This window comes from Schistocerca piceifrons, chromosome 7 (assembly GCF_021461385.2).
Source record: "Schistocerca piceifrons isolate TAMUIC-IGC-003096 chromosome 7, iqSchPice1.1, whole genome shotgun sequence".
In the NCBI taxonomy this organism is placed as follows: domain Eukaryota; kingdom Metazoa; phylum Arthropoda; class Insecta; order Orthoptera; family Acrididae; genus Schistocerca; species Schistocerca piceifrons.
In genome coordinates this window covers 351,523,358-351,811,715 of record NC_060144.1, presented here as the reverse complement: position 1 = coordinate 351,811,715, position 288,358 = coordinate 351,523,358, and the positions used below count along the sequence as shown (strand labels likewise).

Below are 288,358 nucleotides of genomic sequence, written 5' to 3'. Positions count from 1 at the left end.
TTTTAGCTTGACAATGTCCACTATGGACAAACGGTAGTCACTGTTATTCTGAAGAAGGTTGGGTTATCCCGGCTGAAACCTAGGTAAATTCTAGGCAAATGGTGCAACTGAGGCTGTTAATTATTAAAATTAAAATTAACTCCATGTGGTTCCCTGAAGTAAGTTAGTGACGTTGATAAATCTTAATTTTCTATATGTCAGTGGCTTAGGTGGTCGTTATTTTTTGTTCCTTAACGTGCGATAGTTGTCCGGCCACCGGAAACTAAACTATGCTGCACGCTGCAGGCGCCAGAACTATCAGAATTTTCCTCTATCACTGTCTCAATTGGAGTTCACACATTTTTCGACGCAGTTCTAAAGAGAAATAAATTCTCTAGCTTGGTGCGGGAAATCTCGCGTGCCGTAATACCACTGCAATAAGTAATATTTGTTTTGTTTTATGTCGACGGTTGTTGACGGTGTTTTGCTGTATGTTCTTAAGTCCATTCTGTTCTATAATCGCTTTAAAACATTTCAGCATGTACGAAATGAAATTTCGATTTCAGTGTTTATCCAGACGTTCACAAGTCGATTAACACTCTCTGTGATTAGCTAATGTGCTTTAAAAGCTGTCCTGAATGCGGTGAGGTAATCAGGCTTTCTCCTCCATTGAATTGCTTCTAAAAGAAGAGCCTAGTCCCTGTCTTTTAATGACATGTCTTTCTTGCAGGATCTTGGCAATCACTTGATTGATCGCTTATCCCATTAGCGCGTGAGAGTATTTCACTTGAAACAACCGAGGTTGCACGTCAAATAAAAACTGCTATACATCACAAACCATTAACTGAACATTCTTGAACTTTGTATAATTGGATCGGCAATTTCTAAAAGGTCCCATATTCACACAGGTAAATTTTCGACAATAACATCCAAATGGGTTCAGAACCACTATTTTTTGTTACGAGTATCACAGCATATAATCAACGGAATTAGTGTTCCACATCTACATCTACATCTACATGGTTACTCTGCAATTCACTCTTAAGTGGTTGGCAGAGGATTCATCGAACCAATTTCATACTACTTCTCTGCCATTCCACTCTCGCATGGTGTGTGGGAAGAAGGAACACCTAAATCTTTCCGTTCGAGCTCTGATTTCGATCATTTCATTACGATGATCATTTCTCCCTATCTAGGTGGGTGTCAACAAAATATTTTCGCATTCGGAGGAGAAAGTTGGTGATTGAAATTTCGTAAATAGATCTCACCGCAAAGAAAACCGCCTTTGTTTCAGTGACTTCCACTTCAACTCGCGTATCATATCAGTGACACTCTCATCCCTATTGCTCGATAACACGAAACGAGCCGTCCTTCCTTGCACTTTTTCGATGTACTCCGTCAATCCTACCTGGTAAGGATACCACTACGCGCAGCAATATTCCAGCAGAGGACGGACAAGTGTAATTAGTCTGTCTGTTTAGTGGGTTTGTCGTATCTTCTAAGTGTTCTGCAAACAAAGCGCAGTCTTTGTTCCCCCTTCCCCGCAATATTATCTATGTGGTCTTTCCAATTTAAGTTGCTCGTCATTGTAATTCCTAGGTATTTAGTCGAATTGACAGCCCTTAGATTTGTGTCATTTATCGTATACCCAAAATTTATCGGATTTCTTTTAGTACCCATGTGGATGATCTCTCACTTTTCTTTGTTTAGTGCCAATTGCCACTTTTCGCACCATACAGAAAGTCTCTCTAGATCATTTTGTTATTGGAATTGATCGTCTTATGATTTTACTAGACGGTAAATTACAGCGTCATCTGCAAACAGTCTAAGGGGGTTGCTCAGATTATCACCTAGATTATTTGTGTAAATCAGGAACAGCAGAGGGCCTATGACACTATCTTGCGGAACGCCAGATATCACTTCTGTTCTCCACGATGGTTTACCGTCCATCACTACGAACTGGGACCTCTCTGAGAGGAAATCCCTAATCCAGTCACACAACTGAGACGATACTCCATATGCACGCAATTTGATAAATAGTCGCTTGTGACAAAACGTATCAAAAGCCATCTGGAAATCTAGGTATATGGAAACGATCTGAGATCTCTTGTCGACAGCACTTATTACTTCATGGGAATAAAGAGTTAGCTGTGTTGCACAGGAATGATATTTTCTGAATCCGAGTTGGTTATGTATCAATAAGCCATTTTCTTCAAGGTGATTCATGATGTTCGAGTACAGTGTATGCTCCAAAATCCTCCTGCAAATTAAGGTCAGTGATATGGGTCTTAAATTCAATGGGTTACTCTTATTTCCTTTCTTGAATATTGGTGTGACCTGTGCTACTTTCCAGTCTTCAGGAACAGACCTTTCGTCAAGTGAGCGGTTGTATATAATTGCTAAGAAAGGCGCTATTGTGTCTGCATACTCTGAAAGGAACCTGATTGGCATACCATCTGGACCGAAAGACGTGCCTTTCTTAAGTGATTTGAGTCGTTTCGCAACACTTAAGATATCTACTTTTATGCGATATGAAGAAAGCTTTAGGATTCGAAAATCGGTGAAATATGGTCATTTTAGCAGTGACTTCAGATATCTGCTTTCTTGAGTATCAAATATATAAATCTCTGTTTAATAAGAGATATAGGCACTAAGGTGTTACAAGCGCATTGCATTGGTTATACAAGCAACAAATGTATCTTCAGCTGAGACGTACAACGCATCTGTTAACGTTTTAGTCTCTGACACTAGTCCTCTTCTACAGAGACTGTCAGTATACAATATCTTGAGGGGGATGTATTCCATAATCTTCTTACTGTCTTCTATTTCCTGATGTTTGTCTGGAACATATCCGCTGTACAGCTGCACACTGAAACTGTCACTGGGGAAATGTGCAGTAGAGTTCATCAAGTACAATAAATGATGGTCACCACGTGTGGGTTGTTCAATCTGAATTCTTGGTGACAGCTAGACTGAATACTACCTTCGATTAACGATCCATATCTCTTCCTCGACGTTCTGTAGAGTATGTACGCCCGTTGCAGAAACTCGACCATTATTTGTGAAACAGGGCCATTGAGATTTAGTTACTTGCATTTCTGGAATTTGTACATACTTTGGATGTCTTAAACGCTAAGCGACTGTTTTGAATCGCTTATTATTCACGCGCAGTCTTTGGTCAGATTAGTCGAGCCGCTGGAAGATGTGTTCGTTTTGTCATCGCTGCTTGGCAGCGAGGAACGCGAAATTTCTGTCGTTAGAAATAGTAGAAGAAAGACGCCGAGCAGAGGACTCGTGGCAATGTAGACGTAAAGTTAAATGCATCTATGTTTTACTAAAATGATTTGTGTTTGAATATTGTGAAACAGACGAGAAGGATTTGCTTAGTGATTTAGAATGAAAAGAGAATGAAGAGGAATGAAGGTAATATTTTTATTGTCAAAGCAGTCGCGAGTAGTTAGATTCATTGTTGAATGAGACATCCATATCAGGGAACTTAAGATTTTTCATTAAAGATCGTGTAATTTTCAGTGTAAGCTATTTTTTATGTCTGTCAATTATTTACTACCTTTCGTGAGAGTGATCTTTTTATCAGTATTGCCCTTTGTCAGTGTTATTGTGTGTTGTAACATGAATTTAGTTCTAGTAATAATATAGCAGATAATTTAAAAACAGTTTTTAATGAAATTTCACCTAAGAGCGTTGTCCACATCCTCGATCCAAGTCATTTTTATTTAAAAGAGTGTTTCACTCAGTGATGTGTATAAAATAGTTTACTTGTTGTCTGGAGCATTGCACTAAGGTCTCAGCAACTGTAATTAAAAATTTACAGCTGGCGCACAGAGAGTAGGAAGCACCGTGTTTACAGGCGATTACATTACGAGATAAGATATTTTCATTTTAGGATCACTTAGCTACGAAAGGGCCTGTTTCATAAACAGCATTATTAGGCAGATCGTTAACGCATAGGGACCACTTTGTTTAATTAAAGCGATTGATAGTAAAATTTGAGATTTAATTCTTCTGCGCATATCTTTTAAGAAATATTATAAAGCAGGGCCAAATTCACGTCGTATTTCGCAGACAGATATAATCGGTTTCTCTCACAGTTGAAAATGCACACAGTCACCCAAAGCTAAACAATAGCAAAGTTACATCCAAGCCAGATCATAAATCAAATCAAACGAAAATAATCAGTAAAGGAAACATTCACTTGTTAAAACGAGAAATTCCTTCTGTATTGACTATAAAGACGGGAAATATCTTCTCTTTTTAGCCACGGCTTACGATGACGTGTACCCTTCAGGAATGAAGTGTTATTTGGTTCTAATGACATCATCAAGTGCCAGTGAGATGCCTCTTTATTATAATATGTCGTGTCTACCCATAGAGAATCACAAACTGCAATAAAACACTTATCAAAAAATGATGGGAGAAATGGTAGTTTAGGAAGTTTCCAAAGTCATTTGGAAACATTATAAAATTCACTTGTCCATAGTGTGGGGAGGCATCGGTATGACTTCAAGTCACGGCTGGTAGTAATTGATGGAACTCTGAATGCACGACGGTACATTATGAACACCCTGCGTCCTCATGTGTCACCTGCCCTGCGACAGTACTCAGGTACCATTTTTCAATAGGACACTGCTCATCCTCATATGGCACGTCTCTTTATGAACGTGATGCTGAGATTCTTCTGTGGCTACCAAAATGCCAGATCTGTCTTTATAGTACAAGTGCGACACCAGCTCGAGGCAGTATCCGATATGTTAGGGACCAGTTACAACAGTTGTGCGCCAACTTATCTCAGAACGGATACAACAGCCTTATTAACGATTCTACCAACTGAATCAGTATCCGGGCGAGAGGGGGTGCGACGCCATATTGATAAGTGGTCTCATACTTTCAAGTTCTTTGTCAATTTCGCAAGCTATTGTAATCACTGAAATAACATCACATATCTTCTCAATCCGTGAATTTTCATTTCGTTTCCTCAATCCTTTGTGGGTGCTCGTCTTTCTTTGTCAGACAGTTTACATTCCGATTTAAAAAAGGGATACTGATGTTTGAATTTACATTATCATTAATTCGTAAGAGATATTTATGCTAAAGAAGTTTCATCGACCCGTTAACTCATGCTACAGTGTGCATACAGTCCTGAAATAGAAATGGTAGCATATGTTACGTAGAAATATGGGTTATCAGGCAATGAAATGGGAAAAATCATCAACTGAATGACTGAGAAAACAAATACTAACTTACTGTTCACAGAGTAAAATTCCCCACGAGCGTTCTGCCTGGGTAACGCAGAAACACTTGTTATACGGTATTACAAGTTCTTGACCACAGTGGGACGATGCTTAACAAAATGCTGTGGATTACCAACTTAAGGAAAAAGCCGACAGCACCCTCCAGGTAGTGGCCAGAGTGGAGTATCGGCGCTACTCTTATATTTCGTGTCGTAGACTGGATGAGATGAATCTCGTGTTATCATGAAGCCACCCAGTCAGCAGCAGAGTTTAGAATAGGTACAGTGGCGCATATTGTCAAAGCTTCTATCTCAAAGCAGCAGCAGCTTTTGAGGCTTCTCGACTCTTCCAAGACACTGTGCCAAATGTTCTTTTGCAAGGTCCGAAGCGAACAGGATCGTGTGACCAAAGTGTTCTCCTACCTTGTTCTTCGGCCCGAACTTTATACTCATTGGTTCATCTGTGACACCGTCTGCAGCTAATGGGATGTGGTAATACAAACTTGTTCCTTGCACTGCTAGGTCGTCTTGATGCTACTTTGTCCCTTCGCCATACATTTTCCCAATAAATACACTGGGGTGACAAAAGATATGGGATACCTCTTAATATCGTGCCGGACCTCCTTTTTCCCGGCCTAGTGCAGCAACTAGACGTGACGTGAACTTAACAGGTTGTTGGAAGTCGCTGCAGAAACACTGAGCCATGCTGCCGATTAGATGTCCATAATTGCGAAAGTGTTGCCGGTGCAGGATTTTTTGCACGAACTAACCTCTCGATTATGTCCCATAAACATTCCGTGGGATGCATATCGGACAATGTGGCGGGCTAAGTCATTCGCTCGAGCTGTCGTGAATGTTCTTCAAACCAATCGCGAACAACTGTGGCCCGGTGACATGGCGTTTGTCATCAACAAAAATTCCATTGTTGTTTGGGAACATAAAGTTCACGAATAGCTGCAAGTGGTCTCCAAGTATCCGAACACAACCGTTTCTAATCAATGGTCGATTCAGTTGGACCAGAGGACCTAGTCCAATTGAATGTAAATAGAGCCCAGACCACTATGGAGGCACAACCACCTCGCACAGTACCTTATTGACAACTGGGGTCCACGGTTTTGTGAGGCCTGCGCCACATTTGAAACCTACCACCAGCTCTTAGCAACTGAAATCGAGACTTATCTGACCAGGCTACGGTTTTCCATTAGCCTAGTGTCCAACCGATATGGACACACTCATAGGAGGGGCACTGCAGGCGATGTCGTTCTCTTAACAAAGATTCTCGCGTCGGTCGTCTGCTGCCATAGTCCACTAACGCCAAGTTTCGCCGCACTGTCCTAAAGGATTCGTTCGTCATACTTCCCACATTGATTTCTCCGGTTATTTCACGCAGTGTTGCTTGTCTGTTAGCACTGTTAACTCTACGCAAACGCCGCTGCTCTCGGTCGTTAACTGAAGTCAGTCGACCGCTGCGTTATCTATGGAGAGAAGTATTGCCTGAAATTTGGTATTCTCGGCACACTTTTGATACTGTGGACCTCAGAATATTGAATTCCTTAATGATTTGCGAAATGGAATGTCCCATGGGTCTAGTTCCAACTACCATTCGGCTTTCAGAGTCTATTAATTCCCATCGTGCGACCATAATAACATCGGAAAGCTTTTCACATGAATCGCTTGAGTACAAATGACAGCTCCGTCAATGTACTACCCTTTTATGCTTTGTGTATGCGATACTGTCGCCATCAATATGTGTGCATATCTATCCCGTGACTTTTGTCACCTCATTGAATTCCTAATAGTGAATGACATCCTAACTAGTCTCACACACGTTCTATCAGGGACGTAAATGGGAATCTTGCTAGCCACGGGAGTAGCTTAACATCACGCTTACAGTTCCTAGAGACACGTACCATTTGTAGACGTGCGTTGTCCTGTTGAAAAATGGCACTACGATACTGTCACCTGAGATGTAACACACGAGGAAGCGGGATGCCCATGACTTGCCACTGTACCGTTTACTCAGTAGCTACCGGACATGACCCGAAGCTACAACCGATGGCTCCCCACACCATGACACCTTGACTAACACAGTAGTGCCTCTCCAAAACACTGGAAGAATGGGGCCTCTCTCTAGGTCAGGAAGTCGTTTCTGAAAGTATTTGTATGGAGTGTAGCCATGTATGGAAGTGAAACATGGACGATAAATAGTTTGGACAAGAAGAGAATAGAAGCTTTTGAAATATGGTGCTACAGAAGAATGCTGAAGATTAGGTGGGTAGGTCACGTAACTATTGAGCAGGTATTGAATAGAATTGGGGAGAAGAGGAGTTTGTGGCACAACTTGACTAGAAGAAGGGATCGGTTGGTAGGACATGTTCTGAGGCATCAAGGGATCACAAATTTAGCATTGGAGGGCAACGTGGAGGGTAAAAATCGTAGAGGGAGACCAAGAGATGAATACACTAAGCAGATTCAGAAGGATGTAGGTTGCAGTAAGTACTGGGATATGAAGAAGCTTGCACAGGATAAAGTAGCATGGAGAGCTGCACCAAGCCAGTCTCAGGACTGAAGACAACAACAACAACAACACTCTAGGTCACCGATAGTCTCCGATGAAGGTGTTCTGTGTTAACGCAGAACGGTGGTTCAACGATGTACACAATGCGACGCCATTCACCATCATTCCTGATATTAAGAAAATTATACATTCATTCAAAAATAAAATCTCAGCTGGTTTTGATGGTGTTTGCAATATACTACTAAAAATTTATTCTCACATAATAAGCTCGATATTAACCAAAATATGTTATGAATCATTAATTCAAGGCATTTTTACAGAGAGAATGAAATATGCCCGTGTTAAACCCCCTCTATAAGGAAGGTTATAAGAGAGATGTCATCAACTGACGACCTGTTTCACTGCTGAGATCATTCTCCAAAATCTTTGAGAAAATTATGAATTCTACATAGAATCTCACCTTAGCAAAAACAGTGTCCTCAGCAAATGACAGTTTGGCTTTCATAAGGGTTGTTCTACTGAGAATGCCATTTACATGTTCACTCAACTGATATTACAAATATTAAATAATAAAATAGCGCTGGTTGGTATTTTCTATGACCTATCTAAGCAATTTTACGGTATGAATCACAGTATTCTCCCAGATAAATTGATGTTTTATGGGATTGATGGGATAGTCAACAATTGGATAATGTCATATCTAACCAAAGGAATACAGAATGTTGTAGTTAACAATTCAACCAATATTGCAATACAAGATGAACTTCGAAAACCCCTTTAACGCTATCCGAAGGATGAGTTGAAATGGAATGGAAATGAAGTCCCATGCTTCTTGACAGAGCATAGGTGAATGATGCGGGAGACCCGCACAGCCGTACTAGGCAAGGTCCTAACGGAGGTGGTTTGCCATTGCTTTCCTCCGACCGTAATGGGGATGAATGATGATGAAGAAGACGACACAACAACACCCAGTCATCTCGGGGCAGGTGAAAATCCCTGACCCCGCCGGGAATCGAACTCGGGACCCCGAGTTCGGGAAGCGAGAACGCTACCGTGAGACCACGTGCTGCGAACATGAGTAGAAATACTTTAATAATAATTATAATAACGTAAAGCTAAACAAACGCACCTGCGATAGGTAAAGCAACATTGGTTTGCCTCTCTTTGACCTGTTTCTATACAGTAAGTGCAATGTCGCTGTCTGAAGCGTCACTCATTTCATAGATCGGAGGGATGTATTCCTCATTACCAACAGCGTTTGTAATGTTATCTTCTTGCAATTATTATTTCACGAATGTTACTGCGATCTTCAGCTTCGGATTCTTCATTCGACATTGAAATCAAGTATTTTAAAATTTCTGCATTAGGCAAACGACGTCTTGGAAGAGCCATTGTGAAGCAACTGAAATGTGGTCAACACAAACTGCGCCAATTGATCTGCAGAATGCTATAAACCAGTCAGGAAGGAAAACAACAATAGCATTGGACATGTCACAAAGCTATTGTTCAAGTATCCATACCCGTCAAAATAACAATTGGTGGTCCTTGTGATAGGAATTCATTGTTCCACTTTTCAGAATATTCCAACACGATTTATTCTTTGCAGAGGTGTACTTGAAAATGCTTGTTAAAAGTCATAGGAAGTCTGAGCTGTAGAATAACCTTTTACAAGAAATAAGTCCGCTAAAGCAGAGCACCCGCCAAAATGACGGATGCGGTTCACCTAGTGTTAACACACAGTGCATCCAGCACAGCACGGTCGTTTTGTAAATAACATTTGCATTCAGCCTTACACACACACACGCTACGTGGTCAATGTTCACACATAATGGATGTTGTATGACTTAAAAATGTGGATGATTTGAATATGGACTGAAGAGATCCGAAACTAGTCATCAGTTAATAAAGACAAACTTCTGTGCAACTTTAAAGCTTTTTTACAGTTTTATTACATAATTTCAAGTTGCTATCCATATGCTGGAATTAAGTGAACCATTTCTTGTCGTAGCTGCATGGCCTCCTTTCCCATGATCTGCTGTTGCGGCCTCAACCGTAGATGGTGACTACACTAGTGACCGGAATCGAATAAAATGCAAACAGAATCACCCATACATCACAGGAGCACCGAACTGCTACGCACTGTAACGCAGAACGTAGGGAAATTTCAGAGAATGAAAAAGAAACTCTTCATTCCTGAAATAGAAAAGATCTTTTCATATTTTCCAGCAAACTAATAAACAAGCATTACATAAATGCAAATGAAATATTTTTTGATGAATTACTCAGTCATAAATGGAAGTCCGCATATGTGGACCCCAAGTCTCACTTATCGTGAAAACGCGCTAATCTTTTCTTCGTATTTTCTTTCCCCTTTCTGCAATAAAATATTCTACTTAGCAATACACCAATACACTACTGGCCATTGGAAACTTTCCTTATGTCAGCACGTTGTAGGTGTCGCCACCGGCGCCAACCTTGTGTGAATACTCTGGAAAGCTAACCGTTTGCATATCACAGTATCTTCTTCCTTTCGGTTAAATTTCACGTCTGTAGCACGCCATCTTCGTGGTTTAGCAATTTTAATGGCCAGTAGTATATTTTATTTGAAGTAGTGAACTATATATGCTAATTCCCCCAGAAAATAGATTTCTCAATGTTAATTTCTTTGAAATATATGATTTTCAATACACGTTTTGGTTGATGCCATAAAACAACTTCATAAAAATAAGAAGATGATAATCATACAATAATTTCTCGCAAGCAGTTATTTGCTACGCCAGTAAATAAATCTTTACGGCATGTTTTACGACAAGCTTCAAAACAATTATTTTTCACAATTCAGAAATACATTCCACATTTGACGCACTTGTCGGTTATCTTTGATTTGCAGTCAGGTTTCCGTATTTTCAGGCATTCCTTGTCTCAACAAATTTTGGTAGATGGCCGACGTTTTGAAATGTAACTTCGGAAACCTGTTGCAGCACAGCTTTTCTTGGCTTTTTATTCACATTTTCTACATCAAACATATCTTCACTGTCAGAGCAATTCACTGTACAAGGATGTCCTCTTCTCCCAGCTACTGGCACTACATGTTAACGTTCTTGTTGTTTAGCAGTGAGTTTCATCAAGCTCAGTAGGATAATCTTCAGGTAAAAACAAGAGTTCATCTGTCCAACCAGATAATTCCGCATTGCTGTCATTAACAAGAGCTTCTCATTGCTCACCATTTAATGTTTCATGTGTTGCTGTAGAACGGAGAAATAACTGATATTTCCGTATTTCATTATCGAAGACAAAATTGAAATTAGCAAATATGTGTTGTGACCTGAGGTCCACGTAAACTTAGGAAGAAAAACTACGTATTCTCTGTCAAAAATTTAAGCACAATAACTATTCATATATCTTTTAGATCTGTAAAAGTAACCATTTTTGATCTACGACCAGCAAACTAACACACGAATCATACGTTTTAAGATGTTGAGACCTAGTTTGAAGCTAAGAACTATAAGGTCCTCACTCGCGGACCATAGGTCTATAGGTGGAAATATACACCTATTTTTCTTAGAAGAAAAAATGTGTCGGAACGAAGAGGGTAAGAGGGGTAACGCATGCACTGAGGCTAGCGGTCGTCACTGTGAACAACTGCTGTGAGCTTAAGTTGTTAGTACAAAGCGTAAATTGTTTGTATGAGCAAAACATTAAATATTCGTTTCATCTCAAAGTACCCAGTGTAGGTTCTTTCTGCCACCTGTATAATTCTGATTCTAAATGTTTGGGACGTTATTAGGCTAGTGTGCCTCGTTACAAATAGAATACATGGGTGAGAGGCAGATTCTGCCACTTGCGCCGAGACTAGCTTTCAGCGTGTTGGCACCGTGACGTTGCTGGCCAGCCAGAGGCTGGCTTTGTCCGGCGCAGGGAGTGTTCCCATTCTGCACAGAGCGGCACGCCACACGACTCGTACCGTGCCTAATGAGGAACGGGCCTCATGTGTGTATGTGTGTGTCCGCCCTACCCCCTTTCCGCTAAGCACACAGCGGATGAAAAACGCAGCTGCGCGGCGGCAGAGTGGCTGCAGCATCCAACATCAGCTGGGGCCGAGACCCGTGAAGCAGGCGAGCGACTCAACTAATTGCCCGGCCTGAATGAAACAGCACTGTGGACAAGAGGTCTGTGTTTGCGGCTGCATAGCCGCGAATTATGCTTCGCTATACGGTACACTTCTGCCTAATTGATGTAGGCTGGAACATCTAAACTTTTCTGATCTTCATAAGTGCTAAGGCAGACAAGCAACCAAACAGCTAAATGCAGTTTCACATATACTGAAGAGCCAAGGAAACTGGTATGCCTGCCTGATATCGTGTAGGGCCTCCGCGAGGACACAGAAGCACCGCAACACGACGTGGTATGGACTCCAGTAATGTCTGAAGTAGTGCTGGACGGAACTGACACCATGAATCCTACAGGGCTGTCCACAAATCCGTAAGTGTGTGAGGGGATGGACATCTCTTATGTACAGCACTTTGCAAGGCATCCCAGATATACTCAATAATGTTCTTGTCTGGAGAGTTTAGTGGGCAGCAGAAGTGTTTGAACTAAAAAGAGTGTTCCTGGAGTCGCTCTGTAACAATTCCGGACGTGTGGGGTGTCGCACTGTCCTGCTGGAATTGCCCACGTCCGTCGGAATGCACAGTGGACATGAATGGGTGCAGGTGATCAGACAGGATGCTTACGTACGTGTCACCTGTCAGAGTCGTATCTAGACGTATCAGGGGTTCCATATTACTCCAACTGCACACGGCCAAAACCCTTACAGAGCCTCCCCATCTTGAACAGCCCCCCAGTGACATGCAAGGTCCATAGATTTATGAGGTTGTCTCCATACCCGTAAACGTCCATCCGCTCGATACAATTTGAAACGAGACTCGGCCGACCAGCCAACATGTTTTCCAGTCATCAACAATCCAATGTCGGTATTGACGGGCCCAGGCTTCGTGTCTTGCAGTCAACGAGGGTACAGGAGTGGGCCTTCGGCTCCGAAAGCCCATATCGATGATGTTTCGTTGACACTTGTTGATGGCCCAGAACTGAAATCTGCAGCAATTTGCAGAAGGGTTTCACTTGTCTCCCGTTGAACGTTTCTGTTCAGTCGTTGTTGATCCCTTTCTTGCAGAATGTTTTTCCGGCCCTAGCGATGTCGAAGATTTGATGTTTTATCAGTTCCTGATAACCACGGCACACTCGTGAAATGGTCGTACGGGAAAATCCCCACTTCATCACTACCTCGGAGATCTTGTATGCCATCGCTCGTCCTCCAGCTATAACACCACGTTCAACCTCACTTAAACCTTGATAACCTGCCATTGTAGCCGCAGTAACCGTTCTAACAACTGCGCCGTATTCTACCCGTTTACATATCTCTGTGTGAATACATACCTACACCAGTTTCTTAGGCGTTTCAGTGTAGCATACGTATTAGATCGCAAACATAGATTAAGATATTTAGAACTATTGTAAAATTGTAGCTGCGAATGGAGCAGGAACATCGGAAATAGCTGAACAGATTAAGAGGAACTTAACTGTAAATGGGAATGGGACTTTATAGGTGTTACTGTAGACTGACAGTAGCGGATAAAACTAAGCAAAAATTGGCCAGGTGTGTTTAAGACTCGCCCACGTATGGTTCCATAGAAGCTTAATTATGTGTATAGATAGCTCATCTATTCAGGGTATCGTGGATTTCGACCTTTTTTTGCCTGTTATTGACACTGGTACTGGCAAGATATCAGGGATTCCACGACTTTAGAGAATGTTTTAATTTCAAGTTCGAAGTCGGATAGCAGATGACATAAGAACATTTTTTTCGTGACCCAGAATTACAAATTAATAACTTTCGAATATTTTTCTTTGGTCGTACTGTGAAACCTTACTTCTAGCGAAGTTTCATGATTATAGGTCAACGGAAAGTACCCTACAGGTTTTGATGATTGAGTTTGCGAGTATCAAAATATCTGACGTAGATGGTCGCTCTTTTAACTGCGCTGACTTAGATGCTAACGTTTATTATACCGCCAAGGGCTATGGACCTCAGTACGCAACATAAATTTCAACTTCGTAAGTCTACCCGTTTTAAAGAAAATATGCTCGTTACAGACTGACGGACATACAGACCGATTGATGACAAATGACAAAAAAATTATTTTTCTCGTGTGATATAATTACAAATTAACAGTTTTCGCTTTTTTTCCTTTGGTCTTAGTGTGAAAGCTTGTTTCTTGTCAAATTCCGTAATCCTAGGTCAACAGGAAGCATTCCGTAGTTTTTGATGAGTGAGTTTGTTTCAAAATATGTGACATAAGTGGCAGTATATTTTGATTGTATTGACTTAGAAGGTTCAGTTCTTTACATCGCCAAGAGACTGTAGACGTTAGTACGTGACACAAATTTCAACTTGATACGTCTACGATTTCCTGGGAAAAAGGGTTTTGAACTGTCGGACAGACAGACTGACAACATAGTGATATTACAAACGTTCCGTTCTTACTGACTGAGATAAGGAACCATAAAAAGACATACCTAGAGAATGGGCACTGCCATAATGGATACAACTGAAGCAAAACGATTGAGACAGTACGGGCATCTATGTCTTTTGAGAGAGGACAGATGGTCTAAGAAGGTGATGGAATGGCTTACAACTAACAGAAGAAGAAAAGGACGCAACTCTGGAGGAGGGAGTCAGAAGAACTGTGTCTGCTGGCGGAGGATTGGAAAGGCAGGAGACACCAAAGCTAAGGTGTGAGAAACAGCTATAATGTCGTAAATAAATCGCAATAAAAAATCAGCGCTATGAAATATTCTCTTTACTACAAGATGCGCTTGGTTCATCAATACTGAAAGAATTCCTGGAGCATTATTGAAATCTCTCGGAGAAACAGCTAAACGTGTTAGTTCAGATGATAAAGGGCATATAGATGAAAGATGCGGACATGTTTGACATACATTCTGACGACTAACCAAGCAAAGAAATAGAAACCGTACGAAACACTCAGTCTCTTATCACATTCCTCCAAAATTATTATCAAAATTATCTACTATAGAATGGAGCAGAGAGTAGAAGACTTCTTACAAGATGGTTACTCTGCATTTCTAATAAACACGAGAGGCTATACTAATATCATGATTAATCATAGAGAAATCCTCCAGGCTCAACACACCACTGCTATTCCGTTTGGTAGATGTAGAGAAACTGTTCGATAACACGAAATGGAAGTAATTCTTCAAAGAGGTGAAGAAAATAGGGACAGCTCTGTAAGAATCAGAACGCTCTGTTAGAGGAGGATGAATCACAGGCTCAGATATGAAAGGGAGTAAGATAGGGGTTTCGCTTGACTCCACAGTTATTTAATTTGTACATAGAAAACGCATAAAGGGGTTCTCAGAAACCAGCAGCTGTGGAATAACAAGCTTCAAATCGATCCATTTCTCAGACAAAATTGTCGTATTTGGCAGAGAAATGATGACGGGCTACAGGAGGCATTTCACCAGGCAAATCACATCTTAACAGACGAATGTGACATGGAGATCAGAAGATCAGCAGAGGCCCAAGATTTCTTACGGTTGTTGGCTGTGCCAAGTGGAAGTTGTCTGTTACAGTCACAACTTTCATAACTGATGTTTCTTCAGCGTAATCTACAGTGGCATCACAAAGTACTGGCAAACCTACCACTATACAAGATTAGTCAGGAGGAAAGGTACATGCTTTGAGGGATGATAGTATTAGTGATTCTGAACAAAAAACTTTATACGGACGTATGCCCTATTCCGAATGGTTTCGGAGATAGAACACATCTAATATCACTTTTGTACGATTTCTGAAACCATTCGGTTAGGGAATACGTCCATATGAAGTTTATTATTCAGAATCACTAATACTATCACCCCTCAAAGCATGTTCCTTTCCTCCTGACTCACCCTGTATACATGTTACAAACAAATAAAGGTTAAACCAAGACACTGTCATGTTTATTTAAAGGTACAGTAGTAAAAAATCATCCGGTATAATTGATTTCTCACAACAAAAATATTAGTTTGTAAAAAGAAATCAGTTGCTCTGCTTATCAACAAAGGGTTGTGGTTCACCTATACAGAAATGAAGTTAAAGTCACTGTAATTCACCTAACTCTGTTCTAGTAGCCTTTCTGCTTTTCGTTGGCATTGATGACAGCTTGTAGACGTCTTGGCATGGAGTGAACCGACTTGTGAGATCTTCGACCATTCCTCTCACAACACCGTCTAAAACTCCCAATTCTCTGTAGAACGACGTTTTCGAACTTCTGTATCCAAGTGTGCCCAAAAATGCTATATCAAGTTAAGACCAGGGCTCTGTGGTAGAGTAAAACCCTTCTTGGAGCACTATGTAATAGCCACTCGCAAGTTCTCAGAGCCATATATTTAGGGTCATTGTGTTGTTGAAAATACCGGTCCCCGTCAGATCACTGAAATTAAGGGCTATCGGGCTTGGCTAGAACTTGGATGGGTCATCGTCCTGGCCTTCTGACTGCTGTTGGCAAAGCGGGGTACACTCAGCCCTTGTGAGACTAATTGTGGAGCTACTTCATTCAGAAGTTGCGGCACCGGCCTCAGCAACTGAAAACGTCCGGGAGAGCGGTGTGCTGACAACATGCCTCTCCGTATCCGCACCCGGTGACGCCTAAGGGCTGAGGATGGCACGATGTCCGGTCGGTACCGTTGGGCCTTCATGATCTGTTCGGATGTTTTTTTTTTCTTGTTGAAACTAATAAACGTCGTCGAGACCCAGTTTCTGTGTGCTGCTACGTAAGTGGCCTCGCAATACATCGATATGTTTCCAGTGATCCATGACACCATCAATAACTGCCAAGTCACCAACACCAGAACGTACCATTCATCCTTCCTTTCCCAGTTTTACTGTAGGTGAAACATGTGATTGGAGCTCTATATTTGGTTCGCGCCAGACTTTTCCCTTTTTTTGTTTGAATCATCAGTCTTCTGACTGGTTTGATGTGGCCCGCCACGAATTCCTCTCATGTGCCAACCTCTTCATCTCAGAGTAGCAGTTTCAACTTGCGTCCTCCATTATTTGTTGGACTTATTCCAATCTCTGTCTTCGTCTATAGTTTTCACCTTCTACAGACAGTTAAAAAAAAAAATGATTCAAATGGCTCTGAGCACTATGGGACTCAACTGCTATGGTCATAAGTCCCCTAGAACTTAGAACTACTTAAACCTAACCAACCTAAGGACATCACTCACATCCATGCCCGAGGCAGGATTCGAACCTGCGACCGTAGCGGTCGTGCGGTTCCAGACTGTAGCGCCTTTAACCGCTCGACCGCTCCGGCCGGCACAGACTGTTTCCTTGATGTCTTAACAGATGTACTACCGTCCCATCCCTTCTTCTTTTTAGTTTTTCCATATGTTCCTTTCCTCGCCCATTTTCCGGAGAACCTCCTCATTCCTTACCTTATCAGTCTGTGGTGTCACCGCCAGACACCACACTTGCTAGGTGGTAGTTTAAATCGGCCGCGGGCCATTTAGTACATGTCGGACCCGCGTGTCGCCACTGTGTGATCGCAGACCTAGCGCCACCACAAGGCAGGTCTCGTGATACGAACAAGCACTCGCCCCAGTTGTACGGACGACCTAGCTAGCGACTAGATGTACTAAGCCTTTCTCTCTCATTAGCCGAGAGACAGAATAGCCTTCAGCTAAGTTAATGGCTACGAACTAGCAAGGCGCCATTAGCCTTACAGTGATTGTAATGAAAGTCTCCTGTGTATAGTCAAGAGCGATGTACCACAATGATTGATTAAAGATAAGTATTAATCCAGCTACGTACTTTTCTTCATAGCATTAATTACGTAGCCTGTTCCAGTACTTCACGCCTGTCTGCGTTAGTCTAGCGTGCATTTTCAGCCATCTCGATCTACAAGGTGTTGGCCCAGCTGCCGACACATCACAGTCCACATAATTTTCAACATTCTTCTGTAGCACCACATCTTAAACGCTTCGAGCCTCTTCTTTTCGGGTTATCTCTGAGTCCATGTTTCACTGCCATACAACGCTGTGCTCCGAACGTACAGGGATAGGCAAAATAATGTAAACAGTGGTAGTAATGGGATGGTTGTGTTTGACGGTCAACAATGCATGTAGGGCAGTGCCGATCTGGACTGTGTGTGTTCAGTACGGACCAGGCATTAGTGCAGGTTGTTAACGTGTAGTATACACTTCGTATTTTCATTCAGAGGCCGACGTCGACATGCAATGAAAACCCTAACAGAGTTCCAAAGAGAGCAGATTATGGGAGCCCGATTAGCTGGAGCATCGGTAACCAAGATAACCAACTTATGGAATGTTTGAAGAGCAACTGTTTCAACAGTCACGACAGCCTACATCAAACATGGAAAGACATTATTGTGTAAACGTAATAGTGGGCGCAAATCAAAAGTAAATGACAGAGATCGTTGTACACTACAACGAATTGTGTCAAAATAAAAGAAAACTACGGGGGCTAAAGTGACTACAAAGCTCAATAGCCATCTTCGGGAGCCCGTATCTATCTACATTGTTCGTCGAGAACTCCATAAAGCGAATATTCATGGACGAGCTGCTATACCAAAACCATTAGTGACTACAATTAACGAAGCGTAAAAAATGGTGACAGGAGCATAAATACTGGACGGCTGATCAGTGGAAACCCGTCTTTTGGTCCGACGAGTCAACGTGTCTTTATTTCCATCATCTGGCCGGGATTACATCTGGAGAACTCCAAAAGAAGCCTGCAATGCTGATTCCTTGATTCCAACGGTTAAGCATGGAGGCGGAAGTGTGACGGTGTGGGCAGCCATATCACAGTATTCTGCTGGTCCAAACATTACTCTCAAAGGCCGTGCTACAGCCAACGATTATGTAAACATTTTAGCTGATCAGATGCACCCCATGATTCAAATGTTGTTGATGCCATATTTCAGGACGATAACGCACCCTTTCACACAACCAAGACAGTACAATCGTGGTATGAGGAGCATGCAACTGAACTGCAGCGTCTTCGCAGGCCATCACAGTCCCTGGACTTGAACATTATCGAACACTTATGGGCGCTATTGGAGCACAGATTCCAGAGCAGATTTCCGTCTCCCTCGTCACTACAGGTGTTCTGATCGAAGAGTGGCATAACATTCCACTATGCGATTGTTATATGCCAGTATACCAAGAAGAACTGCAACTGTATTACGTGCTAATGGGGGTCCAGCCCCTTATTAATAAACCATTCCCAAGTAAGCAATTGAATCTCAATGTAGACAAGCGTAATGTGCTGCGAATATATAGAAAGAAAGATCCTTTATCATTTAGCTACAATATAGCAGGGCAGCAACTGGAAGCAGTTAATTCCATAAATTATCTGGGAGTAGGCATTAGTAGTGAATTAAAATGGAATGACCACATAAAATTAATCGTCGGTAAAGCAGATGCCCGACCGAGATTCATTGGAAGAATCCTAAGGAAATGCAGTCCGAAAACAAAGGAAGTAAGTTACAGTACACTTGTTCGCCCACTGCTTGAATACTGCTCACCGGTGTGCGATCCGTACCAGATAGGGTAGATAAAGAGATAGAGAAGATCCAATGGAGAACAGCGCGCTTCGTTAAAGGATCATTTAGTAATCGCGAAAGCGTTACGGAGATGATAGATAAACTCCAGTGGAAGACTCTGCAAGAGAGACGCTCAGTAGCTCGGTACAGGCTTTTGTTGAAGTTTTGAGAACATACCTTCACCGAGGCGTCAAGCAGTATATTGCTCCCTCCTACGTATATCTCGAGAAGAGACCATGAGGATAAAATCAGAGAGATTAGAGCCCACACAGAGGCATACCGACAATCTTTCTTTCCTTGAACAATACGAGACTGGAATAGAAGGGAGGACCGATAGAGGTACTCAAAGTACCCTCCGCCACACACCGTCAGGTGGCTTGCGGAGTATGGATGTAGATGTAGATGTAAGTACAGGTATTCACATTATATTGCCTATCCCCAGTATATTCTTTGAAATTTCTTCCGAAAATTAAAGATGCTGGATACTAGTAGATTTCTCTTGGTCAGGAATGCCTCTATTGGCAGTGCTGATATGCTTTTGATGTCCTTCTTGCTCCGACCGTCGTGGGTTATTTTCCTGCCTAGGTAGCAGAATTCCTTAACTTCATCTACTTTGTGATCACAAATACTGATGCTAAGTTTCTCGCTGTTCTCGTTTTTGGTACTTCTCATTACCTTCATCTTTCTTTGATTTACTCTCAGCCCGCATTCTGTACTCATATGGCTGTTCATTCCATTCAACAGATCCTGTAATTCTTCATCACTTTCACTGAGGACTGCAATGTCATTAGTGAATCTTATCTTTGCTATCCTTTCATCTTGAATTTTAATTTCACTCTTGAACTCTTCTTTTATTTCCAAATTGCTTCTTCGATGTATGAATTGAACAGCAGCGCTGAAAGTCTACATCTCTGTCTTACACCCTTTTTAATCCGAGCCGCTCTTATTACTCCCACTTGGTTCTTGTACATATTGTATATTACCGTTCTTTCGCTACAGCTTACCCCAACATTTCTGAGAATTTCCAACGTCTTGCACCATTTTACATTGTCGAACGCTTCTTCCAGGTTGACAAATCCTATGAACGTTCTTGATTTTTCTCTAGTCTTGCCTCCATTATCAACCACAATTTCAGAACTACCTCTCTGGAGTCTTTACCTTTCCTAAGGCCAAACTCATCGTCATCTAACACATCCTGAATTTTCTTTTCCATTCTTCTATATATTATCCTGGTCAGCAACTTGTATGAATGAACTGTTAAGCTGATTGTGTGATAATTCTCGCACTTTTCAGTTCTTCCTGTTTACTGAATTGTGTAAATGCTGTTTCGTCGAAAGTCAGATGGTATATCGCCAGACTCATCCATTCTACACACCAGCGTGAATAGTCATTTTGTTGCCATTTCTCCCAATGATTTTAGAAATTCTGTTGGAATGTGGTCTATCCCTTCTGCCTTATTCGATCGTAGATCTTACAAAGCTCTATTAGATGCTGATTCTAATAATTGATCCCCTACCTTTTCTATATCGACTCTTGATTCTTCTTCTATCACGTCATCAGACAAATCTTCCCCCTCACAGAAGCCTTCAACGTATTCCTTCCAGCTACCTGCTCTCTCCTCTGCATTTAACAGTGGAATTTCCATTGCACTCTCAATGTTATCAACGTTGCTTTTAATTTCACCGAAGGTTTTTTTTTAATTTGCTGCATGCTGAGTCAGTCCTTCTGACAATCATTTCATTTTCGATTTCTTCACATTTTTCCTGCAGTCATTTCCCCTTGGCTTCCTTACGCTTCCACTTTCTTACATTTCTAAGTTACTTGTATTTCTGTACTCCAGAAGTTCCCTTAACGTTTGTTTACTTCCTTCTTTCATTGATCAACTGTAATATTTCTTGTAATACACATGCTTTATTTGCAGTGCCCCTTCGATAGACCGGTCACAAATTATTCCATTGGGACATTCATTTAATCGATATACAGGGAGTAAATTTTAATTGAGTCAGAGGAATTAGAGTTTTACAAAAGTTGACTCAAATCTGCGGAAAAAAAATAATATTTGGGTCAACGTTTGTAAAACTCTATTTCCCCTCTCTGAGACCCTACCCTATGAGGAGAGAGGGAGAGTTTTAGTTTTAGCGAATCAAAATTTACAAAGTAAATAAGTATTTTTTATTTATTCGTAACCATTTTCCACGTAAAAATGAGAACATGTATTTTCTCGAATTACAGCGCCAACTACCAAGAATCAAAACAAATGTTTAAGACAAAATGTACGTAGTTTTTTATGTAGAATCTGATTCCGCAATAAAAAATGGGGGCTCCCATTTGAAATTTTAACGTTGCCTCCCGCCCCACCCCCAGGGGACTCGGGTGGCGGGCTAATTTTAGCACCAGCAGACGTCCCCCTCGAAAATAATCAACTTTGGATTGTACACATTTTTTCGTGTGAAGCTTATTTTTCGAGTTATTTTGGTTTGTCAAAATGTACACCCTGTTTATTAAAAGCGACAAAAACACGACGAATAGCCAATGCTCCAGCAGTCACTAATTTGCTTCCTTCTTAGCTGCTTGTAGTGTGTAGTGCGATCTGCATTATACATGCACTATCTGAGCAGAAAGTAACTAGAGGATTATTACTTCGTTAATTCTATGGACGATGGGATTATCTCGCCAGTGCGTTTTCATTTTGTGTGCTGCCGTCCCTGTTTTTAATTTGCCTTCATTTCTGTCTTTATTATTTCTTCCTTTTTAGTTTCTAAACTCATCACTACTTCACACCTGCACAGAAAGGTGTATTCGGGGTAGTGTGTCGTCGCCCCCTGAGGCATAGCAGAGTATGCCTCCGCTTTTATTTTTGGTTTATGGAAATAAGTCTTGCTACTAACAGCACCCTGCTTTACGTGCTGCGTCGACACTAGAGGATGGTGGCAATTTTGGAGAGGAAAAGGAAGGGCTATAGGGGAGGAAGGAGGCCCAATTTAAAAAAAATGGACATTAACACGTGTTGTATCTAACGGTCGAAATGTCTGTTGTATTTGGGTCCCCTAGCACTTCTTCTTGTAGGTGATATCAATTGTTTAGGTCTCTTGTGGAAAAGAAGTTACACTGGAATACATTATCCAAAGTTTCTGCAATGTTAGGAATATACATATATCACTGTACTACTAGTTCGATAACGATAATTATTTCCTTTCATAGACGATGCTACTGTAATACCCGTTTCAGCTGTTCCCAATCGAAACGTAAGGTATTTTGCTTCTTAGAGCGCTGTACTAGATGGTCCTTTACTTGCTCAGATGTGTGCTCCTTAACCGGCTCGTGATGCTTAACAAGTGCTATTGCTTACCCCCCTCTCTTGTGACGATGATTTTCAATACATTTTTGTTTTTTGTATATAGTTATATCACTTTAGCTCACTTTGGATGATTACTTCCAGCTATTTTATGAGTGTTACTGTTTCTAGTGATTTGTCGTCAATAGTGCAATCGAACGGTACTGCATCTCTTCTCCTATTTATTTGCAACATATTAGATTTACCTGCATCCAGGTCCAACTCTCAGTCTCTTGTCCATTCATCAAGACTGTGCAAGTCTTCCTGAAATTCGTTACAGTCTTCTGTTAATCTTTGTTCCTGCTCCATTCATGAATGACGCCTGGAAAGAATGACTGTCAGTAAACAACCATATGGATTTATAGACCTACCTCCGCCACGCCAAGTGGTTCACGTCAGTAGCTTGACTGCTATATTGCAGTGTGGCACAGTAATTCCATTTGAGACGTAATTCCATTTGAGACGTTTTTGATTATTGTGATCCCTGAACAGAAATCTGTAATCATGGTTGTGTATTACGACAAGCAACAAGCTAATGTATGAATTACATCTGAGGAGAGAGTGTCATGGGATAACAAACAGGAAAACAATGTGAAAATACTATTTTGGGTCACTCCTATGTAGGGGGGAATGGTTGTCGTTGTAGAATAAGATATATCAGGCCTCTCAACGAGAAATAAAGGTATTTAGTAAGTGCTTCGTTTGTTTTTTACCACATGCTATTCGAGAAACACTCCGAGAATCAGATGTCAATCACATGGAACTGAAGAGTGGTTTGCTACAATTGTTTTGCTGGAACGTAGCGATGTATGGAGTAAATTCTCACATTTTTGTTTGCTTATCTGTAACTGATAATACTATCAGCAATCCTAAAACGATTTTGACACAAATATCAGTGCTTTCGGTAATAAGTCAGAGATTTCAACACAGAATTTACTGATTTTTTTCTTGGAATTTCACACCTGTGGCTTTAGAAACGCTTTTGTGTTCTCAAAGAACTTAGACCTAAACTGAGCGTATCAGAAACAGCGCCGCTTTGTAATAGCTATGCGCTCCACCCGATGTGCAGAAGTAGGAGTGTTTGGTGTCGTGCGGCGTCCGCTCCTGAGGCCTTGTGTAGGAGCATTTACATGATGCCTCCAGTTGATGGAGAACACCCCACATCACGGCTCCGCGTGGCGTCTCTGCTGGCGTGGCCCTTGATATACAAGATACTGCAAGCGTTTGCGTAATTGAAATGAAAAATAAGAATAAATCAATCAATACCTCAGTCCTAAAAAAAACGTTGTATTACATCCTTATCGTCCTACTCACACAGTAATGAGATAATGTGGTAGCTAAATATTTACCTAGAAACGAGGTGATATCGACATTTACGTTAGGTAACCATCTTAATGTTCTTGCAAAGAAATGCTCTGATATGTGTTTTATAATTCCGTGGTGGTGCTAGGTATTGTTCCTAATAACAAGCAGCATTTCTTGCTGTATTCTGTAATGTGTACAAGTATAGTACAGTACGCATCTAAAAGCTGGAAAACAGTATGTCAAGTTTTAAATACGGTGGAATTACTGTATTTAACGACCATTAGTTTTTACTATAGTTGTTAACTTGCATGTAAACTAAGTGGAAAACCAATTACAAAGGTTCCATACTAGTCACCATTAATCATCTTACCGACCTAGAACGATGGATTACGCTAAACAAAAGCAAGTCTAACAACGAATTATTGCAAAACATGTCTCCCCTACAGAAATCGTTGACTGGTGGATGTAGCATCCTCAGATAGAGCAGTCATTACAAGAAACATGTAGCGACTAGATTTGGTTCAGCGACCAGCGTTATGGACTATGTAATGAATTGAAACGCGTTTTGCAGAATTTCTTTCGCGTGGTAATTAAATGAATCGAAGTAAATGTTGTTGTTGTGGTCTTCAGTCCTGAGACTGGTTTGATGCAGCTCTCCATGCTACTCTATCCTGTGCAAGCTTCTTCATCTTCCAGTATCTAGTGCACCCTACGTCCTTCTGAATCCGCTTGGTGTATTCATCTCTTGGTCTCCCTCTACGATTCTTACACTCCACGCTGCCCTCCAATACTAAACTGGTGATCCCTCTATGTCTCAGAACATGTCCTACCATGCGATCCCTTCTTCTAGTCAAGTTGTGCCACAAGCTCCTCTTCTCCCCAATTCTATTCAATACCTCCTCATTAGTTATGTGATCGACCCATCTAATCTTCAGCATTCTTCTGTAGCACCACATTTCGAAAGCTTCTATTCTCTTCTTGTCTAAACTATTTATCGTCTACGTTTCACTTCCATACATTGCTACACTCCATGCACATACTTCTAGAAACGACTTCCTGACACTTAAATTTATACTCGATGTTAACAAATTTCACTTCTTCAGAAACGCTTTCCTTCCCATTGCCAGTCTACATTTTATATCCTCTCTACTTCGACCATCATCAGTTATTCTGCTCCCCAAATAGCAAAACTCCTTTACTACTTTAAGTGTCTCATTTCCTAACCTAATTCCCTCAGCATCACCCGACTGAATTCGACTACATTCCATTATCGTCGTTTTGCTTTTGTTGATGTTCACCTTATACCCTCCTTTCAAGACACTGTCCATTCCGTTCAACTGCTCTTCCAAGTCCTTTGCTGTCTCTGACAGAATTACAATGTCATCGGCGAACCTCAAAGTTTTTATTTCTTCTCCATGGATTTTAATACCTACTCCGAACTTTTCTTTTGTTTCCTTTATTGCTTGCTCAATATACAGATTGAATAACATCGGGGATAGGCTACAGCCCTGTCTCAATCCCTTCCCAACCACTGCTTCCCTTTCATACCCCTCTACTCTTATAACTGCCATCTGGTTTCTGTAAAAATTGTAAATAGCCTTTCGCTCCCTGTATTTTACCCCTTCCACATTTAGAATTTGAAAGAGAGTATTCCAGTCAACATTGTCAAAAACTTTCTCTAAGTCTACAAATGCCAGAAACGTAGGTTTGCCTTTCCTTAATCTATTTTCTAAGATAAGGCGTAGGGACAGTATTGCCTCACGTGTTCCAACATTTCTACAGAATCCAAACTGATCTTCCCCGAGGTCGGCTTCTACCAGTTTTTCCATTCGTCTGTAAAGAATTCGCGTTAGTATTTTGCAGCTGTGAGTTATTAAACTGATAGTTCGGTAATTTTCACATCTGTCAACACTTGCTTTCTTTGGGATTGGAATTATTATATTCTTCTGGAAGTCTGAGGGTATTTCGCCTGTCTCATACATCTTGCTCACCACATGGTAGAGTTTTGTCAGGACTGGCTCTCCCAAGGCTGTCAGTAGTTCTAATGGAATGTTGTCTACTCCCGGGGCCTTGTTTCGACTCAGGTCTTTCAGTGCTCTGTCAAACTCTTCACGCAGTATCATATCTCCCTTTTCATCTTCATCTGCATCCTCTTCCATTTCCATAATTTTGTCCTTAAGTACATCGCCCTTGTATAGACCCTGAAGTAAATGGCTCCCATCTAAATATTTAGGGAGCATTGTCACCATGTCATCGACACCATTGCTTCTAAGAGCGGGAATGACTACATTTTTTAAACATACAGTGATGCAATTGAAACTGCGAATCACCATCACAAAAACGTATTAAAATATTTCTACGTTAGTGATCATTAGCTGCTCTGTTTTTAATACATAATCTGATAGCTTAATAGGTTGTCACTATGACTTTCTATCGTACTCTTTTACAGAATACGGAGGAACTTTTTTGTATATATATTTATCAAAGTATAAATACGTGATTCCATCTTCCTCTTATAATCCTGCGTAATCTTATTTGACAGCATGTGCTTACATTTTTTATTCGATTTATGCATTATGTAATTTAATGTATAACTTAGAATGTTTAATCTTTTCTCTTTCCACAATCAAGTAGTCTTCTCCCTCTCATACGTAGAGAATATGTTATGGCAGAAATTTGTAGTAAAAAGCAGGAACGCATTCAGATGATCGATGCTTGGTGCAGGATTGGCGGTCGACAATCTTCATAAAAAATTTGTAACGTGGTACAGGGAGCGAACATTTAGGAGTTGCAGCTGTAACGGATATGGTTTACGCTTCTGATAATATGCAGGTAATTAATGCTTATATAGGTATTTTGCCATTTGATGTAGTAAAATGGAAATGTCGTGTGGCTAGGGCCTCCCGTCGGGTAGACCGTTCGCCTGGTGCAGGTCTTTCGATTTGACGCCACTTCGGCGACCTGCGCGTCGATGGGAATGAAATGATGATGATTAGGACAACACAACACCCAGTCCCTGAGCGGAGAAAATCTCCGACCCAGCCGGGAATCGAACCCGGGCCCTTAGGATTGGCAGTCTGTCACGCTGACCACTCAGCTACCGGGGCGGACATTTGATGTAGTGAATTTGGAGGACATGCATATGTTGTCACAGTGTACTAGCCTCATACCCACATCCTCAGAGGTATTAGGTTAACATGTATAGTTCATTTACAAAAGGAATTCATATTTTGAGGTGACTGAATGTTCACAATGACTGAATGTTCACAATCACATATGGGGTGACTGGGTGAACGATTTATTCGGAGCTGAATCAAAGACCACTACAGCGCAGTAAGATTTAGATTTCTAATCACTTAACAAATAATATATCAATACTAGCGGACTCGACAGACGTTATCCTGCATGATATTTCAAGCGATTAAAATATTAAACAAAGTATGAAATGAAAGACAAATAATATAATAATTTCATTATTCTATATTTTGAAATAACATCAAGTATTCTAAAAACAATTCGTTATAATCTATAACTTTTATTTAATTTTATCTTAATGCGAGTTGATGAACAATATTTTTAGTCAATTCTTGAGGAGTATAAATGAATAAACTTGACTGTTTTCCAACGCGAGAAGACGCCGCATATAATTGGCCATGTGAAAAGACCTGATTTTCTAGATCCAACCCACAAATCGACATTGTTTGACCTTGTGACTTATTAATAGTCATGGCAAATTCCAAGCGAATTGGAAATTGCAGACGTATGAATGGAATGGGTGAGTCTGAAGGCATCATTGGAATTCGTGGCAGGAGAACAACTTCACCTTCAAATTTGCCGTTCAAAATTCTAGCTTCAAGAACATTGCCCACAATTTTTTTATGACTAATCTTGTACCGTTGCATAGCTTAGGTGCATTTAAATTCCGAAGCACAATGATAGGTGAGCCAATTTTTAATCGCAAGTTATGTGGTGGCATTCCTGGTAAATCCAGCGAATCCAAAAATTCAACAAGATAATTGTCTGCTTCGTCAGGATCGGTAACAGTGTCGATCGATCTGAACAATATCTCATCGCCGGGCAACAACTGTTGTATTTTGAATAGCGTCAACATCGATATTTTTTGCGCCTAAAATAGCTCGTTCACAAGCCACGCATGATTAATACATATAATTAACTTGTAAATCTAGAAATATGCTTTCAATCAAAGCGTCTTTCGAATTGTGTGTCTCCATGCAATGGTATGTTCCATTTCCAATGTTGAGCAATTTCTCGGAGAATGACAGCGGCCGGCCGGAGTGGCCGAGCGGTTCTAGGCGCTATAGCCTGGAACAGCGCGACCGCTACGGTCGCAGGTTCGAATCCTGCATGGATGTGTGTGATGTCCTTAGGTTGGTTAGGTTTAAGTAGTTCTAAGTTCTAGGGGACTAATGACCACAGCAGTTAAGTCTCATACTGCTCAGAGCCATTTTTGAATGATAGTGCCAATGGATCGTTTTGCAGTTGAACACGTATATTTGTGTTAAGACGTAATGTACTGACATTTCGCCAAAGATAAGATTGTTTTATTCATGCGTTAATTTCATCCGCATATGTAGCGCATGGAATGACTGGCAGTGTCTGTATAAAATCATCGGATAGCAGCAGTAAGGCACCACCGAAAAGCCTGGTGTTATTATTTAGATCTTTTATCATTCTATCGAGAGCTTCAAGTGAATGCTTGTGGGCCATATTGCATTCATCCCAGATAATAATTTTGCATTTTTGCAAAACTTTAGCCATACCGGAATGCTTTTTTATGTTGCACACTGCATCTGGATATGTGTGAATGTTCAACGGTAACTTGAGTGCTGAATTTGCAATCCGTCTGCCATCAAGCAAAGTGACTGCAATACCTGATGAAACAATTGCTAGCGCAATATGATTTTGTGACCAAATGCGCACTAGTATTAGTGAGATGAGAAACGTTTTTCCAGTGTCACCTGGTGCGTCCAAAAAAAGAATCCACCTTGTTCTGCTGCAATTGACAAATTAATTCGATCGTATACATTCTTTTGTTCATCAGTGAGTAGTTGCTCATTATTTTCAACGAAAGTAGTTAAATAGACCGTACTGAACTGTTGTTCGCGCTGAATCTCGCGGTTAATGATGTCTGTTGCTGAGCGGTTAGGTGAGGGCATACTAAAATGAATGAATGGCATATTCGAAATTAGAATGCAAATATCTTCAATCTTTATTAGCGCCTCGTTATATATTTCCGTCGAAAAATCGATATTGGGACCTTGATCAGCTATCCGAATGCGATGCCGAATTTCGTCGCTCATGGAATCTTTATATTTGTCCCAGAGGACAGAAGCTTAAGATGGAAAACATGTTGTCAATAATATGGCGAATAACTGGCGAATTTGATGAGAGGAACTCAATGCTGCATCTGCAAGTGTAATATCCCACTGGTTGTCATCTTCCAGCAAATGTAATTCCCGACACGCATCGTGATATGTGTCGTACAAAATGCCATTGACTGTTCGCTAGTATTGGAAGGACGTCGCTCCAGGAACATTAACCAAGAATAAACGCAAGAAGAAACATTCGCGTTGCTTTGGATGGACTGCGTATAATCGGCCTAATGTATTTACCATAAATATGCCGCTGTATCCTTCAACCGGAACACCTCCTTTTCGTGTTTCCCACTTTCTTGACTGTTTCTTCCATGTGAAATATCATGGTACGTCGTATACATTAATGTCTTTGCGAATTGACCAGGAATACCTGGTCAGTTGCACAGTTCGAAAAACTCAGTTAATGTGGTTTTTGGGGCAATTGATGCACGTTGTAGACCAGTCTCTTCCGTGAAATAAACACGCTGTCCATTTTCAAGGTGCACGACCAAACGTATAACAGCAGGATCTCTTTCGTGTATCGGAAAACTCAAAATACGCCAAACTGCTTCATTGCTGCTGATGTATCGGCCCATTTGATACCGTGTTCTTTCATCATTTTCGTTAACATTGTGAACAGCAAATACAGCCATATCACTGCCCTTATGGACATATTTGCATATATATTTTGTGGACTTCACCGAACTACAGAGCTCAATCTTTATGTGTGCTTTGTAGATTTTACACAGCAACGGTGAATACGGAACCACCCAGTGATTGTCAGTGTCAACTGTTGTACCGTTTGAGATGCGTAATTGATGTGATTGACAACCATGGTCACTGTCTCTATGACGATACAATGGATAACCATCGATATTAGTGAATGTATCATTTATACAATTTTTTGGGAAACGTTTTGTACCTTTTCCATTGTCCATGCACGACGCCGTCATGTTTATAGGGCCGCATGAACTATGGATCATGTTAGCGGTAACAATCTCATACAATTCTTGATCGATATTCCGATCCTGAATTTTTGCTGAGATAATTTTGTCAATTTCTTCAGACTGTATTTTGTCGACCAAAATCAAAATTTGCGCGTGTGGCAAACCTCGTTTTTGACATTCAACAGAATACAGCCAGCAACGCGCTTTTTTCCAAATACAGAAGAATATATAATCAAGTTCATCAACGATTTTAACTTTTGTCTGAAGATACGTGCAGTGATATCGTACCGATATATTGCAGTTTGACCTGGCAATAACGCAATTTTAATTTTATCCCATTTTGAATTACACGTAAATGTAATGAACAAATCTGGTACGCGCGCACAAAAGTCATGGCGTCTCGAATGTATTCTTGCATATGACGTGGGCTATCAATAATATATGATGATGGAAGAATATATGAAGTACCGATGTCGTTGATATTAGTTATTCCGTCTACGTTACCAGCAATAGCATCACGCAAATGAATGAATTCCTCAGCTCGAAGTTTCGCTTGATTATACCTGATGTATCGTAATCGCTAGCTTTCACTTTTCGCATACATATCAACGATATATTGATGACACAGCTGGCGGCATCGAAGAATATTATTGTCTTCATTGGCACGAATCATAAACCGATATGCGTAGAAGTTCATCGCGCTAACTTTCTTGCTGGTTTCTGCACCTGCAAAGTAAAAATATAATTAAGATAAAAAGAAATTAATCGTGCATAAAAATAAAATATTAGGTAATGACATGTGACCTGTTGCTGGATTTCTTTGTTTGATATTTAAATGCTATCCATCTTCTCCTTCCCAGAATATCAATGGATATTGCAAAGCGTCGTTAGAGCGATGACTCATTAATGGTCGGTGCATTGTATCGACCCGCGTGCTGCTCAGATGGTACTTTGTCTGCTTTTATGACGATCGTATGGTTGTCGTTCTGCAGTCTGTTTGAAACGGTATCGAACAACTGGATCAACTGGATGTGGTTCTGTAAAAACGATTCTAAAATACCCACAATTTCTCGCTCCCGTTGTACTGGCAGCGTGCGTTTATTTGCTGCTCCTCGTCACCCATGAAGTAGATTTGCAGAAATTTTGAATCGGTATCAGGCATCGGCATTAAATAACCAATTTTATGATACACTTGGCCCAGAATCTTAAACGTTGATTGAAAATTGCGACCATCCTCATTCAGAACGATTTTGATTGCTCCAAGTGATGTCATTTGAAAGCACGAATTGAATTTGCGAATTTTACGCAAAAACAAATTAGATTGAGATGAAGCTCCAGCCAATAGTGTTTTCAATGGTTCTGGCGGCGAATTCAGTGGTGACAATACAAATTTTCCAGACACGCAGCAGAAACCGACCGATTCGTCTTTGTATTTGAGTGCATGACAGTGTTGGCATTGTTTGTTCATAGCACCGATTACAATTTATGAATGTGACGAATACTCGATGTCCGACTCATATTCAAACGCAAGGCGAAGAAGTGTGTGGTGTCACCGCCAGACACCACACTTACAAGGTGGTAGCTTTTAAATTGGCCGCGGTCCATTAGTATACGCCGGACCCGCGTGTCGCCACTGTCAGTAATTGCAGACCGAGCGCCACCACACGGCAGGTCTAGAGAGACGTACTAGCACTCGCCCCAGTTGTATAGTCGACGTGGCTAGCGATGCTACACTGACGAAGACTCTCAATTGCCGAGACGATAGTTAGCATAGCCTTCAGCTACCTTTGCTACGACCTAGCAAGGCGCCGTATTCAATTGATATTTATTATGTGAAGCATGTATCATCAAGAGCGATGTTCTACAATTGTGGATTAAAGTTAAGTATTACAGCAACTGCATACATTTTCTAAGTTCTCATTTCCTTTTAACTGTTCCAGACCTCACGCCAATCTGCGTGAGTTTAAGCGCGTGCCTTTCGGCTTACTCTCATTGTGTCTAGGCTGTCTTGTTTAGACACAACATTTTTGGCGACGACTCTCAAAAGAGGATTTAGCGTTCGTATTGCCCTAATTTACTTGTGTCATGGCTTCGCCACAATGTCCAGATGTACTGTCCGAATTTTATCGCTTGCAGAATCAGCAGACGCAGGCGTTATTGGATGCCCTTGGACAGCTCGTCCAAGGTCAACGTGCAATGCAAAACGATGCGGCCGCCGCCGCTCCACCGCTACTGCAGCCACAACACGCAGTTGCAGCACCTTTTCGTCATTTTGATGCGGCAATGGAAAGCTGGACGGAGTGGTCACGCCAATTTGGATTCTATCTCGCCGCCTACAGAATTCAAGGTAATGAGCGGCAGCCTCACTTATTATCATGTGTCGGCGTCCAGACGTACCGTGTGATAGTGAAATTATTTCCCCGACGCGACGTAGCAACTCTGTCCTACGACGAAATTTTGTCTGCATTAGATGCATATTTCAAGGAATCAGTCAATGTAGTTGCAAAACGGTATATGTTCTTTCGTACCAAACGTACGGCCGGTCAAACTAATCGGGAGTGGGTTGCAACTTTGCAAGACCTTACTAGGGACTGTGCTTTTGAGTGTGAATGTGGACTCCCTTATTCAGATACTATGGTGCGTGATGCAATTGCACAGAACGTTTCTGATGTTCGTATATGGGAGCAAATTTTGAAACTAGTCAATCCCTCCCTTCAACAAGTGATAGACATATTGGATAGGCAAGACACACTTGACTTTGCTCAGGAATCATTTGCAACTTCGCCAGCCGTGTGTCACGTTAACCGGCCCGCCAGGCGAGCTGCACGAAACAGTAAACAGCCCTCGCGCTCGTCCGCGCAGCTGCCACCAAGCTCTCAACCACGTGTCCCGCGGCAGCAAGCAAATGCAGTGCTAAAATCATGCCCGCGGTGTGCTACTAGACATTCGCGTGAGAATTGCCCTTCACGCCAAGCTATTTGCTTTTTTTGTAATAGAAAAGGACATGTTCAGAGTGTTTGCCAGAAAAAGCTCAGATCGGACACTAAAAACCATTCCAGGCCCTTTGCTTCGCGCCGGAATCGACCCAAGAATACTCAGGCTTGTGAACCTTCGCCCATGGACATTCCTGTAGTTCATTCCACTCCGCCCAGTGCCAATCTCTCTAACAGTGACTGTGTTCGTCCCACAAAAAGTGTGCGTCGACGTCGCCGGAAATGACGTCAATTAGCAAGTGATTCTCTACCAGTGTCTGTTCACGTTGCACGAGACAGTCGCTCTTGTCATCAGCAGGACAATAAACTTTTTGTAGACTTGGACATTCTTGGCCACGTGATACCATTCCAGCTCGATACCGGAGCTGCAGTTTCATTGATCAATAAAGACACGTACAAACAAATGGGCACACCTCCCTTGCGTTCCGCAAATGTTAAGCTAACTAGTTATCCCAGTGTTAGGACAGTGCAGCCTTCTTGCAACATACAAGGGACAAACAAAACTTGTGTCTTTTTACGTCCTTCATTCTTCTTCTGCTGTGAACTTGTTTGGTTTAGATTTATTTCAGTTGTTTAACATGTCTATAGTCAATCAGGTCCTATCAGTGAACCAGACTGTGCCATCAGCCAGTGTTTCTAGTCTATGTGAAGAATTTGCAGACAATTTTGCACCGGGCCTTGGTTGCGCTACGAACTATGAAGCACATTTGGATCTGAAAGTCCACGCGCAACCAAAATTTTTCAGAGCGCGCAATATTCCCCACGCATTACGTGATGAGGTCGCAAGGACATTACACGAATTGGAATCACAAGGTGTGATTGAACGTGTGCAGGCTTCTCTCTGGGCCTCACCCTTAGTAATTTTGCCAAAACCTTCCGGTAAATTGAGACTTTGTGTGGACTTCAAGGCAACGGTGAATCAACAACTAGTGATTGCAACTTATCCTTTACCCCGCCCGGAAGATCTTTTTGACAAACTGTGCCCGGGTAAATATTTTTCGAAGTTGGATCTAGCAGATGCGTACTTGCAAATACCAGTGGACGACGAATCCCAGCGCGTCTTGGTGGTTAACACGCATCTTGGTTTGTATCGGTTCAAAAGACTGCCCTTCGGGTGTGCATCCGCCCCTGCATTGTTTCAGCAATATCTACAAACTGTTTGTGCCTCAGTCCCTACTGCAGCAAACTATCTGGACGATATTGTGATCTCCGGAAAGATAGAAGAAGAACATTTAGCCAATCTCAGAACATTATTTCAGGTCTTGCGACAAAAGGGTCTTCGCTTGCGGAAGGACAAATGTAATCAATGCACAAGGCATACATCCAAGTCCCGAGCACCTCCGTGCCATACAAGACTTGCCTTCGCCGCAGAATTTGAAGCAGCTACAGAGTGTGTTGGGAAAAATTAATTATTATCACCGATATGTTCCCCATGCCTCTTCCATTTCAGCTCCGCTTCATCGCTTACGCCGTAAAGGTGTTCCGTTTGTCTGGACGACGGAATGCGAACGCGCCTTTCGCCAGTTGAAATCGGCGTTGCTTTCAAATACTTGCCTTACGCCATTTGATCCCCAGAAACCCCTTTTGTTGATGGTAGATGCATCGGATTTCTCGATCGGTGCTGTGCTTGTGCACAAAGATGGATCGCATGATCGCCCTATTGCCTTTGCGTCCAAATTGCTTTCGTCTGCGCAAAGAAATTATTCCCAGATAGAGAAAGAAGCTTTGGCTCTCGTATTTGGTGTTACAAAGTTTCATGATTTCTTGTATGGTCGGCACTTTACCATCATCACAGACCACAAACCTTTGACATCGCTTTTTCATCCGACCAAGCCTGCACCTCCACGAACAGCGCAGAAATTCATTAGCTGGTCTATTTTCCTCTCGCAGTACCGTTACGATATCTTGTATCGGTCCACTGCTAAGCACGGAAACGCCGATGCGTTGTCCCGCTTGCCTGTTGCTGAGGATAGGGCATTCCATTCCTCCGAACTTGCTTGCATGTTCATTGATGCGGAAACCGATGACGTGGTCGAATCGTTTCCGACTGATTTTCGTCGTGTAGCTACAGCCACAGCTGCTGACCCTGTCCTTGCTACCGTTTTGCGTTTTGTTGCTACTCAGTGGCCCTTGTCAAAGTCACGGATCGAGGATCCGTTGGTTCGCCGATTTTTTGCTCACAAGGAGAGACTTTTTGTTCGACGTGGTGTTTTGTTGTTGCGTTCTGATAATGATCAGTCTCGGGTCGTGGTCCCACGTTCGTTACAGTCCTCTGTCATACGGCTTCTCCACCAAGGACATTGGGGTATAGTGCGAACGAAACAACTTGCTCGTCAGCACTGTACTTGGTTCGGAATCGATGCTGCGATTACGAATATGTGCTCTTCTTGCATGGCGTGTGCCGAACAACAATCCGCCCCACCGCGGAAATTCTTTGCATGGCCGAAAGCCACTTCCCCTTGGCAACGCTTACACATCGATTTTGCTGGTCCATTCTGGAATGCTCAATGGTTGGTTGTGGTGGATTCATTCAGTAATTTTCCTTTTGTTGTCCGGATGTCTTCCACGACGTCATCTGCCACCATCCAAGCGTTATCCGCTATCTTTTGCATTGAAGGTCTTCCACAGACTATTGTTTCCGACAATGGCCCACAATTCCTGTCCGCAGAATTTCAGTCATTCTGCAAGGCCAATGGTATTAAACATCTGACATCCGCGCCGTTTTCGCCTCAGTCAAACGGTGCCGCTGAACGATTGGTCCGGACTTTCAAGTCACAGATGTTGAAGCTGAAAGAGTCGCATTCTCGGGAGGACGCGTTATTGCTCTTTTTGTCCTCGTATCGCTCTCAGCCCCGAGATGGTCGCTCGCCGGCTGAGTTGTTGCACGGTCGTCCTCATCGAACCTTGATGTCTTTGTTGCATCCGCCGCATCAGGTTCCTGTGCAGCGGCAGCCACCTGCTTTTGCTCCAGGCGACGTTGTATACTATCGCAACTATCGAGGCTCACGGCGTTGGCTCGCAGGGCGCATTCTTCGCTGCCTCGGCCGCGCTATGTATTTGGTTTTGGTGGCCTCTGGTGAGGTGCGTCGGCATCTCAATCAGCTGCGCCTCTGTCGTCGCACGGGTTCTGCCGCTCCCCGTCTGCTTTCAGCGACGGTGCCGTCCGGCCAGCGCCCTGGGGACCCATCTACTGGCTCGCCTCATCCCCAGGTGTTACCGACGCTGCCTTCCATTTTGCCCCATGGCGACGCCGCCGCCGCCGCCGCCTGTTCTCCCGCCGGCGACGCCCGCAGTGGACGCTTCGCTGCAGCCGCCAAGCGCCTCCCTGGGTCGCGCGCCGCCGATCGCTTCCCGTGCCCAGCTGTCCTCTGACAGGGAACTCTTGCCCGCTCCGGACCAGATGTCGTCTTCGCCCGTCGGCTGCCCCGTTCTGATGAAGGTCGACCCTTCGGCCCCTCCTGTCTCTTTACGGGCGCATACACCGCATGTTGGCGAGCACCCTGGACTAGGTTTTCAGGCGTTTCCTAGCTCCCCTCGGACCGAATGGCCGGGTGCGGGTGGCACAGCTTCGCCTGTTGTTAGGCTCCCCACCTCGTCGCATACGTCAACATGGGGTTCTCCCCACGGCGGGCGGAAGCCTTATAACACAACCGTACGCCGATTTGCGGGGGAGGAATGTGGTGTCACCGCCAGACACCACACTTGCTAGGTGGTAGCTTTTAAATCGGCCGCGGTCCATTAGTATACGCCGGACCCGCGTGTCGCCACTGTCAGTAATTGCAGACCGAGCGCCACCACACGGCAGGTCTAGAGAGACGTACTAGCACTCGCCCCAGTTGTATAGTCGACGTGGCTAGCGATGCTACACTGACGAAGACTCTCTCAATTGCCGAGACGATAGTTAGCATAGCCATCAGCTACCTTTGCTACGACCTAGCAAGGCGCCGTATTCAATTGATATTTATTATGTGAAGCATGTATCATCAAGAGCGATGTTCTACAATTGTGGATTAAAGTTAAGTATTACAGCAACTGCATACATTTTCTAAGTTCTCATTTCCTTTTAATTGTTCCAGACCTCACGCCAATCTGCGTGAGTTTAAGCGCGTGCCTTTCGGCTTCCTCTCATTGTGTCTAGGCTGTCTTGTCTAGACACAACAAAGTGATGCACGTGTCAGTGCGCGATACACTTGCAAACGCTGTTGTTCACGTGCTCTGAATGTGGCGGTGACTAGTTGACGGGCCAGTCTTTGTCTCAATGCATTAGCTCGAAGGCGTTCGTTGCGTTGCTCTTGACTTTCATTAGCACGTCTGATTGCAGCCTGTCTTCTGCCAATCTATTTAACGGCGGGTTCTGGACTAATTATGAATTCCGAGTCCGTCGACCAATATTTCCTCCTCGTCCACGAAGGCGTGGCATCGTTTTATGTACGTAACTTATATATGAATGTAATACACTTAGTATTCACTGATATGCGACACCTGAAACATAAAAGACACTGTACAAAAAAAAGTCAAAATAACGAAACATACTTAATATAATACACTCAAATTAAAACGAAATCCTATGCACGTAACTTATATCTGGATATAATACACTCAATATTGCACACAAAAATGCAACGCCACCTACCGTACTGATATAAGAACATAAATTTTCCAGGCCCCCACTTGAATGCATACACAAAAATTAATTCAAGTCGATCCAGCCGTTTGGTTGCAGTATAGATAAATAACCTAGATACCGACTGCAGTGCCATCTGCCGGACTGATTTGTGATTCTAAACCATCCAGGGCGCCACCCAAACGCATACAAAAAAATTCATTCAAATCGGTCCAGCCGTTTCGGAGGAGTTCAGTGACATACACACGTACAGTAGAATTATATATATAAAGATTAATATGTATCAATAATAGAAGGAACATCAAGTAGAGTAGCAAGGCTTGTTATTAAAATATCAGAAAGATACAAACTACAAATGGTCCAAGTATACGCTCCTACAGTAGGCTATTCGGATGATGAAGTAGAAGCATTTTACGAAGAAGTAAAAAATGCACATAACAAAGGACGAGACTGCCAGTTTAAACTGGTAATTGGGGACTTAAATGCCAAGGTTGGTACAAAAAACCAGGGTGATGTCTCATTAGGCTGCCATGGAATCGATGAGAGGAACGAAAGGGGTGAAAGGCTAGTTCAATTTTCGAAAGAACATAAATTATTCATCATGAACACCTTTTTTAAGAAACACCATAATAGGAAATGGATATGGAGAAGTCCAAATCATGAGACCCACAATGAAATAGATTTTCTCATCCCAAATCACACCAAAATAATCAAAGATGTTTCAGATTTAAATAAATTTAATACTGGTAGCGACCATAGACTGGTACGAGCAAAAATAACCATTAATACTCAACAAGAACGAAGAAAACTAATATCACAGAAAAAGGAATTATAGGTACGGATAAATTAAACGAAAGGAAAGAGGATTTTCAGTATGGCTTTAGAGTGAGATTAGAAGAATCAACAGAAGAAAATCTGACTGAAAGGATAAAAAAAATGTTCAAATGTGAGTGAAATCTTATGGGACGTAACTACTGAGGTCATCAGTACCTAAGCTTACACACTAATTAACCTAAATTATCCTAAGGACAAACACACACACCCATGCCCGAGGGAGGACTCGAACCTCCGCCGGGACCAGCCGCGCAGTCCGTGACTGCAGCGCCTTAGACCGCTAGGCTAACCCCGCGAGGCGGCGGGACCAGTAAAGTTAAGGGCGGAAACCAAAGCTTTACTTGTAAAAATACGAGAGATGAAAATTAAAACTTCTTGTGACAAGATAGAATATTCAGAACTGTGTAAGTATATAAAGAGGAATACGAAAGCCGACATACCAAAATACAACGAAAACACCATAAAATTAACATTAGAGAATAAAAGAAGCTGCAAGAAAGGTAAACAAAAGCTCATGATTGGTAATAACAAAATCATAGCAATTGACTGTGATAATGGGTGCATAACGGAAAAGGAAGAAATTCTAAAGCATATAAAGAATTTCTATAGTAAATTGTATGAAAGAACACATGAACCATTAGGAAAACCTTATGCAGATGATGATGAAGTCCCCAAAATCCTACCCGAAGAAATAAGAAAAGCTATAAACGAGATGCAGAATGGCAAAGTAGGGGGTCATGGTGGTCTGACAGTTGACATACTCAACAGAGAAACATCTGGCTAAAGTCTTTTCTTCGTGTATATAGAATGGCAGCATCCCAACCTGCTGGAACAAAGCAAACATAATCTTACTACATAAGCAGGCAAGTATTCACGATCTGAAGAAAGACAATTAACTTACTTTCTGTTATATACAAAGTGTTCACTAAAGTCCCGATAAATCGCATTAAAATGGTAGTGGAGACTGCACAGCCAATAATAGAACAAGCTGGATTACGCAATGGTTTCAGTAAAATTGACCATATAAACACACTGCGTGAAGTAATTAGTCGAGGAAGTGAGTATGAAATGCCACTATGCATAGCCTTCATTGACTTCGAAAAAGCCTTTGATATTGTCAGCCACAGTGAAGTCATACAAGCATTGGCCGAGCAAGGAGTGGAAACAAAATACACAAACATATTGTGCAACATTCATGACACGTATATAGCATATATCAATATAAGAAAAAACAAGTGCGAATTTCCCATTGGAAAAAGAGTAAAGCGGGGCGATCCTATATCCCCGAAGTTATTTGTAGCAGTTCTCGAGATAGCTATGTCCAAAATTATTTGGAAGAACAGAGGAATAAGGATAAAAGGTAAAAGGCTCACCAACCTGAGATTTTCTGACGATATAGTGGTCCTAGCTAACAGTAAGATGGAAATGCAGTCCTCTATATAAGACTTAACAGATTGTTGTCAGGAAGTTGGACTTAAAATAAATTACTTTAAAACTAAGGTTATGCAAAATAAGTGGATAGCTGCAGGACAAGTAACACTGAATGGCAACATCCTAAACAATGTTACAGAATACTTTAATCTGGGGCAGGTAATTGATACAAAACGGGATTTGAAACCTGAAATTTTTCGTCGAATTATACTGGGTTGGCGGCCTTAGGGAAGGAATGCAACAGTTTTCAAATCTAATATGCCAGTCTACGTAAAGAAGACAGTTTCTGATCAGTGTGTCCTACCGGTTTTAACGTACGGGTGTGAATCATGGACTTTAAATAAATTTTTTAAAAGGAAACTTAGAACTGCTCAGAGAGCTATAGAAAGGTCTATGTTAGGTCTCACTAAGCAAGATCGACAGAAAAGTGAAGACGTACGAGCAATGACAGGAGTAAAAGACATTATAGAACGGGTTAAGACTCTAAAATGGCAGTGGGCTGCACATATTGCACGAAAGAAGGATGAAAGATGGCCAAAATCAGTTTTACAGTGGAGTCCCAGAGAAAAACGAAGGCCACCAGGGAGACCACCTGATCGCTGGGATAAGGAACTCAGGAAAGTTGCGGGCTTCAACTGGCAGAAGACAGCAGCGGACAGAGGTGCATGGAAACACCTCTTAAAATGTATTTAATAGCTTAAAGGGGCTACATCTTGTATAGATTGAATTATCTGAACAATAAATAAATAAATAAATAAAACAAATAACCAGATGGCCGTGAATTGCGCTAGTATCGTCACCATCGACTATAATCGCGCCCAAAATCTTTGTCCGACTGGAAGCTACTCTGTGAAAAGGTCTTTCAGCTTCTGCACAAGGAAGTGCGACCCACGCAAACTCGGAGAATGTTTTCTGTGTCCGGGTGGAAGGTCCATAACGTCAAATATCAGATGTAATACCGATGTGTTCTGCCCAATTACCTATTTCATCTGGTCTTTTTGTTATAGTTACTAGTCGATAGAATTTTAGTAGTATATGCTGCGATGGTAATATTGTGAGTAGCGTTGTGAGGAGTGAAAAGTTGCTACCAAATGTGCTAATGCGTTCTGATTTGCTAATCAGATTTGCTTTTTAGTGCTCCAGTATAACTGTTTCCACCATATACTTGACCCTCGAGTTCTGTTGATCAGTAGTTACATCGAAAATTCCGTACATAGCAGCCGCAACAACATTAGTACGAATTAATAAAATACCAATGGCGCTACAAGGTCCCAGCCCGGAAAAACAAACCTAAGTCAAGACAGACTGGATTTTATTACGATAATCATGCCCCCTATATCACCGTACACTGAACTGATTTGCTTTCAGTTTCCACAAGTTAAATACTATGCTAATTAATTATGATAAAGCGATTATGTTACGAACTGATTCTGGAGAGGATGCTCCAACGCAGATTGAGCAAGGTAACTACTACATAGCATCTCTCTAATATTGTGCATCACTACTCAAACATATCAAGGACATCCATCGCATCTACCGCTGACAGGGGCCTAGGACATGAGTCTCTTTTTAGAAGTTTCGCGTCCAGAGTAGTGGCTCGTTGAGCGAGTGTTTATATCGGCCTGTCAGGATCTGGTACCTGCTTCCCTCCACTTCAGCCTTAAAATGTAATTCTGTAGCATTTTCAGCTTTGAAAAATAATTAATCTACTCAGTTGGCCTGATGGGAGACAAATGTTATTTGCCAACATGTCTTGACTATTTTGTTATTTGTAGTAACTAGGACACACACACTAGTCAAATGCGGGACCATGTTTCGTTGATTTCTGTTTCAGGAGGATAACAGCTTTTTAGGTGGCAAGGCAGCCTGAACCATTGTCCACGGCACCATTTGGGTCTGAGCGCCAGCTCGTCAAAGGGAGTTCACCACTGCGCATCCCTCTACCATTTTGCAAAAGGCTATTATAATTATTCATCTCCCTCGCCATGCCTGGCAAATCACTTGCTCCCGGTCTTCACCTGCATGCCGGTTTCTAGTGGCATTAAATTGCCTCTCTACTTATTTATTTGCTCCATTCCATTACAATGTAAAACATTGATCAATGATGTGCTTAGGGATTACACATGATATGCTTGAAAATGAATCTTAGCACAATCAACCAATGTTTGTTTCCTCTTTTGACATGTACATGGGATTTTGAGATGTTTCCCTCTAGCATCTTAATTCTGTTTTTATTTGTGGTCCAAAATGGTTCTGAGCACTATGCGATTTAACTTCCGAGGTGATCAGTCGCCTAGAACTTAGAACTAATTAAACCTAACTAACCTAAGGACATCACACACATCCATGCCCGAGGCAGGATTCGAACCCGCGACCGTAGCGGTCACGCGGTTCCAGACTGAAGCGCCTAGAACCGCACGGCCACACCGGCCGTCTTTTATTTGTGGGACTTTCCTTTGTTACTGATGATCGAACAACTATTTGGTTCACTCTGTGACTGAGACAAATATAATTTTTCCGAGATCATTGTCATGACGCGACCTACAAGCTTACCTACCTCTAGGTATATGTCAGGTTTAAATATTTCGTTTACTTTTGGTGCAAGTTTACATTGATGTAAACTGATTAGTGATTTAGATGATCAAGCACTAGGTCAACGGATAAGGACTGAGAATAAATCTAAATCGACAACTGTACTCCACTAAAGGTATTATGATGTGTTCTCATAGTCCATCAATCATACCTGACTAACATACTCGTCCGTTTCTATTTCATTTTCATTGCGGTCATAATTACGTTTTGCATTAGAGTTTGTTATATGATCTATTATTTGTTTCCTGTGTCTGTTAATTTCTCTTTATTATTGCTGGCCAATACTCACAGTACTGTAAATAAAAATTTTGTATTAAACATCCATTATTTTCTGTTTCAGACATACTGAAATCTTAGTTTTGAAAACTATTTAATTTACCAAAGGCACACAGTTTCATTTTAGGATTCTTTTTTATTTCTTTTAATATTAATCCATTGATTGTCCCCAACTATACTAAATACAAATACACAATCACTGGTTGTACATATCCATTGCAAATTGGAACATTTTTTACATGTAGTAGCAATAGCAGTTTCATTCATTCGTGGACCATTTTGACAAGGTTATTGTACATCTCATAGTACTATAGATTAAGAATAAAAAGAAATAATTAGTTCACTGCACAACACTATTAAACGATAACTTTTTCGAAAACGTCGAATTGTCTCCCAAAACTATGCGTGAGTCTGAATTTTGGCTTCGAGGTTCTCATGATCTTCCTCTGTAATTGTGCAAAAGTACGGCCGTCAGCGACGTCACCCTCGGGCTCGGTGACGATTAAAACTGCAATGTGTCGACACACTCGAAAAAAAGGACAAAACTCCGAAGTTCACGTGAGGTGTAAATTCTACCCAGAGCCAGGATGGAAAGGGAATCACATGCCCCTCTTAACCACATTTCACCTCATCTGTTGACGCCTCTGAGAAGAAAGTCAGAAGCGGGACGCCAGGCGTTTAAATCACGCGATTTTCTTATAGGTTTCCGACGAAAACTTTTCACACACCGCCGTTCAGAATCGACACGAAGAAACCTCAACAGGTGGCATAAAAGGGCGTCAATGAAACCATACCTTTCCTTGGGTCGTCGATTACAACATTTCGCAGTCCAGAACAATAGTTCACAGCGAGATGAGCCACAGGTCGACGTTGTTTACATCCTTTGACACTGTTGACACCCCGAGACGTTTCAAGCCGTTTCTATTGACACTGTGGGACTACATCCGCACCGTACGTGATCGCACGCTTCGGAGTGCAGCGCGACCGCAATGTTTTCTCTCGGGTATTAGTTGGGACCACTAGGGACCGTTCAAAACCATTTCATGAAATTTGAACGTGATCCGAAGCAGCAAAGGGTGGTTGTGCATTTCCAGCCCTCCTCTTTCGCAACCTCCTATGGGGTGATCATTGGAGGGCGGTGAGTTTGACACATGATTGAATAAACTCCAAAGGCTCCCTTTGGGATCCCCCTCCTCCACGTTGGCAATATCCTCACTGGCAACCACTCACGTTTCTCTGTATCTGTACAGAGAAAACCTGTGATGCAGTCCTAGACATCTGCTGGCAGGCAACCCCTTGACACCCCTCCGCCTGCAGGCGACTAAGACTACTTCGCAAGTTGCCCTTTTTTTAAAATCCTTAATTCAGATGGTGCCGTTTTATTCACCCATTTTTCAATGTTACCGCTTCCGCCCCTCCCCCCCCCCCCCCCACCTCCTCACCATGTTCACGCCACAGGAAACACAAGGACGCGCAACAAGAGGGCCGAAAATGCACAAGCATCATTTTCTGTTTCGGACCACGTTCATATTTCGTCGAAGGTTTTTGAACGACCCCTAGAGGTCCCAGCCTGTGCATGAAAACAAAAATTGCAGTCTCTAATGTGAGTCCTGTCTGTTTAAGGCAACGCCATCGCCGGCCGTGGTGGCCGAGCGGTTCTAGGCGCTTCAGTCCGGAACCGCATGACTGCTACGGTCGCAGGTTGGAATCCTACCCCGGGCGTGGATGTGTGTGATGTCCTAAGGTTAGTTAGGTTTAAGTGGTTCTAAGTGATATGGGACTGATGACCTCAGATGTTGAGTCCCATAGTGCTCAGAGCCATTTGAACCTTTTGAGCAACGCAATATTACTCGGTCTACTACCAGTGTATACACTGTCATGCAGTGTAGTTATTTAATGATATAAAAAGATAATGCTACGCTGCTAATACATTTCGCAGTACCGATCACTGCATATAATACACACGGTATACACTCATTGCCACATGATATAACTCTGTATACACTATCAGCTGACATCAGGACTACGGCGACGACGTTCGGATTATGTTTTCTGTAACTTAACGTTCCATTTATGTAGAGTATTCAAATGAAAACGAGATAGATGAAAACAGGTAAACTGTTTATTGTTTCTAAAGTATCGCCATAACTGTTAATACACTTACCGTGAGACAAGACGGTCAGTACCTATTAGGAAAAAAGTTTGCGGTTCCATATTGAAACATATTTGTATCTAGGCGTGTACCTTGTCATCCGAAGCAAACTGACCGTCACGAAAGTCTTTCTTCTGGTCTCCAAAAATATCGAAATTACAATGGGACAGATCGGGACTGTATGGAGAATGTGTAAGTACGTCGCATTGACGCTTCTGTAGTGTAGTCCGAACAACATTGGCAACATGGGACTGGGAATTTTCCTGTAAGAGAATGATGTCATCCGTCGACATTCCTCGGCGTTGAGATATAGTGGCGCGTTTCAATTTTTGCGAAGTGTTCACGTACCGCTTTGCATTAATTGTAACTCCGTGTTCCAGAAAGTCAAAGAAAAAGGCCATCGTGACTTTCACGGGCTGCAGTGTACGTTGTTTCGTTTACACTGGGATACCCTCCACACACTCCCGATTTTCCCCCAAGTGATTTCCACGTTTTTGGAGACCTGAAGAAGATATTCGTAGCTGTCGATTTGCTTCGGATCGGACGATGAAGTGCACTATTGGGTACAATCACGGTTCCGCAGGCAACGGCAAACATTTTTCCATGAAGGCCTTCACCGTCCTGTCTCGCAGTATGTTGAAGGTACTGACAGATACGGCGATTACTTCTGAAGTAATAAACAGTTTACTTACTTTTTTTCCATCTACCTCATTTTTATTTGAGTGCCTCTTATACTTGCGTGACTAATTGTGTCAGCATCAGTTTTGTCCACTTTAGAGCTTTGGAGTAAAGTTTGCCAGAAACAATAGCATTAAAGTGCAAAAGTGTGGCGTGAAATGTCAGTAATAGTTTATTTCTATTCTTATTATTTACGTATGTTATACTTTTACCGTACTCTTAGTCTGCACGTGGTGCGGCAGTAAAGAAACCGGACTCATGCCGTAACTCCTTACTGAAAAAACTTACACAACCGAAATGTGTCCCCTCCCCGATCCTGCATTTTCCACTATTGCATGGAGTGGTGCAAGTCTTTTTCTGACGTGCTGTTGAGGATGCTCGTCGCTTTTTCCTTCACTGCATGCACGTACTCGAACCTCGTTTCTTTGAGCGCAGGTGCAGCATTGTGCTAGGACAGGCGAATACGGTGGATGTTCTATCACTGAAATGTTGTTTTCGCCAATAACCTTATCACATGCATCGCGTTATGGCCGGCGCGTTGTCTTGACGAGGAATTCATGAGCGATTCTTCCACAGATCTGATCTCCTTCGTCGCACACGTTCACGAAGGGTCTTCAGAACAGTTGCATAATGAGCTTGATTGAGAGTGTGACTTCCAGGCATCCGATCAATGTACATAACCCATTCGGATATCGACGAAAACAAGCATCCGTGCTTTGAATTTTCATCTACTCATACGCGCGTTCTTCTTCCCAGGAGATAGAGGGCTCTTCCAATATAGTGATTGTCTCTTGGTGTCTTAATCGTATTGGAATATCTATGTTTCATCACACGTGGTTACTCTGCTGAGGTAATAGGGGTCATTTCCAATGTTTTCAAGAGTGTCAGCGCAGCAGTCTACGCGATGTTGCTTTTGCTCGTTTGTGAAGATTCTTGGCGCTACTTCAGCACAAACCTTTGTCATGCCAAGGTTATCGTGCAGAATCTGTCTAACGGTTTCCTTATTGATAAAGGCAAGTTCTGAAAATGCTCGAATGCTCATGTTGCGGCCTTTTCGAACAATTCTACTGACCTTCTCCGCATTATCTTCAATTTTTGAAGTGGAAGGACGGCCAAATTTCGGATCGTCTTCGACGTCTTCCCTACCGTCTTCTTCACCCACACGAAAACTTGCGTACGAGATAGACACTGATCACCATAAACTTGTTTCAACAAATCGTAAGCTTCTGTGTCGAATTTTCCAAATTTTTGTGAGGAATTTGTAGTTAACACGTTGTTTCACTTAAGACCGCAGTTAATTCCTACGGAGCTCAGACAAGCGACCCGTTTCTAGGATGGTTCACAGCCAGACTAACCACCACAGCGGCTTGAAATGTTGTACGCGTGTCAGGGAGAGTCCCAAGGCTATTCTCCCACACTTCTCTTTGTCATCGACTTAGCCGGAAATTCGCACAAAAACCAGTCCAGTTTCTTTATTGGCACATCTCGTATTTATTATTCACAGTTTTAGGCCTACTATAACTGAATTTCAGGGCTAATATGAATCTTACTGTATTAAACTGTTCCATACGTCATTGAAGTTTAACTGCACTGGAGGCAAATAGTACGATGTCATGAGCAAAACCAAAGTGGTTCACGTGTCTCCCGTTACTCAGTTGAGGGATCTGAATACTTCCCCAAGGGAGCTGATAATGATTCTAATGACACGGACTTTACTTGTCTGACTGTTGTTTCAATTCTGAATTTTCTAATACTTTGGTGCCTAATGGAAATCATAAAGCTGATGTAGGCTATACATTTTTCACCGCAATAACATAGCTTAACCCATGCCTTTTTTTCTAAAAGGCACGTGGGATATCGTCTGATTCTGCTGGTTGACTTGACCCTAGGCCTTCATACACCGTAACGAGATGTACTACCCAGCGCTATTGAGCTGTTACTTTTGTAATGTTTAGCTCTAACAACAGGCTCACACCACTGTACAGCTCTGAAGATAAAATTAAGTCGCAGATTCTACTTTAGTGGCCGATCGTTGGAGGCTTAAACTTTTTGTCATTAATAGTAGTTGCAATGTTCAAGAGCTGTATTGGCTAACCACTTGATTATTCGTTGTTATAGGAACTCAGAGACATTCACTTCATGCGAGCTGGACGCAGCTTACTATCACAGGTCTGTCAATATTCAGTTTTGAAATTGTCTTCAACCAACTCAAGACATGTAGACGCAATAAAACCTGTGCAATCAATCATACAAAATTATTTTAGCGGGAATATATTATTTTATCACGGTTATTTCCTATGGAGGACGTTACTTAGCAGTAATGTCACATATGTAGTAATCTATAGCGTCCAATGATGTTAGTACTGTTGTTTGTTTAATTTTCGCTTTGCTCGAAAAAATAATCTCTGATTTGTTAATTCGAAACTGTCATTTGAATGATTATTTACAGTTAAATTTACATTTCCTCAGGTCAGTAGTGAAATAAAGTCAGTCTACTCAGCAGCGTAATTTCAATAATTCAGAGATGTTGAAAGGTGGCTACACTGAGTCACAGCGCCAGAGATTGCGCCAAAGATTATTATTCCGCCGCCGCCACTGGAGCTGTAGTAGTTCAGAGGTTGCCGTGAGCAGTGCTTGTTGAGAGGATGTCGAGAGCAGTATTAGTTGAGAGCATGTCTTGTGCAGTTGTTGTTCTCTTGGGCGAGACAGTAGATGCTGTTTGGTTGGTGTAATGTATAGATGGAAGATGTTGCAATGATCACAGTGTATTTTTTGTCAATATATATGGAGGTAAAAAACTTTATTTCACATTTTCTTAATGACAATGCCTCTTGGTCACAGGTTCAGTCAACAAAGCATCTGGCTCGTGTTCACGTATTAGGGTTGTAATTCTGGTTTCTATGTGCAATTATAGTATTTCTGGTTTTTCAATTAGTTCATTGTAAATGGTGTTTAAAATATCTTGTCGTATTGAGGAAGAACCGTGCCAGATACATGTACGTTTAATCACACTACCACACACAGAACAGTTACACTTGTGCTTTGTTGTTTCGTAGCGCTTATAGTTGCAGGGGAATTAATTAATCAATTGTGTTAACGGAAATTTCCTTTCATTCTTTATTGTTATATTATGCAGTCAGACCGCGTACTAATACTAGTCGGGGCCAAACGGTTACGAGACTTCGTAACTGGACACACAGCTACTAAAATTATTGCATAATAATTAAGCCCCCATGAACGTGGCGACCGCTGCTTCGGATCGTCCCTTGAAATTCTTTTTACAGTAAAAATAGCAGACAGTAGTATTGTTGTAGTAATTTGTAGTTTAGTAATTGTAGTCTATATTACATGTGCAGATTTGGTAATTGAACATTTGTAGTTGTCTTGTCATTCTTCTAATGGTATTTTTGCAGAATTTAATTTTTGATGTCTCGTATACGGGTTTGACAATTTTGTGCAGTTATGAAGGTTTTAATTGTTCGTTAATCGTGTTTGTCGGGAAGCATTTCGTATGAATTGTATTTTTGGTGATAAAGTGTTATATTGTGTGTAATTTTCGTATAGTGACGAGTTTTGTATATTTTGTAAATGATTACGCGATCGATGAAAAAGGCAAAAATGATGGATAGTCAAAATGACGAAATTGTTAACATGGCTAACTCGCCAACACAGGAGAACAGTATGATGAATAATGAAGTGGAAAACAATTTAATAAGCCGGGAAAATAGTCCGGAACCAGTTCAAAATTTTTCACTGTCAAAAAATTCACAGAATACGAGATTAATGACAGACGATTCTGGAATAGTATCGGATACAGATAGCTTTACAGCTATGACGAAGGAAGTTAGTTTTACGGGAAATTTTAAGGGCGAAAAGAATTTTGAACCAGTTAATATGGAGCAGTTAATGGGTGCTATGTTAAATTTGGGATCACAGATGGGAACATTGGCAACACGATTAGACTCACAAATAGGAACAATTAAAACTGATATGGGAACAGTGGAAACACGGTTAGACTCACGAATAGGGACATGTTTTAAAAACATGAAAGATGAATTATAGAAAGAAATTAGAGAAGAAGTACAACCGATTTTGAATGCTCATAATAATAGATTAATTTCAATAGAAATCAGACCAAAGGAACAGGATAGAGAACAGGAAGAAAGAGATCGCGTGATAGTACAAAAATTTTCAGAGTTAAATTTACAACGTGCACACGATAAGGAAGAAATATTTGAAAGAATCGAGGAATCCGTACCAAATGACAGAATAAATAACCTAACACAACAGTATGAACAGTTAACTACTAAATGTGTCAATACTGAAACCCGAGTCGCGACACTTACGGAAGACGTAAATAAACAGAAAGAACAAATAGGTGACTTATCGGAAAGAGTTGAGGAGATTTCAGATAAATTGACAAATCTTAGTTTAAATGGGGACAGAGATTCAGATGATACAGCTCCATTGCCATTTGCAGAAACAGAAGAGTACCAGAATATAAATAAACATGTTGAAAATCAGGGAAAATTTAATGAATACGTTAAAAGGGAATATGAGGCGTTACGAAAGCAAGTTAAACAAATTGAAAGCGAAATCGCAGGAAAAGACAGTGGAAGAAATTTAGAATCACCGATAGCAGCGGGTTTTGAAGGAAATAATTTATATCATTTACGAGATGCAACAAGAGAGCGCCAGGCGCGCGAACTTGACAATAATCGACATTCGGACTGGGACAGATGCGGTAGGTCTTTGTCGCCATGAGGCGAAAACATTGACTGTAAACAGTTTTTAACTGTTCGGAAATTTAAGATCTTTCGCAATTCTAATAATGACATACATCCATGTTCATGGTTAGATCAATTTATGTACGCACGTCCGCCAAATTGGCCACTAAGTCACAAACTGGAGTTCATGTGTGGCTATTTATGTCCTCAGGGGATTCACTACACTAAGTGAATATGTGCCGTAGCGTGCACAGGGCCCCGAGCTGTAGTAGTGCTATTTCCCTTTTAGTTTTCTGCACTGCTGCCTACTCTTTTACTATTCTTTGTATCTATCAAAACAACTCTTCAGCTATCAGTCTATCTAGAAAAGGAGTCAGTAAAGAATAACCGGATATGACTATTTTACCCAAAAGTGATTTCGGAAATTACCGTTTGGACTTACTGTATCTTCAGCAGCATTCATTCGTAGTTTAAACAATATTACTTCATATGTTGACAATATTCTTATTGCTAAACGTGCTTGGAGTGAGCATAACAAATTTTTGGATTCATTATTACGTATTTTTGCAAGAGTTGGCATTACAGTGAACTTGGAAAACTCTGAATTTGGCTGTTCACAGGTGAAATTTCTTGGTCATATTATTTCTACAGAAGGTATTCTTCCTGATCCAAAGAAACTAGACGCTATTCGTAATTATGCTGTTCCTACCACAAAACGTGATGTTCGTAGTTTCCTTGGTGTCTGTAATTTTCTTAGACGCTTTGTTAGATTGGACAATTTGGCCACACCTCGTTTATGTGAACTTTCTGGAAAGAATTTTAATTGGTGTTGGGATGAGGAAACTCAATCAGAATTTGAACAACTTCGTGATGCTTTGGTTGCTGCTCCACTTCTTTCACATCCGGATTTATCTAAAGATTTTTGTTTGGCGACGGACTCATCATACAAAGTCCTAGGTGCACACTTATTTCAAGAGATTGAAGTAAACGGCGTTGTTGTACAGAAAACTATTGCATTTGGAAGTCGAGTTTTCTCAAAATCAGAAAAGAATTATTCGATTACGGAACTTGAAGCCTTGGCTGTTGTTTGGGCTTTCACAAAATTTCGCAAATTTTTGTACGGCAGACATACTAAGGTTTACACCGATCATCGAGCTCTGCAATTTCTTATGTCAACAAAATTAACACATGGAAGATTGTCACGATGGGCGCTGTATCTACAGGAATTTGATTTTAGTCTTGTTTACATATTGGGTTCTTGAAATATTGCTGCTGCTTTATGACGTGCACCTATGGGTTTGAAACAAAGTGCTGAGGAGGACTGCAAAGAAAACTGTTATTGTTTGATGTATATTCAAGGTGTTGCGTTTGAAAATTTTATTTCGTCTTCGCTCCAGGACATCGCTAAGGAGCAAAACAAGGATCCAATCTGGAAGGACATTAAGGAGAAGTGGAGGAGAAAGGAAAGCGTATCGATTAGACAGTATTATTTAGTTCGCAATGATATTCTTTTTAAACGAAAATCGGTTGACAACTCTGTTTGGTTAGCTTGCATTCTTTATGAGTGGGTTAATAAATTGATTTGGTACACACATTTCAGTTATGCACACTTTGGTCCCAGAAAATGCTTTTATAAATTACGAGAAAATTGCTACTTCAGTAATATGGGAAAACGTATTCGATTTGTTCTTGCCAAGTGCAAATTGTGTCAAAAGGGTAAGCCTTGTTTCCTATCATTCCAGCGAAATTAAAGGAGATGGCTGCAGTCGATTTGTTCGGTCCAGTGGTTTGTTCTACTAATGGTTTTGCGTACATTTTGGTAGCAGTGGAATTGACATCAAAATATGTGTGTTTTACAGCTTTACGGAAAGCAACAGCTCGTTCAGTATCTAATGCTTTCATCAAACATTTTCTTAAAGAAGTGGGTCATGTCGATAAAGTTATATCAGATAATGGATCACAGTTTCTCTCTAAAATTTGGCTTCGTACTCTACGGCGTCGTAAGATTAAACCAATTTCCATTTCACTTTTTCACCCTCAATCTTACGCTTCAGAGAGATGGATGAAGGAAATCAATAAATTGTGTCGTCTTTATTGTCATCAGAATCACAGAACGTGGTATCAGTATCTTCGTATTTTTCAAAACATTCTGAATGAACTCCCTAATGATTCAACTTCTTTACCGCCTATATTGATATTAAAAAATGAAGCACCGACAAATCGCATTTCTGAAATCTTTCCTTTTCCGCCTACACGGAAACTGCGGCATTCTGAAGTTGTCAACCTGGCTCTACAAAATATTGCATCTGCGGCTGCTAGAAGAGAGAGTCAGCTAAACGTCCTGGTCGTTTAAAAACCTTGTCAGTTGGTCAAAAGGTGTTAATTAAGTCTCATCGTTTGTCTCACAAAGGAAAAGGCTTGTGTCGCAAATTTTTTCTGCTTTATAACGGTCCATATAGAGTTCGCAAAATTATTCATGATAACACTGTCGAAGTAAAAACTCTTAAATCACGGCACTCTAAGGGAATACATCACATATCGGACGTTAAAATTTTTGTGGAATGACATACTTTCGAGAAATTAACAGTTACACGTAAACACGCAGAGAATACAAGGATACCACGCCGTGTTCTGGCAGCGGCACATACTCAAAGCAACAGTCAAGTCTGCGCGCCGCACAAGGCAGTCGTTGACCGCAAACAATTACTTCCTACGTCACGCGTACCTACAGCTGATCGAGCGCTCAGTGCGAATGCACTGACAGCCGTAAACAAATACACAGTCTAATTTCTCCGATTAAATTCAGTATAAAGCTATAGTGACTTGATAAATTATGTTATTAACGTTCAGTTTTTTCAGGATACAGTTGTATAAAATATTTAAGAACTTCAGGTAAATTCTGTGTGTGTCCGACGCTAAGAGGACTTGCTATCGAGAAAATTTCGTGAAGAATGTAATTTCGAAGAAGAAAGTAATAAACTAAAAAGGGAACTATTAATTGAGTTTATTTTTCAGGTAGCAGATTTATACTTAGGTATGTACTTTATATGTAATTTGCTGCTCGCGATTACGTGATTCATACTTTGTGTTAACTGATTTTGACAATGACTGATTAATGAACAGGGTTGTTACTTATGTATATTATGCATCACTTGGCTGCTCTGCATTATCACTGATGTCATATTGTTTTATTGTGTGCCTGCTGTGCTTATTTATTTAAACTGTAATTGTCACCTGATTAGTTGTGCTGATATGGTTATGTATGTAAGTCATACTTTGTGATTTATCTGTTTGCGCCTTCATGTTTACTTATTAAGATTACGTATGAACATTTATTTGCTTATGCTGATATGATGCTAATGACCTGTTTATTATGTAAGATATATACTTGCTGCTTTGCTTATGGATTGCATATTTACACATTTCTGTTTTGTTGTCATAACTACTCTTTAATTTGGTATATAGAAATGCTGATATACTGTGTACGAACATGGAGTTTAGGTCACACTATGGTATTAATTATAGATTGTTCGCTTGGCAGAGCCTCGTTGTAGGGATTGTGCTACATCCACTTGTTGACATTTTGTACTCTACTGGTATATTCACTCGCTATTGCATGTTTTGCTTACGCTCAGTGGTTTATATTTTAAGATAAGGAAATGAACTAATATAATTCTACGAACGACATTTGTACAAGAAACTTCATTGAAGTCACATGAGCTGGAGGTTTTATGGAAGCTGTATAAATTTATGCTAATGGGAAGGAAGCTAACGACATTTAATACCAACACTAGGTTTAGACCATTGACAGTTATTACACTGCATTCTTCGTGAGCAATTGAAATAGCAAGTGACACTTGACACAAAAAAAAAAAAAAAAAAATACTCCACGTATCTGCTTCTGTTTTGCAATGATTCTTGAAGTGGTGTACATACTGTGAAATATTACGATTTATTCATTCAAAGTCTTATGCGATCATTCATGCTCCGTACTCGTACTTACTTACTGAAAGTTATTCAAACTAAAGGCTGTTAGAGGTCATGTATGCATTTCTTTTATTTAATGGTGGTCAAGGTAACCAAAATGTATTTTATAATTCATAATGAGTAGAAGATTTGGGTCAGGTGGATTACACAGAGGTTGTGTGTGGACATTGTGTCTTCGGATTGTATGGGATGATGAATTGAAGTTGGCACTAGGATTTTATCTGTACTTGTTCGAGGAGACTGACTAGAGGAAAGAGTTGTTATGGAAGTGAAATGATATTGGTGATAAGGTTTATATGTATCGACGTATTGAAGAGGTATTATTGAGGTATTGAGATTGTGTGAAGTTGATGATTATTGGAGTTTTGGTGGACAAGAGGTAAGGTAAATGATATTGATGATAAGGTTTATATGAATCGACATAAGAGGTATTATTGAAGTATTAAGATTATGTGATGCTGATGATTATTGGCATCACATAATCTTAATACTTCCATAACACTTCTGATGATTATTGGAGTTTTGGTGGATCAGAGGTAAAGTAAGTGAGGAGCATATTTTTTTGTTGGTTTATATGGAACAAGGAGGATGAAGATGGCAGACTATAACACTCAAGTGGAAGGAAGATTGTCTACACATGCACTTTGTTAAATCAATAAGCAGTATATGTTATTTTTTGGAGAGGGGAAGTATTTGCATATCTTGGCACACTGACAGTTGTTCAGCAACCGTACATTTTGATTTGGCTTGGCAAACATTGGTCTTGACATGATGACTATGATGGTGACTAACTATTATTAACCGTTATACACTGTTGCCACTACTACTTGATACACATGTTGAACATCAAATTCTGAGAGAGTTGCATTTACACAGTTAACACTATACAATTACAAAGATGAGTGAGTGTGTTTTGTGTGTTTTCCTTTCCTAATCCCAAATAATTGGTACCGACCTACCTCCTAAATATTATTTTACTTGTTTGTTGTGGCTTGCACTGACACCCATAAATATTATGGGTTTACTGATATTTGTGTATTTGTAATAGTTAATACGACAATTATCTGATATCATTTGTGTGTTTATTATAATTTGTATGTTTAGTGTAAGAGCATTGATAATAATTTTGTAAAAGCAATTGTGTGTGCATTCAAACTGTTGTTCGTGCTTGCACCTATTATCATTGATGGGTGCCACTTGGAAATGTTTAATTTCTGCTGACGAACTCTGTTAAACTGTTTAATTATTGATAGTGAATATTATCGACTGTTACCTGCACTTGTTCAGTATTGATGGGTGCCACTAGGAAATGTTTAATTTGTGCTGATGAATTCTGATGAACTGTTTAATTGTTGATAGTGAATATTATGGACTGTTACCTGCACTTGTTCAACATTGATGGGTGCCACTTGGAAATGTTTAATTTGTGCTGATGAATTCTGATGAACTGTTTAATTATTGATAGTGAGTATTATGGGCTGTTATCTGCACCTGTTCAACATTGCTGGGTGCCACTGATGGAACTGCTTCTACTGAGATAATGTCACTTGTTGGTGTCTGCACCTGTCAACATTGCTGGGTGGCACTGATGGAACCGCTGCTACTGAGATAATGTCACTTGTTGCTGTCTGCACCTGTTCAACATTACTGGGTACCACTGATGGAACTGCTGCTACTGAGATAATGTCACTTATTGGTGTCTGCGCCTGCTCGTCATTGCTGGGTGCCACTGTTGGAGCTGTTTAAATACTTCTTATGAAATGTTATGGGACTGCTATTTGCACCTGTTGACCATTGCTGGGTGCTACTGTTGCAACTGTCAACTACTCTGAGGAGTGCTCCTTGTTTATTGAACTACTGAAAAGATTTTATGTGAATATTTGTATAAACTGTTTTTTTTGTGTATTTAATGTTTATGAAATGTTATGAGACTCTTACCTGCACCTATTCGTCATTGCTGGTGCCATTGATTGAATTGTTTAACCACTGTGGCAAATGATAGTTGTGTAAACTATTATGTAAAATCACATGTATGCAAGCATTTGTATTCCTTACTGTATTTTATATATTAAGTTATTGAAGGGTCAGTGCAAAGCCAAAATTTATTTGGTTATGTGATATTTACTTTTTAATATCAGCTTTTATTTTGTCTGTATTTTTTTGGACGAATTTGGTGGTATTTTTACCACCAATGCTGGCGAAAATACCATCAAATTCTAGCTCGTGGAGGAGGGTCATATGAAAGGTGGCTACACTGAGACACAGCACCAGATATTGCGCCAAAGATTATTATTCCGCCGCCTCCACTGGAGCTGTAGTTGTTCAGAGGTTGCCGTAAGCAGTGCTTGTTGAGAGGATGTCGAGAGCAGTATTAGTTGAGAGCATGTCGTGCGCAGTTGTTGTTCTGTTGGGCGAGACAGTAGATGCTGTTTGGTTGGCGTAATGTATAGATGGAAGATGTTGCAATGATCACAGTGTATTTTTGTCAATATATATTGAGGAAAAAAACTATTTCACATTTCCTTAATGACAATGCCTCTTGGTCACAGTTTCAGTCAACAAAGCATCTGGCTCGTGTTCACGTATTAGGGTTGTAATTCTGGTTTCTATGTGCAATTATAGTATTTCTGGTTTTTCAATTAGTTCATTGTAAATGGTGTTTAAAATATCTTGTCGTATTGAGGAAGAACCGTGCCAGATACATGTACGTTTAATCACACTACCACACACAGAACAGTTACACTTGTGCTTTGTTGTTTCATAGCTCTTATAGTTGCAGGGGACTTAATCAATTGTGTTAATGGAAATTTCCTTTCATTCTTCATTGTTATATTATGCAGTCAGATTCCGTACTAATACTAGTCAGGGCCAACCGGTTACGAGACTTCGTAACTGGACACACAGCTACTAAAATTATTGCATTTTAATTAAGCCCCCATACGATGTTACTATTGAATATCAGTTTTGCGAGAAATATCTGAGGTGGTACTTTAGCTTAGATCATTTCACTTGATCTGAAAAAAATTACAGTTAGGCCAATAATTCACGAAAATGTTCTTCAAGCAGAATTAAAATCTTCAAAATATTTTTGAGCATTTTTTGAATCTTTATTACATGACTTTTACGCATACAGATAATATCGCTACGTCCCAAACATTAATGAAGTGTATCAATAGCTTCCAATTAAAAGTGGTGAAAGGTGAACACGAACTGGAAAGATTTAACTGTTTACAGTTCAAAGCACAGTTTCTTCTTTTGTCGTCATTATTACCGTAGGGTCGGGGAAAATGGGCGTCGATTCGACGCCAATGTAGCCCGACGACGATGACTGAAAGACTGTTCCTTCCGCCTCATTCACTCCCCACGCCTGTAACATGAAACATAAAAAATAATACACATTTTTACAGCATTATATATTCGTACAAAGACAGCCATAACATGACAGTATGGAACGAAGTATTACGGAACAACAGCAACAGTCTCATGTTAATTTTGGGTCTAAAGAATACCTGGTGTGAAAAGTGAATTAAGATGTTTGAGATTTGTTGTCACGGTAGTCTGTCCTTTCTTTCCCTGGCAGGTCCCGGACTGCAAGCGCACGTTGGCTCGTGTCACGTGGACCATAGTTAGCAGGCAGGGGTCCCTTTGAGACTGCCTCGTAGTCCCTGCTTTGTCCCAAAGAAACGGATAGCGCTCATTTTTCGTCTGCCGCAGAGGGCACAGGTCAAGAGGCGAGGCCGCCTAATGGAAGCAGACCCGCACCTCACCCCCGTTTCCACAGCGTCGGACGCCACGGCTCGGTGCGAGAAAAGGGACGCAAAGTAGCGCGTAGGCACCAACCGCTGAAGTACACACCAGCAAGCGGTGGCGCTATGGAGCCGCTATTTTCTTAAGACGGGTTTTTTGGTAACCACTTAGGTTAGATGACCTTGGGCAAGTACAGAAAGGGCAACAGCCTCAACGGGTGCGGGGCAAAGTCAGGACATGCGGGGACCAAGCAGCAATCGGTATTGTAATTGTCAACTGTCGAAGCTGCGTTGGTAAAGTAGCAGAACTTCAAGCGCTGATAGAAAGCACCGAAGCTGAAATCGTTATAGGTACAGAAAGCTGGCTTAAGCCAGAGATAAATTCTGCCGAAATTTTTACAAAGTTACAGACGGTGTTTAGAAAGGATAGATTGCATGCAACCGGTGGTGGAGTGTTCGTCGCTGTTAGCAGTAGTTTATCCTGTAGTGAAGTAGAAGTGGATAGTTCCTGTGAATTATTATGGGTGGAGGTTACACTCAACAACCGAGCTAGGTTAATAATTGGCTCCTTTTACCGACCTCCCGACTCAGCAGCATTAGTGGCAGAACAACTGAAAGAAAATTTGGAATACATTTCACATAAATTTTCTCAGCACGTTATAGTCTTAGGTGGAGATTTCAATTTACCAGATATAGACTGGGACACTCAGATGTTTAGGACGGGTGGTAGGGACAGAGCATCGAGTAACATTATACTGAGTGCACATCCGAAAATTACCTCGAGCAATTAAACAGAGAACCGACTCGTGGAGATAACATCTTGGACCTACTGATAGCAAACAGACCCGAACTTTTCGACTCTTTAAGTGCAGAACAGGGAATCAGTGATCATAAGGCCGTTGCAGCATCCCTGAATATGGAAGTTAATAGGAATATAAAAAAAGGGAGGAAGGTTTATCTGTTTAGCAAGAGTAATAGAAGGCAGATTTCAGACTACCTAGAAGATCAAAACGAAAATTTCTGTTCCGACACTGACAATGTTGAGTGTTTATGGAAAAAGTTCAAGGCAATCGTAAAATGCGTTTTAGACAGGTACGTGCCGAGTAAAACTGTGAGGGACGGAAAAAACCCACCGTGGTACAACAACAAAGTTAGGAAACTACTGCGAAAGCAAAGAGAGCTTCACTCCAAGTTTAAACGCAGCCAAAACCTCTCAGACAAACAGAAGCTAAACGATGTCAAAGTTAGCGTAAGGAGGGCTATGCGTCAAGCGTTCAATGCATTCGAAAGTAAAATTCTATGTACCGACTTGACAGAAAATCCTGGGAAGTTCTGGTCTTACGTTAAATCAGTAAGTGGCTCGAAACAGCATATCCAGACACTCCGGGATGATGATGGCATTGAAACAGAGGATGACACGCGTAAAGCTGAAATACTAAACACTTTTTTCCAAAGCTGTTTCACAGAGGAAGACCGCACTGCAGTTCCTTCTCTAAATCCTCGCACAAACGAAAAAATGGCTGACATCGAAATAAGTGTCCAAGGAATAGAAAAGCAACTGGAATCACTCAATAGACGAAAGTTCACTGGACCTGACGGGATACCAATTCGATTCTACACAGAGTACGCGAAAGAACTTGCCCCCCTTCTAACAGCCGTGTACCGCAAGTCTCTAGGGGAACGGAGGGTTCCAAATGATTGGAAAAGAGCACAGGTAGTCCCAGTCTTCAAGAAGGGTCGTCGAGCAGATGCGCAAAACTATAGACCTGTATCTCTGACGTCGATCTGTTGTAGAATTTTAGAACATGTTTTTTGCTCGAGTATCATGTCGTTTTTGGAAATCCAGAATCTACTATGTAGGAATCAACATGGATTCCGGAAACAGCGATCGTGTGAGACCCAACTCGTTTTATTTGTTCATGAGACCCAGAAAATATTAGATACAGGCTCCCAGGTAGATGCTATTTTTCTTGACTTCCGGAAGGCGTTCGATACAGTTCCGCACTGTCGCATGATAAACAAAGTAAGAGCCTACGGAATATCAGACCAGCTGTGTGGCTGGATTGAAGAGTTTTTAGCAAACAGAACACAGCATGTTGTTATCAATGGAGAGACGTCTACAGACGTTAAAGTAACCTCTGGCGTGCCACAGGGGAGTGTTATGGGACCATTGCTTTTCAGAATATATATAAATGACCTAGTAGATAGTGTCGGAAGTTCCATGCGGCTTTTCGCGGATGATGCTGTAGTATGCAGAGAAGTTGCAGCATTAGAAAATTGTAGCGAAATGCAGGAAGATCTGCAGCGGATAGGCACTTGGTGCAGGGAGTGGCAACTGTCCCTTAACATAGACAATTGTAATGTATTGCGAATACATAGAAAGAAGGATCCTTTATTGTATGATTATATGATAGCGGAACAAACACTGGTAGCAGTTACTTCTGTAAAATATCTGGGAGTATGCGTGCGGAACGATTTGAAGTGGAATGATCATATAAAATTAATTGTTGGTAAGGCGGGTACCAGGTTGAGATTCATTGGGAGAGTCCTTAGAAAATGTAGTCCATCAACAAAGGAGGTGGCTTACAAAACACTCGTTCGACCTATACTTGAGTATTGCTCATCAGTGTGGGATCCGTACCAGATCCGTTTGACGGAGGAGATAGAGAAGATCCAAAGAAGAGCGGCGCGTTTCGTCACAGGGTTATTTGGTAACCGTGATAGCGTCACGGAGATGTTTAATAAACTCAAGTGGCAGACTCTGCAAGAGAGGCGCTCTGCATCGCGGTGTAGCTTGCTCGCCAGGTTTCGAGAGGGTGCGTTTCTGGATGAGGTATCGAATATATTGCTTCCCCCTACTTATACCTCCCGAGGAGATCACGAATGTAAAATTAGAGAGATTAGAGCGCGCACGGAGGCTTTCAGACAGTCGTTCTTCCCGCGGACCATACGCGACTGGAACAGGAAAGGGAGGTAATGACAGTGGCACGTAAAGTGCCCTCCGCCACACACCGTTGGGTGGCTTGCGGAGTATAAATGTAGATGTAGATGTACTACAGTAGGTGGTTCTGTTCACCATGTTCCGCAGGAGCAATTCCTACTACAGGGAAGGCTGAAAAGTGGAAGGAATATGTAGGAGACCTATACGAAGGCAACAGAAAGGGAAGAAGAAGTAGATGAAGATGAAATGAGAGATATGATACAGCGAGAAGAATTCGGCAAAGAATTGAAAGACCTAATGAAAAACAAGAAAACAGGAGGTGTCCACAGTATTATTGAGGTTCTTGGGAGGAATACAATGACAAAAATATTCCAGCTGCTTTTCAAGATACATGAGGCAGAAAAAATACCTTCAGACTTCAAGAACAAGGTAATAATTTTTGTTCCAAAGAAGGCAGGTGCTGACAAGCGTGAATACTTCCGAACTATCAGTTTAATAAGTCATGTCGCAAAGTACTGAAACGAATTATTTAGAGAAGAATGGAAATACTAATAGAAGCCGAGCTTGGGAACTCTGTTATGACTCCGCAACAAAGTAGGAACTCATCAGATAACCCTGACCATACAACTTATCATGGAACAAGAGAAGAAAGATAAAAACATTTACTGATTCAGTAAAAGTTTTTCAAAATGATGAGTGAAATAAACTCTTTGAAATTCAGAAGATAGTAAGGGAAAAATACAGGAAGTGAAAGATTATTTACAACTAATACAAAAAAAAACAGCAGTTAAAACTGTCGAATGACATAGTAAAAGTATTAGATGAGTTTTCGTATTTGAGTAGAAATTGACAATGGCCGAACTAGGTGGGTATAAAAATCAGACTAGCAATAACAAGAAAAGAGTTTGTAAAAAAATAGAAATTTGTTAACACTGATTATAAGTTAAGATCTCTTTTCTGATAATATGTGTATGAAATCTAACCTTGTACAGGAGTGAAGTGAAAAGAAGAAATAAGAAGAGAATAAAAACTTGAGAAATACGGTTCTGCAGGAGGGTGCTAAAGATTAGCCAGACAGACTGGATAACCGATGATCTACTGAACCGCTTGGGGAGAAAAGAAGTTCATTACATAAGTTGGCTATAAGAAGGGATCGATTGAGAAGGCACGTACTGATTCATAAAGGGTCCGGCAGTTTGCTAATTGAGGGAAATCTGGGGGTAAACATTGTAGAAGGGGTAAATATTGTAGAGAGAGACCAGGCCTTCAGTAAGGTAAGAAAGATCAAATGGATATACGAGTATGAATATAGATATGAACAGACATGAACATGTTCAAGGGAAGCTTATTTTTCCACCATCTTTCATAATTTTACTTCTTCCTTGAGCCATTGCGGCGCTGTGGTTTTCGGTTTTTCACTGAACTGCACGGTTTGTCCAAGAGGGTACGGTAGGCGGTGTTGGCACGCTCTCAGCGATTGAGGGCGAAGCTAAAAGTTAGGCCTTTAAGACGAGTGACTGTTGACAACTGGCACAGAGGAGAAGCGGTCCACTGAGTGGTTGAGAGAGAGAGAGAGAGGGGGGGGGGGGGGCAGCTGCTTCTTTGCCTTGAGTCCAGCAGGGTAGCCTGTGCGGTGGGTACCTTACTTTACTGAAGGACTGCTGTTGATTTCAATAAAACTGCCACATGCGGAGCCGAAGTCACACATTTAGGTGATGGTGATTGCTTCTGTTTCTAATGACATATGTTCTCACCTTCGTACTACAACCGCAGTAGACTTGTCTCCATCATAACCGCAACATTTCGAAAAGACGGTTATGTAGTTGCATGTCGCGACGGGTAAAGGAAGTGACTGGTGCGTCAGCCTATTCCCGAGCAGTGACTTAATGATTTGTCACACTGCCAAATTTCTGCTTGTTGTATGATGCCATTTGTTATATTTTACCAATTTGTTTGTTAAAATGTTTTTTCTGAAGTCTTGATTTAGTCTGTTGCAGGCTACTTTGTGTACAGGGAAGCAGGTAATACGCCGGGTGGTTATAATTAAATTTTCCCTGTTTAAGACGTCATAACACGGAAACTAATAACCATATGAGTACCAATCTTGGTAGCATTAATGTCCAGAGTATGGCGTGCATGATTTTCAGGCGTCACAGCGCCACCCTTCAGTTCCAACTATGGCCACTAGGTGCCGTGATCAGTCATCATGGTTCTTAGTCTCACACACCTGACAAGTCACAGTGCACTTGTTGACGTGACAACATGAGCTTGGACAAAAGGAGCAGCACATTATTGACGAAGCTCTATTATAAACACAACAGTAATGCTGTAGCTGCACTTTGAGAATATCGCTGGCTGAAAGGAAGGGTCCACTTTCTCCACCTGCTGCGGGAGCGTGATGAAGAAGTTCGAATCAACTGGAGAACTGAAGGTCGCTAAGAGGCCGACGACAGGTTGCACCACAGGTGGTTAGTGAAATCACTGCAGCTATGGCAAACAACGCTGCGTGCAATTCTCGATCATCAGGCAGTGCGCGTGCTGTGTCACAACAATTGAACATCCCACGGTCCACTGTACAGAAGGTGTTTCGACCAATTCTCAAACGATATCCGTATAAGATGCATATCGTACAGTAGCTTGCACCACAGGACGCACAATAACGTGTTGACTTCGCTCTCCACTTTCTCGAAAAATGGTTCAAATGGCTCTAAGCACTATGGGACTTTAACATCTAAGGTCATCAGTCCCCTAGAATTAGAACTACTTAAACCTAACTAACCAAAGGACATCACACACATCCATGCCCGAGACAGGATTCGAACCTGCGACCGTAGCAGCAGCGCGGTTCCGGACCGAAGCGCCCAGAACCGCTCGGTCACAGCGGCCGGCCCACTTTCTCGCAAGGACTGAAGTTCACGAGGGCTGGCCCCGGGCAGACGAAGTTCATTTTTCTCTGACGGTTGAGGTGAATGCACGTAATTGGCGCGTATGGGTATCTTTACCTCCACTCACTTTGCATGAAGTTCCTCTGTATGGTGAACGTATCACCTTATGGTGTGGCTTCACGCTACCTTCATCACTGGCCCATTCTTTTTTTAACACGTTGATGCTCAAGGAACAAAGGCGTGCAGTCCGACTGGCCAGCGTTACTGCAATGTGCTTCGCCAGCATGTCACACCCGTCGTACAGGAGAGAGGCGCTTTGAACTCAACAGTATTCATGCAAGATGGGGCTCCACCGCACATCTCTTGTGAAGTCCAACTGCTTCTCCGAAACACGTTTGGTAACGATCGAATTACCAGCCGATCGTTTCCAAATGCTTGGCCGACACGATCACCTGATTTCACTCCCTGTGATATCTGGTTGTGGGGCTACCTGAAGGACAAGGTTTGCAGGGGGAACATCCACACAGGTGCTGATCTCAAGCGCAGCATATCAAGAGAGGTAGCCAGCATACCTACGGACATACTTCGTTCTGCTGTGCAGAATGCAATCCTGCGCATTCAGATTCTTATGGACACTGATGGGTGTCATATTGAGTCCTTTTTGTAGTAGTAATAATACGGGTATTTAACGGTACGATGTACCGTAGCAGCACATTAAAAGTGTTTCAATTGAACTGATTTTGCATTTTTTTTCCCTACGTCCTTGACATAAGTGTTGCCAGGTTTGGTACTAGTACGGTAATTAGCTTCCATGTTATAACGTGTTAAGTAGGGAAAGTTTAATTATAACCACCCGGTATTTATTTATCCTGCTCAGAAGCGAAAAATATATGACTATTGTCTTCCTCTTATAGACTATTACCGTATGTAAAATTTAATATAACAGATTAAGTGCTATATGGATTCAATTACTCCAAGTCCATAATTTTTGACTTTCGTGAGGCTGTGCAGTGAGCCAGGGTATTTATCAAATCTGGCCATTTAAGTGTTTCTAAAGTTTGGTTTTGAATTTAAATGATTGCTAATTTGTACTTACTAGATGTGGTCTTACCTGTAGTTATATTTAATGTTTTATTCCGTTCGTCTTAGTGTGGAAGTAGGCCTTGTTTTTTATTATAATGCGGTTCTTGTGCTTTCATGTGTAAGCACATATTACTTCTCAGGTTTCGGTTTGAATTTGTGATCGGTTATAAGTCAGCGGGTCGGGGTGGTCAAAAGTGCTGAATCCTATGACCAATAGTTGTGGGTTCTTGGGTGTTATAATTATCTTTGTATGCTATCTTTAACCATGTTATTTTAATGTACTGATCTGTGGTTTGTATGCCAGGTGGCCGCCTCACGATTACATTAGTCCTATTCCAGACTGGTGGTTGCGTACCGTGCAACCAGCTTTCTCTATGGATTTCCTTTCTTGTTTGGTCTTACGTCATCGGCCGAAAAGGACGCGTTGTGCCCGCGTTGCAGGATCCGTGGTCCTGTGTTCGGTCGCGGAACTTGGGACTAAGCAATGCCATGTCGTCCAGCAGTTCGGGGATAGAACTTAAGACACTTATCGGACCTTTTGCAAATATTTTGGCATCAGTCGCTAGAGTCCAGGCACCCCAGGAGTCCGCTAGTCCCAACGTACGTATCAAGAGATCTATTAATAACTTGGCCATTAGTTTGTATATTGGGGCTACTGTTAACCTTGTTCTTCCTGTAGGTTAAAATTTCCTTTGAGGGAGCTGTATTGGCGATCTTATTATCCTGTTCATTAACGACACGTAAAATTCATGTACTATTGAGTGTTTGTATTTCGGTAATTGTTTCGTCTTGCTACTTATGCTATCGTTAAGTTTAGACCTTGCTTTGTTATATAATGGGGTTGAAGCCTTAAGGTCTGTTTTTTTATGATAAAATAATATTCCTGGTTCTTATGGAGGATTAAATTTATATTATAGTTATTGTTATCTAATTCGGTTTGTTTTCATTGGGATTTAAGTGGCTTCCATGTTACTTTTTTCTTAACTTACTCCACACAAACTGTCTGTTTATGTTTATTAATATTGTAAAATTGTTTGGTGACCATTTTGCCAAAGGTATTTAATCACTGAGTAAATGGTTAAATTTAGTTCAAAATGGTTCAAATGGCTCTTAGTGCTATTAGACTTAACATCTATGGTCATCAGTCCCCTAGAACTTAGAACTACTGAAACCTAACTAACCTAAGGGCATCACACAACACCTAGTCATCACGAGGCAGAGAAAATCCCTGACCCCGCCGGGAATCGAACCCGGGAACCCGGGCGCAGGGAGCGAGAACGCTATCGCACTTAAATTTAGTGGTCAGTAAAACTATTTGATAAAAAAGTGAAAGAAGGTTTGTAAACCCCTGGTCCAGTGCTACTAGAAAGTCCCGATAGTCACCGTTCGTTACTGCTTTTTGATATTTCTGGCAGGTATTTTTCTAATAATAATAATAATTATTATTATTTCCTAGTTTATGCCGCAGTTGCATTTAAAAATTTCTGTGTGTGGAGACTAGTTTCTGACTACACTGACCATTCCCAAACGATAACCTGCAGACAGTATACAGTTAACACAACGGAAGAACAGCCAAAGCTGCAAATTTTGTTGGCTAATTTCGGGTCAGGACCGATTTTCAGATCGTCTAGATAGTCAAAATGATAATTCCGAAAATATAAGGACCATGTCAAGATAACAAAAATATACTTACAACAAAGTGCAAATGATAGTTACAAAGCATACAGATAATTCCAGCATGCTGGAAGTTCGCAGTACATGGTTGTTAACATAATTTAAAAAAAAAAATTTTTTTTTAACTTTTACATTCCAGAAAGTTAAGCAACTCTCATTAGTGTAATTCACATCACATAAGTTCTTCGTGAACATTAACATACACGCTACCAGAGCACATATATGCACTAGTTATAATCACTACTTTTATATGTTCATTAAATAGTAATTATTATACAAGATCCATTATTTTTGTTCCTCATGTCCTGCAGTGAAAAATATGGACTTTAATCTCAAAAACCAACATGGGATATTTTCTGAAAGTGTAATTGTGATTTACAGGCTGAAACTCGTTATGTGAGAGCAGCGTAACTGGTATATCACTATCGTAAGATCGAATGACTTCACAAAGACAAGAAATGACAGCCCACTCCAACCATATTGGTACGTGACGGCTCATGTTACGACCGTGTCGAAGAGAAGTCAACAGATTTCGCTAGCGTCTATATGCGATGTTATTAGGCGCCGCGAAGCCTTACATGCTTCATGTTTCTACTGTAATAATCACCCGCTCACACGCCAGGGTAACCGAGAGCCCTAATGCATTGCTTCCTGGACTCGGGTAGGCGCGCCGGCCCCGGATCAAATCCGCCCGGCGGATTAACGACGAGGGCCGGTATGCCGGCCAGTCTGGATGTGGTTTTTAGGCGGTTTTCCACATCCCGCTAGGTGAATAGCTGTCTGGTCCCCACGTTCTGCATCAGTTACACGACTCGCAGACATCTGAAAAGGTTCGCACTATTCCATGGCTTACACTAGATGCAGACGGCTGGGGTACACTAATTCCGTCCCAGGGGGTTCGGGGGGCGGGAGGAAGGGCATCCGGCCTCCCTCCGCAACTATCGCTGCCAAATCAATAGTAAAACGGCCGACTCCGCGTGGCGCAGACATAGGCCTCTAGTACGAAAGAAAGAAATCACCCACCAAATAAAATAGTACGAATACAAGTACTTATTTTTGAATGCAGCTGTGGCAGAAACCGGAAAAAAAATTAGTAATCAAAGCTGCTCGATCCAGCGTTATGTCGAAACTTCATAGGCACATTTGTGTCTGTCATTTACCGTGCTTTGGAGGAGGATTTTCTACTTGCCATTTGATTTTATTTTTTTCTAGTTTGTTTTGGGAATCAGCAGCCTCAGGCCTTTTTCGTGCACCAAGTCCGAGTGTTGTTACCTGTATGAGATGAGAACATGGTGAATAGCTTCAAGTTAGAGGAAGTTGCTTTCCTTTTTTTTTTTTCTGGGAGCAAGGAAACAGTTCATTGACTTTCTTTAAGCCTGCCAGGCGGGAACAAGGCGGGAATGGCGGAAACCGGTTTTCCCGCCGTTTTTTTTTTAAATCGAATCCTTGGACTGGCTCTATAAAAACCGGCGCAGATCCTTACACAACTTTCTAGAACTTTTCTCTCTTCAGAAAGACTCTAGGGGCATGGCTGCGTTGTCTTTTTCAGCCCCTTGGTTGAATCAGCGAGGCACGCTAAGGGGATTGATCAGTTGCTGCCCCTCCATAAAGAACAGGCTCTGGACACAGCATCCAGGGGAGGTTGAGATCATCTACATCTACATCTACCTGATTACTCTGTGCCTGGCAGAGGGTTCAATCAAGCTGTCTCTCTACCGTTCCACTCTCGAACGGCGAGCGGGAAAAACGAGCACTTAAATTTTTCTGTGCGATCCCTGATTTATTTTATCGTGATGACCATTTCTCCCTATGTAGGTGGGTGCCAACAGAATGTTTTCCCAATCGGAGGAGAAAACTGGTGATTGAAATTTCATAAGAAGATCCCGCCGAAACGAAAAACGCCTCCACGTATCATGTCTGTGGCATACTCTCTCTTGTTTCGCGATAATAAAAAACGAGCTCCCTTCTTTAAACTTTTTCGATATGATTCATCAGTCCCACCTGATGCGGATCCCACACCGCACAGCAGTACTCCAGAATAGGGTGGACAAGCGTGGTGTAAGCAGTCTCTTTAGTAGACCTGTTGCAACTTTTCAGTTTTCTGCCAATAAAAAATGGAAATGTCGTGTGGCTAGGGCCTCCCGTCGGGTAGACCGTTCGCCTGGTGCAGGTCTTTCGATTTGACGCCACTTCGGCGACCTGCGCGTCGATGGGGATGAAATGATGATGATTAGGACAACACAACACCCAGTCCCTGAGCGGAGAAAATTTCCGACCCAGCCGGGAATCGAACCCGGGCCCTTAGGATTGACAGTCTGTCACGCTGACCACTCAGCTACCAGGGCGGACTTTCTGCCAATGAATCGCAGTCTTAGGTTTGCTCTACCCACAACATTATCTATGTGATCGTCCCAATTTAGGTTATTTTTGATTGTAATCCCTAAGTATTTTGTTGAATTTACTACTTTCAGGTCTGTGTGAATTATCGCGCAATCGAAATTTAGCGGATTTCTTTTAGTACTCATGTAATATCTTCACACTTTTCTTTATTCTGAGTCAAACGCTACTTTTCAAACCATATAGATATCTTATTTAAATCATTTTTAATTTGTTTTGGTCATCTGATGACTTTACAAGACGGTAAATGACAGAATCATCTGCAAACAATCTTATAGGACTACTCAGATTGTCTCCTATGTCGTTAATATAATCAGGAACAATAGGAGACCTATAACACTTCCTTGGGGAATGCTGGGTATTACTTCTGTTTTACTCAATGACTTTCCGTCTATTACTAAGCACTGTGACCTTTCTGACGGGAAGTCACAATCCAGTCGTACAACTGAGTCGATAGACGCTTGTGAGGAACGGTGTCGAAAGCCTTCTGCAAATCTAGAAATGTGGAATCAATTTCACATCCCCTGTCGATAGCACTCGTTCTTCATGAGTATAAAGAGCTAATCGTGTTTCATAAGAACGATATTTTATGAATCCGTGCTATGTGTCAATAAATCGTTTTCTTTCACATAATTCATAATCTACATGTACATCATACTCCGCAAGCCACCTAATGGTGTGTGGCGGAGGGTACTTTCGGTACACTATCTGATCCCTCCAACCCTGATCCACTCGCGAATAGTGCGTTGGAAGGATGATCTGTATTGGCCCTAATTTCTCGGATTTTCTCCTCGTGGTCAATACGCGAAATATATGTGGGGGAGGTGGGAGGGGGGGGGGGGGTAGTAATATATTGTCTGACTCTTCCTAAAAAGTGCTGTCCCGAAATTTCAATAGTAAATCTCTCCGTGATGCACAACGTCTCTCTTGTCTGCCAGTGGAGTTTGTTTAGTATCTCCATAACGCTCTTTCACCAGCTAAACGAATCCGTGACGAAACGCGCCGCTCTTCGTTCGATCTTCCGTATCTCCTCTGTCAGTCCTACCTGATAGGGATCCCAGATTGATGAACAATACTCAAGAATCGGGCGAACAAGCGCCTTATAAGCCACTTCTTTCGTGATGAGTTATATTTCCTTAAGATTCTTCCGGTCAATCTGAGTCTTGTGTCTGCTTTTCCACTATCTGTTTTATATGGTCATTCCACTTAAGGTCGCTCTGGATAGTTACGCCTGGATATTTTACGTCAGATGCTGTCTCCAGCTGTTTGTCATCAATAGTGTAGTTGTATAGTAGTGGATTTCTTTTCCTATGTATGCGCAATATGTTACATTTATTTACGTTCAGGGTCAACTGCCAGATACTGCACCATTCATCAATTCTCTGCAGGTAGTTATGCAAAATTCTTACTATCTTCTGGCGTTGCTGCTTTGGTGTAAACAACTGCATTATCTGCGAATAGCCTTAAAGAACCGAGCGAGGTGGCGCAGTGGTTAGACACTAGACTCGCATTCGGGAGGACGACGGTTCAATCCCGCGTCCGGCCATCCTGATTTAGGTTTTCGGTGATTTCCCTAAATCGCTCCAGGCAAATGCCGGGATGGTTCCTTTCAAAGGGCACGGCCGAGTTCCTTCCCCGTCCTTCCCTAATCCGATGAGACCGATGACCTCGCTGTCTGGTCTCCTTCCCCAAAACAACCAACCAACCAACCTTAAAGAGCATCCGACGCTCTCTACTAGATCATTTATATATATTGTGAACAGCAACGGAAATATCACAGTTCCGTGTGGTACTCCGGATATTACTTTTACATCTGTCGATTAAGAGCGACGTGTTGAGTTCTATCTGCAAGAAAGTCTTGAATCTAATCGCAGGTCTTCTCCGATGCTCTGTAAGCTCGTATTTTCTTCATTAAACGGCAATGCGGGACGGTGTCAAGTGCCTTACTGAAATCAAGGAACACGGCATCAGCCTGTGCGCCGTTGTTCACTGCGCTGTCGATCTCATGGAGGAACAGAGCGAGCTGAGTTTCGCAGGATCTCTGTTTGCGGAATCCATGTTGCCTTTTATAGAGGAGCTGATCATTTTCCAAGAACGTCATAATTCTTGAGCGTAAAACTTGTTCTATAATTCTACAACAGATTGGCGTCAACGATATAGGTGTAATTGTGTGGATCTGTCTTTCTTAAAAACGGGAATGACCCGCACTTTTTTCCAGTCGTTAGGTACTTTTCGTTGCTCAAGCGATCTACGATAAATTACTGCTAGAAGGGGAGCAAGTTCTTTCGCATAATCTTTATAGAATCTTATAGATATGTCATCTGGTCCTGAAGTCTTTCCACTACTAAGCGATTGTAGCTGCTTTTCAGTTCCGCGATCGGTTATCTCAATATCTGCCATTTCTACGTTCGCACGACGATTGAAAGGAGGGAAAGTGCTACGATCTGCCACAGTGAAACAGATTCGGAAGACCGAATTCAGTATTTCGGCCTTCTCTCTGTTATCTTCCGTTTCGGTGCGGTGTGGTCGCTGAGAGAATGAATAGATGATTTTGACCCACTTACTGATTTTACATACGACCAAAATCTCTTATGGTTTTTATTCAGGTCGGTTCACAACGTCTTACTTTTGAAATCATTGACCGCTTCCCTCATTGCTCTTCTTACTTTCATTTTCACTTCGTTCAGCTTTTGTTTGTCAGCTAGATGTTTACTTCTCCTGAATCTGAGATAAAGTGCTCTTTGTTTACGTAACGCTTTTCTAACATGGCAATGAAACCATGGTGGATCGTTCCCATCCTTTAAAACCTTACTCGGAACATACTTGTCTAGGGCATATTGAACGACGCCTTTGAATTTTTTCCATTTGTTCTCCACATCTTCGTCCTCATCACCGAATATTTGATGCTGACTGCTGAGATATTCTGAAATTTGTATCCTGTCACCTTTTCTTAACATTCCTTGTGGGACCCATTGTCTTAGTGCTGTCAGAGCCTTATGATCACTCTTACCTCCTTCTACTTTAACTGGTTCGATAAGTTCAGGTCTGTTAGATGCCATGAGGTCTAAGACGTCACCCTCACGAGTTGGTTCTCTAACTATCTGCTCAAGGTAATTTTCGGACAAGACATCCAGAACAATGCCACACGATTCCCTGTCTATGGCACTAGTTTTGATGGCATAACATTCCCAATCTATACCTGGGAAGTTGAAGTCACCCCCTATTACAACGGCATGATCAGGAAAATTACTAATGATATTCTGCAAACTCTGTCTGAAGCACTCTACAACTACAGATTGTGACTCAGGTGGTCTATGAAAGCACCCTATCACCATTTTTGACCGATCTTTGATACTCAATTTCACCCAGATTATTTCATCTTCGGAATCCGTGATAACCTCGCTAGATTTTATCAAATTTTTTATTGCAATAAAGACTCCACCACCATTGGCGACTAACCTATCCTTACGATAAACTTTTCAGTCTCGACTTAGGATTTTGTTGTCATTGACGTCTGGCTTCAGCCAGCTTTCTCTTCCCAATACTATTTGTACATTATAATCTTCAATAAGCGATACTAATTCTGGGACCTTTCCTTGGATGCTCCTGCAGTTTACTAAAATCATATTAATCTTTTCTATTTCTGAACTGCGAGGACCTATATTCTCAGAGGTCGCTGTGGCTGAGTTAACAGGTAAATCGTGTTTGCTCCCAAGTGAGGGGTCCTGTAACCTAGAAAAGCTCCATGTGCACGCCACACGTAATCCGCAACCCTAGCAGACGCTTCCGACGTGTAGTGCACGCCTGACCTATTAAGGGGAACCCTACAATTCTGCACCCGATAGAGGAGGTCGAGAAATTCGCATCCGATACCGACGCAGAGCAGTCTGAGCCTCTGGTTTAGACCTTCCACTTTGCTCCAAACCAGAGGACCGCGATCAACTCTTGGTACGATGAAACAAATAGACATCTTAACCTGCACCCCGCGTGCGTTGCTAGTTGCCTTCACCAAATCGGCCAGCCGCCGAAAGGAGTCGAGGATGGCCTCAGAACCCAAGCGGCAGGCGTCATATGCCGACATGTGCCACTACATGCAGCCGGTTGCACCCAGTGTGCTCGGTAGCTGCCGGCAGGGCCTCCTCCACATCACGGATGAGACCTCCAGGCAGACATAGCGAATGCACACTGGATTCTTTCTCGCCTTGCCTGCTATCTCCCTGAGGGGCCGCATCACCCGCCTAACATTGGAGCTCTCAATGACTGGCATACCCACCCTTCTGTACTTGTTCGGAGAGGGCAGGAAAATCGACAGCTGGCCCAACAAGAGAGGCAACCCGTGCTGGCTCAGAATTATCAACAACACTGGGAACCTCCTCGTACCCGTTGGTAAGACGTAGGGAGCCAGCCGCACGTCCTGCTCCCTCCTTCGCCTTCCGCCCAGTGACAAGCGAACTCACAACTGTCTGCCACCCCCCCCCCCCCCCCCACCCCCTGGAATGTGGACTGACCGGTCAGATGTTGCATATCGAAAGCCGCAGTGACGTCCGGGCCAGCAGGGGATTCCAGTACCACCAACGGTGTAGTAGGTCTCGTCACTGGCGCCCCGACGTCACAGCAACTTCGAGCATTAGCTAGAAGCTTGTCGACGGTAGCCAATGCAGCTTCCAGCTGTTTAAGGACGGCACCCAACTCTCTTTGTGTCCGCTCACAACAAGCACAGTCCCTAGCCATATCGTACTGTGTATAAAATAGATATAAGGAGTGTAGTGGAAAATTTATACTGGAAAGCCGCTCTACACAAGGATATTCAAAAGACTTACACAAAAACAAAAACTAAGATTAATTTTCTAACCACTAGTCTACACAATACACCTCACTTCTTTGCAGAAGCACGTGAACAAAAAACAAAGACTAAATTGATTTGCAGTTTATCACACTAGTGCTACTGCTGCTATGCTGCGCGCCCTCAGCTCGGCGGCTGCTGCTACACTGAGTATTCAACGTTCACTTACTCAACTCTTCGAACGCATTATAAGTTCCAAAACCCTACTGCAAATCGACGTTAGTGATATGGGCCTTTAATTCAGAGGATTAATCCTATATCTCTTTCTGGGTATTGGTGTGACTTGAGCAATTTTCTAGTCTTTAGGTACGGATCTTTCTGTGAGCGAGCGGTTGTATATAATTGCTAAATATGAAGCTATTGTATCAGCATACTCTGAAAGGAATCTGACTGGTATACAATCTGGACCGGAGGCATTGCCTTTATTAAGTGATTTTAGCTGCTTTGCTACACCGAGGATAGCTATTTTTATGTTTCTCATCTTCGCTATTGTTCTTGATTGGTATTCAGGAATATTTACTTCGTCTTCTTTGATGAAGAGTTTCAGAAAACCGTTTTAAATAACTCTGCTTTGGTGGAACTGTCATCAGTGACTTCATCGTTGTTATCGCGCAGTGTAGGTATTGATTGTGTCTTGCCACTGGTGTGCTTTATACAGTATATGAACAAAATCTCTTTGGATTTTCGGCCAGATTCCGAGACAGAGTTTCGTTGTGGAAATTATCTCCCATTGAAATATGCACTATCTTTCGAACTTCTGCAAAACTTTGCCAATCTTGGGGATTTTGCGTTCTCTTAAATTTGGCATGCTTTTTCGTTGCTTCTGCAACAACGATCTGTCCCGTTTTGTGTACCATGGGGGATCAGTACCATCACTTATTAATGTATGTGATATATCTCTCAATTGCCGTCGATACTGTCTTTTCTAGGCTTACATGATTAGATCGGGAGGAGTGGAGACTGTCTCTTTAAAAGGCGTCACGAGCATTTTTATCAACTTTTTTAAATAGATGTATTTTGCGTTTCTCTTTGATACTTGAGGGTGTTACGGTATTCAGTCTAGCAGCTGTCTTGTGGTCACTAATCTCTGTAACTGTCATGATACTCTCTATTTGTCCAGGATTATTTGTTGCTAAGAGGTCAAGTATGCTTTTGCAACCATTTACGCTTCGAGTGGGCTCATGTACTAATTGTTCAAAATAATTTTCTGAGAAAACATTCAGTACAATTTCGGATGACTTTTATGCCTGCGCCGGCTTTAAACGTGCAATTTTTCCAGCATATCGAGGGTAGATTGAAGTCACAAACGACTATAATTGTATGATTGGGGTTCCAATTTGAAATGAGACTCAAGTTTTCTTTGAGCTGTTCGGTAACCATATCTTCTGAGTCGGGGGTCGGTGAAACGATCCAGTTAATAGTTTATTCCAATTGTAAAGTACTACCTCTACCCATACTATTTCGCAGGAACTATCTACTTCAATTTCGCTATAAGGTAAAGTAAACTACTTCTGACAGCAATAAATACTCCGCCACCAACTGTATTTAATCTATCCTTTCTGAACACTGTTTCGTCGTTTGAAAAAATTTCGGCTGAACTTGTTTCCGGCTTCAGCCAGCTTTCCGTACCTGTAAGTATTTGAACTTCATTGTTTTCTGTTAGGGATTGGAGATCTGGTTCTTTCCCAACACAGCTACGACAATTTACAGCTACAATAACGATCGTTTCTACGACTACCTTACTGTGTTTTACCTGCCCCCTTTTAGATGGACGCCCTTTCTGTGGTTCCCTGAGACCCACTAATATAAAAAACTGACCAGTCCGTTCCACATAGCCCCGCTACCCGTGTAGCCGCTTCCCGTGTGTAGTGGACTCCTGACCTATTAAGCGGAACCCGGAAACCCACCACTCAATGGCACAAGTCATGGAATCTGCTGGTTACATGGTCACAGAACCTCCTGAGCCTCTGATTCAGACCCTCCACTCGGCTCTGCACCAAAGGACCACAGTCAGTTCTATTGACGATGCTGCAGGTGGTGAGTTCCTTCTTAATCTCGGAAGCAAGACTGGCAGTCTTTACCATTTCTGCTAGCCGTCCGAAACCAGAGAGAATCTCCTCTGATCCAAAGCGACACACGTCATTGGTACCTACATGACCCAAATTGATTCCGTATTACTAGCTTCCAGAAGACAAGCGGCTTGTAATGAAATAGCACGCTCATGGAATAACGTCTCAGGTATTCTACTGGATTCGTGCGTTACTTCAGTGAGGTGTTCACAGTGTCTGTGGGCTGTATGTAGGCATCTAAGAGCTCTTATTATATTAATGGGTGCAGTATTATATTACTTATTGTTCCTGCATTAGGGTCATGGCATTGCGCTGTATGCACTTTATTATTGACACTCGCAAATAATGCCATAGGCGTAAGCTTCTGTAGAAGGACACTAAGTGCCAGAAACTGATAAATAAGTTAAATTTCTTTTGTGTAACTGGTTGCTTATTATTTCATTATATACGACTACAGTTGCTACTATTTTTTATGTTATTTCATTTATGTCACTATGTATGTAGCAACTGATTTTTTATTGTCACTGTAACATGAGCAGCATGCACCGAACGTAAGTACAAACTAAAGAGCTGCACAATCCTGGTGTTACATCTCGTGTGTGACGAAGAGTGGTTAAACCACTGATGATTCGATGCACATAGAAACAGAACAAAGCAATATCGTAACTTCGTCACTGTCATTCGCTACGTGTAAAATACTCAGCTACATAACTGTCATTTTCTTTCAAAGTGACAGTCATGAACTTTTGCACCAGAGAAGTGAGACTCCACTTGTAATAAGCGTAACTATAATTCCTTGCAGTAAAATTTTGTTGTTGTACATGTATTCGTCAAAACCTGAAGATGCGACACCATTTCTGACACACAAGCCACTATTATTAAGAATTATAATTATGGTGGAACTGCTGAGAACCCAAGGAAAAAGGAAAGAAGTAGCTACTACATTTACCCTTCTTCGTCATGCACCTTTAATTTCTTCGCATTGCTGCCTCCATCACTGCCAAATTAAGTGGTCCTGGATATCCTAGCACGAGTATTACTTATGTGTCTCTTTATATGACAAGAGATTTCCACAGATTTCTGTTCTTTACTTTCCTGTTTAATGTTTCTTAATTGCATATTTCATTACATAATTTGTAACACTATTTTGTTGCAGTGAATATTAGTTCTACTGTTTCTACCTTCTCTCTTACTGACTTCGTGGACGCTTGGAAAGACATACTGTGATCTCTCGAAAGACAGCAATAAGTTTGAGCTATCCACTCGCTCATGTCGATTCCAGCCACTGGTTGATCGGCTCTGATGTCGTTCTCTAGCGACGGCCTTGCTGTCTTCTCACTAGCGGTCAGCCTTGCAGCTTGAAGGGATTTTAATATCTCACGAAGCTCTCTGACTAGTCTAGTTTGCGCCCGAAGAGGGCTCGTTTGCCAAGAATGGAGGTGTGGTTGCTGTGTTGTGGTTAGCGGTCGTTTTCCGTAGAGAATGCACCGACGCTATTAGAAGAATCATTGCTTTCCTTTCTTTCGCGGGCACGGGTCGCGGCTTCTGAGTCAGTCAGTTTCCTTTCCTAGCAGCTTGATTGATGGATGTGGTTCTGCCACCATTCCTTGGTCCTCCGGATTCTGGCGTAGAAATAATGGTAACTTCTCTGCGTTTGATTAAGTGTTGGATACGATTTGGGGAAGCCCCTGTTCTTTGATGAGCGGTTCTGCATTCTGCATTCATTAATCATAGCAAACAGAACACACCAGCGTACCACACTGGGTCTTGTGGTGGGTTCATCCCTATAGGATGTGTAGCTCTCGCTAGTGACCGGTGTTTGGCCTGGGTTTTAAAAGCGGATCACCATCCTTGATAGCTGGAACATGCCTAAGTTAGTTGTGAGTTGTGAAGGGAGTCTCATATTTGCCAGCTCTAGATAAATTATACTTGATTAAGTACAGAGATTGTTCTTATGATATGTGTACTTATGACTTATTTTGAAGGCGCAAATGTTCAAATCTTCTGTAATGTATTTAAAGCTCTCGTCTGCTGTTACCTTGGAATTATATCTGCATTTCATTCTGCATTCATTCTACAGGACGTAACAAAAATGTACGGCACAAATTGCGGGACACATTCCTCAGACGTAGACGAAGAAATCATGTTATATGAACATGGGTCTGGAAACGCTTTGTTTTCGCCAACTCATTAATCATAGCAAACAGCACACACCAGCGTACCACACGCAACTCTTTCTTACAGGAGGTGTTCAGTATGCCATCCTTGGGTACTAATACATGCATCAAGCCTCCGTCAAAGTGAATCTCAGGTGCGCTTATGTGTCCCTGTTATATTGCGCATGGTTTCGCAGCCTTTCATAACACAGGCATTGAACATCATGTACTGTAGTTCCGTACACAATAGCTTTCAAATGCCACAACAAACGTCCACTTTGTTTAGGTCCGGAGAGAGAGCATGCCAGGCAATTGGTCCATCTCTACCGATCCATCTGTCAATGAATCTGTTATTTAGAAGCCGACGCACATTAACGCTGAAATGAGGAGGTGCTCCATGGTGCATGAAGTACATGTTTCGTCGCACAGCTCAAGGTACATCTGCTAACAGATCACTTAGAACATTCTCTACAAATTTATGATACCTTGGTCTGTTGACCCTGGGTGGAGGGAAGTGAGGCCCTACCAAACAGTCACCAACAATGCTGGCTCAGACACTGACAGAAGATCCTCATTGAAGACTTGTTTCAATAGTTGCGTGAGGATTGACGTCTGCCCATACATGCCGATTGTGTTTCCCACGATTAATGACTTGGAGTAAATGAGTTGTACAAAACAATTGAAAACAAAGCGATTCCATATCCATGTTATTATAATATAATTTCTTCGTCTACGTTTGAGGAACGTATCTTGCAATTTGTGCCGTACATTCTTGTTACACTCTGTATAGGATCAGATGTTTAATTAAGTTAAAATATTTCTATGTTCAACTTTCTGTATGTTCTGTTGGATAAAAGGCGTCGGTGTCTCTTGTTATGAGGGCAAGTACCCACATGCGATCTGTGTCTTTTGTATATGTTTTAGAGTTTGAGCTGAACCAAGCAATTGTTTGATGCGGGGCCTGAGCTTAGGTCAGCGACCTTATCTTGTGTGATGCATTATTTTCAGCTTCCTGTTAACTATGTTATGAATCTGTTATTCGTCTTAAAACTTTTCCTTCCCTGATAATTTCAGTTTTCTTAGTGAATCTAAAAGGTTGACTGAGTTAAGTATCTTTGAAATCTAAAATACATTTCTTTAAATGTCAACGGCGGTCATCCTAATGCCTGCATTTACAGCTCTGTAACATCATTATCGACGTTCTCTACACTTATATAACTTTTTTGTCTGTTTTTACTTAACTATGGTCTTTGATGTAACATCTATGTAAATATTTTATTAATTATTTCTGTCCATTTATGTCACTGTAATTAATATGTTGATGTAGTTTTAAAAGTAACGTTCTGTAAAAGAATGGAAATGTTAACACTTTACTTGTAGTACTGGTTTATGCGTTGGGGAAGAAGGTCTCTAATCACGTACAAACTGGACGAAAGTCATCCCCAACGAAACTGGTTTGGCGGAAATTTGGATTTGGCGCTCGAACTTCCTCTGTGGAAGGAGTTAGTCGGTGGCTAGCAGGTAAAGTGTCCGCGTCTTGGGTGCTGAACGAGGCAAGAAGAGCAGTAATATTATAGTTTCGGATGTGGAAGCAATTTGGCTTTTTATTCATGGTTAGCTCTATACTACGAAAACACGGAGCTTCCAGAAGAGAATTTTGAGAGCCTGTTAGACAGCAAGAGGCGTGTGCAATTTTGCCGCCTTTTTGAGTATCCACAGGAAATTGCCACAGCCACCATCTTCGTCTTAAATTATTGGTTGAGTACCGTAAAACTGCATGAACCACTTATTTGGTTACATATTAAAATAATAATGCTATTTCCTTTAAAATTTGTGTCGAAGTGCCATACCTAACCCCTAGTCACTTACCGAGGCAAGGTCTTTTTCAAAAAGCTGCAATGTTACCGAGTATCTTCAACTACATTTAATAAATTTTGTGGAGTAGTAAATTTCATAAAGTGTTCACTGAGCCCTGTTGCTGAAGTACTCAAAGTGCTTTTCATAAAGGGATAGTTGAAGTTCCACCAAAGTACAACTGCAAGTTTTGCTTAAACGTCACTCTTATTGAAATGTCAGTGCAGCATTTAAATTATTAGCATAAAACTGGTATTATTCCGAATAATTACTGGCTAGTAAAACTGAAGGGCCAACATTTGGAATAATTACTGTACAGATTTGCAATAGTGTTTACAATTTAATATGTTTGTAGTTAAAAGGTGTATGGACTAACTTTATCAGTATATTGCTAATTTAGTTGTAACCGGTAGTTTTATAGCTCCTTGTAATTGTCTTTCAAAACTAAAAGAAAACGCCTCTGATATTGGCTCTTTGATAGACAGTCTTTTAAATGTATATTTTTTTACATGTTTTTGGTGTTAAAGCACCATTCGAAAGAAGATATTTTCTATGTGTTTTTAATAGTCTTGAGTTCTATGTATTTTTAATAGTCTTGAGTGCTTCCGGGGCAAGTTCTTAAATGTTTGCTAGACTTGGGAAATTAATTTTGTTAAAACCTGAAAATAAATAAACAGTAAAAGTATGAAATGTCTGAGTCTTGTATGTCCAGCACATTACCACTACCCCGGATCCAGGATTCCTACCATTCCAAAGCTGTAAGCTATTCTGGTACCCGCAACGCACTAAATTTATCAGATACGAAGCTGTTATGTGTCAAGTGTAAATAAATGATGTTGTGTAGGATACCGAGATTCGAGCTGAAGTTTGAGTCGTTGTGTTGATCACTGACAGTAACTATCGTTTCTTCTTTTTGTTGTTATTCAGCAACGGCTAAACGAGGCTATATAGCACGAACTTGAACTCCACTGACAAAATTTCGATAGCTGATTGGGGATATTTTCTGGGTATTTTGATATAAGAGACAAGTGGTCTCTGATGGATTGTTACATAGTAACTTAATTTTGTTTGATTTCTTACCCCGCTTTATGTTTCTACCAGTATTCCTCTGACAATATTTGCACAACGTCGCATGTGCTGTCTGTCTTATACGGAAACAATCTTGATCGATTAACTCGCGTCAGCCGCTGTGGCCGAGCGGTTCTAGGTGCTTCAGTCTGGAACCGCGGGCCCGCTACAATCGCAGGTTCGAATCCTGCCTCGGGCATGGATATGTGTGATGTCCTTAGGTTAGTTAGGTTTAAGTAGTTCTAAGTTCTAGGGGACTGATGATCTCAGATGTTAAGTCCCATAGTGCTCAGAGCTATTAGAACCATTTGATTCACTCTCAGTACTTGCAGTCGATAACAGTAATGCCTACTTACCTCTTCACTCTTTAGCTTGCATTCAGTACAGCTCCGTCTGGCAGCATTAGTCGTTCGTGAACAGCGACAGACAGTATTACGGATGAGATCACCAATGAACAGTCAGATGATTTGCACCTAGTGTGTGGGTAGGTATAAGCACTTTGTATCTTCTTTTGTTCAAAAAAAAAATGGTTCAAATGGCTCTGAGCACTATGGGACTAAACTTCTGAGGTCATCAGTCCCCTAGAACTTAGAACTACTTAAACCTAACTAACCTAAGGACATCACACACATCCATGCCCGAGGCAGGATTCGAACCTGCGACCGTAGCAGTCGCGCGGCTCCGGACTGAGCGCCTAGAACCGCTAGACCACCGCGGCCGGCTTTTGTTCTTCGGGCGGTGATGTTCATTTGAGTCTCCCTGGGTCCTCAGCCAGATGATCGTGTCTGGCTAGAAAACTTTTTCGTCGATGTGTCTCGCCGACACTGCCAAGCGCCACTGCTGAACTCTAACTTCCCGTAATTCCTACTCTCCCTTCATCCTTGGATATAGTGGGCTTAGGTGTTGGCGCCCTAGTTGGAGCACTGCACGTCTTCTGACGAACTTCGTCTGCAACAGGCGGCGGTGCTGCAGCTTGTTCTGTTGTGCTCATGAAACTCGATAAAGGCAGCACTTTGGGAGTAACAGCGACAGTGAAGACTTTCATAGCAATTTCTTCGTAGTGTCATCAGTCCGTCGGATTGACAGCTGTCCGAACTACTTTCACTGCTGTTGTCGTTTACTGTATAAACGCTCAAACTTATTTCTGGGGGATTGATTCCGTAAAAGACCATGATGTACCGTCCACCCAGTTCCATATTTTAGTATCTAGCTTACCTGCAAGACGTAGGTGTAGGTGCAGTACTTCTCTGGACGCAACGTTCATCTGCCAGCGAGTATATCCTGTCCTCTTCCTCACCAACGCCAGGCTGGCCCGCCGTTTGATATTGATAGCGGCTGAAGAGTTGATGTAGTGCTCCACATGTGGAAGGACTAGTATGACATCGGTGTCTCAGGAAGAGGGTCAGGGCAATGAGCTGGCGCCCTGTCGCTGGTCGAAGCTTGTCTGACTACCTAGTGATTCTATACACCTCCTCCACGTAGATGTAATTCAATACAGTTCATTCTCCACTCCTAGAAGTGGAGTGAGCTGTTCGAGATGCGGCCCATTAATAATCGCTGTTCCATTCAGATAAGTATCAGACAAGCTAATAGTGGAGGAAATGGGGGTGCTAATTGGGAATAAAGGGAAGGGGTTTACCAGTTCCAGTGTACGCCTTTCAACCAAGGGAAACCTCCCAAAAACCTTGGCCGGAACTGGAGAATTTATTTCATAGACATTATTCTTCACTGAGGATATTGTCTCAGCCAGCAATTGAAATGTGTACATATATGGTGTGTAAATGTTGTTTGTATATGTGTACGTGTACTGAACAGAGTATAGTGATATTGCGATTTTGCATCTTGTGGTAAATAAGGCGGACACTTAGATTAATGCAAGCACGGGCATCACCTCTGGTTGAGTAGAAGTTAGACTACTGTGTTGGATTCCAGTAGTGAGCCACATAGTCTCTCCTCTGTTAAGAAGACAAGAAGCTCTGTTGAAATAATGAATAACCCTCATCTAACCATCCGTGAAGATATTCCCGGGTTGATGACAAAGTGACTTCGTTCCAAAAATCCATCCATGTAACTGGCCCAACAGCTCGCTTGTAGCAACTTCAATGTTGAAAGCAAATGATGTTAAACGTAGTCTACGAATGCTCTAGCTCAAGTGAGAAATCTTATTGAGAACCCATGGTAGGAATGGAAGGATATAGACCATCCCGAACATTGTCGAGGAATGTAAATTGATAGCCTACCTGGGTGATCCAAAAGACGTGTTTATGGCTACATCATGAATCCCCTGACATTAACATAAGAATTATTTGGTAGTTTAATGAGTCATTTGTATTTTTATTGTATTTTTGAATGTATTTCATGTGCAATGCTATACGCTAAACAGGTAGATAAAAGTGCCAGTATAGGCACTTTATCTTTTAGAACTACAATTGTGTGAGCATTCTTTTTGGTAACCTTTGAGTCAGTAACTGATATTCACATCTCTCTGTGATGTTGACCGTTAGAGTATCATACCTGAAAGACCATGTAAGCAAATTTCGTTGACTTTCATAATATAAAGTTTAATCCATAAGTTAGTATTTGTATTAAAGCGATGTTTGAAGAGATTATGTTACTATGGTCTGATATGAATATATGCACCTGACTTAATAGCATTGGCATGCAGATAGAGATGTTTTTATTGCGAAACACGTGTTAATTAATTGAGGATGACACAAGTTGAGCTGATACGCGATGGGTCTGTCATTACTGATGCTTGAGTGAATGCAACACTGGCGAATGATCTTTATGTTTCGAGAACATTCATTCTCACTGTTCAAAGAGTGCAGCAGTCTACAAAATACGTTTTCGGTATACTTGATGGGTGTTCGCGAGAAACTTCATGTTTTTAAACTTCAGTTTAAAGCTTTACTTCGGGGGGGGGGGGGGGGGAGGGGGAACTCATTTGTGTACTTGATTGCTATGTGGCAGTGAAATTCAGTTAAATGAATGGGAAAGTAGAAAATACTGATGGTATGTAGAAACTTAGAAGTTCATGACGTTGATACGGGAGTTGTAACTCACTGACATTATTTGAAAAATAGGGAAAAAAGCTGTTAGATTATAGGCGACTAAGGATTTTTATTGAAGCCTTCTTCATTTATGTTTTCCATGCTTTTTTTTGTCTCTTCCTGGTGGATGCAAAGATTTTTTTGTATTGAAAAGACATCAGGGCGTTAAACGTCTTGATACTGAACGTCCAAAAATCATACCAACTTACCATCGGCTGTCGGCACGTCTTCTACTAAGATGGTCTATTTAAATTATGTAAATTATTATGCTGTGTGTGATAGTTGTGTTCATGGTTTTATTTTGATATTTCATAATTTTGAGTTTTATTTTCCTGATTTCTTACCTAATAAACTATCCATGTGTAATGAAATTCTTGCAACTGACTTAGGTACTCACAAGGAGCAGACATAAATTAACAGAAATAACAATCAAAGGCCAGAAAGTGTAGAATAAGATGATTTCAAACATATATAGGGCGTTCAAAAAGGAGTCACATATTCCTACAGGAGGTAGCGTTGTTAAAACTAGAAGAAAAGTTCCGATAATATACCTGGAAACCAATGCCCGTAGAGATACGGTCTGTTGAAGATCTGCAGTTGACATCCTGCATTTTATTTACAGAGAGGAAGGGCTCACAAGAGAGGGCATAGCAGATTATCATAATACGCGCGTGTGGGCAGATGCAGATACTTGAACAATTAGGGTCGCTTCGGTGTGGGTAGGAATTCTCGGTGACAACCTCATAGGGACAGACACTTTACTTAAACAGATCGACATTGCTGTGTATCACTGATTTCTGTGCGATGAACTACCAGCGCTATTGGAGAACGTTTACCCAAGCAGAAAGACAACCACTGTGATTTGTGCATGACGGGGCACAATCACGTCGTCTACTGATGGTACAGCAGTACTTTACCGAAACGTTTCACGGGTGATGGGTTGATCGAGGAGGTGCAGAAGCATTGCCTCCCAATTCACCTGTACTGAATCCGATGGATTTCTGGCTGTGAAGTCATGTACAGGCACTGATGTACGCCAGTCCGTTGAGAATGGCAGACATTACAAGAGTCTGTGACCAATGCGTGAATCGCTATCCGAAGCCAGGTGTATTTGAAAGAATGCTTGATTCGCTACAAAGAATGGCTGAAGGATGTATGTATCAGGACGTGTGGTAAACACATACCGTGCTGACTGTACTGTCTACTTGAATGTAACAGACAGATGCGAATGAGAGGACAGATTGGTCCGTATCCCAACAGGTATTTGTTTTCAGACGTACCGTTACAGAAAACTTTCTTCTAGTGTTGACGAATGTTACTTGTTGTAGGAATATGTGATACATTTTTTTTAAAGTTGTAATGATTATACCGCAGGTGATTAATGTATGCGAAGTGTGTGTGTGTGTGTGTGTGTGTGTGTGTGTGTATGAGCGCGTGCGCGCTCGTAAGCGTCTTTCCGTGAGTTTAGTAACGGTACGTAACTAAGTTATATCCATTTGCAACTTCCAAATGCTGGTAGCCACGTCATACATTGGTGGAGGGGCGATCAATTTAAAGGCACGTTTTCAAAGATGCGCTAAAGGTCGTCGATACACAGAGCAGTTAACACGTCTGTGAGCAGACGGAACAGTAGCACAAGGGCGGTATTCGCCTTAAAGGTTCTTGCTGGATCTCTTAGTAACAAGTGAATAGAGGAAATAAATGAGTGGTAAAGTAGTCGTTTGAGATGCAGTCACTAAGTTAAAGTGATTTATTTGTCGTTACTACAGTTGCGGGAAGACTACAGGTAGATTAGACAACATATGGCACTGGCGGCCGTTCCCTAGCGCTCCTCCTCGTCGATGTCGGCGTCAGCGACGGCGTCGAAGCCCTCAGCGGTGTTGCCGTCTCCGACGAGCAGCACTGTTGCCTCGTCTTCTCCGGACTCCCTGCCGAGCCTCGGAGTGAAGTCACCTGCACATAACGGAAACGGCGAAACTCACACACACGAAAGCATTTCTGGACCTACAGCTACGAGACACAGCCATAAAATTTCTATTATCAGCTTGAAAACGTAATGTTGCGTAATTAATTTTTGTATATTTGCAGGTAGATGTCTGTACCCTACACAAAAACACTGAAGTGCCTGCATCACAGTAGCATAGCATAGCTCTAGAAGAGACAAATAAAAATGGCGCATTCCATTAACAAAGTGGAAAATCGTGTGGTAAATCATTTTCTGCATCTGGATACGATCAACTCTCTAACAATTCTTACTGATTTGGTGGGGGTATAAAGCCAGAATATACCACCACATGACATAGTGGTCAGGTGGAGCAGACACATTTTAATCAAATAAGACTGAAGAACGAACAGTGTGACAACCCATCTCTCTGTGAATAACCAGATATCATAAGAGAAGTGAATGATCTGAAGCACTGTGAACTTTGGTGTTCTACCTGCTAAATTCACAAGTCAAAATATTTCTTCACATGCAGTACAATAGTTCTACTCACACATTACATATCGCCAACAGTGTATAATGATTGCAACTAACAAGTGGGAATGAAGGAATTTAGATTTAGTATCAGAGTTTTCCACAAGGATCAGTATTGGGCCCATTACTTTTCTCATTATATATTAACTATAATCTACAATGAAAATATCACCTGCACACTGATGACCTTCACTTATAACTAAGTCCAAGTCTATCAAACTTGGGCACAGCCACCCGATTTACCTGTCATATCTGAGTGGGTGCAGTACATTGGTTGGAAACTTAACCCATCTAAAACACAAAAAATCTTCATCGCTCACAAGTCTTATTACCACGCTGTTCAGAGAATCTCTTCCACCCTTTACCTAATCTGCAAATAACTTGAGGTTATTCTGGACCGTCATTTAGACTGGATTGAGAACACAACTGTAGTCTGTACAAAAGTGTCAGTATCACTTCATTCACTACAGAAATATAAAAGAGTATTTCCTTTCGAGCTTAAAAAGAAGATCGCAGAGTCACAAGTACGGCCCATACTTGACTAAGGGGATGCTATTCTCCAATGACTTTTCCAAAACTGGTTATGAATACTGATGTGCGATACATTTGTGACATACGCTATTTCGACCATTCCACTCCTGCCTATGAACTATTATCATGCTTGCGTGACGATAAATGTAGAGACTATCACACTCTATATTTTCTCTGTCGTGTTCTCAATCAATGTAGTCCATCTTGTGTCTCTTCAACTCTTACACTACAGCACAGTAGAAATACTTGTTCTCAACTAAGTAAAATCCTTTCTGTACCTTCACATAACACTGCCATATTTTCTAAATTACTTTCTCTGTCAAGAATCCCACTTTGGAACAATCTTCCTCAAAAATCAGTCAAATTAAATTCCTTCTGAACTTCAAAAGACAGAGACAGTTAATGGTCCGCCTCTTATCACAGTAGCCATCTCTCCCATACACTTGTCTACAGCTCACTCTCTTCAATCCCCCTCCTCTACAACGTTTCCCTCTCTCATGTTGTCAGAGTTCTTTAACTTCTGTTCGTTCCTAAGAGCTATTGTCACTGTCATTTCAGTCTTCTCCTCATTCTTAATCCCTTCGCTTCTGGCCGCGAGAGGTGGCCGCTCGGTCTAAGGCACCTTGTCACGGTCCGTGCACCTTCCCCCGTCGGAGGTTCGAGTCCTCCCTCGGGCATGGGTGTGTGTGTTGTCCATAGCGTAAGTTAGATTACATCGTGTCTAGGCTTAGGGACCGATGACCTCTGCAGTTTGGTCCCATAACACCTTACCACAAATTTCGAATTTTTCTTTCGCTTCTATAATACTGAACATGTATACAAATGTGCTAATGTAATGCGCGAGTATATCATTCTTAATGCCCTGTATTATTGTTATTATTATTATTAGTGTCAACTTATTTTCACATTTGTTATTATTGTCAATTATTATTACCATTGTCATTGTCAATTATTATTATTTTATTCTTCTTCTTATTAAATCTGTGAATGTTTTTGTAGTATCTTTTGTATGTGTCGTTCCTGGTCAGATGTAAGAAAGGACACATAATGCAAAATTTTGAACACAAAAAGGCCGTCTTACGTTGGGTCCTGAGGCTGCTCATACCTACTCAAAATGCCAGGTGGAATGATGCATCAGCGGAAATGGTGCAGGTGTGTCAGGCCAATCCTGGTGACTGACTTAAGCCACCTAATCACTACAGAAAAGTGCCGGTTGTGTCACTACAACCTCAAGGCAGAGGAGCAAAGCAGGCAGTGGAAACATGTGGTCTCACCACTGCCAGGAAATGTCTTTGTGATTGCGGTGGAGTGATATTAACACGTTACACCTGTAATGGGCAAAAAGTGTCAGAGGAGCATACTGCCGAAATATGAGCAAATCATGGCAGGCTGTCAAGGCGGAGCATCGTGCGTGCAGTTTTCCCAGATGATGTGTCTGATCCACGACAACCTTTCATCTCATTCTGCACAGGACACAGTCACACATAAAGCTTCTTTCAGTCTATAAAATCTTACCTTAATCCCCAAATTCTCTAACATGCAACCCTGTAACTTCTTTCCTCGGATGAAGAACCCATCGTGCGTAAGGCATTTCCTGAAAGACTGCAGGATTATTTTCGAGGTGAAACGTTTCCTGAACAGCTAAAATGAAACTTCTACAACCAAGGTCTCCTCCAGGTCATCCATTTTAGGGGGAAACGTCAAGAACAAATGTATCATTGAGTTTCATGGTAGTAATTTACTTTTTTGACGCGAGAATTAAAACTTTATCCCTCTGTAAACCCCGGGTGTGTATAATATCTTATATATGGCATGTGAAAGAAAGGCTGCCTAATGTTGTGTACGTAATGAAATTCTCATACCTACTAATCATCAAACTGACCCTGCCATTGACAACATAGGAATTTCCATAAAATGGAGTATTGGGTTGTGGTTTTATAACAGTTTAACACCTCAAAAGAATCATTCTCATTGGGATGATACTTGAATAAATCACAATGGGATATTGTGCTTCCTGTGAGAAGTTTCCTCAGAGGTTAGCATTATTTGTGATTCTACGTATTTCTTTGCAGTAAAAGGATGTCATTTTGCATTCTTCTGACCCCCAACACTCTTTCTCCACGTAGGCTACTCAGGAAATTTTATTCGTCTCGCCAGAGAGCATCTCCCACCCGCTCTGCCCGCGCTACGGGGTCTCTGCGACCTCTAGCACCATAAACCACCACTGCCACGCTCTGTTCTCTTTCAGGGCAATAAACATCCGCCCCCGCAGAAGTGGCAAGATGCTTCCCATCCCCTCCTTAGCTAATAGGGGCTTCTGCGAAAAGCGAGGACAATTCGCCCTTTTTGCCACTGCTAAGCCATAATTAACTGCCAGACATGTTGTACGACAAAAATTTATAGTATGTGGTGCTATCCAGTAACAGCCAGTGATATGGTTAATCTGTTTTTGCATGTTAAATGTGATATAATATAAGTATAAATCTACAAGAATGTTAATTCTATACTGACAAAATCTTGCCGCCTTAGAAAAGCCACTGCACAGGGCATTGATGAAAGACCACCCGTGTCTTGCCCTGTTCCATTTGGGCATGGAGTTTCTTAACGACCTCTAATTTCTCCTCCTAATTTCCGAGATCCATATGCGTGGTAGACAACAGAGACCACAAAGTTGTTGCACTGTCTGCCTGGAATATTGCTTCCCTAAATTTACTCAATAGAGTTTCAAAAGAAAAAATCGGTCTTTCTTCCACAGACTCTCACTGACTTTCCCTTCACATCACTGATACATTTTTATATAGACTAAATTCGCTCGTTATGGTCCTAGCTGAATGCTCCTGAATTTCACGTCTTCCTCCATGATCACTTAATGAAGGCTCCAAACAATGGAGCCATATTCTGTACATCACAGTAGAGCCGTGTATGCCGCTTCCTAAGTGATGCATCTTTACAATAAATCTACGTCTTTCATTTATTTATTCTGTTTCATATCTCTTGAGGGTATCCTCCCATGATAATCAAACTATGTGACAGGCTCCATTAGTTTGTTAGTAGTATTCTAAATGGTCACTATGATTAAGAAGTACGGAAAACGAAAGTCATCTCTATTAAAATCAACATGGGTTCCACCAACAGAGATCTTGCGAAACTCAGCTCGCTCTGTTCCTCCAAAGGTTCACAGTGTTGTAAACATCGGCCCTTACGTAGGTGTCGTGTTCCTTCACTTCAGAAAGACGTTTGACACGACCCAGCACTGCAGTTTAATAATAATAATAATAATAATAATAATAATAATAATAATGATAATAATAATAATAATAAAAAGAAGGAATAAAGACGAAGCTTACCATAATTGCGACTTCGTTGCAGATAGAGAACTCAACATATCACTCTAACGGATGTGCTAGGAAGGGCTCTCAACAACGGAAGGATATAAAGGTAGCTTCGGAGTCCGCAAGGAAGTATGTTAGAGCCGTTCTGATTACAGTGTGTATAAATGATGCAGTAGAAAGTGTCGGATGCTCTTAAAGACTGTTCGCGAGTGATGTGGTTGTCCATAAGTAAGTACCAACGCCAAAAGACAGTATCGATTTTCAAAATGACGTGCAGAAGAGTGATGAATGGTGCAGACTCTGGCAGATGACCCCGAAGGAAAATAAATGTAATATATTGCTCATACTTATAAAAAGAAATCCACTACTATACAGCTACACTACTGATGAGAAACTGCTGGAAACAGAGTCTGCCGTACAATATCTGGGAGTGCTACCCACAGCGACCGCAAGTGAAATGACCACATAAAACAAATAGTAGGGGAATTAGATTTCAGACAGATTCATAAGACGAATCTTGAAGAAATGTAACTCATTCACGAAAGAAGTGGATTTTCAGCGCTTGTTCGACCGATTCTTGAGTATTGTTCATCAAGCTGGGACCTATACCGATTAGGTCTTACAGAAGAGATTGAGAAGATAGAACGAAGAGCGGCGCGTTTCGTCACGGGATCGTTTAATCCACGTGAAAGCGCTACAGAGATGCTCGACAAACTCCAGTGGCAGACACTACAAGACAGGCGTTGTGCATCAGGAGAGGTTTACTGTTGATATTTCGAGAGAGCACTTTAAGGGAAGAGTCCGGAAACATAATAATTCCTCCCACATACATCTCACAAAATGACCACGAGGACAAAGTTCGAAAAATTATTGCTTATACAGAGGCTAATCGACAATGACTCTTCCCAAGCTTCATTCGCGATTGGAACAGAGAGGGAGGGATCGGTTAGTAGTACCTCAAGTACCCCCCGCCACACACCTTCAGGTGGCATGCGGGTGTAGATGTAGATACTGTTAAGTTCTTTCTAGTGTTTATGGAAATTATCTCGCCGTTTCCTACATTTAAAGGAAACAGTAGTTAAACACCATTTGGACGTACCAATTGCGTCTTATTGCTTTTCCTTGAGATCATCGGGCGACGATATTCTCCAGAAGACAACAGCATCGCCAGCGAACAATGGCAGAGTGTAATGATTAAGGTGATAAGTGATTTATGTTTACAGGCTGTCTGAAATGTTCAGCGTCAAAGTTATACGGACTATAGAGTTTCATAAACTGAGTCCTTTGATATTAAGCACGAATGGTAGCAAACAAATGTATATACTTTTTTACATAAACAATTTATAACTGATAGCCCAAACTGATTATCACAATTTCACATGTGGGAAGCGGATCTCACCTGGGAACTGTATTACGAAATTAAGAAAATAGGACCTGGATAAACTAAACGTGCTAGAGGTTGCTGAGAGTTTTTCAAAACGAGCATTAGGCAAAGATTGTCTGAAACAGGGGTAAGGAACATGACAGAAGACGAAAATTTAGCCTTCAGAAATAGTGAAGGCAGCAGAGGATCAAAGTCCAGTACGAAACCTTGGATACAGCACGTATATCGGATCTAACTGACGGAAAGAGAAAATGTAAATAAGCAAGCAGCCAAAAGCAAATACAGACGTCTGCAAATGATATTCACGGGGACTGCAGTAATGGCTGGACGAGAAATGCAAGAATGTAGAAGCATGCATGACTACGGGAAAGATAGAAGCAGCATATAGGAAAATTTATGAAAACTATGGAGAAAAGACAAGCACCTGTATGAATATTAAGAGCTCAAATGACAAGTCCGTACTAAGAAAAGAAGAGAAGGATAAGAGGTGGAAGGAGTACATGCAGAGAAGTAAACTTGAAGACCATATTATATAAAGGCAAGAAAAAGTAGATGAAGATGGGAGTTATGATACTACGAGATGAATGAATGAATACAGAGTTTTGAAAGACCTGAGTCGAAGTAACGCCTCCTTCAGAATTATTGACATCCGTGGGACAACCAGTTCTGAGAAAACTATTGCGCCTTGTGGGCGTGATATACCGGACGAGCGAAATAACCTCAGAGTTCAAGAAGAATGTAACAAGTCTTATCAAAAAACGCAAGTGCAGACAGGTGTGGATAATCCCAAATCATCAGAGTAATTAGTTATGGTGGCAAGATAATGACGAAAATTACGGAAGAATGGAACAAAAGGTAGAATTCGACTTCAGGGAACATCAATTTGGGCGCAGGAGAAATGTAGGAACACGCAATACTGACTCTTTTATTTATGCGAGAAAACAAGTTGAAGAAAGGCAAACCTAAGTTTATAGCGTTTGTGGCTATATAGAAAACTTTTGAAAATATCGACTGGAATACACTCTTCGAAATTCTGGACGTATCAGGAGTAAAGTACAGAGAGCGAAAAATTATCTTCAATTTTGGACAGAAGACAGACTGCAGTTATAAGAGTCTAAGTTCTTGAAAGGGAAGCAGCGGTTCAGATGGGGAGAGACGCAGTTGTAGCTTCTCCCCTGTGTTAGTTAGCAGGTGCAACGAGCAAGCAGTAAAGGAAACCAAGAAGAAATTTGAAAAGGGTACTACAGTTCGCCCGTTCAGATTTTTTCTTTGGTTTTCTGAGTTGCTTTTTCCCCATAAGAGGAAGGGAAACACACAACAGTAAAACAGTAGAACAATTAAATTCGTTTAAGTATCTCGGGACAGAAATACCAATATATAAAACAAGTTCAGGTGAGATTCAAAATAGAAGGAAATATAACGCTATAAATAGTTGTAGAAGTGATAAAACCATGACGAAGGAAATAACACTGACTTCACAATGTGGTAACTTAGACTGTTCTTATGTATGGCAGTGAAAACTGCATCCTAAGAAAAGGAGATGAACGAAGAATTGAAGCAGCTGAGGTTCCTGGGATCACTTTTTAGATTAATGCTAAGAGACAGTGTGTTGAGTGAAGATATAAGACAATATGGTTCAAATGGTAGAAATGGCTCTGAGCACTATGGGACTCAACATATTAGGTCATAAGTCCCCTAGAACTTAGAACTACTTAAACCTAACTAACCTAAGGACATCACACACACTCATGCCCGAGGCAGGATTCGAACCTGCGACCGTAGCAGTCGCGCGGTTCCGGACTGCGCGCCTAGAACTGGGAGACCACCGCGGCCGGCAATATGACAGTAACTAGATGTAAAAACAACAATGACAGATGAGATTAAGCACGAACACCCAAAAAACATATGACCACGTCAAAAGGATTCCTCCTGAGCGTTTGCCATGGCAAGCGTTACATTTCAACCAGATTTGAAAACGGCCATCGGAGAAAAAGTTTTGTTAAATTAATTTTCTTTCTTAACAGGCTAACAGCCACCCCTTGAGGTGCAAGAAGAAGAAGAATATATTGAAGTTCAGTATGTGAAGATAACATTACAAAATAATGTAATACCTTTTTCTTTTTCCTGCACTTTCTTTTTCCCTGCGTTCTGTTTTATTTGCGTGATTCATTGGAAGGCTAATTTTAAGGTGAATTTTGTAAATATAATTCTGTGTGCAACTATGTTTCTGCATACGTTATGCCTTTGTCATGAATGTAATTGCTAGTTTTCATTTGTTCTGGTGATGTATGTTCCAACATTTACTAAGATAATGTTAAAATTCATTTTCCAGGAACAGAATAATACTAAGTTGCAGTTTTGTATGAAACTGTAACTCGATGTACTCAGAAGTTTTGAAAGTGTGATGTGAAGCGAGATGTGTAGAATGGTGTAGAAATGCAGGGTGATTCAAAAAGAATAACACAACTTTAAAAATGTGTATTTAATGAAAGAAACACAATATAACCTTCTGTTATACATCATTACAAAGAGTATTTAAAAAGGTTTTTTTTCACTCAAAAACAAGTTCAGAGATGTTCAATATGGCCCCCTCCAGACACATGAGCAATATCAACCCGATACTCCAACTCGTTCCACACTCTCTGTAGCATATCAGGCGTAACAGTTTGGATAGCTGCTGTTATTTCTCGTTTCAAATCATCAATGGTGGCTGGGAGAGTGGCCGAAACACCATATCCTTAACATACCCCCATAAGAAAAAATCGCAGGGGGTAAGATCAGGGCTTCTTGGAGGCCAGTGATGAAGTGCTCTGTCACGGGCTGCCTGGCGGCCGATCCATCGCCTCGAGTAGTTGACGTTCAGGTACTAACCTTTTTCGTACGACTCTCCATACAGTTGATTGTGGAATTTGCAGCTCTCTGCTAGCTCTGCAAGTCGATTTTCCTGGGCTGCGAACAAATGCTTGCTGGATGCGTGCTACATTTTCATCACTCGTTCTCGGCTGTCCAGAACTTTTCCCTTTGCACAAACACCCATTCTCTGTAAACTGTTTATACCAACGTTTAATACACCACCTATCAGGAGGTTTAACACCATACTTCGTTCGAAATGCACGCTGAACAACTGTCGTCGATTCACTTCTGCCGTACTCAATAACACAAAAAGCTTTCTGTTGAGCGGTCGCCATCTTAGCATCAACTGACGCTGACGCCTAGTCAACAGCGCCTCAAGGGAACAAATGTACAACTAAATGAAACTTTATAGCTCCCTTAATTCGCCGACAGATAGCGCTTAGCTCTACCTTTTGTCGTTGCAGAGTTTTAAATTCCTAAAGTTGTGGTATTCTTTTTGAATCACCCTGTACAATCGATCGGTCGAAGGAGAAAGCAACAACAAAGAGTCAGGAGTGAAAAAAGAAGGTGATGTCGCGGCGCCTGAGCGCTAGTGGCTGATGTAAGATAAATCTTTGAACAGCGATACGCTCTGTGGTTTCGGTGTGTAATGCAGAAAAGGAATTAACTACACGTATCATGCTGCATTTTAGTCGGAACTGCTACTCGGCTCATTAAGCTTAAAAAGTATGATCTGTAGATCACAATGCTGCGTGACAGCTGTCAAGTGCACGGTTTTGATTGTAGACAGCTAGGACTGTTTAGTCCATACCGCAGACGGTAAAACTAAACAGAAACACTGTAAAGCACTTCCTTGTCTTGAACTGATATTAAGAACTTAATCTTGAAAGTACGGTGTTCCGATGGCCGTGCGACTAATGTGAGCTTGCGGTGACTACTCTTCAAAGTGCAGAATGTTTGATGCTTATCGCGGACTGTTAACTCAAAATGCAAATGATTATAAAAATGTCAATTCCTATTTCGGATGGTTATACTGTGAAATGTGCCGAGCCACGGTCTTAAATCTGAAACTGTGACTAGTAACGGCTACCAAATGTTATGACGTCGGAATACGTATTAACTGAATGAAGCGTGTCTTACTTTGGTCGCTGCATATAGACGCGCTAAATGAGATAACTGTACAACCATCGCGCATTCCTGCTACTTTCACAACGGCGGCTACGGCCAGGAGAACAAGTAGACGGCGATAATTACTGGACTGCACGCTCAAGGATTATGGACCAACGACGCGGACGTCGTCGGCTTGTCGACAGCACTAGCTAATCCGCGACTGACTTCGAAAAACACTGACAAAAGGCTCAATTCTCACGAACTGTACCTCTAAATAACGTTGCAAGGACTTTTTTTTTTTTAAAAAAAAATTGTAGTCACTGCTTTTACGTAAGAGCAAATTACAATACTGAACTGCATTTTATTTCTTTTCAGTACCATTCAGAATTATAATTAAAAGTTGATTCGTTCACTAAACCATTTTTTACTATAGGCGCTATAATTCTGGAAACTCATTGATATTCGACACTGTCTATATTATTGCTAATTACTGCTATTATTACTAATGAGGCCAAAGTTATCCGTCCTTTCTTTTTTGATTCACTTTCAATCGCTCGTTTGTGTAATTTGTGTTTATCTCCATTTGCATATTTTAATGTTTTTGCTTATTCTCTTGTGGACTACTGTCCTGTGTCGATCAAATACGCGTTCTGTACGATACCATCGTTACGTCAGCAGACAGTGGCCCACCACTTGTCCAGTGTGTTTGCTGCAACATTTTAATTTTTGCAGATGCGTGAATACATATTTTGATAAGGTATTGAAAGTCATACCTGCATATGTGAGCGTAATATTCAGCTAATCCTGGGAAAAGGTAAATATTCTTGGTTTCAGTGTCTCAGAGCTTACATATGTATGAAATCAGAAGACCTCCACATTTATTAGATCAGTACGATCACGTCTAATTAGATTAATATTCAAGAGAGCCCTGTTTCGGTACAAGGGAGAATAACTGAAAGTTTTCAGTTTTGTCGATGACATTTTAAAATTGTCAGAGATGACACAGGGCTTACAAGATCAGCTGAACGAAATGGATAATGTGTTGAAAAGAGATTAAAGAAGTGTATTAAGAAAAGTAAAATAAGGATAATGGAAAATAGCCGCATTAAACTAGGTGATGCTCACAGAAACACACACATCAAAAAAAAGTTTTGCATCACCTCGGTTCCGAGATTTCCAGAACCTGTACAGTAAATTGGAATAGAGATCTACATAAACAACGTTTCCGCCCTTTTTCTTGCTCATGAAAACCATCCGTTTTATGATGTGCCACCATACAACAAGACCTTCAGAGGTGGTGGTCCACATTGTTGTACACACCGGTGCCTCTAATACCCAGTAGCATGTCCTCTTGCGCTGATGCATGCCTGTATTCGTCGTGGCATACTATCCACAAGTTCATCAAGGCACTCTTGGTCCAGATTGTCCCACTCCTCAATGGTGATTCGGCATAGATCCCTCAGAGTGGTTGGTGTGTCACGTCGTCCATAGACAGCCCTTTTCAACCTATCCCAGGCACGTTCGATAGGGTTCATGTCTGGAGAACATGCTGGCCACTCTAGTCGAGCGATGTCGTTATCCTGACGGAAGTCATTCACAAGATGTGCACGATGGGGGTGCAAATTATCGTCCATGAAGACAAATGCCTCGCCAGTATGCTGCCGATTTGGTTGCACTCTCGGTCATAGGATGGCATTCACGTATCGTACAGCCGTTACGGTGCCTCGCATGACCACCAGCGGCGTGCGTCGGCCCCACATAATGCCATCCCAAAACAGCAGGAAACCTCCACCTTGCTACACTCGCTGGACAGTGTGTCTAAGGCGTTCAGCCTGTCCGGATTGCCTCCAAACACGTCTCCAACGATGGTCTAGTTGAAGGCATACGCGACACTCATCGGTGAAGAGAATATGATGCTAATTCTTAGCGGTCCATTAGGCATGTTGTTGGACCCATCTGTACCGCGCTGCATGGTGTCGTGGTTGCAAAAATAGACCTCGCCATGGAAGTCTGGAGTGAAGTTGTACATCATGCAGCCCATTGCGCACAGTTTGAGTCGTAACACGAAATCCTGTAGCTGCACGAAAAGCATTATTCAACATGGTGGGGTTGCCGTCAGGGTTCCTCTGAGCGATAATCCGTAGGTAGCGGTCATCCACTGCAGTAGTAGCCCTTGGACGACCTGAGCGAGGGAGCCATCGACAGGTTCTGTCTCTCTGTATGTCCTCCATCTCCGAATAACATCGCTTTGGCTCACTCCGACACGCCTGGACCCTTCCGTTGTTGAGAGCTCTTCCTGGCACAAAGTAACAATGCGGACGCGATCGAACCGCGGTGTTGACTGTCTAGGCATGGTTGAACTACAGACAACACGAGCCGTGTACCTCCTTCCTGGTAGAACGACTGGAACTGATTGGCTGTAGGACCCCTCCGTCTGATAGGCGCTGCTAATGCATAACTGTTTACAACTCTGTGCGGGTTTAATAACATCTATGAACAGTCAAGCGGACTGTGTCTGTGATACAACATCCACAGTCAACGTCTATCTTCAGGAGTTCTGGGAACCGAAGTGATGCAAAACTTTTTTGATGTGTGTAGATTAGGAAATGAGATATCAAAAGTAGTCGATGAATTTTGGTGTTTGTGCAGTAAAATAACTGATGATTGCGAAGATATAAAATGTAGACTGACAATAGCAAGAAAATCGTTCTGAAAAAGAGAAATTTGTAAACTTCTAATATAAGTTTGAATTTTAGGAATTTGTTTTGAAAGTAGTCTCGTATGGGCGTAAAACGTGGTTGATAAGCAGTTCGAATACTAAGAAAATAGAAGCTTTTGAACGTGATGCCAAGCAAGTATCCGCCTACGTGACTAAATGGTCAACGTGTCTGACTGCTATGGAGAGGACACATTTTTCCTGTGTGAGAGGATTATTAAGGGGTGCACTGAGACTCATGATGCTGTTTGAGGAGCAACGTGAGTGATAGGTAGCGGCTCCAAGACTGGAAAACTGTCAACGGCCGGGAGAGCTGACCCCATAACCACATATACTGCATCGGAATGACTCCGTAAACAGAGGGTGACACGGCGGGTGGTCGGTACTGAATGGCCCGTCAGGGCGTTTACCCAATAATGTTGACATAATGTTTGAATAACTATTGAGATGTTGTTGAAGCGAATTGGGGAAAAAAGAAACTTTTGGTACATCTTGACTTTAGCAAGGTACTGGCTAATAGCAAGTATTCTGCGGTATCAAGGAATCTTAAGTTCGGTAGTGGAACGAAACGTGTAGACGGAAACCACCTCTCGAATCCAGTAAGCAGATCATGTGAATGTAGGTTGCAGTAGGTTGCAGAAGAGTCTTGTAGAAGATGTACCGCCGGCCGCCGGCCGCTGTGGCCAAGTGGTTCTAGGCGCTTCAGCCCGGAACCGCGCTGCTGCTACGGTCGCAGGTTCGAATCCTGCCTCGGGCATGGATGTGAGTGACGTCCTTAGGTTAGTTTACCTGATTCCCACAACAGGTCGAACGAAGAGTGCATCCACACTGAAGGTATCACTATTTGCCGTCAAGGTGCATATATTTATATGTGTGGTGTCTGTTCTTTCGAACATGTCCGAAAGAACAGACACCATTCATGATTCTGCAGCCATTTGTATAAGAGAGGCGTTCAGCAGGTAATACAACACATTTTTCTTCTTTTTATTAAGTATTCCCATACACCGCATTATTCACCATTCTTTTCGTTACAAAACCCTGTTTTTCAACAGAATCTCTGCTCAGTGCGGTGGCCTTACGCCACTTTACTGGGAGGGCGTGTGTGCCCGCACAGTACAGTCCGCTGGTCGACGTCGGAGCCAGCGTCTTGCTGCATCAGTAACCTGCCCTCATCCAAGTACTACTTTCCACAGAGTGCATCCTTCATGGGATCAGAAAGATGGAAGTCGGAAGACGCGAGATCCGATCTGTAGGGTGTACGAGGAAGAACAGACCAATGAAGTTTTGTGAACTCCTATCGAGTGCGCAGAGTTGTGCGGGTCCTGTTGAGCAGCGAGTTGTTTGATTGCGATCCATCGATCATCAGCACTGCAGGAGTCACAGCTGTGCGGCACGCGGAAAATCGGACAACTTCTAGGGACATTATTGTGATTAGGACGGACGTCTCGCCCAACGACTCACCGTGCTTCTGTTCAGCCAGATCTCCATAGGCATTGATATCTGCGATGCTCTTATTTTGTGCCAAAAGAAACTCAATGACAGCTCTCTGCTTAGAACGTACCTCCATTACAGACGTCATTTTGAAAGCTACATATAGCGCCGCCATCTATCGGAACGTCATGATACTACAGAGGCTGAAGTAGGAATGTTTCACGATGTCCCACAACAAATTAAACATTTTTCTCAATCAAAATTGATCGAGAAAAAAATGTTGCATTATTTGTTGAAGGCCCCTCGTACGTAGCGTGCATGATCGGAAACATGTGGACCGCAGGTTTTGCGGAGACGGCAGAGGGAGCGACTGCACGCGCTGCTGTTGGTGACCTCGCAGCGCCCATTTGCCGGCAGTGGGCGGCGGGCGAGTTAGCGGCGGCCGGCATCTGCGCCTCATCGGCGGCGGTCAGCTCTCATTCTCTCCCTGCCAGACTCGTCAGCAGCAGCTGACGAGATTAACGGCTGCCGCGCGACGAGTGCAGCTGCGGCCCGGCGCACCACTTGTAAAAGCTGCAACCCGGCTCGCTAGGTAGCACCTCAGTGGGGAATCTGATCCAGACCTCGTGAGCCTTCTTTATTCTCCAGTCAACTCGATCTTCCCTGCGTACTTCCCTGCGAGAGAAACTGCGATTTATGGGATACGCGTTTCAGCAAACGTCTGCTTCCGCTCCTATTTAAGAAAGACCAAGCAGAAAATAAAACTAAGCATTTCACGTAATGCACAGACGGACACCCCAATCATGAAAAGTGTTCCACAGGAATCGTTAAGGAGGCCATTTCTGTTTTTCTCTGGGTTGGTGATATTGATAAGTGCAATCAGTGTACACAGCGCCCGTACCGTTAGCCAGAGGGTTTACCTCATAAGTACACACTGACGTGACAAGTCATGGGATATCTTCTAATATCGCGTCGGACCTCATTCGCAGTATCTAGACGTGACATGGAGTCAACAAGTCGTTGGAAGTCCCCTGCAGAAATACTGCCTCTATAGCTGTCCATGATTCCGAAACTGTGCCAGTGCAGGATTTTGTGCACGAACTGACATCTCGTTTATGTCCAATAAATGTTCAATGTGACTCATGTCGCTCGAATTGTCCAGAATGTTCTTCAAACCAATTGCGAACAATTGTTTCACAGTGACATGGCGCATTGTCATCCATAAAAATTACGTCGATGTTTGGCAGCATGAAGTCCATGAATGGGTGCAAATGGTGTGCAAGTAGCCGAACACAGCCACTTCCAGTCAATGATGGGTTCATTTGGACCAGAGAACCCAATCCCTTCCCTGTAAACACAGCCCACACAATTATTGAGCCACTAGCAGTTTGCGCAGTGCCTTGTCGTCAACTTGGGTTTATGGCTTCTTAGGGTCTGAGCCACACTTGAACCCTTCCATCAGCTCTTACCAATTGAAGCAGGGATTCATTTGACCAAGCCAAGGTTTTCCCGTCTTGTAGAGTCCACCCAGTATGGTCACGGACCCAGGAGAATCGTTCCACTCGGTGTCGAGATGTTAGCAAGGGCACTCGTGTCGATCGTCTGCTGCCACTGCCCATGGACGCCAAATTTCGTCGCATTCTCCTAACGGATACGTTCGAAGAACGTCCCACATTGATTTCTGCGGTTATTTCACGCAGTGTTGCTTCTCTGTAAGCACTGACTACGCAAACAACGCTGCTCTCAGTCGTTAAGTGAAGGCCGTCGGCCACTGTGTTGTGCGTTATGAGGGGTAATGCCTGACATTTGGTATTCAGGTACCTACTTGACGCTGTCGACCTCGAAACATTGAATTCCCTAACGATTTCCGAAATGTAATCTAAAAGTCTGTTACTTAACTGCTGTGGTCATCAGTCCCATAGAACTTAGAACTACTTAAACCTAACTAACCTAAGGACATCACACACATCCACGCCCTAGGCAGGATTCGAACCAGCGACCGTAGCGGTCACGCGGCTCCAGACTGTAGCGTCTAGAACCGCCCGGCCACTCTTGCCGGCTCCTTGCGTACGTGATACTACCGCCATCTGTATATGTGCATATCGCTACCCATAACTTTTTGTCACCTCAGTGTAATTATTAAAACTGCTTCTTTCTCTTGGCAGAGGTTTGAAGCGGGAGTCATGGGAGGGGAGCCGATGGACAGCAGGTTCGTGAGAGCAACGCTGGCTGCCGGTGTAATGGGCGTGTGAGCGAAGGAGCAGTAAGCCTTGGCAGATCGTGACGAGTAAGGGCGTGCCAAGACGGGAGCAGCTAGTGGTTGCTGCAACGCTTCACATGGGTTGTGTAGCAGAATTGGATTTCTGCGGGGCAGTGTGTGTCGTCTCACGGAATTGTTTGCAGCACTAAGTCCCTGCGAGCTGTTCTGCTGGTCACTACCCTTCCTGGTGAGCCGCTTTGTTTTAATATTACTGTTTGGACGTTGCTCTTCCGTTTTCACCATTAGTGGTTAGCGTTAAAGCTCCTATAGCCACTGTCTACTGTTTTCCTACAACACATCGGCATAATTGTTGTCTGGTTTGCTCGCCTTCTCAGTCCTCTCCAGCGCCTCACTTTGTACGGAGCTTCAAGCCGGCTATTTGGTTGTGGGGTGTTCTAACTCTGGAACTTCCGTCCTGGACATGGGGGGGAGTGGGTCTAGAAAATAAAGTGCTCGCCATTTCAGTGTGGGTTATCGTAACCTTACTATCAATTTTAGCTCTGAAAATTTATTTTCTCTCTTTAAGGACTGCTCTGTACAAGCCCATTATTTTCAGTTCAAAAAATGGTTCAAATGGCTCTGAGCACTACGCGACTTAACTTCGGAGGTCATCAGTCGCCTAGAACTTAGAACTAATTAAACCTAACTAACCTAAGGACATCACACACATCCATGCCCGAGGCAGGATTCGAATCTGCGACCGTAGCGGTCGCTCGGCTCCAGACTGTAGCGCCCAGAACCACACGGCCACTCCGGCCGGCACTATTTCCAGTTGTATACATTTATTTGAAGGTGTGAGTCTCCCTTGGACATTGCTTAAGCATGAGAAGTTGTTTTTCAGTTCGCTTTTATAGGAACCTCAAGATAATTTTTCACCCTTTGAAGGTGGTTTGGAATAATTTTTACTCTGCTTTTGGAAAGGATTTTTATGTCTCTTTTAAAAGGTTAGTCTGTCTGAACAGAGCTCTTTGTAATCAATAGTTTCAATCCACCTTTAATGGCTCTCTTTTGCTCTTGTTGTAGATTGTTTTAAGATTAAGTATAAGCCCTGAATGCTGCCACCTTCGGCCATACAGATTTAGACTTTCTGTGGTTTTCCTAAGTCGTTTAAGCTAAATGGGGAGGTGGATCCTGTGAATAGAAGCTGCCCTTTCCAGGACCGGTTTTGTATCGCATGATGCACTTAGCACCGATGAACTGTGATGCCACTATGCAGCAGTACACTGATGAGCCAAAACATTATGGCCACCTGCTTAATAGCAGGTAGTCACTGATTCCGCGTATCAGGGATCCGACACTTTGTCGGTAGGTTTGTGTAGGTATATCGCTTTAGATGTCTACGTACAGGTAATGTAATTCGGGTAAATAACAGGCCGTTGATTTGCGTACGCGGTGATGGCGCCCGTTAGCGACCCAGATGTGTTCCGCATGATTTACATCAGGCGAATTTGGTCGCCGACACATCAACGTGAGTTGACCATAACGCTCCTCAAACCATTGTAGCACAGTTCTGGCTGCGAGACACAGACAATTATTCTGCTGAAAGATGACCTCGCCGTCGCTGAAGACATGAAGCATGAAGAGATGCAGGTGATTCGCACTGTCAGCGTGTCTTAGATTACTACAACAGGTCCCATGCAAGTGGAGGAGGAGGTGTTCCATAGCATAATACTGCTCCCACCAGCCTGCGTCCGTGGCGCTCTGCACCTTTCGAGCCGCCGTTCATCTTGATGACGGCGTTCGTGGAGACGACCATCGACATAGTGTAGCAAAAAATGTGATTCACCCGAAAAGCCGACACTTTTTCATTGATTGACTGCCGAATCCCGATGGTTCCGTGCCCACTCCAATCGTAATTGACGATACCGTTGGGTCGACATGTGAACACATAGGAGTGGTCTGCTGCGGAGCTCTATATTCAACAATGTACGCCGCGCGGGATTAGCCGAGCGGTCTAGGGCGCTGCAGTCATGGACTGTGCGGCTGGTCCCGGTGGAGGTTCGAGTCCTACCTCGGGCATGGGTGTGTGTGTTCGTCCTTAGGATAATTTAGGTTAAGTAGTGTGTAAGCTTAGGGACTAATGACCTTAGCAGCTAAGTCCCATAAGATTTCACACATATTTGAACATTTTAACATTGTACGATGAACGGTGTCCTCCTAAACACTTTTGCGTGTATCAGTATTGTGCTCTTTCGGCAGAGATTCCACAGATCATCATCTATCCTACTTGAGCAGACAAGCCTCCGAACATTACGTTCTATGAAGAATCGTGGACGTCCAACCATTTAGAGCCTAGTGGTAGTTTCACCGTCATTCTCTCTCTTTCCGTAGACGCTCACGACAGCAGCACCTGAAAATTCGACCAGAGTCGCCGTTTTCGAGATACTCATTCATAGGCTCTGTGTAATAATAGTCTACCCTTTGTCAAAGTCGTTTGTCTCAATGGATTTCCCCAATTGCAGCCAATATCCTCGCTAGGGTGATCCCCAGCCCGTGTCTGCTCCGCTCACATAATTTTGTTACTGCGCAACGCTACCGGGCGGCATCCAACGTTGCGGTGGGCAGTGGTCATAACGTTCTGGGTAATCAGTGTATGTACTCCTAACTTTTTTAAACATGTTACGTTTCGGTAATATTCATTGTACATTCGGTTTTTTATTCCCCTCTAAAGTATTAGTTTAAAATGAAAAGCTAGGATAATGTGTTATATGTGTTTCCTGAGAGATGTGACAAAGGCTTTTAAGTGGGAGAAAATCCTGTAATTAATTGTTTTTGGAAAATCTTTTCGATGTTGAGTTTACGAGCCACGACACAGCAACACAACTCCGTGATTGAGTACTTGGAAAGAGGATTCAGGAGTGTTTGAGGCGAGAAAACAATTAGCTGGACCGCGCATAGTCTACAGACGATGATGGCGTGCCAAAAGAAATCTTTATTAAAACTTTGTACATGTCAGTCATTGTTTTGGGACCGTTCCTGACTGACGTGTTTTCCTTATTGCGCCAGGCTGGAATAATTTAACTTAATCTTGATTGATTTTGAACTGAAGTGCACAATAGTTCTTTTCAAGAAGTTTCAGTCACCACCTTTCTCCTCAATACGAACATGTTTTTTGATGCCAGCCTACGCGGGAAGAAATCATAATAAAATAAGGGGAATCAGAGCTCGTACGGAAAGATTGAAGTGTTCATTTTTCTTGCACGCTGTTGGAGCGTCGGACGTTAGTGAAATAATTTCAAGGTGGTGAGCTGCGTGTACTTCCATCTTTCCACGGCTCGTTTCCTGAGCGTCGTGTGGAGCAAATATTTTTGGTAATCGTCAGTGTTTGGGCGCGATCGGGCTCTAGCATTTCGTTGCTGTCTTTTATTGCTTCGCTTCTATTTCGTTTTTCCGCGGTTGTTGAGGTTTGGTCCTTTATGAAGCTCTTTCGTTTGAACTCCCGCCCGTAGTGTACCCACTATCGATTGCGAGTTCTGTCTTTGGTGTACCGTAGGTTGGTAACACGACCGACTCACGTGTATACTGCAGCAGACTCTTTGGCCTGTACTATTTATAGGCGAGAGCGGTCACGCTGGGGGAGGTTGTCGCGCAGTGGCCTTCGTGTCTGCTCTGGTGACGTCGACATCCTGCCTTCCGCGTACGGGTGTTGTTATCGAACCCGCACTTCTACCCGTGGAGGAACGCCGGCCTGGTTCAGGTCCCTCTGTCCGCTCTTCACTGGTTGTCCGCGGGAGGCGGAGGGCAGCCTAATCATCGCCTGCGTCGACAAAGGCAAACAAACGGTAACCATCATGGGGCGATGGAGCCGCCGCTCGGCGAGGGTTTGAGTCCGGGAGCAGTTCGGCTGGGTCGGTGTCTACCGGGACGACTGGGGACGGCTCAGAATTGTGTACAGCAGTCCCGGACAAACGACGAAGTGCGCTGAGGGAAAGGAGAAAAGAAGTTAAGTGTGAATGTTTCAAGTTGATCGTCCTTTGGAATTGAGTTCATGCAGTCGTCTTTCCCGCCTTGTGACCACCGTTGTGGCAATCCTCTGTTCTGTTCACTGGTGCAATTCTGACAGTGCAGATTCCTCCACGCATCGTTGCTAACCGGTGTAGTGGTGTATTTTGGTAGTTATTTGTGTACGTTTGCACTTCTATGTTTTGGTAGTTCATCCTACCGCCCTGTGGTTGCAGAATTTCGGTGGGGAGTTAGTTCCTTGTCTCCCAAGATCTAGTGCTGTATTATTAAGGTTAATTCTAGTTCAGTCTAGTGTTCTGTTAATCCCTGGCTGTATGTGTCCGCCATACTATTTGCGCTGTATTTATTCCAAGTGAGTTGTACTGACAGTAGTTGGGGGTTCGAGTCCTGTCACGGAGCTGATAAGGGGTCACATTGGTTTCGGATTGTCCGTTGGGTGTTGCCTTAGAGGTTTGTTAACATTGGCATGTCAGCATTCAAATGGTTCAAATGGCTCTGAGCACTATGGGACTCAACTACTGAGGTCATTAGTCCCCTAGAACTTAAAACTAGTTAAACCTAACTAACCTAAGGACATCACAAACATCCATGCCCGAGGCAGGATTCGAACCTGCGACCGTAGCGGTCTTGCGGTTCCAGACTGCAGCGCCTTTAACCGCACGGCCACTTCGGCCGGCCATGTCAGCATTGTCTAGCGCTACCGGGCCTTAAAGAACATTGTGCTGATTAGGGAATGTTGTTACACGTTCTTGTTTTCATTTCGATATCTATATATATATGTGAAGACAACCGCATGAAGTAAGATCTGTTCTGGAGCTATGCTGGATCTTGCGCTCTTGGGATTTTTGGTTTTGTTATGATCGCGACTATTTGGGTGTCAGGAATATGGAACTGTGTTGTTAGTTTGGCTCGAACAGCGGACACGTGGCTAGTTTGGTACGTGTGTAGTGGCATGGCGTCCTCGTGAAGGCGTGCCCGCTAGATTGCTATAGCGTCTCCTCAAAGTGTAATTTCCACCTCACTAAAACCCCCTTGTTAAAAGGAAAAAAACTTTAGAAATACCTTCTATTTGCATTAACTATCTTCCCTGTAGCTTAAGTAAATATCTACTCAGTGGCTAAGCTAATGGGAGCACCTATCCTAAAAGCAACTAGCGCAAGTCTGTTATGGTGGCCCTCGTGCCTATTTTGGTCCGAAAGATTGTATAAACAGGTTTACATGCTCCGTATCGAACTTTTGATGTTTTTTGAGTGACTGTGGATTATTAAAATTAATTATAGTGCAAACTTTTGTATTTTACCAACCGTGTTTATGGGTTATTAATGTGATTGGCTGGAATGTAATACGAAAGTTTTAGGACCATAGGTTGTCCAGATAGAAATTTTGAAGCCATGCTGTTGTAAATTCATGTATTTATGTTTTATATTGCAATGAGAATTTAAATGTGCTAAATCCACGCTTTGTGATTAATAATTAAAGATTTAAGAATGCGTTCACTTAGCGCTTAGTTATGTTTTGTGTTATTATTATTAAAAAATATATTGGGCGTTTTAGTTTCTTAAATTAAAGCCTTTCCAATTCTAAAGTGGTGGCCCTCCCATTTTGGGCAATTGTAAGCATCGAAGCAGGATTTACGTAGTTGGTGTTATGTATTGTATGTTATGAATAAATTATTTATGTGTTAAATCACGTCTGATATGTCAATTCCTTGGCCCCGTCCACACATTAGTCGTAGTCTTTTAATATTAAATGATCCGACCACCGTTCCAGGTGGTTCGTTGAACCCTCTTCCAGGCACTTACGTGTGAACTGAAGCGTAGTCGCGTAGATATAGACGTAGATTCAGGTATTAGGAGGCGCAATCAATGTATGGAGGAATACATGTGACTACATTTGTGTTGTGCACCTATACGTTTTCTTCTACATATACTGCCGCAATAAAACAATGCAACACCCTGAAGGACTGTGTGTACGGAGGGGTTACAGTGTTAAGAATTTATTTATTACAGTCGTCAGCTGCCAAATGGCGCTCAGGTTTGTCTGTGCATCCTTGGTTTTGACTCTAAATGCAGTGCCGGCCGTGGTGGCCGAGCGGTTCTAGGCGCTTCAGTCTGGAACCGCGCGACCGCTACAGTCGCAGGTTCGAATCCTGTCTCGGGCATGGATGAGTGTGATGTCCTTAGGTTAGTTAGGTTTAAGTAGTTCTAAGTTCTATGGGATTGATGACGTCAGATGTTAAGTCCCATAGTGCTCTGACCCATTTGAACCATTTCTAAATGCAGTAATTGTGCTGAGTTTAGAGGTGAACAACGTTTTGCAACATTCTTTCCAGGGTGCAAGAAAGCCCCGCTGATTACGCACTCATGTCGTTCAGCTTCAGCCACTTCAGTGGAGGTCACACTGAGGACCTACAGGAAGCTGGGTGAGCGTGTCGACTGAACGATGCACATGTTGAACACAATGTATCGGTGGTTTGTTGCTACTTTCAACAGTGGTCTGTGGATCATTTCCCCATCTGCAGAACAGGTTGTTGGCATCAGTGTAGGACAGACGAATGTCAAGGTCGACGCGTTGTGTGGATAGCGGTAGCCATCTGGGCGTCATCCACGGACGAAGTCCGAGCATGTGTTGCACCTGCTATGGCATCAGGAACCATTGGCAACCGTCTACTTGCAACAGGATTGAGAACATGAGTGTCTTTGTCCAACAAAACAAATTACCAACAAGTTTTCGTTGAAAAGTAAAATGGCTCGTACAATAAATTAGAGTTTAGACATATGGACACAAAAAATACACAATACATCCACATTTGCAGGTCATATACTAGAAAGTAGAAATACATCGACTGCCAGCACTTATCTCTCTTATTCGTGGCAAGGACGCCAGAAACCTAATATTGCAACATTTGGCGGGAGAACACTGCCGTATCTTAATCAGTTAAAGACTAAAGCAAGTGAAGCTTGCATGAAAACTGTACCTAAGTGTGCTGATACATAGTAGACAAACATATTGTCAAGACGCATTGTGCATTGTCTCAAACTTAGTGATAGTAACGTGTAACAGGATCGCAAAAACAGCACTAAGTGAGCTACATTATCATTAACCTTAATTCAGACGAATAGTTGTCAGAATTCAGAAGTATTCTAATTATTCAACTATTTCACTCTATGACGACTGGTGGCACTATGTAGCAACAAGCGACTTTTAGGGTAGCTTTGTTAAGCTATATAGTGGCGCAAGTTGTTAGAGTGCACAGCAGACCATGGTTGAAAAGAACATGTAAATAAAACTCGTACGCCAGATTGTAATAAATAAATGTGGTTTATGAAATCCATTAATTTAGAATGTATTCTTCAAACTTGAAATGACAACGTTTCCACCATCGACTGTAATTGTCGGAAGCCTCCTTGGGTTTGCTGCCTGATTCTAAAGTCAACGTTATTCAATATTTCGGTGATCCACATGTCCCCATTTTTAGGAGAGATGCCAAAGCTGGAAACTGCCGTCCTATTTAGATCTCCGTACCGTCCACGGCGCATGCGCCAGCCAGCACAGGTGCTACCCTCTAGACCATGCTTGTGGCGCCGCTGCTAGTAGACACCATCGCCAACGACGTATCGCACTCAAAGACCTCAAACCCTCGGGACTACCACACTAACGAACGTCATATTTTGATGCGAGATAGCACCGGGTTCCACACTAGTCTCTGTTTACCAAAATATTAGCCAACTAATTAGTTCCCTCAGCCTTGGGTGCAAAACTTAAGATGCAAGTGCATGTGCGGTGTCTGATATGGAGGCCTGTATAGGACGGTAGGTTTCCCGCTTTAACGTCGGTTTTCAGTGGGGCTCAGCTACAGCAGCAGTAGCAGCTGCGTCTCTCCTGAAAATAATGGACAGGTACAGCACCGAAATATTGAGCCACGTTGATTTTAGGATCCGACGGCAAACCCGAGGAGACTACCAAGAATTATGAGGTCGGGAAAGCCTGCTTAGTCACGACAGTAATGGTTTTTATGTTCCGAAATTGGTCAGTAACGAAAAATTATAATTACAGTCGATGGCAGAAATGGCGTCATTTCTAAATGTTCTTACAGCTGTGGTAGAGCGGTTGAACAAAAATACGGTAACACCGCGAGAAATGCACGCTTAAACGTAAATACAGATGCTAGCCAAGCCTGCTCCGCTGTTGTATTTGACAGCGAACGGTACCTCTACAGCGTTCCAAATACGTTGGAAGCATCGGCCTGGTCAGAACAATGTTTTGTGTAGATGTGAGGGCATTAGGTCGGAATTAAGTGAATTAGAAAGTGGGGATATTGATGGTGCTCGTACTGTGTGTGTTTTGGTAACCACGATAGCCGAAATATTTGCCCTTTCAAGAGGCACCATATCGAATATTTATATGACATACAGCGAAAACGGAAAAACGTCATCCGCTAAGTCACAATGCGGACGAAAGTGTGTATTTACTGATCGTGAAAGACGGTGACTGAAGAGGCCTGTGACGAAAAATAACAGAACGACAGCTGCAAAAGTCACTGCAGAACTTAACGTCGCAATCGCGAACTCTGTCAGCACCAAAACAACAGAAAGGGAGCTCCTTAGGCAGGGAATTGCAGGGCGAGCTGTAATTCCGAAGTACTCATCGGTGATGCAAATACCAGTAACAGGAAAACGTGGTGCCGAAGCCATAAAAACCTGGACTATGGTGCAATGGAAGAATGTCATTTGGTCGGATGACCCTCATTTCAAACTGTTTAGAACGTCTGGACGAGTTTACATCCCAAGAGTAAACCATGGTGCGGATTCGATGAATATTTGACCAGCCACATCGTGGCCACATCCATGGGCCCCGAGGCTACTCTGCAAGCTCACTTTACTGCCAAGGGCTATGTGACCATTTTGGCTGGTAGGGTCCTTCCCACGGTACAATGTTTGGCCCTCAATGGTGATGCTGTGTTCCAAGACGCTAGAGCCCCTGTTCACAAAGGACTGTTTCTGCGAGTACGAGGATGAACTGTCGCATCTCTGCAGGCTATCACAGTCATCACATCTCTATATTATTTGTTGTCTGCTTTTGGGAGAAGGGTGCGTGATCGCTATCCGCCTCAATCATAGTTTCCTGAAATTACGACTATTTAGCAGGAAGAATAGAGTAAGATGTGGGACGTGTATTTATCCATTCGATGTTATTCTTTGCCATTGTCAATGGGTATACACACGATATGTTGATTTAAATAGTGTGGTTAAAAATCCTTACGTCAAAGTCGCAAATTTTCTTTATTGATTACCAGTTCGAGCCATCTTCAGATCAATCTAAAATGTTGTTCAGTGTGTGACAATCATTGCACATTGTCGTATTCTTAGATCTAAGTTGCCCTAAAATGAAAAATCAGAGTTGGTTGTGTAAATTGACAACGTCAATCACTAGTCAGATTTATATAATCTATTACCATTTTTCATTTTAGGGCTGTTTAGTTCTAAGAATACGACGCTGTGTAATGATTGTCACACGATGAACGACATTTTAGATTGATCTGAAGATGGCTCGCCAGGGAGCCGAAACCAGTGATCAATGAAGAAAATTTGCGATCTTGAAGTAGGATTTTTATCCACACACGCTTTTACCAATTCGAGACAGATGGAAACTGTTTTAGATCCCAGGGGTTTGCTGTCCCATAATAGGCATGGTAATGTGTTGGGTTTGTCCTATTGCCATATTGTTCTCTACTCCGGCTATCTGCTCGAAAGGAAGTAAAATTCTTAGAATATTCGTAAATTTTATTCGCACTACTTTAAAAAATTGCTCAATCATACGCTCTTATTATTTTCAATTCAAAGCTGAGTACTATTTTCCTTCGTGGGCTCCGACAGTGCGATGTCCGTATCATGTGCTATATGGACAAATCACAACCGACCCTTGCACCAATTCCAACATGAGCTCCGACTCTACCAAAATTGTCATCGAATGGACGCTAAACGTAAATTTCCCGTTTACATTAGGCGTTCCACAGGGTTCAATAATAGGTCCCCTTCTGCAGTTGATATATGTGAATGACCTCCCTTCTCATCTGAAACAAGAAGATAAACTTACACTGTTTGCTGATGATACAAGCTTCATTATTAATCCAATGAAAGAAACTCCAATAGAGAATGATATAAATAATGTCTTTTGGAAAGCTATTAATTGGTTTTCTGTGAATGAGCTAGCTCTGAACTTTGAAGAATCGAATTTTGAGCTGCAAGGAGTACAGTTCCTTCAATAAATATAACACATCAACAGAAGTCAGTAGCCAGGGTAGAGCATACTAAGTTTTTGAATGTACATATAGATGAGAATCTTAGTTGGAAAATTCGTATTTTGTATCTCCTAAAGCGGGTAGGTTCAGCAACTTCTGCAGTCAGAATAATTGCCAATTTTGAGGATATGAGTAAGCTAAGATGCTTTGCATGCTTTCACTCCCTGATGTCATACAGAATAATATTTTGGGGTAACTTAACACTTAGGCAAAAGGTATTCACTGCTCAGAATAAAGTGGTTAGAATAATGTGTGGGGCTCAAAGTTGTACATCTTGCAGGCATCTGTTTAAGAGATTAGGATTTCTTACAACAGCCTCACACTACATTTACTACTAATGAAATTTGTTCTCAACAGCATGGGCCAGTTTAAAAACAACAGTGACATTCCTGATTATAACACCAGAAGAAAGAATGACTTACACTATCCTCAACCTATCTTTTGCACAGAAAGGGGTAAAATATGCTGCTGTAAAACGTTTCGATAAACCGCCAGATGAAATAAAATGTCTGAGAGACAGCAGTAATAGTTTCAAAAAGTAAACTAGAATAATATCTCCTTCTGTGCGACAGATAAATTCTTGAATAAGAACAAATAAATCTGTAGGTATAAAATACGCATTTTGTGGCATTTTAAGGGAATGGGGTAGGTATTAAAAATTTTGAGCTTTTTTTTTAAAAAAGGAAAGAAAACTTGATTCGTGTGTACATTTCTTATGCACTTGACACGTTACGCATCATAATGGTTGCATTGTATTGTATTATATTGTACATTAACGGGGGGCCGAGAAACGACGGAGAGGCTCCGTCCCCGCCGCAGCCGCAGTGGTGCACAACCCCACGACGACTATCGCAGTCCACCCCTCCGCCGCCACATACAGAACCACTCTTTCAGGGTTATTATGCGGTTCGGCCCCCGGTGGACCCCTCAGGGAATGTATCACACCAGATGAGTGTAACTCCTATGTTTGCGTGGTAGAGTAATGCTGGTGTATACGTACGTGGAGAAATTGTTTGTGCAGGAATCGCCGCTGAGGTGGCATAGGGGGAACCAGCCAGCATTCGTCGAGGCAGATGGAAAACCAACTAAAAACCGTCCGGCTCACCGGACCTCGACACAAGTCCGCCGGGTGGAATCGTGTCGGGGACTAGGCGGTCCTCCCCAATTCGGAAAGCCGTGCGTTAGACCAAAAACGGCTAACCGGGCGGGCATCATAACGGTTACCGTGGGGTGGAACACGTAACTAACAAACTAACTAACTATAAGGCTTATCGAAGCGTCCATACCCCAGGCTCCTGAAACTGATACTGCTTTGCCTCTAACGAACTCAGACTGGCTACAGGTCAACCTGGCGACTGTCCTGGCCGCGCACCTACCTTTTCCGTTTCCGACGTCGCCTGCCGCGAGCCAGGCAGCTGCGGGAAGGCGGAGGCGCAGAGAGCGGCGCTCCCGGCGGCCGACGCGGGGGCCGAACCAGAGGCTGTCGCGGGCGCCGTCGCCGTCGCCGGAGCTGGAGCTGGAGCTGGAGCCGGCGTGCCCACGGCCCACCCTGGGGAAGGCGAGCAGGCCGCGCCGCTTGGTGCCGGCGCGCGTCTCGTCCTGGCCGAGGCCGGCGCGGCCGACGCGCGGCCCGAACCACAGCGAGGCCGCCGCCCCCGGCGTTTCGGCGCCGTCGCGCCGGCCGACGCGCGCGTTCGCCACCAGGCCCTTGCGCTTGTGGCCCTCAAACGGCGACGGCTGCTCTGCAACTGACCGACACACCGTACTGTCAGTGGCTTAGACACGATGCGTAAACGAGCGGTTAAGCTCGCTGGAGAACCGTGTGTTGGACGATAAGCATAACAAGTAAAACGCACACACACACGCACAAACTTGGAGAAGACTGAGCATAGGGAGAATTCTAATGAGGTACTATGCAGCAGCAACAACGTTAATGTCGTGGGGGAAGCTACACTACTGACCATTAAAATTGCTACGCCACGAAGATGACGTGCTACAGACGCGAAATTTAACCGACAGGAAGAAGATGCTCTGATATGCAAATGATTAGCTTTTCAGAGCATTCACACAAGGTTGGCACCAGTGGCGACACCTACAACGTGCTGACGTGAGGAAAGTTTCCAACCGATTTCTCATACACAAACAGCAATTGACCAGCGTTGCCTGCTGAAACGTTGTTGTGGTGCCTCATGCAAGGAGGAGAAATGCGTACCATCACGTTTCCGACTTTGATAAAGGTCGGTTTGTAGCCTATCGCGATTGCGGTTTATCGTATCGCGACATTGCTGCTCGCGTTGGTCGAGATCCAATGACTGTTAGCAGAATATGGAATCGGTGGGTTCAGGAGGGTAATACGGAACGTCGTGCTGGATCCCAACGGCCTCGTATCACTAGCAGTCGAGATGACAGGCATCTTATCCGCATGGCTGTAACGGATCGTGCAGCCACGTCTTGGTACCTGTGTCAACAGATGGGGACGTTTGCAAGACAGCAACCATCTGCACGAACAGTTCGACGACGTTTGCAGCAGCATGGACTAGCTCGGAGACCATGGCTGCTGTTACCCTTGACGCTGCATCACAGAACGGAGCGCCTGCGATGGTGTTCTCAACGACGAACCTAGGTGCACGAATGGCGAAACATAATTTTTTCAGATGAATCCAGGTTCTGTTTACAGCATCATGATGGTCGCATCTGTGTTTGGCGACCTCACGGTGAACGCACATTGGAAGCGTGTATTCGTCATCGCCATACTGGCGTATCACCCAGCGTGACGGTATGGGGTGCCATTGGTTACACGTCTCGGTCACCCCTTGTTCGCATGTGTTACGACCCGTGGCTCTACCCTTCATTCAATCCCTGCAAAACGCTACATTTCAGCAGGATAATGCACGGCCGCATGTTGCAGGTCCCTTACGGGCCTTTCTGGATACAGAAAATGTTCGATTGCTGCCTAAGGCAGCACATTCTCCAGATCTTTCACCAATTGAAAACGTGTGGTCAATGGTGGCCGAGCAACTGTCTCGTCACAAAACGGCAGTCACTGTTCTTGATGAACTGTGCTATCGTGTCGAAGCTGCACGGGCAGCTGTACCTGTACACGCCATCCAAGCTCTGTTTGACTCAATGCCCAGGCTTATCAAGGCCGTTAATACGACCAGAGGTAGTTGTTCTGGGTACTGATTTCTCAGGATCTATGCACCCAAATTGCTTGAAAATGTAATCACATGTCAGTTCTAGTATAATTTATTTGTCCAATGAATACCCGTTTATCATCTGCATTTCCTCTTAGTGTAGCAATTTTAATGGCCAGTAGTGTACATTATCAAAAGGTATCTTTGACTCTTATCTAGCAATATTGTAATCAGCTGGAGATGAGATTTGTCTTGTACCAGGGGTAGTAGGTGATTTGTTGTTAGGGGTTGATGAAAGTGTTGATTTAAATGCTGGCGCTCGGTATTAGGAGGCTGAAACTACTGAGATGGTTTTATTGGAAGAAGGAATCTGTGCATTTATCTCCACTGAGAGGGGAGAGCAGACGACTCTTGACGAAAACGGGAATTGTGACTGAATGTTGGACATCGATTATACTGTGACTGGTCACATGCCGGAATGCACCAAATATGTTTTCCTGTTATGTGGGTCGAAAAATATGAGACCACAAGGGAGCTTGAGAACTGAATGGATGAAACAGATGTCAGAGAATTGTTCAGTGATCTATTTATAGGGGACAATGGCACTGTCAGTTCGTTAGTGATCAAAATGTGCGCAATGGAAGCTGAAGAGTGAGGAATGGATATCGAAAATGACTTGTTAAGGGAGAAATGTTTGCAGGGGAATATAACTGCAAATGGACAGCTCATTATAGAAATTCACGTAAGTAACGAAAATGTGTGCGTATTTATCGGTTCTGTCATCAATGTTTTGGCAATGTAAGAAAATTTCGTGAATAGTGGTAAGGACAAAAAACTTTTGCAGTCGTGGGGTGAAAATTAAAACTGCTATGAAATGATAAACAAATCTAGAAGAGATGTTACTAGACTTTTTTTTAAGTGATGAAATTGAATTTTGCATGAGATGTTTCACTGTAAAATGGTTCGTGAAAGATATTATACTGGTCAGACTTTATGAAAAATATAAAACTTCGCTAAATTGTGAGGAGAAAGTGTTTGGATGTCGAGAACGAGGGCGGACAAGAAAAATTAAAATTCAAAAAGTTTGTGTTGGGCACAGACTTCCTGAAAATATAAAACTTCGACAAATTGTGAGAAAAAGTGTTCATAAGTCGAGCACAAGGACAAACAAGGACAATTTGTATTCAAAAAAAGTGTTCAGTGGCGAACAGAAAAAGGTGCATTTGTAGGCCACAATTATGCCAGAGCTATCTGACGAGATACTACTTAATTGATTGTAACTGAGCGTGATACGTGTGTAAGATTTCTTTGACCAAATTATATGTTTCATGAGACCTTGAGTACTGATAACATCGTGGTCTATGAAAGAATAAAGAGCTATATATTTGGTGCATGGAGGAAGACCTGAAAGCATGAAGGTAGGGAGTAAAGCCGGTATAATTTTGGTGCGTGTGGGTCGATAATATTGTTTTATGGTTTCATAATCTGAAGTGTAATATAACCCAATTTAAAAGTAAATTTTTGTGGGACAATTTCACTGGAAAATTTTAGTTTCAGTATATACATTATTTAAGATGGGTATGTATGCAAGTTGTTTGCTCGAGCGAAAAATTTATACTGGAGGATTAAATCTAATTGCAAATGTGGGGGGACATATTATAAGGTTTGTTATTCAAAATCATCGGTGAGAAAATTTAGCGCCTATTAGAATCGCATAGAGATTTTTATTAAAATCCTGTGTTTAATCTGATTCCATAATGAATGACAAATATTAGTTGTCTGCTGAGTTTAATGAATTCTGCTAGTATTAAAGCCATGTTTTCTTGAGGGAAGGACCACGAGTTAAATTCGTTTTGAAGCAATTGGTTTTCTCAGATGGATAATTATTTTGTGATGCTTGGTAATGCACACACCAGTAAAGTTGAACACAGTAATATATTTTCTGCCATCCTACTCTCATGTGTATTCGAAAATGTTTTATGGTCAAAGAGCTCATTATTTACGAAACAGCTACCGACATGAACTCTCTTCCACTTTTGCTGAAGGCATATCACATTGGAACAAATGGTTCAAATGGCTCTGAGCACTATGGGACTCAACTGCTGAGGTCATTAGTCCCCTAGAACTTAGAACTAGTTAAACCTAAATTAACCTAAGGATATTACAAACATCCATGCCCGAGGCAGGATTCGAACCTGCGACCGTAGCGGTCTTGCAGTTCCAGACTGCAGCGCCTTTAACCGCACGGCCACTTCGGCCGGCACATTGGAACAACGGAACTGTTGTCATCACAGCCTATGCAGCACTATGTACTATTGAAATTGGAGATAAACTACAACGCTATGTGGAAGCTAACTGATACACAGCAGGAAAAGGATTACGAAATATTTGCAGTAACAAAATTCGTTTACTACAGTGCTTCTTTGAATCATGTAGTGAACCGAAATCTGAAGCAATCACTGGCATAAAATACCAGAATTTTTCACGATATCACAAAATGTACAGTTGCTCATTAGAGCTGGGTAGACTCCTTCATTGGATGGGAGGATTTAGGAGTGTCTGGCCAAAACGTCAGAGAAGAAACTTTCTGAAATCATTCCCGTAAACAGTCACACTGAAAGGGCAACGTCATAGTAAGATGATTATTAATCCAAACGGAATGAGCTTTTAACCGATTTCGTTACGAATCCAATATTGCAGATCATTACAACTGTCATATGGTTCTTTTAGTTGAGAACAGTGAGATCTCTGTGCTAGATATTTAGGTTTGCAAATACTGCAAAAGGATATTCTGACATCTAAAATGCTGGGTTTTATACCGAATAAAAATCATGGATACCGCCTCGATCATTATATATGATGTCCGATCACAACGGAAAGTTTATGGGACTGATAGTGAAACACTTAGGGTTTTAGATCTAAAATTAGTTGAATTTTTATATTATACCCTTTTTGGGTACATATACTTTGGCTGTTGAGTCTACAGTGAATAGACCCTGACAACGGGAAGTTTACGGGACTGGTAGTGAAAGACTGAGTTTTTTAGATCTAAAAATCTAAAATTAGTTGAATTCTTACATAATACCCTTTTCGGGTATATGTACTTTGGAGTGAGTGAACAGTAAATGGATCCACACCTCAGATGCTGTTCTCATAAATATCCATCTGTAGCTACCATAATCTTTTTTACTACCAACCAAAAATTTCTTTACGTAAGGAATCGACGTATAAGAGTATTAACTATATTGTATACAGGTGTATCACCTACATCTGCATCTGTAGTCGTGAATCACTATGTCTAGGTCTAAATGGATATTACTAAAAATTCAAGCAGGTAGAATTTCACCGTAATATATAACAGCCTCATCTGCGAAAAGTTTGAGATTGACGTTAAAACTACTGACTAAGTCATTAATAAATAATGTGGATAGTTATGGTTCGCTTAGACTTATCAATATTACTTCAGTTTCCGAAAATGATTATCCTTTCAGGAACTAATTATATTGTGTGTATATGTACTAAGTACCATATGTGCAGATATACTGATGACATTGTGTGCAGGTACACAAAATATGCTCTGAGCAGCTTTGCAGTGTTATGGTATACAGGCATGGTAACTAAGTTGTATTCTGGACTGTTCAATTAATTGTGTGCTGCTGTTTTAAGTATACTAAAGTGTGTTAATCTTTGGCCTGAAGCCGCACTCAGATGCGCCAAGTGCTTGTTGGAAATTTGTGGTAAGCTCCTATGGGACCAAACTGCTGTCATCATCCTTCCCTAGGCTTACACATTACTTAATTTATCTCAAACTAGTTTACGCTAGGACAACACATACACCCATGCTCGAGGGAGGACTCGAACCTCCGACGGGGAGAGCCGCGTGAACCCTGGCAACGCGCCTAAGACCGTGCGGCTACACCGCGCGGTAAGTGTTTGTTAATCATGCAATATCGGCAGATGCTGACACACCACGTAAATCAGCTGCTTGTATATTGAAGTTACACTCGCGTCACGTTTTGAATTTTAGCGAAGGACCTGCGAAGTGTCCACTTAGTCAGAATCACGACATTTATGACGTAACCAACACTTGGAACCGGCAAACGTATGAAGTATATTTTCGGTACATAATGTAAAAAATTTGAGCATAGATGAATAACTCGATATTCTCCTGCAGTTGCAATACCTTTATTCAGGAAGCGACGCTTTGTATGCGTTCACCTACATGATATCCATACTTCAGGTGCGCGTTCAATTTTTTAATCAGGAAAAGTCTCAAAATTTTGATCATTTAACTGAAAAATCAATCGTCCGTTTACAGCGTTTGTGATCCTTTTCTCTTGAATTTTATCGTGTAGAATATTTTGTGCTTTCTATATAATTGACCGGTATTCGAGCTCTGCAAATATGTTTACCAGCTGCTGTTCAACGGCTAAATGGATTGCGCTTGTAATTAGTGCGTAATAACAAAGTATTAACGAGATTTTAATGGACACATGAGTGCTGTGATGTTCCACAAGGAAAAAAGAATCATGGTGCGGAAGATTAGGTGACCACGATGTGTAAACGAGTTGACTTTGCTACTTAAAACATCTCATGTGTCGGCGGCACGCTACTGATATAGAGTAAGTTGTTTGTTTAAATTTCGAGAGGCGTCACAGTGAATCAAAACATAGGCAATGATCATACAGAAGCTACGACAATACAAAATCTGCTTTTTAAAAGAATTTGGCGTGTTCTAAATGATTAGACAATTACGTAATGGTGTACATTCACTAACACCAATTGGACATAATGCTCTTCCTAGCATTTCGGAGACAAAGCTTATAGTGTGTATGCGATCCTCGTATACTCATCTGTAACAGGACGTACAAGGGATGGACAAAGTATGGCAATACAGCTAGAAATGCACGCTTGTATATAACAGGAGATGCTAGCCAAGTATGTTGCGCTGTGGTATTTGCCCACGAACGGCACCTCTGCAGTGTCCTCTGTACGTTGCAGGTATCACTCGTGGGCACAACAGTGTTCTCTGTTTTTGTGACTGCATTATGTCGGAGCTAAGTGAACTCGAACGTGGGCAAATTGTTGGTGATCTTATGGTGGTGCTTCCGTAACCAAGGAAACCGAAGTGTGTGATGTTTTAAGAGGCACCGCATAGAAGATTTATACTGCATACAGGAATTGCGAAAAGTATCATCCGCTGTGTAAACCCGGAAGATCGTGACAGATGGCCATTGACGAGCACTGTGACAAAAATTAAGAGGATAACAGCTGCAAAAGTCACAGCAGAACTGGATGTCGCACTCGTGAACCGAGCCAGCACCAAAACAACAAGAGGGGAGCTGCTTCGACAGGGAATTGCAGCGCAAGTTGAAATTCGAAAATTGCTCATCGAAGATGCATATTCTCATAATAAGGTTGGTTGGTTGGTTTGGGGAAGGAGACCAGACAGCGTGGTCATCGGTCTCATCGGATTAGGGAAGGATTGGGAAGGAAGTCGGCCGTGCCCTTTCAGAGGAACCATCCCGGCATTTGCCTGGAGTGATTTAGGGAAATCACGGAAAACCTAAATCAGGATGGCCGGACGCGGGATTGAACCGTCGTCCTCCCGAATGCGAGTCCAGTGTCTAACCACTGCGCCACCCCGCTCGGTCTCATAATAAGGAAACGTGGTGCCGAAGCCATGAAACATGGGCTACTGAGCAATGGGAGAACGTCATTTTGTCGGATGAGACTTGTTTTACACTGTTTAGAACTCCTTGTCGAGTTTATGAACAAAGAGTGAAACAAGGGGTGCGAGGGAGGAGGGTTCGTTGTTAATTTGGGTGGACATACAATGGTATTCCATGGACCCCATTGTTATTCTGCAAGGTCGCATTACTGCCAACGATTATGTAATCAATTCTACATCAACATCTACATACATTCTCTGAAGGCCGCCGTAAGGTAGTATCCTACGAAGAAAAAAAAAAAGGTTCAAATGGCTCTGAGCACTATGGGACTTAACTTCTGAGGTCATCAGTCGCCTAGAACTTAGAACTACCTAAACCTCACTAACCTAAGGACATCACAAACAATGAAGGGCGAAATATTACGATTTAAATTCCCATCGACTACGAGGTAATTAGACTGCGCTTTGTTGGCGGAACACTTAGAAGATGCGACAAACCCACTAAAGAGACAGCCTACATTACACTTGTCCGCCCTCTGCTGGAATATGGCTGCTCGGTATGGGATCCTTACCAGCTATGATTGACGGAGGACATCGAAAAAGTGCAAAGAAGAGCAGCTCGTTTCGTGTTATCGCGCGATAGGGGTGAGAGTGTCACTGAAATGATACGCGAGTTGGGGTGGCAGTCACTGAAACACAGACGGTTTTCTTTAAGGTGAGATCTACTTACGAAATTTCAATCACCAACTTTCTCTTCCGAATGCGAAAATATCTTGTTGACACCCACCTACGTGGGGAGAAATGATCATCATAACAAAATAAGAGAAATTAGAGCTCGAACGGAAAGATTTCTTTTTCCCACGCGCCATTCGAGAGTGGAATGGTAGTGAAGTAGTATGAAAAGGGTTCAATGAACCCTCTGCCAAGCACTTAAGTGTGAATTTCGGAGTAACAATGTAGATGTAGATGTCGAAACGAGGCCTAAGCACGAATTAGGGATGCGTGGCGAAGCAAATTGGCCCAGCCCTTTATCAAATGGAGTACTCCAGCAACTACCGTAAGTGATTTAAAAAAACCAAAATCTATATGGCCGGACGGGGATCTGAATCATAGTCCTATGACACACGGGTCCTGTGTCTTGCCACTGTGCCACTTCACTCCGCAACGGCGAGAATATCGCCATCGCCGCGAGGAACAAGGAGTGGGCAAAAATATTGAACAACTACAAACATCACACATTGCCTTCACTAATAGGGTGTAGGGAAACCGTTTGCATTCAAAACAGCTTTCAGTCGTTTTGGAATGGGTAAATAAGGTCCTGTATAGTTTTCAAGGGAAAAGGAGCGCGATTAAATCAAGATAAAAAGATATCAGTGTCAAGATTCACTGATGACTCAGTGATAGTGAGGGGTGACTGCAGGACCTGTTAAATGGACTTAACAGTCTAATGAGTATAGAATACGGATTGCGAGTAAACGAAAGCAAGTCGAAAGTAATGAGGAGTAGCAGAAACGATTGTTTTAGTCGCCGAGCGTCTCAGTATATGCTTAAACAACAGGAATTTCCGTGTATATTCTTTTTCTCCTGATTAATTGGTATGAGTATTTACCGTCCAGTGCCTCACTGTCGACTTCAAAATACGTAATAAGTTAAACACTATTCATTGTTATTGCCAAGAGCGCGTATACTGGCATGCATTTCATCGTTACGATGAAAAAAACTTTTGTCGTTTAAAGGGTTAACTCGGTAAAGGCGCTCGAGCCATCATGCGGCAGCTGCCTAATCAACTAGCTGGTGTGAACTCCGTGCGATCAAGGGACATTCGCTTGCGCCATACATGAAATACCATGTATTAACCTTTTCCACAGCTTACCTTACTTGTACTTATTTCAGTTGTTTTTTTTTAGGAAGCTTCCTCTGAATAGGACTCTGACAATATTCTTCTCCACTGGAGCCAGTGCTACGCCGATAATGGCATCGCTGATGATGACACGAATTGTCAAATGTGTCCGGTGTTGTGCTGCCGAGTGACACTCAGTTTGATTAAGTATTAATTTCGCGTTATTATATTACGTTTACAAAAGGTCGCTTATAAAACCAGCGGCCGATATTAAACTTTATTAGCCAGTTCCACAGGTGGGTGTGGACAACTCGTCCAGGAATATGCGGGTTTGTACTGATAAAACACCGGGCATCAGCCGTTCATCTATCACTGTCATCCCCTACCCTGCGTGACAACTGCTGCGTTACGCAGCAGCGAGGAGCAACAGTATCAAGATAACGATGTATGGCAGAACCGTAGCTACAGGCATCCCGTGTTATTATACTATTCCAGTATAGATTAGTTTCGTTAGTTCCGCATTAGATCAAATTCACGATAAACGTTATGACGTGAACAGTGACAAATGAAGATACGATGGAGAACAGTTTACAAAAGAAATTTATGAGCCTATAATTATATTTTCTTCACGTGGAGATGCAGAACTGTGTTTATCGAAGGACATTGTGATGGTTCCACCTCGGCTGTTACTTACACGAATTTAGTTTATTTAGTCTCTGCATGTCCATCCTTTCAGAGATGGTTGCAGTACCTCGGCTGTTCGTATCGAATATCAAATCAAACACCTTTCAGCCGTCTAATTTCCAAACTGTTATTTTATTGGTCAACCCGTTTCGGCAATATACTACGACAATTTCAGGCCCTCTGAACGACATGTAGGAAGATTCCAACCTCGGTTCCCGTCAAAATAGAGGCCAGCGTTCAAAGACTGGTATCCGTATTTTTCTGCCTGATGCAGCGATCACTGTCGGCAGATCATGTTTGAGGTGTGATCGCTGTTTCAAGCAGAAATCTACAGATATCTTTGAATGCTGGCTTCTATTTTGACTGGAACCGAGGTTGGAATCTTCGTACACGTCGGTAAGGGGGCCTGAAGATGGCTTAATATATCGTCGAAATTTTCTTTTTTGGTCATCAGTCTACTGACTGGTTTGATGCGGCCCGCCACGAATTCCTTTCCTGTGCTAACCTCTTCATCTCAGAGTAGCACTTGCAACCTACGTCCTCAATTATTTGCTTCACGTATTCCAATCTCTGTCTTCCTCTACAGTTTCTGCCCTCTACAGCTCCCTCTAGTACCATGGAAGTCATTCCCTCATGTCTTAGCAGATGTCCTATCATCCTGTCTCTTCTCCTTATCGGTGTTTTCCACATATTCCTTTCCTCTCCGATTCTGTGTAGAACCTCCTCATTCCTTACCTTATCAGTCCACCTAATTTTCAACATTCGTCTATAGCACCACATCTCAAATGCTTCGATTCTCTTCTGTTCCGGTTTTCCCACAATCCATGTTTCACTACCATACAATGCTGTACTCCAGATGTACATCCTCAGAAATTTCTTCCTCAAATTAAGGCCGGTATTTGATATTAGTAGACTTCTCTTGGCCAGAAATGCCTTTTTTGCCATAGCGAGTCTGCTTTTGATGTCCTCCTTGCTCCGTCCGTCATCGGTTATTTTACTACCTAGGTAGCAGAATTCCTTAACTTCATTGACTTCGTGACCATCAATCCTGATGTTAAGTTTCTCGCTGTTCTCATTTCTACTACTTCTCATTACCTTCGTCTTTCTCCGATTTACTCTCAAACCATACTGTGTACTCATTAGACCATTCCGTTCAGCAGATCATTTAATTCTTCTTCACTTTCACTCAGGATAGCAATGTCATCAGCGAATCGTATCATTGATATCCTTTCACCTTGTATTTTAATTCCACTCCTGAACCTTTCTTTTATTTCCAGATTCGATGTACTAATTGAAGAGTAGGGGCGAAAGGCTACAGCCTTGTCTTACACCCTTCTTAATACGAGCACTTTGTCCTTGATCGACCACTCTTATTAGTCCCTCTTGGTTGTTGTACATATTGTATATGACCCGTCTCTCCCTATAGCTTATCACTACTTTTTTCAGAATCTCGAACAGCTTGCACCATTTTATATTGTCGAACGCTTTTTCCAGGTCGACAAATCCTATGAAAGTGTACTGATTTTTCTTTAGCCTTGGTTCCATTATTAGCCGTCAGAATTGCCTCTCTCGTCCCTTTACTTTTCCTAAAGCCAAACTGATCGTCACCTAGCGCATTCTCAATTTTCTTTTCCATTCTTCTGTTTATTATTATTGTAAGCAACTTCGATGCATGAGCTGTTAAGCTGATTGTGCGATAATTCTCGCACTTGTCAGCTCTTGCCGTCTTCGGAATTGTGTGGATGATGCTTTTCCGAAAGTCAGATGGTATATCGCCAGACTCATATATTTTACACACCAACTTGAATAGTCGTTTTGTTGACACTTCCCCCAATGATTTTAGAAATTCTGATGGAATGTTATCTATCCATTCTGCCTTATTTGACCGTAAGTCCTCCAAAGCTCTTTTAAATTCTGATTCTAATACTGGATCCCTTATCTCTTCTAAATCGACTCCTGTTTCTTCTTCTATCACATCAGACAAATCTTCACCCTCATAGAGGCTTTCAGTGTATTCTTTCCACCTATCTGCTCTCTCCTCTGCATTTAACAGTAGAATTCCCGTTGCACTCTTAATGTTACCACTGTTCCTTTTAATGTCACCAAAGGTTGTTTTGACTTTCCTGTATGCTGAGTCTGTCCTTCCGACAATCATATCTTTTTCGATGTCTTCACATTTTCCCTGCAGCCATTTCGTCTTAGCTTCCCTGCACTTCCTATTTATTTCATTCCTCAGTGACTTGTATTTCTGTATTCCTGATTTTCCCGGAACATGTTTGTACTTCCTCCTTTCATCAATCAACTGAAGTATTTCTTCTGTTACCCATGGTTTCTTCGCAGCTACCTTCTTTGTACCTATGTTTTCCTTCCCAACATCTGTGATGGCCCTTTTTAGAGATGTCCATTCCTCTTCAACTGCACTGCCTACTGCGCTATTCCTTATTGCTGTATCTATAGCGTTAGAGAACTTCAAAAGTATCTCGTCATTCCTTAGTACTTCCGTATCCCACTTCTTTGCGTATTGATTCCTCCTGACTAATGTCTTGAACTTCAGCCTACTCTTCATCACTACTATATTGTTATCTGAGTCTATATCTGCTCCTGGGTACGCCTTACAATCCAGTATCTGATTTCGGAATCTCTGTCTGACCATGATGTAATCTAATTCAAATCTTCCCGTATCTCCCGACCTTTTCCAAGTATACCTCCTCCTCTTGTGATTCTTGAACAGGGTATTCGCTATTACTAGCTGAAACTTGTTACAGAACTCAATTAGTCTTTCTCCGCTTTCATTCCTTGTCCCAAGCCCATATTCTCCTGTAACCTTTTCTTCTACTCCTTCCCCTACAACTGCATTCCAGTCGCCCATGACTATTAGATTTTCGTCCCCCTTTACATACTGCATTACCCTTTCAATATCCTCATACACTTTCTCTATCTGTTCATCTTAAGATTGCGACGTCGGCATGTATACCTGAACTATCGTTGTAGGTGTTGGTCTGCTGTCGATTCTGATTAGAACAACCCGGTCACTGATCTGTTCACAGTAACACACCCTCTGCCCTACCTTCCTATTCATAACGAATCCTACACTTGTTATACCATTTTCTGCTGCTGTTGATATTACCCGATACTCATGTGCCCAGAAATCCTTGTCTTCCTTCCACTTCACTTCACTGACCCCTACTATATCTAGATTGAGCCTTTGCATTTCCCTTTTCAGATTTTCTAGTTTCACTACCACGTTCAAGCTTCTGACATTCCACGCCCCGACTCGTAGAACGTTATCCTTTCGTTGATTATTCAATCTTTTTCTCATGGTAACCTCCCCCTCGGCAGTCCCCTCCCGGAGATCCGAATGGGGGACTATTCCGGAATCTTTTGCCAATGGAGAGATCATCATGACACTTCTTCAGTTACAGGCCACATTTCCTGTGGATACACGTTACGTGTCTTTAATGCAGTGGTTTCCATTGCCTTCTGCATCCTCATGTCGTTGATCATTGCTGATTCTTCCGCCTTTAGGGGTAATTTCCCACCCCTAGGACAAGAGAGTACCCTGAACCTGTATCCGCTCCTCCGCCCTCTTTGACAAGGCCGTTGACAGAATGAGGCTGACTTCTTATGCCGGAAGTCTTCGGCCGCCAATCCTGATTATTTATCAGAATTTAGGCAGTGGCGGGGATCGAACCCGGGGCCGAAGACGTTTTGATTATGAATCAAAGACGCTACCCCTAGACCACGGCTACAAACTAATTGGTTGGCCAATAAAATAACAATTTAGAAATTAGAGGGCTGAAAGGTGTTTAATTTGACATTAATTTATTTAATTCCATATGAGTGGCAAATTTCGGCCTCACATGCCATTCTCAGGTACTACGAGTGCCTACATGTAATACGTGATTAGCAGTGGACATGGTAGTTCTAAAAACGCGTATATGTACGCACCAGCGATAAACTGAAAACAAAATGTTTATTCAATAGAGTAATGGTAATCGTAAAAACTACTTTCACGTTCTTAGACACTGCATGTACACAGTTTCATTGTGCATACAATGTGTTAGGAAACTATTTGTGCATTTTAAAATGTTGTGCGTTTCGGCTTTTCAATATTGTACCTTCTGTAATAGGAAATGGTTCGAAAATAAACACAAGCGTTCGAATCGAAACAGAATTAAAATTCACGTTCAACTATGACAGAATCCTCAAACCATAATTTTGCTGGTCTTGTATGCCAACGCAATGTTTAAGTATCCACTTTTCTGCGACGTATGAAGAAACTTAAAATCTGCATCTACAAGACTACTCTGCAACTGTGACTTAAGGGCCTGACATAGAATTCTTCGAACCAACTTCAGACTATTTCTCTACCGTTCCTCTCTCTAACAGAGCATGGGAAAATGAACAATAAAATCTTTCTGTACTAGCACTGATTCTCTTACATTATTATGATGATCATATCTCCCTATGTAGGTTGGCGACAATGAAGTACTTTTTCATTCAGAGGAAAAAGTTGATGACTGAAATTTCGTGAAAAGACCTCGTCGCAACGAAAAACGCCTTTGTTTTAATGACTACCATCCAGACGCGCTTATTATATCCGTGACACTCTCTCCCCTATTTCGTTATAATACAAAACGGTCTGCCATTCTTGCAACTTTTTCGATATTCTCCGTGAATCCTGTCTGGTAAGAATCATATATAGGACAGCAGTTCTCTAACAGAGGACGAAAAACCGTACTGTCGGCAGTTAGTAGACCTATTGCATGTTCTATGTCTTCTGCAAATAAAACGTAGGCTTTGGTTTGCCCTCCCCACTACATAATATATAAGGTCGTCCAAATTTAAGTTGCTCGTGATTGTAATTCCCGGGTATTTAGTTGAATCGAAAGGGGTTTAATTTGAGAGATTTATAGTGTAATCGAATTTCACAGATTTCTTTCTGCATTCGTGTGGATTAACTCACGCGTTTCCTTATTGAGAGACAAATTCACATGGCTCCAAGCGCTATGGGACTTAACATCTGAGGTCATCAGTCCCCTAGACTTAGAACTACTGAAACCTAACTAACCTAAGGACATCACACACATCCATGCCCGAGGCAGGATTCGAACCTGCGACCGTAGCAACAGCACGATTCCGGACTGAAGCTCCTAGAACTGCTCGGCCATAGCAGCGGCTTATTGGGAGACAATTGGCACTTTCCTCACCATACAGATACCATGTATAAGTCATTTGGTAACTAATTTTGATCTTCTGATGATTTCACTAGACGATAAATGACAGCGTCATCCACAAACACTCTAAGAGGGCTGCTCAGATTGTCATCTGAATCATTTAGAAGGATTAGGAATACCAGAGGAGCAATAACACTTCCTTGGAGAACGCCGGATATCACTTCTGTCTGACTCGATTTTTCCGTGATTATTGCTTATTGTGACCTTTATGACAGAAAATCACGAATCCAATCGCACACAAGAACGATATTTTTTGATTCCGTGCTGGCTATATGTCAATAGTTCGTTAGTGTTGTGGTAATTCACAGTGTTCGAGCACAGTATACGTTCCAAAATCCTACATCAAATCGACGTCAGTTACATGTGTTTGTAATCAAGCGGATTACTTCCATTTCCTTTCTTGAGTACTGATGTGATCTGTGTAAGTTTCTTCTGTTTTGGTACGGATCTTTCGTCGAGCGAGCGGTTGTATAATGATTGCTAAGTTCGACGCTATAGCCTCTGCACACTCTGTCTAGACCGGAAGACTTGCCTTTATTAGTTGCCTTAAGCTACTTCGCTACACCGAGTATATCTACTTCTAAGTTACTCATTTTGACAGTTGTTCTCAATTCGAATACTGGAATATTTGCTTTTTTATAATGCCGCTTTAGTCGTGCTGTTGTCGGTAGTATTATCATTGGTATCGCGCAGTGGCGGAATTAATACATGATTTTCAGGGTCAGTTTCGAGATTTACAGAATAGCTTATTCCGTAAGTCTTCTCCGTTGGAAAACAGTAGGAAAAGGATGCAAAGCTGTAAACTGATTACACTTGCCTATCTGCAACACTTCTTATAAAACATGTGTATGGTCGTTAAGCAGCACGAGTGGTGTTCACAAAGACTCGTTTCGTGATTATGTGTTGGTGTCTGGTGCGTAGTATCCCATCAGTGAGTCCTATTTTCTTCGCTAAAACCGAAACCATACTATCAAGAAACGGCTTGTGCACTCATAAATGAGCCTGACGCTAGTGACTTTAGAGATATTTATGCCCAAGATGATTACTTTCATCTTCTTCCATAGCATTCAAGCTCGCTAATAGAACGCTGTGTGTGACCTTTCGAGTGAACACTAAGACTTGTTATCGGCTGATAGTGTCAATATGTCGTGTTGCAGGGAAGGAGGAAGTAAGGGAGGTAGGAAGATTAGGCTTTAGTGCCTATTGACGCATGGCTCGTTAGGGTAATGCCGGAACTATCGACGACAAAACGCAATAAAGAAGCTAGATCCCTTTGTTACCCTCGCCGCCCCCTCCCAACCCCCAGCCGCACCGCCGTCTCTTATGCCACTCCCAGTCTCCTTCCCATGTCCCGAGCCTCAACAAGGTCACCGTCGTTGTGTGGTGAGGAGTGGGGGCTTCCTCCTCCGCCACTGTCTTCCATTAAACTTGGATTTTAGAGCGCTCAGCGTTCAGCACGCATTTCCGGTCTCCGCTCGACGGTACCTTTATTAAAATTACATCCACCAGCACCTCTCACTACCACCCCTCTTATAAACGTAGCTGTAGTATGTAGGTGGTGTGCTCGGGCTAAGTCTGTGATATTTGCACATCTAATCTTGTTTCCTTTCGTAAGACTATATTCTATAGAGGTACACAGAGTGTTTAAGATTTTTTTCTGTAGGCTACAAAATAATTGGTGAAAAGAATATTTATTTAGGTGGGTAAAGCGTTACTCTTTTCTGTAGGTTTATGATCTTCTTAAGATAAAGAATCCTGTACGTTGTTCTCTACGGCGAACGTTCGTGAGAAACAAGGATATCGTGACGAAATAAATCTCGGGTGAACAGCCTGGTATGGGTGTTCATAGGACACAATATTTCGGCAATCGACCACGTTGGTTCAAATGGCTCTGAGCACTATGGGACTTAACTGCTGAGGTCATTAGTCTCCTAGAACTTAGAACTACTTAAACCTAACTAACCTAAGGACATCACACACATCCATGCCCGAGGCAGGATTCGAACCTGCGACCGTAGCGGTAGCACGGTTCCAGACTGTAGCGCCTAGAACCGCTCGGCCACTCCGGCCGGTGACCACGTTGCCATCATCAGATGCGCTGATGTACATCAGCGTTGATGATGGCAACGTGGTCGATTGTCGAAATATTATGTCCTATGCACACTCATACCAGGCTGTTCACCCGAGATTTATTTCGTCATAAAATACGCCTGGAGAAATTGAAGAATCACATCAAGGATATCATCATTAGTGGCGCAGATAAGAGTGATAGGACCACTTTTATTCTCTGTACACATAAAAGGTCTGACGGACACAACGAGCAGCAATTTGCGGCTGTTTGTTAGTGACGCTGTGATATAGGAAAGATGTAGTCGTTGAGTGATTGTAGGAGGATACAGGATGACTTACAATTTCCAGTTGGTGTGATGAATGATAGGTTACTCTAACAATGTAAGCTAATGAAGGTGATTAGGAAAACAATCCCGCAATGTTCGAATACAGAATTAGTAATGTTCTACTTGACTCAGTAACATGAATTAAATATCTAGGCGTAACGTTGCAAAGCTATATGAAATGGAATGGGCACGTGATGTTGATAGTAGGGAAGGAGAAAGGTCGACTTCGTAATATTGGGTGAATTTTGAGAAAGTGCAGCTCGTCTGTTAAGGAGTCTGCGCATACAAGTAGAACGCCTTGTGCGGCCCATTCTTGAGTGCTTCTGGAGTGTTTGCGATTTCCACCAGGTCGGATTAAAGGAAAACAGTGGAGCAATTCAGAGGCGTGTCGTCAGATTTGTTAACGAAAGCACTACAGAGATACTTTGTGAAGTCCTGTGGGAATCCCACGCGGGAAGGCGTTCTTTTCACGAAGTGCAGTTGAAGTAATTTAGAGAACCGACATTTGAGGCCGACTGCAGAACAATTCTACGAGCGTCAGTAAACATTTCGCATGACCACGAAGATAAGTTGAGAGAGATTAGGGCTTCTTACAGTGGCTTATAGACAGTCGTTATTCCCTCGTTTTTTTGCGAGTGCAACAGGAAAGCTAATAAGTATTAGTGGGACGTGGTACGCACCGTCATGCACCGTACAGTGCCTTGCAGAATGTGTATGTAGATGTAGATGAAGAAAGGTTACTTAGTTATATTCCATAGAATTACAGAAACGAGTTACAGCTCTGTAAGTGCATCATGTAGATGATAGATATAAACCATGTACAAAGCAATTAAAATAAAATTTCTATTAGTGCGTTAGAAACGTTTAAAGCCTTACAGATGGATGCAACATACTGTACATAATTGGCTGTATTCAGATGGTTGTTCTGGAGGTGGAATGTTCATTTAAGAAAGGTGTTCAAACGAGTGCCCCTTTTCCTGAATGCTCAACTCAGTTCCTCCTAAACGTCCTGTGGACGTGATGTATAGTTGCTGGAGTCACGGAGTGATGAACTTCCACAGTCACAAATTATGGTGCAGTGAAACGTCAAAATGTGCATAAATCGGAGCTACCTATATCGCTTAGGAGCGGACCACTGAGAGGAGGATAAGATACCCGCAGCACCGCTCATTGGAGGGAGATGTAACATAGCTCTGGAACACGTAGAGGAATTGCAAACTAGCACTGTGCATATAGCGTGTCTGAGAAGTACTCGTAACCCTCTCGATTTTGTGCAGTTGGGTAAACATAAATATGTCTTATTTGTATCCGTGCTTTACAATTGCTGAAAGTCATTCTTGCCAATATTGTTTTCTTTCAGTTGTGAAGGCACTGCCGGCGATTACCGGCGTATATGTGTGGTGCATGAACGTTCAGAATCAGTGGCCGCGCGGTCTAAGGCGCTGCAGTGATGGACTGAGCGGCTGGTCCCGGCGGAGGTTCGGCATGGGTGTGTGTGTTTGTCCTTAGGATAATTTAGGTTAGTAGTGTGTAAGCTTAAGGACTGATGGCCTTAGCAGTTAAGTCCCGTAAGATTTCACACACACACACAGAATCAGTGAAAACAATGACAGAGATAACGAGTGCGTTTAGAGATTGCTTTGGCAAAATTCCACCTCTTAAGGTAATCCTACTTGATTGTGAGAAACGTACTGTTGTCTCACGCAGTGTCGGAGACAGGCTACGTTAGAAAACGTAAAAGGAAACGCTTGCTGCCGTCACTTCATCAGCTAAGCAGTCTCCACTGAAATCCATTCTCAAACGTGCAGCAGAACTTAAAGTACCGCGTTCAGCAATACGTGAACTCACTAGAAAAGATCTGAATACAAAAGAATTTAGACTAATGTTAGTGAATGAATTACCCGGCAACGAAATGGTGCAGCGAGTCGCAGCCTTTTGTGCTTTGTTGGCACAATTTCTGAATTCCGTGTCTCGCACAAGAGTGTTATTTTCTGATGAATGTCTGCTATATTACATATAAACATGGTTTTATGGTCTAATGAAAAATCCCAGTTACGTGCAAGTGTTGGAAAGGAATCCAACTCATGTTATATTGTGGGCCAGGATTGTGGTGTCACCGCCAGACACCACACTTGCTAGGTGGTAGCCTTTAAATCGGGTGCGGTCCGTTAGTATACGTCGGACCCGCGTGTCGCCACTATCAGTGATTGTAGACCGAGAGCCGCCACACGGCAGGTCTAGTCTAGAGAGACTACCTAGCACTCGCCCCAGTTGTACAGCTGACTTTGCTAGCGATGGTCCACTGTCTACATACGCTCTCATTTGCAGAGACGACAGTTTAGCATAGCCTTCAGCTACGTCATTTGCTACGAACTAGCAAGGCGCCATATTCTTCAAGAATGTATTCTGAACGGACAATATTGTAAATCATGTACCGTCAAGAGCGACGTTCATCATTAATGGGTTAAAGTTAAGTATCAAACTAATTACGTCCACTTTCTGAATTGTAATTCCTTGTCATGTTCCAGACCTCACGTCAGTATAGTTCTTCCCTCCTCACGCCAGCGTGCTTGAGCTAAAACGCGTGCATTTCGGCCTCCACTAGTAACACGGTGTTGGCTCTTCTGCCAACGCTACAAGGATACCTTCATAATACCAAAGTGCAAACGTGGTTAATACCATAGCTCAGAGAAAGGGAATCGTGGATCATGTGTTGTTACACCAGGATGTAGGCCCAGCAGTCATTGTTACTTAGGTGCGTGTGTTCCATGATGCACAATCTCGACGCCACTGGATCGGGCGTGGTCCAGCAACGCCACCAGCACCACTGAGATAGCCACCACCAAGCCCAGATTTTGCCATGCCTGTCAACTTACTAACGGGAATAACAGATTCTCTAGATGTATAGTCTACAACAGATTGTTTTAACCTAGAGTTACCAGGACTTATCACGTATTCTCTATGTTTTACAATTACAAGGTTTTGTAATTTAAGCAGCAGCCAACCACGGGTATGGTTTAAAATGTCTGTTTAACTAAAACCATTGTCGGTTTCGTATTTTTACATTTACATGATTAGACGGCTTCTTACATACTTCCTTCCTTTCCTAGTGGGCTTCGTTTTGTGTTTGTTACTGGTGTATATGTGCTTTGGGCACGCGACGTCCTTGTCGCTCAGTTATCAATGACATCTGCGCTATGTGTGTCTCTGCCCACTTTCTGGGAAACTGGATCACACCAGCCCACTAGAGAGTGCAGGGGTAGCGGCGGGTTGTGGTTATTGTGGTGTGTGCGGCAAACAGAAGTGACCATTTCTTTAATTATTTGGGATTGTCTTTACGTTAAAATATTTATTTATAATTATTTTTTTATCCCTCTTTGTTTGTTAAATAATTGTTGACATGACAGCAATGTAGAGAGTTGGACTTCCGGTTGTACCTAGAATGTGTGACCTCTCCGTTTGACCAAACAGCTGGGAGGTGGCGGTCTAGCCTGTGAAATGACACTGGCGCCATCGTGTCGGCTGCTGTTTTAACTGCCACCTCCTCGACTGTTGGAGGAAACGACCTGTTCGGGGAATTGTTTGATTGTGTATGCAAGCCCACACTCATTATTAAAATCTTTCTGTACGCTACTTGTTTGTCGTTTAACCTATTCAGTGACTACCAGACTTGATGTTTTCTATTTTGCTAGAATATATTTAATACGTGTGTGTTACAGGACAGATCAGCCATTGCTTAATACCTTGTTTATCGAATTCAAGAGAGAACTCAGACAAGTGGTTTCGCTGCGTGCTATGGTTGGACGTGTGGCTTTCACCATATTACTTTTGTTGATGTAAATTCCTTGTACATCTGTGGAAAAGATATCTATTTTCCCTAATTTGTGTAATACTCTTCAAACCAATATCTTGTGCCACATACTTTCTCTTGTGTCCTGCTCACTCGTCTAATATAGGGAACCTAGAAAACCTATTTTCTCGTATCGCTAGACAACAATTCAGGCAAATCGTATTAATGAATTTTTATTGCAGAAAGCTAAATGACAGTACTTATCTTTGAGAAATGAGATGTCGTAAGCAAATGGCGACCGACAAATAAGAAGTCTCTTCAGTATATACAATTGCTAATACATGCGAAGCCATGGAGTTCCTAAGTCACTGCTGTAGCATTCGTAGAACGGCTCATCGTCAACTGGAATGCTGCAGGCGGAGCGGCGTTTATGTTCCCTTCGTCTAGATGCCTCTGCAGTCTCGTTACGGTTCTAGAGACGGTTCGGTCAGCGTACTATTGGCTGACGCCGTCTCACAGTCCTCTCTGCTCTAAAGTTCTTGACCGTCGTGCCGGCGCATGACGTTAGGCCGGAACATTTTCTAAAGCAGCCTATGTTTTTCCTCGGCGTTCATGCTATCTCCGCACCAAATTTCATCGAAATCAGTTCAGTGGGTTAGTCGCGAAAACGTAACAATGTTGCTTTCGCAGTTATAATATTAGTATGGATAAAACTTTCAACTAAGATATCTTTTTTATACCATAATCCGATTACACGGTGCCCCAAACTATGTTCAAGTTACGTGCGAAAAACTCCAAGAAAATTCTCCTAGTAGTTTTGGAGAAGCTTGTTCAAACAGACAAACACGCAAGGCTGTCTTACAGATTTTTTGTTAGTATAGATAGATAAGTTTCCCTTATGATTTATTACTGCTGATTTGTTCCTTCTAAACCGCACCCAAGTAACTGTGTTTGTACGTATGTGGAGGCTTCAGCTTAAACTCCCTTAAAATAGTTACTAATGGGCATCTTGTAGTCTTAGCCAAACTTCGCGGAAATCCTAAAGCACCATTGCCTTTTGTAAAACTTGTTTGCATGGCCGCCAGCCGTTGATGCCATTGTCCTATATCTGTGTTAAATGATATTAATGTTTTAGAGTAGTGAAATTTCGTTTATATATGATTGTTCAACGTTGCGTAAGCTGGTCTTTTTGGGGCGAATCATCTTGATCCTTATTGAAATTTGTATGTAAAATTTAATTAGTTGCAAGGCTTAGCTGTGGTAGTATTTAATTGTGTATTTCACTAATTGTACATTGTTGGACTGTATTTAATAATGAACTACTGTTTAAGTATGTAAAGTTGTGTTAACCGAGCACCTTACCAATCCCCAGTAGCTCCCTACCTCTTCAGTATATTTTGTGTGACTTACTACCAACAAGAATACACTTATAGCACAAAATTTCCATGTAGTGATAGGACAGGGTGTGGTGATGTTAACGTGTGACATGTGACAATGCTTACAATACTATAGTACTGTATTACTGTTGCATTCATAGATATCGACGTCATTGGATTGACTGGAGTTCGGACGACATGTAAGGCATAACTTTGAAACTTGAACCAGTTGCAGCAGACTTAGTAGACCTTTTCACTCACTGTCTATGGGGCATAAAATTTATAGGGTATAAGCGAGGCTCAGTCCTGTGGGGGATAAAATTTGTAGGGTGTAAGACAGCCCCAATTTCCAAGGAATGCGCCAGGGTCTGGGAAGGAGATGACATTTAAAAATAATCGAAAATCAACATCAGCATCTAATCTATATCCATCTTCTGAACCCTATCCCATCAATAGTGGTGAAATTTCATCAGGACTGTCATCTATTGACTACTGTAGCAAATAGAACTGCGTGTAATGTGTGATTCTGATTCATTCGTCTCACGCAGAGGAGTACCTTTCAGCTGATGATCTTTGCTCTACTCGAATCTTCGATAACTTTGGAGACGCCATATTGAGTTGCGTGTTATGCCGGTTGCTGTTCCAGAGGTTCCAGTGTCTGCTAGTATGCTGTTTCAAGGCAATGGCGCAACTGAAGATTTATCACAGACACGCCATCGTTATAATTAAATGTTAGACAATGACGCAAAAACCTTCAAAGGATACTTTGACAGCTTATACAAAAGATGAAAACATGTCTTTGTCATAGCGTATTACAGAAAAAGACATGGATTATGGGACAGAAGAAAATAAGTTCGAGAGGACAGCTTAAATTCCTGTTAGTGAAACGAGCAGCAATAAAAGTCATTTTCTTCCTTGTCATGGCGTCTCTAAAACTGTCGGGGATACGAGTACAGCAAAGGCCATCAGCCTCTTTCTGAAAGGAATGTATGAAAAGCCCCAACGTCCCGCCACAGCAGTGTCGAGCACTGGAAGCCCATCGATTCTTTTAACTTACCGTACAGTTAGTGCGAGAGATGGTTCTGTGATGTTTTAAGATTTTTTTTTCGAATCATGAGGATGGTACAGAGGATGAGTTGGCAATAACTGCAGCATAATTCATTATTTATACCAGATTTTTCAATTGCCTTCCGCAGCAGCTAACTCCCATGATTTAAACAGTGGAATGTTGATGTGAATGTAGATTACTTACGAGAGGTAGTAGCACAGTTTTAACTATCGAACCAAAAAATTCTTTTTTTAATGTATATGACTGCAGGTCTGGTTGTTGTTGTTGTCTTCAGTCCTGAGACTGGTTTGATGCAGCTCTCCATGCTACTCTATCCTGTGCAAGCTTTTTCATCTCCCAGTACCTACTGCAACCTACATCCTTCTGGTGTGTCGAACGTAAACATTTAGGGGAGGTGAATCCGAAGCCCACTACCACCAACCAGAAACGAAGATTGCGATTCAGGATTGGTACCATTCTTTGTCACCAAGACCAAAGAAGGGGTGCAAACTCATACGGGAGCACTATCACCAAAGTATCTTCATTTGCAGAGCTCCATCTTCAGCCTGTAGTCAAAATGATAGGGTATGCGCAGCAAGCTACATCGCGAGTTTATTGGATAACGGTCCCATATGACCGCTGCGAAAGTTGCAAGAATTGTAGCCCTATAGTGTGGATGTTTTTCACATAACTGTACTAATTGCCGTGGCTTGCAGCTATTTCCGTATCTGAACCACTTACTGAAGCAACGGGCAACAAGAGGCTCTAACTGATGAAGAGGTACGAGATTTGTTGCTTGTGTTGTCGCTCAAAATCATGCAGAAATTAGTTTCTTCAGGTATTCAGCCCTCTTTTACGGTGACCATCTTACACTGAGCGTCACCAATAATACGCAGAAACTGACTCAGCTTTGTGCCACGTGTGTGCAATAAAGTGCATTTTAAAAACCTTTGCTATCTTCATGTAGAAACTGACTCAGCTGTCTGCCACGTTTGCGGAATAAACAGTATCTTTAAAATGTTTATGGTTTTTATTACATTAATCTCCATTTCATTGTTACAAGGTATATTCTATTAAGCAGAGACTACCTCCTTAGGAGAAGCCACTTCTTTTGCTATTAAAAATGAACTAAAGCAGATAAGACTGAATAAATGATTAACATAAATAAGAAACCACCACAGCTGCATTGATACACATTGGTTATGTAATGAGCAGTTTCCTTCAAAGAACATCGAGTTAGATTGCCAATAGCATTCATAACAAATACTTCCAAAAGTCTAGCTCTCTTATATAACGTTAAAGGCAAATTGCCTTTAATGTTACGTAAGATAAGTAGACTTCTTAAGTGATGATATTGGCATAGCCCTGGGGATTTCTTACGAGGACCATTGGCGGTGTAACCTGATGTTGTTTGGGTGAAGCCGATCGTGACATAATATATGTGTATCATTATAGCTGTGACGGTTCCTCATTATATCAAGAACTACGGAGGTCAACATTGACAGGACTAAACAAACGAAATTCTGGAAGTCATGTAGCATGCAGATGTGCTTCTTTCGGTGGACAGCTACGGCACTTGTCTCCTATTGATATTATAACTGCGCTCCTGCGGCAGCACGCAAAACCTGGGACGTGGTGTAGACGGTCTGGAGAACTGTGTAAATCCACCATCTGGCCTGTGAACTTTTACGACGTTGGATATAATCCTGAGAACGCCCGGGCCGCAGTAAATGTGAGTTTACCAGAAGAACTGTTGGGATTCTATGACCCGCAGTTGGAAGATTTTATGGTAAAACTTCTTGCTATCAGGAACAGCATTGTGCGGGTACACTGCGGATTACCGCGCCTCTCGTGGTAACATTCTGAACCAGGTGCCTCCAAGAAACACTGCGTGATCGCTGCCCGTCGCCTGAAGTTCGTCCGCCGACGAAACAGTTAACGGTGTTTCAGTTATTTAATGGCAAAGCATACTGTAAATATATCAATGATAACATCGCAATGTATTTGAAGCGGATAATAAATTTTTGCTTTCGTTACCCAAATTTTTTTAAAATATCTAACGTGTGCAGAAGTATCTGAGGGGAAAAATTTATCCTTTGGTGTATATTGTGCACCTGATGACGAGCATGTGTTTGCAATTGAAGGCAGGACAATAAACAACGTAATTTTTTGTAGTTTTCACTTTGTTCAAATTCCAAACATCTCTAAGCGTCGTCAGCATCTCTAAGTGTCATATAGGCTAAAACAAGCGTTTCTAAAATTTTCAAAATCCATGTAGACTTATTCACATGATTTACGGACCTGGTGTTGATATCAGTTTTCAGCGAAGTACATAAAGTTTTTTTACTTTATAACTAAAGGAGTTGAATGTGACTTCCATTAGTTTTGTGATGTGCGTCCCATCCATTTATTGTCAAACTATGTATGTCATAAGTAACTTGTTCAATTACAGCTCTGAGCTCTGCAAGAGAAGCCAATATGGGTAGTACAAACACAGTACCCCTGATGAATCCACACAATAAAAAATCATCACATTTCAGGTTCTGTGATGCTGGGAGAAATGTAATCGAAGATGCACCCGACCAATCCATTTATCTGGAAAGCAGTTGCCAAGGAAGTCCCTGACGTCGGTGAGATAGTGCATAAAGTGTACGTTTCCGCGGTCAGTCTTGCCAATCAACGAGATTAAAGATTTTTCCACCATATCTAAGTACATTACTCCATTTTTTTTAAAAAAAAGAAAGGGCTGTACGCCTTTGCTCTTGGTCAGTGAATCACTACGATTTTCACTGCCCCAAATCCTACAGTTGGTCTCAGTAACTTTAGCACTTAAGTGAAAATTCGTGTTTCCACTGAAATCTGCAACATCCAATCGACGTGTAATCTCCCTAAAAAAGTCCTATTAGTGTCCTTAAGGTGTTGCACCATTATTAATTTGTACGGTTTAGAGGCAAATGTCTTCTTAACAAACGACAAACTGTCGGATGTGGGACGCCCAGCTAGCGAGAATCACGCCAGGTTGATTTTTCATGACCGTTATCGATGCTTTGGCTCACTCTCTCTACGATGTCGTCAGACACGAATGGGCGACCTAAGGATTTTTTTACAACTCACCAAGCACACAATTTCAACAAAGCATTTACAGTATACCACTAAGTAAAGGTATGCTTACTGGTAGGATCTTTACCCTAATTGGCACGAAAATTACGTTCCACATTTTTTGCAGACTTTTATTCTTCAAACCAAAACACACAGCGACCATTCTTGGCGCGGGAAGTGAAGGGCGCCATCTTTTCTACAGCTATTGCTAGCACTTGCGCTCGTGTGATTCCGTAGCAGCGTACCACGTAAGTAAACACTTGATCTACTTTTTTATGAAATTACAGCAAGATTAGGCCTGTAAGTCTTATCACTAAATCTGACTGAATTTTTGAAGTTTTAAAGGCCTTTTAGAAGCAGCCTTTATTAAATTACCCGATGAAGACTGTGATTCCAAACACCTCTTATATTCAGTAGCTAGGCTAGCAAATTGCTGGTACGGATTTGAATGAAACCTACACCTTGCTGATAAATAAAAGTTAAACAAAGCCAAATTTAGAGTGACAAAAGCAATACGGGATGTGTTTAGTGAATTTGAAAGGAAAATACTCTGTACCAGGTTGAAGAAAAATTACCACAGTATTGGTCTTAGGCAATGTCAGAAAAGCGAAGAAAGGTTATACTCGTACAATAGTACAGGGGTCATGCTTGCATCGAAACGGAGGAAGTCATAGAGAAAGCCTAAATACTACTGTTCCGTTTTCCAATTGTAGCATCAATGCCGAAATAATAGACACAGGATCGCTGAATAGGGTAACAACAATAATCACTCACCCGACTAAAGGCGACTGGTCCTGATGGAAATCTGCAGCATTCTAAGCTCACAGATCAGTAACCACTAGAGAAATCATTACAAGCACCATTTAAGACCGTGTAATTCCATCCCTGGACTCGGTAACCACCTCGACTCGGTTAGGAAATGAGTCTCAAAAAGGTGCAGGTACGTCGCATCCAGGTTAAGCTAGTCTATGAAGATTTGATGGCGCAATTTCATCAGCTTACGAGGATGCTGATGTCGGCGTATTACCCGCTGTTCCAACATGTCCCGCAGATTTTCTGTGAAGTTCAAGGCAGGTGATTTTGCAGGCCAATCGAGATGTAAGAGGGGGAGTGTTCAAGAAACCAGTCACATACTTCCAGCCAAATGAATTTTGCTCTTGTCGACTTTATGTGCCAGTGTGAGCAATGGCCTCTTGCGAGGCGACAGACACCAAATGTTTATTACATGCGATTTCCTTCGCAATGTTCTATTGCTAAAAGACTGGGATGGACCTTCATTCCTGTCGGAATTAGAAGCGATTTTGATTTAGAAGCCTCGAAATGCGTCTCCGGTTCCACTCAGGCAGAATCATTTGCCGGCCTCAATTCTGACGTCGCGTTTCACGTCTAAGAGTGTTTCACCACTGCTTGTAGTCAGGGTAAATAGTCCGCCGTGAAACACGAACAAATCCAGGAACTTAACACGCCTTATGGGCATGGGCGCAGCCAAATACTATTGCCCCTTTTCGCCACTCTGATACGTCCTTACATTTTCCCGTGTACGCAACAATGTCCGCTTGACAGATAACTGTCTACCTTACGGTAATGTGGGGGCAGTGCGCGAGCCGTTGACCAGGTGACTCGATCGTTGTGCCGTCTGTAAAGGCTTAACGATTCATCTGCATGTGCGCACTTGGACGACTAATTTTTTGTCTGGTGAGCTTGTATAGGGGATACGAAACAGCTAATCCCTCTTCTGTCAGCAGTTTATCGTTTATCATCACTGGAGCAACGATGAAGAAGCAGTACATTCCTGTTTTAAAGAAAAATCTCCGAAGATGTGCACTAATTATTGATTTACATCGCTGATGTCAATCGCTCGCCTGCTACGTTCTTTCTGGAGACCGAAATGAATATTTCAACAGGTAGGAGATTTTGAATATGCAGCTCTTGGTGAAGAACGTTTCTGTACAATGTTTATCTGTTATAGCTCCGTTTGAATGGTGTCTGTTACCTGGTGTTCATTGGAGACGTGCCGCCTCGGTACCTAGAGATTGTACAGCCAGTTGTGCGCGAGAAGTTGATGTTCCAACTCGCAGAGGCACCTAACAGCAGATGGTCATTCGTTGAACTGAAGCGGAAGAAGACCTCTGCCCATCACAATCGCTAAATTTCATTTTATGGTTTTCTTGTTTTCAAGTTGTCCTAGTGTCCATGATCCGCTTTCACACAATGCTGCGCTCCAAAAGTACCATCTCCGAAATGTAATCTTCAAAACAAAGCAGATACTTCATACTAGTAAATAATATTTGGCCAGGAATGCCGTCTTTGTCTGTGGTGGTCTACTTTTTAGATACTGCTAGCTTCGTGCGTCACGTAGTATTTTGCTTCCAGTGCTGCAGAAAGCCTTCACTTCGTCTACTTCATGGTCCACAACTTCGATGCTAAGTTTATCGCTCATGTCTTATCTGCTACTTTTCATTACTGTCGTCTTCCTTCATTTTACTCTCAATCCACATCCTGTTCTAATTTGACTATTCACTTCATTCAGTAGTTCGTGCAATTTTTCCTCGTTTTCACCGAGGATGGCAATATCAACAACGAATAGTATCATTTTCCACTCATAAAACTTTCATCTCCATCTCGCTTCTTCGATGTACAAATTAAACAGTCGGAGCGGAAGACTAGATTCCTCTCATTCTAATTCGAACAGTTCGTTCTTGGTCCTTTTCATTTCTATTTATTCCTTTTTATAGAGTTCATAAATCGGTTATTATCAAGCACCAGTTGAAATTGGTCCGTTGGGTACGCTAAATGTTTCACTCTATACGGATATTTGACAGAGAACTGAAAATGTTAATGCATTTAACATAATGTACTGCGACGGGTGTTAGTCACTTTGAACTGCCGGCATGAGCTTAAGTTACTATTGTAAAACGTAAAATTGTTTGTCAATGAAAAATTACAATCCGACCATCAATTTCTTACGCCGAAGTAATCCGTTTAGAACTATTTACCATATGTAGAACTACCATATGTATAACTATCTACCGTATGTATTGCTTTGACAGCAAAGGTGTGGGACACAGTGCGGAGACAGCATGATTTGAGATATATAAAATAAATTATGAACCTATTTTCTAAAATTCAGAAACAGAGATTAATGGACTCGTGGAATGTATCATCCAAGATATAAAAGAAGCCATTTCCATACGCACTGTAAGAATACTTAGTAAGAGTAACCCAACTATCAGGGAGATAGCACGCGAAATGGTCGCCCTTGAGTCTATGAACCTTACCAGGCAGAACTAATAAAAAAACTAGACGATCCACACAAGAAATGGGGTGTTTACAACATTCACCTTTATGGGGCTTTTGCTAGGGTACTTTCAATGAGATCTCTGACTGTCTGTGAAGGACTGACAAGCCACTTTCTTGAAGAGCTGAAACCAGAATAGGTAGTATTGTTAGACGCTCTGATCTGGAGCGAAGTGAATGTGTTAACTCATCCGCAACGTGTTATGTTCTGTTCAGTACGAAACTCTTTGCAGGCCAGTCATTTCAGAAATTTATTGTCTACAGACGGTTGCCTCACAAATGCTTCTTTTGTCAGGTTCACAGTCAAGCTGAGAAATCAGTCATCGTCTCCGAACATTTCCACTACTGTCCGCAGAATAAAATACTGTAAAACGTGTTCGTATCCATCTACATTTGACGTCTTCCAAAGATCAATAACGGGGACCACACTCTAACGACAAAACTCGCACCCATTCCGTAACACGACCTGCTCCGTACTTCAGCGTTGGCGCTACACAAGGTGGCAGGTAACGTTCCCCAGGTATTCGCCGAACCCAAACCCATCCATCATATTGCCGCAGGGTATAGCGTTATTCGTCACTCCAAATCACGCGTTTGGAGTCGTCCATTGTCCAGTGCCGTCGTTCTTCACAGCACCTCAAGCGTCGCTTAGCATTCTCTACAGAGACGTGTGGTTTATGAGGAACTTCTCGACCGTTGTAACTCATTCCTTCTAACTCCTTATGCACAGACACTGTGCTAGCTGCCTTGGAAGTCACGAGTGATTTATTTAGTTGATTTCATGCGATTTTTTTATACCCACTCTCCGTAGTGTTCGATGGTCCTTGTCCGTCAGTACATGGGGTATGTATGCCTGGCCCTGGTTTAGCTGCGATCCTTCCTTCATGTTTTCACTTCCAATCACATCACCGACATTCGATCGTGGCATCTTTAGAAGGGCTGAAATGTCCCTGATGAATCTGTTACTCAGGTGACATTCTATAAACAGTCTACATTCGAAACCACTACGCGCTCCTGATCGATTCATTGTGCTGTTAGTGCTTCTCTACTAACAACACAATACGCTCCACTTCCTTTTATTCGAGCGGGCATGTCTCTCGTAATATTTCACATTCAATAGAGATCGTTTTGATTAGGTATTCTATCAACTTTTCCTACACACAAATGGAAATGAGCGTATGGCATCGTTGGCCCTGAGGCCCCATTCGGGGAAGTTCGGCCGCCAAATGCAAGTCATACTTCATTCGACGCCACATTTGGCGACTTGCACGCCGGTGATGAGGCTGAAATGATGATGTGGACAACACAACACTCAGTCCACGAGCGGAGAAAACTCTCTAACCCGGGTCCGCTGGCACGGAAGGCAGGCACTTTATCACCCAGGTAAGCAGGCAGACTTTTCCTACATATATTTCGTGGAATGATGACGAAGGTGATATTAAATTTGAGCTCATGCGGAGGCTTAGCAATAACGCTGGTTTGAATCGTACTCAACAAACACAGTACAAAAGAATGTGCTGACGAATTCAGACAATGTCGGAAGGGTATAAAATTTTAGTGACGGGAGAAATAACAAAGGGAGTCCCGCAGGGTTCAATTTTGGATCCACTCCTACTCTTTATATGTGTGCATGACCTTCCACTTAACACTCAACAAGCAGAATTGGTACTTTTTGCAGGCGATTCTAGTGTTACAATGAATCCGATTAGAGAGAAAGCAATAGAAGAGATGGTAACTGATATTTTTCGAGGAGCTATAAAGTGAGTCTCAGAAAATATGCTCTCCTTAAATTTTGGAAAACATTCTGGCAGATTAAAACTGTTAGCTGGACCGAGACTCGAAATCGGGACCTTTGCCTATCGCGCGCAAGTGCTCTACCAACTAAGCTACTCAAGCACGACTCACGATCCGTCCTCACAGCTTTACTTCCGCCTGTACCTCGTCTCCTACCTTCCAAACTTTACAGACGCTCTCCTGCGAAAGGCATAGACCCGAGTTCGAGTCTCGGTTCGACACACAGTTTTAATCTGCCAGGAAGTTTCATATCAGTGCACATTTCGCTGCAGAGTGAAAATTTCATTCAGGATTCTTTATTCAGTTCTGTACATCAAATAGTGTCATACTAACATTTGAGTAGCGCACGGGCAGGAGTCAGTAAGTAGGGTAGAAAGTTCCTTTTTCAGGTGTAAAACAGTTGAGTACATCTACTTTTGCTTTTCGTATATTTGCTAGTCTTGGAACCAAATGAATCAGATTTCTGGCATATTTTGTAAATTTCGACCTAATAATGTCATATGGAATTTTTTTCTTGGATAACTCATTATTGATGGCACAAAAGCGAGCATTAAGAGTAATATGTGGTGGTCACCTACGGACGCCATGTATATACCTCTTCAGGAAGCTAGGCATGTTAACTGCGCAGTCCCAGTACATATATTCAATAATGAAATTTGTCATAAATAATCCATTACAATTTTAGAAGAACAGTGATATCCATACCTAGAATACTGGAGGGAAAATTAATCTTTATTAAAGGTGTCAGTGGGGCAAAAAGTAGTTAACTATGCAACAACAAAAATATTTGATCAGTTTTCCAATAACTTAAAATGTTTGACAGATACTGAAGAACGTTCTGAATCTAACTTTAAGTCATTTCTCTTGGGCAGATGCTCATATTCCACTGACGAATTTCTACTTAAAACCTGTATACATGAAAAAGGTATGAGTAGGACTAAAATAATAATGTTTTAATTAATGTTAACAGTAATCATGTATACAGAACATGTAAACTGACTCGTTTCACTGCATTTTGATAAAAAATAATCTATGGAAATGTAACTAACAAATATACTTTCCACGAAACTTTCATGACTGGAAGAGGAAAATGCCGGGGAGTATGATGGTAGTACACCATGTACACTCCGCCACACACTCGAGGCGGCTTCTGGAATATAGAGTAGACGTAAGTATAAAATTCATAATTCTAATTTGCAACAACTTACGAAAGTATTTGCTAAATAACCCACATGCCGTATCCACGACCTTCGCCTGCAACTGCTGCTGCCCGCACCACAGATATGATCGACATGTTGCCTGTCCTCCGTCTCCGCAGGGGACACTCCTTTGGCACATCTCGACGTCAACAGTACTGGAGGCACAGCGCATCCATCACAAGAAGCTAGATTTTATCCAAAACATGCCAGTCTGTTTTGAAGCAGAGCTCCAGCGGCCACCATGGAAGCATGCGGTGCTAGCTTCGCCACGAGGGACGCCAGCCTCGAGGCAGCGGTATGCGCATCCTGGGCAACAGCACCACAATCGGGGACACTACTTTGCCTCTGCCAACCACGTTGTTTCCAGACATCCAGGAGACATCACTCGGACATGAGTGTATTTAGAGCGACGCCTGGCCGCTGACATCGAGTTCAGTTCGCTGAACCACTGGAAGCGGTTCTGCCGCAGAGCGATCTCAAGGATCTACACCATACGGTTCCAGCAGTATCCTGACTTAGAGGATACGCATCGAAGCCACTACGAGCAGCCAGGTGTTATGCAAGGAAATGATAGTATGAGCATTTTGACATAACTTATAACAGTTGTTAAATAGTACGATTTTCACATTCCTTTAATGTTCGGACATTTGGCGGTGTAGTACCTGTTTTGATCGTTCACGCCAAATAATATACTCTGAGTTAGAAGGAAAGTAAATTTAACATTTTTGGGTCTTATGGACAGATGATGTGGGCGAAGAATAATGAAGAATTGAAAGTCACAAATATTAAGCCCATTGTAAAGCTTGGACGTGTCTGTGTTCTCGTCTGGGGCTGCATATTCACATTTGAACCGGGAGTTCAAATGTGTGTGAAATCTTATGGGACTTAGCTGCTAAGGTTATCAGTCCCAAAGCTTACACACTACTTAACCTAAATTATCCTAAGGGCAAACACACACATCCATGCCCGAGGGAGGACTCGAACCTCCGCCGGGACCAGCCGCACAGTCCATGACTGCAGCCCCCAAGACCACTCGGCTAATCCCGCGCGGCGTTGAACCGGGCGAATTAGTGTTCATCGATAGTATTATGGAAAAATATGTCTATCGCATCCCATCAGAAAACAATTTACCCAAAAGTGCAGAAAAACGGTGTTATCATACACATTTAAGTTTAAACAGGACAGTGACCCGAAACATAAGGCTCACATTGTGCAGTGTTATTTGTCGTACGATTCTCCAAAAGTCTTCCAACCACCACCTCAATCACCAGACCTCAACACTTTTGAGAATGTTTGGGGAGAAGTACAGCGACGCGTTAGAAAAAAAAAAATCAAAGTCTTACAAAGAAACTTCGAAGCGTCGAATAGAAGAAGAATGGGACGGTCTATGCACTGGCTGTTTAAAAAAAGGCCGATAGCTCTTCGCCGCAGCGTTGGAAAGAAGTGATACAACAGAATGGCTGCCCAACAAAATGCTGAAACATATAGTTTTGCCGGCAGCGGTGGCCGAGCGATTCTACGCACTTCAGTCCGGTACCACGCGACTGCTACGGTCGCAGGTTCGAATCCTGCCTCGGGCATGGATGTGTGTGATGTCCTTAGGTTAGTTGGGTTTAAGTAGCTCTAAGTTCTAGGAGACTTATGACCTCAGATGTTAAGTCCCATAGTGCTGAGTCATTTGAACCATATATTTTTCAGAGAAATTTGTCTAAAAATAATTTGTTTTGGAAAGTGTCCAAATATTAGACAAATGTGAAAATGAGACATATACATGGCTTCTCCATCCCCAGGTTCCCTACCTTATATTATTCAGTGGAGCGTTATCTATGTCCCGTTACATTTTTTCACTCTCTTTCGGGAGCTATTGTGATATGACAGAATTTGGTGACACTTATGTAACATTTTATTTTGCGATGACTGTAAACTTTTTCTTTCACAATGTTTATTATTTTCTGATGTTTATCGGTTTTATGTTTACATTGTACCACATGACTTATGGTTGCAAACACGTGTTCTGTTTTGTTTACTAACGACTATCTCTGTTACGTCGTTTACGGTGCTACCTAACGACACACATTTCATGCTATGTAAATTTTACCTCCTGTCAGTATATGAGGTTCTCCTACATAAAAGTAGCACAAATGTACCTTGATCAAGTTGTTCACGATGTTATGACTTATTGATTGCTCTTTGTAAAGTTATCTTTGACTTCACATCTGTTGTCGATGCTTGGGCCACCTATTGGTCTTTATTTACTTCTTAGATAGTTTAACCGCCAAAGACAGATTGGCAATGGTTCTCTTCGAACAGACAACGGCACTGTCAAATATAACTGTATGAGATCTGTATTATATTCAATCTATGTGCTCACTTTCGTGAGCATTTTGCTAAAGTTTAATTTAAGTATAAGTACGATATTAATTGAAAATTGTGTATATGGTTTCGTATATGGATTACTGAGATGTATTCTTATGTTATTATATACAAATTTGCCGTCGTTAATTTCCTTGTACACTCTGTTCTACAACTTCAGTCTGATGATGAAATATATAACGCTTAATACAGTATTGTGTAATCAATACCTTTGTATATTTAAAAATTTGTGCCAAATAAATGTTAATCACACGTGAACTGGACAGACAATTATTAAGGCGTGGTACCATGTAGGACAGATCACTACCTAACAGAATAAAGGAGAAGATGAGGAACATCAGAAGGAGTACTGGCTTCAGATGAGGGTGTTGCTGGGAAGAAAGGTGATGAGGGGGGGCGGTTGGGGGGGGGGGGAGGAGGGAGGCTGTGAGACAAGTTGAGCCTGCACTATCCTCACCGGTGGCGGCTTCGGGTTCAGCGTCCTTGTCGCTCGACGGAGCCAGCCGCAGCGGGCCGACCACGCTCAGAGGGAAGGGCAGCGGCGCGTCGATGAAGGCGCGGCCGACGCGGGGGAACTGGAAGAGGCCCGCGGCCCGCTTCTGTCCGCCGTTCCCTGCAACAGCAGAGTCCACCCACCTGCAGTCGACTCGTAGTATCGCTTTTCACTCTAGACTAGGTGCACTTCAGACACAGGTAGAGTTGTAAAGCTACCGCAGACTATCGTAAGGGAGCGTAGATTACTGTAATTTTCCTAGTAGCTTTTGTCAGTTACGATCGTACGCGCTTTACTTGTACGTTACGTGTATTGCGTACCAATCAGGCGTTCCACGTATTGGTTGCTTCTTCTGCGTATGCGATCAGCACGTTACTAGATTCCCCTAGGAACTAAGTGCAGATTCACAAAGGGACCCGTAACCTACAGTTGTTCTGCATTGTTACCCTCCTGCCTATTACTGAAATATAAACAGTATTTATAGCAAAAATGAAATTTTCAGTATTTAATTCAGGTTTTGTTTGAAAGTTGTTAGCTTGTAACGCGAAACAGAGGAGTTTTGTAGTAAAAATGAAAAAGAAACAATACCGATTCATCATATAGTGCTAGAAAATGTAATTTCCTCCAAAAAAGTAAAATTTGAAAAAATACTCAATACAAAAACATATCGAATATCGCTTCAAATCTTCGTCGAGTTTATACAAAACATGCTTCTGTTACTCAACTTTCTTACTTATCAGCAATAACAACAACGTATTGCCTTTGATCATGATGAAAAACATTCTTTTGAGTACAAAATACCAACAAAAAGTATATAATTTTTAATCTTTTTTTAATGTAAACTGTACTTGCATCAGCAGTAATTGCATTGATTCTATAACAGCTTAGAAGTTACGAGATGACTAATTTTTATTAGTTATAAAATGACTTTTATATTATGTAAGAATGTAAAATACATCATGGACTAACAATGAATAAAGTGTGGTGTTAATTATGTGCAAATCAAAAAACAAAGAGAAATCGTCAGCTCACAGTTTCCTCCTTAAACATTCATTTATGCTACTTTCGCTTCCGATTCTACCAATACTACCGATAATACTACCATTTCTTACATCATTTACGTAATTTTGGTAGAGCGCAACTCTAAGCACAGGTAATAGTGGCTGTAGAGTAGCCTAGTTGGCAACTGTTACGGGGAAGGCGGGCATAATGGCCATTGCGCACATAACGGCCACTTGAATTCGTGAGTCCGTACAGTGATGCAACCGTACAGAAATTGTGTAAAGGTGTCACTCGAAACCCCCTGAGTTAGGTATAGTCATTTAAAGGAGCCCGGATATCATATTGTCTGGTACTCAAGTTTTGTACGGTTTTGAGACATTCTCATCTGACGAAATAAACATCACCAACTCGACTTCATACTGTAAAGAGAAAAGGACGCTAGCAAGTTGTCAGTCCCAGCTATGCATTCTGTGGGAAAATCTGCACAGTAATTCCGATAGATCGCAATGATGAACTTCTGAATGTGCATCTGTTAAACTTCCGCGCGCAAAAGTTTTTTGCCTCTCGCTCCGGCTCACTGCAGACGTCTAAAGACCGAGTGCGAAGTACTGTAAAGAGAAGTGACAGCCAGGGGTCACGTAATCGCCAGATGTTGAAGGCGTGCGAAGAGGACGCGGGAGTAGGCCATATCTGTCTGGCGTGTTTTAGAATTTTGTTCGAGAACATGTAATACGGCAACCTCACGCACATAGCTGCACAATTTTAACAACGTATATACCTAAAAATCGAAATGAATAAGCCTAATCAAATGAGGAATTGTTAAGTTTTAATCATGCAATGATACTGAAGAATAACGCAACTCCTGCAGATGTACTTCGCTTTAACAGCTCTTCAGTCCAAAGAAAATAACGCACAATAGTGATGTTAATAACTAAACGGCATTATGCTACTACTTTAACGGATAATGATTTATTTCATTAATGTACAATGCATTTGTGAATCACAACGTAAAAGCGTTCAAAGCAAAGAGATCTCTGAACCTGTTACAGGCTGGAAAAGAAACAAAGAACTACCGCTTGTTGGTTTACTGACATGATGAACATGACCCTCTTGCTCACGGCACTGAGCAGTAACGCGTTCAGACGTGAGGCGGCTGCAACTGGGCGGAGTGAGTGACAACCTGTTCTCGCGGAAGTTTAAAAGACAGACATTCAGAAGTTCATCAGCGCGTACTCTTAGAATTACGGTCCAAATTTTCGAGCGGTTTCGTTTCCTGATGCTGGTATCTTGCGGCTGTACTGTTTTCTCCTTAAAATATGAGGTCACATTGTTGATGTTTTCTTGTATGATAAATTCCCACTTCATGTAATTGTTTTAAATTTACACAAGAAGTTAGGTTTCTCTAACATAGTTGTAAGAGTGGTTAATTAATGACAAATTCTCTTCTCTGTTATTGATTCGTTGGTGGTCGTGCCCAACTAACAATATCATTCGTGGAATGGCGTCTAGGCAGTGGCCAATATATCCATCCTCAGTTAAAACATTTTTCTTCCTTTTTCAGTCTTAATTATGTTAACAAATATTGAGTGTAACTAAAATACACAATAAATCATTATAAGCAGTGATAATACTAATAATTAATCACTAATATAACATTAGTAATTACTACTGAACGTTATAAATTATTTTTTCCTTTCAACGAAGCACAAAGAAAGCAGTCAATGACGGGATCAGTTGGACACAGAGAGCGCAAGACAGGCAGTGAGAAGGGCGTGGCTGTCAAAACTGCTGCATCCACTGACAGAGCTCTAAAGGATACGTTAAAAAGGAGAATTTTGAAGAAAATCTGTGTCGTTAATCTGTTCTAACTTACAATCGTCTTTCTTCGTAATTTACCAATGTTCAATTTTAACTTACAGATTAATAGGTACAGTTCTTATTCAGTTCTCTACTAGCTACACTGATTTTATTATGTTTTAAAAATGCCAACAGTACACAAGATTAACTCATCAGAGGTACCTGTTAATTTTAAGCTGATATTGCATGCAGACTTGTGACAGACTTCTACCAGCCTGGTCTAGGCATTTCGCATCCTCTGTAAGGCAGCTGGGTATTCAAGCGTCTCAGTTTCCTAACCCCGCCAGCCCTGTAAATACATTCCGTCGTGGGATTGTTGCCGTCTCGTCTAAAACTATATGCGGTATTCACTGCCTAGATACTAGGCAGAAAGCTATTGTACAAATTATTTAACAATCACACAGGGAACTGTCTTCTATTATGCAGGTTACACCTTCTATAAGCTCCCAAAACAGTGTAAGAACAGTTTCGCCGCACATTCCTTTATTATGTATAAAGTTTCTTCGCTACATTGCGTGTACTTACATTATAGTGCAGTATCCATTCACATATGATGGACAATCTCTGACTTCTCTTGTTTCTTTTTTCAGTCAACATTTTTGTGGGCTACTTATGTGATAAATTGTTCCATGTTCGAGTAAGTTTGTAAGAAACAAAAGCAACAAAATTTCAAAAGGTACAAAAAATAAATGCATAATGTAAAATTTGTGGAATGTTCGTCATCAAGGACAAACTAAATTTCCATTGCTTTTTAAGAATGGATAAATAACCAGAATTTTGCGCAAAACGGTCGTTAAGAGCAGGGGAAGCATTGATTGTTATGAAATCTGTACATTTAAATTTTAGATAGATCTGTTGATTTCATCTGCTGGCTGCCTGAACGAATCATCTAAACTACGTGAAAGAAAGCAAGAGAGGTTTGTAGGATGTCACCATTATTGTTTATGGGCTTAAAGACCATTTTTCCGACGAGACATTAAACCGTAAATTTCTATCCTTCACTATTGTTTAACTTCAGTACCGAGGAGACAATTTAAGAATAGAAATAAAAAACTTCCTGGCAGATTAAAACTGTGTGCCCGACCGAGACTCGAACTCGGGACCTTTGCCTTTCGCGGGCAAGTGGTAGAGCACTTGCCCGCGAAAGGCAAAGGTCCCGAGTTCGAGTCTCGGTCGGGCACACAGTTTTAATCTGCCAGGAAGTTTCATATTAGCGCACACTCCGCTGCAGAGTGAAAATCTCATTCTAGAAATAAAAAATTCTGAAATAATTAAAAGTTTTATGGCGAAAGTGATCAAATCTGCGAATCTCAGATTTCGTCATCATTCCGTCCGAAGCAAAGCAAAGACATCGAAAACATTGAACTCAATACACTTGTTGCTGAGCACAGATTTAGGTTTAATCACGAACAAAACGAAGAAGAAATGGCCATTAACAGCCGAAACTGAAACAAAAATCAACCCAAACAGAAACTTAGAAGGCTCATGATGCAGCCAAAAAAAAAAGTTTGCATTAAGAAACCGAAAGCTTACGACTTAGAGTAATATCAACGAACATCTTGTCGCAGAAAATACGGACTGATTATTCACGGCGGAGTGCCCATGAAAGCGGACTTGATGCGTATGCAGGAAGACATTCAAAGACAGAATACGCATTTCCACCAAAACAGTTTTAGGAAACCACCGACGTCACTTAGCATCGGCATGTAGTACTAACATAAGAAGTTACAGTTCCTGTGATATACTATGTGATTAAAGATATCCGGACACCTGGCTCAAAATGACAAGTTCGAGGCGCCCTCCTTCGGTAATGCTGCAATTCAATATGGAGTTGGCACTACACACGCTGGCAGATGATGTTCACAGAGCATTCGCCATGCCCACACCCTGCCATCGGATCACTACATTGTGTACCGTGATTCGTCACTCCATACAATGTTTTTCCATTGTTCAATCTTCAATGTTTACGCTCCTTACACCAATCGATGCGTCGTTTGGTATTTACCGGTGTGATGTGTGGCTTATGAGCAGCCGCTCGACCATGAAATCCAAGTTTTCTTACCTCCCGCCTTCTGTCATAGTACTTGCAGTGGATCCTGATGTAGTTTGGAATTCTTGTGTCATGGTGTGGATAAATGTCTGCCTATTCGACAGTACGACCCTCTTAAACTGTCGGCGGTCTCTGTCAGTCAACATAAGAGGTCGGCCTGTACGCTTTTTGCTGTACGTGTCCCTTAACGTTTCCACTTCACTATCACATCGGAAACAATGGACCTAGAGATGTTTAGGAGTGTGGAAATCTCGCGTACAGACGTATGACACATGTGACACCCAATCACTTGACCAGGTTCGAAATCCGTGAGTTCCGTGAAGCTACCCATCCTGCTCTCTCACGATGTCTACTGACTACTGAGGTCGTTGATATGACGTGGCAGTAGGTGTCTGCACAATGCACCTAATATGAAAAAAGTATGTTTTTGGAGGTGTCCGGATACTTTTGATCACATAGTGTATCAAAATTAAGCAAGGACTAGCGCTAATAGTGATTCAGAAATTATTTCACCAACGTTGAACAAAAAGTATTACCTTAGTACCTTATGAAAGTAACATGACGCAAATGTCGACGTTTGTGTTACATTGGAGGAAAAGTTTGATACGAATCGTGTGCATTGTTGTTTGTGACTTTAGCAACCGACTGCAGCAAGTGTGGATGGAGTCTAAAGGTTCTACTATTGTTTATAGGACATCTGGATCCTTCTCACGACGTCAGGTACGAGCAATGTATCGATGTAAAATGCGTTATGTCACGAAGGAGGCGGAGGTACTGAGAGGTCAAGAGTAGATGAAGATATACTGGACAGAGCATGTTAAACTTCCTTAAGCAGTCGCCGAAAAACAGTGCGTCGAGGAAGCAGAAAGTTACGTTAGATATAGGCAGTGTGCAAATTCCTGCAGAAGTGGAAGTGTTGAGTCCCACGGAAAACGCCACTGATACATACCATGTTGAAAAGCAATGCTTCCGAATTATCTATGTGAACTTGAAAGGTGGCTACACTGTGCCACTGCGCCAGAGAGTGCGCCAAAGAGTACTATTAAGCCGCCTCCACAGTGGTTGTTGAGAGCTCGTAGAGGACAGTGCGTGTTTAGAGTTCGTGGCAGTCAGTGGTTGTTGAGAGTTCATGGCAGTCAGTGCTTGTTATGAGATCGGAGAGGACAGTGCTAGTACAGAGCTCGTGGTTGTCGTGAAGTTGGAGTAAGATGTTGTAGTAAAGAGTGTTGTTCCATGTTTTATGCAGTTATTTGATGGGAGAGATAGCAGATGTTATTGTAATGAGTGCATTTCGTCAATATATATGAAGGTAAAATTTATAATGTTCCTTTATTAGTTGTGTATCTGAAATAATGTGTCACTACAGGTTCAGTCAACAAAGCATCTGGCTCGTGTTCTTGTATTAGAGTGAATTTTGGTTTTCTTGCGTAATTATAGTTTTTCTAAATTTCTTTTGTCACGTCAGTATAATTGGTATCAAAATTCTTGTCTTGTTGGAAAAGAACCGTGCCAGATGTGGACGTTGAGTCACACTCCCACATACAGAACAGTGACTCTTGTGCTTATTGGTCTTGTTGGTTTTCTTTTTTTTTAGTTGCTGGGGACTTAATTAATTAACTGTGTTTACGGAAATTTTCTTACATTGTTCTTTGCAGTCAGATAGCGTAATAATACTGGTCAGGGCCAACCGTTTACGAGACTTACGTAATCGGACAGACAGCTACTAATACTAAAAAAATCATTTTCAATCATAAAAATAATTAAGCCCCCATGCACGTGGCGACCCTGCCAGGATTACTTCTTGCTGTCTGCACCTGCTCAACATTGCTGGGTGCAATTGATGAACTGTTTCTACTGAAAAGATGTCCCCTGTTGCTGTGTGCACCTGATCAACATAGCTGATGCCACTAATGGACTGCTTCTACTGAAATGGTGTCACTTGTTGGTGTCTGCACCTGTACTCAACATTGCTGGGTGCCTCTGATGAACTGTTTCTACTGAAGAGATGTCCCCTATTGCTGTGTGCACCTGATCAACATTGCTGATGCCACTAATGGACTGCTTCTACTGAAATGGTATCACTTGTTGGTGTCTGCACCTGCGCTCAACATTGCTGGGTGCAACTGATGAACTGCTTCTGCTGAAATTATGTCACTTGTTGCTGTCTGCACCTGCTCAACATTGCTGGGTGCAACTGATGGACTGCTCCTACTGAAATTATGTCACTTGTTGCTGTCTGCACCTGCTCAACATTGCTGGGTGCAACTGATGGACTGCTCCTACTGAAATGATGTTACTTCTTGCTGTCTGCACCTGCTCAACATTGCTGGGTGCAACTGATGGACTGCTTCTACTGAAATGGTGTCACTTGTTGCTGTCTGCACCTACTCAACATTGCTGGGTGCAACTGATGAACTGTTTTTACTGAAAAGATGTCCCTTGTTGCTGTCTGCACCTGCTCAACATTGCTGGGTGCAACTGATGAACTGTTTTTACTGAAATAAAGTCACTGGTTGGTGTCTGCACCTACTCAACATTGCTGGGTGCCACTGATGAACTGCTTCTACTGAATTAATGTGACTTGTTGCTGGGTGTACCTGCTAAACTTTACTGGGTGCCTCTGATGGACTGCTTCTACTGAACTAATGTGACTTGTTGCTGTGTGTACCTCTTGAACTTTACTGAGTGCCACTGTTAGAACTGTTTCTACTGAAATGATGTTACTTTTTGCTGTCTGCACCTACTCAACATTGCTGGGTGCCACAGATGGACTGTTTTTACTGAAATGGTATCACTTGTTGGTGTCTGCACCTGCTCTCAACATTGCTGGGTGCAACTGGTGAACTGCTTTTACTGAAATGAAGTCACTTGTTGGCGTCTGCACCTGCTTAACATTGCTGGGTGCATCTGATGGATTGCTTCTACTGAACTAATGTGACTTGTTGCTGGGTGTACCTGCTAAACTTTACTGGGTGCAACTGATGGACTGCTTTTACTGAAAAGATGTTACCTGTTGGTGTTCTTTTTTTGTATAAACTAATCATTGAAAGCATTTTAGGTGAACATTTGTATAAACTGATTTTTTGTATATTGTGTAAACTATTATGTAAAGTCACATGTATGAAAAGAAGTTGTATTGCTTACTGTATTTCATATATTAGGTTAGTGAAAGGTCAGTGCAAAGCCAAAATTTTTAACTAATTATGTGATATTTAGGTATTAATATTATCTTTTATTTTTGTCTGTATTTTTCTGGACGAATTTGGTGGTATTTTCACCACCAATGCTGGCAAAAATACCATCAAATTCTGGCCTGTGGAGGAGGGGCATATGAAAGGTGGCTACACTGTGCCACTGCGCCAGAGAGTGCGCCAAAGAGTACTATTAAGCCGCCTCCACAGTGGTTGTTGAGAGCTCGTAGAGGACAGTGCGTGTTTAGAGTTCGTGGCAGTCAGTGGTTGTTGAGAGTTCATGGCAGTCAGTGCTTGTTATGAGATCGGAGAGGACAGTGCTAGTACAGAGCTCGTGGTTGTCGTGAAGTTGGAGTAAGATGTTGTAGTAAAGAGTGTTGTTCCATGTTTTATGCAGTTATTTGATGGGAGAGATAGCAGATGTTATTGTAATGAGTGCATTTCGTCAATATATATGAAGGTAAAATTTATAATGTTCCTTTATTAGTTGTGTATCTGAAATAATGTGTCACTACAGGTTCAGTCAACAAAGCATCTGGCTCGTGTTCTTGTATTAGAGTGAATTTTGGTTTTCTTGCGTAATTATAGTTTTTCTAAATTTCTTTTGTCACGTCAGTATAATTGGTATCAAAATTCTTGTCTTGTTGGAAAAGAACCGTGCCAGATGTGGACGTTGAGTCACACTCCCACATACAGAACAGTGACTCTTGTGCTTATTGGTCTTGTTGGTTTTCTTTTTTTTTAGTTGCTGGGGACTTAATTAATTAACTGTGTTTACGGAAATTTTCTTACATTGTTCTTTGCAGTCAGATAGCGTAATAATACTGGTCAGGGCCAACCGTTTACGAGACTTACGTAATCGGACAGACAGCTACTAATACTAAAAAAATCATTTTCAATCATAAAAATAATTAAGCCCCCATGCACGTGGCGACCCTGCCAGGATTACTTCTTGCTGTCTGCACCTGCTCAACATTGCTGGGTGCAATTGATGAACTGTTTCTACTGAAAAGATGTCCCCTGTTGCTGTGTGCACCTGATCAACATAGCTGATGCCACTAATGGACTGCTTCTACTGAAATGGTGTCACTTGTTGGTGTCTGCACCTGTACTCAACATTGCTGGGTGCCTCTGATGAACTGTTTCTACTGAAGAGATGTCCCCTATTGCTGTGTGCACCTGATCAACATTGCTGATGCCACTAATGGACTGCTTCTACTGAAATGGTATCACTTGTTGGTGTCTGCACCTGCGCTCAACATTGCTGGGTGCAACTGATGAACTGCTTCTGCTGAAATTATGTCACTTGTTGCTGTCTGCACCTGCTCAACATTGCTGGGTGCAACTGATGGACTGCTCCTACTGAAATTATGTCACTTGTTGCTGTCTGCACCTGCTCAACATTGCTGGGTGCAACTGATGGACTGCTCCTACTGAAATGATGTTACTTCTTGCTGTCTGCACCTGCTCAACATTGCTGGGTGCAACTGATGGACTGCTTCTACTGAAATGGTGTCACTTGTTGCTGTCTGCACCTACTCAACATTGCTGGGTGCAACTGATGAACTGTTTTTACTGAAAAGATGTCCCTTGTTGCTGTCTGCACCTGCTCAACATTGCTGGGTGCAACTGATGAACTGTTTTTACTGAAATAAAGTCACTGGTTGGTGTCTGCACCTACTCAACATTGCTGGGTGCCACTGATGAACTGCTTCTACTGAATTAATGTGACTTGTTGCTGGGTGTACCTGCTAAACTTTACTGGGTGCCTCTGATGGACTGCTTCTACTGAACTAATGTGACTTGTTGCTGTGTGTACCTCTTGAACTTTACTGAGTGCCACTGTTAGAACTGTTTCTACTGAAATGATGTTACTTTTTGCTGTCTGCACCTACTCAACATTGCTGGGTGCCACAGATGGACTGTTTTTACTGAAATGGTATCACTTGTTGGTGTCTGCACCTGCTCTCAACATTGCTGGGTGCAACTGGTGAACTGCTTTTACTGAAATGAAGTCACTTGTTGGCGTCTGCACCTGCTTAACATTGCTGGGTGCATCTGATGGATTGCTTCTACTGAACTAATGTGACTTGTTGCTGGGTGTACCTGCTAAACTTTACTGGGTGCAACTGATGGACTGCTTTTACTGAAAAGATGTTACCTGTTGGTGTTCTTTTTTTGTATAAACTAATCATTGAAAGCATTTTAGGTGAACATTTGTATAAACTGATTTTTTGTATATTGTGTAAACTATTATGTAAAGTCACATGTATGAAAAGAAGTTGTATTGCTTACTGTATTTCATATATTAGGTTAGTGAAAGGTCAGTGCAAAGCCAAAATTTTTAACTAATTATGTGATATTTAGGTATTAATATTATCTTTTATTTTTGTCTGTATTTTTCTGGACGAATTTGGTGGTATTTTCACCACCAATGCTGGCAAAAATACCATCAAATTCTGGCCTGTGGAGGAGGGGCATATGAAAGGTGGCTACACTGTGCCACTGCGCCAGAGAGTGCGCCAAAGAGTACTATTAAGCCGCCTCCACAGTGGTTGTTGAGAGCTCGTAGAGGACAGTGCGTGTTTAGAGTTCGTGGCAGTCAGTGGTTGTTGAGAGTTCGTGGCAGTCAGTGCTTGTTATGAGATCGGAGAGGACAGTGCTAGTACAGAGCTCGTGGTTGTCGTGAAGTTGGAGTAAGATGTTGTAGTAAAGAGTGTTGTTCCATGTTTTATGCAGTTATTTGATGGGAGAGATAGCAGATGTTATTGTAATGAGTGCATTTCGTCAATATATATGAAGGTAAAATTTATAATGTTCCTTTATTAGTTGTGTATCTGAAATAATGTGTCACTACAGGTTCAGTCAACAAAGCATCTGGCTCGTGTTCTTGTATTAGAGTGAATTTTGATTTTCTTGCGTAATTATAGTTTTTCTAAATTTCTTTTGCCACGTCAGTATAATTGGTATCAAAATTCTTGTCTTGTTGGAAAAGAACCGTGCCAGATGTGGACGTTGAGTCACACTCCCACATACAGAACAGTGACTCTTGTGCTTATTGGTCTTGTTGGTTTTCTTTTTTTTTAGTTGCTGGGGACTTAATTAATTAACTGTGTTTACGGAAATTTTCTTACATTGTTCTTTGCAGTCAGATAGCGTAATAATACTGGTCAGGGCCAACCGTTTACGAGACTTACGTAATCGGACAGACAGCTACTAATACTAAAAAAATCATTTTCAATCATAAAAATAATTAAGCCCCCATGCAAACTTTATAAACAAAATAAACGTTATTAAAATTCTAAACCTTATTCTTCACGTCTACGTAATTGGAGCCCTTTTCCGCTAGAGGATTCCGAAATGTTGCATGCAACATGGTGGTATGTAAAATAACTATATTATGTCCATTATGATTATCCGGGCTGTTATGCCGTGGTCGGCTGATGAATTTTGTCTCAATTCCCAAGGTTTCGTCCCCGTCTGCGGGAGACATCTTCACAGGGGTCTGTCGCTCGATGGAAGGTCCAACACACCCGCTGGCTCGCGTGAGAAACAGCATGTTGCAATCGAGTTTCGAATTCGAAGAGTCTGCCCACGCGTGAATCACCGTCTCCTTCAGCATGACAATGCGCTACCACACACGAGCGCTGTGACATCTGCAACAATCCTACGGTTTGGATTCAATGTCATCGATCATACACCACACGGTCCGTGACCCCATTCAACTTCCCCTGTTTTCAAGACTTGAAGAGCAACTTCACGGACTTCACTTTAATAGTAAAGGGAAGGTGAAAGTAGAGTTGAGGTTATGACTCCGTCAACAAAGTCAAACATTCTACAGTGACGGTACCAACAAACTGGTGTCTCGTTGGGAGAAATGTTTTCGTTGCCAGGGTGACTATGTTGAGAAATAAATATGCAGACACACAGAATAAAGATCTGGAAAGTTTCTAAGTCTGTTTTACTTTAAAATCTTTAAGAATTATCAAATAAAAATTCGGAGGCACCTACCATTCTACAAAAGGCAGAATAATCATTTTGAACCAGTCTGGGCCGTTTTGAAGCCCGTACTGTCTCCGTTATTAAATATTGTGTGACGTTTCTAACCAATAAATGTTCCACCTATTTTCCTTCGCCGGAAGACTTACCAGGGGACGCACTGGAAAAAACGTGCACAATGTATTGCTTGTGAAAACACAGCTGTGTGGAATCGTCCTCTTTGAGTTAATTGAATGCCTCATGTAGGAAAAAAAGCCACCAGCAGGACGATGCGGATTTTCCTCCTGCTTGGCGTTCACTTTTCGGCACAGGAAAGTGAAGAATAATTGTGATGCTGTAAATCTATAAGCCAGGGAAATATGAGGGCGTACTGAAAAGTAGTGCCTCCCAATTTTTTACGTTATGACTCTTAAAGCACTTTAAATAATACAAATTTTATTAACATTCTACGTCTTTATTCTTCACGTCCTCATATTTATTCATCAACATAGTCACCCCGGCGTCGAACACATTTCTCTCAACTAGAGACCAGTTTATTGATACCATCGCTGCAGAATGTTCGTCATTGTTGACGGAGCCACCACCTCACCTCTGCTTGCACCCCTACATCGCTATCAGGGTGTAGTCCGCGAAAGTGATGTTCAAGTATTGGAAACAGATGAAAATCAGATGGAGCGAAATCCGGTCTGTATCGAGGATGGTTGTTGACAGTGTACGCAAGGCATCGGATTGTTATTGATGTCGCAGCGCACGTCTGGGGTCTCGCATTCTCACGCTGAAAGAGAGAGCGATCGAACTACCAACTCGGTTACAGTAAGCTGTTTCACACGCACAACATAGTAAGTTACATACCGCTACGTTACAGGCTACGATTCGGAGTCCTCTAGCGGCAGAGAACTGAAAATATGTAGACATCAAGAATAAACATGTTTATAATGTTAATTTTATTTAAAAAGGTCTAAGAGTTCTCTCAAAAGAAATTCCGAGGGACTATCCTTCAGCATACCCTAGTAAAAAAATAAATAGTAATGTTGTTTAAGAATACGTTAGTCGAAACTTACGAGGGTCATTCAATAACTAAAGAGACAAATTAGTCTGGGAAAAAAGCTGTTTGTAGGGCAAGTTTGGTACTTTTGTGGCTTTAAGTTGGCATTACTTGGATGAGCCCTGATCAGCTGATGTATCAACATCGTTTTGTTTATAATCTCAAAGATACATTTCAAGATGGCGAGTCCGCTTGAAACGTTCACATTAGTTGAACGACGTTCTGTCATTCGTTTTTTACTCGCTGAAGGCGAGAAACCAGTGAATATATACTGTAGAATTTCTAAAGTTTATAGTGAAGGTTATATGAATCGTGCAAGATTTTACAAGCAGTTCAAAAATGGTCGCGACTCAGTGACTGACAAACACTGTTCTGGCCAACCAGTTGCAGTTTCAACGCCGTCATTTTGGAAAGTCGAATAGATTACATTATCCGTGCCGACCGCCGTGTGACTATGGAAATGATAGTTGATAAGGTTCAAGTTAGTACTGGTACAGTTCATAAGATTATCTGTACGGTACCACAAAACACGTGCGAGATGGGTCCCAAAGGAGCTGACTCGGCTACACAAGGAAACGAGGTTGAGAATGTGCACTGAACTGAAGGAACATTATGAAAGAGAAGGTGAGCAATTCCTCAACAAAATTTTAACTTGTGATGAAACTTGGGTTCATTACTATGAGCCAGAATCAAAAAAGCAAAGCATGGAGTGGAACCACACCAACTCATCTGTGAAGAAAAAAATTCAAAACCCAAGCATCATGTTGACGGTGTTTTGGGATGCTGAATGTCCAGTTTTTTTGTGATTATCTAGAAGAACCGCGTACAATAAACAGCTAATACTACTTGGATTTACTTTTAAACAAGGTGAAGCCAGTGTTGAGAGAGAGACGTCGCGGATCTCAGAGGAGGGGTGTGGTTCTCCAGCAAGAGAACGCACGTCCTCATATTGCTCAACTAACCTGTGAAACCATCGACAGAATGAGCTGGGAAGTATTGCCTCATCCCCCTTACAGTCCTGACTTAGCATCTAGTGATTTCCTTTTGTTTGGTGCACTGAAGGAGACATGTGGGAAGAGGTTCCAGGACAACGAGGAAGTGAAAAAGTTTATGGGAAAAGAGCAGCCGGGAAAAAAAAGCTTGTAGCTCGTTGGAACAAGTGCATAAATGTTCAAGGGGATTATGTTGAAAAGCATAAAAAGTATTGTGTTGTAAAAATAAACCCTTTTTTTCTCCAGATCAATTTGTCTCTTTAATTATTGACTGACCCTTGTAAATGATATTTCTTGCCAACGGTTTTAAGCTTTGAGAAGCAAAAGATAAAATCCGTCACTGAAGCTTAGAAAACAACCCATACAATATGACCTTCCGAGCCCGGCTTCGTTTATGACCTTTCTCCCACAGCGACTTGATGCTGACATGCGTATAGCTGCATTAATTACTCTCCGGAACGTCAGCAGGTTTCTGCCGTGACGGACTACATATACGTCGGCACAGATTTTTCGGTCCTGCCAGAAACTGTAGGCCTGCCGCATGCCTGGAAATTAACGAATTGCTGGCTACAAGGCGGCATCCCGGCCGTATCAGAGGGAAAATACCTGCGAACAACAAAAAGCCCCCTGCCGCGAACAGCTGCGCACCTCGCCGGAGTTCAGGAACAGGTGCCTGCACCCTGCTCTGCACGCACTCATTTGTTTCAGCCCCAGAGCTGCTCCGGACGTCGCGGCATTCCATCGGTTTTTCTACCGCCCGAGTCCTCCTGAACTCTGGACACCCGATCGACAATCGGTTAATCCAATAATGTTTCGCAGCCGTTATCGAGCGGCCGGGATAATGAGGCGAACACCGTTCTCCTTCTACGCGTGTTGCGGCTTATCACTTGATAGTCAGGTATTAGTGAAACCTAATCGAAAAAAAATGATTTTAATAAATTGTGATAATTACAATGGAAAATTGTACTGAAATGCAGGAGGATCTGCAACGAATTGACGCCTGGTGCAGGGAATGGCAATTCAGTCTCAATGTAGACAAGTGTAATGTGCTGCTAATACATAGAAAGGAAGATCCTTTATCATTTAGCTACAATATAGCAGGTCAGCAACTGGAAGCAATTAATTCCATACATTATCTGGGAGTGGAATGATCATATAAAGTTGATCGTCGGTAAAGCAGATGCCAAACTGAGATTCATTGGAAGAATCCTAAAGAAATGCAATCCGAAAACAAAGGAAGTAGGTTACAGTACACTTGTTCGCCCACTGCTTGAATATTGCTCACCAGTGTGGGATCCGTACCAGATAGATGGTTCAAATGGCTCTGAGCACTATGGGACTTAACTGCTGAGGTCATCAGTCCCCTAGAACTTAGAGCTACTTAAACCTAACTAACCTAAGGACGTCACACACATCCATGCCCGAGGCAGGATTCGAACCTGCGAACGAATCGGTCGCGCGGTTCCAGACTGTAGCGGCTAGAACCGCTCGGCCACTCCGGCCGGCCCGTACCAGATAGGGTTGATAGAAGAGATAGAGAAGATCCAACGGAGAGCAGCGCGCTTCGTTACGGGATAATTTAGAAATCGCGAAAGCGTTACGGAGATGATAAAACTGCAATGGAAGACTTTGCTGGAGAGACGCTCAGTAGCTCGGTACGGGCTTTTGTTGAAGTTTCGAGAACATACCTTCACCGAGGAGTCAAGCAGTATATTGCTCCCTCCTACGTATGTCTCGCGAAGAGACCATGAGGATAAAATCAGAGAGATTAGAGCCCACACAGAGGCATACCGACAATCTTTCTTTCCACGAACAATACGGGACTGGAATAGAAGGGAGAACCGATAGAGGTACTGAAAGTACCCTTCGCCACACACCGTCAGGTGGCTTGCGGAGTATGGATGTAGATGTAGATATAACTCCATCTATTATTCAAGCCACTGGTTCTTGGGGACTGGGGGCGTTCACTTTGATGAAAGGCTGATAAAGGCTCGTAAGGCGTTTGCGTGGGTTCTAGGGTAGCACATACACAATGAATTTAACACAGAATAGTGAATAATAGAATATATTACCTGGATTTAATAACGCTGGTTACAACAATTGTAGAATGCATATTTAGTTTACCTGTCCAGCGTTGAACACAAACTAAATAATATTCTCTGAACTAGAGTCAGAAGTAAACTAATGTTGTGTCTTGATGTACTATTAGAAGAACAGTTCCACACTGACAGTACTCAGTGAAATCTTAGGCAGGCAGTCACTGTCCGTAGACAATAATTACTATTTACTATTGTGTTTTTACTGTAGACTAACCACTATCCTGCTATCGGTCATGTTTGTATGTTACTCCATGACTTGAAGAAAAGAAGACTAACGTTCCTCTGAAACTCACTAGCAAGACTGACTTGAAGCTTACACCTCCCAACTTGTGCTCGTGCACGGTTACTTAAGCGCGCGTTTCTGTTAGTGGTGGCGCTGTCTCCGGAGGACGTGATTCTCGCGGGCAGCGTGATTGGTTTGCATGCAGCAATGTTCCTGGTGCGGACGGAAGTCCTGTGTTTCTTCTTGTACCAACTGTTGCAAACTCTTCTTGTGTAGTATCTCAGTACGCCAACGTACTCTTTTTAACGCCGGGCATCTTTCAGCATTATTGTGCTATTTTCAGTTCTATAAAATGCAAACATATTGTAAGTGATAGTTATTGGAACAAAAATAATGTCTAAAACGTTTTATATCTATCGTGATTGTTATCTCATATTCTACAGTGTTAGGTTCTGTACGACCTGCTTTGCATTATGATACAGGATGACTTAGGAGGAATGGTCAATATTCAGGGATATGACAGGAACGGTCATTCGAAGCAAGGAAGTCCAGTAAATCAATATCTTAACAGCTGAGAGCACTTCCTCAGGGTCGATACTGTAAAAAAATCTCTTCCACTGCAAGCTCTTTGCTTTCTGTATTTTGGAATGAGACAGTATGGACCAAATAAAGATAAAATTATAAACATCACGATTGGCGATCAAGAGGTAGATGAAGTTAAGGAATTCTGCTACCTAGGCAGCATAATCGCTCATGACGGTCGGAGCAAGGAGGACATAGAAAGCAGACTAGTACTGACAACCAGGGCATTCCTGGCCAATAGAAGTCTACTAGTATCAAACATAGGCATTAATATGAGCAAGAACTTTCTGAGAATGTGCTTTTGGAGCACTGCATTGTATGGTATCGAAACATGGAGTGTGGGGAAACCGGAACAGAACAGAATCCAAGTATTTGTAATATCGTGCTACAGAAGAATGTTGAAAATTAGGTGGACGGATAACGTAAGGAATGAAGCGGTTCTCCGGAGAAACGGCGAGGAAAAGAATGTATGGAAAACACTGACAAGAAGGAGGGACAGGATGATAGGACATCTGTTAAGACATCGGCGAATAACTCCCATCGTATTAGAGGGAGCTGTAGAGAGTGAGAGGGACTGAAATACGTCCAGCAAATAACTGAGGACGTTGGCTGCAAGTGCTTCTCTGAGATGAAGAGGTTTGCACAGGAGAGGAATTTGTGGCGGGCCGCACCAAATCAGTCAGAAGAGTGATCATAGTATCGAAGATGGAGTACCTACAGCTCTTAAGATATGCGTTTTAGAACTCATGTTTATTATTTTTTCTTCGAATGGTCGTTCCTGTCATAACCTTCAATACCGACTATTGCTTCTGGGTCACCTCTGTGTAGCTTGCTACCAGCAACTAAATATTAATGTCTCTTCTATGGTTTGCGACTTAAATCACTTTATCCATCTTGAAGGAAGACAACTTCTCAGCCAAGATCGCATTTTGTAAAATATTTTTTTACAATGACCGGTTTCACAATAACAGAGTTACCATCTTATGATCTTTGAACAGTGTACGTAAAGCGTAAAGTATAAAATTACGAACAACAGCGCACAATGTCATACAAAAAGAGAATTATTATTAAACATACACTATCTGATCAAAAGTATTTGGACACCTCCAAAAACATACATTTTTCATATTAGGTGCATTGTGCTGCTACCTACTGCCAGCTGCTCCGTATCAGCGACCTCAGTAGTCATTAGACATCGTGAGACAGCAGGATGGGGCGCTCCGTGGAACTCACGGACTTCGAATGTGGTTGGTGATTGGGTGTCACTTGTGTCATACATCTGTACGCGAGATTTCCACACTGTTTCCGATGTGATAGTGAAGTGGAAACGTTAAGGGACACGTACAGCACAAAACCGTGCAGGCCGACCTCATCCGTTGACTGACAGAGACCGCCGCCAGTTGAAGAGGGTCGTAATGTCGAACAGGCAGACATCTATCCAGATTGTCACACAGGAATTCCAAACTGCATCAGGATCCACTGCAAGTACTATGACAGTTAGGCAGGAGGTAAGAAAACTTGGATTTCATGGTCAAGCGGCTGCTCATAAGCCACACATCACGCCGATAAATGTCAAACAACGCCTTGCTTGGTGTAAGGAGCGTAAACACTGGACGATTGAACAGTGGAACAACTGTTCAAGAGAAATTGGAAGATGGCGACTGCATCTTTCAACACGATCGAACACTTGTTCATAAATCATGGCCTGTGGCGGAGTGGTTAGACGGCAGTAACATCCCTGTAATGGTCTGGCCTGCACAGAGTCCTGACCTGAATCCTGTAGAACACCTTTGGGATGTTTTGGAACGCCGACTTCGTGCCAGGCCTCACCAACCGACATCGATACCTCTCCTCAGTGCAGCACTCCGTGGAGAATAGGTTGCCATTCCCTAGGAAACCTTCCATCACCTGATTGAACGTATGCCTGCGAGAGTGGAAGCAGTCATCAAGGCCAACACCACATGGAACCCCAGCATTACTGAAAAGGGGGGGGGGCGGGGGGCGCCATGAACTTGTGAGTCATATTTAGCCAGGTGTCCGGATAATTTTGATCACATAGTGTATCTGCAGGTGCCCAATTAGAGCTCTAAATACTCTCCATCTCTTAATTAGCTTGATAGCTGACATAAGATGCATTGGTACGTCAAAGTTGAAACTAGTATTTACAATATGTTTCCCAAAGCGTATACGTTGCATATTATGTATTATATTTATGCTGTTATTCATAATTATATATTTTGTACATTATGTACACTATTAACGGATCAGATGATGTTAACTCTGTTTTAACGAAACCGGTAAATCGTAAATAGGGTTTTAAGCAGCGATCTTGTCTTAGAAGTTGTCTTCCTTCAGGCTAATTATCTGCAGATCGCCCCTTTCTACCCAGTATGAGCAAACTAACTAATCACTTCATTTATATGTTTGCATTGCACGAAAACTGAATAAAAGTACGACTGAGAAAGGCACAAAGATGCTGACCATTTTTAGCCATGAGTAGGACTATTGTTTGCGTAATAGGCGGACATGAATTCCCATAATTTAGTCTGCGAGCACCGCTGCTGTCAGAGCTTCATAAATGTAATAACAGCACTGCTAATACTGTGTGTCACAGTTAGACAGAGACCCAAATAAAAACTTTGAAACAATAATAAACTTTCGAAATGTATCGTTACTTCGAAATCTCTCACTGTTGTTAAAAATTACGCGTAGAATGTTATACACAGGCCGAACGCAGACGCATAAACGACCTCATGTCTTTTTCGACGATGCTACTCATTTGACGATGGTTTGAGAGTGAGATCAGTATAGGGTTTTCTTATTCAGTACCTCCTAATTGTATGGAAGTCACCAAGCGCTGTCTGGCAGTGTTTAAAACACTGCTCCGACATTCGGGAGGACGGCGAATCAAGTGTTTCAGTGATTATTTTTAAATAATATTTCTCCTGCTTAAAGGTTAATTCATTCTTTACGTTTTCATTGACCTCTGTTATTGTTAACAAGACGATTACTTTATTGGAAGTGCTTGATTTTTCGCCGAATTTTGTTGTTGAAATCACCCAAGCCGTGGCGTCGTATTATTGCAACGTTTAGACTAGTCCCCTGCTCATTATCTTCAGACGTCTTTGACGAGGAGGAAACATTCCGATAACATGGTTGCACGACTAGGCTGATAACCAGAAAAGATTTCATCAGTAATAATTGTTCTAAACCTGCTTCCCTCTTGAAATGAAAGTAAAGACCATGAATTTTATTGTTTCGTAAATGCACTTCAAAGTTATAAAGTTAGTGTAAAATTTCTATGAGTTATTTCTATAGAAAGGGTTCTCATGATTAAAATGCGATGTAATAATACTGGTTTTGCTGTAAGGTACTAACAACGATCTGAACCATACTACACATCAATTCGGAAGAGCACTGGTAGTTTAAGAGTGTAAAAAATGTTTTTTATTTTCTTGCGATTATGTCGTCGCAGTTCTGTGTGTCTTGCAAGATTGGTTTATTATAGTGCAGTACAGTATCAGCAATATTCCGTGTTTTTCATATCATAATTCAAACAAGAAACAGAAGTTCTGTAACAGAACGTTTGTTTTAGACAGAAAGTTTCCTTTGTTACGGCGCAAATATATAAATCCAGCCATTTACGCATTACAGTTGCACACTTTAAGCATCAGTAGCGTCGTAATACTTTGGGAATAGAAACTAACATTTTATAAAGTTTACGTAAATTCTGATCTCCGTAAAAAAGTGTTTGTAACATTCGCACAGCAAGATTCCTTTAAAGTCATCACCTGAGTAACCAGTTGACTGTTTATGCTACTGGACTGGCGGTTCTAGTTTTATAAATAAAGTACCGTGTCGTTCCTCAGGCATTAAAATATTTCGTGTGTTCTCTCCACTTCTCAGTTGTATGGGATTACACTGTTTTATGTTTATTCAAATGTTTTTTCATTCATGTGTTTATCATTTGGAAATTTTTGCAAGGGTATGTTCGGTTCTCCCATTCGCCTGACAACCGAGGTACGTCGCTGGGACACCTTGGGCAGAACCCAGTGATTGGAACCCTTTTCAGATTGTTTCCAGAATATTGTTATCAATTCTCCCAAGAGAAAAATTGAAAATGTGCTTATTTGTGGCATAGGATAGCTACAACGATGAACAGACCGTTAAATAGATTTTCCAATGAAAGCGGCGACCTATCAATAATATTGAAATCCTTTGGTTGGTTGGGGCATACACATTGTTTTCGTCCTCACGTTCGTCAAATCAATAAGTTATTCACTGCTGGCCAGTGCTATCAACGCATTCTCTAACATTAGTCGAGAATTTGTAAGATGTCTCATTGGACTGTTTTATGCGGTTTTCTGGTCGGTAGTCTACATCTTGGGCTCTATGTACCACTGCAACCTTTTCTTTGCGTGCTCCTTGTTTGCTGGAGATTATGAAGGAACTACTCTGCACGAATACTTCTTTAATAGCTCCCTTTGGGCTCTTTTCGCTGAGACTGATTTACAGGGATGTATATGCATTCATGGCAGTGGCCTTTTAGTAAAGGTACCAGTTCTCATTAAATGATCTATTGTCTATGGAAAGAGATTAATTTTTTCTTCCAATTTAGTGTTATCAGAACCACGTAAGCCATCAGAACACTAGGTACGTAGCTCTACATAGAAAGCCTGCAATATTTTCGCCTTATGAATAAAGCAGAGAGCAACAGATTGAGGTTTGGGATGACGAGAGATTAGAAAAACGCAGCAACGATCGCTGGCGGCTCATGAGATATGCAAAGATTTTACTTTCTTAATTGTATTTGGCCTTCGGTCATTACCCGTACAGACACAAAGTTTTGTGTACTGTATATTCCATAACTGATTAGAATACAACGTAATGATACTTTAATGCATAATTTCTGTAAATGCTTCTTAGTACTTAATATTGTAAAATCACGTCACATTCGTGAGGAAGACGATATAGGCTGTGACAAGCGTTGTTTCTTGCTACTTTAGAGGGAAACCAAGAGAAAGATGGCCATCTTCTTCCACTTGTCGGAGCGGGGAGAGAGGCATATGGATTCACTAGAGGTATTTCGTCCATGTTTAAAAATGAGGAGAGTCTTGGTGCACATGAAATTTGTGTTGTTGCTTTTAGTACCAGATGATCTAAATTATCTCAAGTTTAAATGTTCAGTCCTGTCCCTCAGTACAAAGGGTTTGCCCGCTTTAGGTTTAGCTGTGATGGCTCCTTTGCGTTTCCACTTCACAATTACTTCACCAACAGTCAACTAGGGAAGCTTTACTGAGCTTAAATATCCCTGACGGATTTATTACTCATGTGACACCCAATAACTTGTCCATATTCGAAGACACTGGGCTCTCTTGACTGACCCAGTCTGTCTTCTCCACTTACAGTACTACTCGCTTCCTTTTCACTCGTGGTATCTGCTTCTCGTTACATCTAGAGGGCAATTCCGTGTTAGATAATGTCGATTATATACACACCGCATCACTTCCAAGACTTTCGTCTGCGTTGAAGTATCATGGCAGAGGTAATACCTAAAGCACCCCAAATGGACCGATGTTCTTATGCGTGACTAATATGTCGTGCAGTGAACTTCTTATACTGCTGAACTTCTGTGGAGCACTCTCGTGCTACCTTTCACGTTCTGAAAAAACTTTCAGAAGAAGGGCTCCAGCCTTGAAGTTAATATAGCGGGGTCTTAATCGCACGTATAGGAGGGTAAGGGATGGAGTGGGTGCCCCTGGCGGCTATGCCGGCCTGTTAACTAGGCGGGCTGCTGGCTGCCGACTACGGGGGCGGCGCGACGCGTCCAATCTGCTAAAGCACCCGCATCTGCGCCCGCCGGACAACTTCCCGCCGGTATTTAGAGCCGGTCCAGCTCGCTCTTTCACTCGGAGGCACAATTTGCCCCCAGGAAGGGGGCGGAGGTTCGATCGATTGCCGCCCCACTCGGCGCGACACTCCGCGGTACCTGTGGCCACGCCGCCCACAGGTACCTCCACATCTGCATCGCTCACACTGCAAATCGCTTTTCGGTCTACCGTGTGTTGATGAGAAGCGCGAACACTCTACGCCATCTGGCGGCCTCAGCAGCAGTGGAAGAAATGACCAGCACACAGTCCTGTCGCGCTTTTTTTTCCAAACAGATGCCTCTTGATGACAGTGAGGGTCAGGAAAAGTAGTATTCCAGTAGAGTGCACTCGAACTCGAAACATTGTTCGATAAAACTTACAACTCCGTCCGCAGGTCACGGAGGGTCCAGCGGTACGACCGACCGCTATGTCATCCTCTATCACTGGATGCAATATGGAGGGAATGGGGTCTGCACGCCGCTCTCCCAGTCATTGTAGTGTTTAGTGACCTGGAGCTCAAGTACAGAGTGGAGCAAGTAAAAGTGGTACGGAAAACAGCGTTCCAGGGTAAAAAAAAATAAAAAAACAACACAAAAGAGGAAAGGAAGTAAATACTAACCTGACTATAGCAGATGTTGAAAGTGACCACCAATTATCTCTGAGCGCTTTTGGGTCCTATTGCTGAAGGTGGATCGAACTGCTGGAATTGCTGCAGTCTCATCAGAAATGTTCTGCCGCAGATCTGCAGACTATGAGGGTTGTTGCGATAACCCTTGACTTGAGTGCTTCCCATACAAAGATCAGTTGACTGTGTGGCCAGCTAGGGCATCGACCAGACCAGCTAGGGCATCGACCAGACTGACCTCTGCTAACAACTCTGTGAGGCGTGAGAATGGTGTAAATGTGTCCAAGGAACCGACGTGGATCACGTAGCGGGCTTATGCGTGGTGTGCGCTTCACGGAGCCTGGTTATACCCATACTTCACGTCCAGTCGTATTCACTCGTACGGGACACTTTTTCTGCCCTACCCTGTAGTTCCTCAGTTGGCTTCACGAGGCTGAATGCAACCCGTTGCAGTTCTCCAACCAAGGAAAAATCTTTGGAAGTACCACGACTAGAACCTTAGTTCTCCGCATGGCACTCAGCCGCGCTAACCACTCAGTTACCGACGCGGACGAATACTCCTAACTGCATTAAAAAACAGACTGCTTGGTATTAAAATAGCAGCACCATGAAAGCTGCAAGCAACAAGCGATAAATTGCCAAGAATTGTATTACATTTCTGGATATGAAAATAAATGGCACTTGAGTGCAACGTCACAAAGTGCGAACCAGTAACTTCATTTGCATTCTTTGCGCAATCAGGGAAAAAATTCGCAACACCAAAAAATAATCAACGTGGAGAATTGAAATTTCGGGAATAAATTTGTCCATGTAACAATTTTAAGTGATTAATATTGCACTATCATAGCTTAATGAAAGAGCGAGATAAACCATTGGAAATGTAAAATGCTTGAACATTAATAATCGGTGTACCAACCAGAATGTTTAATGGAAGCATGCAACCCTGCAAACGTGTATGCAATATGTTGTGCAGGTGCCGGATGTCAGCTGTGAGATGGAGTTTCATGTCTGTTGCGCTTGGTCGGCCAGCACACGGACGATTAATGCTGTTTGTCTATGGCACTGGACTTGTCGTCCAATGATATCCCATACGTGCTCGATCGGAGACAGACCTGTTGATCGAGCAGGCCAAGGCAACATCTCGACTCTCTGTAGAAGGTAGACCATGTATGGTATGGCTACAACAGTGATAAGTGCGCGATCGTTGTCCTCTTAAAAACATCCTCCGGAATGCTGTTCATGTATGGCAGCACAACAGGTCGAATCACTAGATTGACGTACAAATTTGCAGCCAGAATGCGTGGGATAACCAGGAGAGTGCTCCTGCTGTCATAAAAAATTGCATCCCCGACCATAACGCCAGATTGGATGCAGGCTCACAACTGGCCTCCAGCTAACCAACAGATGGCCATCACTGGCACCAAGGTACAAGCAGATTTCATCAGAAAACACAACAGACCTTCAACCTGCCCTCCAACGAGATCCCGCTTGTCACTGCCAATGTCGCAGATGGCGGTGGTTTGAGGTCAGAGGGAGGCACGCCACAGGGGGTCTGCCTGGGAGATGTCCTCGAAGATACCGATTTGTAACAGTTGTGTTACTACGCTACCAACCGCTCCTCAGATTGCTGTTGCAGATGCACTTATGATGCCACGGAGCCATACGCCCTTTCGGTAGTGCCACGCGGCCGTCAGAAGCGCTGTCTTCTTGCGACCGTACATTCCCGTGACCACCGATGACAGCAATCATGTTGGACAATGGCTACATTCCCACCAAGTATTTCTGCAGTATCGCAGAAGGAACATCCAGTTTCTTGTAGCCCTATTACACGACCTCGTTCACACTCAGTGATGGGTTGATAATGGCGTCTTTGTCACAATAAAGTTTAAAAGTATTCTTGATTAACATCAACTGGCCACGTCCAATCTCAAAGCTACCTGACTATCCCCACCGTCATAGCGTGTATTTAAAGCTAATCTGATTTGCATCCTTGTAGTGGTGCTATTAGTGGCCGACCGCTGTGGCCGAGCGGTTCTAGGCTCTTCAGTCCGGAACCGCGCTGGTTCGAATCCTGCTTCGGGCATGGATGATGTGTGATGTCCTTAGTTACGTTTAAGTAGTTCTAAGTCAAGGGGACTGATGACCTCAGATGTTAAGTCCCATAGTGCCTAGAGCCACATGAACCATTTTTGCTATTAGCGCCACTCTTACGCAACTGAACCCAAAATCTGGCCTGTCAAGAAAGCAGCTTGTCGTTTATTTGTGTCGGCCCACGACAGTCATGAGAATATGGCATTGATGGTTTCAACGGAGTATGCACAGCGCCATACAGGATATCAACGCCCCCCACACGCCTAGCGCCAAAGAGGATGGAGCAACTGTTCACCTGCAGGGTGTACTTTTTTTGAGCCAGGAAATGTGCTTGATCCAATCAACACCGGTATGTCTGGAACACTATCGAGTGTCATCAAGGCAACCATTCTTAAGGATTCCCCTTGGAATACTTTTCAGATTTTCGGTCTAGCCATCCCTGTTATGAAAGTAGAATATATTTTCGTATTCCTTTCTGGAACGGTAGCATTTATTTACTGTGTGCTGCAGTCTTCTTCTAAAATTTCATAAATTACTCTGAAAGAAAAAGGCTTTTCAAAATGTGACGAACTGTTCCAAAGTACAATATCGATGTACTTAGGAATAAATATTCTGCTCAAACTCAAAAGTTTTGCAATAGAAAAAAACCTGTCACTATTGTATTTAAACAGTGAACGTGTACGTGTTACTCGCAATATTTGAAACCGCTGCACAAAGCACAAACTCAAGTCTCACAACAACAAAAAATGTAGAAAATGCCGGAAACTCCTTACGGAGTTTTCTAGTGCGCATTGGTTCATGTAATTCTAAAATGAGGCACTGTATGGAAGCACCGACCAGGAAACAACATGTGCTCCTAGGTACACTACCTAGCAGGGGCAACACTCTCCCCTACCAGCAAGAGAGGCGCCCCTACAGTGGTGCACACAACAAAACTGGACACGCGAGTGGCACCACGTCGATTTTTCAGATTAATCCAGCTTCTGCATACAGCATCACGAATTAATCACCTAGCGTGATGCCACGTCATCTTCCCAGACGAATCCAGCTTCTGTATACAGCGTTACGGGGCCATCACTTGGTGTGATGATATGGGGTGCCACTGGATACACAACGCAGTCACTTCCGGCTCGCGTAGCCGTTAGGTTGGATAGCAACCGTGTTATATGGATATGCCGATGGATATGCCCTATCTTCGAGGTCTCCGTGTCGTTATCTTTTAACAAGGTAATGGAAGCACGCCTCTTGGTAAGACGCAGGGGCACGGGAATTATCCTGTCTCTGACAATGTTCTCACAAAGGCCACATAAACGACAAAGCACTGAAACACCAACCGTTCAATAAACATCACTGTGGAACAGTAGTCTCAGTTTCATCACCTTAATTATTTCACACCTCATTCCTTTGTCGTCACCCAGTATTACCTGAAATGTTTCAACCAAACTGCTTTTCGAAATAAAATGTACTCCCTAACATGCACAAGTCACAACTCATACCTCCGTCGTGCTATGTAAACTCTCTGATGAAATTTTTGCTCTCCAGCATCCTTGATCCCACACAGTCCTCATCGTCCCAAACTACAACGTATTCGGCGCCTGTTGACTCTCATTGTTAAGAACAAGAATGTTGCTGCTGAGACCACAGTAGAATAGATGAACTCAATCTCAGCAGATCCATACAGCCTTCCACGTACGAAACGATTCCAGTCGCACGTTTCTTGTCCGCATATCCTCAGAATACCCTCCAACTATCGATTACTCACTTACGAAAGACACATTCATTTACCACCATACACGTAATATTCATTCCCTCATATCCCACGCCCGACCACACTCTTGGCTTAGTTGCCAAACACACAATCAAAGTTGCACCATGAATTGTACAAATTCACCAATTCGTTCCTATTACAAAGCTAATTACATCTTGAATAACTGTTGTTCTTATGCCACACTTCAAATCTGTCCAGTGAAAGCCACCTCTACAAATGTAGTACAAAACTTCCTCTCACCAAATGCCCATTGAATCTTTCCATCTGTTCTATCGACACACAAACTCATCCAAACCACTTCTTACGTTCTGTTTTTACCACAGAAGATATAGTCTATTTTGTCACAATTGTCCTCCAAAACATCCACACCTCTGGATGGTCGCTTGTTATTGCTGCCCACTAATTATCGCCACATACTTTCAGATCCACAGATATTTCACATCTTCTCGCCTACAAATTCTAATTTAAGACGACACGAACATTAATTTACGGAGCATCTTCGATCTTTCTGCATCCATTTCTCACCACAATATTCCTCGTGTCATATTCTCTCACTCCTATCTCCGTAATCACGTGATATTTCCTTCTGGAACCCACAACCCTGCATCAGCACCCAACTTGCATCTTCCTTCAGTCGATCCCGTTTCATCCAGCTGTTTCCTCGGCATTGGTTCTCAAGCTGCAAGTTAACGATCTTGAGTAGAAACAAAGAGTCGCTAATGTCAACTTTCTCTGCAGGTCAATGGCCGTGTCCGGACATGCTGTCTTCCAGGCCAACGGAAGCAGACCAGTGAAGGGCCGTATTGTGCTAAGGGAGACATTCATCATGACATCCAAGGGATCTACGACAGTAGTGGAAGTCACAATGACGATTATAGACTTCGTGAACATTATTGTGCACGCTAAGAGTGTTAAATGTAGGGGAGAGAATACATTGAGGGCCTCTATGAAGGGGATGACTTATCTGAAGACGTGATAGAACTAGAAACAGGAGTCGATAGGAAGAAATGGGGGGATCCAGTATTAGAATCAGAATGTAAAAGAGCTTTGGAAGACTTAAGATCTAATAAGTCAGAAGTGATAGATAACATTTCTAAAATCATTGGGGGAAGTGGCAACAATACGATTATTCACGTTGGTATGTTGAATGTATGAATCTGGCGTTATACCGTCAGACTGCCGGAAAACATCATCCGTACAATTCCTAAGACTGCAAGAGTCGACAAGTGTGAGAATTATCGCACAATCAGCTTAAGAGCTGATGCATCCAAGTTGCTGACAAGAATAATACACAGTAGAATGGAAATGAAATTGAGGATGTGGTAGATGACGATCAGTTTGGCTTAAGCAAAGGTAAACGCATCACAAAAAAATGGCTCTGAGCACTATGGGACTTAACTTCTGAGGTCATCAGTCCCCTAGAACTTAGAACTACTTAAACCTAACTAACCTAAGGACATCACACACACCCATGCCCGAGGCAGGATTCGAACCTGCGACCGTAGCGATCACGCGGTTCCAGACTGTAGCGCCTAGAACCGCACGGCCACCCTGGCCGGTGAAACGCATCACAGTTCTGATGTTCCGGTTGATAGTGGAATCGAGACCGAGGAAAAATTAAGGCACGTTCATAGGATTTGATGACCTGCTTTCCGTCTGACTTTCGGAAAAGCATCATCCACACAATTCCGAAGACGGCAAGAGCTGACAAGTGCGAGAATTATCGCACAATCAGCTTAACAGCTCATGCATCGAAGCTGCTTAAAAGAATAATATACAGAAGAATGGAAAAGAAAATGAGAATGCGCTAGGTGACGATCAGTTTGGCTTTAGGAAAAGTAAAGGGACGAGAGAGACAATTCTGCCGTTACGGCTAATAATGGAAGCAAGGCTAAAGAAAAATCAAGACACTTTCATAGGATTTGTCGACCTGGAAAAAGCGTTCGACAATATAAAATGGTGCAAGCTGTTCGAGATTCTGAAAAAAGTAGGGGTAAGCTATAGGGAGAGACGGGTCATATACGATATGTACAACAACCAAGAGAGAAAAATAAGAGTGGACGATCAAGAACGAAGTGCTCGTTTTAAGAAGGGTGTAAGACAAGGCTGTAGCCTTTCGCCCCTACTCTTCAATCTGTACATCGAGGAAGCAATGACGGAAATAAATGAAAGGGTCAGGAGTGGAATTAAAATTCAAGGTGAAAGGATATCAATGATACGATTCGCTGATGACATTACTATCCTGAGTGGAAGTGAAGAAGAATTAAATGATCTGCTGAACGGAATGAACATTCTAATTGGTACACAGTATGGTTTGAGAGTAAATCGGAGAAAGACGAAGGTAATGAGAAGTAGTAGAAATGAGGACAGCGAGAAACTTAACATCAGGATTGATGGTCACGAAGTCAATGAAGTTAAGGAATTCTGCTACCTAGGCAGTAAAATAACCAATGACGGACGGAGCAAGGAGGACATCAAAAGCAGACTCGCTATGGCAAAAAAGGCATTTCTGGCCAAGAGAAGTCTACTAATATCAAATACCGGCCTTAATTTGAGGAAGAAATTTCTGAGGGTGTACGTCTGGAGTACAGCATTGTATGGTAGTGAAACATGGACTGTGGGAAAACCGGAACAGAAGAGAATCGTAGCATTTGAGATGTGGTGCTATAGACGAATGTTGAAAATTAGGTGGACTAATAAGGTAAGGAATGAGGAGGTTCTACGCAGAATCGGAGAGGAAAGGAATATGTGGAAAACACTGATAAGGAGAAGGGACAGGATGATAGGACATCTGCTAAGACATGAGGGAATGACTTCCATGGTACTAGAGGGAGCTGTAGAGGGCAAAAACTGTAGAGGAAGACAGAGATTGGAATACGTCAAGCAAATAATTGAGGACGTAGGTTGCAAGTGTTACTCTGAGATGAAGAGGTTAGCACAGGAAAGGAATTCGTGGCGGGCCGCATCAAACTAGTCAGTAGACTGATGAGAAAAAAAAAAAGACCTGCTAAAAGCGTTCGCAATGTAAAATGTTGCAGGATGTTCGAAATTCTGAGAAAAATAGGGAAAAGTTGTAGGGAAAGACCGGTAATGCACAAAATGTACAAGAATCAGCAGAAATCAATAAAAATGGAAGATCAAGAACGAAGTGAACGGATCAAAAACGCTGTAAGACAGGGATTTAGTCTTTCGCCCCTACTATTCAGTCTGTACAACAAAGGAGCAATGACAGAAATAAAATAAAGGCTTCAGAGTGGAATTAAAATTCAAGGTGAAAGAATATGGATATTAAGATTCGCTGATGACATTGGCATCCTCAGTGAAAGTGGAGAAGAATTACAGGATGTGTCGAATGGAATGAACAGACTACTGAGTATAGAATATGGACTGAGAATAAATCAAAGAAAGGCGAAAGTAATGAGAAGGAGCAGGAAAGGGAACATCGAAAACTTATCATCAAAACTGGTGATCATGAAGTATAATGAAGTTAAGGAATTCTGCTACCTAAGCAGCAAAATATCACATGATGGACCGAGTGAGGAAGATATAAAAAGCAGACTGTTTTGAGACATCGTGGAATATTCATTCTTCAGCCTCTATAGTTTCATTAGATGTGATGGGTGTTGGCGCTATACGTAGCCTTCAAAATGGCGTCTGTAACGGCGGTGCGTTGCAAATAGAGAGTTATCATTGAGTTTCTTTTAACGGAAAACTAGAGTAACGAAGATCTTTATAGGCGCTTGCAGAAAGTCTACGTAGACCTGGCACAAAGCATGGTGAATGGTTGGGCGGGGCGTGTGTCGTCATCTCAAAAGGTTGCGCAAACCTGTCCGATCTCCCGCGTGCCGGCCGGTCACATACACTCACACGAAATGACTCCAACGTATTCGTCGCCATCAAAAAGCAAATGAACTTCTTCTCCATGACGACGCTAGGCGTTACTGCATAAATAATCTTCCCATCATCTACGTACTGCTCCCTGCGAAGTGCATTATTCGTTGAGACAAGCAGACGGAAGTCGGAAGGTGAGAGATCCGGGCTGTAGAATGGACCAGAAAAACAGTTCAATGAAGCTTTTGTGATCTCCTCTCGGGTGCGCAGATTCGTGTGACGTCGATCAGCAGAGTGCAACCATGCTGGCATGCAGGCCCTCCGAGTAAGGTGGCGTGAGGCTGCCGAATTGAACGGAGATTATGTTGAAAAATAGGGTTTTGTAGCAAGAAGAGCGGGAAATAATATGATGTATTGGAATCGTGAATTATATCAACCTACTGCCCGAAAAAAATTAGTTGCGTTGCTTATTGAACACCCCGTATCAGTCCGCAAATTTGAAGTAGACATCGGCCGTGAAAGCGTCCACTGCATGACGTGGTCTTGACTAGTGCATGTACGCGTGATCTCCGGGATCTATAATGTGTATGTGTGTGACTGTATCCTTGCAAGACTCCCGAGTTCGTGTTTACCTTCCTTGGTAATAGCCATATGCCGAAGTGAAGCACAACGGTCGGGCTCGCTAGGTCATCCGTTTGCTGGAGGAAGTGCGGAGAGATTCTCCGCTCTTGGGGTAGATGTGCTACTTCGTTATGCCACACCCTATGGTGAACGCCCGACAATCTTCTACTCTGGGCCTTTATTGCTGTTCCCGCAGTCCAGAACTGGCTGGTAACTACGAGAAGCGCCTAAGCAAGGAAGTAGGTCCAAGTGCATCAACATTGGCACACGACGGCGATGGCTATGAAATCGTTATCCTACGACGGTCACAGAGGAAAATTATTTTGGTGAGAACTTCATGCTAAACATCCTCCTTTAGAATCTCACCGCAGATTGGGATTGAAATTGTTGCTGTTAGCCATGTCGGACATTTTGTGTTTATATTCACTAGTGCCATTTATTCTGAGTGGTAACAAGTATGATGTTCCTCTGAGCCGCAAGACAACTCTGAGTATTGTTTCCCTCCATTATTTTCTCAACTGTAGAGTGCTATTTTAGTATAACTATTGTTTGTTGTTTTTGGAAGATATGTTGATTTCGGGCGTGTCAAAGCAAAATATACTTTACAGCATTTAACTGTAAGACTTTTCTTTTACAAGCTGCTGTAATTTTAAATGATTCAAAGTTTTAGCCAAACACTCATTTGTGCCAGTAGTCGCATGACAAAATCAGATGTCAGAGATTGTTGTTAAATCGAACATACGCGCAACAAAAAAACACTGTATTCATTTGATCTGTGGACTATAAAGACGCCAGTGACGTTAAAAATGACATTAACGAATGTTATATATCCCAGGAAGGGCAAAATCAAATCGGTCAGGACAGCTAACAGTTGCGTCATTGTTGCAGAAGACGAAGAGGACGGCAAGAAGTTACAATGGGTTAAACAGATAAGAGATGAGGTGCGTGACTCCGGAAAAGCACAAATCTTTAGTCATCGCACATAAGGCTCCAACAGACATCGATAATGAAGGCCTTTTAGGTGAGATTTATGAACTGAATCTTGCAAAATATCTCATAAAAAGTGAATTCAGTAGTGGGATTAGGGTCAAAAAGCCAAGAAATCAGTACATCATGTGTTAGAGGTTTCGCCCAGAATCTGGAGCATAGTGCTTGCCAGAGCCAACGTCTCTTTTACCTTCAGGGCATTGAATGTCTAGAAATGTCACGCAGTGTCCAAATGTCTTAAACATTGTGACCGAGGGCACTCAACTAAATAATGTACAAGGGACCAGGTCTGGGCCCACTGTGGCGTAGCAGGGCACCTAAAGAACGACTGTCCAAAGAGAAAAGGAAAACGTGGGAGCATTCCTAGCTCATACAGCCGCATGGCTTGTTATGGAGTTGGAAAGGAATGTGCAACGTATGTGTTACTGCTTGACCGAAAAATTCACAGAACCGACTACGGCCGTGGCTAATAAATGAAATTTCGTGAGCAGCACCGTGTGATATGCAACTCTTATTTACAAGTGAAAGTAAGTCTCTCGGTGTGTGTAGTACCAGTGAGCGTGCTGCCCGTGTGCAGAATGGGGAAGGCGCGTGATGTGTCTGGGTTTGACCGAGGGTAGATTGTGACAGCCCGCAGGCTGCAGGACTTTTCAACGTATGTCGAGTGGTCGAGGAGTGCTGTGATGGGTGTATTCAAGAAGCCAAGGTGAAACCACGTCCAAACGTAGTGGAGTTGAACGGCCACCCCTCATTACAGATGTCGGTCATCATAGGCTGGGGAGAGTAGTAAGACAGGACAGGCGGTAAACTGTGGCGGAATTAACTGACCTAAAGTCAGAGTATAATTGTGTCTGAATACACAATGCACCAAACACTCCGAACGATGGGCCTCCGCAGCCGATGAACCACGTTTGTGCCCATTTAAACACCACGACGTCGGCAACTACGACTGATATGGGCACGCACCATCGGCGCTGGACGCTGGCATAGCGGCAGAGGGCTGCTTAGTCTGACGAATCCTGATACCTTCTCCACCGTGCGCGCGAATCCGTCACCTTCCATGGGAACAGTTACCTTCTTCGTCAGGCCCATGGGACGACGCGAATCCGTCGTCTTGCAGGAGAACGGTTCCTTTACAGTATTGAGAGACGGAGACAAGCTGGCGGCGGCTCCGTTATGCTCTAGGTGACATTCATGTGGGCATCCATGTTTCCAACTAAGCTCTTGCAAGGCAAGGAGTATAGTACATTGGTTGTAGACCAGGCACACCCCTTCATGACCATCATGTTTCCCGATGGCAGTGACATTTTTCGACAAGATAACGCACAATGTCACAAGGCCAGGAGTGTGATGGAGTAGTTCGAAGAACACAGTGGCGAGTTCCACTTGATGTGCTGACTCAAAATGGCAAATCTGAACCCGATCGAACACATTTGGGATGTAATTGAACGTAGCGTCACAGCTCATTGCCCCCATTCCCTGAGTTTGAGGGAAATGAGTAGTAACTTGTGTGTGCAGACGTGGTGCCAACTTCCTTCAGCGACCTACCAAAGCCTCATGGCTTCCATACCACGAATCGTAGTCGCTGTTATCCGTGCCAAAGGTGGACATACCAGCTTTTAGGTAGGTGGTCGTGATGTCAGGGTTAATCTGTGTATATCATCCACAGATGGACGCAAGTTGTCTAGAAATAGCGCAGCTGAACTGAATAAGAAGTCAGGACGTCATGCATGAGATTCGCAACGTAGCTGAGGAAATGAAATTCGATATTCTGTGCTCACTGGAACCATACAGGACAAGTAGAAAAATCCCTCGATTCTTGGTCGCAGCTCGCAGCTCAGGTCATCACACACGGTCAAAAGCCGATGACTGCCATTGTATTACTCAACAAAAAAATCTCAGCTGTAAAAATAGGACAATACAATTTGGAAGAAACGAACAGAAATGGAAATCCACCCACATACGAAGGGAGGGCTAGTGTAAAGTCCAATATAGACAACACGTTAACTAGCGACATGTTGTTAGGAAGATCAGCACCTGGAAAGCTGAAAAAGGCCTCACCACGAATGAGCACAATGTTATAATTTTCACAGTTGATTCCTGCAAAAACGGACTCAATAATGATGACGCATTAAATACGTTAGAAACACGTTACAACAAGAGGAAAGCCGACTGGAACCATCTGAGGAGCATTTTCCACTGTCAGGACTCGGTGGAAGTAGACGACAACGCAGATACAAAAGCCCAACAACTCGTCATTGCAGTCCGAGACACTATGAAAGGTGCAATATCAGTCGTAAGACAAACGGGATAGAGTCGACAAGTACATGGACTGAGGGTCTCCAAACATTCAGGAGGCAGAAGGGCAAGAAGACTCTACCAGAAGGGCCACACTGTGGGAGAGAGAGCTCGCACTCTGGGCAGATACAGATACCTTAAGCAGAAATTTAAAGAAAGCCTCCGGCACGCAAGCAAAAACAGAGAACTGGAACCGATTCGTGGCACAGAACCTACATCTTGATCCATGGGGTACACCGTAAAACATCGTCTGTTGAAAGATAAAATCTCTAACAATGTTATCAACTTTGAAACGAGCAGACGGCAGCAAGTTAGAAAACTGGCGGCATTTCGCACAGTTACTAATGAACACTCTCTTTCCAGGCTATACTGCAGAGGACGAATTTGATGAACGCAGAGAAATGCGGAACAAAACTGAGGAAGCATACTGTGGAGATGGGACAGTTTATCCATTTTCGGAAGAGGAAGTCATAAAAAAATACTGAAAGTGAAAAGTAACAAATAACCTGGCCCTGACGGCATCCTTGCTGAAGTTCCACAAGCCCTTAATTTTCTCATAACCTTATATTTATGCCAACTCTACTACGGGTGTTTATTGCAGGGAAGAATATCAGATACATGGAAGAAATAAAATGTGATAATCTTGGAAAAGTGTGAAGACAAGGATCCCGTACCTCCAAAGTCCTACAGACCGAGTTGCCTTCTCTATATCTTAGTGATGGTTCTCGAGAAGCTGCTGTGCGTTAGACTACAGGAGGAAAGATTTCTTCAGGGAACGAATTCGCAATAGTATGATTTCAGAAGCTGGACGTCAACAGCAGACGCTGTAAATGAGACGATAAGAATTGTGCAAAACGGTTCACATAAATACGCTGTAGACATAACGACGGACATTCCTGGGGCGTTAGATCACTTATGGTGGCCATCAGATTTTGACCGCCTAAGGAACGTGGACTACACACGAACGTTAAAAAACTGCTTTAAGGACTATTGTGAAAACAGAGAAGCAAAACTGTAGTGCTCAGGAGAGGCCCTAATAAAAGAAATTTCAAAAGGTTGCTCACAGAAATCCTTAAACGGCCATCTTTTCTGGAATCTAGTGCTCGATCCGGTATTATTGAAAGCTGCAGGATAATGAAGAGGTCTTAGGAGTGGTAGTATATGCCGATCACCTGATGAAGCAAGCTGGAAGACGAATGTAACACAGACCTTCAACAAATACATATGTGGTGTCACACAGTCAAAGCGTCTGTTGTTGGTAAAAGGGAATCTTTTGAAAGACCTTGTCATGAAATTAAGCTACAGGCCCATAAAGAGGAAGTTCCTCGCCAGATACTTAGGCGTCTTCTTGGACGAACGACAAAACTATGGTGCACATGTCGAAGAAATGAGCAAGAGAACAATCATCAAGATGAATAAAATTATTAATCTAGCCATTTACGGTTATAAGCTGCCAATTGAGATAGTAAGAACGTGTCATAATGCCATCTTAATTGCGATCATGGGATACCGTGCGAGTGCTTGAGGCCACAGATGATTAACAGGGTCCCCGTGGAATACATCTTCGGTTGACGGAAGCTTTTGGCACTGTGCAGTTGAGGCGCTGCAAGTAATACTTGGAATGTGTACTCTCTATCTCTAGATAAGGAAAAAAGCGGCGATGTGCTGGCTGAAGAAAGAACAATATCATGAAGTGCTGAATTAAATAAGAATAAGGACCAAAAGCAAGCAGCAGATTCAAAATCTGATCCTCCGCCTATGGCAGAACCAATGGGAGGAGATCTAAACAGCGAGGCGCACCTACGGATTTCTGCCGAATATAAAACACAGACTGGGAATGAATCACCTGAATTCCTCAAAACGCCTGACACACTTCTTGACGAGTCGTGGGCCCTACGTTGTCTACTGGTGTCGAATTGATAGAAGACAAGCGTCGGAGTGTGTCTATGGTGAAGAAGTTACACCAAAACTGGGGATGTCCGCTGTACGCCTCTGTTACTGGTAGTGATAGGCAGTAACTCGATTGTAACGGAAAACTCGATGTCTTGGAGATACTGTATTGCGAAACTGAATTCAAGAAAGGCTTGTGTACCGCTTTATCTTATCAACAAAAGATAGAGAAGCAACGCAGTCCAGGCACCTGAGATCAAGAACTACAAAAACTTTATGCGCGGCCACCGTAACAACTGCAGAGAGCAACACAACCGTGGGCCTTGTCTCGGCACCCAAGGACCCAGAACCACGGTCACGTGGGCTGGTGTGTGACAGCGCCCGTTACCGACGACAACGACGGTCTCTTGCAACAGAGAAATCCTTCCCTGCAACTAGGGAGCCAACAAATAACGGAAGAAGCAGCTGCAACCACAACGTCTTTCATGTGCCCAAGGTACCGGCAGCGCATGTATATGGACTAGGGAGCGATGGAGTGCTTTGTGACATTGTGGAATGTGAAAGACAAAAACTGATTATAACAGTAGTAGACATAGATGTGATAGTAGGTGTAGCTTTTATTCATAGTAGAAATAGTTATTTATACTATGAATAGTAGCAGTAGTAATGGTGATGGGAGGTAATATTGTGTAAGACAAAATTAAGTATTAATGTATAATGCATGCTTTGTGTAAGAATCGGTGCAGCCTGTATTAAAATTGTAGGCAACAATGAAATGGAATAAGTAAATAAATAAAAATAAATAAATATAGCTAAGTTTGTTTGTGTATCTCCTGTGATTTTGGTGGCCGGATCTGATATATGTTTAAATTGGTGTCTTAATTATCTAAATATTGTTTTTAATTCTCTTGCTTTCTGTCTGTTATAGTAGTCCGTCAGTAATCATCTTGTCCATTTGATATTATCATTCCAAGGTTCCAGTCGGCTGGTTATGCCGACGCCAGTGAACCGGAAGTATACTTAATTTATTGTTTTGAAAAAATACTGATTATTTATACATCTGGTTGGTTACTTTATTGTTTTTCATGTTTAATAATCTCATTGCTATTTGAGGTAAAGGCAGTTGATTTAGCTATTTGTACTTGTTATTAATTAATTTAGGAATATTTCTTTTTTTAATACCGAATTGAGAATTATATATATATATGTGTGTGTGTGTGGGATTTAGTAGAAGAATAAGTTAGTAAAAATTTTCTGCTAATATCTTAAAATTATCCCTTGTATCTTACCTCTACCTAACACTCACCCACTACCCCTTATCAGTGACAGTAGAGTTCAAATAAGCGGCCCACCAGGAAAGGCAAGTTATCAATCCTGTTTTCTTTTCTTTTATTTCCGTAACAGCCGCAGCATCACTTAAACGTGGGGGACCACTATTAGTCCCTGGAATGTTTTTAACTCCCTGGATGACGTAAGCAGCACGACAGTGCCCCCCGCCCTCGACCGCAGCCGAACAGAGTGTCTACTGAGTTGCAGCAACTACTCACGACCAGGACCAGCCACACCACCTTTGATTCCCCTAAGACTTCAAGTCTGCTTCCAGCCCCACACAAGATCCACTGCTAATCTATTTCGACTACAACTGAAGCTGAGGTTCGTGCCTAAACGTATTTTTCGATAAGAACATTGCTCGCTAAACTCAAGGCTAAAAGTTGCAGTCGCTTCCTGGCGAACAATTTTAATCTGTGAGGCATTTCAAGAAATCAGCGCAAACTCCGCTGCACAATGGCATATTCTTTATGAATATACCTGTGTCAGTTACAATTCCTCAAGGCCTATTGTGTAGTGGGCGGTGTTTCTTAAGAAATTTCCTGAACTTGTCTATAAAACTGTGGGATGACTCTACCATCTCTAATCGGTCAGTTAGGTACCCATTTCTCTAGAGGCTCGTTGACTCTTCGTATCAGCTTACATCAATTTCTTGATTTCTTCACTGCCTGAATCAAATAATTCTATTTCTTGTCTGGTAAACTAGATAACTTCATATACATCTGTTTTACTGAACCTGTGAATTTTTCTGCTTGCTTTTCCAGCCCTTTATAAAGTGGTGCCCATTATTGCTACAACTCCACCGCGATCACTGATCCGCGACTCTGTGTGAACACCCTCAAACTGCTCTGGTCTCTTTGTTGTCAATAAGTCCAATATATTTCCGTCATGGATAGCGTGTCGACCTATCTGCTCTAGGCACTTTTCAGAGAACGTTTTTATGAGACTTTCAATGAAGTTTTCTCTCGTCTCCTACTTAGGAACTAGTAATTCTCTCAATCAATTATGGGATTCGAATTAATCTTTCTCGCCTGTGTGCTGACCCCGTAGCTGAACCTTGCACGTTCTTCCTTTCAAACTTCATAGAAGTTCTGCATACTTCGCAGGACTAGGCCTCCTGGAGGAAAGAAACTGTGGACATTTGGCATACAGTTTTAATCTGCAAGTAGGTTTCAAAGCAGTGCAAAAAATACGACTGCAGAGATCTTTCTGGTAACAATCCACTAGGTTGTGCCTAAGCTGATTTTCAGCAGTATAACTGTCCGTGTCTCGGAGCCAGAACCGTGCTACGGTGGTTTGAGAAGCATTGTAGTGAGTTCTTGGCGACCAAATTCGCCTGCTGTACATCCAATGGAACCCACTGAGTAATCAGTTTATCTATTTACTTCCCCTCTTGCTATAATGTTTTTGATAATCACGTACCTTGCCTTACTTGTATGAACTGTTTTTTTTCTCTTTCTAAATTGACATGCCGTTTACCATGAATCAGTCATTAATACTTCTGAATATTTCATTTATTGCCGATACTGTTGTTGCAGCTGTCTTAGTCATGACCATGATGCTTGCTTCAACAGGAAAGAGCACTATTTTTGCTTTATCAGTCTTAGATGGAAGAGCATTCATATAGACAAGAACAGGAGTGATCTTAGAATTCTACCCTGTGGAAAGGCAGTAGTTATTTATCCCCACTCAGAAAAACATTTATCATGAGAGCTGCATAAGCTAAGTAACATGATCTTTTGCTTGATATTATTTAAATTTGAAGTGATTCATTTTATAGTAGTCTCCTTAGGTTTGCTGCCGGATCCTAAAATCAACCATAAACATTCATTTATAGAAAATCATTTCTGTTTGCCATCTGCTGTGTGTGTTTTATTTATTCTTGAACGATTTCGGTTATTTCAACAGCAAGAGAAATACATCATCTATTGGTTTAAAAATACATGTTTCTCATAAAAAAACACTTTTGTATAGCCAATGCAACAATGAATAGACATGGAATGCGACGTAACCAATTTTGACAATATCTTGAAAAGCATAGGTAAATCGCACATGCACTTCTGACGAATAAAAGGCGACTCACTTAAGTTTTCAACACAATGTCAAAATCAAGTTATGTTGCATTCCACTTTTCGTCATTGTTACATTGGGTATACTAAAGTCTCTTCTATGAGGAATAAGCATTTGTAAATCAACAACATATAAATTTCCTTGCAGTTGATGATGGTTGAAATAACCAAAAACGGTCAAGAATAAATATAATAAATAGAGGTGGTAGAAAATGAAACTGCTTTCTTATAAATATCTCACAGTTGTGGTTAGTTAACGACACAAATTTCTAATTATGTTAACTTCAAGTTTCTTTAAAATAATGTTGTCATTTCCACAATAAAATGTCTCAGAGGCACCACCAAAAATTCTGGTAGGAGAAATCTTCCTGTTCCAGAAATGCGGACCTTGCACATTAAGTTATGTGTCATAGTGGACACTCACCTGCTTCATGATTGATGAACTCGGATCGACCAATACGTGGGTGCGGGAAGAGGCTCGAGGTCTTTTTCAACTTGGATATTCCCTTATCGCCTGGAACACAAGAAAGCACTTGATCACTGATACATACTGTCGTGCTCACACCCCAACTAAGCTCATTCGTCACAATACACATGGTACGTTAAAATGGTTTCATTTCCCCAGGAAATAAGAGGAGTAGCCAAATGACCAAGAAGTCAGTGATTCAACAGATGAAAGGTTACGCTGTTATTTCAGTGAACACTTTGAGCTACTTAGTTAAAAATCATGTTGAAGCATACTGAAAAGCACATACAAAAATACACACGTGATATTAAGCGCGTGCTCGGACACACACACAGACACACACACACTTTCGAATGCACAGTTTGGTAATCATCTGTATCAGCATAAATAATTTTTTTCAACGTAAATATGTACCAAAATGAGATTACACATTGAAAAAAACCAAATTGCAGAAATATATGCAAGTCTTACTACACTCCTGGAAATGGAAAAAAGAACACATTGACACCGGTGTGTCAGACCCACCATACTTGCTCCGGACACTGCGAGAGGGCTGTACAAGCAATGATCACACGCACGGCACAGCGGACACACCAGGAACCGCGGTGTTGGCCGTCGAATGGCGCTAGCTGCGCAGCATTTGTGCACCGCCGCCGTCAGTGTCAGCCAGTTTGCCGTGGCATACGGAGCTCCATCGCAGTCTTTAACACTGGTAGCATGCCGCGACAGCGTGGACGTGAACCGTATGTGCAGTTGACGGACTTTGAGCGAGGGCGTATAGTGGGCATGCGGGAGGCCGGGTGGACGTACCGCCGAATTGCTCAACACGTGGGGCGTGAGGTCTCCACAGTACATCGATGTTGTCGCCAGTGGTCGGCGGAAGGTGCACGTGCCCGTCGACCTGGGACCGGACCGCAGCGACGCACGGATGCACGCCAAGACCGTAGGATCCTACGCAGTGCCGTAGGGGACCGCACCGCCACTTCCCAGCAAATTAGGGACACTGTTGCTCCTGGGGTATCGGCGAGGACCATTCGCAACCGTCACCATGAAGCTGGGCTACGGTCCCGCACACCGTTAGGCCGTCTTCCGCTCACGCCCCAACATCGTGCAGCCCGCCTCCAGTGGTGTCGCGACAGGCGTGAATGGAGGGACGAATGGAGACGTGTCGTCTTCAGCGATGAGAGTCGCTTCTGCCTTGGTGCCAATGATGGTCGTATGCGTGTTTGGCGCCGTGCAGGTGAGCGCCACAATCAGGACTGCCTACGACCGAGGCACACAGGGCCAACACCCGGCATCATGGTGTGGGGAGCGATCTCCTACACTGGCCGTACACCACTGGTGATCGTCGAGGGGACACTGAATAGTGCACGGTACATCCAAACCGTCATCGAACCCATCGTTCTACCATTCCTAGACCGGCAAGAGAACTTGCTGTTCCAACAGGACAATGCACGTCCTCATGTATCCCGTGCCACCCAACGTGCTCTAGAAGGTGTAAGTCAACTACCCTGGCCAGCAAGATCTCCGGATCTGTCCCCCATTGAGCATGTTTGGGACTGGATGAAGCGTCGTCTCACGTGGTCTGCACGTCCAGCACGAACGCTGGTCCAACTGAGGCGCCAGGTGGAAATGGCATGGCAAGCCGTTCCATAGGACTACATCCAGCATCTTTACGATCGTCTCCATGGTAGAATAGCAGCCTGCATTGCTGCGAAAGGTGGATATACACTGTACTAGTGCCGACATTGTGCATGCTCTGTTACCTGTGTCTATGTGCCTGTGGTTCTGTCAGTGTGATCATGTGATGTATCTGACCCCAGGAATGTGTCAATAAAGTTTCCCCTTCCTGGGACAATGAATTCACGGTGTTCTTATTTCAATTTCCAGGAGTGTATTTCGCACAGAAAAAAATTGCGCGCGTACGCTCAGAGGCGTTGAAAATCTCTCACCTCCTTCCAGTAACACTAACATTCTGATACAAGGTGAACCAGTACTCCACTGACAAACGTTCAGAGATTGTTCAAGGATGTCTTCTTGAGTTAATGATCCTTTTACTTCGAGTGGAACCATAGTCACATAGAATTTTTTGAAAGAAATTTCCGCCATTTGACTGTTAACTGTTCATTTATTTTACACAGTCACGATTTCGGATTTCTCAAGTGCATGCTGAAATGATTTTCGAAGATGACTTGTAACAGACAGGTAAGACATATTTCAACGTTTCAACATGCACTTGAGAATGGCTACAAAGCCGCCATCTTGACTCTGTAAAATAAATTAACGATTAATAGTCAAACAGCGGCAATTTCTTTCAGAAAAAACCACCGTAAGTGTTTTGGTATCAGGGACCCACTCTCTCCGGAGGCTTGCTACAGTGTAATAATGTAATTATGATTTATTTCAGGACCTACGTTACGGAATGAAGAACTGTAGGACGCCGCTTGATAGGTTAGCAGTACACAACACAAAGGAAGCAGCTACTCGGACAGCAGAGTACTTGTGGAGTGCAGAAGGGGGTTTTGCTGGATAGGCAGAGAGTGAAGTCAAGCCACGTTCTGAATAAAGGCGCTTGGACTGTCAAAATGTTATCAGTAAACTGTCAAAATATTCGTTATAAATTTGCTGAATTTGCTGCTCTCCAGGAAAGTTGTCACGCTCAAATTACTCTCGGAATTGAGAACTCGATAAAACCCGAAGTAGAAAGCTCTGAAATATTTAGCTAGGCTTGGAACAGATGGATTAGATGCCATAAGAAGAGAGAGTGTTGACTGCAGTCGGCAAAAGAATTGTGTGTATCGAGGTCGAAATTGAATCTGACTGTGAAGTTATCTGGAAGCGTTTAACAGAACTGGTGAAATCAAGTTAATTGTTGTATGTTTTCACCTACCACCTGATTCCACTGCGACAGTTTTATAACTAATGGAAGAAAGCAGAACAGAAATACCCAAATCATGCAATATTAACTTGAGGGGACTTTAGTACAGCGAATATACAGGGTGTTACAAAAAGGTACGGCCAAACTTTCAGGAAACATTACTCACACACAAAGAAAGAAAATATGTTATGTGGACATGTGTCCGGAAACGCTTACTTTCCATGTTAGAGCTCATTTTATTACTTCTCTTCAAATCACATTAATCATGGAATGGAAACACACAGCAACAGAACGTACCAGCGTGACTTCAAACACTTTGTTACAGGAAATGTTCAAAATGTCCTCCGTTAGCGAGGATACATGTATCCATCCTCCGTCGCATGGAATCCCTGATGCGCTGATGCAGCCTTGGAGAATGGCGTATTGTATCACAGCCGTCCACAATGAGAGCACGAAGAGTCTCTACATTTGGTATCGGGGTTGCGTAGACAAGAGCTTTCAAATGCCCCTATAAATGAAATTCAAGGGGGTTGAGGTCAGGACAGCGTGGAGGCCATGGAATTGGTCCGCCTCTACCAATCCATCGGTCACCGGATCTGTTGTTGAGAAGCGTACGAACACTTCGACTGAAATGTGCAGGAGCTCCATCGCGCATGAACCACATGTTGTGTCGTACTTATAAAGGCACATGTTCTATCAGCACAGGTAGAGTATCCTGTATGAAATCATGATAACGTGCTCCATTGAGCGCAGGTGGACGAAACTAAAATGAGCTCTAACATGGAAATTAAGCGTTTCCGGACACATGTCCACATAACATCTTTTCTTTATTTGTGTTTGAGGAATGTTTCCTGAAAGTTGGACCTCATCTTTTTGTAACACCCTGTAGACTAGGAGGTCAGTAGATTCAGTGCAGTTGGTACAGACGGACAATCTTGTGATGTACTTTTGACCACTGTCTTCTGAAAACTGTCTTGAGCAGCTGGTAGAACAGTCCACACTCACAATAGAAATATTTTAGACCTTGTAGCTACAAACAAGCCTGACTCATCAACGGTGTGAGTATCGATACAGGGATTAGTGATCACGATATCGTCACGGCGATTATGGCTACTAAAGTTAGTAAATCCATCATTAAGGCTAGGAGAGTATTTACGCAAGAAAGAGCGGATAAGTAGCTGTTAGCATCCAAATGTGTGGACATAATTTAGTTCAATTACAGTGAATGTAGAGGAATTATGAGTAAAGTTGAAACACATTGTAAATCCTGCTGTGGAGAATTTGATCCGAGTAGTGGATTAAGGGTAGAAAAGACCCACAGTTGTTTAATAACAAAATTCGGAAAAATGCCGAGCAAACAGACTGTTGTACTCTCGGTTTAGAAAAGAACGCGCAAATGACGACAGGCAAAAGCTATTAGAGATTCGTTCATCTGTAAAAGGAACGATGTGCGAGGCATATGACTACTACCAGTACTACCAGTACTACTACCAATGTCACTCCCTAACAGAGTGACTTCTGGTTCTCATGAAATTGCTAAGGAGATCAAGTCTTCTATCCAGTCTGACGTCGCAACAGAAGATAATAGAAGGAACATTGAAGTTTTAAATTTCTCGTTTACGAAATCATAAAACATACCGTCGTCTCACCGTCGTGCAAACGCCCGTATGAAGGACATAGTAGTTGGGATTCGTGGTGTGGAGAAGCAACAGAAACAACTGAAAACAAATACGTCGCCAGGTCCGGATGGAACTCCAAGTCGGTTTTACAGAGAATACTGTTCGGCTTCTTACTTAGCTTGCATTTATGGCGGATCTATTGTCCAATGCAAAGTCTCAAGCGACTGGAAAAAAGGGCAGGTGACTCATGTATAGGTTACGTGAAGCGTAAAAGAACGGACCAGCAAAATTACAGACCAATATCCTTAACATAGGTTTGCTGCAGAATTGTTAAACATATTCTCAGTTCGAAAGTAATAAATTTCCTTGAGACAGAAAAGCTGCTGCTCTGTTTTAGAAAGCATCTCTCTTGAGGAACCCAGTTGCTCTTTTCCGACGTGATATCCTACATACCATGGATGGAGAGCAACCGGCAGATTCCTTAGTCCTAATTGCCGAAAAGTGTTGGACACGGTGCCCCACCGCAGACTGTTAACGAAGATACGAGCATACGGAATAGGTACCCAGATATGTGACTGACTCGAATACTTCCCAAGTAAGAGACACAGTGCATTGTTTTCGGCGGCGAGTGTTCGCCAGAGACAGGGGTGTCATCGGGAGTGCCCCAAGGAAATGTGATAGACCTGCTCTTGCTCCATTTACATAACGAATCACCTAAAATTTGTACTGCAAATATTGTGGAAATGGATAGTGTTACTAATGTGCTGTTTTCACAGAATGGATTAGTCAGGGGATCGTATTGTTAGCCAATCAACAATATAAAGTGTAATTTTTGTGCAAAAACACTGTTTTTTTAAATGGAACAATGCCTATTGGCGTTAATAAACTAAAAGTAGGGTCAATTAGAATGTCTGTTGTCTTTGTTCCAGGATTCTAGAACGAGTCGCTTACGAGTTATCGTATTTTGGAGAAGTTCCGACAATGCCACTTATTCAATACCTGTGGTAGCACCCACTAAAGAACAACACAAGCCCGTACACTAGCTGTGTGGTTCCTGACCAGTAACGAGACAACTGACCATCACAGGTTGTGTTCAAAATGACCACCGGCAGCGGTAGTACACGCTTCCAGTCTGGTATGGAACGACTGCTGCACAAGTGCTAGCGTTTCCGCACTAGAATTCTGCAAAAACACCACTGACGTTGTAATTTACCCTACTTTTAGTTTGTTAATGTAAACAGACATTGTCCTATTTAAAAAGTGTGTCTCAGTACAAAAGTACACATTCTAAGTATTATTAGAACATACTTATTGGCTAATGATATCATCTCCTGACTACCAATCCGTACCGTGAAAACTGCACAACAACAGCACTCTCCATTTCGGCAATATTTGCGCTGAAGTTTCAGGTGAGCCACTCGGTATACATAAATGATGTGACGGACGGGTGAGCAGCAGTCTGCGGATGTTTGCTGAAGATGCCATGTTGTACGGGAAGATGGCGTCGTTGAGTGACCGTAGCAAGATACAAGATGATTAGACAAAATTTCTAGTTGCTTTGATTAATGGCAGCTTGCTCTAAATGTAGAAAAAAGTAAATTAATGCAGATGAGTAGGATACGTACTGTTCGTGTACTACTTCGCATAGTAACGTCGATGAAATACCTGGGCGAATCTTTGCAAAGCCATATGGAATGGAACGAGCACACAAGGACTGTAGTAGGGAAGGCGTACGGTCGACCTCGGTTTTACAGGGAGGATTTTAGTAAAGTGTGGTTCATCTGTAAAGGAAATCGAGTATAGAACATTAATGCAATCCATTCTTGAGTACTGCTCGAGTGTTTGGGATCCGCATCAAGTCGAGCTAAAGGAAGACATCGAAGCAACTCAGAGGCGGGCAGCTAGATTTTTTTACCGCTAGGTTCGACCAATACGTGAGTATTACGTAGTATCTTCGTAAAAAATTGCGAATTCGTGGAAGGAAGATGGCGTTCTTCTCCCAGGACACTAATGAGAAAATTCATAGAAGCAGTCTTCGAAACTGACTACAGAACGAATCTACTGTACCCAACGTACATTTCGTGTAAGGACCCACGAAAACAAAGTTAGAGAAACTAGAGCTCGTGCTTAGGCACACAGGTAGTCGTTTCTCCCTTGCTCTATTCGCTAATGGAACAGGAATGGAAATGGCTATTAGTTGTACAAGGAACACTCCGCCACGCTCCGGGCGGTGGCTTCTGCAGTGCGCATGCGGATGTAGATGTATTTAGTTTGTTATCCGACTTACCCGTTTTTCTCCGAGAAAATACTTTCAGAACAGGGGAAAAGCCTGTATGTAAATACCGTCGCAGTGAAAAACAGATACGCAACTATTTGGGGCAAGAAACCAAACGGAATGAAATAACTCTAACGAGCGGCTGGGTCCGTTAATACCAAAATATTCGGAATGTGTTCCTCAACAACCTCTGAAAGTTTGTCGGTGAAGTTCTGGTTCACCCTGTATACAGGGTGTCTCTCCTAACAGTTGTCAGGTCTATTTTCATTGGTGTTCCAGCACATACTTGCAACTTCCTATTCGCAGCGTGCAGGTGGAATGAGCCTAGGCAAATACTGCTCATCGCGTCTTTCGTGGGACCTCCAGTGTCGACGGAAAACATCGGTTGGTTCCCCATTACCAACAAAATGGCTTTTTAAAGCGGAATGTTACTTGCTTATTCAATAGAGCGTTCCCAGATTAGTACAGTGCGACATTTGTTTCAACGATATGTATTAACGGGGAGAGTAAAACACGAAGCATAAAAGGCAAGGAAAAATCGCTGAATGCTTGGCGGCAGCAGTCAGCGTGAGCCAGGGCAGTTCTGTCGCTGCTGCAGTACTGGTTATTCTGTCCATGTCAACGTGTATCGATAAAATAAATATGGCATTAGACTAAGCTGGGACCGCTCTATCGAACGGGCACGTAAATTTCCGCTTTAAAAATCATTTTGCTTGCAACGGGGAAGAAACCGACGTTTTCCGTCGGCACTGGGTGTCGCATGAAAGACGTGACGAGCAGTATTTATTTGGGCTGGGTCCAGCTACGCAATGTAAAAACGAAATTGCAAATGTCTGCTGAAACACCGGGCAAAATGCGCCTGACGCCACTTAGGAGAGACATCCCGTATACAGGGTGGTCCATTGATTGTGACCGGGCCAAATATCTCACGAAATAAGCGCCAAACGAAAAAACTACAAAGAACGAAACTTGTCTAGCTTGAAGGGAGAAACCAGATGACGCTATGGTTGGCCCGCTAGATGGCGCTGCCATACGCCAAAAAGATATCAACTGCGTTTCTTAAAATAGGAACCCCCATTTTTATTATATATGAATTGGACCACTTTTTTCGCTTTCTGATGGATAGCGCTGTAATAGTCACAAACATATGGCTCACAATTTTAGACGTACGGTTGGTAACAGGTAGGTGTTTTAAATTAAAATGCAGAACGTAGGTACGTTTAAACATTTTACTTCGGTTGTTCCAGTGTGATACATGTACCTTTGTGAACTTATCATTTCTGAGAACGCATGCTGTTACACCGTGATTACCTGTAAATAACACATTAATCCAATAAATGCTCAAAATGATGTCTGTCAATCTCAATACATTTGGCAATACGTGTAACGACATTCCTCTCAACAGCGAGTAGTTCGCCTTCCGTAATCTTCGCACATGCATTGACAATGCGCTGACGCATGTTGTCAGCCTTTGTCGGTGGATCACGATGGCAAATAACCTTCTTTCCCCACAGAAAGAAATCCGGGGACATCAGATCCGGTGAACGTGCGGGCCATGGTATGGTGCTTCGCCGACCAATCTACCTGTCATGAAATATGCTATTCAATACCGCTTCAACCGCACGCGAGTTATGAGCCGGACATCCATCATATTGGAAGTACATCGCCATTCTGTCACGCAGTGAAACATCTTGTAGTAACATCGGTAGAACATTACGTAGGAAATCAACATACATTGCACCATTTAGATTGCCATCTCTAAAATGGGGGAAATTATCCTTCCTCCCATAATGCCACACCATACATTAACCCGCCAAGGTCGCTGATGTTCCACTTGTCGCAGCCATCGTGGATTTTCCGTTGCCCAATAGTGCATATTATGCTGGTTTACGTTACCGCTGTTGGTAAATGACGCTTCTTCGCTAAATAGAACGCGTGCAAAAAATCTGACATCCCGTAATTTCCCTTGTGCCCAGTGGCAGAACTGTACACGACGTTCAAAGTCGTCGCCATGCAATTCCTGGTGCATACAAATATGGTACGGGTGCAATCGATGTTGATGTAGCATTCTCAACACCGACGTTTTTGAGATTCCCGATCCTCGCGCAATTTGTCTGCTACTGATGTACGGATTAGCCGCTGCTGCAGCTAATACACCTACGTGGACATCATTATTTGTTGCGGGTTGTGGTTGATGTTTCACATGTGGCTGAACACTTCCTGTTTCCTTAAATAACGTAACTTTCCGGCGAACGGTCCGGTAACTTGTATGATGTCGCCCAGGATACCGAGGAGCACACATAGCACACGCCCATTGGGCATTTTGATCACAACAGCCATACATCAACACGATATCGACCTTTTCCGCAATTGGTAAACGGTCCATTTTAACACGGGTGTATCACGAAGCAAATACCGTTCGCATTGGCGGAATGTTACGTAATACCACGCAGTTATGCGTCTGTGACTGTTACAGCGCCATCTATCACAAAACGAAAAAAGTGGTCCAACTACAACATTCATATTTCTTTACGTACTACACGAATATGTAATAAAAATGTAGGTTCTTATTTAAAAAACGCAGTTGATATCCGTTTGACCCATGGCAGCGCCATCTAGCGGGCCAACCATGGCACCTTCTGGTTTGCCCCTTGAAGCTAGACGAGTTTGGTTTTTTGTAGTTTTTTCGTTTGATGCTTATTTCATGAGATAATTGGCCCGGTCACTATCAATGGACCGCCCTGTATACAGAGTCATCGGAAATAGTTTGCAAAGCTTGTATGGGTATTGCAGGGTAAGCTGCCCTCAGAAATAATTGTGAATAAAAAGATTCGATGCGTTGCACCGCTTATCAGTTAATTAGCACTGAAGTTAGCCAATCGGACAGTTGCACGCACAAATTCAAGAGGCTCGCCAAATGTGTTCTGGCATTTAGCTTCCTAAAACTGAACAAGAGAGCGATACACAAATTGGGTGAAAGAGAAAACTGGATTTAGCAGTCAGTAGCAAACCTAATTTCTATTTTTTCTTTTTTTTTTACTGCATAACTATATTACAGCAATTGAATAGCTATCTTCAGTGCGTTTAAATCTAGCCATATAGATTCCTCAGGTTTTTGAAAATGTGACATTATGCGACTTTAGGACGTACATGGCCAGTTCAGAATCTGGAAATAAGATGCTGTAAAGTTGAGCCCTCCTCTATTCTCGGGAACAGAGTGTTCGACCTCTCTCGGGTTAAACGCACATTTTATCAGACACACCTAAGCAATAATTTTCGAGAAAAAGGATCGCAGTAGAACATCTTGAACACTTTCACTAATCGAGCTGGCTCTTGTTGCTATATTTTTTGAGAACTAATCGTGATAAAACGTATAATACTAAATGGATATCGTTACATTTTAAAATTAAATTGGCTCTTGTTCCTAGGTTTTTTGCAATTGGATCACGGTGAAATATATCATACCCAATATGATGATGTTCATTTGTTAATGGAGTATTAAAATAGTTTTACTTACATAAGTAAATGTCAAAATGAATCTCTTATTGTTTTGCTAATGTTCTATAGAAGTGTCCCCCCATTTAAGAGGTTGTCAGTGTATGCTGTAAGAACTGATATACTCATTCTGCGTCTGACGGGGGTCCTCAAAATCTTATTTGTCTATTTCGACATTAATGTAGAAGAAGCTTATTTTCGGTGTTACAAAGGAGTTGCTTTTATTTTAAAAGTGCCATTTTCGCACCGAATCGTTATCTGTACCTATAATATATCAGTAACGGATGTAGAATTCGTCAAAAGTGATGGTGAACCAATAGGAGCCTTGCACCCCTACACAGAAAGACTAAATCTGCCTCGCGTTACAGTCGGGAAAGGAGTTTTAAGCCTCTAGCGGAACACCGAAATATTATGGATCAGTGGGTTGTGCCTTTTGGAACGCAAAGCGAGGCCGACCTCGTTCCATTAAGGTCAGCATTTGTTGCGAAACTTGAACACGCCAGAGCTTCGCAACGTTCTTTGTTTCTGGCAACGAGATGTGGCTGGAACACAAAGGGCGCTGCAGTCGAAAGATTGCTGGTGCGCTTTCAGCGTTACTTTAGCCCTGCAGTTTACATCGCCGTGGGGACTATTGCTATGAATTCGCTACTTGTAACGTTTCTGCTGTGCACGCCTTCAACCAGCATCAGTAGCACTCTTGAGAGAAATATCGGCACTCGCCGTTGAAAACTGATGATGCCCATTAGGAAGCATGTTGCAGATTTATCAACACGATCATATACTGATTGTTCTGTGCGTCACCGTGGGAAATTTATCCGCTCGAAATGCTCTCCGTTTGCCTGTGAATTTCCTGAATTCGTCAGGAGTTTTGCGCGTAACGCATATTTGAAACTATTGCATCGCCGTTTATCAGCTTTCCAAGTTATCCATGTGACTGCAGGATTGTCTTCCAGAACATTAACATGTACAGGACTGCTTGGTCGCAACACTGCCGCCCTCATAACGCAAGAACAGACGTCCAACGATATGCGGAACTATTTGTATTCCCCAGATCTCGAACTTGACCATTTGTGTTTAACGATTGTTGTTACGCCTGAGACGTGTCTGGTAGACGGTAAGTGCCCCTTGAAGAAGCAGATATTTTCCTATCTGTCAGTGTGATGGACTTATGAGACTCAGAATACTGGGGGAATCATTTATGTCTACAAGCGTACGGTGACGACGATCCCGCATATTGGGGGTGGAAAGAAATATGGGAACACCAGAAACGTAACACATTACTATGCCTACTATGGTGTAGGAAAACCGTTGGCATTCAAAACAGCTAACAGTGGTCTCGGGGTAGATAAATACAGGCCCTCTATGCTTTTCAAAGTAATCTTGTATCATTCTTCCTGCATAATTTCAGGTAATGAAAATGGAAGTGGATAGCGATCACGAACACTTCTCTCCAAAATTAATCACAAAGGCTGAATGAAACTGAGAAATGGTGAATGTGGTGGCCGCACAAAATCAGTCTTGGACGATGTGAGCTGCGCGAACCGGGGTACTGTGGTTTTGGAACACTACGTCACCACTGGAAAACAAATTTTGTACCACGCAATGAACCTGATAAGTCAAAATGATCACGAAAGGCTTGGCATTAATGTAACCTTGCAGAGAACCCATGAGACCCATGGAATACCACAATATGGCTGCCCAAATCATCAGGAAACCACCGCCATTTTTTACTCTTGGGACGTAAACTCGGGCAGAACTTGGAAATGGGGTGAAACGAGTCTTATCCGACCAAATAACTTTCTTCCATTACTCTATAGTCCAGGTTTTACGGGTTCGGCACCACCATTTTCAGTTACGGGAATTTGTATCACTGACATGTAGTTGTGAAATTCCAGTTCACCCTGCGATTATCTGCTTTTGGACCTCCCTTTGCGTTGTTTTCGTGCTGACAGGGTTCGCAAGTGTGACATTCGGTTCTGCAGCGACTTTTGTAACTCTGTTCTTCTTAATTTTCGTCACAGTCCTGTTCAATGACCGTCCGTCACGGCCACTCTGCACGCAATTCCATCCGCGATGTAACGTAGCGGTTGATGTTAGCCCACTTTTCTTACGTGCTGTAAGTCTTCGATACGGTGTCTTTTTAAAACACCGAACACTTCGACTACCTTTCTTACGGAAGCACCAAGAGTTTGCCCCCTTCCGACTTGGGTTCGCCAGGATGCACTCAATACACAGAACACTATTCTGACCACGGCTGACACATGCAATGTACTGAGGAGATTGCACCGGAGCCGCTCGTAGTCAAGTACAACGGCGCCACATGTATGCCTGGCTAGCATCTGAATTTATGTTCAAGGATTTCTCGCGTTGCTTCCGTATTTTTGTCCAACCATTGCATTCCCACCACTGGTGCATCGAACAGGCAAGAATTATTTTATTTGTAATATAATGGTAAGTGTAATTTATTGTGGTTTGTACAGTAAGCTGCAGAAAATTCGTAATGGTGTGTGTGTGCAGATAAATGCTGAGCATAAGTTTATCTAAACATTAGTGCGAACATTATTTAATAAGCAGCAGACAAATCGAATTACATAATGATTTTGTATTTTCATTCGAATTGATACAAATCTTCTAGAATGGTGTGTTGTAACTTGCATTTATCTTCTCTCTTCCTTAGTGATACTGTAACGTGCAAGAACTAAAACGTTGGAGTATGTTCCTTACGTAGACCGTAGTGCGTTGTGACTACGTAGGGAATTGTAGTGTTCTCTAAGTACGAGATACTTCACGTTTTCATGTAAGAGCCACATTCTTCTTTTTGTATGACAGCTTAATGGATTTTTGGGATTTTATGAGTTCACAAAGTGAGAAATTCTTTTGCGTTTCTGAAAACTACGCACTGTGCCATTCTACGTCGGAATTTCTTGCCAATAAAACTATCGGGGTGTAGCTACTATACAGCTAATCATAAGAGCAATTGATATTTTAAAAGCCTACCACTCTCAGCGACGAGAGTTTGCTAGCTCTACTATTACCTGCACGCGTACATTTTTTTTATCTCAATTGCCACACTTCGAACTACGTAAATGTTACATTGGAAAACAAGTCTGTACCTTTAGTAGTGTTTTGCGTCTGGTTCGTTAGTTAACATCGGCATGTCGAATGCCGAGGGGTACTGAGAGATATGAGAGTTAATGTTATACCAGATTGCCTTACAGGAAGGTTACTTGCTGATAGTCTAAGGTACTAGATTAGCGCACTGTCCTCCCAGCAGTTAATGTTGGTCTGTGCTAACTAGGTTGCTGTTCTTCTCCTTTACGTGGCTTCTGAATTGTATACATGTTGTTTTTTTCTGGATTTTCTGTGAAAGTAGGTTCTTTGATGAGATAGGAAATCGAACTGGGGCCTTCCATTTGACAACCACGCTAATTGCTCCGCTATAAAGGATAACAAAGGATTTTGATGAACGTCGTTTAGGGAATGATAGCACGAATTAGACAGGTCTTGCAGAGCTCGGCAAATTCTTTTCGAAGATAATCGAAATGATACTGTGCGATTTGTAGCATTTCTGAATTGTAAATGTAAAGCGTGTCAGTGTCATCGTTGGGAAACACCTCATGTAAGTAAGGGATGAGATAGCCCCATCCATCCTAAAGGATGATACAGGAAGACTAGCTATGTAGCGTCGTCTTGACGTGGCAATAGTTTTTCTACGTCCAGGCAGCTCTAAATGTTCCAGCAGAAGTTGGTTTTCGACAATACATGTTATCTATCTGAATTTTTATCTAGTTTTCTACACGGAACAGAATATTTTGATAATTTCATCTCATTTTTTTCTGAGAATACTTCTTTGTTCATACCCAAGTACATCACTATACAGTAGAAGGAAGCCAGGAGTTGAGATTAGAGTGGTACAGGGTAGTAGCCTATTCCCCATGTCATTTAGTCTTTTATACAGAACAGTAAAGGTAGGAAAGTAAGGATTTGAAAAAAAAGGTTTTGTGGATAATAAAGCAAAAGAACTGATGACAGTGGAAGTATTAGAGATAGTAAAATGTAGGACGAGAAAGAAAATGTTTTCTGAACAAAAATGTCTAAACATTCAACAGAAAGTTAAGTACTGCGAAGTTTTCCTGAAAATATTTTCTGCAGTGAAACCTTATATAAAAGTGAATCGGGGAAAATCAGCAGAGACAACAGGGAATAAACTTTTGAAACGTGATATTGCAGAAGAACGCTGAACATTAGATGTCCAGACCGAGTTACTATTGAAAACTTACTGAATCATGTGGGTGCGGAAGGTGTTACGCACGATTTGACTTAGAGAAGCAACAGGTTGATAGGACACGATCTGAGGCGTCAAGGAATTGTTAATTTGATAACGAAAGAAAGTCTTTGGGAGGACGGGGGAGGGAAGGCAGATAAAAATTACAGAAGAAGACTAAGACTTGAGCACTGGAAGTAGGTGTAGTTGTGTATGTTATAGATGTAGTTATGAAAAGATGAAGAGACTGATCTAGGATACATTGGTGTGTATAAATGTATCAAACCACTCTTCGGACAGAAAGAAACAATGTAGACATCATCGGCATTCACGTAAATGACTAAAGTTGCAGTTCTTTGTGACAGGTAGAATGGCTACCACACTCTAGTAGTGTTGTTCGTGTTTAGTGCTTTTGTCAGGCCTGGTATAGTATATGAGCGGCATAACCAGCGTTAGATTTTGAGGGCTCGCTGAGAAGCATATAGAGATGCTGAAAACTCATGTGTAACAGCTGTCCAGTCTCTTAATATCAGAAGCGACTTGCTGATACAATTAGTGTCACCATGTTTACTGTTACCACATAACTTGGGCAGCAGAAGGACCAGAATCTTTACGTCGTCGACGCAACAGAAAGGCAACGCACTGTGTTGTGAGTGACTTGATTGTACACATGTAAGCCGTGGCTCTGTTGCAGCTTAAGAGACAGGAATTAATGCCTCGGCAAAACAAGAAGGAGCCAAGCACATGTAGATACTAATCGCTCCAAAGGGATGTGTGTAGTATGACAGCCACCAGGTTCAAGGAGGGGGAAGGAGGGGGCTATGCCAGTTTATATGCTCATGTCCATAAAAAACATAACACCTTGAACGACTAGAGATAGGACGTTCATACTCACAGAGAATGTACATTAATATGTTCCGCAGAAATGAGTAGCATTTGAGACGTGTCGGTTCGCGGGTTCGAAGTCAACATCGATATCACGGTAAAACAGTGAGTTTGAAAGAGGGCGCAATATTGACTCCAGAGAATATGACGCATCCATCTGGGAAACTGCTGCTCGTGTGGGATGAAACGTTTCGGCAGCGCAACGGGTGTGAGAAGAATGGTTCATGGAAGGCCGTAGAACACGACAAGATGCATGGGATCGCATCACCCAGAGGACCCCCGAAAAGACCGACACCCCAAACAGCACTGGTGCAACAGTGGGACAGTGTAACACATTATACACTATCAGAGGTAACAGTCCGCAACCGTTTATTACGGCATGGGTTACGTGCAAATCGTCCACTTCTCCGTCTACCTTTGATGAACGTGCAGAAACATGCTTGATGGGAATGTTGTATCGAACAACGTCACTGCGGACAGGAATGGCACCAGATAGTGTCTTCAGACGAATCCACCCTCTGTTTGTTTGAAAACAATGGCCACATTTTGCTTCGCCGCAGACCTGGGGACCGGCATCACAGTGACTGCATTTGCACAAGACATACACCGCCAGCTCATGGCCTTACGGTGCGGGGTGCTATTGGGTACAACCAGAAATTGCAGCTAGTGCGTGTTCACGGCCCTGTGACCAGTGTGACATACGTGAGTGACATACTGTGACATGCACGACACCTCAGAAGCCATTCTTGGTGTGACAGAATGTCAGCCTTCTGTCCTGGCCCGTCATATCACCAGACTTGTCTCCAGCCTTCTGTCCTGGCCCGTCATATCACCAGACTTGTCTCCAATCGAAAAAGTGTGGGACATAGTGAATCGGTGGGTGAAGCACTGTGACGCATTGCCAACCACCACATATGAAGTTTGGAACAAGGTGAATGCAGCATGGATGGCTATACCACAGGACGCCATTCGCGCCTTATACGCGTCGATACCATCAAGCTTGCAACACGTTACTGAAGCCGATGGCGGACCCTGTGCCTACTATACAACAGGATACATGCTGAACAGAGGTGACTGACATGCTAATCATTTCTGCAGAACTTAGTAATGTACATGTTCTGTTAATATTAACATCCTATCTCTAGCCTCTCAAGGTATTTTTTTTTTTTTTTTTTTTTTCTGAACGTGAGTGTAAGTCTAAATGGAACAATCAGCCACCGCCCCTGGACTCTATCCTTACCACCTGCGACTCCTGCTCGCATTGAGTCCAATCCTGCTCTATCAGCACTCACAAAACCGTGGGGCATCTGCAGATCTACTTCACACACTACTGACTTCCTACTCTGGTGGTCTACAGTCGCTCAGCCACCATCGCCTGTGTAGGTAAACTCCTCGATGTCCGACTCCGCTTGTGTGCGATTGCTGTCTTGGGCTGCCGCCTGCTAGGTGGAGTCAGCGACCTTGCTGAGTCGCTACCATTATCAGTGCACTGGCCGAGCGACGCCGTGCATGGCCGGAGAAAGCAAGCCCCTCACTGAACGCAACACCTCCCCGCCAACTGTGTACAATTTGCGCATTCGAGGCACTGGCTTCTGCGAGGATCGTCATGACTGTTGTAATTTTCTGTGGCAATAAATGAATGTTTTAAGAATGCTGTTCTCGTGATAAGACGTGGGATGACAAGCACTCACTACTCTACAGTTGCCCTGCCCGAGTGCTGAACTGCTGGCTTCCTGGCTTCCGACAGCCACAGTGATGTCCAGCCATACCTAGTTCACCAGGGACCTCATTCTGTGCCTCCATATAGCCTGCTCGTCGAATCATGCAATATTTATATTTCTCGGGCAGTCGGATGTGACAGAGGCCCGATGTTGGACTGCATGCGAACGTGAGTGAGCGTAGGCATACTCGCTTCTAATATCGGGTCGTCATCGTCTGGCCATCCCGAGGGAGGATAGCCGTATTGTGTACCAAGGACATCTCGACTCCTTCACATCTCCGCCTACGATCTGAGAACAAGTAAAGATTCCCTGCAGCATTGTGCGTCATTCCTCGGAATTGGTTGGAGAATAGCAGTTGCCGTATTAGGGGAACTACCGTCTCATGTGTATGCTGCCACGCAACAACACAAACGAATGCGTTTGGAATGAAGCCGTTACTCGAAAGTACTGCGGACGAATGACTTCGCATTGTGCTCAGCGATGAATCGCACTTCTGCACTACACCAGATGACTATCGTCAGCGAGAGTGGTGGCGACGGGGGAAGAGGTTCCGTTCTTCCAATGTTTTGGAGAGGCACAGAGTGGTTCCTCCTGGCGTCGTGGTGTGGGGAGCCAGCAGTTATGACTTCAGATCATAAGTGTAGTGATTAAGGGAACTCACATCACAAACATCCTACACCCTCATATGTTACCTTTCATACAACAGAATCATGGAGCCGTTTTCCAACAAAACAATGCTGTTCCACGCACGGCATGTGACTATGAACTGATGCTGGCATCATTTTGGCCAGTAAGATCCCATATAGAACATGTATGGGACCAGCTCTGATGCAAACTCTATCCCATTGCCAGTGTCCAGATACTAACAACAGTTGAGGATACAACGGTTTTAAGACACTCTTCCCAATCATATCAGTGCATGCGTTCAGGAGGGATGGATTAAAGTGTAATACTGGTACGTGGGATCATAATAGCAAGTTGTTCGTAAATTTCACTCTATTTTGTAATCACATACCCTATTAAACTTGCCTCCTCCCCATCAGGTTGCTTAACTTTTGTTGTCAGACAGTGTAGGTGAGAAATATTTCCTGCTTGGAACATATATGTGTTTCAAATATAACAAAGAACACTGGATTTGATCCATAATATCTGTCTGGTTTTCGTTTTTATTGTAAGCAGACTATAGTTCATTGATGAATCCGCATACACGAAATTTAGATCGCTGTTTTGCTTGTGGAACTCTCTGACGTATTAGAGGAAGTCAAGTTGCAGATTGTAGTTTTAGCAACGTTGAACGTCCCACAACCGACTGGAGGCACATGATTACTCTCACTGAAAGAGGCGATTATGGCTGTGGTGTGGTCTTGGTGTGGAGAAGAACCATAATGAGTGAGTGCGCGGTGCTTCACATTTTCCGTACTGATTGGAGGAATGCTGTCGTCAGTGATACGAACTGTTCTGCAATTACACACGCGACCTTCCAGAGCTGCAGATTATCCAAACATCTTTTCCAGCTGCTGTGATGGAAATGAAGTTACCCACCCATCGACTACCCAGCAGTGTCTTCGGGTCTGAATGAGGCGCTGGGGTCGAGAACCACTACATCGAATTTTTCTGATTCATATACTAACAGATACACGCAATATAGGTAGTCATAATATTTTAAATATCACCTCGAAATAAAATAAAGTTACGTAATTAATTTTTGTTTATTTTCAGGTAAATATCGGCAGTTCTGGGGCACACACAGTAGCATAGCACACTGCAGGAGGAGTCAGCCAACAGATAAGCTACTGTATCATGAGATAATTCATTTTCCGCATATGGAGAGGAAGAACGCCTCAACTATCAGTGCTGAGTGAGTAGAGTGTACGGCAGCAATAAACCACAGACGCATACAGTATGGCCATCAAGTTTGAATGACAGAATCGGAATTGAAATAGGTAGTATGGCAAGCCTGCTGGAAGTCTAGTGTATCACAGTCGAGGCGGTAGTGGAAAAAGGGGAAACCAATTACGGGTTAGTTTTAAACATTTTGACATCAAGACATTCTGAACATGACGACGTCGCTGCCAACTGGGTACCGAGACCTCCCACCGGGCCGAGGCAGCAGTGAAAATTTTGGAGCTGTGTCAGGCAAATCTCCTAGATTATGTCTCTAGGTGTCTAAATGCTGTGGAGCGCTACGTATTAGGAGCAAAGCAAGCATTAGAAACATGAGGATTCAGCACCTTAGAAAAAGCCAAAGACCTGACCATCATCGTGCAATTTTGAGTGCTTTTTGGGGCTGCATTGGTGGATGCTAACAGAGAGAAAGGGGTAACTGTCACAGGACCATCCTGCCGAAATGTCTACGAAGTTACATTGGGCTGTCACTACGAAGCCTCGCAGACAGCCGTCCAGTGGTGGTGTTTTTGCTCCTTCACAATATATCAGCTCATGCTGCTGCTTTGGACTATAAATGCTGCCCCCTCCCACCCCTCATATTCTCCTGACATGGCAACCAATGACTTAGTGGCTTCTTCCACTGTCCTCGGATGAGCAAACCATTCCGTGCAGCAGACGTCTCCAGACCAACGACGAGATGGTGATTTTCCTGAGCAGTTATCATTTAGAGCTCTTCAACAAAAGTCTAGGCAAGACATACAACTTTGGGAAATTGTGTCACATATGCTTATCTAGAGAAAGACTAGCGGTTCTGTCAGCAGTTTCATACTAGCAGCATGATTTTTCGAGTTCATAATCATAACTTTGAAAGTACCCCTCATAGACACTCTAGGCGTTGGTATGAAGTGCCTGGTAGAGGGTTCACCGAACTACGTTTAAGTTGCTCTACAGCTCCTCTCACGAACAGCGCGGGGGAAAACTAACAGCTAAATGTTTCCTTGCGAGCTCTGATTTCTCTTCTTTTATTATGATGATCATTTCTCCCTACGTAAATGAGCTTCAACAAACTAGTTTCTCGCTCTGAGGAGAAAGTTGCTGATTGAAATTTCATAAGAAGGTTCTACCGCAGCGAAAAAGCCTTTGATTTAATGACTGCCACCCCAGTTCGTGTAACACACCCGTGACACACTCTCCTCTATTTCGCGTTAGTAAAACAAGCTGCCCTTCTTTGAACTTTTTCGATGTTCTCCGTCAGTGCTATCTGATGAGCGTTCTACACCGCACAGCAATACTCCTGAAGAGGATGGACAACCGTAGTGAAAGCAGTCTCTTTAGTAAATCTGCCACATTTTTGTGTTCTGCCAATAAACCGCAGTCTTTAGTTTGCTTTCTCCATAACATTATCTATGTAGTCGTTCCAAATTAACTTATTCTGAGACATATTATTCCGAGACGTACTGTTGCAGGAACAAACGAAAAGTAGCTGCGACCCCCAGGATACGACCAATATCTGGAGAAGGTTTCCCTCGGTAGTGAGGAAAATGCTGAAATCCTCTCCCCGTTTCCCAGTTGAGGACCCTGTGTCCCAACCCAAGTTCGGATCTGCCTAAAAAGATCCGGGATCTACGATGTGCCGTGATCTCATAAGCCCGCTCTACATTCGAACATCGAACGAAAAAAAAAGAAAAAAAAAATAATCTGCGTGCTGCAGGACAAGGCTTGGATGCGAACAGCAGCCAGCCAGCCGCCATTGAACACACTTCTAGCCCTTCACAGTGGTTTCTTACAAATGGGAGTTGTTGTATTAAATAACGAATAGTGGTAGCAACAATTACTATCAGTTTTTAATATGAATCTTCGGCTTCACAAGTTTTCTACTTACTTTTTTCTGGACAATGTTGTATACCGAGTGGTATTTTCTTGAGATTTTTCTTGTATTTTTTTCCCTTATGTCTTCGTGTTAGAAAACATTCTTTCGGAGGAGGTGGTAGAGTGTTTAAGGAGGTAGTTCTCTTTAAAAATTAAAAAAATCGATTTTTAACGTAAAAATGTTCTCTGGAATGTCTACTTTACTTCAGCGTTCATTCCAAGTTCGCCAGAAACTTCATTATCGAGTTACAGGTCGATTTGTGAAGAAGAGTCTCCGAAAACTAAGCTCAGCGGGGATAAAAATAGTCGACATGCAATGTCAACGATAGCCTAACAGGCATTATGGAAATTATGAACGTGCTCGAACTTGAGATCAGACCAGCCTTTACAAAATCTTCACGAAAGCGGACGAAAACAGTATCGAGCGAGCAGAGCAGCGGATGACAGAAGCTGCCAAAGAGACCCCCATGATTACCATGGCCACGAAAAACATGGAGGACTGCCTCCTTTGGATCTGCAAGGATTATGTATACTCCAGGGATCGCTGACTGGTGGTATCTTTAACTCAACTACAAACAATGTAACCTCGAAGTTTAAACGCTTTATTCTCGGAACCATATTTTTGAAATTGGCTTGGAACTTAACTTTAGAGCGGTACTCACGATTTTGATTGGACGTTGATGTTGGCATTGCAAATTGAATTCTCTGTCAGCGTACATAGGCAGTTTGCGATGTCTTTAAAAGCCTATTTTCGATTTTTGGTGCATGCTTTTGTCTCGATTTTGCAGTCTAAGAAAATGACATTTGTTTCAATACGTTAGCAGTTTGTTAGAAAGTAATATGTTTCAACTACCTCGTGTACGCTGATAGAAAGTATATTGAAAATGAGCTATACAGAATTATTTTTCTGTAGGTCCAAGAGGAGAACACCGAGAATTCTGGTTGATAACCAATGTTTCGGTTCCAAGGCTTCTTTCCACCTGATGCAGCGGTTACAGGGAGTGTCCGATGTGGACACAAAAATGATTTCTTAAAGCCAAAAATGTAAGGAATAATATATCATCAAATTAGCCTTACTATTTATTTTACATACAAAAATCACGTAAGTCACCTACTTTTAATGTGTTCAAAGAGAACTGCATTCGGGTGAAAAAGTGTTCAGATCATAATATGGTCAGCGAAGTTTTATTTTATCATCGTTTCTCTGTATCCATTAACGAGAATGGCAGAGCCGTTCTTTTCAGAAGGATTGCCTTCCACAACCTCGTTCGGTGCGAGTTTGTAATTCTGTATTTGACAACATAGTCTACGACAGAACTTTTAATCCTGTTTTTCCTTTCCTTTTCGGCTTTTTATTAGTCATTAGTCTTCTGGCTGGTTTGATGAAAGCCGCTAAGAATTCTTGCCCAGCGCCAACCCTTTCGTTTCAGAGCGACTCTCGCACCATGTATCCTCAATTAGTTGCTGGATGCATTCCAGTCTCTGTCTTCGCCTACAGTTATTACCCCCTACAGTTCTCTCTAGTACCACGGAGGTTAATCGCTGATGCCGTAGCACACATTCTCTCATCCTGTCCCTTCTTCTTGTCACTGTTTTTCATATGTTCCTTTCATCACCGACTCTTCGGAGAACCTCCTTATTCCTTATTTTATCAGACCATCTCATTCTCAACTTCCTTCTGTAGCATAACATCTCAAACGTTCTGGTTTTCCCACCGTCCATGATTCAATATCTCAGGAAATATGCTTTCTATATTATGCATACAATTTGACACTGCCAAATGATAAGCGCGCTAAACGCGTAAATTAGCATTACACTTTCTTAACCTACTATATATGCTATAGAATCTGAAACGCTTTTCAACTTTATATTCTTTCGAAAACAGCCGTGTGAAGGATATTTCAGGAGTGATTATTTCCAGCACCTTGTCAACGTGAAAGTTGTCTGTTGCTTATATTTTCCAAACTAAAGCTTGATAAAAACAATCTTGGATTCATCTGAACTCCTGTGCACAATGGGGCACACAGGTGAGATCATAGTTTTCTACAGAACTACGTTGTCGATATAATTACTCGCTTCCGTAAGAATTCATTCATGGATTCCCCAGTGACTGCCCCTTCTATGATTGTTTCTCGTTTATGAACACGGTTTTTAAATGATATTGCACTATTCGGTTGGAAATAATCAAATACTTTGCCGGTTGAAGTTTGTTACATTCTTCATTGTTGTTCCGAAATTACTGGTATGTAGAGGGTGAACCACATATTTGCGGGGCTCGTTACCGCAGCACCCTTACTTAGGCGTGCAATACTGTGCACATTAACTCCTATCTTATGGGGGCTCGTTACCACAACACCCTTCCACAGCCATGCATTAATGTGGAAACTGACGACACCTAACTTCTGAAACTATTTGGTTCACGAGCTCCAGACATCCATTTAAAGTCAACACAAGTCACAAACGTGGCCGAATTGTGAAATAGTAGTTTCCTTCATCGATCAGCAAAATTACTTTCTGTACCATGATAGAAAGTGAATCTTTTCAGTCTCTATTTTATTAGTTAACATTTTTGAACTTGGCTATAACACGCTAAAAACATATCCATACGAAAGTTCTGTCTACCGTCAATTTTGCACACATTTCGAATGAGATTTCCGTGATATCTTTATCGTTATTCATAAACAGTGCCTAAATTTGTATACAAAAGCAACTATGTTTTACTAACAATAGTAAAAGCAGAAGTTGTGCATACAAACATCTGTTGTACATATAATTCCAGTCGTCGTTTATTTCTGAATAAAGAGGGCGATCGATCAGTTGTAATTAGAGAACAGATGTCATCCATAGCTTTCAAGTTGGATGAGCAAGGGCAGAATGAGAAACGCAAGCTACGGATTACATGAACATCTTGATCCACCTAACTGATTGGTGAAGCATGGATCTCCGAAGGGAAAATCGGAGTTCGATTCCATGTTTGAGTAATTTTCCTCTTACACTTACACTCCAAAATCACGCCATAATGTAACCGTAGGAAAATAACTTGCGTCTGTCAACTAATTCGTTCTAAAGAGGACATTACGTTACGTACCAGACCGAACCGACAAAGCAGTAAAATGGATGGACGTTATTCCACGTGATAGAGTTCCTGTAACGGTATTGTGCAAAAGCTTACCTCGTTCACCTCGCACCAACGTGGAACAGTTTTATCAGACAGGAATTGATAAAGTTATTGTGAGTTTCCTGTCGAAGAGATCAGCACTCTCATCCAAACGAGGACTGGGACAGTAAAAAGAATTTACAGATCCGGTTCCACGTCACAGAATTTTAATGTAAAATGTCATTCCGCTGCCAGCATCAACATGCTGGCGACAATAAAGAAACGCACGCGTCAAACTACCATCACGTGAAATGCTCTGTAAAATCACCTGGGATATCTCACACACGGCTGCGAATGCAGCCATGTATGCATGCATCAACGGCATTCTCTCCGTATACCGTGAAAGCGAAATAAGAGAATTTGTTTGTTCAGGACACTGCATGGAAATTTATTGAGGGCTCTTGCCAGTGTGACTACTATGCCGTGGATTATTTGAGCAAATACCACACACAATGCTAGGGAAATAGAAAGAATAAGGTCCACGGCACACAGTTAAATGAAATAAAGGATTTTTTTCTGTTTGATACAATGTTTTAGCGTTCACTTTCACTTGTACAATATATCGTGAAGAAAATTACAAGCAGAGTTTAATAAAAGTTTAATTTTTCTTGTTTGTCAGAAAATGCTCTCTTTATTCTGCTCTGGATCTCTGGAACCCGAATTTTAGTGATCTCGAGTGTTCCCAGGACCCTTTCACAGATTAATACAAGCACTTAATAGTTTTATCTCTCAGTCGACCAACAACAGCTATTGTTTTCACAGGCACAAGTGAAGCGACAGTCAGAAAGAATAGTCACGAAAATCCAAAGTACATTGAATCATGGCGAACATAAGTAGCAAAGAAAATAGATAAATTAAATACTGTAAGTCTTCAGAGATATCCTCTCCGCCGATCAGCTCTTTAGCATTCTTGCTAGGATGTTATTCAATACGTCTGTAGATTCCTTACCGATAACGATGTCGACAGCGTAGAGATATGTAAAGAGAGCGCACCTTACACCAAAGGAAAAAAAGTGTTTTTGAATCCTGATACTGTCTTGGACGTTACAGAGCAGCGACGTTAGAAAAATATTTGGAGCAAAACATAAAAAATGAAACTTAACCTTTGATAACTAAGGAAAGAAACGCTTAGTGTTTGTTGAACTACATCGTTAAAAAACGACAAGAGATTTAGGAAGTTTATGAAAATGAGCTGAAGAGCTTTTAGAAGGGAGTAAGTCTAGGAGAAAACATTACTGAAAGCAAGTACGATGAAGCAATTCGTACATTATTATGAGTCAATCAGTTCCATAACAAATTGCAACAAAAGTTTTTGTACTAGTAAATTACATCTTTACTGCACATCGAAATTCACATCTTTTGCATTTGAAAAATTATCCATTTTAGTCAAGATCTATGACTCAAAGGAAAATCGAAAGATAAAATGTAAATCACAACTTCATATGCAAGTAAACTTTTTCTTTGTGACATTGTTTTTATTGATAATCACTATAATGTCTTTCAAGACAAAGCAATTTTTCATCTGCGTGAATTTCACGTTTCGTAATGGAACGAATTTTTTATTGATTCTAAGAATAAAAAATACTACACATACAACGTATTTCAAATAGTTGGCAGGCAGAGAGTAACAACTGCATATTGCAAGTAAATGATGAAAAGTAATGCCTCCAAACTTTTTAAGTGAAAACTCTTAAGGCTTTTTGAATAAAACAAACGCTATTAACGTATTAGATCTTTATTCCTCATGTCCACGTATTTGCAGCCCTATGGCACTAGAGGACTCCGAATTGTAGCGTGTAACGGGGCGGTGGGTAACATGTCGGTACGTCAGAAACAGGGTGCTGTAATCGAGCTTGGAATTCGAAGTCTTCGTCCACACACGGGGTATCCTCTCTTCAGCATGATACCGCCACACCACACACGAGCGCTGCGACATGTGCAGCAGTCCGACGCCTTGGGTTCCCTGGCATCGATTATCTTCCATACAGTCCCAAACTGCCCCATACGATTTTCATCTGTTTATAAAAAGGAACTTTACTTTGATAGTGATGAAGCGATGCAAGTAGAGGTGAGTTTGTGGCTCCATCAACATTGTCAAAAAATCTACAGCGACTGAATCAACAAACTGATCTCTCCTTGGGAGAAATGTGTTGGTCGTCAGCGTGACTAGGTAGAGGAATAAATATGTACACATGACGAATAAAGATGTAGAACGTTATTAACGTTGTCTTATTGGAAAATCTGTTAGAGTTTTCAAATAAAAAGTTCAGAGGTATTACTTTTCAGTACGCCCTCGCACGTTTCGTATACAGGACTAGCCAGAATGTCAAAATTTTCCAGGTTTATGTAAGACATGTCAGCATTAAACATTTGTATTTAAAAGTACCAGTATTTAACATAGAGGGATCTGTCTACAAACTGCTTCCCATGTGTTCTATCTAAGTGTGATGTATCTTTCAAAATAATGTTGTTTTAATCATCCAGGCGGATTCTACCTTGTTAGTGCTGGGATTCAGAATCCTTATGTATACTGAGGAAAGAATAGGCTTGGTAGATAGTTCGACTTTGCAAGTGAACCCGAATGCCAACAACGTTTCTTTTAAAAGTTAGATTTATCACTTCTGTTGGTAAAACTACTTGCCCGCGAAAGGCAAAGGTCCCGAGTTCGAGTCTCGGTCGGGCACACAGTTTTAATCTGCCAGGAAGTTTTATATTTCTTACGTGTCTGTCTACGAGCAGGAGGGTGTTGTCTATCCCGTCCCTACATGATGAGTATATTGGGGCTAGCTAATTTACAGTATGTTCGGAAATTTCTGTTACAAACTTCTAGGACTTATAGAGGGGAATAAATAAGTAATATTTTGAACTGGAACCTATGTCCGGAAACGTACGGTTCCGAGCAACAACCATTTGAAAACGTTGTGATAATGCGACCGCTTTTACAAGTAAATGATTAGGGGTGACCCTGTACCTCACTTGTTTTACAGTTCCACTCATTAATAAACAAAGACTTCCCTCGTTCACTTTTTGACGGGTTCTCTCGAATGTGATGGACCACGGCCTCTTCCAGTTCGGGTGTGCAATACAGTCAAGCCTGCTGACCCTTTCTCGAAGCCATTGCGTAATCGTGGCGAGTAGGGTATGCGATGGAGTCGGACGTTGTGGAGAACGATCTCGATAAAGGGGAGTAGCAGCTCTTCCATTACAATGATCTTCGCAACTGAGAAGGATCATGTCAGTGTATTCTGCAAACTTGTGCTCAACCATGTTCGTCTAGTACTCACGGATACTTCAATAAGGCTTTGAACCAGGTCGTAGAAGTAGGGTAGGCGTTTAATGATATCATCCGATCCGATTCAGCCACTCCCACTATGACTGCCCTGTTGTACATCCCCTAGCAAACATGGTTTCAAACGACTGTAGCACGGAAACGGTACGTTTCCGGACATGTGTTACGGTTCAAAGTATTGTGTAGTCACTTCCCTCTACAACTCGTAGAAGTTTATAACGGTAGCCGTACACCCTGTAGATTCTACCGAGTACAACGGTTCTGAAGAATATAAGTAACTTTTTTAGATACATTCGTGTGAAATACGTTTGAGTACGTTGGTATAGTGGAAACAGTGAAACAGCATACAAGCTTTAGAGGGAATACAATTAGCCGGAATGCGAGCTGAACGGTACCGGTCAACGGAGATAAAAAGATCCGCATGCAAAACTCCCAAAAGTTAGAGACTTGTAGAAATCACGATACAGCACAGAGGAATTAAACATTAAATTCCCTTGTAAAGAACATTTAAAGGAAGAACAGAGAGAGCCCTAGAAGTCCAGGTCTATGGATTCATTGTAGATGGTACAGACAGACAGTCTTGAATTAGTTTTGAGCACGTTTTACAAAAACTGAGTTGAGCAGTCAATTTGGCAGCCCACACGCAATGTAAATACCTTAGACTTTTTAGCTACAAACAGGCCAGACCTTATCTACGGTGTCAGTACAGAGACGGAAATTAGTGGTCATGATGACATCATAGATACGAAAGTTCATAAATCAATCAAGAACGCTAGGAGAGTATTTCTTTTAGAAATATCAGATAAGCAGATGTTAACATCTCACTCAGACAATGAATTTCTATCATTTAGTTCTAGCGTGATGAACATAAAAGAATTATGGGGAAAGTTTAAACAGATTGTAAATCCTACTCTGGAAGAGTGCGTGCTTAGTAAGTGTATTAAGGACGGGGAAGTTCAATAGTGGATAAGCAACGAGCGGACGTCGTTGAAGTAACTTGGCTTAACGTTGCATGTAAAGGCTGTAGTAGGGAAGGCGGATGGTTGGCTTCGGTTTATTGGGAGAATTTTCGGAAAGTGGCGTACATCTGTAAAGGAGAATGCATATAGGACGCTAATGCGACCTATTCTTGAGCACTGCTCGAGTATTTTGGATCTGCAGCAAAGGTTAAAGGAGGACGTGGAAGGAATTCAGAGACGGGCTACGTTTGTCACTGGTTAAGTTCGAACAAAACGCGAATGTCACGGAGATGCTTCGGGAACTTAAAATGAAATGTGTGAAGGGAAGACGAAATTCGTTTCCAGGAACACTATTAAGAAAATTTAGAGAACCATTAGCCACGAACACCTTTCCTGTGTCAACCTCTTCATCGCAGAGTAGCATTTGCAACCTACATCTTCTATTATTTGCTGGATGTATCCCAATATTTGTCCTTCTCTACAGCTTTTTCCTTCTGCAGCACACACTAGTGTGTGTGTGTGTGTGTGTGTGTGTGTGTGTGTGTGAATTCCTAAGGGACCATATTGCTTAGGTCATCGGTCCCTAGACTTACACACTACTTAAACCAACTTATGCTACGAACAACACACATACCCATGCCCGAGGGAGAACTCGAACCTCCGGCGGGAGGGGCCGCGCAGTCCGTGACATGACGCCTCCAACCGCGCGGCCACTCCGCGCGGCCACACTCTAGTAACATGAACATTATTCCCTGATATCTTGACTGATGTCCTATCACTCTGTCCCTTCTTCTTGTCAGTGTTTTCCATATATAACTTCCCTCTCTGATTCCGAGCAGAATCTTCTCATTCCTTACCTTATCAGTCCACCTAATTTTCAACATCCGTCTGTAACACCAATCTCGTATGCTTCGATTCTCTTCCGTTCCGGTTTTTCCATAGTCCACGTTTCACCATCATGAAATGCTGTGCTCTAGACGTGCGTTCTCAGAAATTTCTTCCTCAAATTAAGGCTTATGTTTGATACTAATAGGCTTCTTTTTGCCAGTGCTAATCTGCTTTTGTTGTTCCCCTTGCTCCGTCCGTCATGGGGTATTTTACTGCCTAGGTAGCAGAGTTCCTTAACTCCAGCTACTTCGTGACCATCCTAATGTTAAGTGGACGTACTGCTGAAATTTCAACCCGGTCACAAAAAAATCGCAGCAGGCTGAAAATTTGATTCATAACATATCTTGGCATGCTGGATTCAGTGGGTGAACCCAGTTTGCTAAACAAATTTTTTTATCATTTTGAATTTTTTAGTTTTGAAAATATCGTTATTCTTTTAACCTATACATACGTTGGCTATTCAAAAAAAAGTGTTTGAACTAAAAATGTTTAAAATTGACGGAGAGGTAGTATACTTTATTGTGGCAGTTTTGATTTTTTCAAAAAAGTTGAAGTATAGTTAGTTTTTTATCACTGGATAGATATGTATACTACAGAAATGTAATTTAAATATTAATTTTATATGAATATGTCTGCATACTTGCATAAACTGCACGTACATCCTTAACCGTGTTTGTATATTTGTCCATCTAAATGTACAACCGAAACCAACGGAAATAAGTAAGTGTAAGGATAATTTACTTTTTTTTTTTTTTTTTTGCGGTCATGGAGATTTACGTTCGAGGGCGGATTCAATTGTGAACTGGAAAGTAAATACTTATAGACCTTTCTGATCCAGGATGGGTGGCGGCGGGTTGTGAGATTCTTAGGGCGAGGAGGTGGTCGACATTCGTTCACAGTCCAGTTACTTTACGTTGTTTTATTCATATTGCGACATATACACACACTGTTGCGGTAAAGCCACTGCAGTCTACCAGCTCTAACGCGGTCAGAAAGACCGCCGATTGATAACTGCATAACGCCTGACGGCCAGAAAAGACCCACTTTCAACCAGCCATACCCGCAGCCGACGAACCCCCCGTACAGACTCAGCGGAGATGGGCATGTGTGATGTAATACGTAAACTGAAAATAAAGAGTCTAATTTTCAAACGTGTCAAGACGTCTTTTATTTTTTTATTTATTTATCTTTCATACTTGGCCAAACGTTGTATAATAACGTAGTATTCTATTTCACGCTAAATTCTTGTCAATTGTTAAAAATATAGAATTTTTATAATTGATTTACTCTTTTCGTATATATAGAATGTTTGAAGATGATGATGATGAAGGTCGCTATATTTCAATTTATTTGAAAAAATAAAAATGGTACAAACAAAAAATGCTACTTCTCTGTCAACTTAAAAATTTTTGGTTCAAAACATTTTTATGTATACATTCCGTGATAATCAACAACTGCACGTAAAGATTTGAAAAAAATACTGATTTTTTGAACAATCTAAAATTCGAAAATGATGAAAAAATTTTGTTTAGCTAGTTGGAATTCAGCAGGCCAAGATATGTTATAAAACAATTTTGTAGCCCTTTACAGATTTTTTGCGACCGGGTTGAAATTTCACCGGTACCTCCCCTTAAGTTTCTCTCTGTCCTCATTTCTGCTACTTCTCATTACTTTCATCTCTCTTCGATTTACTATCAATCGGTACTCTGTACTCAGTAGACTGTTCATTCCGTTCAGCATATCATGTAATTCTTCTCTTTCACTGAGGTTAGCAATGTTATCAGGTCACTCTGAAATTTAATTCCTCTCTTGAACCTTTCTTTTCTTTCCATCACTGCTTCTTCGATGTATAGACTGAACAGTAGGGGCGAAAGCCTGCATTCCCTCCTCACAACCTTTTTAATTCGAGCACTTTGTTCTTGATGTTCCACTCTTATTATTACCTCTTGGCATATACATGTTGTATATTACACGTCTCTACCTATAGCTTATACCTATCTTCTTCAGAATTTCGAACACCTTGCACAATTTGAAATTGTCAGACGCTTTTTCCTGGTCGACAAATCCTATGAACCTATTTTGATATTTCTTTAGTCTTACTCCCATTATCGACCGTAACGTCAGAACTGCCTCTCTGATGCGTTTATATTTCCCAAAGCCAAACTGATCGCCATCTAACAAATCTTCAATTTTAATTTCCATTCTCCTGTACATTATTCTTGGCAGCAACTTGGCTGCAATAGTTGTTAAGCTGACTGTGCGATAATTCTACCACTTGCCGCTGTTCCAGTCTTCGGAATTGTGTGGATGATATATTTCCCAGTCGGATGGTATATCATCAGACTCATATATCCCGCACACCCACGTGAATAGTTGTTTTGTCACCACCTACCCCAATGCTTTTAGAAATTCTGATGGAATGTTATCTATCCCTTCTGCCTCATTTGATCTTAAGTCTTCCAAAGCTCTTTTAAATTCTGATTCTAATACTGGATCCCCTATCTCTCCCTATCGACTTCTGTTTCTTCCTCAATCGCATCAGACAAGTGTTCCCCCTCTTAGAGGAACTCGATGTACTTTTCCGCCTATCCGCTCTCTCCTCTGCATTTAACAGTGGAAATTCCCTTTGCACTCTTCATGTTACGATCATTGCTTTTAATGTCACCGAAGATGGTTTTGACTTTTCTATATGCTGATCAGTCCTTCAGACTACAATTTCCTTTTTCGTTTTCTTCACATCTTTCATGCAGCTATTTTGCCTTAGCTTCCCTGCACTTCCTATTTATTTCGCTCCTAAGGAACTAATATTTCTGTATTCCTGAATTTCCCGGCATATTTTTGTACTTCCTTTTTTCATCGATTAGCTGAAGTATTTTTCCTGTTACCCGTAGTTTCTTCGCAGCTACATTCTTTTTACCTATGTTTTTCTTCTCAAGCTCATCTTCAACTGCACTGCCTACTGAGACATACCTTATTGCTGTATCTATAGTTTTAGAGAACTTCAAGCGTATCTCGTCATTTCTTAGTCCTTCTGTACCCTACTTCTTTGCGTATCGATTCTTCCTGATTGATCTCTTAAACTTCAGCCTACTCTTCATTGCTGCTACATTGTGGTCTGAGTCCTTATCTGCTCTACGTCTTACAATTCAATGTCTGATTTCAGAAACTGTGCCTGATCGCTATGTAACCTAACTGAAAGCTTCCCGAACATACTGGCCTTTTCCAAGTATACCTGCTTCTCCTGTGATTCTTGAACGGAGTATTCGCTATTACTTGCCGATATTTAAGGCAGAACTCTTCTTTCTCTTCTCTTCTTCCTAACACCAACCCCTATTCTCCAGCAGCCCTGTCTTCTACTCTTCCCCTCCAATCACATTCATAGTTTTCCTTTAGGCACTCGTCATATACTTTCTCTATCTTTTCATCTTCAGCTCGTGACGTCAGCATGTATACCTCAACTATTGTTGTCGGTGTAGATTTGCCTCTCGATTCTGATTAGAACAACCCTATCACTGATATATTCACAGTAACACACTTTCTGTCCCACCTTCCTACTCATAGCGAATCCTATTCCCGTTATACCATTCTCTGCTGCTGTTGATATTACCCTATACTCCTCTGACCAGAAATCCCTGTCTTCTTTCCATTTCGCTTCACTAACTCCGCTCTCCCCCCCCCCCCCCCCCGACCCCCCTATATCTAGATTGAGCCTTGCATTTTCTAGCTTCCCTACCACGTCCAAAATTGTAGCATTCCACGCCCCGACTCGTAGAACCTTACACTTTCGTTGATTATTCAATTTTTTACTCATAGTCAGCTCTTCCTTGGTAGTCCCCTCCCGGAGATCCGAATGATGGGCCATTTCGGAATGTTTTGCTAATGGGGAGATCATGATGACACATTTTCAACTAAAGGCCATATGCTCTGTGGATACACATTATGCATCTTTAATGCAGTGGTTTCCATTGCCTTCTGCATCCTCAAATCGTTGGTTATTGCTGATTCTTCCGCTTTTAGGGGCAGTTTCGCACTCCAAGCGAAAGAGTGCACTGAACCTCTGTTCGTTCCTCCGCCCTGTTTGACAAGACTGTTAGCAGAATGAGAGTGACTTCTTTTGTCGGGAGTCTTCTGGCGCCGAAGCTGATAATTTTTAACCAAAATCTGAGTGGTGGGAGGTGGGGGGGGGGGGGGAGGTGCGAACCCGGGACCGAGGACGTTTTTTTTATTAATGAAAGACGCTACCACTAGACAGTCGTTTTTCTCTGTATCTATTTGCGAGTGGAACAGAAATGTACCATCCGTCACACACCGTAAGGTGGCTTACGGAGTATGTATGTAGATGTAGATAGAAGCTGTTCGCTCTTGCGAACTTGTCTAAACGGTAATGCATGAAAGATTTCAGTTTGCTGCAGGTGACATCAAGTGACTACCTCCTGTTTTATACTTTGTAACTGGGAAATGAATGCTACTGATTACTGTATTGAGATGACAAATGATTAATTATGAACATTATTCTGTAATACTATGTTATTGACTACCTCCTGTTTTCAGTAATGACTTCTGATGATTTGTAATTAGGAAATGAGTGCCAATGTTCTCTGTAAAACACCACATGAATATAATTATGTAATGACTTCTGATGATTTATAATTAGGCAATGAGTGCCAATGTTCTCTGTAATATGCCACATGAATATTATTATGTAATATAATTAGGCAATAAGTGCCAATGTTCTCTGTAAAACGCCAATCTATGAACATTATTCTGTAATACTACATACATGATACAGAAATGTTCAATAGCTGGGCAATGAATGCCGCAAACTACTAATGTAATTCTCAGTGAAGACTAGTATGTGACTTAACGTCCTTCACCTTCTGACCTAACTACCTTGAATTACTGCTATATCCGTTTGTCCTGTATATCCTCTTGATCATGGAGCACTATATTTGGTTTTTGCACTAATTCTACGTTGGTATACCTTACAAGAACGTGGTGTTGACACGACATGCTGTCCACCACTGTAAGCGATGGAGATGTTATTATGGTCCCACTGTTTGGTGAACCTAATGTACTGCCAAAATGATAACATGGAATATTACTACGACATTTCAGTGTCTTGTGTACGCTGATAAATACTTCTGGGAAAAGAACTTCAGATTGTTTCACTTGGTGTTGTGCTACAGTAGAAAGATATGGACTTTCAGTGCAGCTGCGTGCAACCTAAAGTGCTACAACCATGATGCAATCCTTCCCTTTCCTATCCTAATTCTTGTAACATAGCGAAAATCATTTTTTTGCTAATATGATTTGTATTCGTGACCAATACATTTTTTTTGATTTGCTGATATGTTCTGAACTACAGTGTGTGTGCACTTCTGCCATTTTTTAATATGTTTTGTACTGAACTTCAGTGCCTGTGCACTTTTATCATTTCTCAATATGATTTGTACTCGTTGCCTATACATTTGTGATTTCCTGATATGTTCACTACTTCAGTGTGTGTGCACCTTTGTCATTTTTCTAACATGATTTCTACTCATTGTATGTACATTTTTTTTGATTTGCTGATATGTTCTGAACTACAGTACATGTGCACATATGTCATTTGTCAAGAGATTTGTACTCATTATGTCTATTTGTTGTGAAAACTTTGAAGAATTTTTCAGTGCATGTGCACTTATGTCATTTGTTAATATGTTTTGTACTCACATTTTGTTATTGCCTAATATGTTTTGTACTCGGTGCATGTGCACCATATTTACTTCATGTTCTCCATCTGTATATTCTCTGTTTGTAAAGTTAATTAGTTAAGAAAAAATTTGTTGCTCATGGCAAGTCCAAATGACTCACCATCGCTGCCAAATTTTTGCCCCCCCCCCGTGGAGGGTTATGCAACGCGTACGTTTCATATATATTCATTACCAGCGATGGCGAGGCATGACAGAATCTCTGACCAGAGAGTTATTTATCGTGGCTAGTCTGCGCTTGACCGCGCGAGAGTTCTGTAGTGTGTGTGGAGTCGGCAGAGGGAGTAGTTCAGTTGCGAGTTGTCAGCTGCGAGTTGCACTCTGCCTGCAGTAGTAGTCAGTCGGTAGTAGTCGTAGCGAGTGGACGATTGTACTGAGCGGGCGTCGGCATGCGTCGGCGGCGTGCTCTCCTTGCATCTCTGGTCACGGTTCGGGACGAGGTATATTGTTATAGAAGGTAATGAAGGAGCATTGCGCACTTCTATAATGTATATTAATTGTAATTAATTTGTTCAAGAATTGCCCCAATAATAATTTCTTATAAGGTAACTGTTTTTAAAAAAAAGATTCATTCCAAGTTAAATAATATTTCCCATGCTTTCCCTCCAAATATCAAAATTAAATACAGGCCAGCATTGCACGGAGCTGTGCCGAAAAATAAGAGCAGATATAGATGCAGTTTTACTGAGCTAAGAATTTATCAGGTTTAATTATTTCACAGGGCCGAAGGTCAGCGCAGCTGCCCTTATAAAATTTATCAGGTTTAATTATTTGTGTTGAGATGTTACATTCAGTGCATAGATCATTATTTAATTAATATTATTGTGGGTTTTATGAGCAATCATCTTAACGTTAATTTTGTGGCAAGTTTACACTTGGGCCATTATTATTCTTTAATTTTGCGAGCAGGTTACGCTTGGCTCATTTTTATTATTCACTTCTGTGGGAAGACAACATTTGGCACATTGTTATAATCATTGACTTTTTTCATATTTTTGCGGGGAGGTTACAATTGTTCCAGTTCTTCTTCGTTAGTCCTGTTAAGAGGAACTGCACATCGAGTACTATTACGAACTGACGACAGTAGTGAATTTTACTTTATTATATGAGCTTTCAAACAGTAACTTCATTTTTCCATTACGGTCAAGCCACGGCCGGCAGTATTATCTGCCTGTAAATTCTTTCGTCCCACAGCGTAGCAACAGGAAGTCAGCACCGAGGAAGGGCACCTTGGCCACGCACCTCCGTCACGTGCTGACGAGGTAACGCCGCCCCAGGCGTCGCTTAGCAGGTCGACGCTTTTAAAATTCCATGCTGCCCGCACGATTTTCTCGATCCCGACCAATCAGGGCGGAGGAAGCCGCGTGGTGCGTCGAATATACCCGGCCGCCCGTCGCCGGGCCCGCTCTCTTGTACTCTTGTCTTCCCGCTCTCTTGGACGCGCTCCCTGTAGCAGCGAACATCTCCCGCTTCTCCCGGTGCTGCGGCACTGTGGACTTAGGTTTGGCAGACAACAACTTTCGTTAGCTTCGGGAACTATATTTCGCCAAACTCTACGCTCTGGCTCACCCTCACATCGCTAGGCCTATGTGACCCCTTTTTAACATGCTTTCGCCAATAAATGGCCTTTGTCTAAATATTATCCTGATGCTTTAATGTCGACCACCGCCTTGCCATACGCCCATCCTGTACGGTCTTTACATATAATGGATCCATGATTCAAATGGCTCCAAGCACTATCGGACTTAACATCTGAGGTCATTAGTCCCCTCAACTTAGAACTGCTTAAACCTAACTAACCTAAGGACATTACACACATCCATGTCCGAGGCAGGATTCGAACCTGCGACCGTAGTAGCAGCGCGCTTCCGGACTGAAAAGTCTAGAACCGCTCGGAATGGATCCATCACATGCGAGCAATAATGGCCCAAAAATACGAGACCCTTGGCTAGAGGGACTCAGGTGTTGGCGGATTTAAAATGTTGATGTAGTGAAATTCCTTCGGTATTTGGATGCTGTGTAAGCTGGCCCTGCTACATCCGAAAAGTCAAACGCCTCTGACAACATACAAACAGAGAGAATGAAGTAAGGGACGGTGGTGGGAGGCATTTCGTCAAATAGTACAGAGATGCGTCCACTAATGGACTATTGAATACGGTTACTGCTTGACAAACGGGTGTCGATTGGGCGGCTCGTCCATTCTAGCCAGTTAAGACACGGTATACAGCGATCGTGAAGTATGTTTCGTGGAACTCAGTTCACTCTGTCCTTATACGAGATCAGGAAGGCTGGAGAACTCAGCAGTCTGGTTGGAGATAAAACTGACAACTAACAGAGAGCCCTGTATGAACTATATAAATTAGTAGAGCAAAATAATTTAAGCCCATCGACAAATAAAGCCGACTCCATGGCATTCCAAGTCTCACAACCCTTAAGTGTAAATTGATATCGGGAAAGAAAAGTATTGAACAATTAACACCTTCAGATTCTTGGTCTGTGACATATCGTATCTCAGTGAAGCAGGTACTGAAGTAAGTTCCCTGTGGACTATACTGAAGTGAAAGCTAGACTATGATCTCGAGAGCACATAATAGGCTCCAGACAGCCGAGATGGGAGTTTTGGGAATCGTCGAGGGGGTAATAAGAAGAGACAGATTAAAAAACGAGAATGTAGGAATTTATAACTTAAATGATAAGGTTACAGAATAAAGAATAAAACGGAAAGACCATACAGAAAGGATGGCCAGTAAAAATATTCCAAAACAACTGGTATACTACACCCCCAGAGGGAGAAGGAACACTGATAGACCCAGAAATAGCAACAGACCAACTGATCCAAAGATTGAGGGGAAGAAATAAAGAAAGGATGGCAGAAGCCTTCATTGGCGCTCAACGTGTCAATAAGCAAAACACATGTTTCCAGACGATTCGTTTCGGAATGTAATTTTTTTGTTGATTCATGGCCACCCTCAATGGTGATACATCGTCTGAAACGAACTCATGGGACTGTAAAATGATCGTCTCTATTTACAATGTACACAAATAAATTAATACGTAAGGTCAGAAACTGTCTGTGAAAGTTTATGCTATATGGGATGTGTCAGGCGGAAGCAGGCTAGAAGTAGACTGTGATAGGTTTGACCGTTGCGAAAGAAAACCTTGATTTATATCTAGGGTGTTCTAAAGTATTTGCATCGAACATCTAGTGGTGACAGTACACATCACGGGGAACCACTTTTGGTAGACACAAAATGTTCGTTGACGGTTCCTTGCGGCCTTAGCCGTCTTTTTATATCGGTTATGCTCCTTAGAGGCGGCAGGGCCTATGCATACTTTGGCGTGTCTATGCCTTGCGTGTTGCCTATAATCCCCTTCTATGCTCCGTGTGAAAGGTAGGTCCAGCAAAATTATTGTTCGCAATACGTTTCTAAGATTTCTTTCTCTGCTTGGAAACACTCATTCTACGGTTTCGTAGTTGAAAATCGCTCTATCAGGTTATTGCGGTAATAATATGCAGCAGACCTTTTTAGTAGACGCTGCTGGTTCAGTGAAATCTCGGTGAATACTAAAGGACGAATGGACGCCAAGTGTTGCCGAGAAGTGGCGGCGAACATTTTGTCCTTACGAAAAACTGTCCGCCTTAAGGTGATCTATTACCCCTAGTCGTTTAACGCAAAGCCTTCGAAGCACTCCGTATACGCTGGATTTTCAGTGGTTTTCAAGACAGAGCTGGTTGAAGCTGTCGGAAGAGGAAACGCTGCAGGTGAAAAGAAATTAATAAATCCTTTCTTTTATTGTTTTACTGAAAATATCCTGCACAGCTTAAGTTCAAAACTGCCACGAGTTATTTCAGTGTGTTTTACAAACTGTTCGGAAAAGTGGGTTTAGTGGTGGTCTAAGTAGCTATTCTTGGCGACAATAAGTCAGTGAAATGAACGGAAAACTAACTACAAACCCTATCTACGGGAGTTACAGTTCATTTTCTGTATAGTGCTACTTTCTGTTGTATATTTCAAAGAATGCATTATAAATCCCGCGGATTGTATTGAAATCGTAATGTAGGTCCTTAGATAACTGCTGAATCCCCGATAGTAAAATTATGCTTCGAAATGTACAATGGCGAAGTTAAAGCGCTAATTGAAAAGACAGCAGTGACACTACATTATAAAGATGCTACGTTGATAACCAAAGTTGAAGTCTGGACACTAATGGCAATTTTCAGAACAGTGTTTATTTACAAGGGTGATGCGCTCAAGTTAGCGATGGTTCTGTAAAGGAATATTAACAATAAAGCAATAAAAGTAATGGCCTGTTAACAAAGATGGTGACCATTATTTTGCCATATGAAATAAAATCGTCATAACTTCTGAACGGTTAGCGTTAGAACGTTCAAACTGCACAGCTGGCTGCGGGGAACTATGGAAATTAGTACGGTTTTGTTTAGCGACGAAGACCACTTTCATTTACACGGGTTCGTCAATATAAAAAATTTGCGCATTTGGGGGACTAAGAATCCGCATTCGCTATCGAGAAGTCTCTTCCCCTGTGTCGTGAGCAGTATCCAGGAACAGAATAATCGATGCGATATTTCTTGATCGCATGGTGAATGCCGAACGGTACGTGACTTTTTGGAAGATGATTTCATCCCCATTATCCAAAGTGGCTCTGATTTCAACAAGATGTGGTTCATGCAAGATGGATGTCGATCCCATCCAAGCAGGAGAGTGTTTGATGTCCTGGAGGAGCATTTTGGGGACCACATTCTGGCTCCGAGGTACCCAGAGGCCACTGGCATGGGCCTCGATTGGCCGCCATATTCTCCGGGTCTGAACACACGCGACTCCTTTTTGTGGGGCTGTAATAAAGACAAGTTGTACAGCAATAATCCCAAAACCACTGGTGAGCTGAAAAGACCCATTCAGGAAGTCATCGGCAGCATCGATGTTCCGACACTCCAGCGGGTCATGCAGAATTTCGCTATTCGCCTGAGCCACCTTATCACCAGTGATGGCAGGGATATCGAACATATCATAAACTAAAGACAAGTATCTGTAGTGACGTTTACGTGTTGAATAAAGTGTGGTTCACGCCGTAGTTTGTAACTAATTTACGTTTTTCTTCACATCGTTCAATAATTGTAACCCTGTACTTTCATTGTCGGCATTGCCATTTCACTGTTCCAAACAGCTTTAGCATCTCAGAAATCTTGAGACTGGAATAGATGTTTACGTAAAGTGGTTCGTTCAGAATGGTCTGTACTCTCACTTCTTAGTGTTAAAACATCTTGTGTACAGATTGGTAGTATTTTCAGACAGTCAATGATTGCTGCAAGTACTGACAGGCGAATCTCTGAGTAAACGAATTTAATATACTAATGAACAGACGATACATTGTTAGACTAAATAAACAATGATATCAGACACAATATTCATATATCTAAAGATGCTCATAAAGAATTTGTGACAAGAAGTACATATAAAGCTGCTTAAAGGCTAAACAGTAGCCGAAAATTTCATTCGCTGGTAGGTGTGTATCATCGTCAGAAGAAGTCGTTTACAAAATTTAGAGTTTCTTACCCGTCTGGAATTATTATGAAGTAGGACTGAATGAAAATATATCTTCAGTGGCAGAAGCTAAAGTAATGGTGCCATACGACGAGAATCAGTTTTGTCATTTTTTCAAATTTTCCGCCAGATAAACGAGAATCCTCATTCAAATACTGCGCTGGGAGGTATGAATGTAAGAATGAGTAATGTAAGTGTTGTCATTTGGTACCAGTCAAAATATTTTTGATCTGATAGTTGTGACTTATTTAAGCCTTACAACAAAGTCGCGTTCGCTCGCTGAAACGTTTTCAGCATAACTACACGCTGTTGACTTTGTCTTAATAGTCGTTTGATTGTGAAGGGGTTGAGGAAGTTAGAAACCCTTGTTTGGGCTGGAAGCTGTTACTGTTGCACCACAGCATAATTCACGACATTATTATCAAGAAAAGTGAAACAACGTATACCCACGTTACAATTATTTTGTCTGTATAAATGAAAGGCTATCTATAGAAACATAACTGAATCGGAGGAGAGATGGGATTCACTGTGAATACATCCTGGGAAAAGATTAATTAAAGCTACCCTGAGTCTAAAATACCAGTAACTCTACTGGATAAGAAAACAAAACTGCTTGGTTGTTAGAGAAGGGACGATTTCAGATATGGCTATCAACAGCTGGAGGCAAGTACCTAGCTCCATATTCATCAGAATGAGGAATTTACAGAGTTGTTATTCCTTATATTTCGAGAGGTTTCCACATGGTGAAATTTCGGATACAATCTATTCCATTGTATGGAGTCGAACTATTTTCCTGTAAATAACTTACTGCAAAATGAGTGAAAACTGAGGAGCTATTGTGTCACAAAAGAAATCTGAGATACTGAAGGATAGAACACATTAGGAACAACGTAACTCTTAAGGTCATGTTAAAGAAGATAAATTATCTCAGGTTATGTTCATCTTGATAATAAATTGATAGTGAAACTGAATGTCTCAAAATCTCACTGCGAATAAATAAACAAACAACCTGAACACTGGCTGGAGATGGATTTAGTCAGCGTACTTCAAGACTGTATGTCCTTAAATACTGAAATGCAACAAATTTATAATGATGGCGATGTTGTCCTCCGGAAGGCTCTTTCAAAGTCACACAGAAGGATAAAAATACCACTTTTTGCAGGACATTTTCGTCTCTGACGTTAGTTTTATTCCATTTATCACGATTACGGTTTCTTCCTTATAGTCATTTTCAAGGGGAGGCTTTCACGCCTATGTATGTATCAAATAAATTAAACTTATTAAGACTCATATAAATTTTTGTATGCAGTTTTAAAACAAACATTTCACAAATAACTAAGACATGAAATTTAAGAGTAAGCCCTAATATGTTTACAAATTTGTGTTGTGCGTAGACCGGATGACTGGCATAGTGTTACTGACTGAAACTGTCCTTCAAGGAGCTTCACACGCCTGTGTTAAACGCATAAATTCGAAGGCCGTCGAGGTATGAATGTCGTACTTTAGGAACGAAGAACAAGAAGCGACAAATGGTGAAACTTGCTCCCCCAAGTAATAACATAATTACCTGCTGATTGTTATAGGATCATTCCACACCAAGTGGACCAGTTTTAGGAATCGTCTTCACCTGACCAGTTCCAATTGCAATAAAAATTTGAACACATATTCTATGTAGTATAAAAGTAAGTTGTGCAAGTTTTCAGCTTAAGATACAAAAGTTTCAAGATTTGCAGTGGGTAGCTACGAAATGTTATACAAGCTCTACGGCAGTTCTGGACAAACTCAAGACAGCATAAAATTATACAAAATGCTCTTACTGAAATGATGGTGTATTGAACAGTAACATTTTCAGTCTTGTTTATTTAACCTTTTCCCGAAAAACCCCAAAATAAAGAAAACCTTTTCTAGTACAAGACTAGCTATTCGTGTTAATGAAACAAAAATTAAGAAAGTAGGAGCAGATAACATTTAGCAATATATCAAAGTATGTACAAATTTTGTGCAAAAGTTTTCGTGACATGTATCCATGTTAAAAACTTTTCCAATATTCACAAATGACTGTTGCCACATACTTTGTTTGGCCAAAACCTGTAGCACCCTAAAAAATGATTAAAAATTCTCAGAATTGATTTTTTTCCCAGCTTTTATATCATGTGGCACGGAAACTGTGAACGGCAGAGCCTTGAAACTCTAACAGTCTGGAAAGACAAAAAGTTGTGCTACTAGAGTTGCGCACTACCATAGCTACGATTCGGCAGTTTTGGTACAGTACATAAATGACCAAGTGAATGGTAAGATTAACGGTAGTATTGGTAGTGGTGGTGGGGGAAGAAATGAATGCATGACAGAAACTGCGAGCTGACGACTTCCCTTGTTTCTTGATCATTTGTTTTGCACATAATAAGAACCATACACTATTCAGTGCTAGTCAACTGTGTATTTTATATCTTTCCAGAACAGAAATTGCATTTCATAAATAATAAAAATTAGCTTAACTTCTGCGCTTAATCATAACCAAAGCAATTACTTTTGATCAAGTACAGTTTACATGCACCAGTATAAAAATTTACATAAGTACTGTCGATATTTTGTACTTAACAGAACATTCTTCATCACGATCAAAGGTAAGAGTTTCCTGTTATTATTTATAAATGTGAAAGTTGGCCATGAGTAACAGAAACATGTTGGAGCGACGTTTGATATATTTTTGTTTTGTGTTTTTTTTTTTAATTTTACTTTTTTGTTGTAGAAATTGCGTTTTCTACTGCTATATGATATACCTGCATTGTTCTCTTTATTTTTACTACAATATCCCTCCGTTTCGGTTTATAAATCAACAATTTTTTATTAAAACCTGAGTTAAGCACAGATAATTTCAATTTTACTACAAATACTGCTTTCTTTATGTATCAGAAAGGAGGGTAACAACGTAGAACGAAAATTTTCCGTACTTTACATGGGCCTTTGTATACCCTCACTCGGTTTCTAGACGGTTAACCTGGGGGAACCTAGTGAGACATTGATTGCATACACAAACAAAGCGATCGTAATGAGGTAACGCCCAATAGGTATGCAACACACCTTACGTATAAGCAAGGCGGTTACGACCTCAACTGAGCACAGCTAGTATGTACTGCTGTATACGCTTAGTTATGGTAGTCTACCTTACCGTATGGAAGTTTTACAACTCTGTGTGTTACTGACCTGCATTGGGTTACTATTGCTAACTCTAAACTGTTCCATTTTGACTAAACTGTCGTAGAGCTCATACAACGTTTTGCTGCTTCTACTGAAATCCTCGCAAATCACGATCTTTTTGGTACCTTAAACTCAAATTTTTGCAAAGCTTTGTTCTTTTTAATAAGATTTTTGCGGAATTTCATTCAGACTGGGGATGGTTAGGTGGGCAACTATCGGTCATCTGCTACGGAAAGGCCCTAAAGCAAAATGTAGCTAGTGGCTACAGGACAGCGTGATTCAGAATACAAGCGGATTTGTTGAGCGCAGCATACTCGGAAGGGGGCGGCTCGCTTGGCCACTCCCGCGGCGGCCGACACTTACCGTCTTCAGCGGCGGCGGCGGCGGCGAGGGCGAGAGCTGCCAGGAGGGCGGCTGCGGTGTACCTGCGGGCGGGCATGCTGAGCGGCTGTGGCGCGCCGCCGCCTCCGCGCGCCTATATACCCGCCCCCGGGCCGGGGGCGGCGTCGGCGGCGGCACCGACGGCGCGCGCACTCCGCGCCGGGCCCGCCCCCGGCGTCGCCGTCACCGATAATCGAGTCGGATGCGACCAATTACTCCGCGACGGACGACGTCATTTGCATGAAATTGGACTTATTTTGCGCCGCCCGTTACCGTAACGTAGCGGCCGGGGTCACCTGTTGCCGCCACCCCCAGGGGAGGGAGGGGGGAGGGGATGTCCGGCGATACAGCCGCGTGCCACCATGTCAAGAACGTCAGGCTGATTACGTCACCACCGTCTGTGATCCGGAGGCGAACACGTTCCACACTTAACCTGTCGTCCCAGTTAGCCATACAGGCAAGCTGCTGCACATTTACAGCAGAATTAGCTGAGGAAATTGTCAATAATGTCTTTCAGAAAATTATTAAGTCGTTCTCTGCAAATGGACTCTCATAAAATTTTGAAAAAACACAGCATATATAGTTTTCTACAGTAAATGACATAACACCATTGATAAATATCGACTTTGAATAGAAATCTACTGCAATTGCAGAATATCCAAGATTTCTGGGTGTGTGCATACACGAGAAACTGAATTGGAAGAAATACATTGATGATCTGCTGAATTGTATTTAAATTCAGTTACTTATGCTACTAGGGCTACTGAAAAATTTTGGTGATAAACATATTAGTAAACAGACTGTTATGCTTATTTTCATTCACTGCTTTTATAATGGTATCATATTTTGGGGTAATTCATCATTAAGACAAGAAGTATTCATCGCACAGAACCGAGTACTCAGAATAATAGCTGGAGCCCACCCAAGATCACTTTGCAGACCTTTTTATACAAGGCGTCAGGGTTTTTCACAGTAACTTCACAATCCAAATATTCACTTACGAAATTTTTTGGTAGTACTCCTTCCCAATTCAAAAATAACAGCGAAGTGCATAGCTACAACCCTTGGAGAAAGGACGATCTTCACTGTTTTGGATTAAATATGACTTCGGCACAGTATTAATGGATGCATCGCATTACTTCCATGTCATCTAGGTTTAAGTTTGTGTGGCATACTTGAAGTTGATGGAATATATTCTGAAAGCTACATGCACTAAGTAGTACGAGTACTTTCATCTAAATGCATGCTATAAACCTCCTAAACATTCACCTAAATTGTATGGTAGAACAACCAGAGGCTGTCTCCAGAACTAAAAGAAATAAGTGACACATCAGACATTTCATTTGAATGAAGTGTTCACCCAACGACTATATCTGGCAAAAAACAGATCAGACTCTTCTAGTTAGTAACGAACTATTTCTTGAGCTTGTTAACGCGTAACTGATTCTCGATAGGTGGTCTATGTCATTAAGCCGTGATAAGTTTCAACTTGTTCATTTCACTCAGTGGTAGTTGCGAACATTCTATGTACGCATACACTGATTAGCCAGAGCATTACGACCACCTACCTAATAGTCGGTATGTCCAGGTTTGGCACGGATAACAGCGGCGACGCTTCGTGGTATGGAAACAATGAGGCTGTGGTAGATCGCTGCAGTGAGCTGGCACCCATCTCCACATTCAAGTCACGATGAGCTCTGAGGCCACGTTCTATTACATCCCTGATGTGATCTTTCAGTTTCAGATCTGGCGACTTGGGGGGGGGGGGGGGCATATAAACTGAAACTCGCCACTGTGCTCCTCGAACCACTCCTTGTTGAAAAATTCCACTATCTTCGGGCAACATGATCGTCATGAAGGGGTGTACGTGGTCTGCAACCAGTGTGCTTTCCACGACCTCCACTGGAACCATGGACGCCCACATGACTGTTTCCCAGACCATAATGGAGCCGCCGCCAGCTTGTCCCCGTCCATAGTACAGATAACAAGGAACTGTTCCCCTGGAAGACGACGGATTCGCACCATCCCATCGGATGATGAAGAAGGTATGGGGTTTCATCAGACCATACAACGCTCTGCCACTGTGCCAATTTCCAGTGCCGATAGTCACGTGCCTATTTCAGCCGTAGTTGTCGATGTCGTGGTGTTACCATTGGCACATTGTTGGTTCGCCGGCTGCGGAGGCCCGTCGTGATGAGTGTGTTGAGACAAATTTGTGTACTTCCCGGCATTAAAGTCTGATTTTGGTTCTGCCACAGTTCGCCGCCTGTCCTTTTTTTACCATTCTGCCCAGGATACGACGTCTGATATCTGCAATGAGTGGTGGACGCCCAATCCCACAATATGTGGACGTGGTTCTTCCTTGGTTTCACCACTGGTTGAACACACTCACCATAGCACTCCTTGAAAACTCGAGAAGTCGTGCACTTTCCGAAATGCCCTCGGTCAAACTCAGATCGCGCGCCTTCCCAATTCTACACACGGACAGCACGCTCACTGATACTACATGCACCGAGCGTGTGTCTGACTAGCAGCCATTTCTAGCCAGGTGACGGTGCTATGGCCTGTTAGAGTTTACATCGATAGTAGGTCTGTGGTCATAATGTTCTTGCTGATCACTGTAAGTTCCTCATTTTATTGTTTTGAGCAATTATTATCTATTTGTAATTATAATTTGGTTGTTATAGTGCAAGCTCTTTAATCCAATATTGTATTAAATCTGAAAGACAACATGTAACAGTGACATCAACATATTTGGTAACTCTAGTGCTGACTGCTGGTGATCACAGCAGAAGGAGCAGTCAGTGACAGAAATCGCGAGACACCTCGCCTTATCGTTATACTTAACTGCACACTTATTGTTTCTTACACAACATAACAAGCGGAGGAGGAAAAGTGCTACCAACGTACTGTCTACAGCGTGAATTTATTACTATTATTTGGAGGTTTTTTGTATGTGTTGTTCCTCTTCATATGCAAGACTAGCAATAAATGAAATAAGTAAAGAAATAAAGAAATCCTTAAGACAAAACTCTCCCCCATAGGCTTTGTCACTACCTTGATTCTGTAACATATACAGGGCGACTCACTAACTGTTACCACCAAGAATATCTCCGAAAGTATGATAGGAGCTGAAAAGTTTGTGGGACAAACGTTGCATAGCACAACAGGGGCCATAACATGACATTGGTTTTTTGTTGCTAGGTGGGATCGTTTCAGAGATATGAAGGTCAACTTTGCTTTTTAAAGGGGATGCTATAGTTGCTATAATTTGGTACTTATTTTCTGATAGCGGCTATCCGGACGAATCCAATGATATGTAACAGTAAGGTCTTTGAAGGTCAACGAAGGTCACAAAGGTGGCATGAACGTCCATTTACAGAACATGCTCTAAGTGCTGACCTTTGGTATCAATGCAGTGCTGCAATCTTCTTATCTTGGACTGGGTGGTATTCCTTATCGCATCGGCACTTATAGAAAGCACATGCTCCGACAATTGTCTCTCACATATCTTCAGGTGTAGTTAGAACGTCTTTATAAACAATGTCTTTTACGAATCCCCACAAGAAAAAATCCAGAGGCATCAAGTCTTTCGAACGAGCCGGCCACGACACATCTCCGCGTACAATCCAACGATTTGGGAATTATCTCTGCAACTCATTCCTAGCCATCAGCGAAAAATGTGCCGGACACCCATCGTGTTGATACCGCATTGTGTTCATGATTCCTAAAGATATTTGTTCCAATAACAGACCTAATGTTTCTTGCACGAATGTGGTATACTTCCTACCATTAAGATTTCCTTCTATGAAATAAGGGCCTATAATTCTGTCATCCAGACTCCCTCACCATTCATTCACCAACCATGGTTTCTGGCGTGCAACTTGCCGCAGCCAACGTGGATTTTCAGTTGCCCAGTAATGCATGTTATGAAAATTAACATCTACATCTACATGACTACTCTGCAATTCACATTTAAGTGCTTGGCAGAGGGTTTATCGAACCACAATCATACTACCTATCTACCATTCCACTCCCGAACAGCGCGCGGAAAAAACGAACACCTAAACCTTTCTGTTCGAGCTCTGATTTCTCTTATTTTATTTTGATGATCTTTCCTACCTATGTAGGTTGGGCTCAACAAAATATTTTCGCATTCGGAAGAGAAAGTTGGTGACTGAAATTTCGTAAATAGATCTCGCCGCGACGAAAAACGTCTTTGCTGCAATGACTTCCATCCCAATTCGCGTATCATATCTGCCACACTCTCTCCCCTATTACGTGATAATACAAAACGAGCTGCCCTTTTTTGCACCCTTTCGACGTCCTCCGTCAATCCCACCTGGTAAGGATCCCACACCGCGCAGCAATATTCTAACAGAGGACGAACGAGTGTAGGGTAAGCTGTCTCTTTAGTGGACTTGTTGCATCTTCTAAGTGTCCTGCCAATGAAACGCAACCTTTGGCTCGCCTTCCCCACAATATTATCTATGTGGTCTTTCCAACTGAAGTTGTTCGTAATTTTAACACCCAGGTACTTAGTTGAATTGACAGCCTTGAGAATTGTACTATTTATCGAGTAATCGAATTCCAACGGATCTCTTTTGGAACTCATGTGGATCACCTCACACTTTTCGTTATTAAGCGTCAACTGCCACCTGCCACACCATACAGCAATCTTTCCTAAATCGCTTTGCAACTGATACTGGTCTTCGGATGACCTTACTAGACGGTAAATTACAGCATCATCTGCGCACAACCTAAGAGAACTGTTCAGATTGTCACCCAGGTCATTTATATAGATCAGGAACAGCAGAGGTCCCAGGACGCTTCCCTGGGGAACACCTGATATCACTTCAGTTTTACTCGATGATTTGCCGTCTATTACTACGAACTGGGACCATCCTGGCAGGAAATCACGAATCCAGTCGCACAACTGAGACGATACCCCATAGGCCCGCAGCTTGATTAGAAGTAGCTTGTGAGCAACGGTGTCAAAAGCTTTCCGGAAATCTAGAAATACGGAATAAACTTGAGGTCCCCTGCCGATAGCGGCCATTACTTCGTGCGAATAGAGAGCTAGCTGCGTTGCACAAGAACGATTTTTTCTGAAACCATGCTGATTACGTATCAATAGATCGTTCCCTTCGAGGTGATACATAATGTTTGAATACAGTATATGCTCCAAAACCCTACTGCAAATCGACGTCAATGATATAGGTCTGTAGTTCGATGGGTTACTCCTAATATCCTTCTTAAACACTGGTGCGACCTGCGCAATTTTCCAATCTGTAGGTATAGATCTATCGGTGAGCGAGCGGTTGTATACGATTGCTAAGTAGGGAGCTATTGTATCAGCGTAATGTGGAAGGAACCTAATCGGTATACAATCTGGACCTGAAGACTTGCCCGTATCAAGCGATTTGAGTTGCTTCGCAACCCATAAGGTATCTACTTCTAAGAAACTCATGCTAGCAGCTGTTCGTGTTTCAAATTCTGGAATATTCCATTCGTCTTCCCTGGTGAAGGAATTTCGGAAAACTCCGCTTTAGCGGCACAGTCGTCGGTAACAGTACCATCGGCACTGCACAGCGAAGGTATTCACTGAGTCTTGCCACTTGTGTACTTTATATACGACCAGAATTTCTTCGGATTTTCTACCAAATTTCGAGACAATGTTTGGTTGTGGAACATATTAAAGGCATCTCGCATTGAAGTCCGTGCCAAATTTCGCGCATCTGTAAATTTTAGCCAATCTTCGGGATTTCGCGTTCTTCTGAACTTCGCATGCTTTTTCCGTTGCCTCTGCAACAGCGTTCGGACCTGTTTTGTGTACCACGGAGGATCAGTTCCATCTCTTACCAATTTATAAGGTATGAATCTCTCAATTGCTGTTGCTACTATATTGTTTGAATTTGAGCCACATCTCGTCTACATTTGCATAGTCAGTTCGGAAGGAATGAAGGTTGTCTCTTAGGAAGGCTTCTAGTGACACTTTATCCGCTTTTTTAAATAAAATTATTTTGCGTTTGTTTCTGGTGCATTTGGAAGAAACGGTATTGAGCGTAGCTACAACGACCTTGTGATCACTAATCCCTGTATCGGTCTTGATGCTCTCTATCAGCTCTGGATTGTTTGTGGCTAAGAGGTCAAGTGTGTTTTCGCAACCATTTACAATTCGTGTGGGTTCGTTGACTAACTGCTCGAAATAATTTTCGGAGAAAGCATTTAGGACAACCTCGGAAGATGTTTTCTGCCTACCACCGGTTTTGAACAAGTATTTTTGCAGACGTATCGAGGGAAGGTTGACGACCCCACCAACTATAACCGTATGAGTGGGGTATTTATTTGTTACGAGACTCAAATTCTCTCTGAACTGTTCGGCAACTATATCATCGGAGTCTGGGGGTCGGTAGAAGGAGCCAATTATTAACTTAGTTCGGCTGTTAAGTATAACCTCCACCCATACCAATTCGCACGGAGTATCTACTTCGACTTCACTACAAGATAAACCACTACTGACAGACACAAACACTCCACCACCAATTCTGCCTAATCTATCTTTCCTGAACACCGTCTGAGACTTCGTAAAAATTTCTGCAGAACTTATTTCAGGCTTTAGTCAGCTTTCTGTACCTATAACGATTTCAGCTTCTGTGCTTTCTATTAGCGCTTGAAGCTCAGGGACTTTCCCAGCACAACTACAACAATTTACAACTACAATTCCGACTGTTCCTTGCTCCAAGCACGTCCTGTATTTGCCATGCACCCTTTGAGATTGCAGCCCACCCCGTACTTTCCCGAGGCCTTCTAACCTAAAAAACCGCCCAGTCCACGCCACACAGCCTCCGCTACCCGTGTAGCCGCCAGCTGAGTGTAGTGAACTCCTGACCTATTCAGCGGAACCCGAAACCCCACCACCCTATGGCGCAAGTCAAGGAATCTGCAGCCAACACGGTCGCAAAACCGTCTGTGCCTCTGATTCAGACCCTCCACCGGGCTCTGCACCAAAGGTCCGCAGTCGGTTCTGTCAACGATGCTTCATCTCGTAAGCAAGACCGGCAGCCTTCACCAAATCAGATAGCTGCTGGAATCCAGAGAGAATTTCCTCAGATCCAAAGCGACACACGTCATTAGTGCCGACATGTGCCACCACCTGCAGCTGGCTGCACCCTGTACTCTTCATGGCATCCGGAAGGACCCTTTCCACATCAGGAATGACTCCACCTGGAATGCACACGGAGTGCACACTGGATATTTCTTCCCCTCCTTAGCCGCCATATCCCAAAGGGGCCCCATTACGCCCCTAACACTGGAGCTCCCAACTGCCAATAAGCCCACCCTCTGTGATTGCCCGGACCTTGAAGGCTGAGAATCATCCGCTGAAACAGGGCAGGCAGCTGCATCTGGCTCAGCCAGAGACAGTGCCTGAAACCTGTTTGTCAGACGCACCGGGGAGGCTTTCTGATCAGCCTCCGGGGACGCCTTTCGCTGCCTGCCACGCCTTGGACCGATCTCCCAATCAACCATAGGCGAGGGCTCAGCCCCACTGCGGGCAGCAACCGGGGCAACCACAGCGGCAGACCGATCTGGGGACAGAGGGGACGAGGTTGACATCCCCGTGATACCCAAGTCCGGCTCCCCACAGTGGTGCCCATTGGCAACAGCCTCAAGCTGTGCGACCGAAGTCAGCGCCGCTTGCAGCCGTGAGCGAAGGGATGCCAACTCAGCCCTCATCCGAACAAAACAATCACAGTCCCTGTCCATTCTAATCGATGTTGAACAACAGTTACTGAAACACGAGTCCGTGCCTAGGTAACGCAAAGGAAACACGCAAAGAATGTATGAACTAACCTGTACAAATGCCTAACGACTGCGCTACAATCTGCCTGAATTTACGATTACAGTAACTAAAACCCGAAATTACACCTCCTATAGGAAACTCACACGCAATTTAAGTAAGAATCTACGAAGTAAACACTAAAGCGCGATGCTACAACTCTCAAAAACTGTAATACGCCCGAAATTTATGAATTAAACAATGCAAGTACCCAAAAACACGCAAAGAAATTAAGAATTAAACTATGTAACAAATAAGTAAGCTAGGGGTATACGACTTGCTGCTGCAGCTGCTTATCCAACGGCGGCAGGGAGCATATTTCCATGGTTTGTAAATGTAGCCTCGCCAGTAAATAAAATCAAATCAATAAATGTGTCATTCCTCTTAATCTGAAGTTGAGCCCATCGGCAGAATTCAATGCGACGCATACAACCCGTACCATGTAATTTTTGATGGAGACTGATATGGTAAGGATGCTACTTATGGCGATGCAGAGCACGTACAATACTACTCTGGCTCATGCCAGATTATCTTGCGATTTGACGCGAACTAACACAAGGATCCCGAACGGCAGTGGCAAGAGTACCAATTTCCGTTTCCTCGTTAGTAACTTTCCTTTGCCGGATATGTTTCCGATGCGTTAAAGATCCAGTTGTTCTCAATTTATCATACAAATATTTAAATGCACGACGTTTAAGGTGAGTACGTTGAGGATATCTTTCAGCGTATATGTCTCTAGCTCTCTTTGGATTACATTTGCATTCTCCGTAAATGAGAAGCTTATTGACTTGTTCTCCGAAGGAATACATCATTTACATTCGCTTGATTCGATGATACTAGTCTTACCGATCCTATTAGTATCATATTGCGAAACCGTCGAATGGTGTTTACATGTCAATGACACGTTAAATGGATACGCTGTATTCGGCAAATATTTACTATTTGCATGATATAAGAGAGAAAATCGTCAGAGCATGTGCTTCGATAAGTGCTGATGTGATAAGGAATGCCACTCTATCCATGATAAGAAGATTACAGCACTGCATTGATACCAATGGTCATCACTTCGAACACCTTCTGTAAATGGACGTTCATGCCACCTTTGTGTCCTTCGTTGACCTCCAAAAACCTTACTGTTACACATCATTGGATTCGTCTCGATAGCCGCTATCAAAAAATAAGTTCCAAACTACAGCGTCCCATTTAAAAACACCAAGTTGACCTTCATATCTCTGACGCGACTCCACCTAGCAACAAAAAACCATCGTCACACTATGTCTCCCGTTGTTCCATGCAACATTTGTCCACAAACTTTTCAGGTACTATCATATTTTCGGAGCTATTCTAGGTGGCAATAGTCAGTGACTCACCCTGTAGATTTAAAGGCGAAAACCTTGCAGAATTGTGCATTTGTTAATGCCTTTTTTTTTTGCTTCTGTGGACATTATTGACTTAATTGTGGTACTGAATGATTTGTTACCTGGGTTTCGTTTATGGACTAACATAGACACAGACCATTTCGAAGCCTTAAGTGTGTACTACGCTACTAATTCGTGACAATTCTGGGTAGTTTGTTTTACTGAAATCGAATTTTTCAGTAAATTTATTGTGAAAAAGTTTTAATTCATTTGTGCTAATACAGTGCACACTAAACTTTTTTCTTCTTTAGTTTATTGAGCGAAACAGATAAACATAACAGATTAATTAACCAGCACGGCTGCAAGCGGCGCTGACTTCGGTCACGCAGCTTGAGGCTGTTGCCAATGGGCACCACTGTGAGGAGCCGGTCTTGGGTATCACGGGGATGTCAACCTCGTCCCGTCTGTCCCCAGATCGGTCTGCCGCTGTGGTTGCCCCGGTTGCTGCCCGCAGTGGGGCTGAGCCCTCGCCTGTGGTTGATTGGGAGGTCGGTCCAAGGCGTGGCAGGCAGCGAAAGGCGTCCCCGGAGGCTGATCAGAAAGCCTCCCACATTATGTAAATCACTTCGAAAATACTCAGGTAGTTTTTCGACTCCACGCCTGTAGACAAAATGTTGGTAGCACTTCATCTCCTTCCATATTATGCTGTGTAAGAAATAGTAAATCTGTGCAATTAAGCATAACAATAAAACATGAGTCTCGCGAATTCTGTCATCGACAGTGCGATCAAAAAGCAAGTTTCGGCAGAATGATGAAAAGTCCGACGCTGCTACGGTCATTGTGACAAGAGAATTTCTCTGAAGGTAGGAAAGTGCTTATGTGAGACTAGGGAAGGAAGTGACAGAGACAAAGAGTAAGCCCTAGATTTACAACTGTTTGGTGCTGCTAGCGTTATTTGGCAGACATAGGTTTCAATAACTAGAAAGAATCTTAAAAAAATTTGTCTCGTTTAGTCTTCTGATCCTGTATTACTCTACACTTTAATATTTGTTGATCTGCACGTTTAAAGAAATAAATGTATACAGTTTTATCTTTTGCAGGGTGACAATTATTTAACTACATGCAATAAAATTGTCATAACTTCTGAACGGTTTGCTTTAGGACGTTAAAATCGCACGGTTGGCCGCGGAGCATTATGGGAATTAGTATGAGCATGCATGGTTTGGTTTAGTGATGAAGCCCACTGTCATTTGGATGGGTTCGTCAATAAGCAAAGTTGGCGCATTTGGCGGATTGAGAATAAGGCATTTTGCGATCGAGAAGTGTCTTCATTCTCAACCGGTGACTGTGTGGTGTGCAACGTCCAGTCATGAAATAATTGGTGAGATATTCCTTGATTACACCGTCATGGTTTTGGAAGATGATTTTTTCCCCGTTATCCAAAGTTACCCTGATTTCGACAAGATGTGGTTCATGTAAGACGGAGGCCGACCGCACCGTAGCAGGAGAGTGTTTGATGTCCTGGAAGAGCACCTTGGAGACGACATTCTGCGTCTGGGGTACCAAGGGGCCACTAGCACTGGCCTCGATTTTCCGCTATATTCTCCGGACCTGAACATACGTGACTCCTTTTTGTGAAGCTATAATAAACACGAAGCATACATCATTAACCCCAAACCCATCGCTGAGCTGAAAACAGTCATTCCGGAGGTCATCGACAGCATCGATGTTCCTACACTTCAGAGGGTCATGCAGAATTTCGCTATTCCTCTTCGCCATATCATCGCCAACTATGGCAGTCATATTCAACATGCCATGAACTAAATCCGAATATCTGTAGTGAGGGTTGCATGTTGATCAAGGGTGTGCATGCAGTGGTTTGTAAATAATTTCCGTTTTCTTCATACAGTTCAAAATTGTCACCCTGTACGTTCTTTAATGGAAATGAAGTCCCATGCTTCTTGACAGTGGGTAGGGGAACGATGCGGGAGACCGGCACTGCCGTACCAGGCAAGGTCCTAATGGAGGTGGTTTGCCGTTGCCTTCCTCCAACCGTAATTGGGATGAATGATGATGATGAAGACGACACAAAATCCAGTCATCTCGGGGCAAGTGAAAATCCCCTGACCCCTCCGGGAATCTAACGCGGAACCCCGGGCTCGGGGAGCGAGAACGCTACAGCGAGACCACGAGCTGCGGACATGTTCTTTAATAAGCTGTCAAAATTTATCCCTAGTCCTGCATATTCAACATTGGCGTTTGAGGCTGACAATGGGTGTATCCTATTACATTTTATTCTTTGTCTTCATTATTGCATTGGAGACATGACTGTACTTCGACCTTTTATGATGTTTCCAGCTACACAATAAAGATCATAAATTGCCTATAAAGCCGTAATGTAGGTAAGTTAAAAGTATGCTCCATGAAATTCGGATATCGTGGGTGTACAGTGTTTCTGGCCGGTGGCATATTTTGGGCATTGTCTGCCATACAGATTCGAATACTGCATAGCCCATCTTATGAATAACGTCAAGTATCCAAACAATATTAGAAGAAAGGGAGGTAAGGGTTCCGCGTTCCGTCGGCAAGAAGTGGAGAACAAACGCTGAATAGGGATGGATATGGAAAGCAATCGGCCTCGTCCCTTTCAGGTAAAACATCACAACATTTTATTTGAGTGATTCTGGACAACCACCGGCACTCAAGATAGAATCGCGGACAGATTTGAAACACTGTCTTCAGCAATGCGAGACCGGCGCTGCGACTCACCTCTGCATCACCCTTCTGGTTCACAAGACAGTGCCCTTTGCTCCTGTAAACAACAGGGTACAGTTTGGTTATTGCGAAATAAACCTTACTGTGGGCCGCTACATCGATCGAACCATCCATAATTATTCCGAGTGAAAGTGACCAGTGGATCTTCTACGCAAAAACTGGTGGCTAACACTCGTATTTATCGTCCAGAAGGCATCCTCCATGTGACTCATACTTAGTACGTATCTTCTGGAAGAGATATCGTGAGCGTACAGATTGTAATAGTGGAAGTAGTACCATTGTTGTCCATGTTACCCTGGTAGTACTATGGTCAATCTCTTCCCCTGTGGTATTTGTAGACAATGGCAGAAGATGGTATGTGTTTGTGTGTGTGAATTCCTAAGGGACCAAACTGCTGAGGTCATCGGTCCCTAGACTTACACACTACTGAAACTAACTTACGCTAAGAACAGTACACACACCCATGCCAGAGGAAGGACTCGAAGCTCCGGCGGGAGGGGCCTCGCAATCCGTGACAAGGCGCCCTAGACCGCGAGGCAACTCTGCGCGGCGAAGATGGTACGGATAGGGATATTTTAGTCGGCTTAAATGACTTGCAAACCACGGCATCCCCGCCGATGTAGAAGTAGACGCAACACTAACATTGCAACTATTAGCTACCGCCTTAAACTTGTTGAGTGTTGTGATGCAGACATACAGTTAATGTAGTAGGTTGTGGACGTAGTGGAGAGACACACTTGCCTCTCACATTGACGACAGTGCTTGTCAGCAAACATCAACGCAACATTTACATCTGTCACATGCCTCTCCATACACCCAAAAGTATCCGAACATCTGTTAGTGCACATTAATATAAATGTGTCTACCCTGAGCCTTTATGTCGCCTTGAACTCTGCTGGGGAAACCTTCATTGAAGTGCCTGAATTCTCCGGAGGAATGACAGCCCATTATTCCACAATAACTGCACCAGAGAAAATAGTTATGTTGGACAAAATTTAGCGCAAAATGACAATCTGCCTGCTTTATTAAAAACAGCTGAAAATATTTTAAAGATCTGTACGTTTAAATTAATTTTTTTTTAAATTACTTCGTATTAGTATTTGTAAGCTATGTATGCATCAACGACCTCTAGGATAAGTTTTGCATCCCATACGAGGGTTGGAACCTTAACAGTGGCAACTATTTATTTACAGCTCGTACAAAATAGATACGTGTTTAAAAGTTATACTGACCTTCGAAGTAGTCACCAGCATAGTGTATAATCCGTTGCCAGCGATGTGGAAGTCGTAAGACACTCATAGCAGTGGCAGTTGTGTTTACAGTTCGAGCGGCGTGGTCTATTGCCCGACGAATTTGTAGCAGTTCTGAAGCGAATGATTTCAAGTGTTTCCCTCAGTTTAGAAATCGAGTTGAACTCACGAGGGCTTAAGTCAGAGGAGTGCAGTAGGTGGTATAGCACTTAGCAGCCCCATCAGTCAAACAAATCAGTAACAGCTTGCACTGAACGTGCTTGAACATTGTCCTGGAAAATGCTAGTCAGATACTGTAGAAAGTGTCATCACTTCTGTCTCTAAGCTGGTCGTAGGTTGTGTTCCAAAAATGAACAGCATAGAGACAGACCTGGCAATCATTTTGCAGTGCAAGCTGTTATTGATTTGTTTGAGTGATGGGTCTGCTAAGTGCTATACCACTTACTGCACTCCCCTGACTTGAGCCCTCGTAAGTTCAACTCAATTTCTAAACTGAAGGAAACACTTCACGGCATTCGCTTCAGGACTGATACAAATTCGTCGAGCAATAGAACACGCTGCTCGAATTATCAACACAACTGCCACTGCTAAAAGTATCCTACGACTCCCACATCGCTGGCAATGGGTTATACACAATGCTGGTTATTACTTTGAAGGTCAGTAAAACGTCGAAACACGCATCTATTTTGCACTAGCTGTAAATAAATAGTTACCACTATTAAAGTTCCAGCCCTCGTATATAGCTGGTTGAAGCATGCACGGCAGTTTTGTTTCGTGTTATTTTTATATTTTATGACTTGTTGCAGTGCAGCAGATTGAGGGGTATATAGTGTTTTTGTTAGAACTAGCGTCATTTGTTTATAATCTCTTAATGCAATCGCTAGTAATTTTCTTTCTTTCGCTTTTATTATAAATTTTGAAGATGACTACTGCATAGCAGAACCCTGTAATTTTATAACAAAAACTTTGCGGTCAAGGCAACCAAATAAAAATTTAAAATTAAGTTGTGCTGGAACATGGGATCTGAAGCGAAGTACAAGTTTTTTTATTTACCTTGGGGATTGAAAAACCCACTAAATCAAGACCGCACATGAAATCTTCTTTATCTGGATTGATTATTAATTTCGGCCAACAATCAAACCACCTTTAGATCATAAAACATTCTTGATTAATGTTGGTGGCGTTATGGCTTCACAAATCGTTAAAATCTTTCTTTAAATGAGAGCGACCGCACATGTTTTAATACAAGGTATTGCACCTTTCACCCTTTCTTCGTTGTCTTGAGGTGTGTGAGAGAGTGACATTGAGGGTCAACATGAATGAGGTGGGAGTGACATCGTGTCATTTTGTAGGTTTACTCGCCACTTTGTAAAAACATTTTGAACACATTAGTCCACATTAGTTCCTTTTAAAATTTGTAAGGGCGCTGATACCCTCGCCATTGAGCACCCATAAACTCCAAACACACCCACACACAAACACACACACACACACACACACACACACACACACACACACACACACACACACACACACACACACACCGACCAGCCTGCACTCAACAGAGCTGGACTCCAGCCCAACACCAGCCAGACCACCATCCAAGACATCGACTACACGCTGCCCATGGACACTGTGTGGGACAGTAGCGAGAGTTTACCATCAACGCTAACAGAAGTGGGTATCATTTCCTATTTCGCTCTAGAACTATGTGCTGTTCATTTGAGTGTTTACCAATAAAGTGTTTCTTCCACTGCAACTTGTCGAAAGACTTATTAATTGCTGTTCTTATCACCCAGTAAGGACCAAGACTAAGGACGCTAACAAGGATTGTTCTGCCCACATTGATCACATCTCTACACTAAGACTTTACTCCTGCAACTTTTCCAGTAACGTAATCAGCAGTTTCACCATTTCTTTTCACTCAGACTTCTGCTCCTGCAACTTTCTCAGTTACAAGGTCAGTAGTTGCACCTGGGACACTTCCCAGTAGGTAACACCCCCCATGTTCTAAGTACAGGACAGCAGAGATTCTGCTTCATGTAATTATCTCCCTGCAAACTTCTGGGCATCTCTGACAGCGCATCACCAGTCCTGATAAACCCCTTCATCAAAACTCAACGCTGCTCTCCTCCATTGGATTTGCTCTTGTGCTTCCTGTGCCTTCGACTTTTGTCCTCTCCATTCCCTCACCTTCTCAGTCCAGTGATAATATTTTCTCATGTTCGACTCTGAAGACCATACGTTGTTCCCTCTGGACATATCCATCTTGGTTCAGCCATCCTTACTGCCACTATACAGCCAGCATCCTTGGAGTCCTGCTTCCTCTCCCACTCTTCTTGCCATTGAGGTATGGGTAATTCTCGTCTCATGAGTTTGGTTTCTCCTCCAACAGGCACCTTCGCAGTGCACATGCCTACACTGCGTCTCTGCTCTACATCACTCCACCCTGTTCATTGTCCTCTGACGTCTCCAGTCGTGTTCGTCTCCTGTATCCTTCAGGGCTTCTCATCTCAAATGAGCCTCTCCGCCATCTCCATATGCAGGTCTGCAGTTGGATTTCCCTGACTCTCCAGTTCGTTAGTCGTTGAAGTTTCAAATTCTGCCCAAGACTTGGCTGCACTAGGCCTTGCAATGCTTCCCAATCTCATTGCGCTTTTCTCATGATGAGTCTGCATGTTTCTTGTTTTCCAGGCCTGCCTCTAGCCTCGCCTGTTCTCTTGTTCTGCCCAACAGTTGTCCTCCAGTATCCAAACCTGACACTGCCATGCAGCATCACTCGGTGGTTAGTCGGTTGATTTGGGGGAGAGGATCAAACACCAAGGTCATCAGCCCTATCAGGTTAGGGAAGGAGGGAGAAGGAAGTCAGCCATGCCCTTTCAAAGGAACCATACCACCATTTGTCTGAAGCAATTTCGGTAAATCACAGAAAACCTAAATCAAGATGGTGAGGCACGGGTTTGAACCATCGTCCTTCTGAATGCAAGGCCAGTGTGCTAGCCACTGCACCATCTCGCTCGGTCCGCTTCACTTGGATGATGCAGCCATGTCTCAAGAGTGGCTCTGTTCCCAGATCTTAAACGGGAGCTGGCTTTCTAGGGCACCCATCACTGCTGCCCACTCGCCACCTCCTTTGGTTGCAAGCCTGATGCTGCTTCCATTCTACCATACCCCTGCCATGATGATGCAGCTATGTCTGGCCTCCATTAAGAGGCTAGCAGACCATCTCAGTTGGCAGTCACATCTTCACATATGCTCCTTTCTACCCCACCCTTGCTGCTCGAGCCCTCTCCACACGGTGCTCTCGCTGAAGCATCATCCCAGGCACCTGCCACATCCTAGCTGCAGCCTCCTGTTGGGTGCTTCTGCATCCACACTCCCAAGTTATGCACCTACCTCCAGCTACACACCAGGAACTGGGCCCACATTTCTTTGCTTGGATCTGCTGATCCTTTTCCCCCAATCCAACTCCAACTTTCTAGAAAGGTCTTCCTTTTCCTTCAGTGCCTGTTCTGTGCCTTTTTCTTCGCATTTTCCTGTACATTTCGTCCTCAGGCATCATGGAAGCCACAGTGTCCAACGGTTTCTTGCATGTTCTCGCACCACAGTTGACTTCTCTGTTCTTCAGGCTAATGTCGTGCTCATTCTTGTTTTCCCTTTTTTTTGGCGCCTGCGTCACACTCACTGTGCAGGGTCGCTTTTCCACCCTCATGTGCGTCCCTTGCCCTCCAGCTTTCTGCAACCCTGATAGCTTTGTTATCTGTTTTAAGGCGGATGGCCTGTAATATCTGCTAGTCACCTGGCCGATACCACAATGGAAGAAACTGTAGCTGGAGGGTTGCCATACTGCTGGGTATCATCAACCAAACCAAGGCACACAGTTACACAGTAATCCTAATTCTGATCATACACACAGCTTGTTTACAAAAAGCACAGATGGAAACAGCAACATGCCATTCTGTGTACACACCAGACGACAACAGCAACAAGTCACTCTGTGTACACGCCAGACTCCAGTGGACTCGCTACGAGACTCCAGCACTGCCCCAGCAGCTCACACAGCCGCCCACGGAAATGCGGAAGCAGCACTACATTTGGCGTGTGGGCGCCATGTGATACGTTTCCGCATGTCATGTGATACCTCACGGAAATCCGTCAGCCAGACTATTTAAGAGACCGCATGAGCACTAACCGACATCACTCGCTCACGCTGCAGGCTCAAATCCGTCTGTTCCCTGCAGCTCATTTGTTAGTAGCGTTCTTCAGTAGTCCAAATGTGCCTAAATCTCCATCTTGACGTCGCGCTTGTTTATATGCGGTCTTAGCTATATAGTGTTTCTTTCATTGCATTCTGTGTACCGACCTATTACGTGCTGTTCTTCCCACTTCAGAAGGACCAAGATATAAGAGGGACAAAGGACAGGAGGATGAACAGTGGGAGAGAGTGGACGAGATGGATAGAATGAGGATAGGAGGAGATAGCCAAAGGGAAGGGAGGATGATATCGGCAGAGGCAGCGGGAGGAGGAGAATGAGAACAGAAATATTGGGGGAAGAGCTGGATAGGGAGAGGAGGGAGGAGGAGATGGATGGTGAGAGGCGGGAGGAGGCGAAAAACAGACATAAAAGGGACAACAGGTGACGCTAAGGGAGAGGGGTCTGTGGAATTGGTTAGGGGAGGAGAAGATGTAGAGAGGAAGAGGAAGCGGAGTTGTACAGAGGGTGGAAGAGATGGTCAGGGAAGTGGAGGACGAGGTTGAGAGAGAGGAGGAAGAGGAGTTGTAGGGGTAGGAGGAGATGGAAGAGAGGAGAGGAAGACAAGGCAGAGACGAGGGGAAGACGAAGATGGACGGAAAGAGGCGCAGGAGGAGATGGAGGGGGAGGAGAGATGGTTAAAGAGAAGAGGGTGTTGGGCAGTGTGGAATATATATGCCACATGTGGATGGGAGTGAAGCCATGGGTAACCACACATCTTTCAATCAAACTTTAATACGGTGTTTTTACATCGCTAGATGAGCTTCAGTTCTCTACATACACTGTAAGTATGCCTGTTTGTATGTTGGCAGCGATATAGACTGTGTTAATATCGCTGACAGCGCTCTGCGCCCTTTGCAAGATATTCTGTGGTTGGACGGACTAGCAGTTAGCGAGTGAACAGAGAAATGTATGGTCATGTTTTTCTTAGTGGAGACTCTGTGTTGGTAGGACACGCAGTGTAAAGTGAGATGAAATTTCTTATAACAAAATATGCAAGGAAAGGTGCGATAATAGATGTATGATTGATAATGTTTGGGTAGTGGAGTTATTGACAACTATACAGGGTGGTCCATTGATCGTGACCGGGCCAAATATCTCACGAAATAAGCCTGAAACGAAAAAACTACAGAGAACGAAACTAGTCTAGCTTGAAGGGGGAAACCAGATGGCGCTATGGTTGGCCAGCTAGATGGCGCTGCCATAGGTCAAACGGATATCAACTGCGATTTTTTAAAAAATAGGAAATCCCATTTTTATTACATATTCGTGTAGTTCGTAAAGAAATATGAATGTTTTAGTTGGACCACTTTTTTCGCTTTGTAATAGATGGCGCTGTAATAGTCACAAATAAATGGCTCACAATTTTAGACGAACAGTTGGCAACAGGTAGGTTTTTTAAATTAAAATACAGAACGTAGGTACGTTTGAACATTTTATTTCGGTTGTTCCAATGTGCTACATGTACCTTTGTGAACTTATCATTTCTGAGAACGCATGCTGTTATAGCGTGATTACCTGTAAATGTCACATTAATGCAAAAACTGTTCAAAATGATGTCCGTCAACCTCAATGCATTTGGCAATAAGTGTAACGACATTCCCCTCAACAGCGAATAGTTAGCCTTCTGTAATGTTCGCACATGCATTGACAATGATCTGACGCATTTTGTTAGGCGTTGTCGGTGGATTACGATGGCAAATATCCTTCAACTTTCCCCACAGAAAGAAATCCGCGGACGTCAGATACGGTGAACGTGCGGGCCATGGTATGGTGGTTCGACGACCAATCCACCTGTCATGAAATATGCTATTCAATACCGCTTTAACCGCTTCATGCAGTGAAACATCTTGTAATAACATCGGTGGAATATTACTAGGAAATCAGCTTACATTGCACCATTTAGATTGCCATCGCTAAAATGGGGGCCAATTATCCTTCCTCCCATAATGCCACACCATACATTAAATCTGTCATCGTCCCGTAATTTCTCTTGTGCCCAGTGGCAGAACTGTACACGACGTTCAAAGTCGTCGCCATGCAATTCCTGTTGCATAGAAATATGGTACTGGTGCAATCGATGTTGATGTAGCATTTTCAGAACCGACGTTTTTGAGATTCCCGATTCTCGCGCAATTTGTCTGCTACTGATAACGCGGATTAGACGCCGCAGCAGCTAAAACACCATCCTGAGCATCATCATTTGTTGCAGGTCGTGGTTGACGTTTCACATGTGGCTCAACAATTCCTGTTTCCTTAAATAACGTAACTATCCGGCGAACGGTCCGGACACTGGGATGGTGTCGTCCAGGATACCGAGCAGCATACATAACACACGCCCGTTGGGCATTTTGATCACAATAGCCATACATCAACACGATATCGACCTTTTCCGCACTGTCGGAATGTTACGTGATACCACGCACTTATACGTTTGTGACTATTACAGCGCCATCTATCACAAAGCGAGAAAAGTGGTCCAACTAAAAGATCATATTTCTTTACGTACTACACGAATATGTAATAAAAGATGGAGGTTCCTATTTTAAAAAAACGCAATTGATATCCGTTTGACCTATGGCAGCTCCATCTATTGGGCCAACCATAGCGCCATCTGGTTTCCCCCTTCAAGGTAGACGAGTTTCGTTCTTTGTAGTTTTTTCGTTTGATGCTTATTTCGTGAGATATTTGCCCGTTCACTATCAATGGACCACCCCGTATAATTTTTGGAACTGGATATCACATGAATAAGGTGAGATTTTCTAGATACATTGTTTCCTGTTAAACAAAATCTTTCTTTTACTAACCATATGCCTCTTTGTAGTTAAAATATATAGTAGTTAGAATTTTTTATATAGCTGGCTGTTGTTGCTGTTTGCTGTAGTTCGTGTTATGAAAATTTTCTGTGAGGTAAGTGAATTATGAAAAAGAATGGGGTTTCCACTATCGGAATTCGTGATTGAAATGAGTTCAGGCAATTAACAGAGATGGAAGTAGTTTCATATTTCTCTAATTTAATATTTTTTGGATTCAATTATCATGGTAATAGCAGTACTAAATTTTACGTGTGCAAATTTTATCGGATTTCAGCTTAGTTTGGGAAATGCAACTAGTTTTCGTTATCTACCCACATTTTATTTCTCCATTGTCGTCTATTGATTTTCTTGAAAGAACGAACGGTCACTAGCCAGGTGACGGCAACCGCCCACAATTCGTAAGATTGTCTTTGGTTGGTGAACTTATCTCCTCGTGACTTCCTTACCAAACTGTAGCGAGTGTTTGATTTTTTATGTGTTCTTAAGAGAAACTACACACATCAAAAAAGTTTTGCATGACCCTGGTTCCAGAACTCCTGAAGATAGACGTTGACTGTGGATACTGTATCACAGACACAGTCCCTTTGACTGTTCAGAGATGTCACTAAACCTGCCCAAAGATATAAACAACAATGCATGAGCAGCGCATAGTTGATGGAAGGGGGCCAACAGCCGATCAGTTCCAGTCATTCCACCAGGAAGGAGGTACACGGCTCGTGTTACCTGTAGTTCAACCATACCTAGACGGCCAATACCGCGGTTCGATCGCGTTCGCATTGTTACGTTGTGCAGGAAGGACTCTCAACAAGGGAAGTGTTCAGGCGTCTTGGAGTGAACCAAAGCAATGTTGTTCGGAGATACAGAGAGACCGGGACTGTCGATGACATGCCTCGCTCAGACCTCCCAAGGGCTACTACTGCAATGGGTGACCGCTACCTACGCATTATGGCTTGAAGGAACCCTGACAGCAAAGTCACCATGTTGAATAATGCTTTTCGTGCAGCCACAGGACATCATGTTACGACTCAAACTGTGAGCAATATGCTGTATGATGGACAACTTCACTCCTGAGGTCCGTGGCGAGGACCATCTTTGCAACCACGAAACCATGCAGCGCGGTACAGATGGGTCTAACAACATGCCAAATGGACAGTTCAGGATTGGGATCACGATCTCTTCACCGATGAGTGTCGCGTGTGCCTTCAACCAGACAATCGTCTGAGATGTGTTTGGAGGCAACCCGGTCAGGCTGAACTTCTAAGGCGTGTGCACCGAGTGCAATAAGGTGGAGGTTCCCTGCTGTTTTGGGGTGGCATTACGTGGGGATAGTTCAACCATATCGGCAGCATATTGGCGAGGCATTCGAATTCTTGGAAGACAATTCGCGCCCCCATCGTGCGCATCTTTGACTTCCTTCAGGATAACGACATCTCTCGAAAAGAGTGGCCAGCATGTTCTTCAGATATGAACCCTATCGAACATGCCTGGTATAGATAGAAAAAAGCTGTTTACGGACGACGTAAGCCACCAACCACTCTGAGGTATCTACACCAAATCGCCGTTGAGGAGTGGACAATCTGGACAACAGTGTCTTGATGAACTTTTGGATAGTACGCCACGATGATTACAGGCATGCATCAATGCTAGAGGACTTGCTACTGTGTATTATAGGTACCGGTGTGTACAGAAATCTGGGCCACAACCTCTGAAGGTCTCACTGTAGGATGGTACAACACGCAATACGTGGTTTTCATGAGCAATAAAAAGGGCGGAAATGATGTTTACGGTATGTTGATCTCTATTCTAATTTTCTGTACAGGTTCCGGAACTCTCGGAACCGAGGTGATGCAAAACTTTTTTTGAAGTGTGTATGTCTAATCCTTCCTACGACAGCATCCATATAGGTTGTTAAGAAACGAACTCCTGGAGAAACCATAATAAGACGATTTCCACTCCCTTAACCATCACAGTTCCAACGTATTTCCAATAAAGTATTACCAGGTGAGGTGAGGTATTTCAAGACCACTTAAAAAATTAAAAAAACGAAATTCGTTAATTATTGTTGATTTATATTAACAACATACTTTTCAAAGAGGTACTGAAGTGAAGTTAGGGTCCAGAACGAGAAAATATCTTTTAGCATACTCGTAGCAGTACAAGCACATTTTGTAGTTAAATTAGTGTACCAAATCACACTATATTCTCTTAATGTTTTCAAACCACATTTCACTCAGAGATACTTCCAAACAGAGAGGCATTAGTTGCTCTTAATTAGAAGCAGACAAGATCCATGAAGTCCGTTAGATTGGTGACGGACGGAACCCACATTTTCGTTACTCCTAAAATTCGGAATTAAACAAAAGCCAACGATCCATAGTATCAATGTACAAGGTGAAATCTAATTGAAAAAACAACAGGTATCTTTTATCTAGCGATCAGGAACCTTTGATTAGTCGTTAAATTTAGTGAAGCGTTTAATCTGTAAAATTCCTCTTTCAGGAATCTTACAATTCTGATAGCAATGTGGTATGGTGTTGTGTTACAATGTTATGGTTTCACGTTTCTTATGTATGACGACTTGCTGAAAAATAATGCCTTCCTATTTTTTATGCTGTTCTGAATATCAGGTGTAGTATTACATGCCATGCTTATTAGGATTTCTTGCAATCCATGGCTATCCTTTTGTGTTAATTATTGGAAGTCGTATTGTCAATGTACAGCAAAAATCATATTGCGTTGGGCTTCTATGTTATGGCAAAAAAATTAATAGGTTAAGTTTAAGTTGTCTTTATCAGGGAAAATTCTGTTGATCAGTGATTTAAAAAATAATTATACAGTTAGCTTCAACATTTGTCTCAATCGCAAGTTTGTAAATAATTTACTGGTTTCGATTGTGCTATCAGTTGCTTTTAGATCATGAAATATCATTTCAAAATGCAACAAGTCGCATTTTGCACAACCAAGTGTTGAGTTTTAATGATTTATTACTTGATTGTACAACATGTGAAGTATTAAACGCTGTAACGATATTTTATGATATGAAGATCATTGCCATCATAATCAGAACCTGCCATATCATTTTCTAAACTCGCGATCTACACAAATAGAAGTTATATTGGAAACTAAGATTAATTTTCGATATTTTTGACTATATCAAGCCTTATAAGGTTCATGTCTACGGAGACTTTGTACTGTGTCTGATCTTGAATAGTAATTGCGTAATTTTTAAGACACGTTCCTCCTTCATGGCAATGACAGTTTGGCATCGTTAGTTAACTGGTTATTTACTTGTATGTACCGTGCAACACAGTTGCGACCTGTCGCCTTGACGTGGAACTAGTTAGTCTGACATCTATGGTCAATTTTCTCACAAAGTTATGGATTTTTAGATAATGTACATTTAACTACAACTACGCTACAGCTCTCTCTCTCTCTCTCTCTACTCTCTCTCTCTCTTTCTCTCTCTGTTTCTGTCTGTCTCTCTCTCTGTCACACACACACACACACACACACACACACACACACACACACACACACACCAGTAGAGCTCTATTCGGCGAGGCTGGGGACACGCCCCAGTAGCAGTTCGAAGGCCTTCTTGAACAAAGTGTTTACTCTGGAGTTCTTTACGAGCTTCTGTGAAGAACTGAATACTACTTGTGTATTTATGTTTATCGACTAATATCTATTAATGTTTTCTAAGTATTTGCCTAGTACTACAATATTTTCGTTGCATTTTAACGTAGTTATAGCCAGGAACAGCGCAGGAGCAGCACTTAGATTGCATGCAGTGACTGCTTACTGTGGTTTTATTTACATATAGTTTATATACATATAGTGTAGTATAACACAGTTGAAAGATGATTAGTGACTGTGCCTGTTGTTTGTTGACGAAGGGCGGCCAGCGTAATATCCGGAAAGAGTTGGAAGCTGCATTGGTCACAGTCGACAGACTTCGGTCTGCTGCTCTGGGCTGCTGGTGCAAAGGCAGTGGCTCGTCCGGTGCCTAAAGCGTCGATTGGGATCCCTGATGTCACAACGTTTTACTCGATTTATCCTGTATACATTCATCGGCGTGAATAGCAAGCAGTAGCTGGGTCGCAAATGTCTTGGAAGGAGGCGCAAGTGCTTGCTGGCCGCACACCAATCTTCTCTGGGATCTTTCTCGCTGCTGAAACTATATCTCAGCCAACACTGGACACCTCGTGTCTTGCGACTGGGGCTGATTGTCGTTAAAGGGTCAACCAGACGCAGAGTATCGTTTTGCTGGTCATTGGAAGTACCAACTTGACATGACTAATGAGCACCTTAGCGAATTAGTAGGCAGGTCGGGAAGGACAGCTTGTCTCCATTTTGTGCACTTGCAGAGGGGGTGGTGGTGATGGTGGGGGGGATCGGGGGGGGGGGGGATCGTCAGATATATGAAAGAGGTTCTGCCGGTGACTTTTTCCATGCATTAGGAGCAGTCGGCTGTAAATCTTGGCAAACATCGGCACTACCGAATCATTGCATTTGGGTTCACAGGTCACCGTCGTTTCAAATAGGCGTCTGGATGCATTGGTGAAGACCTGCTAGCCACGTGCATGTTGTGGAGAGTTTTTGGAACATCGATCACCGAATCTATCACTGACTGAGCCGAGCGAAACGTTATAACTGTGTCACCGACAGTTCTGTAACAACAATTCTGGTGCGGATTTTTCAGCCTCCATTTGACTCTTAATGGATCAGGCGTGTGAATAACACAACTAAGTCAAGACGTTAAAATGCATTTGTAACTCATACTTTCAAAGCTTAAGGGTACAGCATACTTTTATTTTGTTTATTTGTAAATTTCATAAAATAATCAAGTTGGAAGTTTTTGGGATATGTCCCAAGGTCCAACAAATGAAAGAAGCAAGGCCACGTTCGAAGATCTTTCGGGATTGCAGCCGGTCGTTGTAAACTTTACTCCACGATATTTCGACTGCCGGCCATCTTCTGGTGAGCCATCGAATACTGACAGACATTCCCTGACAGACATTCCCCACATAGCTCGCTAAGAGTATTGCCGCGCGTGCGTCAGATTCACGGTGACGGATGTACAACACTGTCCGGTGGCAGCGCCCTCGCTGGTGGAACTACGAAGATCAGCTGTCTGCCGCGTTGCCGCTCGCGGCAGCCATCGAAATGTTCAGGCGTCCCCGTCTGGAGCAAATCTCGGAGATGACGGGATTCCACGACTAATCCAGCTGGTAGCCGCTGTCACGGTTCCTTTGACTTTCCGTGACGCGTACTTCAACGGATCCTTTTATAATAGAGACTCAAAAAGATGTTACTGTGGCTAAAATTAATCTTTTGTCATTCTGCATTGAATGTCAGTTGGAGATGCAATGTTCCACAATTTCAGACTTGCTGGATTGCAAAAGGCGAGTGCAACATTTAGGTTCTGTGGAGCGTTCTTCCACTGTGCGAGTTGTTTGTCCTATATAGGCCATATCACACTGTCAAGTTATTTTGTAAATTCCCGTCTTCCGCAATAACAAATTATGCATCACTGGTCCCAGCAGATCCGGAATGTTAGATGGTGGGCGCAAGTCGACATTCACCTGAAAGTCCTAAGGATTCTTGCTATTTTGAAGGAAATATTTTCAACGAAGGGATAAAAGCTACGGCCTTTGCTTGCGGGTTGTCCTCTTTATCCACTTATCGGTTCCTGGTTTCATCTGAGAATGCGCTGTTAATTTTCCGGGCAGCATATCCATTGTCTCTAAATACTTTCTTTAATTGTGCAAGCTCTTTAGGCAAACTATCTGCATCCGTGACAGTATGGGCTCTGTGTACAGGGGATTAGTGACGGAAACATGAAGAGTGTAAGTACAAATCAGTGTGAGTGGGCGTACAATAAACAGAATGTCCCATAGAGCCTTCACTCCTTTGTCTGTCGAAAACATTCAGGAATGGGAGAAAACCATGTTTCCCTAATTTCATAGTAAATCCAATGTTCTCATGAATGGACTGAAGATGACATAAATATTCCATTAACTTATCCTTCCCGTGGGGCCACACTATGAAAGTATCATCCACATACCTCCAAATAAGAGTTCGTTTAAGTTCTAGCTTCAAAATCCTCCATTAAAAAATTAACCACCATGTGAGACAAGGGGCTGCTGAAGGCGACGCTGTAAGTCTGTTCAAAATATTCTTCGTTGAACTAAAATTGGTTAAATAAAGAGCTGCCGGAACAAAGCAGTGATTCTCGCATGAAACTGTTTACCAGTTAGTGCCAAGGAATCAGCAAGCGGTACCTCTGTAAAAAGATATGCTTCATCAAATCTCACTAAAATATCCGAGCTACTTAGGAGGGGAGCCCCCAGTCTGTTGATAAAATCGGCTAAGTTCCGTATAGGATATAGACATTTCCCAGCCAATGGTCTCAGCAAGAAACCAAGATATTTGGCTAAGTCACATGCGTGGCGTCAATATTACTCACTATAGGCCGTCAAGGAAGACCATCTTTGTGCACCTTAGGAAGACCATACAGTCTTGGTGGTACGCCGCCATGTGGTCTTAACCGCTTGACGGTCTGTAGGGTTGAGATCAATCTTCCAGTACATAGTATCACTAAGCTGGCCACCCATCTTCTCCAAAGAGTGACGGCACTCTGAGACATTCTGTTTATCGTAAGTCAACTCACGGTCATTTGTACTTTCACTCTTCAGGTTGCCGTCCCCATCCAAAGACATGAGTATGCTTAACACCGTTGTACACAGAGCCCACATTGTGTCGAACGCAGATAGTTTGCCTAAAGAGCTTGCACATTTAAAGACAGTGTTCAGAGACAATGGATACTCTGTCCTGAAAATTAACGATGCGTTCTCAGCTGGAACCAAGAACTGGGAGGTGGATAAAGAGGATAACGACCAGCAAAGTCCTTAGCGTTTCTTCCCTTCGTTGGAAATATTCCCTACAAAATAGCAAGAATCCTTAGTAACTTTCAGGTGAATGACGTTTTTCGCCCGCCCGCCATCTAAGATTCCAGATATGCTGGGATCAATGAGGCATAATTTGTTATTGCAGAAGACGGGAATTTACAAAATACCTTGCCAGTGTGGTACGGCGTATCAGGACAAAACACCCACAGTGAAAGAACGCTGCCCAGAACATACGCGTTTCACCCGCCTTTTGCAACCCAGCAAGTCAGTAATTGCGGAACATTGTATCGCCAATGGACACTCAATACAGAGTGACAAAAAATTAATTTTGGCCACAGTAGCATCATTTTGGGACACCATTATAAAAGAATCCGTTGAAATACGCATCGCGGGAAGTCAAATGAACCATAACAGCGGCAACCAACAGGATTATACGTGGAATCCTGTCATCTTCGAGATTTGCTCCTGACGAAGAAGCCAGAACACTCCAATGGCTGCGGCGACCGGCAACGCCGAAGACAGCTGATTTTCGCAGTTCTACCGGCGAGGGCGCTGCCACCGGGCAGTATGGTCCATCTCTCACCGTGATTCTGACGCACGCGCGGCAATACTCTTAGCGCGCTATGTGGGGCCGAGAATATCTTCGTCAGTCTTCTTTGGCTCATCTAAAAATGACTGCCAGTTGAACACTCGAAATATCGTGGAGTGAAGGCTTCAGTCTTGAAACCTCTTCGTACATTTAATTCGCCGGATAAATTTTAAATTTCACAAGTAAGGTCATTTAATGGCACATGGAACAATTTGCATAGACGTTTTCATTTTCATTCTGAGCGAAGCTGTAATCCCAAACATTATTATTTTTATGGTACATTCTCTTAAAAGTTGAACAACGCTGAAACTGTATAATTTGTTAACAAAAGAAACAGTTCTATGTAAACATCTATTTATTCCTGTACGGCGAACGCACTGGTCGGGTAGAACTTTATTTATTGTAACAGCATCTCACTTCCGAATCTTTCCTTACTGTCGTTGCTTCCTCGATGGATACACTGAACATTAGGGGTAAACGACTGAATTCCTGTCCACTACCCTGCTTAACCCGAGATCTTCGTCCTTTGTCTTCCATTCTCGTTGTTTCTTCTTGGTTTGTGTACTTATTGTAAATTACCTGTCTTTTTTACGTATTAGTCTTATTTTTTAGAGTTTTGAATATCTTGCACAATGCAAACAATTGTCTGCTTTATCTAGGACGACAAATCCTATGAACGTGCCATGATTTTTCTTAAGTCTTGCTTCTATTATGAAGCGCAACGCCAGAACTGACAAATCCTCAACTTTTATTTCCAGCCCTCTGTATATTAGTCTTCTTATGAACTTTGATACCTCAGCTCTTAAGCTGACTTGGCAATAGTTTTCGCACTTATCTGTCCTTGCAATCTTTGGAATTGTGTTGATGATGTTTTTCTGAAAGTTGATGATTTGTCTCCTGTCTCATTGAATCTACGCACCAACATGAATAATCCTTTGTTTACCACTTCCACCAGTGGTTTCAGAAAACCCAAAACAACGTTACATTTGTCTTCCACCTTATTCGAACCCTGTTAATATTACACCCTTTTACAAAACACTGTACTGCACTTGAATAATAAGTCCTAGAGGCCTTCTCCATGTTATCTACGCAATACGATGTACATAGTGAAATCAAAATTTTTTGTCGTGACAGAAAAATACTATTGGTCCGCAGAACCAATCGTCATGCATGATAAAACGAACTTTCATTTGGCTGGTAATTTCAGTACTTACAGTGTGTGGTAATGCAAAGTAGAATAACCGAGTACTCACTGTGATCGGACGTGACAGTCTCAAAGATATCCTCTCTTTTATAAAGTAAATGATGTTCGAGTTTTTATTTTTTAGATGAATATCAGAAGACAGGTCTCTGAACTTCTAAGAAAATTTAGTCAATGCTGTGAATCATTGCACATGGAGGGAATCAGAGTTTATTCCGCAACAAGATCGAACTCCACCACACTGAAGTAAGGGCATTTGTAAAATATGAAAATACAGCAGCCAATGAGCTGTTGCTCCTTGTATCTTTCTGTGTGATATCTTCCTGTGGAACTTTGTTCAGGGCCAAGTTTTCACCCCTTGACTTCCAACAAAGTTATAAGAAGTTAGAACACCTACTGCCACAGCACTACATTTTGAAGTGGATTATCGAGAATCTGACAGCTGTCTCCACATCAGTTGGCTTACACATAAAACTAGAAAGGCGTCTGTTTCACCCACCTTTCATGAAATTATTACTAGTAATGATTGTCTTCGCCTCATCTAGTTCAGCAAACGGCTTCTCTGCTACTTGCCTATCATCTTGTAATGGCACGGAAAAGATCTGCGTAGGCGACCAACTTTAGTGATTTTATTTCCGTTATTTTTTCTTGCCGGCTTTTGTGTTAGTCTTTACCCATAATGTAATCAAGGCTAGCTCTGCGATGTATAGATGTGTGCTCAGTTGGGAGCGTAGATACGAGCATAGGATCAGTATATCTTTCTTGGTGCTCTTTATATAAGCATGGTAACGTCTGTTGTATTTTAACTTTCAAATCTAGCTTGTGAAGTGACTAGATCGTAAAAAACAGTTTCCCCCACTCGTTTTTAAAAATTCATTTTGCGATGGGTTAGTTAAACTAATGAGCGAAATGTGGAACCGCCTAACTTTCGTTCGAATTTTGTTCGGTAAACTGGAGGGGAGGTTAAGTAATGGGCTCTGGCATCTTTTTAGCATCTACCCAATTGGGCGAAGCGTTTGGCGCTGCGGGGAAGTTTTTCGTGACGATTGACCGCCTGTCACAGCCACTCACGGATGTTGCACGAGACCACAGCGCCTGCGAAGTTTTAGAAAGCGTTGTGGTCAGTCATGGTCTGACGTTGTAGTGAGTAAATGTGCTGCTTCCGAGCGCACTTAGAATAAAAATTTTTGTTTGGGAACCTGGTTAGACGTTTCTTCTCACAATGTAGGTAATCCATGTAGTAATTAAATTCAGTTTTCAAGGGAATTACGGTACTAAATTTTGCGTCTGTAAATATCATCGGTTTTCAACTTAGTTTTGGAAAGGCAACTAGTTTTCATTACCCACCAACGTTATGATTTCTCCATGGTCGTCTACCGATTTTCTTGAGCAGAATGAACGGTCACAATCCAGGTGTGACGGCAACTGCTTACAATTCGTAGGATTGTCTTTGGCTGGTGAAATTAACTCCTCGTAACTTCCTTTCCAAGCTGTAGTGAGTTTTTGAATTTTATTGTGTTCATAAGAGAAACTGTGTCTAATCCTTCTTATGACAGAATCCATAGAGCTTGTTAAGAAATTAACGCCTGTAACGAACGATGCTATTGAGATGATTTCCAGTTCCTTAACCATCACAGTACCAAGATATTTTCAATAACGTATTACCAAGTGGGAGAGGTATTTTATGCCCACTTAAAAAAATTAAAAATTTCGTTTATTATTGTTGATTTATATTAACAACCTACTTTTCAAAGAGGTGCTGTAGTTAGGGTCCAGAACTAGAAAATATCTTAGCAATACCAACACATGTTATAGTTAATTAGTGGACCAAATCATACTACATTCTCGTAATGTCTTCAAACGACATTGCACTCAGAGGTTCTTATGAATAGAGAGGCATTAGTTGCTCGTAATAAGAAGCACAGACGTTTCGTAAAATCCATTAGATTGGTGACGAAAGAAATCCACATTTTCGATAGTATTAAAATTCAGAATTAAATAGAAACCAACGATAGGTAGCATCAATGCACAAGATAAAATCTAATTGAAAAAACAACAGGTATCTTTTATGTGGCTACCCGGAACTTAAATTCAGTGAAGTGTCTAATCTGTAAAGTTTCTCTTCTGAGAGTCATACAATTCTGACAGCAATGTGGTATGGCTTTGTGTTACAATGTTGAGGTTTCGTGTTTCTTATATGTGAGGACTTGCTGAAAAGTAATGCCTTCGTATTTTTTATTCTGTTCTGAATATCAGTTGCTGTATTACATGTCATGCGTATTATTCAGTCGACTTTTCCGCTTCGCTGCCGCAAGTTCCAACCCTCTTCCACTAGAGGGCTCTGAACTATAGCATGCAACTTGGTAGCGTGTAACGTAACTATGTCGGTGCATTGCAAACCGCGTGCTTTAATCGAGTGTCTAACCGCAGAAAAAGTGCCTTCAATTAAAATTCATAAATGGATGAAAACTGTGTACCGTGATGATTGTATTGACATAAGTAATGTGGGAAGTTGGGTTGTTCATGCTCGTGATGAAGGAAACTGTGGTGCTAGCCTCACCGTATTTAACAGAGCTTGGGGTGGGCGGACGTGTACAGCAACTGACATCAGAATTGTGATAATGAGCTCATCAGGGAAAATTGTAGGATAACACAGACGCAGCTCTCAGGTACGTGTGGCATTTCAGGAGAGCGTGTACGGGCCATCACTGCAGAACTGCGGTACAGAAAACTGTGTGAAGTGGGTGCCTATAACGCTCACTCCTGACGTGAAACGAAGAAGACTGGACTCATGTCAACAATTTCTCTTGCGTTTTGAGCGTGTGAGTGATGGCTTCCTTACGAAAATCGTGACAGATGATGAAAGCTGCGTTCATCATTTGACTCCAAAAATATGAGTGCGTCAATGGAATTCCGCCACAAAGAATCACCCATGCCAAAGAAGTTAAAGACCGTGCCATCAGCAGGCAAAGTTACTCACAGGATGTTCGAGGTGTGTTACATTTGGAATTCACCCATAAAGGGATTATCACAAACGCTGCATGGTACTGCGACACCCTCAGAAAACAAAGCACGAATTCCAAGAGTTGGTCCACACATGGAGTACCATCTCCTTCAGCGTGACAATGCCAGGCCACACACGAGCACTACGGCACGTGCAGCAATCCGACGCCTTGGGTTCAGTGTCATCGATCATCCCTCATACAGTCCCTACATTCCGATTTTCATCCTTTTCCTAAACTTAAAGAAGACCTTCGAGGACGTCAGTTTGACAGTGATGAAGTGGTGCAAGCAGAGGTGAGGTTGTGGCTCTGTCAGCAAAATCAAACATTCTACAGTGAGGTGTGCTCAAAATATCTCTCCTTGGGAGAATTGTGTTTGTCGCCAGGGTGACCATGCTGAGAAATTAAATATGTAGACATTAGGAATATAGATGATGAAAAATTTTGTACATAGTTTTTGATATTGCTGAGCAACAGTCATACAATAATTTTTAAATGAACACTCCGCTATTTGACAGTATTGTCGTTTATTTAATTACGACATGTTTCGGCCTTTTATGCTATTTTCAAGTGATTGAGTTTATATCGTTAAAATATATTGCAGAACATCAAGCTCAAAATTGGCCATGAATTAGGAAAAATACAATCAAATTGTGGTGTATTCATTAAAAAACTAATTTAGTATGTTTTATTTGAAAAGCTTTAAGACGTTTCACATAAAAAATCGGAGGCATTACCTTTCAGCACGTTCTCGTAGCTTATGGGTTTTCTTTTATATGCGTTTTATTTTATGTAGTTAGATTCTCGATAAATGGATCTGAGGAAGAGCATTAGGTCTAGTTTCCATGAAAGTATCACTGTAGTTAACTAAGAGAAACACTTTTATTTAAGAATTCCAACTGAGTTTGGTCATTACCTTATTTTCTGTTCGGATATGCGTAGATTCACTCGGTCTCAAACTAAAAGCTTTTCCTAGAAGGATAATGTGCGAGGTGGAAGCGCTCATAGAAGTGCCATTGAGAGCACTGTCGATCTGTTTTCAGAACTCGATGCAGAACATAATGCATTAGATGGAGCTGAGGCGCAATTTTCGAAGCCAAGGCTCACAGCTACACAAGAGACGAGGCCCTTGGAAACCCCTACAGAAAGAGACAGTGGTGCTCAACAGTGGCATTGGTCGGACCGACACGGCATGTACAGGGTGAGTTCCTTGAACCCGGATGGTTAGGACCAATGTCGGGAGCAAGCATCCCGGTTATATCTGTGTTCGCCGCAATTCGAGATGCAGAGGGAGAACTTAGGAAAAAATAATTGAAGCTCAGAGCACTGATGTTCAGGGGAAAAAAGAACCCTAATAATACGGAGAGTAAGATAGGAGAAAGAATTGAGGTGCATTATGCCAAATTACATGTGTATATTGCTGAAAGCAAGGGTACCGTGGAAGAAATTGGGAAGGATAAGTAAAGCTAGGTCAGAGGTGGAGGGGTAGCGTCTTGACTAATAATTAGAACGTCCTGGGCCCCTGTTTAGAATACAACCGTTGCTTAAATTTTGAACAAAAATCATCAGGATTAGCGACCGAAAATGTCTGGTATAAGAAGTCATTCTGGTTCTGCCAACGGCATTGTCAAAGACGGCTAAGGAGTGGATAAGGTTCAGAGCACTCCTTAGTCCTTGGACTGGGAAACTGCCTCCATAAACCGGAAGAATCAGCAATGGTCTGCGGCATGAGGATGCCAAAGACAACGGAAAGGCATATAATGTGCATACACAGGACACGTTGCCTGTAACTGAAAGGTATCATGATATCCATGGCAATAGATTCCAGATTAGAGCACACTGGGATCGTCGGGGGGACTGCCGATGGAGGTGACCATGAGCCAAAGACTGAAAAGCAAAGAAAAGTGTAATGTTCTACGAGTCGGAGGCTGGAATGTGTGAAATTGGAAATGGGAAATCTATAAAAATTGGAAATGGGAAATTCAAAAGCTCAAAATAAATATAGTGGAGGGGGGGGGGGGGGGAGGTGAGTGATGTAAAATGGAAAGAAGAATTTCTGGCCAGGCAAATACAGGGTGGTATCAATAACAGCACAAAATTGTCCGACGGGAGCAGGATTAGTTATGAGTAGGAAAATAGAACAGAGAGTGACCTGCAGTGTACTCTTCAGTGACAGAGCTGTTCTCATCAGACTCCACAGCAAACTAATTTCAACAACGATAGTTCACATACACGCGTCAGTGTCGCAAACAAAAGATGAAGAGACAGAGAAAGTATATGAGGATATTGAACGGGTAATATAGAGAGATGAAAATCTAATGATTCTGAGGGATTGAAATGCGGTTGTGGGGAACGAATAGAAGACAACGTTACGGGAGAATACGGGATTGGCAGTAGTGATGAGACAGGAGAACGACTGATTGAGTTTGGCAATAAACTTCAGATGGGTATAGTGCATACTCTGTTCAAGAATCACAAGAGGAGGAGTTACACTTGTGAAAGACCTAGATACGCAATAAGATTTCAGATGGATTGCATCATGGGATAGATATTTAGAAATCAGACGTTGGGTTTTAAAGCGTACCCAAGAGCACATGTGGACTCAGATCAGAATTTAGTAATGCTGAAGAGTAGACTGAAGTTGAAGAGAATCATCCAGGAGAATCTGTGTGGAAGGAAGTGGGACACTGAAGTGCTGACGAATCATGAGACGCTAAGGATGTCGACGCTGCGCTAAGGAATACCACAGTAGGCAGTTCAATTGACGAGGAGTGGACGTCTATGAAAAGGGCAATCACACATGTTGGACAGATAAATATAGGTACAAGGAAGCTAACTGAAGAAATCGCGGTTAACAGAAGAAGTAATTGAATTGATAGACGATAAATAGAAGTACAAAAATCCTCAGAGAGGGACGGAATATGGCAATATAAATCACTTAGGAGTGAATTAAACAGAAAGGGCAGGAAAGGCAAAGCTAAATGGCTCCAGGTAAGATATGAAGATATCGTGAAAGAAATGATCGTCGGAAGATCTGACTCAGCATATAGAAAGGTCAGAACACTCATCCGTAAAATTAAAGGTAGGATTGGTAACATTAAGAATGCAAAGGAATTCTTCAGTTAAATGCAGAGAAAAAAAGCGAATAGGTCGAATGACTATATTGAAGGCCCCTATGAGGGGAAGGACCTGTGTCGTGACGTGATAGAAGAAGAAATTGTAATCGATCTGGAAGACATAGGGCATCCAATATTAGAATCAGAATTTAAAGTATCTGGAAGAATTGAGATCACATAAGGCAGAAGGGATGGATATCATTGTGTTGCACACTATGTATTAGAGCGAAGAATAAAATTTTTGAGTTGTGCAGAACTACATCCAGCGCGACTGCCCGTAATGCAGTCAGATGAGGAACACACTGCCACTCCTGCACGAAAGGGAGTGTCAGGAACGCCTGATTCAGCATCATGCCAGCACTGAAAAAGATACGAACTATATTCTATTAATGGGGCAGTGCAGTGTAACTACTCCTAAAAACCTTAAAAGCTGCAAACCTTGCATAAAAGAACGCTCTAAAGCTCTGAAACTAAACTTTATTCTAGCAAAGAGCTGGAACAGGCTCGGAAAACTGGGGCACATTCGGTCACCCATGAGGATGAATCATGTCATCGACAACTATACAGGGTGGTCCATTGTCCGTGGCCGGGTCAAATATCTCACGAAATAAGTGTCAAACGAAAAAAATACAAACGACGAAACTTGTCTAGCTTGAAGGGGGAAATCAGATGGCGCTATGGTTGGCCCGTCAGATGGCGCTGCCATAGGTCAAACAGATAACAACTGCGTTTTTTTATTACATATTCGTGTAGTACGTAAAGAAATATGAATGTTTTAGTTGGACCACTTTTTTCGCTTTGTGATAGATGGAGCTGTAATAGTCACAAACATATGGCTCACAATTTTAGACGAACAGTTGGTAACAGGTAGGTTTTTTAAATTAAAATTCAGAACGTAGGTACTTTTGAACGTTTTATTTCGGTTGTTCCAGTGTGATACATGTACCTTTGTGTACTTATCATTTCTGCGAATGCATGCCGTTACAGCGTGATTACCTGTAAATACCACATATAATGCAATAAATGCTCAAAATGATGTCCGTCAACCTCAATGCATTTGGCGATACGTGTAACGACATTCCTCTCAACAGCGAGTAGTTCGCCTCCCGCAATGTTCGCACATGCACTGGCAATGCGCTGACGCATATTGTCAGGCGTTGTCGGTGGATCACGATAGCAAATATCCTTCAACTTTCCCCACCGAAATAAATCGGGGGACGTCAGATCCGGTGAACGTGCTTCGATGACCAATGTACCTGTCATGAAATATGCTATTCAGTACCGTTTCAACCACATGTGAACTATGTGCTGGACATCCATCATGATGGAAGTACATCGCCATTCTGTCATGCAGTGAAACATCTTGTAGTAACAGCGGTAGAACATTACGTAGGCAATCAGCATACATTGCACCATTTAGATTGCCATCGATAAAATGGGGGCCAATTATCCTTCCTCCCGTAATGCCGCACCATACATTAACCCGCCAAGGTCGCTGATGTCCCATTTGTCGCAGCCATCGTGGATTTTCCGTTGCCCAATAGTGCATATTATTCCGGTTTACGTTACCACTGTTGGTGAATGACACTTCGTCGATAAATAGAACGCGTGCAAAAAATCTGTCATCGTCCCGTAATTTCTCTTGTGCCCAGTGGCAGAACTGTACACGACGTTCAAAGTCGTCGCTATGCAATTCCTGGTGCATACAAATGTGGTACGGGTGCAGTCGATGTTGATGTAACATTCTCAACACCGACGTTTTCGAGATTCCCGATTCTCGCGCAGTTTGTCTGCTACTGAAGTGCGAACTAGCCGTGACAACAGCTAATACACCTACGTGGACATCATTATTTGTTGCAGGTTGTGGTTGACGTTTCACACGTGGCTGAACACTTCCTGTTTCCGTAAATAACGTAACTATCCGTCGAACGGTCCGGACACATGGATGATATCGTCCAGGATACCAAGCACACGCCCGTTGGGCATTTTGATCACAATAGCCATATATCAACACGATATCAACCTTTTCCGCGATTGGTAAACGGTCCATTTTAACACGGGTATGTATCACGAAGCAGATACCGTCCGCACTGGAGGAATGTTACGTGATAGCACGTACTTACACGTTTGTGACTATTACAGCGCCATCTATCACAAAGCGAAAAAAGTGGTACAACTAAAACACTGTCCGCAGCTCGTGGTCGTGCGGTAGCGTTCTCGCTTCCCGCGCCCGGGTTCGATTCCCGGCGGGGTCAGGGATTTTCTCTGCCTCGTGATGACTGGGTGTTGTGTGATGTCCTTAGGTTAGTTAGGTTTCAGTAGTTCTAAGTTCTAGGGGACTGATGACCATAGATGTTAAGTCCCATAGTGCTCAGAGCCATTTGAATCATTTGAACTAAAACATTCATATGTCTTTACGTACTACACGAATATGTAATGAAAATGAGGGTTTATATTTTAAAAAACGCAGCTGATATCCGTTTGACCTATGGCAATGCCATCTAGCGGGCCAATCATAGCGCCATCTGGTTTCCCCCTTCAAGCTAGACGAGTTTCGTTCTTTGTAGTTTTTTCTCTTGATGCTTATTTCGTGAGATATTTGGCCCGGTCACCATCAATGGACCACCCTGTATAACGCTCTTCTTCAATCCACTCAGTGTCCAGTGTCTGGACATTCCGTCTGCATCACTGATACCGACAGAACTCCAGCTGCTTTGGTTGCAGGATAACCTGTTGACACACGACCAAGTGTTGCCAGCTGTTGCAAGTTTGGAGTCTACTTCTACGAATGTTCAAATGTGTGTGAGTTCTTAAGGGGCCAAAGTGCAGAGGTCGTCGGTCCTTAGACTTACACACTACTTAAACTAACTTAAACTAATCTACGCTAAGAACAACACACACACCCATGCCCGAGGGAGGGCTCGAACCTACGGCGGGAGGGGCAGCGCACGTCAGTGACATGACGCCTCCAACCGCACGGCCAATCCGCGCGGCCCTACTTCTACGAGTCCACAACCATCTCGCTGTGTTGGGTGGGGAAGGCAGGCGGAAACTCAACCCTGTGAGCTGCCGGTCACAATGGTGACTGAAGATAAGGGCCGAGGAGATCTTCCGTGGATGAAGAAGTAATGTGTCTGACTGCAAGCTGTTCGACTTTGGAGCAAGGCATCTTGCGCCGACACTCCTTGGCAGTGTGGGTACTGCTTTACTGGCTGCGTGGTGGGACAACCCCTTGGGTTTCGTCTGTGTCGCTGTTAGGACTTCCGCCTTCTTCCCATGGCGACAATCGTCATCAGAGGTCTGAAGATAATTGCGGGCAACTCCAAGCACAACTACACTCAGCAAGAGCGCTAAGGCTTCAGTGAAAGTCTACGCGGACTTTGGGGACACTCAAGCCACCACTCCATCGTACTAGTGCGAGCTGTAGGCGGCAACAACTATAGGAGAAGACAGCAGATAATTGAGGGTATAAGGTGCAATTGATACTCTAAGATGAAAAGTTTGGCACAGAAATGGAATTCACAGCAGGCAGCATCGAACCAGTCCGAAGAGTGACGACACAAAAGAAAAGATAATTTTGGAAGGAAAGATGGCTTTGCGAAATGGTGCTGTGCCAGTTGACCGAATTTAGATATGCTAAATCGTAAATGAAATCACCTGGGAGTAAACTAAATTGCTACAGAAAGTGTTCATGAAGTTCTGAGCACAAAAGCAATGATGAGAGGAAGCAATTAAAGTTTCAGATTAGCTGGAGTTGGTAACCACTGCTGTTAAGTGACTCTCCCTCCATATGGATGAGGATTCCGAGCGCACTTGTCCTGCCGCTACAGACGACAGTGGAAGGTCCAGTCGCTATTTCAATTTAAATAGAATCAGAGACGTAGAGGAGGAGTAGGAGAGGACTGCATGAGTTTCAATAGATTGTGAACACAAAATAAAGGAAGTGACGGTACAATTTCTGTGCCAGATATAGGTATTTTTGATGTGTGCTCATATCCTATGATACGACAGATGGCTTATAAGACCAGAAATGTCACATAACAGGGCAAAATTTTTTGCAACGTTTGGAACATGCATTAGAGGATATCTATAAAGGTGTAATCATGATTGTGTGAAATAAATGAACAGTAATTTACTGTCAAATAGCGGAAATTTCTTTGTTCTTTCACCGCCTGGTCCAGAGGAGGTAGAGAGTATATCCTTGACGAAGTTGCCTCATATTCTCCAACGTGAAACAGTCATAGACGGAAGGTTGGGATCCTTGCTATCAATACGCCGGAACACTAACAGATGCAACCGTGGTTCCAGGAGCTGTCTCAGAGAAGACCTTGTTATTATGAGTGTGGCTTTCCGAGGTATGGGAGAGGAGAGATCGTGATGTGCCACCGGAAATTTTAGAACTGCAGACTTCCGATTCGAGAAATACTGGAGTGAGTTCGAATAAAAAGGGGGTTCCAAGGAACTGAGTGAAGAAATGAAGACTGAGCGATAATGTAAATAATTAACAGGTTCCGTGCCACTGCATATTAGTTTTGAAGGGTTAAGAAATGTATCATAAACGCGATTTATTCAACTGGTATGAATGAAATGTAAAAAGAGAAAATAATGCCTGCAATATTATAAGTCATTCTGTCAAGTCTGATAATATTCTGTGACAAATATTGTCAATATTTTTCATTAATCGCAAAGAATACTATATTTCAAGTGTATTTACTGTATATACACAAGAGCCATGTTGTTCCCCACAGTTTGTTCTATTTTTCGCTTGTTCTCTCTCGCCTGTTCAAATGGTTCAAATGGCTCTGAGCACTATGGGACTCAACTGCTGTGGTCATCAGTCCCCTGGAACTTAGAACTACTGAAACCTAACTAACCTAAGGACATCACACACATCCATGCCCGAGGCAGGATTCGAACCTGCGACCGTAGCAGTCGCACGGTTCCGGACTGCGCGCCTGGAACCGCGAGACCACCGCGGCCGGCTCTCTCGCCTGTGGATCGATATATGTATAACTAGCTATCTGTTACAACACAGGGTGAGTGATAAATGAGGAAAAATATGTCGAAGACCGCATGCTGCTATGCGTAACACGTGACGCACCGTTGTTAATTTCGTTCTCCTCGGTGTGCTGTGTACGTAAAACAAAAATACCTGTTAACCATTGAAAGAGATACCGACGATCCTCACGATCACGACATGTCATTCACCCATAGATTCAACGCATGTCACATCAGTGAGCTGATGTGTATCTGCCATTGTTTGAAAGATACGAGAAAGAACAAATCCCATCGTAATGTATGTGAAATTGTATCGGAACTTTTGAATCACACGTTGCCGGCGGGAACGGAGTGTACTGTACCATGTTAGGGAATGTGTGTCCTGTAAGCGGAAAGAGTGGTCAACGGCGGAAGTAAAACCGCGGCATGTATGACTTGTTTACAACACCTTTGCGATGCTCACTCTGCCCGATACTCGCCGTGTCGACAGCTGCTAACGACCGCGTCGCAGTGTTACTACAGTACCGTGGCAAGTTCCACAAACGAGGAATACGCCGACATCCACTTCACCTACGGGCTTGTAGATGAAAGAGCTGACGTTACAAGGCAACTGTATCACGAGCCGGAGCCTTCCATCCGAAAGAAACGTTTTACTCTGTGAACAGGCACTTGAGTGAGTATGGTGCATGTGTAGCCCCTCCAGGATTTAGTGGTCGTGGCCGACCGTCGACGTACAGTGCCGATGACGAAGAAAAAGTGTTACAAACTGTCGCGGAGGACCGAACAATGAGCACCAGGTCCTTCGCCACTGAGGACGGAGTGTCACAATCTACTGTTATGCGAATACTCCATAGAAACCATTACCATCCCTTTCGCATGCAGAAGGTACAGGCATTATTGCCGGAAGACTACCAGAGGAGGCTGGACTTCTGCAACTTATCCTACGGCGTCAGACCGACGACCAGTATTTTTCACGAACAATACTGTTCATCGACGAAGCCTATTTCACGAAGGAGGGTATAGTGAATTCACATAATTGTCACGAGTGGGCGGAAGAAAACCTCCACAGCACAGTGATACGAGGGTACCAACAACGATGCTGTGTCAATATCTGGTGTGGTATTATTGATCACCGTCTCGTAGGGCCACATGTGCTACCACAAAGACATACAGGAGAACGGTATCTGCGTTTCCTTGATGCTACATTACCGGAATTGTTGGAAGACGTTAGTTTGGCCTCTCGTATGAACCTGTGCTACATGCATGATGGTGCCCCCGCTCACTTCAGCGGCACAGTGTGATTCCTTCTCTTCGAAATGGATCGGTCTTGGAGGTCCTGTAACATGCCCAGCAAGATCGTCAGACCTGAATCCATTGGATTTCATTATGTGGGGCCATCTGAAATCTGCGATTTATGAAGGAGAGGTTGTTTCTGTCAACATCCTTCAACGCAGAACAAAACATGCCTGTGATATTATGCAAAGAGATACAGACATGTTGGATCGTTTTCAGCAATCCTTCCTGCGAAGAGTTCAACTTTGCCACACACTCGTGGCCATCATTTCGAACAGTACTTATAAACCGCCACTGCAGCTTCTGGTCATGTGTTTCTATGTTAGTTTCGATTTGTACAGCTGTATTGTATTCGTTTGTATTAACTGCCACATACCTGTGTAGTTGTATTTTGTATTCTGCATCTATGTACTCGTTTCTTAATGCTAAGTCTGGGACACAAAAACCAAATTATAAAACATGCATGTACAGTAGTGCAGCCCCTCCTCACGTTCCTTTCCCTATGCCAGCTAGCCACGATACATAATACCGGCCAGCGTAACCGGTCATTGCTCGCAGTACCACGCAGACAGTCGCTTGACGCCGCATGCCTCCCCTTCTCGTGAGCGGCTAGACTACCTACAGCACTTGCATGTTGTGCCATGTTGCCGATCTGTCCCCTTGGCCAATATTGGCGCACAGTAACACCCAAAAGTACAGGGTTATTACAAATGATTGAAGCGATTTCACAGCTCTACAATAACTTTATTATTTGAGATATTTTCACAATGCTTTGCACACACATACAAAAACTCAAAAAGTTTTTTTAGGCATTCACAAATGTTCGATATGTGCCCCTTTAGTGATTCGGCAGACATCAAGCCGATAATCAAGTTCCTCACACACTCGGCACAGCATGTCCCCATCAATGAGTTCGAAAGCATCGTTGATGCGAGCTCGCAGTTCTGGCACGTATCTTGGTAGAGGAGGTTTAAACACTGAATCTTTCACATAACCCCACAGAAATAAATCGCATGGGGTTAAGTCGGGAGAGCGTGGAGGCCATGACATGAATTGCCGATCATGATCTCCACCACGACCCATCCATCGGTTTTACAATCTCCTGTTTAAGAAATGCCAAACATCATGATGGAAGTGCGGTGGAGCACCATCCTGTTGAAAGATGAAGTCGGCGCTGTCGGTGTCCAGTTGTGGCATGAGCCAATTTTCCAGCATGTCCAGATACACGTGTCCTGTAACGTTTTTTTTCGCAGAAGAAAAAGGGGCCGTTAACTTTAAACCGTGAAACCGTGACATTGCACGAACACGTTAACTTTTGGTGAATTGCGAATTTGCTGCACGAATTCGTGAGGATTCGCTACCGCCCAGATTCGCACATTGTGTCTGTTCACTTCACCATTAAGAAAAAATGTTGCTTCATCACTGAAAACAAGTTTCGCACTGTACGCATCCTCTTCCATGAGCTGTTGCAACCGTGCCGAAATTTCAAAGCGTTTGACTTTGTCATCGGGTGTCAGGGCTTGTAGCAATTGTAAACGGTAAGGCTTCTGCTTTAGCCTTTTCTGTAAGATTTTCCAAACCGTCGGCTGCGGTACGTTTAACTCCCTGCTTGCTTTAACGTCGACTTCCGCGGGCTACGCGTGAAACTTGCCCGCACGCGTTCAACCGTTTCTTCGCTCACTGCAGGCCGACCCGTTGATTTCCCCTTACAGAGGCATCCAGAAGCTTTAAACTGCGCATACCATCGCCGAATAGAGTTAGCAGTTGGTGGATCGTTGTTGAACTTCGTCCTGAAGTGTCGTTGCACTGTTATGACTGACTGATGTGAGTGCATTTCAGGCACGACATACGCTTTCTCGGCTCCTGTCGCCATTTTGTCTCACTGCGCTCTCGAGCACTCTGGCGGCAGAAACCTGAAGTGCGGCTTCAGCTGAACAAAAGTTTATGAGTTTTTCTACGTATCTGCAGTGTGTCGTGACCATATGTCAATGAATGGAGCTACAGTGAATTTATGAAATCATTTGTAATAGCCCTGTACACTTCATATTTCCAGATTTTTACCATTCAATTGCATTGTCATTTATTGACATAGGAACATGCGGAAAACGAATTTATGTTTGTAGCTCGGTGTGTGACAATTTGCACGACATATTTTTACTCATTTATGACTCATCCTGTATATTGTTTAATTGAAAGTGTCTTATGTTTCCTTTCAAAAATACCTCTCCCTTCACATGAAGTTTATTTAAAGATAATAATAATATTGTTGTCGAGTGCCCATCTGGCTTAGACTGTTTCGGTAGCATTGAGTCAGCCTTTACATGTACTAAAAAATATATTAGTGTTCGCGAGCTTCACTCGCAAAGGAAAACAATTCTAAGTCCTTTTATGAATTTTTACAGCCAGTTGTCGATAATAAAGTCAGTTAATATTTTTGATTACAAAACTTATTCAGAGATTTAACACCGCAAGGCTTACGTGAGGTTTCACCTCTGGTTTAAAATATTTTCAGTTTGTCCAAAGGGTTAAAAGTTAACTCAATTCCGAAAGAGATAGAGTTAAAGAAGTTATTTGCAATTATTTCAAGAATACTCAGGTGTCTGTGCCATTATTTCTTTCTGTGTAACATTAGACATTAGATTAATTTGCTGGGAAAAGAAATCATTTCACGCTTTATATTATCGCTGGGTTACTTGCAGGTTATATTCAATTCTCATTCATTGAAAAAGAGCGTAATGTTTCCATTAATACTCGTAATAAACAACTTTTTGCCTACGTATTGAGAATAAGTCACGCTACGTATATTTAAGACGCATTTACTTGCGCTCAAAATATACGCGGCATTCCAAAAACAATATTCAGAATTTAAACTGCTACATTACATCATCATCGCTGTAGGTTGCGTCTGATGGCTGCGCGCGTGTTTCAAATCACACATAGCAATCTGCACTGACTTATACGAAATAACTAAATTAATTCAACACCACAACAGTTACGCAGAAAGGAGGTAATGGTACACTACACAGCTCTGTTGAGAAGGTGTCAAGGAGGAAAAAGAAGGTACATAAAAAGAAATAGCATATTATAAGTAAAGAAATATATATCAACTGTCTACAGTCGGGTGTATGTTAACTGTAGTTATCTCAGTGTGGACGTTTATTATTGAGTTTGTTATTTTACATTGTGTTTAACCGTAAAATATGCAGTTTTTTCTGAGTGTTCACAAATCCAGGAGTAAAATATTAAGGCAGCAAGGTCATGATAATGCATCTTTTTCTTCTAATTCTTTATGTAATTTTAATATTACTATGTAGTAATACCTGTGAGTTGCTTGTGACTATATGTAGATTACGAATCTCCATGTGTATGATTAGGTATATCTCTTAGGTGCTGATCTGGTGCATCTGGTAGGTGGTAAAGAACAAATAATAATAGCGCCAGGTATGTCATGTATTATACAGTTGGTAATGTAGTCTGTGGTTACGTATATCTTTTGCGTATATCTAGAAGAGGGTAAGAAACAAATAATAATAGCGCAAGGCATGTAGTGTATTATACAGTTGGTAGTGTAGTCTGTCGTTGTGGCTTAGTATGAAATGTGCAAGGAAGAGATGACTCACACGTAAGTCAGGCATAATACGATGTTGGAGTTGGTAGGTAGTTTGTTGTCTTGTGATTCTTGTGATGAGATGCATGCTAGTCGGTTTATTGTGTGGGTTTTGTAACCATTGTTTGTTCTGTGGGGGAGGCCTCACCATCTTGAGTAGTGGAAGTGACGGTAACTGATGATCGAAGGGATCGCTGTGTTCAGAAGAAATCTACATATACCAGTCACTGAATGTTGGCCCCAATTTTGAGTGGATCAGACGTGGGATTCTTCCTAAACGTCAGTCAGGGAGTCTGAAGATGGCGTAATGTGGCGCTGAAAAGGGTTGCTCGAATAAAATAACAACTGGAAATTTATACGGCTGAAAGTGTTTGATTCGACGTTTTATCCTGAACAGCCGAGGTCCCGCAACAATCTGTATAGAGATGGACTTCATGAGTACTGAAATATTTGGTTTACGTAAAGGAAAGAAACTTATAGGAATATAATGGAAAACTTCACTTGCTGAAATAATGTTTATAAATAGTTATTAAGGAATGCGCCTCTGGGATACCAAGAGATCGGGTTAAAGAGCTCTCAGATACGATTATAAAAAGGAACTATGTAAAGTGTGTGATGAGTGTGTGTGAATTCCTAAGGGACCAAATTGCTAAGGTCATCGGTCCCTAAACTTACACATTACTAAAAGTAACTTATGCTAAGAACAACACACACACCAATGCCCTAGGGAGGACTCGAACTTCCGGCGGGAGGAGCCGCACATTCCGTGATATAGCGCCTAGAACCGCGCGGCACTCTGAGCGGCAAGGTGATGTGCGATGAAGGCTTGTTTGAATAGTCTATATAAATATATATTTTTGTATATAGATTAATTGTTGTTTTTGTTTGTTGAGAGACATTTCAAGTTGTGATGAACAAGTGGCACAGGAAGGATATATTAAGGAATGTACCAGAATTTCCACAGGGAGAAGATAAAGGAGGCGCCACTTGAAATATACCTTAATGCTGCTCTCGGGCCAACAGGTAGCAAAGTATTTGACTATTAATGAAATAAATGCGGAGAATGCAAAGCAAAGCAGGGAACTTCCAGTTGGCGTAGAACTTTGTTCCAAGACGGAGTTGCCGCACGCCCTGTGGGGGCACGGAACTCTGGTAACAAACTCCGGTCGCGCGAGAAAGACGAGGATCCGTGCGTCAGACTGAGCGGCCGCTACTGCTGATCGAACTGCAGGTCTGCCAGGCGAGCAGACTAAGTGTCTGCGCAAAACACGATCACTTTAAGCTGATCATCGGCTACGCAGAAACGTTTCTCCTTATCTAACAATAATTCTTCAACACGTGATGGAACTTCGCAACGTATCGTTTTTATTTGGATGTAAAAATATAGTTTCTGGTAAATTCCTACTAGTTGATACCAGTTTACGATCTGCACAAACGTACGTCTGCAATAATAGGGCTAATAAGACACTATTTATTTACATTTCTCGCTTTATAACTTCTGATTCTTTTGAATTACATTATTCATCCAAGACGAATACACTGTAGCGCCTAGAACCGCTCGGCGCTACACTCTGGAACCGCGCGACCGCTACGGTCGCAGGTTCGAATCCTGCCTCGGTCATGGATGTTTGTGATGTCCTTAGGTTAGTTCGGCTTAAGTAGTTCTAAGTTCTAGGGGTCTGATGACCTCAGAAATTAAGTCCCATAGTGCTCAGAGCCATTTGAACCATTTGATATTGTGTCAAACTGGAGTGTTAGTTTATCACAGTGCCGACTGGTTGGAGGTCCCTGGTCGTAATGCTCCAAACATTCTCAATTGGGGAGATATGCGGCGGCCTTACTGGCCAAGGTCGAAAGTCAAGCTCGTAATCCACCACTGTCCAGACACGCCTTCGCTAGTCATTGGGGCTCTTGAGATTACAGAGCGAAGTCGTGTCTGGAGACGCCATGGACAGCAGTGGGATACCAACCTGACTGTCACCTTCCATACGACCAGACAATCAGGAGTGATGGTCTGGGGTGCCATTTCTTTTCATAGCAGCACCCTTTTTGTTCGTCATCCGTGCACCCTTGCAGCAGAGAGGTCGTCGGCGATATTCTACGCCCCGTTTAATTGCCAATCGTGGCAAGCCGTCCTAGGCTTACATTTCAGCAAGATAATGCCCGCCCGCACAAAGCGAGTTTCTACTGCTTGTCTCTTAGCGCTTGCCAAATCCTACTTTGTGCAGTAAGGGCACCGGAACCCTCCCCAACTGAGAACATTTGTTGCATTATGGGGAGGGCCCGCGAACCATTTCGGGATTTTGACGATCTAACGGGCCAATTGGACATCCAACAACTCTATCTTTCAGCGCCAATCCGAATAAGTGGTTGCTTTCTCTTGGACAAATCATCCAAGGTATTTGAAATTGAAATCATTTGTTTTTTGTACATCTCCATCACATCTACCAATTTTCGCCCCAGTCGGATACGTCCTTCGCGATGCATCCTTTTTTGTCGAGCGTATTATACTTTCCATTTTTAGTATTGCAGTAATAATTTTTCTGTAGGAAATCGTTTCATATTACACCATTTATAAATTTTCTTACATGTATTTCAGTTTCTGAAGGTAACATTTCTAATAATTTTAGATGTCATTAGAACCACAACGAAACAAAAATTTTCACCTTTTCTATCTACATTTGTTTAATACCCCGTACTTGAAAATTTCTATTATTAAAAAATTAGTACGCATTCTCATTTTACCACAATTTTCTAAGTCTCACACTTTGGTAATTTGACGTAAATAACGTTACCATTTTTCCTTCAGGACATTTTTAGGACTGTGAAGACTAATAGTAGTCACTAAAAAATAATAATTTAAATTTGGTTACCTTACCAATTTTCAAGTAAAAGAGTTGGTGCGTCTAACTGAATTGTAATCTTCAAAATTGACTGAAAATTGCATGGATATTAAAATTACGCGAATGGGACCACATGACTTCATATTCATTTACAATATCACTATATATACAACTATAAAAAACTTAAATGTAAAACTAAAAGATATTCAAACACGCAAATATTCAAGGGGGCTGCCTTTTAAGTTCACGCCATGTGCAAGCTCAAAATAGTAGTCGGTTTCTAGACTGGGTATGGGACAACGAAATTCTCAGAACATTTAACAGTTTAACTTTTTTTGTCCTGTCTGTTTCAATTGCTTGCAACACTATGTTAATAATTTTATGTTTACGTCCGTCTCTTGCTAACAGTACGGGTAATGTAACGGATGATGATAAACAGAAGGCCGAAATTCTAAACCTAGCTTTCAAAACTAGTTTACAGTAGAGGACTGCAGCACCATTCCCCTTTCAATTATCGAACAAACGAAAGGATGGCTTAGTGTTTAGTGTATCTGGGATTGTAAAACAGTTAAGATTCTTAGACGCCAGGAAGGCATCTGGCACAGACGGTATAACCGTAAGATTATATGTTGACTATGCTACGATTATAACACCATTCTTATCCATCTTCTATCAGAGATCATTGGAACAGCCCAAAGTTCCATGGGACTGGTAGAAGGCCCAGGTCATAGCAATCTATAAAAAGGGTCGAAAATCGGATGCACGTAATTACCGGCCAATTTCACTAATATCGGTTTGTTGTAGAATCGTGGAACATATTTTGTGTTCAGACATAATGACCTTTCTAGACGCTGAGAAGCTCATCTGCAGAAACAAGCACGATTTTAGAAACCAGCGGTCACGCGAGACCTCTTTGGGCATGATATACAACAGGCTCTAGATACCGGATCGCAGGTTTATGCCATATTTCTCGACTATCGAAAGGTGTTCGACTTAGTTCCGCACTGTCGCTTGCTCCAAAAAGTGCGCGTTTACGCTCAGTCCGGTGACGTATGCGGTTGGATAAAAAGTTTTCTAACACACAGAGAGCAGTATGTCGTCCTGAATGGGGTGACTTCAACAGACACAATCGTAACTTGAGGTGTGCCCCAGGGCAGCGTAATAGGTCCACTGCTTTTTACGATTTATATAAACGATATGGTTGATGGTATTGACAGCGGCATTAGACTGTTTGCCGATGATGCTGTAGTCTACAGGAAAGTAGTATCATACAAAAGTTGTGAACAAATCAATGAGGATTTGCAGAAAATAAATGCGTGGTGTAATGACTGGCAGTTATCTCTCAATATTAGTAAGTGTAACCTACTGCGTATAACAAAGCGAAAATCCCCATTAATGTAAGAGTACAAAATAAATGCCCAATCTTTGGAAGCGGTAACATCCGTCAAGTATCTGGGTGTGACTATTCGAAATGATCTCAAATGGAATGATCAGGTACACAAGTAACGGGCAAGGCGAACTCTAGATTGTGGTTTATTGGTAGAATCCTGAAACGATACAGTCCTTGAACAAAGGAAATTGCTTACAATACGTTAGTTCGTCTGTATGGGACCCTTACCAGTTGGGTCTGATTCAAGAGATTGAGAAGGTCCAAAGAAGAGCAACAAGATTCGTGACTGGTACATTTAGCCATCGCGAGAGCGTTACAAATCTCATAGAAAGTTTGAAGTGGGACACACTTGCAGATAGAAGACACGCTAAATGGAAGCGACTGCTCACTAAATTCCGAAATCCGATCTTCGCCTAGGGTGTAGAGCATATAATATTACCACCAACTTTCAAATCGCGCAATGATCACCATTCAAAGATAAGGGAAATTAGAGCTCGTACTGAGGCGTTCAGATTGTCGTTTTTTCCTCGCGCGATCCACGAGTGGAACAGAGAGTTTCGGGGGAGGGGTGGAGGGGGGGGGGGGAACATGAGTTTGGCGCGAATTGTGCCCTCCGCCACACACCGCTTGGTGGCTATCGGAGTATATTTGTAGATGTTGATTGAATAAAACCAGTTTTACGAATAGCCTTTCTTTAGGTAGCATCAGTGGCAGGGATTGTAGATGTGTATTTGTTTGGCTGGTTTTAAAGATGCTCCTTCTGCTTCCAGTCTTACGAAATTTCAGTACCACAGCACGGAAAATGTGTATATCAGATTTCTTTAACTCTGCAAAGAGATGTAGGTTTACATGCATGAACAATTGTCTACAATTGCAAACGTTTCAAAACATGAACAGACCGACCACACGATCCGACCCAAGACATACCGGCGCAAGACTCCCTTGAGTCCCATGCGCAGAGTATAGAATTTTCTTCAGACGACACTCACTCACACGACCATTAACGTCACCACAGGTTGTTTTCCTTGTAGGCGTTGTCAGACAGTGCGGGCGCTACTTACGCGGTACACATAATGGTTTTCATTTCGTGCACTTAACTGATACCTGGAGCACAAACTCATTGCCTGAAAATGTTAATTCAAGATTTTTATATCACGCCATATATTCTGCACATCGGCAAAGTTTCAACATGTTCAATAAAAAGATTGACAACGAAATTGTAACACTAAGAAGGAGTTGTGCGACATAAACTAGAGTTAGCAGGCATGTTTTTACATCTGCAAGACGGTGATTGTTCAAATTGCGCGCCAGTCGCATAAGAGTGGCGCTACATGAGGATGCAAATCGGGTTTGCTTCAGTTAACTGTGATCTTGCAATGTTAATCATTTAAATATGTTCCCTAGACAAACATTGGCTCTAAGCACTATGGGACTTAACATCTGAGGTCATCAGTCCCTTAGAACTTAGAACTACTTAAACCTAACTAACCTAAGGACATCACACTCATCCATGCCCGAGGCAGGATTCGAACCTGCGACCGTAGCAGTCACGCGGTTCCAGACTGATGTGCCTAGAACCGCTCGGCCACCGCGGCCGGCCCCTAGACAAACATATTGCCGAAATTCCATCCCTCTACATTTATCACTGAGCCGTGCGTGGCTCACGGTCATGTCGTTTATTGCTTGTCATCTTGTTTTTGTGGTTCTGACGCAACCGTTTTTCTTTGAATTCGATTTATTGGCGTCACTAGGTTGCTGGTTTCCTTGCTCGTAAGTGGTAGCAGCAGCGGTTACCGATAAGTGCACGGTCGTACCATCTCTGCAGCGACCACTAGTATTTCCGGGTCGTCGTCTGTCGGGAGTTCAGTGGGGACGCAGTAGCACTGAAGTTCAGTCGGGGACGGAGCGCCTGTGAGGTGCGGACAGCCAGTGCTCGTCGACAGACGCAAGGAGATTGGAGCGGGACGACCGTTAGTTGGTCGTTCGGTTGGTCGTCTCATCGGGTGACGTGTGTCTGGTCTTTTGACTATTTCTGGGCTTCGTTACTTCGTCGTCTTGCCGGACGTGGGTCGATTCCTTCCTTGTGCAGAGATTAGGCCTTAAGCCAAAGCGCAAGAGTTACCACTGCATGGTTTGGTCCAAGCGGGTCGCCATGTCTCCGAGTTTCGAACGGACATGGATTTGAGTCGGGTTGGAGTTGCAGTCAGCTTCGGACAGCCAAGACTCGCCCGTCCGTTGCCGACACACGTAACTTGAGTGGGAACGACCTTGGTTGGTCGTTCGGTAGGTCGTCTCATCGAACGACGTGTATTTGGTCGCTGACTACTTGTGGAAACACTCTGTGTGTCGAACTGATTCGGCCTTCTTCTTCCACAGTGATTGCTTTTACGATTGTTCGAGTTCTTGTGCAAGTGTGTTTACGTGGAACCTTGTGTAGCTTCTGTGATTTCCACTGAGTAGATAAATGCTGTCTGCATACTGGAGTAGGGAGTTGGTCGGTTGCGACAGAGGGAATTTATTGTTGGTTGGTTCTTCAGCCGTCCCTAGGTCGTGTTGCCACCCGATTGTTTAGTGTTACGCTTGGCTGCCTGTCACACCTAAACTGTTGTTAGAGTTTCCTCCCCAGGCCGACCCTTAGAACACTTCTGAGCACCACTGTTTGTTGTTTGTGATTGTCATTTTATTTGGTCGCAGGTACTGTGCCAGGCCTTCAGCCGTGGTTCAAAAATGGTTCAAATGGCTCTGAGCACTATGAGACTTAACTGCTGTGGTCATCAGTCCTCTAGAACTTAGAACTACTTAAACCTAACTAACCTGAGAACATCACACACATCCATGCCCGAGGCAGGCTTCGAACCTGCGACTGTAGCGGTCACGCGGTTCCAGACTGTAGCGCCTAGAACCTTCAGCCGTGTATTAATTTTGTCACGTCAAGTGTTTTAAGATTAGGCCTTCTGCCGCGTTTTATTTAAAATTCTTGTTTCTCTTTATTTATGCCTTCAGCCACGTTTGTTTCAAAATCTGTGGCTTTCGGCCGTAATATGTAAATCCTTGTCTCTAAGGTTCCTCTTTAATTATCTTGAATTCTCAAAATGACCTTCAGCTGTAAAGTGTAAATGTTTACCTTAAGGTTGTTTTTAATTATTTTGAGTAATTGTTTGGGCCGTCAGCCGTCAAGATACTTCAAGTTTTCTTAAGATGGTTTTCTGTTTTACTGTGTAAATGCTTATCTTTAAAACCTCTCTTTTATTATGTAAAGAACATTTTTTTATTGGTCTTTCAGCCGGAAGAATTAACTTGAATTTTCCTTAATACGGCCTTTAGCCAGACTTTGTAACAGCTTGGCTTTTAAAGAATGTTCTTAGCTGATCTGAAATATTGTTTCGGCCTTTAGCCGGGAAGATATTTTAATCTTACTTAAGTAAGGCCTTCAGCCGTTACTTGAAATCCTGGTGCTTTACAAGAAATCATTTAAACTTATTCTGGAGAAATTACTTGGGCCCTCAGCCGCGAATTGATCTTTACTGTTTTAAAGAGAAAACTGTGCATTGGTCTGAGCAATAAAGTTGTGTGTGTTCTTGTCTAACTAACAGTAATTGACCTTGGCCACTTTGCACAACCTGATCTGCTCTGTCCTGCGAAACCATATTTGAATTATTTTTTGGCATTACGATATTTTTTCGTCAGTGTAGCTTTCGCATGTTTGTTAAACTTATGGTTTTCCTCCAGATGTGTATGTAAAATTTCAGTGTCTACTTATTTTAGAAATGTCATTAGATGACATTTCGTCTGACTTCTCGCAACATGTAATGAGCTAGATACACAACCTCGAGTCGTCTGCTATGTAGTTAGAGCCGACGGCACGCTGAACCCCGCTTTAAAGCGATAGAGGAAAAAATAAACGGATTCTGACTTTGCGTGCCGATAGGCAATGAGGGCGCGTCCGTCCCCCGGCGTTTAGTATGCAC

General features: G+C 42.4%; 1 protein-coding gene across 1 annotated transcript; it reads right to left on the bottom strand.

Moving 5' to 3' along the window:
* Window positions 1–86,116: 86,116 nt before the first annotated feature.
* LOC124805699 lies at window positions 86,117–235,206 on the bottom strand. The gene is made up of 5 exons (XM_047266269.1): window positions 235,131–235,206; window positions 191,028–191,117; window positions 150,149–150,304; window positions 114,130–114,501; window positions 86,117–86,349 (listed from the first exon to the last, which is right to left on the bottom strand). The coding sequence occupies exons 1-5, from the start codon at window positions 235,204–235,206 to the stop codon at window positions 86,219–86,221; spliced, it is 825 nt and encodes a 274-aa protein (XP_047122225.1). The 3' UTR covers window positions 86,117–86,218.
* Window positions 235,207–288,358: the final 53,152 nt, after the last annotated feature.

What these genes read in the sequence shown, in the direction of transcription:
- LOC124805699 (XM_047266269.1), bottom strand. Translation starts at nt 235,206, where the DNA reads ATGCCCGCCCGCAGGTACACCGCAGCCGCCCTCCTGGCAGCTCTCGCC. An exon ending in CGCCGCCGCCGCTGAAGACG is followed by an intron (nt 191,118 to 235,130) that starts GTAAGTGTCGGC and finishes CTTGTGTTCCAG; the next exon opens with GCGATAAGGGAATATCCAAG. An exon ending in CGACGTCGGAAACGGAAAAG is followed by an intron (nt 86,350 to 114,129) that starts GTAGGTGCGCGG and finishes CGTTATGTGCAG; the next exon opens with GTGACTTCACTCCGAGGCTC.